Source organism: Martes martes (genome assembly GCF_963455335.1).
Source record: "Martes martes genome assembly, chromosome: 8".
Classification (NCBI taxonomy): Eukaryota; Metazoa; Chordata; class Mammalia; order Carnivora; family Mustelidae; genus Martes; species Martes martes.
In genome coordinates, this window is record NC_137895.1 from 25,092,340 (window position 1) to 25,380,697 (window position 288,358).

Consider the following 288,358-nt stretch of genomic DNA (forward strand, 5'->3'; position numbering starts at 1 on the left):
GGGAGACTGCTTCCCAGAAGAGGCCTGTGGGTGCTGGAGGGCACCAGGGGGGTCACGCAGGGAGATGCAGGGCAAGCGCCGGGAGGAGCACGAGGGAAGCTGGGGGCCGAGGTGACCCGTACCCGCGGGAGCTAAGGCGGGCGGAACTAGCTGGTGGTAGCGAGGCTTCGAGGGCGGCCCGAGGGGCCGGGAGACCCCTCCCGGGGCGCGGCGGCAGCAGCGGCGGCGACCCGGCAGCGCAGGCTGCACCGCCCCGGCTGTCAAGCGAGCGCTGGGGGCGGGCAGGAGGAAGGGGTGGAGGTGCAAGGGGAGGAGGGCTGGCACCGGAGCGCCGCGGTGTCGGTGCAATAAAAATGCATCCCATGGAACTGCCCATGGAGAAGGACGGGACCGAGACGCGGCCGCGAGAGGAGGTGGTAAAAGCGGAGGAGGACGCCCGGGAGGCAGTGGCGGCAGCGGCGGCCGGGAAGTGAAAGGTCTCGCAAAGTTCAGCGGCCGCTGCGGGCGCTGAGCCCCGGGCTAGCGGCGGAGAAGCCCGCGGGACCGCTCCGCAGGGGCTGCGCGGCCAGGCCGGCTATGGTCCGGGGGCTCCCGTCGCCCCTGAGGTGCCCGGGCCCCTCCAGGCCGGTGCGCGAGGGTCACCCCACCGCCCGGCGCGGCCCCGGCCCGCGGCTCCCAGCAGCCGGCGCCCACTGAGCGAGCTTGGCGCCCCAGGAGGGGGAAGAAATAAAGAGCCCCAGTTCTTCCCGAGGACTGTTGGCGCTTCATCCCACAACCGAGAGGGCTCGGCTCCCTCCCGCACCCGCCCGGCCCGGGTCCTCCCGGCTCCTCCCGGCCATGGGGAGCTGCGCGCGGCTGCTGCTGCTCTGGGGCTGCTCCGCGGTGGCCGCAGGTGGGTGGTGACGCTGCTGGGCCCCCACCCCCTTTCCCTTGCTCTTTCTGTTCCCTACCTCGGGACTCGGGGATGCACGGGAGTGCGGGCTGGGAGCGCTAAGCTCAGCTCCGGAGGATGAAATGAGTGGCCATGTTCCGCCTCTTTCCCCCGGGTCTCTGCAGTTTAAAATACTATTGATTTTTTTTTTTTCCGACTGCGATACACATGCCCTCAGATAACCCAATATCCTGGGTGCGCCCTGCCGGAGATACCACGACCTTGGTTTCTTTCTCGGTTTGAGCTTGTGAAAAACTGCTTTTCCACTTTGTGAGGGAACAAAGGACCAAGCTCGCCATCCCCCGGCACTTCATGGCCTGAGGAATGATGGGGAGGGATGGCCCAGCGACCCTGGGCGCGCGTGGGCCGCGGCTGCTCTCTCGTGGAGAGAGATCGCCGCAGTCCCCCACCTCATGCTGGGCACTAGGGAACCAGGTAGGGACACCTGGGTGGGGTGTGTGCCCTTTCTCTACGGCAGTGGCTGGAACGCAGTGAGACCCCGGGCTGGGACGATAGGAGGTGATCACTCTGGGTTGCACGAGCTGGCTGGCCGCCCCTAGGGAATTGGTACCCTGGCTGAGGCTCCGTGGGAGGTCGGGGGCGGGTCTGCTCTCTGTCTCGGTAACTGGACGGCCGGCAAAGGTGTCGTCAGAGGCTCTCTCCCTCCTGCTCCCACCCCGGCTTTCCTAGGCTGTCCTTGGCCGCCCGTTCCCAGCGCGCCGTCTCTAAATTCGGGAACCCCCCTTCTGTTCCTCTCCCTCCCCCTTGAGGTCACCTGGTTTTTAGTCAGGGGTAAGTGCAGCTCACTGTGTGAGGGGGAAAGAAAGTGAGGGACTGACTCTTCACGCATCCAATCTCTCAAACGTTTCTCCTTTGCTCTAGAAAGGGGAGTGTGGGCTGGAGGGTCCGACTGGTGGACAGAGAACATTGGCGCCCTATACCTTCCCTTCTTCCACTCTGCCCCCCAGAGACGCTGGCAAACAGTAAAGCAAAGTTTTAGAATCTTCACCCCAAATCAGCCAGATTCAGGAGCATCCTTGCTATACTTCTTTGCGGAGTCACTTCTTTGCGGAGCTCCAAGTATTTTGCCCACCAATTATTTATCTGGCTCCAGTCCTTTCTGTACTTACTACTTTGAAGGCATTTAAAACGATCCAGTACTTTCCCCCAAGGAGCCATTAGAGGTCTAAGATTTTACTTTAATTCTTCTTAGGGATGCACCCCTGCCTGCATTTATGCATGGTCCCCCAACCACAAAGTGAATTTTATTAAATCTTTCCCTTTTCAAACCATATTATGGCAAAAACATGCAAGCAATCAAGAGGTTGTAAATAAATATCACAAGGCAAGTGTTTCAAGTCAAAAATACTTGTACGGGCAGTATATGATTTTCCCTGAAATGCTTTGCAGGTGAGTCATAGCACACTGTGTGTTTGGGTGATCCTGGCCACAAGCAACTGTTGCTGCCGCTAATCAGAACAGTGGCAAACAGTCTGGGCATAATGCACTTTGAATATGACATTTAAAAAACCGTGCCTAAAGAAGCCCTTTCTTTTGGTTGCAGAGCCTATGTGGGGCTGGTGATTGTCAGTCAGTGTGTGAAATGTCTCTGTTTTAGTCTAAGCTGTCATTTGGCTTCTCCAACAGCCCAGTGATAACAGTTCAGAGGTGCTCTCTCTTAAGAAGCAGAAACGTTCAATTAGCCGGAATTTGGGGTTTGACTTCCTTTTCCTTCTTTCCTTCTCTGTTTTAACTTCTAAAATAGATGATTTTGCTTAAGGTATTCATAATTAACATGACAAACCCAAATTAAAGGATTAAAATACGTAGTCAAGATGTTAATAAGAGGATAATGTTTATCATTTTAAGTCATTTTGAAACATTAAAGTCTGTTGGACCTTTGTTTGGGTGGAAGCACATGTTTCTTTAAGAAGGTGTTTTAGTTCACAGATAATGTTTAAAGGTGCTGTTAGTGGCTGCCAGACTGTAAACATTCTCCTGTTAAGCAAACAGGCAACTACTATATAATCTGTCATAGGTAGAAGCCCTCAAGAGGCAGAGAGCATGTCAAATAAGCTCTTCTGCCATTTGGCAGTTTAGAGATTTTTTCCTTAGTTATATTTACTCAATATCAAAAATAGATATGTATCTGAGCACCAGCGGTCTCTCATTTTGCCTCCCTAAGTGAGATCCCACTGTATATTGATAAATATCTCATATTGCTTTTCCTAGGGAATTTGTCCTGTCACATTTTTGGATTAAAAATATAATAGAATAAAACATTTCCTCCTTAATGCATCCTAATAAGCATGTTAGATAATGCTAAGGACTCAAATTATATCTGAAAGACTAAATTTGGTGATCTTAAAAACATTATTGTTTTTAGGGATTATTTAAGTCATACTTCAAAACAAACACGTATTTCAAATATAGGGAATGTTTAGAAAGCAAAGTATTTAAAAAGTTCAGGCCAATATCTTTCCCCCAGTGTTTCCCTTTTCCTTCCTCTCACCCTTTATCTGTGTGATTTTCCCCTCTTTGTGTGAATCATATATCTGACCATGAAATGCACGCACACACACATGCAGGCTCACACACATATAGACAAATGCACTGGAAACACAGGACAGTATTCTGTGCTCCAATTTGATAGAATTTCCTCTTTAGTGAAAGTCTTAAGCTCTTTGGGGATAACTTGACCGTTGAAGACAGAAGAGGTTTCCAGATGGGTTTGTCTTGAATAACATATGCTTTCCCTTTCCTAGGACTGAGTGGAGTAGCCGGAGTGAGTTCCCGCTGTGAAAAAGCCTGCAACCCTCGGATGGGGAACTTGGCTTTAGGGAGAAAACTCCGGGCCGACACCACCTGTGGCCAGAATGCCACTGAACTGTACTGCTCCTACAGCGAGAACGCTGATCTGACTTGTCGGCAGCCCAAATGTGACAAATGCAATGCTGCCCAGCCTCACCTGGCTCACCTGCCAGCCGCCATGGCAGACTCATCGTTCAGGTTTCCCCGCACGTGGTGGCAGTCTGCTGAGGATGTGCACAGGGAAAAGATCCAGTTAGACCTAGAAGCTGAATTCTACTTCACTCATCTAATTATGGTGTTCAAGTCCCCCAGGCCAGCAGCCATGGTGCTGGACCGGTCCCAGGACTTTGGGAAGACATGGAAGCCTTACAAGTACTTTGCCACGAACTGCTCAGCTACATTTGGGCTGGAAGATGATGTCGTCAAGAAGGGAGCTATTTGCACTTCGAGATACTCCAATCCTTTTCCGTGCACTGGAGGAGAGGTAAGAGCACACGTTTAACTCTACGCTGTAAGTAAGGTAGAAAAATGTTACCAGCCCACATTTTTTTTAAAGCATGAAGGTGTACTTGTAGCAACATGAATGAAATTAGAATTTTTCATGAGCTTTATTTGTCATAAATTATTTCTCACCCTTAGATATGGATGTGTAGTCCTTTTCAAGCAGGTTGTCCACTGGCTGGGTTTGGCTGGGAATTCTAAGGTTTTAATTTTCTTAATTTTAGGAAGAGTAGATACATGGCATCATCACTCTATCTTTGAGGTTTTAAGGGCTAATGATTTCTTCAGTTAGTGAGACTACTTACTGTAATTCCAAAGGAACAGGAGTTACTGAGACAGCCAGTTCCTGGAGTCCATGCATGCTGGTATCTTCCTGAAACTGTTAACATAAATAGGAAGTAAATAAAACTAAGGCCAAGGGAGAAAAAAAATCTGTTTGTCAGAAGGATACTTTTGTATAACAGTGGAGTTTTATTGTTAAGATTACAAGAATGCATAGCAAACAAATGAGGGTAGTGTCTTTTAAGATACAAAAGTTCTTTTTGGACTCACAGTTTCAGTTTAGGGACTTCTATCTACCCTGGGCCCAAAACCATCTCAACCTCATTTTGCAAAACAGCCTCCTTAGCTACTAGTCCAATTTCTGTATGGAATGTTTTCTCCTTGTTTCATATTTCCCCTTCCCTAGTGGGAAAACAGGTCTTTTTAACTTATGTGGATATACCTAGAAAATCTCCCTAACCCCTGTTTAGCATTATGAAAACATTTAGAGAAAACTAAGTTAAGTGAAATCAGATTAAGAATGTAAAATACCATCATGTAGATCAAGAAATATGGATTCAGGGATGCCTGGGTGGCTCCGTTGGTTGAGCGGCTGCCTTCGGCTCAGGTCATGATCCCGGCATCCTGGGATCGAGTCCCACATGGGGCTCCTTGCTCGGTGGGGAGCCTGCTTCTCCATCTGCCTCTGCCTACCACTCTGTCTGCCTGTGCTCGATCGCTCTCTCTAACAAATAAATAAATTAAAAAAAAAAAAAAGAAATATGGATTCAGACAGGTGCCTGGCTGGCTTAGTCGGCAGAACTCATTCAGAGTCATTTGTTCAAGCCCCATGTTGGATGTAAAGCTTCCTTAAAAAACAAAAGAAATAAAATAAAATCATGTTTAAAAAATGTTGATTCTGAAAAAAAGAGAAGAGAGAATCTAATTCTGGCACATGTCATGAACCCACAGACTAAATAAGTGGTTCTCAAGTAGGGGTGATTTTGCCACCCCCTGGACCCTCCCAGGGGACATTTAGCAATGGCTGAAGACATTTTTGCTGGGAGAGGGATGCTGCGGGCATCTCATGGGTGGAGACCGGGGACTGCTAAAGCTCCTACAAGATGGTCATACCACTCCCACTCCCACTCCCAACAAAGAATTCTTAGCCTCCTGTGTTAATAGTAGCAAGGCTGAGAGAGCCTGGACTATGTGTGAGGCATATGTCCAATGTCTATAGTACAATAGCTACAAAGACTAAGATAAGCTCTCTTCTAGTAGTCCTAGCCGTCCTTTGTATTACTGTTCTCTGGCTTCCCAGGTGATTGTACTTAGTAAACACTTAGGAGCCCCTGCTATGTATTAGGCACTGTAGTCAGTGCCACTAATTCTGCCTTTGGTTTGGGGAGAGGGGTGCTTGCAAGCAGCGTAATGAAGAAGCTGGTTGGGAACTTCTTCCCCCTGCTACCAAAGTCACATACAGACTTTAGCCATGTTATCCAGCTCCTTCTTCTGTGTGCTGTCTGTGGACTGGGCCCAGTGCCGCTGGCATGGGAACCAAGTGGGAGTGGCACAAACAGTCAACAGATGACTTTTCCTACTTCTTCTTCTTGGTCTTTAAAGTTGGCACCTGGGTGGCTTAGTCAGTTAAAAATCCGACTTGGTTTTGGCTCAGGTCGTGAGCTGAGGGTCGTGAGATGGAGCCCTGCGTGGGGTATGCCTGGGATTCTCTTCTCTCCCCTTCTGCCCCTCTTGCTCATGCTCTCTCTCTCTTTCTCTCTCTCTCTCAAATAAATAAATAAATCTTAAATAAATAATAAAGTTGGCTTCATATTGTAAACCCATGTGCACCCTGTCATGATGGACATTTTTAAAGATACCAGGACAGGAAAGAGACGGATAAGTTGGACTCATTGTTTTCTTATGTGGAGAACACTTTGTGTTGCAAACAAGGGAATGGCTTGAACTCTCAAATTGCTTTGGAATTGATCCACACGCTCATATCGGTTCCCTACATCTCAGTGCTACTGGGCCATGTGTATCTATGAAGTAGCAAAAATACAGTCTTTCAGTAACCAGATGGCAGGCATGCTTGCTTAGCAAATATCACATTGAATGTATTACAATGGCCCTGCAATTACTTAGAGATAACTAAAGTAACATTTATTTAACTCAGAGTGGAAGCAAAATCTTATCTTCTTTAAAGCCCAACTACTTATTGTCATCAGTGCTTATTATATCAAATTTCAAGCACAGAGAGACCAAAATTTGTGTTAGATATTTTGCTTTTTAGTTACCTTTTATATCCAGTTTGTTTCAGTAGACTTAAAATTCAATGGCAAGAAAAAAAATCAAGAGCCATCTGGTTCCCTCCCGAGTATTTTTGCAAGCATACAGTAAACCATCATAGAATTTCTTCCCTTCAGAGCACAGGTTTGGGAGTGAACCTTTCCCTCCTGAGTTGGAAAGTAGAAGAGAGTCTTCCTCAAACATAAGGTTCAGAGGACACCTCCCTGGAGGTGTTTACTACCTATGTCTCCTGTGTTGCTGTGAAATATAAGTTAGTGCTGAACCACAGATTAATTTTGCAGTACAACTCTCTTTCCCCAGTCTCCATCTTTGGAAAGTGACTGATCAGAAAAATAAGCCAATTACCCTAGGGTCAAATAAGTCATCTCAAATTTCATTTGTTGCTTACTTATACTATTATAGACTCTATCTTTCTCCATTCAATATAAGACTTCTTAGGACTTCTCTAGGTATTATCCTACTACTCAGGCTAACATAAATATATCCCAGACTTAATTTGTTTCCATTATTCATTCCAAAATACTTCTTTGGGCTTTTAGGGCCTTAGAGAGATCTGCAGCTTCATGTCTAAGAAATCAGATACCTCCATCTTCAGAGTCGAAGGCACCAGACATCTGAAAGAGGACTTTCAAAAATATGGGCCCCGGTGGGGTGCCTGGGTGGCTCAATCAGTTAAGTATCTGCCTTCAACTCAGGTCATGATCCCAGGGTCCTGCATCGGGCTCCCTGCTCGTCGGGAGCCTGCTTCTCCCTGTCTTCCCCACTCGCACACACGCTCTCTCTCAAATAAATATATAAAATCTTTTTTAAAAACAATACAGTCCTCAAAAGCCTCCCAGAAGAATACTTTTTAAATCAAGTTAAATCAAGGTTAAATCTGCTATACAACAATTTCCTAAACTGGTCAGCATTTACAATGAATGGTTCTCCTACAATGTGTCTTCTTTGCAGGACATGAAACCAAGGCTCAGAGGTGAAGCGATTTACCCAACAACATTGCATTAGTTAGTTATATGGGAGAAGTAGGACTAAATCATGGGTCTTGTAACTGTAAGTCTAGTGTTTGTTCCACAAAACTATGTTCTGTTATCATTATTGGCCCCCAAAGAACTGCTTGCCGAGAGATGTCTGCATATCTCTCTTCTTGCTCACTCTGTCACAACCATTTGTTACTCATTTGGATGTGACATGAAGGTGAAAAAGGTGGTGCCAAACAGCTTTCTCCTGAGCAGGAGTGTCCTCTGAGTATCAGTGGTGTTCTGGGAATAAAAGGTTCCATGACCAAACTAGGTTGGGAAACACTGAGTGGATCTAGCAAAATTAACACCTGTAAATACATAAATGTTCTCATTATGTGACCTGTGTTCCCAAGTGGGAAATATATGATGTGACATTCCCAAACTTACTTACCCAATGGAACCCTCTCTTTGCAGAACTCCAATTACTAGCTTTCAGAACCCCAGAGATCCCCAGATCACAAGTTGGAAAATGCTGGGATGGAGGTATTAATGCTCCCCAAATCCTGGTAAAAGGACAGATGGGAGAGATGTTGTTCAAGGGGTACAAAGTTTCAGTTATGCAAGACAAATATATTCTGGAGATGATGAGTAAATTCTAGTGAATTTATAATGAATAAATTCTCATGTACAGCAATGTGACTATACTTACCAATACTTCCTTGTGTGTTTGTAATTTACTAAGAGGGCATATCAAGATTCTCACCATACATATACAAAAAAGTGGTAACTGAGGTAATGGGTATGTTAATTAACTTGAACATGGTGATTATTTCACAATGCATGTGTACATCAAATCATCAAATCATACTCCGTAAATATATATACTTCTCAATTTTCACATATACCTCAATAATTTTTTAAAAGGCACAGAGAGGCCTGGTGCTTGTCATGGTTTGACATCAAAGCTCTGTGCCTGTTGGGGGCTTCATCTTCTACTTAGCTGGAGCAGTGGGTAATAATAACTTTGAAGCTAAGATGAGAGATTAGGTCAGCTTTTGGGGGGATTCAGAGAAGCACTGTCAGACCCCCTCTGGGTACAGAAGACAGAGGGAAGTGAGGAGCTGCAGCAAATCATTTTAGGCTTTGCTCAGTGAGGCTTCATACAAAGGGAGTTTCAGTCGTCACTGTTCAGGAGACAGCAATGTTCCAGTGACCCCACGGCAGCTCTAGGGTGATGGAGTCATCATCTCAAAAGCGAGCATTGCTGCCCCTTGCTCTATAACTTACTGCTAGAAAAGCTCTATTCAAAATTGGATAGCAACCAACCAAACCACACAGACTTTTTTTTTTCCTCCAGGGCACTATGAATATAAAACATTCAAAGGGAAGCAGCAGCACAGAGAAGCCAAGAACAGAAGAAGGCTGGTCTCAAATGAAGCACCAGGGAAGGATTGTGCCGGCCTTATTCGCCTCTGTATTCCCAGCATGTAAGCACATTGCTGGGATCACAGTAGGCATTCAGTAAATCTGTAGCTGAATAAGTGAGCATGAACAGATGAGAGAGATGACAAGGAAGAGCATATCCTTAGATGACACAGAGGGGGAAAATGAATATAAACCTCGGGGAGGGGGATAAGATTCAGAAACCCTGGTTAACATGGAGAAATTGAACTGGTAAAAATATGAGATAAGCTGTGGTGGGGCAAAGGCAGTTAATGAAGGACCTTAAATTACGTTTATTCATTCATTTGTTCATCAAATAATTTTGGGGCTGTTAGGTGTCTGATGCCATTCCAGGTGCTGGGGATATGGTGGCGAATCAAAACGATAAAAGTCCCCATTCCCGTGAAGCTTAGGTGCTGGGGGAGAGGGTTGGAGGAAGAACAGAAAACCAGTACTTACGTAAAGTATACAGTATGTCAGAGTGTGATAAGGACCAAATTAAATTAAATTAAAAGATATAAATAAGAATAAAAAGAAAGAAAGAAGAAAACAAGGTGGAGGATGGGGAGTGCTAGCAAGGAGGACTTGCTGTTTCTAAACAGATCGAAAGATTCGTGTTTGATGGAATAGTCAAGAATTCTGAGTTCCTGGCAAGTTATCCTGAGTGAACAAAATCTGTAATTAAGGGTCCCGTGTCTTTCAACCTGTAGATATGGAAAAATGAAGTGTATTATAATGACAAACATTGTGAAAAATCCCTCTTGCAAGTGTTTCTTAGAATGAGAGCATTTGAAAAGGAACCTACATGTCATCAATGGAAAAACACATGACTGATGAGTAATCTGAAGCCTAAAGGGAGTTAAATGACTTGTGTGTAATTATTCAGCTGAAATCCGTGTTTCCTAACTTGTAGCCCAGTGCTATTTCCACTATAATAGTTTGAAATTCCTTTGTCTCAGTCAGGTGGTGTGAAAGATACAAAAAAGATATACATTCCTTTCTTTCACTGTCCTTACAATCTACTGGGTAAGAACTTAAACATGATCCTTAGGGTGGCTGATTTATTAAATAATATGAGATAGTGTATGATTAATTCCCAGATATGTTGTGCAAATAACATGCCTTTCAAAATCTGAGTAATCATTTGTCTCTTTGAAGGATGTCTCTTTGGCACAGAAAAGATTACATTTCAATACCTTGTGGTAAAGTCACTGGCACAAGTGTGCAGAAAATGATTAATTAGTTAATCAGGTTTTTGCAGGTATTTACATTTACAATATGCTAAGCAATATTTAGACTTTTAGCTGAAAAGATAACGTAATACATGAGTTGGAATACTTTCTAAACACTCCTCTTTGGTTAGCTACTTGTGTTTTCTTAATCACTGAAACCTGCTTGTGCCCATTTTTGCAGTAGCAACGCTGTGAGTCATGGGGGCAGCTACCCATGTGGCAGACATTCTGTAGAGTGCACCATACCCCTTATTAGTGCAAGAACCCTGGTAATTAGGTCCAGTAGTAACCCATTCTACAGAAAAAGAAACTGAGACTTAGTGAGTCAGAGTAACTTGGTCAGACTCAAATAAGAAATGAGCCAACCCACGCCAGAGCAGGGATTATTAGCTTGCCTTTAAATTATTTACATGATTAGGTTTTATTATAACTAAAATTTTTTTTAAAAAGTGAACTAGCTAGTAGCTGCTTTAAGTCATTTTTCTTACCAAGTTATTCATCCAGTGTATTAATGTTTTACTTTGAAGCATATTCCTAGGTATAATTTTGTTGAACTTCCTTGAAAATAAAATGTTGTATATATTTGTTTAGAGTGTTTCGATTAGCCACACCCTGGGATACTCCTTTCCTGTAGGGGTGAGGCCAGAAATTTGTAACAGTGTTCTTCAGGGGAAAAAAAAAAATGCCTTTACTTTAAAAAAAAATCCACAAGGTAGTTGTTAATTAAAATTACTTAAAGAAGCTACATAAAAATTAGAACCAACCCAGATTTAATCAATAAACTTCGATTTATTGATTTCAAAGAACAGACTCTTCCTCCAAAAATACCTCCTTTCTAGCTATTTAAAAAAAAAAAAGTCTGTTAGCATCTGTTTGCTTTGCCTTTGTTCAATTAGATGGTTTAACTTTGCCAATATTTTGTTAAAATATTATGGAAACTTTGAGAAATCAGATTATAAAATGCTGAGTTAGCAATGAGTGATTCACATTGAAAAATTAAGGCCAGACATTGAAGAGCAGACCAGGAGCAGGCACCTGGAGGTCAGGTATATCTGGGCATAGAAGAGGCGCTTCCTACCACGGCCTGGAGAACCCTAGAAACCAGAATGGCGGTGATAGGGATTGAGGGCTCAGGAAGATGAGGAAAATGAATCATGACAGAGAATACAGAAGTTACTGCTTCTGATCAGTAATCAGAAGTGTCTGAAAACGCAGTAAATACAACCCTCTCCCTCCTCTGCACCCCCATGTACTCTGTCACTCACATAACCATATCATATCCATATCATGTCCCTCACCTCTTCTACTCCTATAGTGTTCACTTCTTGAGGAACTCTGTTGCATCTACCCTTGTGTGTGCCCTGTGGCTCCTAGCCCCCCCAGCCTCTGTACCGGGCACACGTCTCTGCAAGACATAACTGTCCAAAATACATTTATTTTTTTTTTAAGATTTTTTATTTATTTATTTGACAGACAGATCACAAGTAGGCAGAGAGGCAGGCAGAGAGAGAAGGGAGGAAGCAGGCTCCCTGCCGAGCAGAGAGCCCAATGCGGGGCTCGATCCCAGGACGCTGGGATCATGACCTGAGCTGAAGGCAGAGGCTTTAACCCACTGAGCCACCCAGGTGCCCCCAAAATACATTTATTGAATTGAATCATATTAAATCATATGAATGTTTATTATGTTGGATATTACACGTCTACTACTAAGTGCTAAGCTTTTCAAAGTAGTCATGATTCATTTATTCTTTCTATAATTATTTATAAAGCATCTCCTATATGCCAACCACTATTTTAGGAGTTGGAGATAAAGAGCAAAAAATAAAAAAATTCCTACCCCTGGGCGCCTGGGTGGCTCAGTGGGTTAAAGCCTCTGCTTTCGGCTCAGGTCATGATCTCAGGGTCCTGGGATCGAGCCCCACATCGGGCTCTCTGCTCAGCAGGGAGCCTGCTTCCTCCTCTCTCTCTGCCTGCCTCTCTGCCTGCTTGTGATCTCTGTCTGTCAAATAAATAAATAAAATATTTTAAAAAAAAAATTCCTACCCCTGAGTTTACATTCTAAATGTAAGATGCTAAACAAGATAAAATATATTCAATGTTAGACAGTGGTAAGTGTAAGGGAAAAAATAAAACAGGGGAAGGGGCTAGAAAGTGGGGAGGAGATTTTTAGTGTTTAGATAGAACTCCCAGGGCAAGAACTTACTGGGACTTTTGGATAAGGACTTGAAGGAAAGCAGAAGTGAGCAGTGGACATATAAGGAAAGAGCAAAGTCCCCAAGGAAGTGTGCCTGATGCCACCAGGACATTGAGGAGGCTGGTGATGAAACAGAGGGATGGAGGTATGGCATAGTACGTGAGGTCAGAGGTCAGAGAGATATTTAGAGGGTGGTGCCTCAGAGTAGGTGTCAGGACAGCCCAAATTTACACTTAGATCAGGTAAAGCCTGTTAATTATTTCTAGAATCCCCTTTCATTCTCCAGGTAGTCCCAATTTGGACTATAAAGTATTATAAGTTGTTATTATAAGATCATTTTACCCTGAAGGAGATTGGAAGTCATTGGAGGCTTTAAGCAGAGGGAAGAAATGATCAATTTATTTTTCATAGGATCACTTTGGCTTATATATTAAGAAAAAAACAAAGAGGTAAGCTGGGAGACTCGCTAGAATGCTACTGTGATAATTCTGGCTAGATCTGACAGTGCACGGACAAAGGAGAACAATGGAAATGGTGAAAGGTAGTTGAGTTCGAGATGGATTCTGTGGAAAGATCCAACAGCATCTGCTGACAGGTGGGATGGAGTGAGACAAAGAGAGAAGTAAGGATGCTTTTAGTCTGATCACCTGAAAGAATGGAATGGCCATTCACTCAGGTGGAGAAGACTCTAGGGAAGCAGATTTGGAGAGGAATGCCAGGAACTCATTACTAGACACGCTAAGTATGAGTTGCCTATGAGACATACGAGTGGAGATACCTAGTAGGCAGCTGGATCTGTGAGTTTAGAGTTCAGAGGAGAGGTCAGTATTACATAGATAAATTTGGGAGTCATCCGTGTAGAGGTGATATTGAAAACCCTGAAACTGGATGAGATTATCAGGGAGTGGATGTGGATGGAAAAGAGGAAAGTCCAAGAACTTGAGTCTGGGGAGGATCAAACTCCGTCCAGTAATGCTGCCATTACTAAAAAATAAAACAAACAAACAAAAAACACTCTTGCAAACCCCAAGGCTTATATGAAAACCAGTCTTGCCAGTGTGGGGGCCCAATGGTTGTTTAATTAAGAAACAGCATGCATCGGATAACATTGCCTTTCCACAGTCAGGACGGCCAGCGTGAATTCTAAAATGACAAGTGTGAAGGAAGGCATAGGAGCTGCAACTCTAGGTCACCAAAAGACCAGAACGCATAGGGAAAAGAGAAAGTGCTGACTGGATTCGGAATGAGGATGGAAAACGGAAAGGGAAGAGTACTGAAGGGAGAAGTTGATTTTAGTGACCTTCAGATTTTAAGGGCTGCGTATTCCATTTCATCTTGACCTTTCCCACTCTTTACCCTCTTCTGACTCAAAATTGCAGCTGCAGGAGCACTTTTTTAGAATGATTATAAAAAAATATTTTTGAGTGTCCCTGGGCCATCACAGTATCGGAAACTAAAATGTAGCATTGTACACATTTTTTCCTGCTTAGTGTGTTGTGAAATTTGATTTGCAGAATGCGATGACAGGCAGCGACCTAAGGCACAGGAACTATATGGTTAATCCCATTTAAGTACACTGTCACAATTTTTAAAATGTGTTATTAATATTTTAATTAATGCTCACTATATTGATGTTTAATTATTTTGCCAAGGAGGGGAACAGAAAGCCAACATTTGGAGATCATGGTAGAACATGCCAAGCATTTTGCATAGAGATCTTTCTGTATCTCTAAGGAGCAAATGAACTCTTTTCCTGGATCGTTTGTCTTGTTAAGGAACAAACAAAAACAAAACACCAACCTTCTTTCTACATCATGTTTCTCTTCTCTTCCTAACCTTCCTGCAAATGATAGAGGAACAGAAGCCTTTTCAGGCATCAGCTGTGTTTGCTGATGTTACTTTACACTTATAATTACAGTGCCTAAAACAATAAAATAATTGTGCAAAATATTCCCATGCTTTCTACATGACATCATGTTCATTTGTGCTAACACTGTATCTTTTGGCTGCCACTGAAAAGGGCTTCTACATTTAAAATTAGATTGGAGAAAATGTAGTCACTCTCTTATACTGTTTAATCTCCATTAAGGACTATGGTTTCCCTTTATTCTAGCCAACCTGAGCCTTCAGATGTCTTTGAGGCTTTCCATTAATTTCTCTTGTAATCGATGCTATATTTCTCTCATGTGACCTCTGTCCCTATCTCCATATGAAAGCAAAGGTCCATGGAGGACATTTCAAACCAATGATCTATTAGAAGAACCAGGCACTCCCCAAGAACCCTCATCTTTGTTGCTTCCTACACTGACACACCTAAAGGGGGGCAACACTCACCCCTGTGTAACAGTAGCTTCCTCCATGATGATTATCAAAGTGCAGGAGAATGTAAGCCCACTGGGGTTCCTTTGGGTGGACTGTAGTGAGGAGGTATAGTTTGCAAAAACAACAACAAAAAAACCCCCAAAATCACAAGGTAACTGTCAGCTCCCTCTCCCCAATTCCTTTCCTCCCCATGTGTGCTATCAACTCCAATGTGTTATTTCTGGCCATTTTTCTTTGAAATTTTCATTTCTTTCCTCAAAGCATCTAGTTCTTTCACATCAGACCACTTCTTTTATCTCTTCTCTGGCTCAAAATATGAACCTGTCTGTGAAAATGAACATGACACTGAGCCTGCCCCCATGATTTTCTCTCTGGAATTTTCAGTCGCTTCTCTCAACTCTATGTCCCCCTTGTGTTCCCATCACATTCTTATTCTACTGTTCACCTTCTTGCTCCTTCACCTAGACAGCTGAACTCTGCTGGGAAAAATTTAACACACAATTGTGCTGAGAGACACTGCTATGAATCTATGTTTTCCAGTCTAATCTGGCCCTCAGACTTCCCTGGAAATCCTTTTTTCTTCAGCCCTCTTTCATTCCTGTAGTGAGTCTTCAAGAGCTTCTCTCGTCTCCCTCAGACCCCTCCTCACCACCACCCTACTTCCTCTTGCTTTCAGCTAAAGAACTTGCCTCCTACCTCACTGAGAAAATAAAAACTTGTGTGAATGGGACGCCTGGGTGGCTCAGTTGGTTAAGCGGCTGCCTTCGGCTCAGGTCATGATCCCAGCGTCCTGGGATCGAGTCCCACATCGGGCTCCTTGCTCCGCAGGGAGCCTGCTTCTCCCTCTGCCGCTCTGTCTGCCTGTGCTCACTCTCTCTCTCTCTCTCTGACAAATAAATAAATAAAATCTTAAAAAAAAAAAAAAAAAAAACTTGTGTGAATGGCATCACAGGCTAACCCAGAACAGCCCATCAAGGCAAAAGCTGAGATTCATTCTCAATTCCTTTCTCTCCCTCAGCCAGTGGCAGTCGTTTACCAGGTCCTATCCAGTTCTGCCCTGGGGTCTGTTTTGAGTAGGCTTGCTTCCCTCCATCATACACAACCGTTCTGGTGCAAACCACCATGATTTGTCACCTATACTCATTGCAGAATTCTTCTGAATGTTCTCATTGTTCGGTCATGCTTGCTCTCTGATCTGTTCTCTATGCCACACTCAAGGGGCTTCTTTAAAATCCAAAATATCACTTCTCTGCTTACTCCCCAGTTCCCCACCACATAGTCCACATTCCTTACTGTGGCATGCCAGGATCTTTCCGAATGCCCTGGCCTCATCTCTTATCACTGCCTCATCTGCCCTGTTCCAGCTGTACCTACTGACACACGTGTTTCCTTGTCCTGATGCTCTTCTCTTCTGCTCCCTTCCCTAAGTCCTACCTCTCATTCACTTAGCTGAGGTGTCAGTCAAATATTTTTTGGGTGGGTGGGTTGATGGCTAGATTATTCATCCCCGAGGGCTGCTTACACTTCCCGTCTTCCGAAGATCCTGGGTTATGTGCACCACACACGTGTGTCACACGGGTACACCCATAGCGCAGGCTCACCTCTGTCGTACCATTTATCACCTTGTTCTGTGAGCCCCTTCAAGCAGTTCAGGCCGCGCTTTGAGATGTACTATCTTAGCATCTAACATGCTGCCTGACATAGTAAATGGATATTTTTTAAGTAAATGAACTCCAAGATGTTATCGTTTTTAATATTATCAATGATAACCACTTACTGCTTTTTGTGGCTTGAGGCACTTGTATGCAGGGTCTCTGGTGTGCAGATACACTGAAAAGTCTGGGGGAAGACTTGCTGCATGTCCCCTAAGTTACCATTTAGGATGACAGATCCCAGGCAGTTGATCAGTACAGTTTCTCAGCAAGGACAACGTCATCGGTTCTGTGTCTTTGCAAACCCAAACCGCAGGCTCTATTCCTAACCTCTGAAGGCCTGGCATGGATGGAAAGGTATAAATCTATCACCACCCCTCAAAAGCCAGTGAAGGATGCATGGAAGGTTAATTGGGGGATTTTGTTTAATTTTTCGTCAGTATCATTGAGAATGATCGCACAGAGGGCCTCCTGATTACGCTTCTGCAGCTTTTCCGGCTGGGTTTCTTCTCAGAATGCTAAGCTGGGTGCAGGGGTGTTTGTTTCGTGATTCTAGGGAACAGTCACCTCATGGCACTGCCTCTGGACAAACTTGGGTAGCTACTTGGTTCACTTAGAAAAACAAACGCTTGTTACTTCCTCTCCCAAAGAATTGCTGTTTCCATTAACCTGCTTTCCAGAGTTGGGAGGAGAAACTAGCTTTGAAGAAAGAAGTTTAAATATCATTTCCTTTGACAAAACAGACAAAAATTCTCAAGAAAAAGTAAGATTTGGAAGCCGTGTCTCTTTTCAGTTGCCTGAAATTCATAGTAGTATATTCCTGCTTCATGGAGTTTATTGTCCAATTGAGACTTCTTTTTTAAATATTTTATTTATTTGGTGCACCTGGGTGGCTCAGTTGGTTGGGCGTCTGCCGCTGGCTCAGGTGATGATCCTGGGGTCCTGAGATCTACCCACATTGCATTGGCTTCTTGCTTGGCAGGGAGCCTGATTCTCCCTCTCCCAAACACCCCTGCCACCCACTTGTACTCTCTCTTGCTGTCTCTCAAATAAGTAAATAATCTTTTCAGAATAAGATTTTATTTATTTATTTGAGAGAGAGCAGGAGAGAGAAAGCAAGCAAGCAGCAGGGAGGGATAGAGGGTGAGGGAGAAGCAGCCTCCCCACTGAGCAGGGAGCCCAGTGCGGGACCCATCACAGGACCCTGAGATCATGACCTGAGCCAAGGGCAGAGACTTAACAGACTGAGCCACCCAGGCACCCCCAACTGAGACTTCTGAACTGCTGTCTTTTAAAGGATGAATAATAATTGAAAGGTGGGGAAGGGAATTCCATGGAAAAGTACACCTGTATAAGGAAAGTCAACTTTCAGAATGGTTGGAGCCAAAGTATGGTGGGGAGTGAGGAAGAGTGAGGGATATGAGAAACATGAGGCTGGCCCTGGGGGATCGGGTCGGACTATAAATGGTCTAGTGTGTCCATGTTTTGGACTCAGTCTGGTAGGTGGTGGAGACCAATCGATAGCTCTTCTGGGTAGGGATAGCCTAATTGGAACTGTTCACAAAAAACACCTCAGGGAGCCGTATGAAAAATTCTTGGGCAAAATTTATGAGATTAAACTTAATAGTGATAAATGTCAATTCCTCTTTTCAAAAATCAACTGTACTATCACCAGAGAGGTGTGACTTATCAGCCATTCGTGTGAAAAAGGCCTCAGGGTTTCAGCTGATTGTAATCTCACTGTGAGTCAACAATATATCACGATTGCCATAAAAGCTAATGCTACCTTAGGCTACGTTAATAGAGTAATGTTTCGAACAAAGGAGAGACTAGTCCTTCTGTTGTGTTCTCCTATCAAAGCATAGCTAGAATATTATGTTCAGGTCAAGATATTCCTATTTAGAGAAAGCCAAGCAGAACTGGTGAGAGCAATTAGAAATCTCATTATATAATGAACAATTAACTTAGGATATTTTGCTTATGAGAGAGGATTTATGGATGTTCAGGAATTGCTAGCATTCTTCAGATGTTTGAAGAGGGATTAAATGGACTCTGATGCTTTCAGAAGGCAAGAATATAACCAAAGAAAGACTTTCTTAAAAACTGGATGTATCCAAAAGACAGAGAGTTTCTCATCCCATGAAATGTGTCAGGAAAGGCTGAGTGATCGTGTATAGATTCGAAGGTCTGTTTCAGGACTCTAGTGTCCCACCTACCTCTGAACACACAGATTATTCCATTGAATAGTAAATGACTACGAAAATCCTTATCTCCAAACTACACCAATAGCACAGGTCCTGGGGTGAGCACTGCTTAGCTAGTCACAGCGTTGTTCTGGCTAGCTAGGCATCAGTCCTCAGTTTTGATGTAAACTTTTTGGGGGAGATCTTATTTTTTTGCAAAGTGAGTGGTCCTTCTTCTTAACCACTGAGCAAAAGGAAGTCACTTAACTGTTAAAGAAAAGGGAGGCAGGGGCACCTGGGTGGCTCAGTGGGTTAAGCCTCTGCCTTCAGCTCAGGTCATGATCTCAGGGTCCTGGGATCGAGCCCCACATCGGGCTCTCTGCTCAGCGGGGAGCCTGCTTCCTCCTATCTCTCTGCCTGCCTGTGATCTTTCTGTCAAATAAATAATAAAAAAAAAGAAAGAAAGTAAAGGGAGGCAGGGGAAAAAGAAATGAGTCGCTATTCCCTGAGTCTCTATTTTGTACTTAGAGATGACATTTTATGTGTAGTTCATAATATCAACAGATGAAATGGGGCAGCACATGTACAGGAGTTGGAGTCCCACGTTTGGTCCCTTACCAGGCTCTGGTGGTTCCGTCTCTAAATTAGCTCTCACCGGCACTGTCACCACTTTAGTTCAAGCTTCCTTATCTTACACTCAAACCTCTCAGTAGCCTCTCTCTCTCAGTTAGGGGCTCCAGATTCTTCATTTGTAAATTGAATCAAAGTGAGAAAGAGTAAGACAGGCCATATATAAATGTGTTTTATAAATGGCTAAGTACTATTTTAATACTAATTATTCATAGTCATGTAATTCAATTACATTATTAGCGAATGAACTTTGGGGCCAGTTTATCTAGTCATTCAGCCAAATATATGGCTTCCTACTATGTATATAGCACTATACCAAGCTCTGGGGATAGAGTAGTAAGCAAAAATAGACAAAATGCATTCTAAAGCCTAGGCTATGACTTACAAAAAAAAAATTTAGAGCACAAACCATTTGTGAGTCCCTAACTCACACTTCTCATATTAACACTGGTCAGCTGTCAATGTTTCCAAGAGCACCAAAGGTCTGTATTTTGGTTTAATGCTTTTGGACGGACAGAGAACATCAGCCTTAGTCATTTAATAGTAGATAAAGCAAATATAAAGAATTATATACTTGTATACCACCTCACACCAGTCAGAATGGCTAAAATTAACAAGTCAGGAAATGACAGATGCTGGCGAGGATGCGGAGAAAGGGGAACCCTCCTACACTGTTGGGAATGCAAGCTGGTGCACCCACTCTGGAAAACAGCATGGAAGTCCCTCAAAAAGTTGAAAATAGAGCTACCCTGTGACCCAGCAATTGCACTACTGGGTATTTACCCTAAAGATACAAACGTAGTGATCAAAATGGGCACGTGCACCTGAATGTTTATAGCAGTAATGTCCACAATAGCCAAACTATGGAAAGAGCCTAGATGTCCATCAACAGATCACACACACACACACACACACACACACATACATATATATACAATGGAATACTATGCAGCCATCAAAAAAGAAACCTTGCCATTTGCAATGATGTGGATAGAACTAGAGGGTGTTATGCCGAGCAAAGTAAGTCAATCAGAGAAAGAAAATTATCATATGATCTCCATGATATGAGGAATTTGAGAGGCAGGGTGGGAGGTTGTGGGGTTAGTGAAGGAAAACATGAAACAAGATGGGATCAGGAGGGAGACAAACCATAAAAGATTCACAAAACAAACTGAGGGTTGCTGAGGGGTGGGGGGGTTAGTGATAGGGTGGCTGGGTAATGGACATTGGGGAGGGTATGTGCTATGGTGAGTGCTGTGAAATGTGTAAGCCTGATGATTCACAGACCTGTACCCGTGGGGGAAATAATTCATTATATGTTAATTTAAAAAAAAAGAATTATATACTTGTTATTAAAGCAGTAGCCGAGTCATATTCATAGGCAAAAAAGAGACTGGAAGGAATTAGATTTAGAGAAAAATGAACAAATCAGATGTACAAAGGGCACTTCATGTCTCTCCATTCCATATTTAGTCCTACAAATCTACTGTGACTCTACAGATTCTTTTTAAACTGTATTATGTCAAGTACAAGATAAGTAACTAAGTTTTTAAAGATATTTTTAGATGGCAATGTTACAGTAAGACACAAGTATGAGTGTAAAGTAAAATTTCTTATCAAAACTGAAAAAAATGTATCCACCTACACCTTGTTGGTATTTCAGACTCACGGAGGAATTTCCAAGTAATCCTGGTAAGAGGCTGCTCCGTAGCAAACTCAGAGTGAACAAGCAGTTAGGTTCCCGGCTCTTGTCTGGAGTCCCTATTTGGAATTGCCTTCATTCTTTTGTTAAGAACATATACTCTGTGATTTTACATGGCAGATTTGTTGTTAATGATCTTAAAATAATATGCTTGAAAAAAAATCTCTCTTGAGGTCCTGCTCAAGGAACTATGTTTAAAAGATTATCAGTTTGCAGTGCTGTAAGTAGAACTCACACACACCTGTTTTCCTAGAACTTTATAAAATATGCCCCAGGTGCACATGGAAATTCATGGTCAAGAGTTCAGTGATAAATTATTTCTGCTCCTTTTTAATTCTCCTTTTTAAAAAGTCCACTTGATAAAGCATTTAGCTACTTCTAGATGGTCTAGAGGGTAATGTGAGTGTAATTGGGAGAATATATTACCTATGGAGCTGGCCCCTGGTACTGTTGTCCTCAAAGACCATTTTAATCCCCTGGTCAGTTTCCAGCCAGTCACCTGCATCATTTCAATTGCTTCTCCCTCTCTTCCTCTCTCTGATGATGAGGAGAATGGATTCTCCTCTGTTAGGAGCTACTGAATCTTTAGCCTCCCCTCGGCCCCTTTGTAACCTCAACTTTACCTGTCACTTTAGATGGCGTGTAACCAGAAATATTATATTTTCATGAATTAAATAATATAACAACAGATGCTATGGAAACATGGCATTCGACTGAGATTTTAAAGTGATTCTTTCTTCCCCTTCCCCACCTCCCAAAACAATGACATTGGACCTGAATCTTGCCTCCCCGTTTTACCATGATTGGAGATGGGTGCCCAAGAGCTTACATGAATGATATTCTCATAGAGAATTCATTTATTTCCTCTCACACCACTGTCTCCACTTGTCAATCCCATTTCTTCCCAAACTGCTGTATGTAAGTTTTATAAATTTTTAAAAATCTGAATGTGCTTAGGTTACAGAAAAAAACTTTGAAATGCATTTGGATTAAGTAAAATAAAATTAGAAAAAGGAATGCTCAGAAATTAATTAAGGGTTTGTTTGACATCTTACAGAAGGAAAATGTCTGGAAAATATTGTCATCAGTAGCTTACATATATAAATAAAACTGAGGTCATTTGCTACTCAGCTATAGTTTAGAAACTGTGTGATATGAGACACTGCAAATATTTTACCTGGAGAATAAAAGTTAAGTTGATGGCTGGCCTTAAATATTTGAAGGACTTCTCTATTGAAGATAAAACATACTTATTTTTGTATAGGTGCAAGACCAATACTAGAAGTTACAGAGGACAGATCCTAGCTTAACACAGAGGAACTTTTAAATAACTAGAACCGTTAAAAAAATGAAACATGCTGCCCCATGAGGGAGTGGGATCTAGCAGAGAATGGATGGGTTATCCACTCTTCTAGAGGAAATGTCCTGCATTGAGAAATTTGGGTTAAATGGCCTTATGTTCTCTTCTGATTTCTAAAAATATCTTGAGGTATCTTCTAGCATGACTTCTGACAGAGCTCAGTTTTTGAGAATTAGGGAACAACTGACATCCTATACATTCTTGGTTTTCTTATTCAGTTCTGTATCCAGAGTACCTAGCACAATGCCTGACACAGTGTTTCCTCGGTTAAGTAATGGGTGAATTAATAAATAAGTGATTTTAATGGAACAGAGACTTGGAATTTTAGAAACAAAAATGCCACTGATGATGAGACACAATTAGAATTTATATTAGCAAGCTTGCAATCTATCAGCTTGGAAATGCCTTTTTCTTCTCTAACGAATAAGAAAGAAATTCTCAAAAACTGAAATGAGATTGAATTTGTTGGCCTATTTTTCCTTAGAAAACAGCCAGAATTTCTACAGTAAGCTCTTTGCTCTGTAAACCAATGGTTTCAGCATTCTGAAAAATTCTGTATTTCTAGCTCTTCTCTAAATAACCTCTATCTGGAGCCAAAGGAAACATAGACTAATTTTTAAAAATCTGTTGTTTTCTATTTTATGAATTATATAAATTAGGTCACCAGCCCTTTGGTTGAACTGATTGTAATTCACTATATATCAGTCAAAGTAGAGAAAATAATATATGTTTTTTTGTTTGACTGTTTGTTTTTGGGGGGGTTATTTGTTTCTTTTTGTTTTGGGTTTTTTTTTGTTTTTGTTTTTGTTTTTTGTTTTTTGTTTTTTTTCTTTTTAAGCCTGTTACTGGTCTTTATTGCTGCAAGTCTGTCCTCTCATCCAGCTTTCAGGTCTCTTCTGTAATTTAACTCTTGCAACTAATCTTTACGCATAAAACTAGAACTTAATGGGAAAAGGTATATGAGATTCATCTCTACTGGAAACCCTTTTCATGGTAGTGATTAATCCTATCTTCAAGGTCTCCGACAAGTGAAGGACAAAGTGGCCCTAGGCTATCCAAGTACTATAGTAATAGCAAACATTTGTCTGTGGTTTATAGAAAGTTGGGAGGTCCCTTTGAAGTCTATTTGTTTGGTAGCCAGGATCTCCCCACCAGGGTAACAGTGTTTAAAGTTTGATATTTTTTTAAACCTTAATCAGGACATTTTGGTTGTCTAGAATAAAAAGTTGAAAGCACATTCTAGTGTAGGTCTGCATTATGGAAATCCCCCAATAGGCACACACATGTTCAACAAGTAAGCTAATTTTAAAGTCAAATTATTTGCCAACTGTGGTTTTCTATGGCACCCAGCTAGGAAAAGTTTTTATTTTTAACATTATTATAATATTTTTAACAAGGCATTTATTTTTAATGCATACATGCATTTTAATAAGGAAGATTAATCGAGGGAATAGACAGAAGGGGATAAAAACATTTTAAGGCCTTTAATGTGAAAAAAAAAATGGCTGAAATCTTTTGCCCCAAAGGGTAATTTCATTCACATTTGGTCTTGTTAAGGTGTAAGAGTTGTCTTACTTTTAAAGAAGGGGTAAAAAGGAAGGAACTATGTGTTTACAGAAATGTAGATATAGTTAGGCAGATCCAGAGAATTTCTGGATATTAACAACAATTGGATATTAACAATTTATCTTTTTTGTAATGTGACTGGATTTTATAAGTAAACTGGAGATCCAAGGATGACTCTTAGTGCACTTCATTTAAAGGACTATCTCTGTTGTCCTGCTGTAGGAAAATTCACTTTTACTACATGTATAACTTCGCATTATGCATTAAATTACCCTGATATCACAATTAAGTGACTGAAGCATAGAAGAGTGTAAATAGCTTTGTTCTGATCATGTTGAATGATAGCATGGAAAAAGTGAAATCCTTGGAACTTTTAATTCAGTAAGTGAAACAGCCACCCAGAGCTGTTGTAATTTCATCTACTTTGGATGAAAAAAGGGTATCTGCAACACTATAGGTTTTGTTACTTAAATACTAAGTATACCTACAAATGCAACAAATTATATCAAAAGCAATTGCATTTGCAAGTTTCATTTGCTCAAGTGAAAAATCTCAAGTAGACTCCTTTCCCTTTAGGAAGGAAGGGGATATGGGTAGAGAAGGAATAAGAAAGAAAGAGTGATTATATTTAAGTATTCAGACTGATCTCCTTAAAATCAGAAAAGTTTTTCCTTTTCTCTCATTTCTGACACTTAAGAAGTTGCAACATCTTAGAAGTTATTAGTTTGAAATGAAATTTCTGCTTCTGCTCAGAAAGGAGTAACTGCTATTGTCAGTTACCTTCCCACGTTAAAAACACTAGACCAGAAAAAAAAAAAAAACCATCTGATACAATTGTTTCAGACATTGGACATCAGGCAGCATAAGACTGATTTCTGAGAGAGGGAGAAAAAACACGGCAAGGCCTATAATTGTCCAGCTTACTAATGGGGCATCTCCAAGCCACGGCCCAGGAAGGGGAACCACAGTCCAGTGGTCTCACAGAGTTGAGGAGGTTAAGAGATCAGTCCTGAAAAAGGCCAAAGCAGCTAGGATTTGTGGGGCAGAATACTGGAGCAGAGGGTGCATCATAAAGAGAAATCCAGAAAGCTGTACAAATATCTTCTCAAATCATTGGCAGAATACTGAGGTGCATATGTGTGAGCTAAAACTCTATGAGAGTGGGGAAAGAACCCCCAGAAAGTAATAGCTACCTAAACAATTTCTAGTATTCCAACAAGGCAGGGAAGAGTTCGTGTTCCTACCATCCAAAGGGGGAACTCCTCTTAATTCACAGGTGCTGTGCAGAGTCCTCAGATGCCCTTAGTAGTAGGATTAAATTAGCCCTAGAATAAAAGCTAGACTAGATTCACCCTAACAAAAATTTAAAACAATATTAAACTGACCCCAGGTAAATTTAACTGTGTGTCAGAACAAAGTCTAATCCTTCTTAGAGAAATGCATCAAAATTCACCAGCCAGCAGCATAAAATCCACAATGTCTAATGTTCAATCAAAAACTAAGAGGCATGAAAATATCACTCCTAACTAGAAGAAAAATCAGTTAATAGAATCACACCCAGAAATAACATAACTGGTAGAATAAGCAGATAAGGGCATTAAAGCATTATTATAGATATTCTTTGCACATTCAACAAACATGTTGAAGACAGAAATAAATGATATTAAAAAAGACCCAAATGGAACTTCCAGAAATGAAGAAATGCAGTATCTGAAATGGAAATACATTACAAGGGATGAATACCAGATGAGATACTGCAGAAGAAAAGATTCATGAATCTGAGGGCAGACTAACAGAAACTATAAATTAATGAAGCACACAGAGAAAAGAGAACTGAATAAAAAGAGCACTGGTAAACTGTGGGACAATATTGAGTGGCCTAACATTCATGTAACTAAAGTCTAAAAGGAGAAACAAAGGACAAAAAATATTAGATAGTAGGCAAAATTTTTCCAAACTTGATAGAAATGATAAATCTACAGATCTAAGAAGCTTCATAAGTCTCAAACAAAAGAATCATAAAGAAAACCATTTCAGGGATGCCTCAGTGGCTCAGTGGGTTAAGCCACTGCCTTTGGCTCAGGTCATGATCCTAGGGTCCTGGAATTAAGTCCCACATCAGGCTCCTTGCTCAGTGGGGAGCCTGCTTCTCTCTCTGCCTCTGCCTGCCACTCTGCCTGCTTGTGCATGCTCTCTCTCTCTGACAAATAAATAAATTAAATATTAAAAAAAGAAAACCATTTCAAACAGAGTTGTCAAGGTGATTCAATGAAGAAAAGATAGCCTTTTCAACAAATAGTACTGGAATAATTGGACATCTATTTTTAAAAAAGAAGTAAGGAAAAAAAGACCTCAATACTCAGCTCACATGATACAGAATAATCAACTTGAAGTAGATCATAGACCTCAATGTAAGAGTTGAAACTATAAAATTTCTAGAAGAAAACTTAGAAGAATGTATTTTTGACCTTGAGTGAAGCAAACATTTCTTAGATGGCACACAAAAAGCACATACCATAAGAGGAAAATATTGATAAACTGAATTTCATAAAAATTTAAAACTTTTGCTTTTAAGACACTATTAAGAACATGAAAAGACAAGCCACAAACCAGGAGAAAATATTTGCAAATCATGTCTCTAAATATATATTTACATATCAGAATTTATAAAGAACTCTTATAATTCAACAAGAATGATAGTAAGAAAAAAATATGGGCAAAAGATTTGAACAGACACTTCACCAAAGAAAATGTATGTCAAATAAGCAGATAAAAGATGCTCAACACCATTAGACAACAGGGAAATGCACTTTAAGACCACAATGAGATACTGCTTACATTCACTATCAAGCCTAAAATTAAGAAGACTGACAATACCAAGTGTTGATGAGGATGTCTAAAAACTTACACTTTCATCATATATTGCTAGTAGAGATACAAAATAGTGCAATTACTTTAGAAAACAGTCTTGCAGTTCCTTATAAAGTTAAATATGCTCTTAACATACCACCTGGCAATTTCTCTCCTAAGTACCCATGAGAAATAACTTATATTCTCACAATGACTTCTGTGTGAATGCTCACTGCACTTTTATTCATAATAGCCCAAATCTGCAAATAACCCAAATGACGAGCAACTGATGAATGAATAAACTGCCAAAATTCTTCAATCACTTCTTTCTTACTTCCACTTCCTTGTCCCCTATTCTTTCTTGAAAGCTCTACAAACTGTCCTTTATTCCATCTAGGCTCTTAAAGGTCTTCTGTGAGCCAGCCAAACCCCCAAATTTTTCATCTTCTTTCTTGCCTCCTCAGTGGCATTTGCCATTATTAATTACATTTTCTTTCTTTGCATTCTCACTTCTTTTGGCTCCTATAACAATGAATTTCCATCATTTTCCTACATTTTGCACTTATCCTTTTTTTGGAATTATTTCTGGCTTGTCTCTTCCCTTCTGATCTCTAACTATGAGTGGCCCCTAAAGCTTAGCCTTTAGTTCTTAGTGTTTGTCCTGATACTCATTTCTTTGCCTCTCATGTGAGGCTGTTCTGCCCTCCCTGCCTTCACTGCTTCCACCATGGTTCAGGCTCTTCTCTTTGTGAGATTTACTCTTCCTGAAGGGAAACTCTGATCATTTCACTCCCCTGTTCACCTGGTTAAGACCTTCAATCATTGTTTAACCAAACCAAGTTAGCTGTGATATAATGGTAATAATCCTGAATTTGGATTCCAACAACCTGTGTTCAAATACTAGCTCTGCCACTTACTAACTAGGTGACCATGGACAAGTCAATGAACATCTTCTCAGAGTTTCTATATCTGAACGTGGGAATGAATAACACTATGCCATAGTTTCACTGTAAGGATGAAATGAGATAAATAAAAATACAGGTGGTTCATAAAATGTAAATCATTATTAAGCATGAGTATGGTCTTTCGATGAACATGTTAACACTTATATGTGCCCAGCATTTGTTATACAACTGTGGGCAAGCAGACAAGGCCCTCTGTACCTGGAGCTGACAGTCTAGAAGGGAATACAGCAATTAAAATAGACATGGTAAGTTCTAAGTCTAAAAGAAATAACAGGTACTTGAAGTAGCCCATAGGAAGAATATCTCCTCTAGGCTTGCAGTGGAGAGGAATAGTGAAGAAAGCTTCCTGAATAAAGAGACATTTGAGATGGTACCTCAAAGATAGGAAGAGTGGGCCAAGTAAGGGAGTGGAGCAGTGCGTGTCCATGACAAAGAGGTGTGAAAAGTATTCCTGATGGGGTAATAGCATGGGCAAAGGCCAGGAAGGGAGAGTGACCAAGGAGATTTCTAGAAACAGAAAGAAGTTCGGTATGACTGGAGTATAGAGTTGAGTACAAAGAGAAGGAGCAAGAGTTGGAAGCGATGGGCAGTGAAAGCAGAGAGATTATGCATGCGATTTCCAGAATAGGTCAGGCAGACAGAAGGTATTGGTGATCAGGATGAAGCAGAGGGTGTTCTGAACTGTCAGCCAAGCAAGCATTGTGATAAGAAATGGAGATGATCAATATTGGGTAGTTACCCAGGTAGAAAGACTATCAGCAACTGAGAGGCCCATTAATGAATCCTGGATACTGGGCCACATTCACTAATAGGGCTCAAAGAATTAAGACTGGCAAAAACAAGGCAGGTCCCCAGTAAAAGGCTAGTAATCCATTGTATTTATAGAGAACGGTGATTTTTCAAGGCATTTCTACATCTGATACGTTTTTAAAAATCTTCGCTGTATTCCTGTAAACCAACTGGAAGCAGGTATCATTACTTTTATCAAGGACACAGTTAGTCACATCCATTACTAGAATAAAGGGGGCACTGTTAGTCCTGTCCATTATTAGGATGACAAGTGGAGGTGTGATAAATCACACGTCATATTTACCTTAATCCTACATTTTAATTTAACTTTAATCCAGGAATGGCTAGCTGCCAAGCAAGTATAGAGTGGGATATAGTGGAAAAATCATTAGACTGGAAGTCAGGAAACTGGGTTCTTGTCATAGCTCTGTCACAAACCTGTCAGTTGACCTTTGGCAAGTCACTTTAAGTGCTCTGCACCTCAGTTTCCTCAGTTGGACCAGATCATTGATTGGCAAGGACTTTTTTGACTCTCAAATCTTAGGACTCCAAGTACGGAGGGAAAAGGAAAAGCTAGGATTTCAAATGTGTTGAAGAATTTTTATATATTATTTTTAGCCCCAATCTTTATTTTTATTTTGGTCTTCTGTCTAGTTTCTTGTCCCTCCTTCCAGTTCTGTCACTTTCCTTGTCCCTGAAGATATTTAAGAAGCTGCCTTTCATCACTTTAGAACTGTAAATATGCCCTTGAAACATGCAAAGAGGCTTTTGTGTACTCCCAAATTGAGGTTATTATCGTACAAGTAAGTCACTTGAGTGCACTGCATTCCTCAGCTTGTTCCATTGAAAGCTTTATTAGGTTATATTGTCCTATCTCAGAAGGACTAGTTGAGTAGATAAGACTCTCCCACTTTAAAAGGTGGGCTATCTGATGAAACAGGGTGCCTAATGCTCCAGAGTGTAAGCAAAAAGGATTTGGGGTCTGCCCAAAAGACAGACACACTTCTCAAGACAAGTAGGTGCTCCATTTACAGTAGCACAGTCAAGGACAAATGTTCTAAAATTAAACCAACCAGCTGCTCAGCTGCAGACGCCCACCAGTCAATTGTGCTATCTTCTCCTTGTCCAGCCTTCTCTCTCCATGAAACCCAAACTCCCACTCACGGCAACCTTTTAAAAGCTAAAATGTCACGTACTTTCCCAAAGGTGCCTATCCAAAAAAGCAGGAACCCTGTTTCAAGAACACATTAGGGCACATGTACTCATTCAAAGAATCTATGCTCTTTCATCCACATACCTACAACTTCAATTTAAATGGAGCCAACAACTGGCTTCAGAAGTCAGCTAATATGAAACCTTCCTTGTTAGTGGGGTGACATGGGAATGCTTGAATCCTACTAAACTTCAGGAACTTGATATTTAGTATCAAGTTTGATATTAAATAAACAGTAGATAACAGAGCTTGATAAACAGTAGGTATGGAGACAAATATATCCGTTTCCATGCTAGGTCTTAGGTATACCATCTACCTAACAATAAACAGAATAGCTGTCAATGTGTAACAAGATTCAACTCAATTAACCAGATGCTATTTGTAAACGGCTAGTAAACAACCACATAAGACAAATGAATACAATTGGAAATGTTTCTCAATATACATGTTATTCTAACTGGGCTTAAATAGAGTAAGGAAAAACTGTGATTATTTTTCTTTTTAGAAATCATTTTTTACTGTTGAGGTGATTTGGCTTTTTATTAGATTATATTAGGCCAGAGTTCCATGATCCTGTCTAAATGTGTCACTGTCATTCTTGCAGTTGGTTTAGGTTTATTCCTGAAAAATACATTATCCAGATTTGGCACTCAAAAAGTATTTTAATACTTACTAATATTAAATTCATTTTTTCTATAAAGTTAAATTTTACTAGTCATGTTGGACATGGTATAAGAATACCGTACAGTAAGCTATTTCATAAGATAATAGGTTTATTGTGAAGTACCATGTACCTAATATATTTTCTTATGAATAAAATGTAATTATATTAATAAATTTTATTATATTTATATTATTATTTTTATACCACAAAATTAAAATGAACCTGTCTTAACATAATTCTATAATGACTCATTCCTTCAATACATATTTTTTGAAAGATTTATTTATTTATTTGAGATAGAAAGAGAGAGAGAGAGAAAGAGCACAGCAGGAGGGGCAGAGGGAAAGGGAGAGAGAATCTCAAGCAGACTCCATGCTGAGCACAGAGCCCAACACAGGGCTTAATCTCACACCCCTGAGATCACAACCTAAGTAGAAACCAGAAGTTGGATGCTTAACCAACTGTACCACACAGGCCCTCCAGTACATATTATTGAGAATCTATAAGACATGGTATTAGATGGGCATACAAAGATGAATCAAAGCATAGTACAAATGTAAAAGATGTAAGATAGGCAAATATATATAGGTATCATAAATTATAAAGAAAGTTATAGTGAGGGTTTACCCATTTATTAAAAAGTACAAATTACTAAAATAGAATTATTGAATAAACATACAAAATTTAGAGGCTTATATTTTATATTATTTTTCACATTTCTTAGTTTGAAATGCCAATAAGAAAACAAATTTGTTTTTCCAGGACTTTTAATCTATTAAATCTAACTGTGCTTCAAGTTGACTCGCAAGAATCTGTGGTTATGGCAAACTGATGATAGTGTCTCTAGGAATGAAATGTACGAGCATCCTACAAAAATGTTACTAGATTTGTAGAACAGGCAAAAGTCCAGATCTGGGGTCCAAAATCTTGACTTATATTATCATCAGGGAGAGTCAAGGCCTCTTAGCAAGTTTTTATACTTTTATTATCAAACTTCTGGGGGCACCTGGGTAGCTCAGTGGGTTAAGTGTCTGCCTTTGGCTCAGGTCATGATCCCAGAGTCCTGGGATCATCCCTGGGGTGGGCTTCCTGCACTCTCCCTCTGTCTACCCCTCCCCCCACTCATGCTGTCTCTCTCTCTCTCTCAAATAAATAAATAAAATCTTAAAAAAAAACTTCTGATGTCATTTCTATGAAATTTTTATATAAAAATAAGGGCTTGGGGCATCTGGGTGGTGCAGTCCCTTAAGTAACCAACTTGGTTTTGGCTCAGGTCATGATCTCAGGGTCCTGGGATCAAGCCCCATATCAGAATCCATGCACAGCACAGAGTCTGCTTCAGATTCTCTCTCCCTTTCCTTCTGCCCCTCCCACTTATGCTCTTTCTCTCTTTCTCTCAAACAAACAAACAAACAAATAAATCTTTTTAAAAAATAAGGGCTAATCCAGTTACAGTTTTATAAATTGTACTTAAGAAAAGTTAAGCTGCCTTGGTGTTTTAGACTTTAGCTCTTAGCCAATATGCACTAATAAGAACCAGACTAACCCCACTGCCTGAAACAACTAAAAAAAAAAAAAAAAAAAAAGACAAAATATATGAAAGAACTGTTTTTAGGTTTTGGACACCAGGCAGCAGAGAACAGTAATCCCTGAGAGAACAGAAGCAAAAGAGGTGAGCCCTGTGATTGTCCCAGTTTATTATCTAGAGAAAGCTTCCAGGCTAGGTCCAGAGAGCAGGAACCTAGGAGGAGCCTAATGGATTTTTTTTAAATTAAAGAGCTGAGAGGCTGGGAAGGAAAGACGGCTAGAGTTTGCAGACCAAAGTACCAGAGAGGAGAGCTGTGCATAGGAAGAGACTTCCAGAGATCCACAGATGGTCCCTCTCAGGTCTTGAGATGAGTACTGATCAACACATTTGTGTAAGAAAACTACCCGAGACCAGAGAAAGAGCTATGCTAAAAGAGAGAGGGAGCAAATCCTCAGAGGTCATGTAGGACCAGGAATAGTCAGCCAGAGTGGAAAATCTTGTAATTCAACCTTGTAATGCATCAGTAATTAGAAGGGTATTCCTTCAATAAAAAGGCAGAATTAGTCCTATACTAAAGGATACATTGGTCCCACCTAACAAAACTTAAAAGCAAGCCTCAAAAGGATTGAGCTATTTTCAAGTAATCTAACTGCATCCCAGAAAGAAGCTCAAGAATACAAAGATACTTAGCACTGAACAAAATAAAATTCACAGTGTCTTGCAGCCAACAAAGCCATGCAAAAACAGGACAATACAATGCATAATGAATATAAACATTAATAGAAACAGATCCAAAAGTGATGTAAATGGTGGGTTTAGTAGTCAGGAACATTACAGCAGTTCTTATAACTACATTCCTTGTGTTCAAGAGTGTAGAGGAAAGATTGACCATGTTAAGCAGAACATGAAAAATATAATAAAAATCTAAACTGAACTTCCACTGTTGAAAAATACAATGTCTGAGATGAAAATACACTGAATTGGGTTAGGAGAAGAGAAGATTTGTGAAGTTCAGTACATAGTAATAGAAATGACTCAATATGAAATATGGGGACAAAGACAGAAAAATAAACAAATCAGTGAGCTGAGCAACAATTTCAAGCAGTCTAATATATGTGTAGTCAGAGTCCACAAAGGAGAGAGGAGAAAGGAAGGGAATAGGAAAAAAAAAAAAAAAAAAAAAGCAATAATGGCTGATTTTTCAAATTTGATTGTAAATATAAATCCATAGATCCAAGAAGTACAATAAACCCTAAACACGGAAAGAAGAAGAAAACTACCCCAAGGCACCTGTTTAACAAGGAATAATAAAAAGAAAATCTTAAGGCAGCCAGAGGAAAAAATAACTCATGAGGAACAGAAGAACAAATGTAAGGATGAAACCTTTTTGACAGAAGTAATGCAAGGCAAAAGACAGGGGGGAAGCAGTACTGACAGGGGGGAAAATTGTCAGCCTACAATTCTATACCCAGTAAAAATATCTTTCAAAAATTAAGATAAAATAAAGACTTTTGAAGACATAGAAAGCTAAAAAGAAAAAAAAAAGTTCATTAGCAGCACACTTGCATTGCAGGAAATATTGAGAGAAGTCCTTCAGACAGAAGAAAAATGATGCTGGATGGTTATCTGGATCTTCACAAAGGAGTGAAGATCATCAAAAAGGGAAAATAGGTGGATACATATAAGATACTTTTTTTCTTATTTTTATAATCTCTTTAAAAGATAATTGAGGGGCACCTGGCTGGCTCAGTCAATAGAGCATGTGACTCTTGAACTTGGGTTCATGAGTTTGAGCCCCATAATGGGGATGGAGTTTACTTAAAAAATAAAATAAAAATAAATAAAAGATAATTGACTTTTTAGAGCAAAAATTTTAACAGTATGTTATGAAGCTTAAATTATATACAGAAGTCAAATGCATGAAAACAATGGAGCAGTGGTTGAGAGGAGGAAAAGGGAGTATACTGTTCTAAGTTTTTCATGCTATATGTGAAATAAGAAATATTACCTAAGGAAAGACTGTGTTAAGTTAAAGATATATACTATATACTCTATATAGAGAGAGTATATATACTACATATACTATAAACTCTAAAGCAGTCACTGTTTTTTTTTAAAGTTACAAATAATAAACAAAAAAAGAAATAAAAAGGACCCTAAAATAGTCAATCCAACAGAAGATAGGGAAAAAAAAAAAAAAAAAAAAGAGGAGTAGAATATAAAACAAAAACCAGAATGGAAGATTTAAAAAAAAAAATCTCAACAATCACATTAAATGTAAAAGGTCTAAACACTCCAATGAAAGGCATAGGTTATCAGATTGGATAAAATTTTTTAAAAGGTGCAACTGTAAGAAATTGACTTTATTTTTTTCAAGTAGGCTCCATGCTAAGCATGGAGAGCAGCGTACGGTTTGAATTCAGGACCCTGAGATCAAGACCTGAGCTGAAATCAAGAGTTGGATGCTTAAGCGTCTGACTGTCCTCCTCTCCCACTGCAATAAATAAATAAATAAATACATAAATAAATAAAATCTTTAAATAAAAAGACATAAATAAGTTAAAAGTGAAAGAATGGAAAAAGATATACTATGCTAACACTAACCAAAGGAAAGCTTTTGGCAGTGGCTTTATTTTTAGACAAAGTAGATTTCAGATCAAAGAAGATTACCAGAGATAAAGAGGGACATTTCATATTGATAAAGGAGCTAATTCATCAAGAGGATGTAACAATCCTAAATGTTTATGCACCTAATAGCAAGGCTTCAAAATACATGAAGCAAAAAACTGCAAAAAGAAACAGATGAGTTGATAAATATAGCTGAGTTTTTTCAGATCTTTTTTCTGGAAAAATTGATAAAACAAGTAGAGAAAATCAGAAGATTTGAAGATTTGATTAACACTGTCAAACAACTTGACCTAGTTAACTAATATTTATATAACACTTCACCAAAAACAGCAGTATATACAATCTTTTCAAGGGCAAAAGGACCATTTATCAAGATAGACTATAAAACAAATACAGATAAATGTGAAAGAATCAAATCATACAAAGTATGTTCTCTGACCACAAAGGAATTAGATTAGAAATCAATAACAGGAGGGGCACCTGGTTGGCTGTCTTTAAGGGTCTGCCTTCAGCTCAGGTCGCAGTCCCAGGGTTCTGGGATCGAGCCCCACATTGGACTCCCTGTTCAGCAGGGGAGTCTGCTTTTCCCTCTTCCACTCCCCCGGCTTGTGTTCCCTCTCTCGCTCTGTCTCTTTCTGTCAAATAAATAAATAAAATCTTCAAAAAAAAAATCAATAACAGGAGGTACCAGGGAAATGCACAAATATTTGAAAATTAAATAACATACTTTTGAGTAACTTATGGGTCAAAAAAAGAAATAAAAAAGGGAAGTTAGAAAGGATTTTGAACTGAAAACACAACACAACAAAATTTACTGGATGCAACTAAGGAAGCATTTGATGGGGAGGGGAACGCCTCAAATCAAGGATCTACAGTTCAACTTTAAGAAACCAGTAAGAGAAGAGAAAATTAAACCCAAAGTAGAAGAAAGTAATAAAGATAAAAGCAAAAATAAAACAGAAAAACACAAGAGAAAGTCACTGAAAGTAAAGCTGCTTCTTTGAGAACATGAAGAGTCAAGAATTTAAAAGACACATTAAAGAACCATTGCAGTTGTGATCCTAAGGCTTCCATTTTTAGTAAATAAGAAAGCCAGACCAGAAACCGTGGAAAAGACCTTATATTTCTATGTGTTTGGGTGCTTGATAATACCTGCCTGATCCCTTTTCTTAAGAATATGAAAGATCTTGTGTGCTGATGAAGAGAAAGAATCCATAAAACCATTTGAAATGTATTACATATTTTTACATAGGTATTTATACATATATATGTGTGTGTTCCTACACTCTTCATCAAGAGTGCAGAACTTGTGGTAAGAGCATTTTGCTTTTTTAATCTTCTAAATCTTATTCCCTATTTGGCTTCTCCTTCTCAAAAATACTATTTGGAAAAAGAGTTCATTCACTTATTCATTCAGTGTAATTATGAAATGCTACAATATGCCAGAGACTGTGGGGCATGCTGGGGACACAGCTGTTAACCAGACAAACAAGATCCTTGCCCACTGAGCAGAGTCTGTTGTGTGATACAGACAAGTAAATAGGCAATAACTTGGACTAGTGTGAAAGTGCTAGCACAGAAAGACAGGTGCCAACAGAGTCTACAAGATGGGTAATCAACTTGGACCTGAAATATTCCTCAAGCTAGTGACTAAAAATAATTTTTTAAATGTGATAACTAAGTTTCTTGAGTTATTGTGATCTAATAACATAGGCGATAAATTTTGAGTCATGGAGTAAAATGTAAGGTATGAGTTCGATAGTAAAAGGACCCCAGACTACTATGTACCTAATATTTACTCTACTTCTTATTCTGTTCATATTGTGTTAATACTCTGTTGAAAGTTTCATATCAGAGTAAAAGTAAGACTAGGGAACACTATTTTAACTAATTTTCAGTATTATTTAGAGTTAGAAAAGGAAGAGCATATAGATAATTCTAACCTGCTCAGAACTTTTTAAGGATCTCTTTGTTACACTTGGGCATAAGAAATGGCAGAACCTAAGCCAAAAATCCAGATCCTTAGGCAAAGTTTGAGGGATTCCAGGCTTAGAAAGTGAGGCAAGACCAGAGAAATGTGAAGATTGCAAAGATTAGGTAGGAAAAGGGCTGTGATTCATTCAGAAGCTCAGAGATGTTTTTAAATTATGCATTTAATCTAAAACATTGATTCACATTTGGAAATGTATCTTCAGGAAATTATATAAACTTCTGCATTTTAGCTATATGATTGTTCACTATAGTTGATTATACTAAAAAGCTGGAAACAACCTAGATGCCTAACAATAGCAGCCTGGTTAAATAAATTATGTCATATCCACACAAGGGATCTCTAACCAGATTTTTAAGTAATGTAGCAGTGTTTCTCAAACTTCATTGTGCATCAGAATCATCAGAATCATGCATCTGTGCATCAGAAGGCGGGCTGAAACCCAGATTGCTGGGCCCCATCTCCAGAGTTTCTGATCGGTCAGTCTGGTACAGGGATCAAGAATCTGCATTTCCAGGAAGTCTGGGTGGTCCAGTTGGTTGAGGTTCTGACTCTTGGTTTTGCTCAGGTCATGATCTCATTGTCGTGGGTTCGAGCCCCACATCAGGCTCAGCACAAAGTCTGCTTCAGATTCTCTCTCCCTCCTGCTCTCACTCACTGTCTCTCTTAGATAGATAGATACATAGATACATAGATAGATAGACAGCATTTGCATTTCTAACTAGTTCCCAGGTTTTATACCGAGGTTGTTGGTCTGGTGGCCACAATTTGAGAACCACTGATGGGCAGTTACTTTCATTGAGTCGGAAAACATTTACAAGGTATTGTTAAGTTGAAACAAAGTTGTTTACATTATATTCTTTATTATATTATATTATATATTTATTATTATATAATTATAATTATTGTAAATAAATAAATAAATAATATAATTGTGATTATATTACAATATATTCTATATTATATATATTCTATATAGACAGAGGTATGGATGGGAAAATATCGTGGAGTTGCTAGTATTCCTGGTTGTCTTTGGGATCTCATTGTAGATTCTTAATGTCTCCTACATTCTGAGTGACAGATTTCTCTATAATGAGAGTATTAGCCACTGAAACACAATCAACTTTCTTAATTTGAAAAATACGATCAGGAGGGGCACTTGGGAGGCTCAGTGGGTTAAAGCCTCTGCTCAGGTCATGATCCCAGGGTCCTGGGATCGAGCCCTGCATCGGGCTTTCTGCTCAGCAGGGAGCCTGCTTCCTCCTCTCTCTCTCTCTCTGCTTGCCTCTCTGCCTACTTGTGATCTCTGTCTGTCAAATGAATAAATAAAATCTTAAAAAAAAAAATGATCAGGAGGTCCTGGCCAGTAGCAGTAACAAGCTGCTATCAAAACAGACTTGGTCTTAGTTCCCTTCTGGCTTCTATGTCTTGTCAGGAGTGTCTCTTCAGAAGCAGTCATAGACAAAAGAGCAGTGATGGGCTCATAGATACATCCTGTTCCTGATGGGGACGAAACCAGAAGAGGCTGGTGTTACAGGAGGGTTTCTGTGCTTTTTCTTCATTTTAGCAGTGCCATGCAGACTTCTTCTGGAGATGTTTGAAGAAAAACTGGGTGGGACCCAAAGGGCGACCTGCCAGAAGCTTGAAGCATCTGGATTGGCGCACTCTTTGTTTCCTGACGCAGGGTAGATCCTTTTCCCAGAGTATCAGATTAAGGCGTCTCCTTTCTGGAAAAAAGATTTCATGGTTTAAATTCCCGTTGACTTTTGTGTCTGTGGCACTTGGCTGTCTCCGTTCCAGCATACAGCCTCAGGGGTCATGATGTCCCTTCCCTGCTGATATCAGTGTGCCAACTGTGGTGTCATGCACACTGAGCACAGAGACGCCATTCAGCTTCCACAGTCTGAGTTCAGGAAGCCAGAGAGCTTCTAAGTTCCTACAAACCTTGACAGACCTTCCTCTAGCCTTGCATGTGCAAAGCAATTCTCAGGAGGGAAAGGGATTATAAGGAGGGAGGGAGAGGAAACAAGGGTAAATGTCAGGGGTAAATATGTGATAGGAACCCAGAGAGCAAACAGTTGCCACCAATGTGGAGGAAAAGGAAGGGTGGGCCACAACTTAGAGAAGTATGCTGTAGACTTTTCAGTAGACTACTTACTTGGTTAGCACTGTGACCTTTTCCATGTCCTTGCATTACTGTGGTCAATAAACGTAGCCACATTATTGGTTTTTTTTTTTTTTTTTTTTTTTTTAATTTTTTTATTTTAATAAACATATAATGTATTTTTATCCCCAGGGGTACAGGTCTGTGAATCGTCTGGTTTACACATTTCACAGCACTCATCATAGCACATACCCTCCCCAATGTCCATTTCCCCACCACCCTCTCCCATCCCCCTTCCCCCCCGCAACCCTCAGTCTGTTTCTTGAGATTGAGTCTTTTATGGTTTGTCTCCCTCCCAATCCCATCTTTTCATTTTTTCTTTTCCTACCTCCCCCCAAACCCCCCCACCTTGCATCTCCACTTCCTCATATCAAAGAGATCATATGATAGTTGTCTTTCTCCGATTGACTTATTTCGCTAAGCATGATACCCTCTAGTTCCATCCACGTCGTCGCAAATGGCAAGATTTCATGTCTTTTGATGGCTGCATAGTATTCCATTGTGTATATATACCACATCTTCTTTATCCATTCATCTGTTGATGGACATCTAGGCGCTTTCCACAGTTTGGCTATTGTGGACATTGCTGCTATAAACATTCGGGTGCACGTGCCCCTTCGGAGCACCACGTTTGTATCTTTAGGATATATACCCAGGAGTGCAATTGCTGGGTCGTAGGGTAGCTCTATTTTCAGTTTTTTGAGGAACCTCCACACTGTTTTCCAGAGTGGTTGCACCAGCTTGCATTCCCACCAACAGTGTAGGAGGGTTCCCCTCTCTCCGCATCCTCGCCAGCATCTGTCATTTCTTGACTTGTTAATTTTAGCCATTCTGACTGGTGTGAGGTGGTATCTCATTGTGGTTTTGATTTGTATTTCCCTGATGCCGAGTGATGTGGAGCATTTTTTCATGTGTCTATTGGCCATCTGGATGTCTTCCTTGCAGAAATGTCTGTTCATGTCCTCTGCCCATTTCTTGACTGGATTATTTGTTCTTTGGGTATTGAGTTTGATAAGCTCTTTATAGATTTTGGATACGAGCCCTTTATCTGATATGTCGTTTGCAAATATCTTCTCCCATTCTGTCAGTTGTCTTTTGGTTTTGTTAACTGTTTCCTTTGCTGTGCAAAAGCTTTTGATCTTGATGAAATCCCAATAGTTCATTTTTGCCCTTGCTTCTGTTGCCTTTGGCGATGTTCCTAGGAAGAAGTTGCTGCGGTGGAGGTCAAAGAGGTTGCTGCCTGCATTGTCCTCAAGGATTTTGATAGATTCCTTTCGCACATTGAGGTCCTTCATCCACTTTGAGTCTATTTTCGTGTGTGGTGTAAGGAAATAGTCCAATTTCATTTTTCTGCATGTGGCTGTCCAATTTTCCCAGCACCATTTGTTGAAGAGGCTGTCTTTTTTCCATTGGATATTCTTTCCTGCTTTGTCGAAGATTAGTTGACCATAGAGTTGAGGGTCTATTTCTGGGCTCTCTGGCTCTCTATTCTGTTCCATTGGTCTATATGTCTGTTTTTGTGCCAGTACCATACTGTCTTGATGATGACAGCTTTGTAATAGAGCTTGAAGTCTGGAATTGTGATACCACCGACTTTGGCTTTCTTTTTCAATATTCCTTTGGCTATTCGAGGTCTTTTCTGGTTCCATATAAATTTTAGGATTATTTGTTCTATTTCTTTAAAAAAAATGGATGGGATTTTGATAGGGATTGCATTAAATGTGTAGATTGCTTTAGGTAAAATAGACATTTTCACAATATTTGTTCTTCCAATCCATGAGCATGGAATATTTTTCCATTTCTTTGTGTCTTCCTCAATTTCTTTCATGAGTACTTTATAGTTTTCTGAGTATAGATTCTTTGCCTCTTTGGTTAGATTTATTCCTAGGTATCTTATGGTTTTGGGTACGATTGTAAATGGGACTGACTCCTCAATTTCTCTTTCTTCTGTCTTGTTGTTAGTGTAAAGAAATGCGACTGATTTCTGTGCATTGACTTTATATCCTGACACTTTACTGAATTCCTGTATAAGTTCTAGCAGTTTTGGAGTGGAGCCTTTTGGGTTTTCCACATATAGTATCATATCATCTGCAAAGAGTGATAGTTTGACTTCTTCTTTGCCAATTTGGATGCCTTTAATTTCTTTTTGTTGTCTGATTGCTGAGGCTAGGACTTCTAGTACTATATTGAACAGCAGTGGTGATAACGGACATCCCTGCCGTGTTCCTGACCTTAGCGGAAAAGCTTTCAGTTTTTCTCCATTGAGAATGATATTTGCGGTGGGTTTTTCATAGATGGCTTTGATAATGTTGAGGTATGTGCCTTCTATCCCTACACTTTGAAGAGTTTTAATCAGGAAGGGATGCTGCACTTTGTCAAACGCTTTTTCAGCATCTATTGAGAGTATCATATGGTTCTTACTCTTTCTTTTATTAATGTATTGTATCACATTGATGGATTTGCGGATGTTGAACCAACCTTGCAGCCCTGGAATAAATCCCACTTGGTCGTGGTGAATAATCCTTTTAATGTACTGTTGGATCCTATTGGCCAGTATTTTGGTGAGAATTTTCGCATCTGTGTTCATCAAGGATATTGGTCTGTAATTCTCTTTTTTGGTGGGATCCTTGTCTGGTTTTGGGATCAAGGTGATGCTGGCCTCATAGAATGAGTTTGGAAGTTTTCCTTCCATTTCTATTTTTTGGAACAGTTTCAGGAGAATAGGAATTAATTCTTCTTTAAATGTTTGGTAGAATTCCCCTGGGAAGCCGTCTGGTCCTGGACTTTTGTTTGTTTGGAGATTTTTGATGACTGTTTCAATCTCCTTACTGGTTATGGGTCTGTTCAGGTTATCTATTTCTTCCTGGTTCAGTTGTGGTAGTTTATACATCTCTAGAAATGTATCCATTTCTTCCAGGTTGTCAAATTTGTTGCCATAGAGTTGCTCGTAGTATGTTCTTATAATTGTTTGTATTTCTTTGGTGTTGGTTGTGATCTCTCCTCTTTCATTCATGATTTTATTTATTTGCGTCCTTTCTCTTTTCTTTTTGATAAGTCTGGCCAGGGGCTTATCAATCTTATTAATTCTTTCAAAGAACCAGCTCCTAGTTTTGTTGATTTGTTCTATTGTTTTTTTAGTTTCTATTTCATTGATTTCTGCTCTGATCTTTATGATTTCTCTTCTCCTGCTGGGTTTAGGCTTTCTTTGTTGTTCTCTCTCCAGCTCCTTTAGGTGTAGGGTTAGGTTGTGTATTTGAGACCTTTCTTGTTTCTTGAGAAAGGCTTGCACTGCTATATATTTTCCTCTCAGGACTGCCTTTGTTGTGTCCCACAGATTTTGAACTGTTGTGTTTTCATTATCATTTGTTTCCATGAATTTTTTCAATTCTTCTTTAATTTCCTGGTTGACCCATTCATTTTTTAGAAGGATGCTGTTTAGTCTCCATGTATTTGCGTTCTTTCCAAATTTCCTCTTGTGATTGAGTTCGAGCTTCAGAGCATTGTGGTCTGAAAATATGCAGGGAATGATCTCGATCTTTTCGTACCGATTGAGACCTGATTTATGACCCAGGATGTGGTCTATTCTGGAGAATGTTCCATGTGCACTAGAGAAGAATGTATATTCTGTTGCTTTGGGATGGAATGTTCTGAATATATCTGTGATGTCCATCTGGTCCAGTGTGTCATTTAAGGCCTTTATTTCCTTGTTGATCTTTTGCTTAGATGATCTGTCCATTTCAGTGAGGGGAGTGTTAAAGTCCCCTGCTATTATTGTATTACTGTCGATGTATTTCTTTGATTTTGTTATTAATTGGTTTATATAGTTGGCTGCTCCCATGTTAGGGGCATAGATGTTTAAGATTGTTAGATCTTCTTGTTGGACAGACCCTTTGAGTATGATATAGTGTCCTTCCTCATCTCTTATTATAGTCTTTGGCTTAAAATCTAATTGATCTGATATAAGGATTGCCACCCCAGCTTTCTTCTGATGTCCATTAGCATGGTACATTGTTTTCCACCCCCTCACTTTAAATCTGGAGGTGTCTTCGGGTCTAAAATGAGTTTCTTGGAGGCAGCATATGGATGGGTTTTGTTTTTTTATCCATTCTGATACCCTGTGTCTTTTGATTGGGGCATTTAGCCCATTAACATTCAGGGTAACTATTGAGAGATATGAATTTAGTGCCATTGTATTGCCTGTAAGATGATTGTTACTGTATATTGTTTCTGTTTCTTTCTGATCTACTACTTTTAGGGTCTCTCTTTGCTTAGAGGACCCCTTTCAATATTTCCTGTAGAGCTGGTTTGGTGTTTGCAAATTCTTTCAGCTTTTGTTTGTCCTGGAAGCTCTTTATCTCTCCTTCTATTTTCAATGATAGCCTAGCCGGATATAGTATTCTTGGCTGCATGTTTTTCTCATTTAGTGCTCTGAATATATCATGCCAGTTCTTTCTGGCCTGCCAGGTCTCTGTGGATAGGTCCGCTGCCAATCTAATGTTTTTACCCTTGTATGTTACAGACTTCTTTTCCCGGGCTGCTTTCAGGATTTTCTCTTTGTCGCTAAGACTTGTAAATTTTACTATCAGGTGACGAGGTGTGGACCTATTTTTATTGATTTTGAGGGGCGTTCTTAGCATCTCCTGGATTTTGATGTTTGTTCCCTTTGCCATATTAGGGAAATTCTCTCCAATAATTGTCTCCAATATACCTTCTGCTCCCCTCTCTCTTTCTTCTTCTTCTGGAATCCCAATTATTCTAATGTTGTGTCGTCTTATGGTGTCACTTATCTCTCGAATCCTCTCCTCGTGTTCCAGTAGATGTTTGTCTCTCTTTTGCTCAGCTTCTTTATTCTCTGTCATTTGGTCTTCTATGTCACTAATTCTTTCTTCTGCCTCATTTATCCTGGCAGTGAGAGCTTCCATTTTTGATTGCACCTCATGAATAGCTTTTTTGATTTCAACTTGGTTAGATTTTAGTTCTTTTATTTCTCCAGAAAGGGCTTTTATCTCTCCGGAGAGGGTTTCTCTAATATCTTCTATGCCTTTTTCGAGCCCGGCTAGAACCTTGAGAATTGTCATTCTGAACTCTAGATCTGTCATGCTACCTATGTCTGTATTGATTAGGTCTCCAGCCTTCGGTACGGCCTCTTGTTCTTTTTTTTTGAGGTGAGTTTTTCCGCCTTGTCATTTTGTCCAGGTAGGATTTGCTTTCTCCTGCTGTGGAATTCCGCTGTTCTTGGTGACTGAAGTTGGTTTTGGATGGTTTCTTGTTGATCTTCTGGGGGAGGGGCCTGTTGTAGTGATTCTCAAGTGTCTTTGCCGCAGGCGGAATTGCACCGCCCTTGCCAGGGGCCGGGCTAAGTAATCCGCTCGGGTTCGCTTTCGGGAGCTTTTGTTCCCTGAGCGCTTTCCGTAGAGTTCCGGAGGACGGGAATGAAGATGGCGGCCTCCCAATCTCTCGGCCCAGAGGAGCCGAGAGCTTGGGGTTCCGCTCCTCAGTGCGCTCTCAGAGCAAAGCGCCCAATAGCCCCGCCTCCCTGGCTTGCGGTCGCGCCTCGAGGAAAGCAGTCAATTGTTGGAGCTGGAGAAAAGCGCCGGGTCGCTTTTGTCTCCGTGGCCTCCGGCCGCGCTCCGAGCCCACCCAGCCTGCGACCGGCACAAGGTAACCCCGGGCTTAGAGCTCACTCCTCGGCTTTGTCGCTATAGCCGGCTTCCCCGCTCTAATACCTGCGAGCTCTGCGGCACTCAGACACCCCCAGTCCTTCTGTGACCCCGCGGGTCCTGGGGTTATGCTGACCCCGCCTGGGTTTCCCCCCAGTTTAGCCTCTGGAGCGATGTCTCCCAGTGGAGCCGACTTTTAAAAGTCCCGGTTTTGTGCTCCGTCGCTCCGCCGCTTGCCGGGTGCCGGCCCCTCCCCCCGGGGTCTATCTTCCCGTCGCTTTGGATTCACTTCTCCGCAGGTCCTACCTTTCAGAAAGTGATCGATTTTCTGTTTCTGGGATTGTTGCTCTTCTTCTCTTCGATTTCCCGTTGGATTTATAGGTGTTCACAATGGTTAGATAAGCTATCTAGCTGATCTCCTGCTACCCGATGTCGTCTCAGCCTGCTACTTCTCCGCCATCTTGACTCCTCCCCCCCCACATTATTGGTTTTATTTAGAGTTCCTCACACATGTCTAACAGAGTGCCAGTATTTGGGATATTTTATGAAAAATAAGCTCCACATAACTCACAATGGATTCGGTGTTTTTTTTTAATGATTCAAATGTAAAATTATGCTGTGATATGGGCTATCATTAAAAGAGATTACTTCTAGAGCACTGGGTGTTATATGCAACTGATGAATCACTGAACTCTATCTCTGAAACTAATAATACACTATTAATTATTAATCAAACTTAATTAATTGAACTTAAATTAATTTATTAGTTGATTAATGTTAATTTTTAATTAATTGTTAATTAATTGAACTTAGATAAAATAATATTTTAAAAAATTAAAAAGAGACATTAGTTATCTATTGACTTCCAAGTAGGTGACATATTATTTGTTGGAAAATTTTATTCCCTATGTTGTTTCCAACACTTTACATGTGAATAAATGGTGTGGAATATTGTTAAAGTTTAGGCTACAACTTTTTTCAAGTTCAAAAATACCTAGAAATGGGGCGCCTGGGTGGCTCAGTGGGTTAAGGCCTCTGCTTTCGGCTCGGGTCATGATCTCAGGGTCCTGGGATCGAGCCCCGCATCGGGCTCTCTGCTCAGCGGGGAGCCTGCTTCCTCCTCTCTCTCTGCCTGCCTCTCTGCCTACTTGTGATCTCTGTCTGTCAAATAAATAAATAAAATCTTTAAAAAAAAAAAAAAATACCTAGAAATGCAGAAACTGGTTAATGAGTTAATTATTTATAACTTTTATAATACAAGTTCCTATCTCTTCCTTTCTAGTGTTATAACATGAATTCAGTATGTGAATCCATTTAAGACCTTGTAAGAGGAAGCTAAGTTATTTAAAATTCTCACCTATTACTTGAATGACAAGAACAATGTTAAAATCAACCAATTAGTTTACCAAAAATTTACTGAATATTGACTCTGCACCAGGCACTGTCCTGGGATCAGAGATTACCCTCAAGGAGTTTACTTTCTAGACTGGGACAATGGTAAATCATTACACAATGACTACTACAATGGGTCAGTTGGTAATAAGCACTAAGAACAGAAATGAGGCAAGGCTGCTACAAGGACTTTATATTTTATTCTGAGACAAATGGGAGGTCTTTGGGTGGAGGTAAATTTAAGCAGAGTGACATGATCCAACTTCTGTTTATAAGCTGCTGGACGGAGAGTATCCATTGACTTATTACCCCCTCCCCCAAAGTTGTATTTCATTTAGGACAGTTATGTACCAGTGGGCCTGAAGATGTGATCCTGCACAGTTGATTCTTGCCTTCCATACTTTCAGTGCAAAATCAATTTCCAAAATGAAATTTTTACATCCAAAGTATTCACTTTACATGTGAATAAATGGTGTGGAATATTGTTAAAGTTTAGGCTACAACGTTTTTTTTTAAGGAAGTTTTTTCCTGGAAAACTACTTTTAGATACATTCTCTCTAAATGGAAGTTTAGCCAAAGCCTACTTTTTATTATTTTTTTTAAAGATTTTATTTATTTGTCAGAGAGAGAGAGGGAGAGTGAGTGAGTGAGCACAGGCAGAGGCAGAAGGAGAAGCAGGCTCCCTGCCAAGCAAGGAGCCCGATGTGGGACTTGATCCCAGGACGCTGGGATCATGACCTGAGCCGAAGGCAGCTGCTTAACCAACTGAGCCACCCAGGCGTCCCCAAAGCCTACTTTTTAATAATTACTTTACTTTCAAACTACTTGGTTATCCAAATATTTCTGAAAAAGAGTTCTAGCATATCTTTTTTAAAGATATTTTATGTATGTATTTGAGAGAGAGCGAGAGCACAAGCAGGGGAAGCGGCAGGGGGAGAAGCAGGCTCCCCACTGAACAGGGAGCCCAATGTGGGGCTTGATCCCAGAAGCCTGGGACCCTGACCTGGGCTGAAGGCAGATGCTTAACCATCTGAGCCACCCAGCCCCTTAACATATCTTTAAAAAATCAAGAGATACCTAAGAATTTTTCAAGAGAGCTTTGTCTCTCATTATATAAATTAACAAGATTGATTGAGGTTTCATTCTTTTTTTTTTTTCAAATCTCCATAATAAGGTATAATTTAGTGTTGGCCTCCTTATAATACTGGTTTATGTCATGAGATTGTTTGGAATTCCTTTTTTATATTCATTGGTTTCTACTAGCAATGATTTCCTCTTCCACCAGCCTCTATTCCCCCAAAGTGAACAGACCCTTAGAGAAGTTTGTACCACTCCACCCTGGGCCCCTTTTATTACTCCCATATAATGTATAGATACACACACATGCCCAAAGCCCGTCCCTTCTGAATCTTCCTCCCTCTGGTTCCCTCCTCAGAACTCAAGTTTTAAATTGCCTTTCGAGTCTATCTCTAACATACACAATAAAAACCGTTTTATTACTTCTACTTTGCATTTAACCAAAGTACTCTTAACTAACTTGATCAGCCATTTTACTCTCTATATGTGGATTTAAGGGGCCTTTAACTGATTTCAGAAATCAAATCCACTCTGAAAGGACTGTATATTCACTGCTAGTAAGAATATTCCAAGAATGTGCCACAAGCATGGAAGGCAGATCCAGAAGAGGGGAACCCCGAAGTATTTGCAGCAACCATGACCCCAATTAATAACTGATTAGTCTTCGAAAGGGTCACACCTTATCTGGAAATAGAAGTGTCTGGATCTTGATTTTGCAATCACTTCCTAACTGGTCCTCCTGCTTCTATTCGTCACGCTTTATAATCCATTCTCCTCACAGGAGCAAGAATTGTCTTTTTAAAAAATGCAAATCACATCACATCACTTCTCTGTGTATGACCTTCCTGTGGCTTCCCACTACAGCTAGAATAACTACCATGGCCTTTAAGGGCTCTCTGTTCTTGATCTGTCTTGTCCTGGCTCCGTCCTCTGCTCTGAAAACTGTCCCCTTGTTTCCTGGACCTCAGTCACACTGGCCTTGTTGTTCTTCCTTTAATAAGCCAGGCTTGAGGGCACCTGGGTGGCTCAGTCGGTTAAGCGTCTGCCTTCAGCTCCGGTCATGATCCCGGGGTCCTGGGATCGAGTCCCGAATTGGGCTCCCTGCTTAGCGGGGAATCTGCTTCTCCCTCTCCCTCTGCCGCTCCCCCTGCTTATGCACTTGCTCTCTCTGTCATATAAATAAAAATAAAATCTTAAAAAAAAAAAAAAGCCAGGCTTGATTCAGCTTCCAGGCCTTTAAACTTGTGTTCCTTCTGCCCAAAATGCTCTTCCCAGTCTCTGCATGGCTGCCTTCATCTCAAGAGTCAGGTCCCTGCTGGCTACTTAGCTCATACTTATCCTGCATCCGAACAGGCAGCACACCTGTGTGATCTAGGTCAAAAGGCTGCCTATCTTATCACTTGCAGATGACAAAAGGTATAAATCACCTCAAAATTGTATGAGGCAAATGATTTGGGGTTTGCACACAGCCCTATATACTCATGGTAATATTTTTCTTCTTTACAGGTTATTTTCCGAGCTTTGTCACCGCCATACGATGCAGAGAACCCTTACGGTGCCAAAGTGCAGGAGCAGCTGAAGATCACTAACCTCCGTGTGCAGCTGCTGAAACGGCAGTCTTGCCCCTGTCAGAGGAATGACCTGACCGCAAAGCCTCAACATTTTACACATTACGCAATCTATGATTTCATTGTCAAGGGCAGCTGCTTCTGCAATGGCCATGCTGATCAGTGCGTACCTGTTGACGGCTTCAGACCGGTCAAGGCCCCAGGAGCATTCCACGTGGTATGTGAAACAATTCCTCCCCTATGAAAAACAAACCATGAGTTACCTTCAGCTTTGGGCAGTGGTAATCTAAGTTTCCTCAGAGTTGGTCTTTGCTCACACAGTGCTTCTGTTTCTCTCTCTGCTGATTCACTCTTCCGACTCCATACCAATCCTATAAAATGCCAATTAACTCGTTTTTTAACTCTTCAATTTTAGAATTATAAATAGTCATAAATGATAACCAGATTCTTTGGAATACATCCATGCCAATTTTTAATACCATGACCTTCAGATATGAAGTGTAAGGTGAGCAGCAGGAGAGGTTGGCATAATCATATTCGTGGCATTATCACACAGGAGCTAGCTTTGACAGTAAATGGGGACCATTGTTGAGTTGACTTTAAAGTGGAAAAAACAAGAACCTCAGTTTAATGCCTGGTATCTTTTGCTGTCTGGCCAACAGAATGAATAATAATTCTCCTCAGTGAAGAGTGGCCTAACCCCCAGTCACCCTAAGCCAGAGTTAAACCCCCTTTCCTCTACAGTCACACATCCCCTTGTGTTTTCCTCCGAACTTTCACTTGACTGCATCTCCTGGGAGATCGCAAACTCCCAAAGACCAGGACTGCATGACCTATGTCTCCTCAGGACAGTGTGTTACCTGAGCCAGAGTTAGGTGTTTGGTAGGTGTCTGATTGAATGATAGCAACACAGGAAAAGAAAAATGATGAAAAATTTGTCATTGTCCTCACATCACTTTCTTCCAAAACACACACACACATATACACACACACAAAGTGGCTCAGACAGCAAGTGCCTTGTTGGGATGCACCCAGAGCCATGGCTGGGGATCAGGCAAAGAGAAGGCAAGGAAGAGAGCACTCCAATTTTTGAATTTTATATTTTTCTCTGATACTTCTGATCAAGAAAAAAAATAAATAAAAATTTAAGACCTCAAAGTATCCTTACTTCATTTCCTAGAGAGGAGACTTCCACATTTGTCTTCTTTTGCCCGGCCCTAATAGAGGACAGGGCCATAAGGGACCATGAACCAGTTAACCAACAGAAAAGTTTGCATTTGCTGGGCTAAGTCCCTGGGATGTAGGACAGCACTGCGGTAATGAAAATGAGTAGGGTAGTGACCAGAGTTTCAAAAACAGAAACAATGCTATTTACTCTAGAAATGAAGCTGGGGCTTCCAAGTTGGAGAAAAAGCAGTACTCACCCGGAAAACACCTACCAATTTGCAGACACTGATGGATTTTTGAGCTAACATTCCTTCAAATAAAGGATGGAATAATTTGTAATACCTAAGTTAAGGGGGTTCAGGTATGATTCACAAAGAAAATAACTCAGATATTCTAGACATGTGCTAATCTACTAGACTGTAAACTAGAAAGATGGTGTGAGGTAGAATGCCAATACATTTCTGCCATTATATTTCAGTGAATGAGTGAAAGGAGAGCATGCGGGCTGCAATGGGCTGAGTGTTTGTGTCCCTCCAAAATTCGTATGTTGAAAACCTCATCACAATGTGATGGGATGTGGAGGTGGGGCCTTTGGGAGGTAATTAGGTCATGAGAGTAGAGACCTCGTGAATGGGATTTGTGGCCTTAAGAGACCAGAGAGCTAGCTAGCTCTCTTTCAGCTATGTGAGGATACAATGAGCAGGCAGTAGTCTGTCACCCAGAAGAGGGTCTTTACGAGAAACAGACCCTGCTGGCACCCTGATCTTGGACTTCCATTCTCCAGAACTGTGAGAAATAAATTTCTTTTGTTCATAAGCCACAAGCCGGTCAGGGTATAAAATGTGGAAAACTGTAAGCTGAAGACCAACCACATTGGTCACATGGGCTGTGACTGGCTAGATGGATTCCTCTGTGCTTCTGGAGGCACGGCTGGCCAGGCCATAATGTGGGACCTCCACAAAGGCAAGTACCTTCATATGCTAGCTGGCAGGGACATCGTCAATGCCCTTGATTCAGCCCCCACCACTACTGGCTCTGGGCTGCCAGAGGCCACAGCATCAAGATCTGGGACTTGAAGGGCAAGATCATTGTAGATGAACTGAAACAAGAAATTACCAGCACCAGCAGGAAGTCAGGGCCTCCCCAGTGCACCTGCCCTGCTCTACTGATGGCCAGACTGTTTGCTAGCTACGCAGACAACTTGGTACAGGTATGGTGAGTGACCATCAGCACCTCCTAGAAATGTATGCTAGAGTTTTAGAAATTTTTTAAAAAATGGCTTTCTTATTAAAAAAAAAAAAAGAATTCTATTCTGCTAAATTCTAAAAGGGATACATACACAGAGTTAACAGAAACTTCTGCAAAAGTCTTAAAATATAACTACTCCACACAGTCTTCTGCCAGCAAGATAGCTCATCCTATGAGCCTGAGCCTCCATGTCTGCACCGCTGGCCCTCCACTCCATTCTGCCACTACCCACCGAACCTCTTGCTTCCACCATGATGTTGTGCATTCCGGCAGTGTTCTATCCAAAATCACTGCCACCTTCCACACCAACCTCACCAGCTGCCCTCTGCAAGAGTCATCTCCTGGTGAGCCCATACGGAGGTGGGGCCCCAGATCCAATCCTGGGAATCACAAAAGCCTATAAGAGAGATACTGGCAGTAAAAAGAAGAATCTGGTAGGTGGTGCCTACCAGTATCATGAAAAGCCTACGTCCTCCTGGTGTCTGGAAGGCAGAGGCCTATTTTGCTGCAAAATATCTGAACAAAGAAAATTTGCCCCTTGCAGGACTGGCTGAATTTTGCAAGGCACCTACAAAACTAACCCTGGGTGAGAACAGCAAAGTGTTGAAAATCGGCCAGCATGTCACTGTGCAGACCATTTCTGGAACTGAGGCCTTAGGGATCAGAGCTAGCCTTCTGTGAAGATTTTTTAAGTTCAGCCAAGATGTCCTTCTGCCCAAACCATCAGACACACTAGCATGCAGCTGCAAGGTTATCAATAATATGACCCCAAGACTTGTAGCTTTAACTTCACAGGCACTAGGGAGGATATTTCAAAAACACCAGAGCAAAGTGTTCTTCTGCACACTCCTTCCCAGAATCCCATGGGAGTGGACCCTCATCCTGAGCAATAGAAGGCAACAGCAATAGCAGTGAAAGAAGAATCTTTCTAGTTCTTCGACATGGCCTACCAAGGTTTTGCCAGTAGTGATGATAACAAGGGTGCCTGGGTTGTGCACCACTTCAATGAAGAGGGCATTAATGTTTGTCTCTGCCAATCCTATACCAAGAACATGGGCTTCTATGGTAAGCATGTGGGAGACTTCACTGTGCTCTGCGAAGATGTTGAAGTTAGAGGGGTGGAGTCACAACTGAAGACCTTGATGTTCCCCTGTGTATTCCAGCCCTCCTCTCAATAGAGCTCAGGTTGCCTTGACCATTCTCATCAGCCCAGATTTTCCAAAACAATAGTTGCAGGAAGTGCAATCATGGCCAACTGCATCATTACTATGCAGATTCAGCTGGTCTCCAACCTCAAGAGGGAGGGCTTCTCCCAATGATGGATAGCACATCCCTGACCAGATTGGCCTGTTTTGGTTCAGAGGGCTAAATCCTGAACAGGTGGAGCAGCTGACCAAGGAGTTCTCCATCTAAATGACAGAGGTCAGCTGCATCCCTGTGGCAAGGGTCATCTTGGACAACTGGGCTACCTTGTTCATGACATTCACCAGGTCACCAAGTGATTTCCCTAATGAGAGGGAACAGAGACAACACTGTCCTGCCTTCAGCCTTTGCACATGTGAGATTCACAGGATAAGGAAGGTTGGAGGTGATGAGTGGATCATTTCTTTCAACCACAGTAACTGAATGTGTTTCTCAGAAAAGAACATGTAGTTAAACAGGGCAGAGGCATCTGTAGCTGGTGTCTGGAACTGTGTGGCTTGAAACCAGACTCTCCCCCATCTTTTTATCCACAACTTTTCTGAAATAGCTAATATGTACAAGAAAGCCATATCCTTTTTTAAAAAGCCATTAATCGTATCATTGCAATATCACAGAAGCTTTAACTGGAGCACTTTATGGTGTTGAACGTACCTCTGTGGACTCCGCATGAGACACAGCGCTTGTTAGAGGCTTTGTGAGAAGACCTAGTCCTAACATTAGTGCTCAGCCTGGCCTTCCCATGACTGAGCAATCTTATCAACAGACCATATGAACGGAGATCATGTTTTATGAAAACCAAGGCCTGCTGCCTCTGCAACAAGGAAAATAAAAGATACTATTTCCTGTCTTGTTAAAGAAAAAAAAGAAAGAAGCTTCTCCTTTTTAATGCTTCCAGGCATTTTAATGTTCCTCTCTTCTCTCTTCTCCCTGCTGCCCTTTTCCCGAGACACTAAGATCTATAACTAGCTCAGATTTTCATCCTGTTCTACTGGTTGACTGGCCATCAACCCCATCTTCTCAGGATTTATTCATTTGAAGAATAAAGGACATAATTTGCTATTCATTCCATAAGCTCATCTTTTTCAACAGAGAATAGCAAGGGTGGGCAACTGCACCTTATTTCAGCATCCTTTTTGGTTATTTTAAAATTTTCTCCTGTTGGGCTGTTGCCTCTGCCTGGTGGGACCTCATCCTTCTGTTCAGTGTGGTTGTGCAGTCTCTCATCCCACATCATGAGCTGGGCAATGCAGGGTAATAGCAGGAAACAGGATATTCTGGACCTTGGCTTTAACCTTAGTGTGCTGCCAGCTGGGCTCAGGCTTCACCCTTTGGAAAGATAACAACCATCTGCTCTAATCATGTAGACTTATTACAGGCTGGGTTCTCTGTTATAATAAAGTTATTGTAGGGCCCCACCCCCTGCCCCCCAAAAGAAAACTGTTAGCCTATAGAAAGGATCCTGATAACCAAGTAAAGGGGATTATTTAGAGTTGTGTGTTTTTTGTTTGTTTATTTGTTTTGTTTTGTTTTAAAGGATGTGGGAATGAGAAGTCTCTATCCTAGAAGACCCAATGGGATAGGAATCATACTTCTTTACTAATTTCGGGTCACTCTGAAACTGCCTTTTAAAATAATACTAGTTTTGTGACATCCTGTTCCCCAGTTTTCATATTGATTCCAGCAGCAGTGGTCATATCATCCTAGTATTATAACTACAACATGTGCCAAAACCAGGCAAGACTAAGTCAAACTCAGAGCCAGGGCAGGGTAAGGGATAAGAAACAGGCTAAGTGGTCAAGGGTATGTTGGCTTCCAGGAATCCAGTTCTATGAATATTCTTGTCTCTACTCTCTTAAAATGTTTGTTTTTTAAGCCATAAGCACCATAAGACCAGCAGAAGTTTATTGTCAGAAATGGAGATAGTTCTGGTTTCAGATGTTTCCATCCCTAAGTGCATTTTATTTTTATGTGTTTTTTTCCTGGCTTATGAAGGGCTGGTATTCCATTCAGGTATGCTTGCCTCTTCTAAATGTGATATTCTTATTTCTACAAATGCTTAGGTGAGCAAATTGCACATTAAAAGCATAGTCTTTTGCCTAATTAATAACATGGCCATAAGGTCAATTGTCCTACATTTGTATGAACACTATTCATTTTACAGATGCTGCTGTAAATAACTGAATTCGAAAATTGTGCTTGCACAATGGAAGGTAGCCTCTTGAGAAATGCTATTCTTTTACTAGTCAGCTTGTCATAGGTATGTACGTATAAATCTGTGGTTAGCACAGCTTTTCTTTGCACCTAGTCATTCTCAGTGTGGTCCTGAACCAGCAGCACCAGCATTCCCTGGGAACTTGTTAGAATTACCAACTCTCAGGTCCTACCCCAGACCTTCTGAATCAGAAACTCTGGAGATAGGGCCTAGGTGATTTCAACGCTTGCTAAAGTTGGAGCTCTGCTGCTTTATAAACCATGCCAATTCATCTGCAGCTAATATTGTTGTCAGGATGAGTAATTAATTGACAAAGTCTGACTTTATGGGCCAGAATTTTTAATGGCTGATGATAGACAATTAAGTTAATAGAAATGATACTTAGTCTGTTTCTCATGCTAAGATTGTAGGGTCACTTTCTTTCTGCAGGAGAGGGGAGCAGAAAAAGGCACAAGGTGGGGTGCAAGTTGGCAGCCTCATTTATCTTAAAACACTCCTCCTGTGTCTTCTTCCTGCTTCCCCTTCTTCCCAGTACATTCCATTTATTCTTTACCAGTTCAGTTTTTCCTCATCAGTTCATTTTACTGGAAGGCAGACCAGTGCAGTGATTAAGCTCCTACCTAGTTTGGAGTCAGGTCTGGATTTGACTCACCATGGCATTTGCTAAGTTACTCAGTCTCACCGAACCTCAGTTTCCCAAGAAAATAAGATCCACCTTCTGTCGTTATTGTGAGGATTAGAATTATGATAGCTAGTGCCTGATATTTAGAATCCGCTACTGATGTTGCTGTCACTCTATTACATCACCTCAGCCACTTCTATTACTTCTCCCACATACACTTCTTCCCCCAGTAACAACAAAAATAAATTGTAGCTTATGTGCTGTTTGACATGTTCGCAAAGCTAGAGCTTTTGTAACAAGGAAAACTATATTTTGACTCCAGCCTGCTGGGATCCCAGACATTATGTGAAAAGAAGATCTTAAAGCTTTTTCTCTTTGCAGCTAGAGAGGACTGATGTAGATCTCTTTTTCCTGGCAGCTGGTGATTTCACAGCTGTTGGATTGATGGATGGTAATAAGAGGGAACATGGAACGTTTCACTGTTTTACTAACATAGCACCCATTGGACAACATGGAAGCCTTAGAAGGGGGTGAAAAATTGTTTAGATGCCTTGTACCATACTTGTTAAGGTGGATTTTTCTTTTCTAATCAGAAACTCATTATAAAATTATTAAAAAGTATCAATATTTTAACTGGCATATTGTAAATCTAAGAGTAAATATTGAAACCATATCTAGAACCAGAAAGTAGGGTTTTAAGGAAAATCTTACTTAGCTACCTAGCTGTGCAAGGCAAATTTTAGAACTATTCATATAGTTTCATTACAAAAGTTTTTCTCATCTGAACCTGAATACATTTAATCATATATTTATGTTTGCACATCTCATATATCAAGTTTTATACAGTCAGAACAGATTTAAGACCACAGTTTTCATCTTCTCTAAAAAAATTTTTTTACTGTGCTGTGAAATAAGCCAAAAGTAATAATTAGACAGCCCTTGACTCTTTGGGATATTAAGGAAAAGAACAAGGGCTTAAAAACAATAAAGGCAGCAGCAATCCCAATTATTTCATTTGTCACATCAGGATCTGGAGGAAAAGGTAATCCTCTCACCAAAATGGTACACAGTGTTTTATTCCAAATATTAAAAAACTATTAAGTCTGCCAATTTGATACAGTTAGTGTGAGATTATCCTTGATCCATTTCAAGGTCTTGACTTTCTTATTTCAGTGTTCCTGTGTGTTACTACGGTATAGCTTTGCCATTAGTCCCTTGGCAATGAGTAACTACAGATGCCATATAAGGTGTACAGAATGTTGATACTTCATTTACTACCTTATGTTTTCTAGTAGAAGGGCAAGCCAGTAAAATATGTTCATGGCTGAAATTGCCAGTGTTTTGACTATAAAATTGCCCGATGGATCTAGCCTTATTTTCTCTTGAGACAGTAAGATATACTTTCTCTTGATGGCAAAAGTTGCCTGAGTATTCTTTTCATTTGATGATCAGGAAGCCAGAAGACTTCAGAACCAGAGGTATTACAAAACAATTTTAGCACTCATGGAAGAATCATGTATGAGGTTCCTTTCAAAGTTTCCCCCAGAATGTTTACATTTTTATTTGTAGGCTTTGACTATTTCACAGGAAGATTAAATGAAACAACTAAAGCCAAATTGTTGGTGTCAGAGCGGACATTTCTGGAAGTGAAACATAAGCTAGTAGAAAGGTAAAGCTGGTTCTCTACAAAATATCATATTTGTTCACTCAACTTTTCATGAACATGCTTTTTCAGAAAGGGAAGCCTCTATATTTAGGTCAAAATTAGAGCATTGAAAAGATACGAAAATGAGTTTCTTTAACAAGTTTTAGTTGCTAGCATAAACTTGGGAAGAAACAATGTAAATTTGACATGTTTCTTGCTATAAAGTACCCTTCAAATATTCAAGGCATATCCCACTTTGAAAATTTTTCTTATGAATATTTCCTTTTCAGTGTAGCATTTTCGGATCCATCCCACAGATAGCTGGGAGACCTCTGGGTCTGCAAGGCCTAGTCTTGCAGTTTCATGGCTGATATAATGGCGGGGAGGTGGGGGGTGGTTAAGCTACATGGAAAGAGAAAAGCTGAGGTTACAGATAGATATCTCACTTCTGGTTCACAACCCCAGGACTCATATCTCTGTGGTATTTCATTTGTATCTTGCCAAATTTGTAAGAGCTGGAAACGTACTTCAGTTTGTCCTAAAACAATTACATTCAGTAGAAGATTAACTGTAACTTAAGTCCTTATTCCTTCTTACAAGAATTTTTAGTCACCAGACACATAAGGTTAAAATACACACATACACACACACAATGTCATAATCATTCCGCAAGAGAGAGAAAATTCACAGCTATTTCAAATAGTGAGGAAAACAAGTTCTGTTAATTTTGGCATTCAAAACCTTAACACTATAATTGAAACTACAGTTGTATTATATCTTAGCAATGCAAATATCTTAGTGGAATAAAATAGTACATGTGTGGGGAGATGGAAGGAATATAGTATTTATTAACTCATGAGACTTTTTTAGACATAAGGAATTCTGATATCTTTTTAGCTCTTCAGATAGAAATAAAAAAGCAGAGAAAATTTTTTCAAAAACTAAAATATATTTTTAGCTTTAAAAGAGCTCATGTACTAGAAATGGAAAAATGATTACATTTGTTCCACTATTAAATGTTTTATATATAATATGAACAATTATGAAGTTTGTAAGAGTAAATACTGATCAGGTGTCCTTTGCCTCTTAGTTTTGCATCTCTAAAGGGCACCCCTACCAGGCATGCAATTTAGCTGGCTCAGTCAGCTCAGAATTCCTGAAGGGCAGAGGTTTCTTTGTTTCCCAGATAAGGCCCAGGTAAGCATTAAAATTAAAGAGAAGGTGGAACCATAGTATTTCTATAGCATAGTATGCTGAAAAGGGGCTAAAGATTGTAGTTGTAACATATTTATCTTGTAATTCTTATTTGCAATTTAATCCAATTCTTATATGTAAAGAAAAGGGAATTTAACTCTGGGATTACCCTGGAGTAGGAGCAGTGAAGAGACTTGTGCTCCAAATTGTGCCACCCAGGGTGCCTGGCTACCTCAGTCAGTTAAGCGCCTGCCTTTGGTTTAGGTCATGATCCCAGGGTCCTGGGATCGACCCCCATGTTGGGCTCTCTGCTCAGTGGGAAGCCTGCTTTTCCCTCTCCCTCTGCCTGCTCTGCCCTCTCTCTCTCCTTTAAAAAAATAAAAATAATAAACAAAAAAATAAGATGTTAAACTGTGCCACCCGATCTCACTAACATAAAACGTAAGGGATTATAGCCTATTTTATCAAACAGTTAGGTCATTAGTGGCCTTGAAAACAGAACTCCAATCATTCTTCAAGCTTCCCATGGTGCCCAGTACAACTCTCCAATTAAAACACTTATTGTACCGTATTGTAATTATTTTCTTACATATTTAACTTTCCCTATTTGCTAAACTACTTGCTTCTTTAATAGCCAATACTGGAACATTCACAATGTCTAACATAGTAAGTTCAAAAATTCCTGGGTCAATAGATGAATTAAATCAACGACATTTAAAAAGTAAGAGATTCATTTCAGTTAGTAACATAATAATATTAATAATAATGACTGTTTTGACTGGGTCACATTTCTATACACATTTTTTCTTTTAATCCTCAAACAAATACATGGAGCTGTTATTATTACCTAATTTTATAGGTAGGACATTGTGTCTTGTTACTAAGGAATTTCTCCAAGATTTTTGAGAGCAGGTTTTAGGAACCCCATGTATCTAATTCCAGAATTTATTCTCTATGTCACATTTACTCACATAATGCTAACGAAAAAATCTCAGAACTCTCCAGTAGATTTTTATCTATATTAAGGTGCTCATTTTTTTCACTGTGATGATTACTGCAGTCTTTTTAAAGCAATAAGATAAAGACTTTTAGTATCATCTTAAGGAAAGGAAATCCTTTCAAACAAGTTTTAAAAAAACATAATTATACAAATACTAGGGCTGTCAGATAGATCACTGCATCTTTGATCCAGAGTCACATTTCTTCAGGGAATAACTAAATTATCTTCAGTACTTCTTTTCAATCATTTATCTCTTAAAATTGAAGCAAAGGAGAAAACAACACACAGTGAAATCATTTCTGATGTTGCCATTGTTTTTCTTAAAATTTTTTTGGAATATTGATGACAAAAAATGTTTTGGGGACATTTTTAATGTGATTTTCTTGGCTGCACAGAAAGAAATTTTAATTGAAATTCATTTCTACATCATCTATATTGAATTTTAATTTTAAAATGCCATTCCAACCTTAATTTACTTCTTTTTTCTTAATATAAAAAAGTTTAATTATTAAATCATAAAATATTGGTTAATAATTAGCAAACCAAAACATTTATATTATTCCAATAAGAAAATAGATGGCTATATATTTTAAGATTGAGGATTAGCTTAATATCACAAAATCAACCAATGTAATACACCATAATAATAAGATAGTGGTTAAAAACTGCATACTCATCTCAATGGATGTTGACAAAGTCCAACATTCTTTCCTGACTAAAAAGAAAAAAAATTCAACAAAGTATATATAGATGGGAACTAACTCAACATGATGAAGGGGATCTATGAAAATCCCAATTAACATCATACTTCATGGTAAAAAAATGAGTGCTTTTCCCCCAAAGATCAAGAATAAGGCAAGGATGTGTGCTCTCACAGCTTCTATTTACTAGTGTACTGGAAGTTCTAGCTAGGGCAATTAAGCAAGAAAACGAAATAAAAGGCATCCAGATTGGAAAGAAGAAGTAAAACTATCTCTGTTCACAGATGACTTGATGTTATATGTAGAAACCCCTAAGAATCCACACACGAAAAAATCAAAACAACAATAGCCAAAACAACTGTTACAGCTCATAAACAAGTTTAGCAAAGTTACAGGATATAAGATCAATGATCAATATATAAAAACCTTTATATTTCTGTACATTAGCAATTAACAATCCAAAAATAAAATTAAGAAAACAATTCCATTTACAATAGCATCAAAAAAGAATAAAATACTTCAGAATAAATTTAACCAAGTAGGTGTAAGATTTGCACACAGAAAACTCTGAAACACTCTTGAAAGAAATTAAAGATACAAACAAAAGGAAAAACATCCTGTTTTCATGGATTGGGACGTTTAATATTGCTAAGATGGAAACAGTCCCCAAATTGATATATAGATCCAGTGAAACCCCTATCAAAATTCCAGCTGCCTTCTTTGCAGAAATGGACAATCTGAATTCATATGGAAAGGCAAGGGGTCTTGAACATCCAAAACAATTTTGAAGAACAACGAAGTTGGAGGACTCACAATTCCCAATTTCAAAAGTTACAATAATTAAAAAACAGTATGCTGCTGGCATAAGGATGAACATATAGCCTTATAAGATAAAGAGTTCAGAAATAAATCCAGACATCTATGGTCAACTGATTTTCAACAAAGATGTCCAGATTATTCAATGGAAAAACAAAACTCTTTTCAACAAATGGTGCTGGGACAACCAGATAAACACATGCAAAATAATGAATTTGGACCCTTTTCTTATACCATATACAAAAATTTACTCAAAATGGATCAAAGACTTAACTGTAGACTGAAAATTTTAAAACACTTAGAAGGAAACAGACTAAGTCTCTGTGACCTTGGATTAAGAAATGGTTTCTTAGATTTGTCATCAAAAGCACAAAGCAACAAAAGAAAAAATGAATAAATTGGACTTCATCGAAAGTAATAACTTTTGTGCATCAGAAGATATTACTAGGGTGCCCGGCTGGCTCAGTCAGTGGAATGTACGTCTCTTTTCAGGATTATAAATTTGAGTCCCATGTTGGATGTGAAGATTACTTAAAATTAAAAAAAAAAAAATACTGTCACAGATGTGAACAGATAGAGAGGGGAAGATGGTGGCCAAGTAGGAGGAACCCAGACTTGCCTCAGCCCATGAATACAACTAGATAACTATCAAGTCATCCTAAGTACTCCAGAAATCAACCTGAAGACTGACAGAAAAACTTCACAATTAAAGGTAGAGAAAAGCCCACATTAAAGAAGTTAGAAAGTGTGGAGACTTGTTTTAGGAGAGAAACAGATCATGGCCACTGCAGTGGGGAGGGGGCCCTGGTTGTGGAGAAGGGCAAGAGACATACTAACACACAGGGGAGTGCCCAAAAAAGAGGAAACCCCATAGCAATTGGCTTGGAAAGTGAGAGGGGATGAATTTCATGAGTTTTTAGTAAGCAATGGGGCTTAAAACCTGAAGTTTTAGAGATCAGCTGGCTTGGCTCAGAGAGAGCCCCTAAGGCACTCGGGCTGCTCTTGGAGAGAAGGCAAATAGCCCTCGGAAACACAGTGTAGAAACAGCAATCTAAAGAGCTCCTGGGTACAGAGTGGGGAGGTTATTTATTCATCTCTGAGCCTGTCCCAGAGAGGCAGTGTTCACAAAGAGACCCCTCTGGGAACAAAGGAACTGCTAGGTGCCATTTCCCAACACCCCCTAACCCCTCAGTATAAGCACAGGGCCATCTGTTGGAATCAGTGCAGCACTAACACTCACTACTTGACTTGCTTATACCCAGCCATCTCTGGTGAAACTATTCGTCCCAGTCATACTTGCATTAGAACCAGCGTGGCAGGCCCTCTCCCTGAAAAGACCATCCCAAACTTCTGTTCGCACTGTGTCTCAAGATGTGGGAATTTTGAAGGGCCTTGGTTCCCGCAGAGGGAGAGGGAGAACCAAACCCCCACTGAATAGGGAGCCTATGTGGGGCTCAATCCCAGGACCCCAGGATCATGACCTGAGCTGAAGGCAGACACTAAACTGACTGAGCCACCCAGGCACCCCCAGATTTAAAGTAATGATCATAAAGACACTTGCTGGACTTGAGAAAAGAGAAGACGGCACCAGTGAGACTCTTAACACAGAGATAAGGAATAACAAAGCAGAGATAAAGGGTTCAATAAACAAAATCAGAAATACATTTGATGGAATGAACAACAGGGTGGAAGAAAATGAGGAGTGAATTAATGAGCTAGAAGATAGAGTAATGGAAAGTAATTAAGCTGAACAAAAGAGAACAGAGAGAATTTTGCAAAATGAGATCAGACTTAAAGACCTCAGTGACACCATAAAATGTAATAACATTCCTATTATAGGAGTCCCAGAAGAAGAAGAGAGAGAAAAGGGGAGAGAAAATTTATTTGAAGAAATAATAGCTGAGAACTTCCCTAATCTGGGGAAGGACACAGATTTCTAGATCCAAGAGGCACAAAGAACCCCCAGCAAAATCAACAAAAGCAGATCCACACCAAGGCATATTGTAATAAAAATGGTAAATTATAGTGATAAAGAAAAAATATCTTAAAAGCAGCAAGACAAAATACAGTTACATACAAGGGAAATCTCATAAGGCTATCAGTGGATTTTCTGGCAGAAACTTTCCAAGCCAAAAGGGACTGGCATGATATATTCAAAGAGCTGAATGGGAAAAATCTGCAGCCAAGAATATGCTAATCCAACAAGGCTATTATTCAGAAAAGAAGGATAAATAAAGAATTTTCCAGACAAACAAAAACTAAAGGAGTTCATTACCAATAAGCCAACCCTGCAAGAAATATTAAAGGGGACTCTGAGTGGAAAGGGAAGACCGTAAGTGTCAGTATGAAGGTAACATAAAAACACAAAAGCAACATATATGAATATTTCTATAAAAAGTCAAGGAACTCACAGAATAAAAGGATGTAAGATATAACAAAATATACCTAAAAGTGGGGAGGGGAGGAGTAAAAAAATGGGTTCAAAATCAAATGAGCATCAACTTAATACAGACTGCTATATGCAGAAAATGTTATATACAAACCTAATGATAACCACAAATCAAAAACCACTAAAAATATGTGAGGGATAAAGAGAAAGAAATCCAAATGTATCACTAAAGAAAACCAACAAACCACAAAAGAAAGACAAGAGATCAGAAAAATCTTCATAAATGACTGCAAAACAGGTAATAAAATAGCAATAAATATATAAATATAAATATAAATATATATATAAATAATTACTTTGACTATAAATGGACTAAATAATCCAGTCAAAAGACAGGCCGGCAGAATGGATAAAAAAACAAGACTCACCTATATACTGCCTACAAGACACTCATTTTAGACCTAAAAGCAGCTGCAGACTGAAAGTGAGAGGATGGAGAAACATTTATCATGCAAATGGATGTCAAAAGAAAGTGGGAGTAGCACTACTTATATCAGACAAAATAGACTTTAAAACAAAGACTGTAATAAAGAAAAACATTATATAATCATAAAGGGGGAAATACAAGAAGAAGATATAACAATTCTAAGTATTTATCCACCCAACATTTGAACACCCAAATACACAAAACAGTTAATAAGAAACATAAAAGAACTAATTGATAATAATACAATAATAGTAGGGGACTTTAACACCCCATTTATGTCAATGGACAAACCATCTCAACAGAATATTAGCAAGGAAATAATGGCTTCGAATGACACACTGGACCAGATGGATTTAACAAATATATTCAGAACATTCCATCCTAAAACAGCAGAATACACATTGTTTTCAAGTGCACATGCAAAATTCTCAAGAACAGATAACATACTAGGTCACAAAAAAAAGCCTCAACAAATTCAAGAAAAATCTAAGTCATAACGTGCACTTTTCTGACCAGAATGCTATAGAATTAGAAGTTAACCACAAGAAAAAAGCTGAAAAGCCCACAAATACATGGAGGTTAAATAATATACTACTTAACAATTAATGGGTCAATCAGGAAACAAAAGAAGAAATTAAAAAGTACACAGAACCAGATGTAAATGAAGACAATGGTTTAAAACTTTGAGGTTGCATCAAAAGTGGTTCTAAAGGGGAAATTTATACCCATATAGACCTACCTCAAGAAACAAGAAAAATCTCATATAAGCAACCTAACTTTACACCTAAAGAATCTAGAAAAAGAACAACAAGCAAAACCTAAAACCAGCAGAAGGAAGGAAATAATTCCCATTAGAACAGAAATAAATGATATAGAAACTAGAAAAATAATAGAACAGATAGAGGAGCTGGTTCTTTGGGAAAAAAATGAATAAAATTGATAAACCTGTATCCAGACCTATCAAAAAAAAAAAAAAAAGCAAGAGAGAGAGAGAGAGAGGACCCAAATAAATAAAATTGCAAATGACAGAGGAGAAATAACAACCAACGCCACAGAAATACTAATGATTATAAGAGAATATTATGAAAAACTATAAGCCCCAAAACTGACCAATATAGAAGAAATGGATAAATTCCTAGAAACATATAACCTACCAAAGCTGAAATAATAGGAAATAGAAAAGTTGAACAAACTGATTACCAGCCAAGAAATCAAATCAGTAATCAAAAAGCTCCCAACAAATAAAAATCCAGGACCAGATGGCTTCACAGGCAAATTCTACCAAACATTTAAAGAAGGTTAGTACTTATTCTTCTCAAACCAGTCCAAAAAATAGAAAAAGAAGGAAAACTTTCAATTCATTCTGAGGCCAGCATTATCCTGATAACAAAACCAGATAAAGACACCACAAAAAAGAGAACCACAGGACAATATCTCTGATAAACATAAATACAAAACTCTTCAACAAAATACTAGCAAACTGAATCCAACAATACATTAAAATAATAATTCACCACAATCAAATGGGATTTATTCCTGGGTAGCAAGTGTTCAATATTTGCAAATTGATCAATAAGATACATCACATACAAATGGCCAACAGACACATGAGAAAATTCTCAACATCATTTGGCATCAGGAAAATATAAATCAAAAGCACAATGAGATGCCACTTCACACCAGTAAGAATGGCTAAAATTAACAAGTCAGAAAACAACAAATATTGGCAAGGATGCAGAGAAAGGGGAACGCTCTTACACTGCTGGTGGAAATGCAAGCTGGCACAACCATTCTGGAAAACAGTATGGAGGTTCCTCAAGAAATTAAAAATAGAGCTACCCTATAACCCAGTATTGCAGTACTAGGTATTTACCACAAAGATACAAATGTAGTGATCTGAAGGGGCACCTGCACCCCAATGTTTATAGCAGCAATGTCCACAACAGCCAAAATATGGAAAGAGCCCAGATGTCCTTTGACAGATGAATGGATAAAAAAATATGTGGTATATACATATGTACAATGGAATATTACTCTACCATCAGAAAGGATGAAATCTGACCATTTACATTGACGTGAATGGAACTGGAGTTTATTATTCTGAGCAAAATAAGTCAATCAGAGAAAGACAATTATCATATGGTATCACTCATATGTGGAATATAAGAAATAGCACAGAGGATCCTGGGAGAAAGGATGGAAAATTGAATGGGAAGAAGTCAGAGAGGGAGACAAACCATCAGAGACTCTTAACTATAGGAAACAAACTGAGGGCTGCTGGAGGGGAGGTCCGTGGGTGGATGTGGTAACTAGGTGATGGGCATTAAGGAGGGCACGTGATGTGATGAGCATTGGGTGTTACATGCAATTGATGAATTACTGAACTCTACATCTGAAACTAATGATGTACTATATGTTGGCTAATTGAATTTAGATTTAAAAAAAAGATGCCCAGCCTCCTTAGTCACTAGGGAAACGCAAATCAAAACCACAATGAAATACCACTTCAAACCCAGTAGGATGACTATAACCAAAAAGGTAAATAATAATAAATGTTGGCTAGAATATAGAGAAACTGGAATGCTAACACATGACCCATATGACCCAGCCATTCTACTCCTCAGTATATAACCAGGTGAATTGAAAACCTTTATCTACATAAAATCTCAGACATGAATATTCATAGCAGCATCATTCACAAAAGCTAAAAAGTGGAAGCAATTCCAGGGCCCTTTAGCTGATGAATGGATACAGAAAATGTGGTATATCTGTACAATGGAATACTATCCTATCAAAAATAACTAGGTTATGGATAGAGCCCAAATGTCCACTGACTGATGAATGGATAAAGAAGATGTGGTATATATATACAATCGAATATTACTCAATCATAAAAAAGAATGAAATCAACATTTGCAGCAATGTGGATGGAGCTAGAGCACATTATACTAAGCAAAATAAATCAGTCACAGAAAGACAAATACCATACTATTTCACTCATACGTGGAATTTAAGAAACAAACCTGATTAACATGGGGTGGGGGGGAAGAGAGAGAGGCAAACCATAAAAGAGACTCTTAACTATAGAGAACAAACTGAGAGCTGCTGGAGGGGAGGTGGGAATGGGGGATGGGCTAAATGGGTGACGGGCATTATGGAGAGTTCTTGATGTGATGAGTACTGGGTGTTGTATGTAAGTGATGAATCACTAAATTCTACTCCTGAAACTAATATTACAACCATATGCTAACTAACTAGAATTTAAATAAAAACTTGAAACATAAAAAGATAAGTGAAAAATAAAGGACACAAGGAGAGCTATTTTTTTAAAAAGGAATATTATCCAGCCATAAAAAAGAATGAAGTACTGATGCATGCTACAACATGAATGAACCTTGAAAACTTTATGCTAAGTGAAAGAAAGCAGACACAGAAGACCACATATTGTATCATGCCTTTTATATGTAATGTCCAGAATAGGCAAATCTATAAAGATAGTAGTGGTTGCCAGGAGTTGGGGAGAGATGAGGAGTGACTGTTTAATGAGTGCAAGGTTTCTTTTGGGGGTGATGAAAATGCTCTGGAATTAGATGGTGGTAATTATTGCACAACATTTTGATATACTAAAGACCACTGAATTGTACACTTTAACATAGTTAAAATGATAAGTTTTATGTTACATGAATATAATTACAATACGAAAAATCAGTAGCTAAACGTACAAAAACCTATGGCTGGTTAAGGAGGAATTTTGTAGAATGAATATATTTCTTTTAAAGTCCTGGTCATTAAGCTGACTGTTTTTAAAAGCAATAGCTTTGAATGGATGGGTACTGAGGAAAACTAATTCTTCCAAAAGCTGTGGCTGTTGTTTCTGGCCATATACAGATGATCACAAATTTCTTAATGACTCTGCATTCTGATAGAGTTGCCAAACAAGCATAAGTTGTTTTTTTTTTTTAATATGAGCATACTCAATCATGAAGGCTACATTTTATAAGATTCACCTAGAAACAAGTAATTTTTCCGATATAAAAAGAAGCATCTGAATGAATTAATTAATTCAACAACAAAAGACTATGGAAGTAAACATGCCCTAGCAACTGGCTTCTTGTACCACAATCAGGGGCTCATTTATCTTAAACAAGTCAACTTTTGTAATACCCTCTGTACTGTATAGAATGCTGAGTGACAGTCAAACAGAGCTGTCAAGAAAGAAGGAAAACAGTGGGAAATGTGAACTGGAATGAATGAAATTAAAAAAAAAAAAAAACTTTGTGTGAGAATGCAAAATAGTCTCGGACAAGCAATTTTCCTTTAAAATAACCAGAGGCTATGTGAACACATTGAGAAAGTGACTGTCAGTAAGGATGAAAAGTACTTATTAATCCCCCACAGCACTTCTAATAGAATTTACCTGGCCCCCAACTCATTATAAAAACCATCTAAATCCAAAAAGACATTGAATAAAACCCCACAAATCCTTCCTCCATTCTCATGCCAAATGCTGCTTGACAGATAAGTTGCTTACAAAATGAGTTCTTCTAGTTTTTGCCTTCACTCAGTTTCCCAGGTTCTTGTCTCATAGTTATTGTGTTAATAGTTTTAACAGCACATTAGAAGTTACATATTATTAATTCCACTTTTGCTTTTTTTTCTAAAATTATTAATATTAGATAGGTACTAAGAAATTGAAAGTAATATGATCTCTTTTCCCTTCAAAGAGATTTTATCGTGAGAAGTTATTTTAGGTGTTGATGGGAAGGGGAAAAATCCTCCTGATTACATCACTGTTCTAAGATGGGGCCTCTAATATTTTAGGACTCTCTTGGGAGTTCTGTTCCCTGTTCTGTCACTGATTTGCATTATGACCTTGGAAAAGTTTCAGTGTATAAAGACAAGTGCAAAGGGAAGTTATGAAAACAAGACTTAACAGAGATCAAGTGAAGAACAGAGATGGGAGCAGGTGGAACAACTGTCTTAGTAACTGGACACAGGGACCAGATGGCAATTTGGCTTGAAAGAAATTCCAAATTACTTAGCTATATACCAACATAGTTTCTTATACAGTTTTATAGTAAACTCAAATTTTGCCTCAGGACAAAACTACAGCAAGAATCTAATGATATTTGCCAATCTTCTCTTGTTCTGTATCTTACAGCTGAAGAAATTGTGACTATCACAGGGAAGAGAAGCTAATTTGATATTATAAGGCAAGAAAGCCTTAGATGCACTAAAATACACATCTTAAAATCACAGTGCCTTACTTAAAATCATAGTGTCATTGTACACATGAAAATCCGAAACGAAATTATGCACATGCTCTAGCTCGATTCACTTGTAACATTTATCCAAATAAATACGTCTGTTGGACAGACATCATTTTTAAAAACCCAGTAGTCAGAAATAATTCTTAAAACCCGTTGGAAAGAAAGAACAAATAGAAAACAGTTCTATGCAATCAAGTAATGGTAGGGGGAAAAATCACATAAGTTGCTAATAGAAGGATCTTATCTAAATGTAATCTTCATAAGCCTCCAGAGCATCACAATATTTATTTCCATGCTATTTGTATTTTTTTTAATTTTATTTTTTTTTCGGTGTTTCAAAATTCATTGTTTATGCACCACACCCAGTGCTCCATGCAATATGTTGTATTTTTATGGCAGAAATATTTATTACAGTCCCCAAAGGAAAGATAAAGTACCTGATGATACTGAAAAGAGAAAGTCAGTAGAACTAATCTTGAGAACATATAAAACATCAAAGCCCATTTAGCTATATAAAGCAAGTTGGAATTCTCCTTTTAGAAGTACATGCTCAAGCAGTCTTGATAGATGGAAGAACATGTGCCAGATAAGAAATGGCAGTGTTAAAGGATACATTTTTTTTAAAGATTTTATTTATTTATTTATTTATTTATTTATTTATTTATTTGAGAGCGAGAGAGAGCATGAGTAGGAGGGAGGAGCAAAAGGAGAGGGAGAGGAGCAAGCAGACTCCCCACTGAGCAGAGAGCCCAACATGGGGCTCAATTCCAGGACCCTGAGATCATGACCAGAGCTGAAGGCAGATGCTTCACCTACTGAGCCACCCAGGTGCCCCAAGGATAATTTTAAGAGTGAAGTCATGACTCTTGTTCAGATATAAAATAAACACAGGTCAGAAATTTTATTTAACTCATTAATTAATGAAGGACCAGCAAGACATTATAACTTATTCAAGGGAAAATGAGAAGAACCACACATATATAAATAAAGAATGCTGAATATACTTACAGATAGGATCCAAAGCATCTTCCTCAAAAGACAGTACACTTAAACCTCTTAAGCCCCTGTAATAAATAAAAGTAGTCCCTATCCCTGCACTCACAAAAAGAAGAGATTTTCTTTGTTCTAGAAAGTCATTACTCTGAAGAGTGAGAGAATCCTACCCAAAAATTCCTCAAGGACCCCAAATTTAAAGTGCTCACTTAACAAAAAAATACACAGTTGAACCAATAATAGTACATTTTAAAACAATGGGACTATTTTAAGACCTACTTTCACGTGGCTTTTTAAATGAGGTTACTTTATTAATAATATTTTAAAACCCAAAAGTGTTTTGTAATTTATCTGAAGGCACAAATTTGTTTTTCTCTGCCCTGAAGCAGTTTCTGACCTCCTTTATGCAGACAGGTAGGTTTGGGGAGTTTGTTTTTAATTTCTTTGGTTTTGGTTTGACCAATCATCTAATTTTTCCAAAAGGGGCCATAATGTATGTTGAAAGATAACTCACAAAACTTGATTTTAGTTCTTAGTTCTAGCTGTAATACTATTTAAAAAAAGAGCTGCTGAACCACATCTTTAAACAATCTTGGAATAAATGCCCACAATTTGGAGTACATAAATTTGGTGGCATTTGAAAATTTTGCTTGTTTATGTATGCATGCTTCTGAATACTCCTTCAACTCCTGATTCTTTTTTTTTTTTTGGTGGTAAAGAGCATGCACAATGGCACAAATACACTGCCATTTAGATATACAAATCAGTTTGAGGGTATACAAAATCTTGTACATGAAAAAAATGGAAATAACATAGCAACCTGAATCTAAAAATGTATCTGAATCATTAGGATATGTACAGTGTTTTCACTTAACCATTCTCCATAACCTAAATTACTACTGACATTACTGCTATTAATAACCTAAATAATACTGACTGTAAAAACCACCACACTGTATGATATTACTTTCCAACTCGAGGGCATCTAAAAGGGACAGTAAATACAATAAAGAGGTGCTATTCACAAGAAGCAAATCTTTAATTAGAGTTCATTTACATTCCTGTTATCCTCTTCATTTGTAAATTTATTCACCAAGTTTCTGAGAAGTAAAACTTGCAGTGGCCCAGAAATTAATTAATTTTTGGACTTGGGTTTTACACTGAACCCTAGGACTCAGGTTTTACACTGAACCAATGAGATCCTTTACATGCCCTCAACTTATTCATGCCAGGGGGAGATGGGGGCCAATCTGCTAGTATTCTCCCATCTCCAAAACCACTAGGCTTCTTCCAGAGGAGCAGGACTAATAATCCACTCAAGACCAGAACCCTCAGGAAATGGTTCACTTTGAGCCCAAACCAGCTTCTGTCCTGAAGAGTTCTCCAAGGACAAATTGTTTTGGAACACATCTGTTTTACTGAGGTAACACCCTCAAGGGAGTTGGCTGAAGTGGACCCCTCAAAATCCTACTTCCTAGGGTTTTATCATAGCATAGATAGGGGTTAAAATGATTGGAGTCAGACTCCTAGAATTCAAATACTGTCGCTCCAACACTACTGGCTTTTGTGACCTTAGGCAAATTATCTAGACTCTTTGAACTTCAGTTTCCTCCCTTGTGAAATGGCAGTGATCATTGTCCCTACCTTACAGGGTTCTTGTGTAAATCCAATCAGTTAATACTTTGCAATGAACCAGAACAGTGCCCAATACAGAGTGCTACTCAATATTATCTACTACTACTATTGTTATTATTTATCATCATCACCATTGTTATTATCACTCTCATTTCCCTCTGTGACTCAGGAAGGGAACATTCCCTCCATGTTCCTTAAGCTTACCGATCTACCACAGCAACTAGAGATGACTACTACAGATGAGAACATATTTGCCAACATGCCCTGCCTGGATATAAACTAGTATACACCTTATAGGAAGCACTCTGGACAAACCTGAATGTCTTTCAATCCTATTCTACCCCAAATCCTGCTCTGTGACAAACAATTGAAAGTATCCTATTCCCACTTCAAATGCATAATTGGTACTCTGCCTTCTTGGCAAGTTTATAAAATGTAACTAAATCCAATAACTAAGGTTATCAATGCTCTATTGAAAATATTTGCAGAATGAAAAAGAATTAACACATATTTGTTGAAAACCTATTATATGTCAGTTACTGGAGATTTGAAGAAATTTAACCCACAAGTTTCTTCCCGCAAAGGGCTTACAGTCTAGTGGAGGAGGCAGATAAGCCCATGATTACTATACAGTGTACTACGTGCAGTTTTCTTATGAAATTTGCATTCGTTCCATTCATGCTTTTTTCCAGCTCTGTCAGCCAAAGCAAGGTTCTTGGCAAGAAGGTGAACGTAGGCATAGTTTGTCTTTGGTTCCTTCCCTTTGCCCCTAAGACATTCCCTTCCCCTCAATCATGAAGACTCTTCCTCCTCTAGGCAACTTGGAGTCTAGTTCTAGGATTGAGAACAGATGGTTATAATCCCAGCTGATATGTTTGTTGCTAATAATTAAGGATTTCCCCCTTTTTGAGGATAAGTGCATTTTTGTAGGGAGCTCCTGGACCTCCAAACCCATTTAAAGCTAAAGGAATGAATTTCTACAGGAAGAATTTCAGGCAACTGGCTAACTGAGAAGGGAGAAGTCTCAAAGTACTGGCCAGTTTTCATTCTTTAATCATAATTGTTTCTGCTCTATATCTAACTTTATTTTATTGCCCATACTTTCTTACAAGGGCTGCTTTCTCTAGTGTCCAAGTTCAGACCAATGAATGGATCATAAAACTTTTCAATTGGTTGCATTCTTGTTATATATATTATTGGGCAAGGGTTTGGAATACTCAGCCTTCAACCTTTTTGCCCCATTCTGAAACAGTATGTTTCAAGCCACCTTTTCCACCAAACTCAATTATTATGCTTCATATTCACCATAGAACTCCCACATCTTCTGTTAAATTAAAACATTCAAACCTTTAATGGGGAAAAGGGATATTTTATTTGTTCATGAAAAGACATGTTTTCCTCACAATGCTTCCTATTCAAAGGTTTGTGCTGCAGCATTGTTGTCTGCAGTTTTTGTCCTGCTTAAGAGGGGAAGGCTCTAACAGGCTAGCCCGTTATTAGAATTTATCTCTTTGCATGCATAAGAAGTTCATTCTTTTAGAAGTTAATCCTTTTCTTCTAAAAGGGACATATTATCTCTTTAGAAATTAATCAGTTTTTGCCTTCACATTTTGTCTTAAATTGCTGTGTAGCATTGTTCCACTTCTAAATCATTTGTCATAGTTAAATAGAGTTCTGTGAATTGCTGCAGCTGCCTGTAAGTGGGCATTTTCCTTTGGTTCATAGAATAGGCACTGTTTGTATTCTCTTTTCACAAACATTTTTTAAAGTTCCAATGACAGTATGAAAGAAGACTCATTTGCCATTGGAATTCAAAGTTGAGTGGGAAAAATGAAAATAAAATCATGTATATGTAAATAATAATGGCACCATGGCACAAGAAAATCACTTACTTGATGAAATTCAAGAATTTCTAAATACTTAGCTGTGAAGGCTTTTCCCCCCCCCCCCACTAATTTTCATTATAATTTTTAGTAGGACATGAGCAACAGCTGTTCCTTTCTTTCTTGGAAAGCAGTTGGGAAGCAATTTTTTTCAGGCATTCCTAAAAGAATTCAATTAATATGAGTCCTCCAAAGCATTAACCGGATTGATTTTTTGCTTCGGTAATTTCCATTATGGTGAATGTCTGTAGCAAGCATTACTAGATGATGAAGTATACTTTTATTTGGAAGGCAGGAGCTAGAATGATATTTAGCCTATGATTTCTTAAAATTACAGCAGGGGTAGAAAACAGTAGAAGAAAAATAAAAAGAATAGAATTTATGCTCATTTAGGTATAGTCAATATCAAATGAAAGTCTGTCTTCAGAGACTATCTATGAACATTTATTTACTTCTTCATCTGTGTCACAAGAAGTGCCTGCAGGAAGGAAGAGATACTCTTCTAGCTCTTCCAAAATCCCTTTGATTTTCAGATGATCTGGAAATGTTCTGCATTGGTGAGTTGGCAGTAGGACCCAGCCATATAAGTCTTCTTGGGAGTTCAGAAAAGATTATGGGTAGTTGCCTACAACCAACAATATTCCCAACACAGAGAAGAAGGCCTTAAAATCATAGAATCCTGGGACACCTGGGTGGCTTAGTCAGTTGAGCGTCCACCTTCAGCTCAGGTCATGATCCCAATCCCAGCATGGTAGGATCGAGTCCCACATAGGGTTCCTTGCTCAGCGGGGAGCCTGCTTCTCTCCCTGCTTGTCCTCGTGCTTGCTCTCTCTCACTCTCTCTCTCATTAATAAATAAATAAAATTTTAAAAAAATCACAGAATCCTAAGACTGGTAGGACCCTGAATGTTGTCTAAGCCAATGTCCCATCTAATGTTTAAATATTCTACAACATCTTGATAAGTGACTGTCCAACCCATATATACCTGACACTGCCAATGATCCAATTCTCACATTCTCTTGCCATGGCCAATTTCCTCAACTCCATGGGTACAGACTGCTGGAAGTTCTTCTGCCCCAAAAGGAACAACAATGAAGAAGCAGCTTTTTGAGGCAAGACCTATCTATCTTCCAGTGATGGATCTGAAAGATAATAATTTCCTCATTTTGCTCCCACCCTAGATTCCTATGTTTGTAGCTTCAAATATGAAGAAATTGCATTTTCTCTCCTTATCTATTTGGCATATATCTATCTATCTATCTATCTATCTAAAGTGCATAGTTACTAATGAGCATGCTGTTCTAGTGAGCATGCTTGTTCCAATAATTGCTTAAATTAGTGGTTCAAAGTTTGCATGAGTCCTTCCCTATAAGTATGCTGAAAATTACTTGCATATAGGTTAATATTAACAACAAATAATATTAGATACAAGTAGGAAAATTTTTGACATCAACAGAATAAAGTACTCAGTATAAAAAAGGGGGTTACGAAATGCACAGAATAACCAAAATACCAAGATAATTAGGAGTTATACACTTGCGGTTAAAGTCAATTTCTCCTTTTCCAATCAGACAACCAGACACCCCTCTTCTTCAACTACACCTTAAGTATATAATCCCATTTTCCTGCCCTTTATCCAATTCATGTTTGTGTATCAAACAAGAGCTATGTTTAACTTGTTACTAAAGTTTCCTTTTTCTGTTGTTTTTTTTCCCTCCAATAAAGACCTAGTTTTACTTGCACATTTTTCACGAGCATCAAATAGTGGGTGATCTTTCAAGCTTGAACAGTAATGGTTGTATCGCTGAGGAAGGATTTCTTGTTTCAGATGGTCTAGATAATGATTTACAGCTATTTTTGGTAATTCTCAAAATGACAGTTCCTTGAATTTTTCTGTGTGCAGAAAAATTTGCTGGGCTGGCATTTTTCAGGCCCTGGGAGGCTCATCCCAATTCTCAGCATGTGGGAGCAAGGGAATGCTCTGAAATCTGTACTCCAGAGGGAAAGGACCTGTCCCCATTATCTTGTGATACATGTGAATGTTTGATGAGGTTTCCCTAGATGTCTGTGGCCTCCTGAGGCCTGGAATTTGTGGGCTAGGGCTGGGTTTTACTTATAGGCTCGGACATTCCAAGACCAAACCTGATAAACTGACCTATAATGATAGTTTAGTTCCTCTAAAGAAAATGAACAATACTTCACAGCATCCATCTTTATACAGTACTCAGTAAATGGTTGTTTAAAAGGAGAAAAGATGCTAAAAGGCAATAAGAATTAACATTTTAAATTTTTGAGCATTATCAGAAAATATATGTGAGTGCCACTGGCTGTTGGAAACCATAAGCTGGGGTAAAAACAAACAAACAAACAAAAACAAAATCATAAGCTGGTATATTTATTTGCCATATATATGTATGTATGGCATAGAAACAGTAAAAAGGGAAGTGGAAGAAAGAACACAAGAGACAAGATGGGAATGAGGTAGAAAGAAGGTTTTTTTTAGAAAGAAGAAAAGAACATGTATTTAATATACCTTTTAATCATTTCCTTACTCAAAGATCTTCAATGGATCTTCAGTACCTACAGGGTAAATTCCAACATCCTAAGCTGATATTTAATATGTTCCATGATCTATATAGAATCTACCTCCCCAACACATGCCCTCTTTATTTATGGATTTTCCCCAGAATATTACTTTGGGGTTTTTATCTAAGGAAAATCCTACATGTTCTTTAGACACAGCCTCAAGGACTAAGAAGTTTTATATAAATAGTATTTATTGACTTTGGTCCTTACCATATTTACTTTTAACATTTTCTAAAATGCCCCCTTCAGATAATACTCCATATAACAGTAGTGGTGAATTAGGGTGGTTTATTCCAGGAATTCTGACTCTAACTTCATCAAATATTTGTATCCTCAGTGTTCTGCATGTGGGATTATTTTTACAGGTTATAGAATTAAGACAATTGTAAAACTATTCTTCCCACTAATTTTCATTATCCTACCAACTTCGGCCAGCTATATAATAAATGTGTCTTCACTTTACTAAACGCTTCCACTTTAGGAGAATTTTCTTACTCAGTTTTTCCAAAGACTCCATTTTGTTTGAAGTCAGCATCTAGCTTTTACTGAGAGTCTTTGGAGAACCTTCCCATGCCAAAGTTATTTAATAAAGGGTTTCTATTTTTTCATCATGATAAGGAATGCTGAATTTAAAAGATTTAATAAAAGCAGTAGGACTGGAGCATTTCTACCAGAAAATATGAAAAATCAGATTTCCAAGAGCTGGAATAAAAAGACCACACTCTTTTTTTTTTTTTTTTAAAGATTTTATTTATTTGTTTGAAGGAGAGAGAGAGAGAGACAGAGATATCAAAGGAGAGCACAAGCAGGGAGGAGAGGAAAAAGCAGGCTCCCTTCTGGGCAGGGAGCCCAACACGGGACTTGATCCCAGGACACAGGGATCATGATCTGAGCTGAAGGTAGATGCTCAACTGACTGAGCTACCCAGGTACTCCAGAAGACCACACTCTCATAGAGCAGTAAAAATTAAATTCCTGCAGATCTCCAAATCTAAGTGCAAATCTGTCTTTTGAACTCACCTGCATGTGTGAATGGAGATGTATCTTACAACTCCATGGGACTTTACATCTAACCAGCTCCTAGGAGAGACTGTCACAAAAAGAAGCCCAAGAAAACAGGTAACTGTAACTCATCTCACTTGGGTATTCCAAGACCAAAATCAGTAAGTTGGATCTATAACACTAGTTCAGTTTCTATAAGGAAAATTAACAAAAATTCTTGCAACATCATTGTACTCTAAGGAGACAATCCTACCCTCTTAAAAAGAAGTAATACTTTAATTAATCCCTAAGAACTAAAAGGACAGTTATAATTAACTTTCATTAAGTATAGAAACCTTACATTACAATACACAGAAGTGAAATTTAGCAAGATAGCCACCAAAATCATTTATGAAATTTTCCAGATTACACCACTTAGACCTCATGGGGATCATCCACAAGTAGCCTGCAGTCCTCCAAGCCCTATATAATTCCTGCACTTGAACATTTTATGAGCATAAGGTCCATAGTAGTCATCTCACAGACTTGAATAATGCATAATCCAGAGTGCCTCAGTGGAACCAAAGACATATGCTAAGAGAATTAGAAGAGAAAGGGGCTCCTGGGTAAGAAAACACAACTTACTCTGGCGTTAAATTGGGTCAAGCAGTAGTACATCAATGTACTGGGGTAGCTATTTCCAGATTTGTTGAACTCTAGGGTTTGATTCCTTTTGATTCTGGCCACTTCGAGTACATGTCATTTCTAGTACTTCCTTTATCACTGCAGTCAAAGTATTTTGGTTGTATTGAAATGAACTTTGTTCACAGATTCTCCCTAGCCTCCTAGCACCATACCTTGGTTCATCTTGTTTCTTCTTCCTGGGAAGTCTCTTCTCTTCTACCTGTCAGAAATACTGCCCATCTTTAAGGACTAGCTTAAAACCCAACCCCCTTCCTAAAGCCCTCCACAACTATCAATCTGTGGTGATTCCTGCATCTTTTAAATTCCAACATCCTTTTATTTTCTTCAGTATTTATTGCCTTGTTTATCTGTAATTTTTTCTATGTAAATATTTTTTATCCAGCTACATTATACTATTCTCTTTTTTTAAAGATTTTATTTATTTATTTGACAGACAGAGATCACAAGTAGGCAGAGAGGCAGGCAGAGAGAGAGGAGAAAGCAGGCTCTCCACGGAGCAGAAAGCCCGATGTGGGGCTCGATCCCAGGACCCTAGGATCATGACCTGAGCCGAAGGCAGAGGCTTTAACCCACTGAGCCACCCAGGCGCCCTACATTATACTATTCTTAAACACAGAAATTATGTTTTATAATGCTTTGTGTACCAAACACTGCCTAACATACTATATATCCTGGTGGAAATACATTAAATATTTGTTGACTAGTTGCTATCATCTATTACTTTCATGCTAATTTATCTGTTATGCTGTTTCTCAAGAAAAAACAAAACAAAACAAGACTCATAGATCCAGATTTAGAGATCCCATTCTGAGCTACTTTACAAAGCTTTCATTTGTACAGTCATGACATCATGTGTCAATAAGTGCATGTTGGTACTGGAGTTCATGGCAGTCCTTAGGTATTAGGGAGTATGATGATCCAAGAGCTTAATTTTTAAAACTGTTGGTGAGAGTCTACCAAAAAAAATTAAAATTCTCGTAAAACTCTCAGATCCTAGAGAATTCTATTGAAGTATGCCTCCCTGTGAGGAACACTATTTTAATAAACTCAACCACTCTGAATTGTGGGATTAAAACAAAATCATTATGTTCATTATGACATAATACATTCAAAGCCTTAAAATATATATAATATTTGATTTTGATTTTGATATATATTTTAAAATATATATATTTTTTGATTTTGATTTTCAGTTTTACTTCTGGAAAACACATTCTAAATAAATAAAGATGTACACAAATAGCTACAAGGATATTTGTTATAGAACTAAAATATAATATGTAAAAATATTTAAAACCTAAATAACCAAAAATAGGCGATTGGTCAAATAAATTGTATACCATACAAGGGAGCCATTAAAATGTGTGCTATGGGGCGCCTGGGTGGCTCAGTGGGTTAAAGCCTCTGCCTTCAGCCCAGGTCATAACCCCAGGGTCCTGGGATCAAGCCCCATATCGGGCTTTCTGCTCAGCAGGGAGCCTGCTTCCCCCACTCTCTCTCTACCTGCCTCCCTGCCTACTTGTGATCTCCATCTGTCAAATAAATAAATAAAATCTTTTTTAAAAAATGTGTGCTATACAAGAATATTTAATGAAATGGAAAGATTATATCAATATATTGTTATATGAAAAAAGAAGTTTTAAATATAATTGTATTTTGGGGCACCTGGGTAGCTCAGTTCATTAAGCATCTGCCTTTGGCTCAGGTCATGATCTCAGGGTCCTGGGATCGAGCCCCCTGTCGGGCTTCTTGCTCAGCAGGAGTCTGCTTCTCCATCTCCCTCTGCCACTCCCCCGTTTGTGCTCTCTCATGCACTTGCTCTCTGTCAAATAAATAAAATCTTTATGTATATATATATAGAGAGAGACAGAGAGAGAGAAAGAAAGAGAGATAGGCACCTGGGTGGCTCAGTTGGTTAAGTGACTGCCTTTGGTTCAGTGTATGATCCTGGGGTCGCAAGATCAAGTCCCACATTGGGCTCCCTGCTCAGGTGGGAGTCTGCTTCTCACTCTGACCCTCTCCTCTCTCACGTTCTATTTCACTCTCTCTCTTTAATAAATAAAATCTTTAATATATATATATGTATAATTGTATTTTTAAAGTACTGGAAATATAAACTTCAAATGTTGATTGTGATATGAAATCATCATATTTACAGACTTCCAAATTTTTTATAGTGAAGATGTAGTACTTTTGTGTAAGGAATTTGAAAAATTTTAAGGTATTAAAAATTTAAGTAAATATCTAGCCAGTACTCCAGAATTACTCATATAGGGTCATGTAACCTACAGCCAAGAAAAATGTATTATGTAAGCTTTTTTTCTTTTTTTAAAGTTGGCTCCACACCCAGAGTGGAGCCCAACTCAGGTCTTGAACTCACAACCCTGAGATCAAGACCCAAGCTGAGATCAAGAGTCAGATGCTTCACTGACTGAGCTATCCAGGTGCCCCTTCTGTGTAATCTTCTGAATTAATCAGAGGACAAACTAAAGAAAGGACCTCACACCTTGATGACTTCTTTAGGAAAGTGAATGCGTGTCATATGCCTAAAGCCAACAAATGAGATAAGATTGTGGGAAGAATATTCCTTCCTAACATTGTTTGTGCCTCACAACTCTTACTTATTTTTGTTTCTAGGTCCATGGAAAGTGTATGTGTAAGCACAACACAGCAGGTACCCACTGCCAACACTGTGCACCATTATACAACGACCGCCCCTGGGAGGCAGCTGATGGCAAAACGGGATCTCCTCATGAGTGCAGAAGTGAGTACCAAGCCGGCAAGACTAAAAGCCTTCTTTGTAAAGTAAACTTATCTGTGGACTGCTTGTTGTCTCTAGAAACACAATATAAAGCGGTGGGTGAAAGGCACTGTAACCTACACAAACATAGCTCATATCACTGCTCACTATGACATCAACCATTGGAAGCAATCACTGCTTGCAAAGTTGCCAATATGACTATTTTGCCAACAATGTGTTGCCCATTTTCTTGGACATTTTGCAGGACCTATGCACCCTTCTTGAGAAGTTGACAAAATAAAAACATGGCTAGACACAAGAGAAGGATTATGGCATACAATTACCCTCATAGCTGAGATACCAAATTATAATCATGAAAATGGCTATCTCAAATTCAGTTCTCAAAACAGCCCTATAAAGCAACCATGTGGTGTTAATCCCACTTGAGAGATCAGGAAATTGAGGCTCAGTAAGATTAAGTAACTTGTCAAAGATAGTAAATGATAGTCAGAACTTGATCCGAGCTCTTCAGTCTCCAAATTAAATGTTTCTTCCGTAATACCATGATGCCTTCACTTAATGATACTTAAAATGACAAGTCAGATTTGAAATTAAGCCAGTTCGTCAAGAATGAGACTGCATTACTAGGGCTAATTTAGGGTTTGAGGTTGGAGATTAGATAAGAGGGTAAAAAATATGGGAATACAAACCATTTTTTTCTTTGCAATTCAAAATGTTCAGAGAAATACGCATGCCCATAACAATGTTTATACTTAAAAACTTCAGTTTTGCAAGAATTTAAAGGCAAGTACTGTCAGTAACGTTGTGGGAAGTCTCTTCCCATACATAATTTGGGATCCTAGTTGATTTATTTTAGTTTCTAGGAAATGTAAAGGATTTCCTCTAAGCATAAATTTTAAATTATCTTATATTATGCTTTCTAAAGATTGTGAATATCATCAAAATATCATAACATGTCAAGGAAACAATGAAAAAACAATAGCACAAACACAGTTGACCTCCAGGAAAAGTCTGGATTCTTATTCTAAATCACTCATCAAGAGAATCTAAAGAATTTCTCCTAAATTCCTAGAGTGCCATTCTGGTCTTTCCACAGACACCAACTGTGTATCTAAATACATCTAGAACACAGAGACTTGTCACTTGGTGTTATTGATAATCTTATAAGTGTCTTTGAGAAATTGTTACAAAAGAAATAATGCAGACCCCTTCTAAAAACAAAACCAAACCACCAAAAACCCAGGCTTCTACAGGAGACTATCTTGTATTCTACCAGTATATCAATACTGAGGAACAGTGCCTCATGAAAGACAAATCAGTCTACCTGCCAAGTTACTAACCCCTGTCCACTACAAGGTTCTTTCCAGGTTCATTAGTGAGCATGAATTTAGATCTGTGACTGCAATATGAATTTTCATTTTCAAATGATGTCTGACAGTATAGGGTTTTCTAAGCACGGTCAGGGGACTCACAGTGATGACACTGGTGCTTGAGAAGAAGCAGGAATGGAAATGCTGAAGTGTTACTGTTAAAGAGGTTAAAAAATGGGTAGCCACTCAAATAGTCTTTCCAAAACAAATGTCAACCTCAGCTACTAAGGAAATAGTAATATCTCTGTCTAAGAAGACACATCCATGCTTTGCTGACTTTCAAGCATATCCTAAAACTTAAGTTTTTTAATTTAAAATTTTAAAACTAAATAAAAGTCTCTGCCTTTTTATATGCTTTTTTGAATCTTGTACTGTGAAAATGTGCACTACTTAAAAAACCAAAAATAAAATTAAATACCAACACTGTATGTTAGTTATGCTTCAATAAAAAAAAAACTTAGCAATCGTTTACCTCATCTTTAACAGCCTGAATATTAGATTATTTTAAATTATTTGTTTTTCCTGCCATGACTTTTTTCCCCCCTCAGCCTGCAAGTGCAATGGGCATGCTGATGCCTGTCACTTTGACATTAGCGTGTGGGAGGCATCAGGTAATCGCAGTGGTGGCGTCTGCATTGATTGTCAACACAATACGGAAGGTCAGCATTGCCAGCGATGTAAGCCAGGCTTCTACCGGGACCTCCGGAGACCCTTTTCTGCTCCAGATGCTTGCAAAAGTAAGTGAACTAGTGGTCCCTAGGGAAAAGCTTGACTTCTACAAAAGAGATTAATCTTTCCATCCTCCGTATGCTGGTCCATGGGAGAGAGGTCATGAAATTCTTAGTACACTCCAACACACTAGTTCATTTCTTCATTGATAAGCGGCACAAATTTTTAACTTGTTAGGCGAAAAGAGTACAATATTCATAAAAGTAATCTCTTTCATCACTCTGCGTGAAGTAAAATTGTTTCCTGTAGCACCACATTTTGGAAAACAAGGTGAGAAATAAAAGAGGGGAAAAAAGGATGATGAAGAGGGAGATATGTTTAAAATTATCTTAAGGGGCAGCTGGCTGGCTTGGTAGAGCAGGTGACTCTTGATCTTAAGGTTGTGAGTTCAAACCCCACATTTGGTATAGAGCTTACTTTAGAAGAGGGTATGTAAAATTATTTTAAAGATTTTGTTTATTTATTTGACACAGAGAGAGAGAGAGATCAAAAGTAAGCAGAGCAGCAGGAAGAGAGAAAGGGGGAAGCAGGCTCCCTCCTGAGCAGAGAGCCTGATGCGGGGCTTGATCCCAGGACCCTAAGATCATGACCCGAGCTGAAGGCAGAGGCTTAACCCACTGAGCCACCCAGGTGCCCCTGTAAAATTATCTTAAGACTAAATATATGAGTAGGATGTAGGCAATAAGCAGACTCAAACTGATAATGAGTACTTAGGTCATTCTAGCTTTCATCTCTACAGTGAATTTGAACACCTGAAAAACCACGGCTTTGGGTGTCATTATGAATACACTTTGGCTGACACTGCCCTAATGTACCCCTGTATCATAAACTAACTTAGAACATAGCAATAATCCCCTACTCTTTCCCCAAATACTAAATTTTTATAGAATAGATTTTGCTTTTTTGTAGCATAATTCCAAGAGGAGGTTTATATGAAAAAAGAGTAAAATTTTTTAAAAATAGGGGCTCAATTAACGAGACATTATCTGAAACATGACCGTGAAGGGTGCAGTCGGAGCTTCCGCAGATGTTCAATGTGTATTAAGAGTTCATCTAAATACATGAGTAGTTACCGAAACGACATAACTCTTAACTTAATACTTAACTTAAAAAATACTCAAGACTGTTAATGGAGATTGATGACCATGTACTTCCTTTTCCCACCAAGGACTCCATGTTCTAGCTCAGAAACAGTGACCAGAAGGTAGCAATATAATGGGAAATATTCATTTAAAATCTTGGGTTCTTTTTTTTTAATTTAAAGGAAAAAAATTCTATTGCTCTTAATAAATACATATTTTTAAACATCGGACAGGTGGTATCTACATGAAATTTGAGTGGGTTTGTTTGTTTTTCTCTCAGACTGTAGAAGACAGAAGGTGGCCCAGCTCACTTTTGACATTGAGCTCAAAATTTCTATCTACATCTTAATATTTCTCTAAGAATATGGTTTCACTCTTGCTCTTTGTACTCAGACATTCATTTTAATAGGTTTTGAACAGATCTAGAATAGAAGTTTCCCTGCTCCTTATGGCTATGTGACCCTGTGCCAGCTATTAAAGCTGTTTGGACTTTGATATTTTTTCTCCCCATAGGGCTGTAATGATAACTATATAAGATCAAGTATGTGAGGGGTGCCTGGTGGCTCAGTTGGTTTAACATCTGCCTTCAGCTCAGGTTATGATCCCAGGTCCTAGGGTCGAGCCCCACCCACATGGTCAGGCTTCCTGCTCCATGGGGAGTATGCTTCTCCCTCTCCCTGTCCCCCCTTCCTTGTGTATTCTCTTGCTAGCTCTCTCTCTCTCTCAAATAAATAAATAAAATCTTCGGAAAAAAAAAAAAGATGTGAAAAAAAAAAAGTATGTGAACTGTTTAGTGCATTGCCTATTATAGTAAGCCCTTAAGAAATGAAAACTAGTATTACAATAACTATTATTGTCCTATATGATAGAATATGGGAAATAATATTACAGAGTCTCTACTCTTTATTGATCAAAAATACCTATGTCAAAGATAATTACTTCTTTAAAATCCACAGGACCTTAGGGAATAAAATAAAGCCTCCTTAACCCCAAGTGCTGAATGAAGTGTCTGCTTATGAAATTGCTTACATGCACAATATATTCAGTCTTAATACCATTTTCTACAGGATATATTTAAATAGATAGGGGGGTGACTGGTTGGCTCAGTCAGTAGTGTGTGACTCTTAATCTCAGGGTCATGTGTTCAAGCCCCATACTGGGTGTGGAGCCTACTAAAATAATAATAATAAAATAAAATAAGATTAAAAAAAATTAAAAGTGGGCACCTGGCTGGCTCAGTTGATGAAGCATATGACTCCTGATCTCAAGGTTATAAGTTCAAGTTTCATTTGGGTGTAGAGAATTGCTTAAAAATGAGATCTTAAAAAAAAGGAAAGGTATAGATGATAGATAGATAGATAGATAGTAGATATGTGCACTGCATATCTTCAGACCACTAGCAGAAATGTTTAAAAAATGAGAATGTACTAACTACCAAGCAGATAAAATAGGAAAGGAAGTTAATTTATCATTAAGTGACTTAGATAAGGTAACTGTCTTATAGAACAACAGGCAACATTTTCAGAATACATTTTTCAAAGATACTATTAAATAACATTGACTTGAAACAGTATGTTGTACAATGTACCTAACTTACATATTGGTTCTTTAAGTCATTCAGTGAATATATACTGAATGCCTGTTATGTGCCAAGTGTTTGGGATACATCAGGGAACAAAACAAATTCTCTAACCATTAAAAACAGAAAAAGAAGAGGGTTGGGGCACCTGGGTGGCCCAGTTGTTAAGCATCTGCCTTCGGCTCAGGTCATGATCCCAGAGTCCTAGGATGGAGCCCTGCATCAGGCTCCAGGCTCAGCGGGAAGCCTGCTTCTCCCTCTCCAATCTCCCTGCTTGTATTTCCTCTCTGCTGTCTCTCTCTGTCAAATAAATAAATAAAATCTTTAAAAAAAAAAAAAAGAAAGAAAAGGTTTATTGGCAAACTTGGAAACCAAGATAAATACCTTTTTAAATTTTTGCTTTGTTTTCTTTTTGTTATTGTGCTATGGCTCATATTCTTACAAAATATAAAAAGGTTGCCAGCTCTAGCTTTTGAAACCCTAGAGAGCTCACCACTTCAGAATTTTATGAAAAGAATGTGAAAAAGGAGATTAGTTAAAAGTTGACTCTTTATTAATGGTCATTACTTATATAACTATTCTAGAGACTTATACAAAAAAAGAATTTAAAGTTTTGCTCCCCAAACTACCAGTTCTATAAAAACATAAGCAACATGTGAAACTATAGCTAAAACTAACACATAAGATACAGTGTTTTCACAATGTTTATGGATGTGTGTGTGTAAATGTGTATATGTATGTATGTAGGCAAATGGTATATATGTGTGTACATGTATGTTAGATCACACAAGTGTGATCAGTATTGTGTTAGAGAGTGTGGAAGAGAGCCCATAGGAGGAGCAATTAACAAGAATTGAGTGTTTTGAGTTTTGATGTAAGACCTGAGACCTGAAGTTTAATAGGAATCAACATAACATGGCTAAGGTTATTCCTTCTGGAGAAAATAACCAGTGCCAAAAAGAAACAGAAGGAAGAAAGAATATGAAATATTCTGAGAACTGAAAAAAAAATACAGAATGACCAGAGAGGCAAGAAAAAGGGAGGGAAGGCAAGAAAAGGTAAGGGAATGAGAGTAGTAGAAAAGATGGGTGGTTGGCTGGAGCTGTCCTCATCTTTGGACACAGTCAGTGAGATGGACCTGACTGAACTACTTACAAGTAGTTGATAATCAGCCAATAAATATCATTTAGCATAATTTTCCTGGGTCCTGCCAAGTTGATATTTATAGGCATTATCTAAGTATTAGAAGACCAAAAGCACCAAAGCCATTTCAGTGAAAACTCCTATGAAGACTACATTAATATATTTTTTAAAAATGGAAACATTGTAAGGTAATTATAACAAATTTTTCTGAATTTGTTCCTCAACACTTTAAGCTGTCATGAGATTCTGAAAGACTTGAAGATAGAAACTACTACTACTGGGGTACCTGGGTGGCTCAGTTGGTTAAGCAACTGCCTTTGGCTCAGGTCATGATTCTGGAGTCCCTGAATCAAGTCCCACTTCGGGCTCCCAACTCCGTGGGGAGTCTGCTACTCCCTCTGACCTCTCCTTTCTCATGCTTGTGCTCTCACACTCTCATTCTCTCTCTCAAATAAATAAATAAATAAATCTTTAAAAAGAAACAAGAAACGACTACTACTGAGTCAAATTGCTGATCACTCCTAAACAAATACTTTCATGGTATTTAATGTACCAAGTAAGGAGGTTATGAAAATAACTGATATTAATTTAGCCCTTTTAGCATAATTTGTAGGAAGTAGGTGGATTAGGGGGGGAAGATCTGTATTTCCTTCTTTCGTACTCTGGATAGTGCCCTGGTCCACTGATTAGATGGCTGAGGAAGGCACATCTCCATTCATTTTATGGTTATTCCAGCATATGTTTGGGACAAGTTGTCTGTGTCAACTTCCTTAGCATGGATTTCCTTACTGGTGCCTTCTTTCAGAATATTACTCTTTTTGTTCTTCTCTTTCCTTTTCTGAGCCGGGGGTAACTACCAACACTTAGCACATCCAATCCTTTCCCCTACCTTCACACTCTCCATAGTATATTATTTGATTGACAATATATTTGGCAGAGTTTTCATTTTTATTTAGTAATATTTTCATATCATTAACCACCTCCTTAACAGATGTGTCTACGTATCACCTTCAGAGTTAGTAACTCTGAAAATAAAGTTTATGATAAATAAGTTAATGTACACATTTTATTTTTTTTAAAGATTTATTTATTTATGAGAGAGAGAGAAAGAAAGAACATGCACAAGTGGGGAATCCCTGCTGAGTGCAAAGCCCAATGTGGGGCTTGATCCCAGGCCTCTGTGAGACCATGACCTAAGCCAAAATCAAACGTCGGATGCTTAATTGACTGAGCACCCAGGGACCCCATACATAACATTAATGTTAGAGTGTACCAGATTTCATGCTAGATGCTGATAGAAATATTGCTGCAACTAGAACTTTTCTCCCAGTTAGTTCCCACCTTTCTTTTCTGAGGAAGGTAGTATGAGGAAAACAAGTCAATATTATGATATGATATTAAAAAATTTTAACTATCTCAGTATGTGTCTCTATCAACATGTACAGTGTTATTCAAAATAACAATTTTATTTATTCTACTGTGCTTACCAAGGTGGAAAAGTAACCTGCTACTCAGTGTGTGGTCCATAGACCAACCCCATTGGCATCATCTGGTTGCTGATTAGAAAATACAGAACTTCTTATTCCATCCCAGACCTACTGAATCAAACATGCACTTTAAAAAATTTCCAGGTGACTGTAAATACTAAAGATTGCTTCAGAATGTTTTTCTTTTTTTTTTTTAAGATTTTATTTTTAAGTAATCTCTACACCCAACGTGAGGCTAAAACTCAAAACCCTGGGAGCAAGAGTCACATGCTCTACCAACTGAGCCAGCCAAGCATCCCCAGAATGCTTTTTAACAAAGGTTAAACACATCTTCGCACTTACTCTATGGTTAAGTTGGCTAGAACATCCTACTATTCCCTGAGCATCCAAATTAACCAAGTTGTGCATTTCTATTTACGTGCGTATGGACTTAGAATTTATAAAAATGAATTACATAGAGATTTACTGAGAAAAAAATGGATATCCAGATAAATATGTTTCCATAGTATGGATTTTTCTAAAGTTTGATTCATGGAACACTAACTCCATGAGATGTCAATTGGAATTAGATAAGGAAAATTTCTTCTATGACCTTCAAATTTAAGTAATGGTGAATTAATCAAAGATTTTTCAGAACATTTTTCAGAACATTTAATATGCTAATCTTCATTCTACACCTCCTGTAAAGCTTTGAGGTGTCTCTCAAATTTAACCAGAGAACACTTTTCTTACAGAGTAAGAAAAGTGGGACCTGTGTTCTACAGAATACACTGGAAAATGCAGCTATTGTATGGTGACATATTTATATGATGACTTCACTTGGGAAGACATATCCCAGAAGATTCCTTCTGTATATTTGTATATTTGTTCCTCATTTCTAAGTGTTAGAGCCTATAACTATATATCAGGGAAATAATAATCTTTACATTCCTATCAGTGAAATAATCACAAACATAATATTAACTTAAGGCTGGGCAGTCTAGTCTGCTGGACTGCCAGGGATGACTGACGAAAACATCTCTCCCTTATTTCCTACTTGATATCTTCTCAGGAATGTGGAGCCATTGAAACTGAAGCAGCAGCCCAGACAAAATTTTCTAGAAGTATAAATTATACCTCAGTTTAGCTAAGGAAACACTTACCGAGTACACTTACCGAGTACCTCCTCTATGCGATCTTTAATTCTAAATGGGGAGAAATGTAAGAAACAGATTATTTCAATATACTGTGGTGATGGTGATGATATAATAGATAATAGCTGACATTTGTTGAACGCCTACTAGTCTCTGTTCACTCTTCAAAAGGCTGTATATATATTAACTCATTTAGATTTCACAAAATCTCTTTGATGTTGGTACCATTATCATTCCCACTGTATGATCAAAACAATGAAAGAGATACATTGAGTGTCGTAAAGAAAGTGTAGGGTAGGGTGAAAGCAATTAAGAGAAGACTTCCCTGAAGAGATGCCTTTGATACTTCTTTGGGGATTATTTTTATTTTTTTTTTCTTCTAAAAGTACATAGTGTTTGTCTTACTTTCTAATCAATGATTGCCTTTGTTGACTTTTATGAGTTGATCTAGAAAGTGAAACGAACTGATGTTATTCTTCCTCATAGAACACATTTCGTAGAATACTTACCTGGACACATTATTCCAGCCAAGAAATATCGGTGACATTCATCTTGGGACTGTGTTCACAGTTAGCTCTTTGCCAAATAAGTCAAGGATTTATTGGCACTATTGATGTTCCAGGCTATTTTTATTCCCTTCCACTCTCCTGACAAGCACTTTGCTAAATGTTATTGTCCTTATCATACATTTTTAGTTGATGGTCATAAATTCATCAAACCTGAATAAAAAGAGCTCTAAACCTAATCTACTAGCCGAAAGATTTATTCCTGTGAATAATGAAATCAACTCTATTCTCACTTCCTCTTTATTCCAGCCTTAAGCAGAACCAACTGTGGGACCCAAACAATCAACTACACTTTTCCATAGCCAAGAAAGTACTTCTGAGGATTCCAGAGCTGTTTGTTTTTTTAAGGCTAGTAGAGATCATTGAAACTAAATTTATTTCTACAACTCAGAAAAAAAAAATGTAAAGGACAGTGCATTTAAGGTCTGTAAACACAAGGGAAAATGTGAATCTTTCCAGCTGAATCTAGGGCTGAGGGCAGAATGGAGGCTCAACTTGGTTGGCTGCTAAGGTACAGAAGTAAAAAGGAAGATGTAATTATCACTGTGTACTAAGATACTTTGAGGAACACTGTCTATCTGTTTTAAAAGAGCAGTCTCTTTTAGAGTAACTCACTTGAAATCTTGAATGTTCCTTAGGTACCTTAGGTAGCCTATCACCTAAGTAGATTTTCCTTTGGCAGACATATTAAAAATATGAGAATAACCCACTGAACAGTAGTGTGCTAGCTTTCTCGTGAGGGGAAATGCCCTGATTTGTAGCACTGGCCAATTTCTGTGGTTTAAGTATTCTCCCCAATTTCAAGCTATCAGATCATTTTTCAAATCAAGAACTCAGACAGACTCAGACTCTACACCACAGGTGAAATGGTTTCTCTCCCTTGAATGAAGTCTTGCCTCAGCCTCTTTCTCTGATCTCAAGCACGGCCTCAATCTAATCATTGGTTCCCAAACCTGTCAATGGATCAGAGTCAATTGGAGCACTTATTGAAATATGAACTCTCAGAGCCCTTCCCTAGATCTTCTGAATCAGAATCTCCAACAGGAACTGAGGGCAGAAATCTGTATCTTTTTCTAAAAAGCATCATTGGTGATTCTGATTCAGCCTTTTGGTCCCCTGGCCAGCACTTGAGAACCATTGCATATACCATTGTTTCCAGTGTGATCTCTATTCACTTCCATCCTTGGATGAAAGATTTTGAGCTAATAATCATCTATAACTTAATCTACTCACTGAATTAGCCATATCTTTGACAGAATCCTAAAGGATTACTAAAACTCTGGCTAGACATTTTTCCTGACTCAAAGATAGATATAAATGCTCATAAGCATTCATGTCACTTATCTTTTCCTCTGAAGAATGTCTAACTTAGAACCTCTGCTTTTCTCAAAAAAAAAAAAAAAATCTGGCAGAATTCTAAGATGTCTGTCTTTCGTTTAACAGTTTCAAAATAAATACCTAGTGATTTCATTCAGAAAACTCCCTCTTATTCATATTATATAAATTGATTTACCATGAATACCTCATATTTTAAAGTGCATTACTGTGTAATGAGACTGGATTTATGATAAAATTAGCTTACCATTACACTGACAATTTTTATTTCTGCATTCACATGCTTCAGAACGTAGCACTAAACTACTATAGGTATGTGAGTGTGTTGGATTAAATAATAATTGACTATAGTTCTTCATGAAGCTCCATTCTGCCCCCCACCACATTTTGACACCAAAGAATAACTTAAATATTAGATTCATTGGAAATTGGGTGTGGAATATTGACAGCTATTCTATGACATTTCTCTACAGAAAATATCTCATGCTTCAATAGAACACGTGGTCTGAAATAGATGTTGGAAGAAATGCTTTATAGAATAGAATTTACTCTCTTTTTTAGGAAACAGCCAGTTAGTTCTTTACCATAAATTTATTGACCTTTGTGTTGTGACATATTTTTAACTATTGCATAGTCTCTCTCCATATTTAAAGAAAAATCAGCAAATGGCAAAGAAAGCAGGATTTATTCCCTGTCAAAGTAAACAACTTCTTGAAAAACTGACATGCCCTTCCTTCCTCCCTGGTGGGCTAAAATAAATGTAGTCGATTGCCTTTCAGCAGAGTGAATAAAAATAAACTTGGTCCTTCTGCCCTAAAACCCAAACCAAGTGTTTACCAAGATACTGTTTTGTTACTTGGTTACCATTACCCTGCCTAGTGAGCTATCTTTGTAAAGAACTTTATCATACATCCAGATCTATCTCCTTTTTTTTCTTCTTGCTTTTTTTCTTCTTTTCTTCTTTCTATCTTAGGTGAAAACTGCTCAGCTGATGGAAACACAGTGCCTACGATGGGTGACTATCTTGCTGCAGACTGTCTCTCCATCCTTCACAGTCTATGCAAATATCACCTTCTCATCATGGTCCCAAGAAGAATCTCTGTGTTTCTCCACTTGTTTGTACCTCTAGTTAATAATTACTTCATTCTACCTTTAGGATGGTTATTCCTTCCCTTTAAATGCCCCGAGAAGTAAAATTTTGAAATTAATTAAATCCATAATACCTTACCACAACAACACATTTAGGTAAAGCCATGATGCTTCCCACTTTTTACTGATGTACCTATGTTCCAGCCCATATCAGAAAAGGACTTTTTCCCAAGGGTCATTAAAATGTCTTCCTTATAGCAGCTTAGTGGGCTTTTTCTTTCAAAATATAGTTTCAACAAAGCCACACAAATCCATTTTATGTCTTATAAACAACACAGACATCCTTGTTTTGTGCTAAAAGCAATGATTTCAGCATAGAATCAGTAAAAAGTAACAGTTTTTGAAAAGCAAACTGTAAATAGAACCAGTCACTTGGCAATAATAGCTGGGAAACTTTAATCTCAGCTTTTAAAAAATCTAGGGTGTAAAACCAGAGGATTAAGAACTGAGACAGAAAAAATTCGTATATCATAATGTAGTAATCATACTAGGACTATCCTTTAAAAAGGTCAAATGATATAAATTAAAACCACCACCCCCCAAAAGGAGAAATTTTATGAACTGATAAATAATAAAAGTCAGTCACATTTGGGAAGAGAAGTGGGAGAGGTCACAAAATTCTCTAACATCTCTCTAAAACAGAACATGTAATTCATTGAATAAATAAATAATATGTCATTCTGCATTTGATGAGGACAAGCAGTAAATAATCAATAAATAATTATAATATATCAAAACTCTCAGAAATTCTGGACAAAATTAAATAGGCTATAAAGAAGAGAAGTAGCATTTATTGAATGGCTACTATGGGCCAGACACTGTGGCTGGGCAATTTACATAAGCCATGTCATTTAGCAATCTTTAGGAGTTAGGCAGTGTTTTTTATATTTTACAAATGAGGACACTGAGGCTTAAATTAACTATTTAATTTGTCCAGGTTCACACAGCTGGTCTGAAACAGGGCTGGGATTTGAACCCAGGTTTGTCCGACCCTGAAGACTTTGATCCAAAGACATACAAAGATCTAAAAAACTTGATTCTACACTGTGTCCTGGTTGATGAAAACAAAATGAATCTTAAAATGCAGAAATAATCGGATATGTGTATTAGAACAAAAAAAATTTTTTTAAGATGTTATTTGACAGACAGATCACAAGTAGACAGAGAGGCAGGCAGAGAGAGAGAGGAGGAAGCAGGCTCCCCACTGAGCAGAGAGCCCGATGCGAGGCTGGATCCCAGGACCCTGGGATCATGACGTAAGCCAAAGGCAGAGGCTTTAACCCACTGAGCCACCCAGGTGCCCCAGAACCAAAAATAATTTTTAAAAGGAACCTAGACTTGGGTTTTGAATAAGACCCTGCTTCCTGATGAATAGCAATGTAAAGTTTGAACCTAAAGAGCTGCATTTATGGGGCACCTGGTTGGCTCAGTGGGTTAAAGCCTCTGCCTTTGACTTACGTCATGATCCCAAGTTCTGGGATGAAGCCCCGCAGCGGGCTCTCTGCTCAGCGGGGAGTCTGCTTCCTCCTCTCTCTGCCCGCTTCTCTGCCTACTTGTGATCTCCATCTGTCAAATAGATAGATACAAATCTTTAAAAAAAAAAAAAAAAGCTGCATTTATCTTAAAGAATCTTAGTATAAGAAAGATGTAGACAACAGAGGAGGGTTCCACATAAGCCAACAAAACTAGAAAAGAGATACTAATGAATAAATATGAAAGAGGCTGAATATTCTCAACTTAACTGGGAAACACAACAACTTTCTTCACACAGTCAAAAGCTGTTAGGGGACATAGGGAGTGGCAAAACATAATTTACTTCCCTAAAACAAAGAGCCGTAATTAGATGTAATTGGGTGAAAGTGAGGAAAAAAGATTGATTAATGTGGAAAAAAAAATGCACTGCCAGTGAAAGGCATTTGTGGGTGGGGAATGTCTCCTACAGAGTTAGAATAAAGAACTTTTATCACAAATAATAAATAATAAAACTCGACTGAGTGAAGCGTTAAATGTAGGGAACAGTCTTGCATGGGGAAAACTCAGGATAAATATTCTATTTCACCATTTCAGTTTTCTGTTGTTGTTTCTGTTGTGCCTCTGTTTGTTTGCTCTGTTTCTAATGTCTTGTGATTGCAATTCTGTGGTGCTAAAATACTAAAAAGCTATAAAAGAAAGAATACAAGCCTTTCAGAAGGTTTATCAACACATATTTCATACTTATCACTCATTCAGAGGAACATTCATTCAACAGAGATTGAGAGAGTCCCTAACATGGGTGAGCATGGTCCTCGGATTTGGGGATACAGAGATGAAAGATGTGGTTTCTACCTTCTAGGCCTTCACAGTGTAGTATGGAGACAGCAGGGAGGTGAAAATCATAAAGAGATTACACCGGGGGCCAGAAGACCATCAATCATTAAGAAATATTTATTAAGGGGCGCCTGGGTGGCTCAGTGGGTTAAAGCCTCTGCCTTCAGCTCCGGTCATGATCCCAGGGTGCTGGGATCGAGCCCCGCATTGGGCTCTCTGCTCAGCAGGGTACCTGCTTCCTCCCCTCTCTCTCTGCCTGCCTCTCTGCCTGCTTGGGATCTCTGTCTGTCAAATAAATAAATAAAATCTTAAAAAGAAAAAAAAAATATTTATTAAGTGACGATAATGCATCCTTTTTTTTTCATTTTTTAAAACTCACCACAGATTTACGCAGTATTTACCTTGTGGCGGGGTTATTGTATTCACTGTATATACAACAAAACAGGGTCCCTAATTCCATGGAAACAGACTATAAATAAACTTTTCCACGTAAATATGTAATTAAAAACTGCAGGGGCAGCTGACTCAGTCAGTGGAGCATGTGACTCTTGAGTTTGGGGTTGTGAGTTCGAGCCCCACATTGGGTGTAGTGATTACTTGAAAACAAAATCTTTAAAAAAACAAAAAAAAAAAAGAAATACTTGCTATGAAGAAAAGGGTACCATGATAGATTATAGCAGGGATGAACCACATAAATTCCAAGAAGAAGACAGATGAGGTCAATAGGGATTCTTTATCCAAAGGAAGAAGGAGTTGGGGATGACCCAGGTTCCTGACTAGGTGCCTGTGTAAATGATGCCTTGCATGGAACGGGAACACAAGAGCCTTTCTTCAACAAAAAGATAAAGGTGTTTGATGTAACCAAATTCCTCAGAGCGAAATAAAGTATCTAAAATTATACTTAAAAGTTTTCCTGTAACAGAATTTGCACACTCAAAAGTACAGACAAATTCTTCTTCAGTTTTAAATGGAGTAGCAACCCAGGAATATGAAATTGGCTATTTAGCTATCTAAAATTTTTTAGATATACCCAGGAATAAATAGGAACTGGCTCAGTTACAATTTGTAAACAGGAAGAATACAGAAATCAAACTGAGGATCTGAGCAGTGGTCATAGTAAAGCTTCAAAAATAAAGGGTATGACTTTTGTATTTATTTGCATTACTCATTTAAAGTTCATTGAAAACATAGGAAATATACTTAAATACATTTATTTTTGAAAGCATTTAATAGGGGCACAAATGACTAGACTTATGCATACACTGATCTCCTTCAGCATGGGATGTACAGTAACTCAAGAGACATTGTATTTCAGTAAGTGAAAGGCAAGTCTTAATTTAGATTATTTTCTTATTAGATTTATTCTTGCATAATTTTATTTGAAATTAACATTCATCTTGAATATTGTGGCACTATCTTTGAACATGATGTGATTATATTTAAATGATGAATAAAAATGTTCCCTAGGAGAGTAAAGGGGTAAACCATATAGCCTTTGACAACTGCCTTTGTTTACAATTTTTTCTTTATTTTTCCATAGTTGTTCATCCACTAGCAAAAATAGTTGATAGTAGAAGGAAAGGAGAAAACAGTACGAAAAAGGACAGAAGACTTCTTTTTATCTAACATTTAACTTCACACTTGATACAGTAATAATAGATCATACTGTCTCTTTTCTGTTTAGAGCTGCATCTCAGTCACTGCCCTTAACTCCAATTCTAAGAACCTCAGGGGGAAGCTCTTGAAGTGGCTTTGATATTTAAAATCCCCCATCAGAAATCATGTAGGGCTTTGGCCTTTTCAGGGGAAGACAGTGGTGGGAGGCTGGGAAGCTCTGCTGAAGGAGGGGCCACTGGGCAGCCGTGAAAGCCCTTGACAAGCTGCTGCTTTCCCAGCTAAAGGCCTTGAACTTTGAATTCTGTTTTTAGAAAAGCTAAATCAGGAGCAAATACTTTCAGGGTGTTTTGCTCCCAGTGTTGCCTTTACTAACAAAATAGCAAAAGCTATAGCCATCAGGTAATACTAAGGAGTCCTGGTGATTTTTAAAAGGAGTAAGATGCTGAGCTCAACGGGGTGTTTCAACAGTAGGCTCGGCATCACAGATCACTCTGAATGAAAGGTGTGCAAACGACTCAGAGTTTGGGTGAAGGTGGGAATAAAGAGAAAAGGCAGCAGTGGTTTCCTTTGACTCCACCACCAAAAGCTTTAACAACCCCCTCAGAATAAAGGAAGCCATAACTCTCCCATTATGTCCCTGACCATTTTGTATTCCTGTTTACATACTTATTATGTTCACGTAGGTTGACAGCTGTGACTCTTGCCCTAGATTACGTGGTGGGGTATCTCCCTATAAACAACAGGATCATAGATCATACCCTACTTGTCTTCAGTATACTCTCATCCACAGAAGGAGAGTGAGAGCAGATGGAATGTATTTGATCTAAAGAAAAAAACATGTAGTTAGGAGATTAACCTAATTCTATAAGACAAAGTAATCAAGAAAGCTGTTTGCCACCAAATTCCTCCCAGGGGCAAAGTGAAGAATTTCAGCCTATTTTGGAAACCAAATTGTTAAAATTGTTTTAAAAAAATAACTGAAAAGATAGAAATTAAAAAAAAATAAAGAATAAAAATAAATAAATAAGTAACAACTCATATCTGCAATAAGACAGTTATTCCTCTTTCCTCTGTGTTCCCATGCACCCCGGGCTATCTCAGTTATAACATTTACTGTCTGTAATTATGTATTTCATATCTCTCTTCATTCACTGAAGAGTTAGTTATGACTCCACATTCTTCTTTATATCTTAAGCCTCTGGCGTAGTTCATGTTAACACTAAAGTTCAAAAACTCCTTGGCAAAGGTGTGACTGACTGACTGAATGAATGAATGGTGGACTTTTAAAAACTAATACGTTGGAGTGTCTGGTTGGCTCAGTCGGTAGAGTATGCAACTCTTGATCTCAGGATCATGAGTTTGAGCCCCCATGTTGGGCACAGAGATTACTTAATTAAAAAAAAATTTTGTTTTAATTAATATGGTTCAGCCAGATAATAGTAACAGTTACTCTCTGAGCATTTGGTGCTACTAATTCCTGATACATTGCTAACTATATACAATATCTTATTCAGTCCTCCCATAGGAACCCTATGGCATAGGTATTATTACACTTAATCCATCAATAAGAAAACTGAAATGAGGAATTTAATTTCACAAACTCTTACAAAGACCAAGCTTCATAACCAGAATTTTAACTCACCTAGGCTGACTTTTAGGTTGGTGCCCTTCCTATTTTCTGTCTTTCTATTTTATTGCCTGCCCTACAGGCAATTTCCAAACAAGCTGTATTGTGATTGAAACAATTAATTTCAGAGCCATGTAGATAAACAAAGTTATTTAAAGATGTGTTCGACCATTATTTTATGAATGGTATGTTTCCTGGTTGAAGACACTCCAGAACAGCCCCACATCTTAACTCTTTTCTGTAAATGCTCATAGAGGGACAGTGTTTCACACAATAGATAGATAGCTGCAAACATGTAAACAAAATTTGAAAATATTTAGCAATTATATATTTGTTACTTGAAGGGAATGTGTTGTGAAATCTTTTGTAAAAGTACCCATTTCCTTTCCTTCATCTCACCTGTTTTGAATATTTTGTATTATTTCAGAGTTTCTTATAACAGGACACATCAGTACACAATGGACTATTTAAAATTAGTTGTTTGTGTTGTTAAAGAGATCTTGTGTAATATTTAGGAATTTAAAGTGACATTTTCAAATAATTTTATTCTGCTAATTTGGTTGAGAGAACAACAATGGGCAAATGGTTTAGGGGAGGGGCAGGTGGGGGTGATAATTATTCCAATAATGAATCACTTAATACCTAGAGAGGCCACATAGCTTTGAAATATATCTGGCTGCCACTCAAAGCACCATTTTGGCTTTTAAAGACAATGCACCATAGCTTTACCAAAAAATTCTAATAAAAAAATAATTAAGTTCAGAATGATAGTATATGATAATAGTTCCATCTTTACTATTATCTTGCAACAAAAAGACAAAGTTATTTCAATGATTTATGTCATTCCACTGGGTAGCAACTTTGGCATTTGTCGTAATGAATATGTAAAAAGCCAGGTGCTTAGGTTGCACTTCAGAATCAACAATTAGCAAGAAGTATATGTTGGAGAATCAGAACCTGAACCAGAATCTAGGCAGACCTTTTTCCCCCTCAAGCAAGAAGAATATAAGAAATGCAGATTATGTGTGTCAGATACTGACTGTTCCACAAACTTAAGGAGAGAGGTATGCAAGGCAAGCCTTGGTGTGCAGTTTTAAAAGTATGTCATGAAAAGTGTCACTGCTGTCTGCCTGGAGCTAGTTCTGCATAGTTTCCAAGTGGTATTTTTATCTTGTAATTATGTAAAAAGTCACACTGACAGAAATCCACCAGCACATGTGATAGAATCACATTCTTCTCTGGCCATTCCTGAGATGTGTGTAGGTTTTAAAGTATATGGTAGTACAGAGAGGTCAAATCCTAGAAAGGCTTGAATTTTCTATTAGAGTAAAAGATAATGGTGGCAATGGGAAACTATATATTACAATAGCGGGAAATCCAAGACATCTTTCATCTGGCTTCCCTATCTGCTGTCAAGAACCAAGCTGACTTAGAACTGAATATTGCAGTAACTATTGATTTAGTCTTCTCAAAATGATGAAATGTTTGTGTTGGATTCTGCGATTTCATTTACTGTCTCCACATAGCACTTTGATATATTTTGTGTGACATATTATATAACTCTCCAAATTATTTCCTAGTTAATTAATTAATTAAAAACAAATAACAAAGCAACAATGCCTTGCTAACTTAAGAGAAATATTAGTCATTCACTTTCATAAACTAGAAATGTGAAAATCTTCCTCAATTTCTGTTTGTCTCTCTTTTTTTTTTTTTTTAAAGATTTTATTTATTTATTTGACAGACAGAGATCACAAGTAGGCAGAGAGGCAGGCAGAGAGAGAGGAGAAAGCAGGCTCTCCAGGGAGCAGAAAGACCGATGTGGGGCTCAATCCCAGGACCCTGGGATCATGACCTGAGCCGAAGGCAGGGGCTTTAACCCACTGAACCACCCAGGCGCCCCTTCTGTTTGTCTCTTAACAGCGCCTTCTTCCTCCTCATCCTGATGAAAATCCTATCATTTCAACCTTTCCTCCTGTTCCAGCATCTACTCTCTTAGTCCAGTTCCTTGTTTTCTCTGATTTCTTTTGTTTCCCTGCCATCAGTTTCTCCCTACTCTAGTCTGTTTCATGCAATGCCACAAAAGCATCTTCAAAATTAAGTTGTAACCACATCATAATTCTGCTTTTTTTTGAAGTGCTATTTCCTATGGCTCTTTATACCCACAAGACAAAATTCAGCTTCTTGGATTCGGCTCTTCTACAGTCTGGCTCCAAACCTAACTCTACAGTTTTTTTTTTCCTTGCCTCATCAACTTCAACAGTCTTCCACTCAATGTACGTTCTAAAATTCTCACACTCCCCAAAGAGGCCATGCCCTTTCACACATGATCCCCACAGCCTGGAATGTCCTCCGGGTCAGTTTCACCAATGATGACGTGGGCATCTACTACACACCAGACACTGTTCTGGGGACTGGAAAACAAAAATAATAAGATAAAAATCCTGTCAGTGAGTCCAGAGTCTCATAGTAAGGGCAACAGACATACAAACAAATAATAATAATGGACTATGATGCACACAAAATAGAAATATACATTAAAAGCAGAGGCAGCATAGAGGGGAGAGTACTAAACTGTCTGGAGGGAGTGGGACAAAGAAGGATGTCAGGGTTCAGATGGACAAGAAGGGAAAGAAAACACAGGAATGACAAGGGGCACTGGGGCAGGAAAGAGCTTCCCATTTTCAGGGAGCAGGAAGATCTTCCACATATAATGCAGACACATATAATGCAGTGATGATGAACTATTCAGTTAAAAGTGGTGAAGAAGCTACATTTTGTGGTGTCTTTTATCACAATTAAATTTTGTTTTAATTATTTAAAATAAATGCAATGGGGAGAATATCTAAAGACTGGAATACACAGCTGCCTATCTTCCCCCTCCTTTTCAGCTTGCCAAGTAGGAACTCACCTTTTAGGATCAGCTCAGGTATCTAAATAACCCCTTCTTTAGAATCCCCATGTGAAAAATAAATTCAAAATAGATGAAAGACCTAGATGTGAGACAGGAATCCATCAAAATCCTAGAGGAGAACACAGGCAGCAACATCTTCAGTCTCAGCCACAGCAACTTCTTGCTAGACACATCTCCAAAGGCAAGGGAAACAAAGACAAAAATGAACTATTGGGACTTCATCAAGATAAAAATCTTTTGCACAGCAGAGGAAACAGTCGACAAAACCAAAAGACAACCGACAAAATGGGAGAAGATATTTGCAAAGTTTTATCAGAGAAAGGGCTAGTATCCAAGATCTGTAAAGAATTTATCAAATGCAACACCCCTCGGGACAAATAATCCAGCCAAGAAATGGGCAGAAGATATAAACGGACATTTCTCCAAAGAAGACATACAAATGGCCAATGGACACATGAAAAATGCTCAACATCACACAGCATCAGGAAAATACAAACCAAAACCACCATGAGATACCACCTCACACTAGTTAGAATGGCTAAAATTAACAAGTCAGGAAATGACAGATGCTGGCAAGGATGCAGAGAAAGGGGAACCCTCCTACACTGCTGGTGGGAATGCAAGCTGGTGCAGCCACTCTGAGAAACAGCATGGAGGTTCCTCAAAAAGTTGAAAATAGAGCTACCCTATGACCCAGGAATTGCACTGCTAGGTATTTGCCCCAAACATACAAATGTAGTGATCTGAAGGGGTACCTGTACCCCAATGTTTATAGCAGCAATGTCCACCATGGCCAAACTATGGAAAGAGCCCAGATGTCCATGTCCATCAGCAGATGAATGGGTCAAGAAGATGCAATATGTACACACACACACACACACACACACACACACACACACACACAGGAATATTATTCAGCCTTCAAAAATGAAATCTTCGCAATGAAATCTTGGCATTTGCAACAATGTTGATGGCACATTATACCCTAGGGCATTATGCTAAGCAAAATAAGTCAGTCAGAGAAAGACAATTGTCATATGATCTCACTGAAAGGTGGAATTTAAGAAAACAGAGGATGATAGGGGAAGAGAGGGAAAAATAAAACAAGATGAAATCAGAGAGGGAGCAAAACCATGAAAGACTCTTAACTATAGGAAACAAACTGAGGGCTGCTGGGAGGGAGGGAGGGAGGTGGTGAGATGGGGAAACTGGGTGATGGGCATTAAGGAGGGCACGTGATGTAATGAGCACTGGGTGTTATATAAGACTGATGAATCACTGACCTCTACCTCAAACTAATAATACACTATATGCTAATTAATTGAATTTAAATAAAATAAAATAAAATAAAATAAAATAAAATAAAATAAAATAAAAAGAATCCCCATGTGATTCCCTCAGCCTGTGATCTCTTTTCTGTGCTCCCTTAGAATGCACAGGCCTCCTTTAGAGTACCTAGTCAGAGTGTATGGAAAGTTTTTATTTACTCCTGTTTTCCCCAACAAGACCATGAATTCCTTAAGGGCTGGCACCATTACTTACACAAGCATAGATCCTATATCTCCACAAGAATTATTTATTGAATTAAGTTGTTAGTTCACTATTAATTAACCATGTGTCAGACACCGCACTAATGTAGCCATACACTACATGCATGATCTCCTTTTATCCGTATAGCAACCGCATAAGGATAGATATGGTTCTCATTTCCATTTTAAAGACAAGGAAACTGGGATAATGAGAAGCGAGATATCCAGCCAAAAGTCACACAGTCAGTAGAGATTTGAAGCCAGATTGAAGCCAAACTGTTATTTTAATGACAAAGGAATAAATTAATAGAAAATGTTTCCAAGGGGATAAAGAAGGAAGTGGGAATCTCGAGTATTATTGGTTGAGAAGATTTAGCAGGAAGAATTGGCCTAGTAGGTATCAGACTGCACTACGTATCTTGCTGAAGTAATTTCATTTAAAATCATTTCAGCCTCATGAAATCTCCGTAAGATCTAGATACCCTTCAGGACAGTTGGGTCCTGCTGAGTGCTCTCTTCTGGGTTGTAGACTGCCAGCTTCTCATCGTAGCCTCACATCCTTCAGAGAAGAGAGCACTGCGCTTTTCTTCCCCATAGAAGGGCAGTAATCTCATCACCCTTGAGACCACATCCAAACCTCCCAAAGATCCCACTTCCAGATACAATCACAGTGGAGCACAGGCTTCAACATATGAATCTGGAGGGCACATAGTCAGCCCATAACACTGTGCCAGTTAAATCCAGCTTTCTTCCATCTCAAACCTGAACCCTCTCGGCTACATCACTATAATTCATGGCTACTGATCTCAAGTGTAGCCTTCATGTGCCTGGAAATTACACTTCATTTTCTGTGTCTCTCGTTCACTCTCCCACTGCCACTCTTCATCTCTCTCACCTGACGACTTTGCTTACCATTTCATCCAGAAAATACAAGGAATCAGAAGAAAAATTCCCCAGCTTCCACTACTGCATTTATCCACTTTCCTGCATCTGAGTCCCTATGCTCTGCCCTGCATCCTGTTACTATGAACTGATCATGTTCCTACCCAAGGCCAGCGCTTTCTCTTCTGCACCAGATCCTGTCTGTCTGCCTTACTCCAGTATGCTTAAATATCCCTCCAACAATGCTCCCAGCTTTCTTCAGGTGATCAATTTTTCCCTTTCTCTTGGTTCATTCCCATCAACATCAAACCCGTTGCAATTTCTCTCATCTTAAAATAAACAAAACAAAAACTCAAACCTTCACTTACATTCATATCCCCCTTCAGTTTTCTATGCCATTATAGAAAAGCTTCTCAAAAGAGCTGTCTGCTCTCATGATCAAATTCCTCTACTCCCATCTTCTGAGTTCTCTTCAGATAGGCTCACCACTCATCAATAGAGTGAAACTTTTCCTATTAAGGATACCAGTGGTCTTCATTTTGTCAAATGCAAAAATATATTTCCAATCCCCATCTTTTTGGGATTATCAGCATTTAACACAGGTGATGTTGCCTACCTGATGCTGAAACTTTGTTTAGCTTCCAGAACACCATACTCTCATGATTTGTTTTCCTTTCTGGCTAACTCCTTCTTTGTCTTCTTTGCTGATTCATTCTCAACACCCCAAGCAAAATCCATTCATATTTAATGCCCTCTAATTTAGAATAAACAATGTAGTTCATTTTGCAGCAAATGTGCTTTCCTGATTTTATCTTCTCATCTGTAATTTAACTAGTTTTCATTCTCAGAGCATATACCAACTGTCTAACAGGGGAGCCTTAGAGGTATGCTGGGTGGTGAAGGGAAACCAGGTCACAGATAACCAATTACTCACTGATCCTTGTGTGTCCTCTCTGTTGTAGTGTGTTCCTGTCATCCAGTTGGATCAGCAGTCCTTCCTTTCAGCTCAGTAACCTTCTGTGACCCCAGCAATGGTGACTGCCCTTGCAAGCCTGGGGTGGCAGGACCACACTGTGACAGGTGTATGGTGGGGTACTGGGGCTTCGGAGACTACGGCTGTAGGCCCTGTGACTGCGCAGGGAGCTGTGACCCACTCACAGGAGACTGCATCAGCAGGTGAATGCTCATGGCTCTTGCTCTGTCTGTGTGTCATTCAGATTCTTCTGACAATCTGATAGTGATCTGGAAAATCTTACATGCTGTCAGTGGAGCAAAAATGTATTTTGCACAGTATTTTAAAGAATCTTTGTCAAATTGCAGAGTAATTTGTTCTTGTAAGATTCTAGAAATGGTCTGGCTCATTTTGCAGAATAAATTATTCTTAATAATAGGCCCTTAAAACACTATTTCTGAAAACTAAAAGGATGGGAAGGTACCCGATTAGGTTTAAGTCTCCATATATATGTTCATTTCATTCAAGTTCTAAGAAAGTCCTTAACTTCATCTTTTTCTGTTTTATTAGCAGCACAGACATAGACTGGTATCATGAAATTCCTCACTTCCATCCCATGCACAATAAAAGCGAACCAACCTGGGAGTGGGAGGATGAGCAAGGATTTTCTGCACTTCGACACTCAGGTGAGACAATGGATATAACCAGTTATCATATTTCCAGGTCTAGTCTCCAGTAACAGTGATTCATGACAAATTAGAAAACAACCCTTGGATCCTAGCAGGGGAACTCTTTAGTTCTCAGGTTAATAAAGTAGTGACACCCTTGCCGACAAGCATAAAACTCTTAAAGAGAGCCAAAGAGTATTTTAACAAGATTTTGTTTATTTTCTGATTATTAGAGTAACATTTCTAATTAGTATAGAAAATCTGGAAAATTCAAAACACCACAGTAAAAAAATATCAAATCTCATTACCCAAACCATTACATTTTTGGTTTGTTTCCCTCTCTAAAACATACTATTTTACATGGGTGAGAGCTAATTGAATATATCCAGTTTGGAAATGGAGAAATTCGTTTAAAGGAAAAATATTATTATAGACCTAGCATAACTTAATATACACAAAGCTAAGGGTGAACTCCTTATGTTTTATCTTTTTTGCAACTAGAAAACAAAAATAATTTTACAAACTAATTATAAGCCAAATAACAAAACTAATAAAATTCAAATTAACACCATTAATTGAATATGAAAAATGATTTTTACTGAAGCCAAAACACTCTTTCCTACATAAATATGGTTCTTTAAATCTACCAAGTCTATATACTATTTCCTCTGACTCCGTTTTCTTATGATGTTTATCTGTTTCTTTGTTTGATGAGCATGCTGTGATATTGGTGTGAATACATGGTTTCTGTGTTCATCCCGCCTCTGTTCTTTTCTTGTAGAAAGGCAAGTCGTTCTATTCAGCACCAACTTGCTCCATAACACAAACACAAATGTGGGCATGAAATCTTGTGTAAGCATTTGGTTATAAAGTGCTTCCCAACTGATCCAAAGGAAACTTAATAATAAATTTTTTAAAAACTTTTTTAGTGGGGTATAATTGACATATAATTTATTAGTTTAGGTGTACAACATAATGATTCCTTATTTGTATGTATTGTGAAATGTTCACCAAAAATTTTTTTTATTAAACATCACAAATGCCAAAAATGTATTGTGAACACCCAAATACACACCTGTTAATGTTACCAAATTTTAAGTTTTGCCATAATTGTTTCATATTTTTATTTAAATTTTAAAGTGTTATAGATACATTTGATGACCTGTACCAATCTCCAACTTTACTAGCCTTCCTTACTCCACAGAAAAGCCACTAACCAGAATTTTGGTATTTATCATTAACTTTCATGTTTTTACTATTTTGTTACTTCTATAAATAGAAAGTGTTTTTAAAATTGCATGTACATGATAACCTACCTATGCCTTTAAAACTTTTCTTTGCTCTGAATATGTATTTTTTTAGATTTAAGCATTCTGTTATTTGAATATGACACTTTTAATTCTCTCATTGTTTGTCATTTAGGATATTTTTAATTTCCAATTTCCCACTGTTATATCTAATGCTACAACGAATGTTCTTTTTTTAAAATAATTTTTTTAAGGATTTTATTTATTTATTTGAGAGAAAGCGAGCCCTGGAGGGTGGGGGAGGAGCAGAGGGAGAGAGACAAGCAGATTCCCAACCCAGCAGGGAGCACAATCAACTGAGCCATCCTGGTGCCCCAACAAATGCTGTCTTAAATGTGATTTGGTGAATTTAAGGAGTTTCACTAGAGCAGGGGCTGGCAAACTAGCCCTCAGACCAAATCTGGCCTGCTGACTGTTTGTCTACACTGCACAAGATACCTGCTCTAATGTTTATAGTTATAATTTAAGTAGTTATATTAACACCTGCATAGTATCTTTAATTTTGTCTCTTAACCCATAAATCCTAACACATTCATTATCTATCCCTTTATAGAAAATGTTTGTTGATCCTTCTCCGAGGGTATAACCCAGCCGCTATTGGGTCACAAGTATCCTTTTTTATCAAATTTACCAATATTGCCAAATAGATCTCCAAAGTGGTTATACAGATTTGCATTCTACCAGCAAAGTATGACATCCTGGGACACCTGGGTGGCTCAGTTGGTTAGGTGGCTGCCTTCGGCTCAGGTCATGATCCCAGCGTCCTGGGATTGAGTCCCACATCAGGCTTCTTGCTCGGCAGGGAGCCTGCTTCTCCCTCTGCCTCTGCTGCCACTCTGCCTGCCTGTGCTCTCTCTTTTTCTCTCTCTCTCTCTCTGACAAATAAATAAATAAAATCTTAAAAAAAAAAAAAAAGTATGACATCCTGTTGCTTCATATCCTCACTGATACTTCGTATTTGTTTAACAAATTTTTATATAACACACACAAGGGACCAAGCACTATTCTACCTCACTAATGCTGACGCAATTCAACTCATTTAATATTTTTGGGCTTCTACAGTTAACATTATCAAATCTCTCAACTTTTGCCAATCTGATGATTATGGACTGGGACCTCACCATTTTAAATTGTATTTTTCTGATTACTAACAGTTTTAGTAATTTTTCATGCTTTCTTGGCCATTCAGGTCTCTTTTTCTGTGTATTTCCAATTTTGTCATTTTCTCGCTAATTAGTAATTCCTTATAAATTCATTCATCTACCCAACAAATATTTGTTGAATACCCATAATGTATGCCAGTACTGTAAATACAGTAAGAGAACAGAACAGATAAAAACAGATAAACAGGCTCCAAGGAGCCTACATTCTTGTGGAAGAAGACAACTAATAAATAAGTAAAATATTTAGTGTCATATTATCTAATACAATAGAGAAATAAAGCAGGGAGGAGATGATAAGTGGCCAGGAGGGACATACTTTTAAAAAACGTGATTGGGTGCCTGAGTGGCTCAATGGGTTAAGCCTCTGCCTTCAGCTCAGGTCATGATCTCAGGGTCCTGGGATCGAGCCCCGCATTGGGCTCTCTGCTTGGTGGGGGGCCTGCTTCCCCCCTCTCTCTGTGCCTGCTGCTCTGTCTGCTTGTGATCTCTCTCTCTCTGTCAAATAAATAAATAAAAATCTTAAAAAAAAAAAAAACATGATCAAGGGAAATCCTGTGGAAGGTGACATCTGAGGTTAAAAAAAAAAACCCACTAAACTAAACTAAAAAAAGAGAGAGAGAGAGGGAGAGTGAGGTATACAGATAAAAGAGGGAAGAGAGTTTAGGCAGAAGAAACAGCAAGTGCAAAAGCCCTGAGGTCAGCAAGGAGACCAGGGTCACTGGGGCAGAGTAAGAAACAACAATTTTAATACACTTTCATAGAAAACTTATGGACTCTTCAAGAATCAAGAACCCAAATTTGAGAAACACTGGTACTTACAATTCTGTGTCATGGTTTTTTTCATCTAACATAATCTTATGATCATTTTCCTAATGGTTTCATTTTAGTTCACAATAGGATAGAATGTGGGAAAGATGAAGGAATACAAAGTAGTCATACTCATCTTTTTTAACATTTGAAAAAGAAAAATCTTTCCCATTTATTTTTGGCCTCAATGCTAAATAGTCTGAATTCTGTAATTTTAACTTTAACCACTTTTGAAACTTTCCTTCTGTTTTTCTAACACAATGGTTTTCATAATTGTTCAACTTTGCCTGCGAAGCCAAATCTGTAAAAATCAAGTGTTTAGGACCATAGGACATTCATTAAGCCAATCATGTTACTAGGGAGCTGGCAACACACCAACTCAGCACATAACGTGCTGGCATCAGAATCACTCTAGACTCTCATCCACAACAGCTGTTAGGTCTGTAATACCCCTAGAGAGTCTCTGAAATTCATCTGGAAGAGCTCCAGTTTGAGGAAGCCATTGTTCGGTTTCCTGCTAAATATCAGTATTCCCATTGGGTATAGAATAGTGCTGTGCTCATGGCACCTTTTTTAAACAAAAGAAAAAGAATGGTAATCAGTTTTTGAAGCACCATAATTCATTCTCAAATATACGTGCCTACGTACCTATTTACCTACCATAAGTTTCCCAAACTAGAAATATAATGCACTATACCAACAAGATACCCTTAACTTCTACTACTTCCTAGGAGATAGAGAACATTAGATGTAAAATTTTACTCCTGTACAACAAATCTAGCTTTAATTAGTACCATAGAACTTGTGCAACAAAACTGGCTTTAAATAGTTCTACAGAATTTATACAAGAAATCTGGTTTTAACCAGTACCACAGAACTGTAAATAGTATTCTAATAGCTCAATATTAATACTAACTAGGTTTTTCTTCCCTTCCAGGTTTCCTTTAAGAAAACACATCTGGGTTAAAGCCTAATCAACAAAGATTCATTCAAAAACAAATTTTAGGGGCATCTGAGTGGCTCAGTTGGTTAAGCATCAGATTTTTGGTTTCAGCTCAGGTCATGATCTCAGGATTATGAAATTGAGCCCCGCAAAGGGCTCTCTCCCTCTTCCACCCTCTCTGCCCCTCCCCACCACTCTCTCTCAAATACATAAATAAAATCTTTTTAAAAAATGATTACAATGGTAATCTTTATGAAAAAAATTTAATGTCTGATTTCTTAACATATGAAAAGGGAGTACTGGAAAACGACCACAAAAAGATCTTCAAATAACAGAACTTTGTATGTTCTAATTGGCTGAAGGACTACAACGAAAAACATCAGTTAAGTAATAATATATACCATTTGGAGTTCCAGCAGGTTTTTTAGCACGGTTGTTACCATACCCTCCAGCTTTGGTGGAATTATCAAAGGCCACAGGCTATCTACTTAGGTTACTCCAATTTCTGAATGAGTAACCCTCTCTGCCAGGTTTAGATTATATGCAATATTATTTAACAAGTCACAACAGCTAATTTTAAGCACCTCAGATTTCTCATTCCCACTATTTAATTCCACTGTGATTTTCCACTTGCATATCTCATTATCTAGTTTCTAGAGCAGCTTTAGTTAGAGCCAATATGTCACTATTTGCCACATCACCATGTCTACCCAACCTCGTCTCACCAGAATCATACTCTCATTTCCACGTGGATGTTTTGTCAGCAACTCTAATTCATTATATTCTCCTCATACTAGACATCTGTTGTTTTTGCCTAACCAGATCCATTTCCTCTTTATTCCTGCTATTTCTGTGGTAGCTCAACCCAATTTTGCTCTGGGGAGCCACACTTCCCTGCACTCCATTTAATACAGTCTTGGCCTGGCCAATCAGATGTGCTCTCCCCGGAATTTAAATCTTGAGCTGAAAGGGACAAGGTCTGAAAGTGATCCCAGTTCATGATTCCAACAGCAAATCCATAAAAGGGGCTGCACAACAGCTCCTACTACCTACATCTCTGCAGCTCTCCTGATTCATGCCTTTTCTGAGTTTTGGTTCTTCAGCTTTTTCTCCTCTCTGTGAGCTACTCCATATCCCTTCAACAATTAAGTTAAACCACTGATTGCTACAAAAAGCCTTAAGTTGTACACCCCTGAAGTGTTCTCCTCCTAACTTCCTTATTTCTGTTAGTAATACTTCAATCTTCCATCACCTAGACTCCAAGGTAACAGGAAAACTCCAAGTTCAATCTTAGGCTTCCTCTTCCAATCCAACCCTAAGTCTGCAGCCTCCCTTAAAATTTCTTCCTCTCTAGACCTACAGCCACCTCTTTAGTTCAGCTGAGCCACATTTCATCTGACTTAAGACAGTACAGTGGAAAGATCAGGGGCTTCAGATTCTCCTAAACCCAGGCTAAAAATCTGGCTCTTCTACTTGTTAGTTATGTTGCCTTGGACAAACTAATTAACATATCTGAGCCTTTATTTTTTTCATTTGTTAATAATGTCTATCTCATAAGGTTATTATAAATATTAAACAAGATCATAACGTTCCTTATATAATTTATGGCTTATGGTTGACGCTCAATTCAGTTACTGTTGCTGTCATCAGTTTCATCAGCTTCTAACTAGTCCCTACTTCCATTTTCTCTCCATTTCAGTACTATTGATACGGTATATGTCTTATTTCATGTAATTTCTTCAATCTGATAAGCTTTGAAAATTCCCCTTTATCAATGGGCAAAATGGGTGAAGGGGAGTGGGAAATACAGGCTTCCATTTATGAAATTAGTAAGTCATGGTAATAAAGGCATAGCATAGGGAATATAGTCAATGGTATTGTAACAGCACTGCATGGTGACAGATGATAGCTACACTTGTGGAGACACAGTACAACATATAACTTGTTGAATCACCTGAAACTAATGTAACATTGTATGTGAACTATACTCAAATTAAAAAAAAATCCTCTTTCTCTAACAAATTAAGTTCAGGCCTTAACTGCCTATTAATCAAGGTCCTCCATGGTACCTACTACTATCCACAATTCAATCTGTATCCAGGGAAAACAGAACCACTGACTTTTCCATGAACACACTCAGCCCTTCTCTCTTTCATTTATTTCCTCACTCTTTTATCTCTACATTCTTGTCAAATTTCTACCTGTTAGAATCTTAGATGAGTAAATAAATATAAAACACTTAAAATAGTGCCCGGCACACAGTAACTGCTCCTTAGTAAATGTTACCAACTTCCATGCCACTCAATGCCTAAAAAATGCAATGCATGAGGGCAGAAGGAGAGGGATGATAAAATTATATCGAATTGTTAAGTAAGTAAGAAGGGAAATTCTACCCCTTCTGGGTTCTAGGAATATAAAGATAAATAAGACATAACTGTCATCATCAAGGATCACAGTTTAGAGAGGAAGCAGATAAATCATTGAGAATGCCATGTATAGACTCTATCAAAGGTATTCCACAGGGCCTGGCAAATGTCTGACACAAAATAACAGTCAGACATTATTTAAACTGTTGGGAGAAAGCACCCTACCTATTCTTCAGAGTCCATTTCAAAACCTTTTTCGGCCATGTAGCCTTTTCCCATCTTCCCAAGATGTGGCCCTCCCACCCAAGCATATTGAACCTGTCTTAGAACACTTATCACTGTGTGTACACTTGCTTTATTCACCTTAATGAATTATAAGCCTTCAGACAAGAATTGTTTATTGCTCATCTTTATATATTCTGAAGTATATAGCATCATGTCCTGCACATAATAGGTGCTCAAAAATACTTTTAAATTGGATGGCATTACCTTCAAAGGACTTGCTCAATTATTTCACTATATTTGACTTCTGCTGTGGTGAACATTAATTATAAAAAGACAGTTGTCTTTCCTCTAGTTTATCTATTCAGTTGTTCCATTCCATTAGCATGGAATCTTAATACTGGACTATATCTGTCATAACATCAATTATAAGCATTAAAATATATCATTGTTCCTACTTCTGTTTTTCTTAAGTCAATACCTTATTGAATGGTTTGTTTGAATGACTTTTTATGATTTCTTAGTATTTATGGATTATGTTGTATGAATCACTTAAGCCTTAAAGAGTTCTACAACCTGATACCTAAAACTAAGATAACACTGTATGTTAATTATACTTCAGTTTAAAAAATGAGTTATGATACCTGGGTTTACTTGCTGGGTTTTTTTTTTCTCTTCTTCGTTTCTAAATAACTAACACTATTTTTCATTTACTTTCTGTAGGTAAATGTGAATGTAAAGAACAGGTGTTAGGAAACTCCAAGGCATTCTGTGGGATGAAATATTCATATGGTAAGTCTGAAGTCCTTGAATGCTTCTAAGAACCTATTCAAACCAAGTACAAAGAGTTTTTTTAGGAATTGGGAAGCTTAGTCTATGGCATTCTCAATATATCAAAGCATTAGTCTTACATAATAATACTTAATAAAGATGGTGTTGATTGTTCTGGTGAGGGCAGGAAGCTGGTCGAGCAAAGGCAAGGCCATCTTACTATAAGGAAAAGAGGCAAATAACAAAAAGTGAAAAACCATGATGCATAATCTTTTCTTATGGATGCTTTTTGTGTTATAATCTAAAAGGGAAGTCTCTGGCCACTAAAATGATTCCTGTGCCAGTTTCATGTAGTAATACCAGTTTTGAGTAGTAATCTGTGCCAATTATCATACAGTAATACTAAGAAAAATCAGTTCAAACACTATTTCACAGTGATTAAGAGCTCAAATTTTGGATTCAGACCTGTATGGGTTTGATTTCTGGTCTATTGTATGGGTAACTTAACCTCTCCAGACTTCTTCATCTGTAAAATAGGGATGATGCCACCTGTCCCATAAAATGGGATTTTTGAAAAGCAGACAGAATAATATCTAGCACATACTATATCCTCAGTAACTGGTAGGGGGATATAGTATATATTCCTGACTAGTATCTAAGGCTTTTTATTGTTCCGTAATTCAGACTGCCTGAAAGACACATTACAATGAAGAGAAAATTTTAAGTCATGATTTCTGAAACCAAGTGTTTAGGTTCTTGATAACATTGTATTTAATCTCATAAAAGATAAAAAAGTAAATGTTAAAAACCACATAAATCTTATCTAAAATTACATACATACTTCCCTCCTTTCACCTGACAATTTGGCTAAATAATAGAAGAAAATTTTTGAAATGTATAGTGTTCAATAAAGAAAAGTTAGTTTAGAGAAAATGGCATTTGCTATCAAAAGCAAAAAAAAATGAAAATTTAGTTCAAATGTAGTCAGGTTAGTGGAAATATCAACTGGTTTTGAATATTACATATATTTAGTAGCTCTCTAAATTTACAAACAACTGCACTGGCATCTTTTAATACAACTGTATTCTTTTCTGCTTAAGAAAACACTCGGGACGCCTGTGTGGCTCAGTGGGTTAAGCCTCTGCCTTAGGCTCAGGTCATGATCTCAGGGTCCTGAAATCAACCCCTACATTGGGCAGGCAGAGAGAGAGAGGAGGAAGCAGGCTCCCTGCTGAGCAGAGAGCCCAATCTTTATTAAAAAAAAAAAAAAAAGAAAACCTGGACACTCTTAATAACGTAATTAAATACCTTGTTCTTATTAGATGCAATATACCTACAGACTTGGAAAAAAATGGTTTCTCCCTCCCCATTCTACTAATGGGGGGAAAAACTTGATTCATTTGTTTATTCCTTTGGCAAACACTTATTAAGCTGTAATAGTGAGTAGATGAGGTCCCTGTTCTCTTTGAGTATATAGTCTAGTAGAAAAACAATAGTGAACATTCATTGAGCGTTAGCCATGAGTGGGGCACTATGCTACATACCCTTCATTTGTATATCTTACTGGGATTCCAGCCCAAATTCTACCTCTAACTGACTGGTCATGCAAATTTGGGAAGTTTACTTAATTTCTTAAAACTTGCTTCCTCAAACATAAAACAAGACTAGATGAACTTTTAAGACCCATTAAAAGTCTAAAATTTGGTGATTCTATAAAAAAAACTATTATCTGACAACCATATTTTCAGGAATTGGGACCAACCAGTATAGGGTTCCCTCAATACACAGAATTTTCCATCAAGATATAGTTGAGAACGTAAGAACTCTTCTGACAATATAGAACACTACAAACCAGTGTTCCTTAGGTGTACTTTCTTCCCCACCCCAAATTATTCCACTCCTTAATCCCCAGCCACATCCGATTCACAGATGGAAGAGCATAGCATAATAGAATTATGAGTTATAGAGAATACTGAAGCTCTGCCATCATGTGGAAAGACAGCCACCCTAACCCCAGTCAGTTTGCATTTTACATCCAGGGAAGGAGATTAAATAATCAATATTTAATTATTTAATCTCTTTAGAATATGTAAAATATATTCTGGCAATAACATTTTGTTTGTTCTTTGATGTAACTTAAATACACAATGAACCACAGAGTAAAATATAGTCAGAATCTAAATATAAAACATTCTACTTCCTATACACCTTCTTTCTATTTGGATTTGATAGCTAAATGTGTCTAAGACTATGTTTGAAGTAGGCAAATGGCTGATAATCTCTTAGCATAATGACATGGGAAACAGCAATTGAAAATGTCTAGGAAGGGAGAGTATAGTTAATATAGATAAATAAGGTGAAACCAATGGAAAAGTTAGTGAGCCTAATGATTTTTTTCCTAATGATTTTTATTTGAGATTTTTTTTTAATTCCAGTAGAGTTAACATACAGTTTTATATTAGTTTCTGTTGTATAATACAGTGACTCAACAATTCTACATATTACTCAGTGCTTGTCAAGTTGAGCTTAATGATTTTTAAAGCAAATTTACATCATCATTAATTAACTCTTCCATTATACTCTGAGATGCATACTTAAGTCATTCCAAGTTCAAAAAGCAATATGAAATTCCATGCACTTTGACGTTATGAATTGTGTTGTTACAGTTTTAAAAATAAAGATTTTATCAGCTCACGACAAAGGATCTCATGCTGAGGTCAACGTGAAGATAAAAAAAGTCTTAAAATCTACCAAATTGAAAATTTTACGAGGAAAACGAACATTATATCCAGAATCATGGACTAACAGAGGTTGTACTTGTCCAATCCTCAATCCTGGTAAGCATTAGACTCTTCTAGCTTAATAAATACTTTGTCTCTGCTGATTTGCTCCTTGTCTTTTTTTTTTTTCTTTTCTTTTTTTTTTTTTTTTAAAGATTTATTTATTTATTTATTTGACAGAGAGAGAGATCACAAGTAAGCAGAGAGGCAGGCAAAGAGAGAGAGGGAGGGAAGCGGGCTTTCCTGCTGAGCAGAGAGCCCGATATGGGACTCGATCCCAGGACCCTGAGATCATGACCTGAGCCGAAGGCAGCGGCTTAACCCACTGAGCCACCCAGGCGCCCCTGATTTGCTCCTTGTCTTAACATTCGCTAAATCACAACTGAAATAAACTCACCAGAAGTACCTCTCCTTTTCAACATCTGAATTCTGGGCAAAATCCAAATGGAATTCTTTGAACTGACATCAAAAAATTATTCTCTTCCACATGTTCTATGAAAGTAAAATATTTTAAAATCCAGCAGTATAGTATTTTCTGTCCTAAAAGAGAAGTCTCAGCTTGGTTCCAGGTGCCAGTAGCATAGAAAACACTTTCATAAATTTAGATGCCACTTAACACTTCACCTGAAAGCAAGGTCCTATTACAGTGCCCTGGGTAGAACTTGCTCCCAGAGGAAATTCAAATGCAAAATTCCATCTGTGCAAATAATATTGAATTCATTTTTTACAATTGCATGAGAAGCATCTGTGTCTCCTGGATAGAAAACAACTCTCAAATTCTCATCATCTTGTTTTTCATTAAACGATCATTCTGGCTTCAAATTAGAAACAGCAGAAATTAAAACAACAACAACAACAACAACAAACCATTGTAGAATCTTAGAGAATCTTGAAATTAAGGGAATTTGCATCTTCAAATGTACTTATAGTGGAAGAGCCAGTGAGTTAGTGTGGGATTCTTACCTTTACACTCTAGAAGTATACTTTTATACTGTGTCATAAGCTGCTTATTTCTCTGTCTCCTTCATTATATTTGAGGATGGGATTTAGATATTTGATCATAGCATCTCTAGGACTTACCACTAGTACCTAAATAATAACATAGTACCCAGATAGTAAGTTCTATTAAAACAAGCATATTTGGGGGGACACCTGAGTGGCTCAGTCCATTAAGTGTCTGCCTATGATCCTGGAGTCCAGAGACTGACCCCCCTGTGGAGGTCCCTGCTCAGTGGAGAGCCTGCTTCTCCCTCCGCCTCACTCTTCGCCTGCTTGTGCTTGCATTTTCTTTCTCTCTGTCTCCCTCTCTCTCTGACAAAGTCTTAAAAAAACCATATTTAAAAAAATCCTCCATATTTCCCATTTCATGTAGTTGCCATTTGTGTCTTAATTGCACTGCTAATACAGGTGCATAATTTAGGTTTTGTATCTAATTCCTTTCAAATAAAAGTCCAGGGAACCCCAGTTATGTTTGTAAGAAGTCACTGTGGTCTTTGATTAATAACTGAAAGAGATAACTGAGTGACAAAGAAAAAAGAGAAACTATCAATGAAATATTCTCCCCAACCTAAACAATCTAAAAGATAAAACTCTTGGGTTTTTGACTGTTGACTAATCTCTTACATCTTTTTATACCATTTTAATATTTTAAAAATTCATTTAAATTTTAATAAGGAAAAGGAAACGATGTTTTAAATAATAAATGTTTCTGAAGAACAAATGAAGTAATCAGAATCTCAGATTTTGAACATTAAGAAATGAAGAGTCCTTAATTTAAGTTCTACTTCCTAATAATCTGTGTGTAGAGGCTCTTCCTATAAGCACTTTCTACTATCTTGAAAAAAGAAAAAATAATCTGCCCAGTTTTTAGTAAGACAGTGAAAAAAAAAAGAAAAAGCTTTGAGCATCTGAGCCACCCTCCAGGATGTGAACTATATTTCTGCTAGAGTCAAAGAATCAACTGAGTCCATCACAATTGAAAACATAAGTGCAATTATTCAAAGAATTCTTAAAAACATGTTTACTCGCTTTGAAGAAAAGACGGGAACCTGCCAAAGCAAAACCAGACACTCTTTCATTTCACTTTGTTTTTCCATTTTTACAAGTTCAATAGCTAAGGCCAAAGAAAGCTGATAAGAAAATTCGGAAACCTTAACACGCCAACTAGCTTCCTCTGCTACTTTTTGAACAGGAACAATCTAATTGGCAACCCTGCAAATTCATTCATTCCTACATTCATACATACATTTACTCATTCATCAATCAATTTAGAATATCAAGACTAGCACTAAACTATTACATTTCCCTTTTCTATGGAAACAAAATAAACTTTGTGCCCTTAAACATGTAGTAAAGTAGATGTCGAAAGCAAAAAAATAGAAAAAAGTAAATGCTAGGAAGTGATACAACAGATAACATTGTTTTCCATGCCAATTTTTGACATCATGCTGCTCCATAATTAATGGTTTCACGCAGTATCATTTCTATTAGTTCAATATATATTCACACTTTAAATTAGTGGCAAACTCCTATAGGATGTGTTCTTTTTATAGTTTCAAAGTAAATTCATTTAAAATACTAAACTTAACAATGAAGTTTCCTAAAAATTATTTGTTGTATTTTTATATGAGGATTTTATTACTTTAGGTATGCTACAAACAATATCAAGATCATTATATTTTAATTAGTCTATTAATTAAATATTGGGATTCTTTTTCATGCAGATGCTAAGGTTACTCTTCAAATTATTTATTTATTTATTTATTTATTTATTTATTTATTTTTAAGATTTTATTTATTTATTTGTCAGAGAGAGTGAGCACAGGCAGACAGAGAGGCAGGCAGAGGCAGAGGGAGAAGCAGGCTCCCCGCCGAGCAAGGAGCCCGATGTGGGACTCAATCCCAGGACCCTGGGATCATGACCTGAGCCAAAGGCAGCAGCTTAACCAACTGAGCCACCCAGGCGTCCCTCTTCAAATAATTTAAATACCTTATGATCCATCTTACATTTGTGTTCTCCGGTGTTAATTAAAATCTCTACCATTATTTCCCCCCCCCTTTTTTTTTTTTGAAAACACCATTATAGCTATTTCTTTGAATAATACTTTTAAAAACCCTCTTACTATAGAAGCTATACACATGTACATTATAAAATTTTAGAAGAAAATTTAAAACTTCACATTTCTTACCTCCAGGGCTTCTCTCTGTTAATAGCTTAGTGCAAATCCTTCAAGGCCTCTCTCTGTGCATGTATATACTGTACTTTTTAAGCAAAATAAAATGATAGTATGCTCCATTCTGCAACCTACTTTATTTAGTTAGTGATCATTGCCTTCAATTATAGTTTATTTTCATATATCCTAATGCCCAGACCATATTCCAATTTCCTAACTGGTCCCAAATGTCCTTTAGAACTGGTTTGTCCTTGTCAGTGTTCAATCCAGGATCACACAATATATCTGGTTTTTAAGTCTCTCAAGTCTCTTTTATTCAAGCACAGTTCCTTTCTTAATTGTTGTTGAAGAAATTGTTAGTGTTGAAGAACCCAGGCTAAGTGTTCTGTAGATTATTTTACCTTCTATATTTGTCTGATTGGTTCCTCGTGGTGTCATTTAGCTTGTCCCTCTACGTCCCATGTTTCTTGTAATCTCTAAAGAAAATCTCGATAGATTCAAAATAATTTGACCAGAATCCGTTAGAGATATTGCTGGGTATGTACTTTGTGTTAAATCATATCAGAAGGCGCATAGGACATGGATAATCCACCATCAGCATTGCTAAACTTGACCCTTGGGTTAGAGTGATGACAGTCACATCCCTCCATTGGGCAGTTTTGTTTTTTCCTTTTGAGACTAATAAATAATGAGTGTGGTGTTACTTGGTCATGATACAAATATCTGGTTTCCCACTGGCCATTGATTTAATGATGTTACCACCAACTGGTAATCCTTCCTAAATCAGTAATTTCATTAGAACTTGAGAAACAATGTTTTCCTGATTCTCCTCATTTACTAGCTGACATTCTTCTGTAAGGGGACTTCCTTTTTCAAGCTGGGCTATAGGTTACCATTCAATATGTTTTCTATGTAAAGGCAAGATAAAAGCTAAATTCTTTCCTTATAATTCCCAAAATGCTTACCTTTCAAAGTAAGGGATGATTTTAACAGTTGTTTCAGAAGATGACAAACTAGTTCTTCTCCGAATTATTCTTTTTTGAGTATCATTTTGGAATTATGGATTTTTGTTGATTTGGTATGTTTCAATAGATACAATCGTTATGTTCCTTGGTGCTCAAATTATCACAGCTTTAACAAGTTGTAACCCTTTCTTGCTAGCTCCCTTGCCCTTTTACAATGATCCCCGTTAATCTTTCAGAGCTTCGTCGATTTTTAGCACAATAAGATGCCCCATGCTACCTTGTATCTTCCTGTCCTGGACCTGCAATAGCATTTCTGCAAGAAGACTTGTTCTGTTTTGTTTTGTTTTTAGTGAGCTCTGTTTAATTAGAGACCACAATATGTCTATTATAGGTGTTTATTGGTATTGGGATACCTTTTTCCAGGTCATTTCAGTGGATGAACAACAACAACAACAACAAAATATATATGTTTTATTTTTATTTTATTAATATATATTAATTTATATATATACATATAAAGCCATGAGTTTAAATTGATACTTTCAGTTTAATTTTAACATCTACTATTTTCTCTTAAATTTTAAAGTATATGTCTCTTTATCTTGGAAAGTTTTCTTTTATAAACATAATTACTTCTTTGCTTATCCTATAATATTGAAGAAAATTGTTTCAAAATACCAATATTTATATTATAACAAATACCAACTGAAGGAGATTAATAGGTAATAAGACTGTCCTTTGATTATTCTGTACATTAGCCAAAAATTTTTATTTGAACCCTTAAAATGAATTTTGAATTACAAAGATCTGATGAAGTCTCATTTTTTTTTAATATGACAAACAAACATCCTGTATTCCAAAAACTCATTAGCTTTCTATAGGATGTATGTATTACTTTGTATTATTCATAACTTTCTTCCAATATGTTTTCCCAAATGGTTGTTTCACTTTTATAAAATCCTCCTTAATATGCACTTCTACACATGGTGAGTTTTCAAGAAATACCACTTTATAGCAGTATGCTAAGTACCCATAGAATCCTCACTTCTTTACCATAGAGAGTGGTACAGTAGAGAGTAAAAATTCTACGGCCCGACAGACCTGAGCTTATGTCAGAGTGCTGCTATTCACTCATAGACACTGAGTAAGTTTTGAATCTTGCTGAACCTTAGTTTCCTTATTTGTGGAACAAGAAAATAGTAATACTGGGCGCCTGGGTGGCTCAGTGGGTTAAAGCCTCTGCCTTCAGCTCAGGTCATGATCCCAGAGTCCTGGGATCAAGCCCCGCATAGGGCTCTCTGCTCAGCAGGGAGCCTGCTTCCCCACCACCCTCTGCCTGCCTCTCTGCCTACTTGTGATCTCTGTCTATCAAATAAATAAATAAAATCTTAAAAAAAAAAAAAGAAAACAGTAATACCTACTTCATAGGGTTATTTTCAAGATTAAATGAAATAATACAGGGGTGCCTGGGTGGCTCAGTGGGTTAAAGCCTCTGCCTTCAGCTCAGGTCATGATCCCAGGGTCCTGGGATCGAGCCCTGCATCGGGCTCTCAGCTTGGCAGGGAGCCTGCTTCCCTCTCTCTCTCTCTGCCTGCCTCTCTGCCTACTTGTGATCTCTGTCAAATAAATAAATAAATAAATAAATAAATAAATCTTTTTAAAAAATAAATAAATAAATGAAATACTACATGTAAGCCACTTAACCCACTGTAAAAGTTTATCAAGAGCCAGCTGTCACTCCCTGTGACCCTATTTCAGTGCATATAAAGCCACCGAAGTCACATCTCTCCCCTTCCATAAATTATGATACTATATGGCCCCTAACTTTGTTCTCTTTTAGGTTTGGAGTACCTTGTGGCAGGACATGAAGATGTAAGGACAGGCAAACTAGTCGTGAATATGAAAAGTTTTGTCCAGCACTGGAAGCCATCCCTTGGAAGAAAAGTCATGGATATTTTAAAAAGAGAGTGCAAGTAGCAACAAAGGTATAGAGCTGGTATAGCGCACATAATGGCACTTCTCTATGTACGAAACACAAACTTAATGGATAGGAGACCTCAAAAACAAAACTGGAATTTTTAAAGTGCCAAAATATGTAGAAATATTCCAACGCATGGGCCTAGTCTAACCTGTCTCTTGGGGGGCCAGGTTTAAATAGTTTGTTTCATAAAGATAAATGAAAAATCCTACACTGATACCTGCCTCTTATGGGACTGATTCTGTAATTCGTAACTATTAAGGGTATTTTTAATAGCAGTATGGTATTTAGCAGTAATCCATTAAAAGCAGTACATCTAACAAGGACTCCTTCCAGCTTCACATATGTTACTTTTATTTGTGCTACTTAAAGTAATCAAGGATATTTTAAGGACTCCCCAGCCCTACTATATAAAAAAAAAGGTTTTTCTTAAAAAAGAGCCTTTTGTGTGATGTGTGTGAACTTTGGTCTGTGGAGTGTAAAATGGAACCTCCTCACATGTATATAGTATTTCCTTGTATAAAGCACTTTACTACCTACCACTTGTGTTGGGAAAGTTTGAAGATCATGGTGGACAGAAAGAAAAATAAAAGGCGAGTAAGAAAACCTACTGAAACAGAAACACTGCCACTAGTGTGGACAAAAGGAAGTTGTACGTTATAGCTCTGAACACTTGGAAAAAACCTGAAAGGAGAACATGTTTGCATATGAAGTCTCATCTTCAGGCTATACGTTAGACTCCACAGATACCAGCCGTGATGAAAAATATTTTTAAAAACAAGATGAGACTTTAAAATAAGAGGAAGAAGAAATCTTAAGTGTAGCAATATGCTTGGATGAAGAGGAAATGGACTTTAAATTTTTAAAAGCTCATTTATTTGCAATGCACGTGTATACACGGCAAAAATTATTGTAGACACAGAATTTGTGTTTATTTTTGTGTTTAGTATTTAAACCTGAATGTTGAAACAGCTTCCTCCTTATCTTTATTAACAGTGTATGGCCATTATATTTACTCATCTTTTTGACACAATGTATGTGATAGTTCACCAAATAACAGTTTTCCTTATTAGCCATCTTCTGTACCTGTGCACAACCACAATGCATACAGTTTCTTCTGTACTTGAATATACAAAACAAAGCCACAGTGCCATAAGATTAACTTCACATACAGAACATATTTTTTTCCTGAGGTCCTGTGGACTTGCAAAATATATATATATATATTGCTCTGTTAATTTTTTTATATTTCATATATGTAATAAAGGAATATGATTTCCTGATTTTTGTCTCATTTCCTGATCAACTCTGCTAAAGATTACTTTGTCTTTTTTTTTTTTGCCACAATCTTTTTTTTTTAATTTCTTTTCAGCATAACAGTATTCATTGTTTTTGCACCACACCCAGTGCTCCATGCAATACATGCCCTCCTTAATACTCACCACCTGGCTCCCCCAACCTCCCACCCCCCGCCCCTTCAAAACCCTCAGGTTGTTCTTCAGAGTCCATAGTCTCTCATGGTTCACCTCCCCTTCCAATTTCCCTCAACTCCCTTCTCCTCTCCATCTCCCCATGTCCTCCATGTTATTTGTTATGCTCCACAAATAAGTGAAACCATATGATAATTGACTCTCTCTGCTTGACTTATTTTTTGTCTTACTGAGGGAACTCACACTTAAATCCTTAATTTAATAAAATCAAAGAAGGGCCTGGTATTTCTGCTCTTTTACTCTGGGGTGTGGCAATAGAGTGAAAGCTAATTCAGACGGGATTAGTTTCTGTAGATTTTGGACATTAACTTTTATCAGATGCAGTGCATTTTAATACTACATTTACTTTTTAAAAAGCAATGGAAAGTTCGTCGTTGAAAATACAGAAAACCAGGCGCCTGGGTCCACAATTGTTTAGACATCTGGCTCTTGGTTTCAGCCAGGTCATGATCTCAGGGTTGTGAGATCAAGCCCCACGTAGTGGGGACTCTGCTTGAGATTCTCTCCCTCTCCCTCTGTCCCACTCAATCTTAAAAAAAAAAAAAAAAAGAAAGAAAGAAAGAAAAGAAAATGCAGAAAAGTATATCAGGAAAAAAACATCCTGTGATGACAGCTGTTAGCATTGTAGCGCCTAGGCTGCTAGACTGCTTTCTGTACATGTACAAACCTTCTACAGAACTGGAATTATACTATACATAGTCTTGTGAAATCTGCTTTTATAACCTGTAGCATATCTTATGTTTTCCTATCTCATACTGGTAGGTAGAATGCCGTCTATAGGGTATCATTTACAAGCAACTTATCAAACATGTTGATAAGTATATCAAATCAAGAAAAGTATTTTAAATACATCAATATAGGATTTTCTTAAGTTTCAGAATTGCCAAGGAGCCTTGTTTCCCATTTCAATTTATTTAAAATGACGACTGCCCATTAAAAAGAATACAATGTCTATTTTTTAAGAATAGAAAAATGTACAGAATATATTAAGTTTAAAAAATTGCAAACAATACATATAGTAATAACACCTACTCCAAAACGCATTAATAATATAAACAGTGATCTGTAAGCCCTGAAAGACAGACAAATCATAGTAGTGTTTACCCCTAGAAGGGAAAGAGGGAGGGAGATTTTCATTTTTTATTTTTCATTGTTCATATACTACACATGTAATTTGTTTAACAATTAAAATTTAATTAATTTATAAAATCTGTTCAAGCAAAGTTATAACTAAAAGTTTAATTTTAATGAGTTTGCCAAATTATTGGGCCCTTATATGTCTTCCCATTCCTTTTTAACTGGAATCTTTTTCCTTAGGTGCTCTTTCAATACCTTCTCTGGCATCATTAAAAAAAAAAATTGTTATAACTGTTTCTTAATATCTTATTCTTAAATCACCTGCAACCCTTCAACTGCAGTTTTAATTCCTTATGAGCATCATTTGGCTTCCAAAGTAGAAAAAGAAAAGAAGCCCTAAGTTCCTCACCCATCGAAGTGTGAGCAAGCCACCTCAAGGCCTGATTCCCATTCCATTATTTCATTGTTCTGTCACACTTTCTCTTCCTTGGTGTCTTTCAAAATAACCATCAAGTACCAAAGCAACAGAGTCAAAGAAAATTTCCATCTATGGCTTCACCTCCTTCAAGAGCTACTAGGAAAGTCTCTGCCCCAGAGCGTTTTTCCCAGTACCAGCGGGCTTTATTAGTCAGCAGATCAGTTGCATAATGTCCACATACCTATCCGTATAATTTGCTTAAGGTCAACTAAGTCTATGCCCTCTTATTACATCACTTTCCCCATAGAGGATTTCTACTAATATTTAGTATGTGATGTAATGGAAATTCTCAATAATAGGATAATCTTTTAATAGTGTCCACCAAATGAGGTCAAATCTGTAGGGATGTGACCACAAGTCCAAAAAGCAGTGTCCTTCTGGCTATACTAAACAGAGAGCAAGGCTCATTACGGGTAAACATAGGTCTTTGGGATACTCTGGGTTCTTGCAGAACAAATCCTTTTCTAAAGGATCAGAGACTTATCAACTCTGAAGGGTGGGAAAGGGGTCCTTGAAAATTCCTTGTGCAGGCTGTCCTGTGGCCACTCCCCTGGGATGCCTGAGAACAAGGAGCGTGAGCACCGCCTGCGTATTGAGGAGTTTTGTCAGAGGCCCCAGGACTGAATTGCTTTTGTGTTCATTGTTTCAATGATAAGCAGTCCCCTAACCTAATATCAAAGAGCCAAAGTTACTCATGACTTATTTCCCACAGTTTGGAAGGAAAATATTTATGAACAACCTCAATTTTGCAAGGGAGATTGATACGATAAAAATGGGATAGAAGTAAAGGGGTGTGCCTTGCATGACTGATGTTATTTTAAGTCGCTCAGAGAATGATTTGTCTGAGAATATTCTTGAAAAATGATGCCCTTTACCTTGCTTTTCTACACTTTTGCCACAGAGATTTAAACATTTCTCTATTTTTTTGAGCATTACTGGCTGTGTTTGAGACCTACAATATTTTAAATGATAAATTCCCAGATTTATTATTAGTCAATTCACATATGCTAAATAACAAAAAAAGTAGAATGTCATGAGAAAGAAAGATACACTGGACCAAATAGATATTTCCAGAATTGAGATGCATGTTTTGTTAAGGGAGGGTTTTCATACATGCTGAATACATCTCTGGTTTTTTTAATATATAGTCACATTGCTAGATTAGCAATGAATTAACTCATAAATCCAAAAATATCCCAAAATTTACTAGAAATGATCGAATCATAGTGCACTTAACTGAATAAAGGGGTAAACAGCAGCCAGGCAGGGAACCTTGTTTCCAGGAAAGAAAAATAACAACCATGCAAATTCTCACAGTATGAGCAAACTGGTCTGCCCAGAAATTCCACAGACACCTTTTTCCCTGTCAGGATACCACCAAGAATTTCAAGCTTAGCAAATAAAAAATATCACAGATTATAACACCAATATAGCAATTGATAATTGAGAGTTTACTTCAAGGTAGGTATTTTTCTAAGTGCTTTCTGTGTGTTATTCCCATTTGCTCCTCCTAAGCACCTCCGAAATGTGTGCTATTGTTATTTCTTTTTCCCAAATAAGGAAACTGAGGCATGAGGAGACTAACTAAATTGTCCATGGACACTCAGCTTGTAATTGTGGAGCCTGGATTTGAACCCCAGAATTCTATATATGAACTGCCCACAGTTCATATTTCCACCACTAAAAAGGGATTCTGGCCTTTAGAAAGGAATTCATGGGAGGTGATACCAACTGCACCATTTTCCTCATTAATTGTTTCTTTGAGATTGTAGTAGAAGGAAGAACACTGAAAGTCAGCATCTCTCCCAGTTCTCCTTCTCCATGCTCCAGCTTGTAATGTATCCCATTAATCTACTCGGCGATTACATAATTTTCTTCTGACTTTCTCATTTTTACATTGCCATTAGGACATACTGCTTCCTATAGTTTATACCAAGATGAACTAGTAAGAGTCCATGTTTTTACCTTCGCTGTTCTCCTCTTGGTCTGGCATTCTGAGATCTAGTTAGGCATAGGGTCTGCTTGTGCACTTATTAATACCAATGCTGAGTAAGCTGCTGTGAAATTCAATAGCATTCCAAGTCAATTCTCTCAGCTCTGACTTTGGCTGTGTGGAGAAATTCTCCTTAAAAGATGAATGAGAAGAATCTACACCAAAGAGATGAGGAAACAGAAAAAAATCGAGAATGTAGGCACTCTTGTCAACTAAGGAGAGAGCAAAGGGTGGGACACGAGGGATAAAGATATGAGAGAATAGGGGCATGTGACTGGCTTGGTTGGTGGAGCGTAGGACACTTGATCTTGGGGTTGTGGGTTCAAGTCCTAAACTGGGTGTAGAGATTACTTAAAAATAAGATCTTCTTAAAAATATATTTTAAAATATGTAATAATAAGGGGAAGCAACACCTGGGACAGGAACCAGGGAGTCTGTTCTAGTAACAATATGCAAAATATTTCAAAGCAGAACATACTACGTTAATCAGTTCTTCCATTGCTAGATACCATGATTTATGCAAGATAGTTCTGAATATTTATTACAAAATTTTTCCATCCAAGTCTCTTGCGGTTAGTTATGTTTGAGGAGACAGAAAAGCAAAAGATGATAAAGCAACAGAGAAACCTTAGGTAATTACAATTAGGAAATTAGGAAACCAACTAGTTTTATCACATATTGAAACAATTTTAAGTTTATCTTTTACAAAGTAAATAGTCCACAAAATATTTAATGTCAGTAAGCACTGCCTAGGTGTCTTTTTCAATACACATACTCATAATAATGGCTACCATTTTTGCCCTTATTAGGTGTCAGGTGTTGTGCTAAAACTTCACTTACCTCCTCAGACCTCACTCAATAACCTTGCGGAGCCACTATTACCATTATGGGGATACTGAGAACTGGAGGATTAAACAGCTTGTCCAAGTAAGCAGCAATAAGCAGCAAAGCTAGCATGTGAACTTTAATTATCCACCTCTATGATCTACTAATGCCTCTCAACTGGTGATTCTCAAATAATGTTCATAAAAAGCAGCAGACATGTTTGTTAGAAAGTAGAGTCCCAGGCCCCTACCTCAGAACATCTGTTTCAGAAGGTCTGGTTGGGGACGAGGGATGGACAATTTAATAAGTACCAGAAACACTGCTCTCAACACTTTTACAGAATAGTCTCAACAAAGTCATAGAATTAATCATTAGTTCTAGTTCTAGTTCTACAAATATAACTCCCTCTGGTCATAAATCTACTTGGCCTTCATCACAATGTTATTTTATGAATAAGGGAATCATTAGTCTTATTATGGTTACCCAAGAACTAAGATGGTAGAAAGGGGGAACTGAAAGGAGATCCCTCCAGTTATTATGTACCCTACTTCCTAACCTGGTCTTAAACAGAACTGTGAAACATCTAAACGTGTCTTTGCTACCTTAGCTCCTCAAGCTACTTTGGGGAATTTCCTCCCCAGGGCCCACTGGCTTCATACTGCTCAGAGTATACAAGAAGATCCTACACAAGATTCTAATTCCCAATTTCCCTCCAGCCTTAAACAGTATACTGATTTGTCAAGATGCTACCCTTGACCAAGAGACTGAGAGATTCAGAAGATAGAATCATTCTAATGAGATACTTTCTCATTTTCCCACTTCCCTCTTTCTCCCTAACACAATGCTTTATTGACCCAAATAAACCATGCGTGTCTGCAGAAAATTTTTAATGGGAGATTCTTATCATGGGAATTTCAGGCACTGATGGCAGGCCGGTGGAAGAGTTATTTTTGGTCAGATGTGCCTTTCAATGCCTCATAAATCAGGCTGCTTAGGCAGCTTCCTAATTTCCATTTAGGCAGTGCCAGTCCTGCTGACACACTGGATTGTGCCCCAGTCAGAGGTTTAAGAAGTGAGGAGAAAGGTAAATAAGCAGTGACATTGGGAGAGGAAAACATGGGGGACCGCCTAACTTACCCTCTCTCAGAAATGAGGAGTCAAGCCACAAATAAAATAATAAACCACAAAGACTTCACATTTTTCATTCCCATTCCTGTAAACAGGAAATAAAAGCCAAGATTATCCTTTCCTTAATAGGTATGGAGAGAAAAAATCAAGGAAATGTACACAACTTGCATCACAGCACACAGAATTCCTTAACCTCAAAAACACTCACGTTACGTACGCACTCTGACCTCGTATGCGTGGAGACTTGCCCAGCAGTGACCTTCAGCAACCTAGAGAGCTTTTTATAACATTTGAGAATGCACAACTGGATATTTTTATCAGCATGTGCTCTGCCTTTGATAAATGTTATACTAAGCAGTTTGAAGCAAAAACACAATGGATACATTTTTAAATGTAGTATCTACAAGAACACTTAATAAGCAACCCCCAAAATTGCACAGGTTTCACCAAAGTCTCAAGAAAAAGAACTAAGTTTAGAAAACACCGCCCCAAGTTTTCATTTGCCCCCAAATGTCATCTAGTAGGATTAGGTAAAAGCTATTTGAGAAGTGATGGTTAAAGCCTCTTATTGTCCATAGCTGATTTTTCAGGGTTCCAATTAAATATCTTTCTGAAATGTGTTTTCCTTTTTTAAACAGAAAATAAAATAGTTCATGTGTTAAAAAAAAAAAGTAAATACCCTACAATATGAAGAGTTCCTTATAATCTGTTTTTATGGCAATAAGTAGAAACATGCCTGTGTTATTCACCCATTGAGTAGGCAGTTCGTTATGTAAATTCCTTACTGGAGCAACATGATTTATGGAAGGATAGGGATAGAACCAACATTTTCAGAGTGCCCTACACCATCACAATCTTCATCTCAATTAATCCTCAGAACAACATTTTGAAGTCAGTGTTATTATCTCATTTTACAGATGCGGAATATGACGTTAAGAAGAGTAAACTAACTTGCCCAGGGCCAGTAACTAGCCAGTAACTAGCAGAGACAAGTATTCAAAACAGATGTCTTATTCCAAATCCTACGCCCCTTCAACAGCATAACAGTTTTTAAAGTACTCAGTTTCTTTCCCAGCATCATTTGTTGGACTCTAGATCTTCATTTATTGATTTAATAATAAATTTATGTATTTCTTGGGGCACCTGGGTGGCTCAGTTTTTTAAGCAACTGCCTCCAGCTCAGGTCATGATCTCAGGGTTCCAGGATCAAATCCTGCATTGGGCTCCCTGCTCAGCAAGGAGTCTGCTTCTCCCTCTGATCCTCCCCACCTCATGCTCTCTCTTTTTCTCTCTCTCTCAAATAAATAAACAAAAATCTTTAAAAACAAACAAACAAATAAATAAATAAATAATTCTGGTATTTCTCATGACCTTTCTATGCAGTGCACACCATTCTGGGCCCTGGGGATATAGCAGTGAACAAAACAAAATCCTTCCTCTCATAGAGCTCACATTCTAGTGGGGGACGACCTCCAGAAGCGAGGTATAATAATCCCTCCTCTCTATCCACATTCTCGGGCTTATTTATCAAGCACTCACTGCCCTGATTTAAGAGAAATACTCTTTCTCCATCACTGAGGGAAAATTCAATGCCATAGACCCCCATCATCCTGATTGTATTGAATGTTGCTTTCCCCCAGATGAACTGAAAGCAAAAAATGACTAAATTCTTCCAAGTGAAAAGCTGTTATAATTGGATAATGACCACAAAGCAGGCATTTTTTTTTCCCGAGTTACACTAAGCTGCTGGAGGAAAGTAGAAGAATTCTTCTGCCCACCGCCCATTATGGAGCTGACAAGGTCCTGCTCTGGGCCATGCTCCTTAATTTTCCCATTGGCTTTAAACATTTACAACAGCTCTAACACCTATGTGTGAGAAACACAGGGATCCCCAAGGGCCCAAGCCACGGTGCACTGGCCAGCTTTGCTCCCCAAAAGCCTGCTGGGGACTCATCTACTGGAACCAGGGCAGCCTGGGAAGATTCACTTGCTTCTGTGAGAAATAACAGTCACCGTAATAGAAAAAGAAATTCTAGGCATTCTTTCAAGCTGTTGGGAAGTTCTGGCACATTCCAGTTGTAAAAAAATTCAAGTCCCTCCACTCATGTCAAAACTCCAGGGCCATCCTTATGTGCTTTGTACATCTACTAGACCAAGGACTAGTAATTACCTACAGATTTTCTCCCTGCCTTTTTTTTTTTTTTTTTTTTTTAAATCATGAACCACAAGCTGATTCTATAGGAGGTCAATCTGGGATTTGGTAAAATTATCCTCAGGCTTTGATAATCTTCAGGCAGTGAAAGATTTCAGAAGTTTGAAGATTCTCAGCATAAAGCATTGCTATTCCAGAGTACTGAGCCAATCTTTTGTGACCTGGAAATTTTGCAAAACATTTTATTCCTTAAGGTTTGGGAATCCAACATCCATGAGGACTTACAACTGTTACTGGAGAAGTCTTCACTCCTTCCAAGGTCCAAAAACTCAAATGCTCTTGTGTTTTTTTCTAGGCCCAATTGATTCCCCCAGATCACTCCTGTTTGAATCTCCCCTGCAAATTTCATTCTCACCTATGATTCTGGGTTTTTTTAAAATTTTTTAAATTTTAATTTTTTAAAAAGATTTTATTTATTCACTTGAGAGAGAGTGCATGAGCAGGGGAGAGAGGCAGAGGGGAAAGCAGACTCCCTACTGAGCAGGGAACCCGATGTGGGGTTCCATCCCAGGACCCTGGGATCATGACCTGAGCCAAAGGCAGACACTTAGCTGGCTGAGCCACCCAGGCCCCCCGAGAACATTCCTATTAAAGGAAATAGTCAACACCATGTCCCCTACGTCAGAACACGTGGACAGTTTGAAGTCCAAAAAACAAAAGCTGCGAGGCCAGAGTGGTATAAAGTGAGATCTGAAGAAGCAGGCAGGGGCCAAAACATGAGAAACTTCAGGAGTTTGGATTTTATTCTAAGTATTGATGAACAGAAATTAGAGGGAAGTGGAAGGGTCTGATTTACTCTTTTAAAATATCACTCCGGATGATAATGTGAGGAATGGGTAGAAGAAAGGAGAAAAGTGTAGGCAGAAAGACCAGCTAGAAGTTTACTGAACTTTTCTAGACAGGAGATGGTATATTGATGAAGATGAGAAAACTGGATGTATTTACATGCAGAACTCTGTAGGAAATCATGCAGGGCTTGACAACGGGTTCGATGTGGAAAGTGAAAGAACGGAGAATCAAAAATGACTCTTGGTCATAGAAGGGTGATGGTATAGACTGAGATAGGAAAAGGCAAGTTTAGGGATGGCTATAGAGTCCCATCTTAGATTTCTTTCGGTTTGAGATACCTATTAAACATCAAGTAGAGATGCCAAGTAGTCAGCTGGTTATACAATTCTGGAGCACAGAAGAGAGGGGAAAGGCTGAATATTTATATTTGGAAATCATAAGCAAATAGATGATATGTTGGTTTGCTACTGCTACGTAACCATTACTACCATTCACTGGCATAAAACAACAATAATTTTTTTTTTAAGTAGGCTCCATGACCAGCATGCAGTGCAACATGGCGCTTGAACTCACAACCCTGAGATCAAACCTGAGCTGAGATCAAGAGTCAGATGCTTAACCAACTGGTCTACCCAGGTGCCCCAACAATAATTTATTTTTGCTCACATCTGCAGATTGGCTGGGGGTTCAATCAAGGCATCTCCTCTTCTATCTGTAGGGCTAGGAGAATGACTGTACTCTATATGCCTCATCCTCCTGGCACCAGCAGGCTAGACAGGCAATGGCAGAAGCCCAAGTGAGGGAGAGGAAACATGCAAGGTGTTGGGAAAGTCCTAGGAAATGAAAACAGCTATCAAAGAGATATCTGTGCTCTCCTGTTCACTGCAGCATTATTCACAATAGTCAAGATAGAGAAACAACCTAAGTGTTCATTAATAGATAATGAAGATGTGGTGAACATATATACACACACTGGAACATTATTCAGCCATGAGGAAGAAGAACATCCTGCCATTTGTGACGACATGGATGAACTTGAGGGCATTGTGCTTAGTAAGCCAGGGAAACACAAACATTGTATGATCACACTTATTTGTAGAATCTAAAAAAGCCAAACTCAAACTCATAAAAACAACGAAATGGTCATTAGCACGGGCCAGAGTGTGGGAGAGTTGGAGAGATGTTGTTAAAGGGTAGAAACTTGCACCTAGAACAGCAAAAATTTAGGAGGAACAAGTGCAGTTGGAGAATAATTAGGAGAACATGAGAGAAGAGAGAACAGTGTTTCAAGGAGATGGTCAGATGTTGCTGAGACATCATATAGGATGTGAACAGAGAGAGGGCTATGGTAGTTGACAACATGGTTCACTAACCCAATGTTCCATAACAGGACACCAGGACAGATGAGGGTAAGACCCTGCTGTCTCATCCTGGGTTCTCCAGCAGCAGGAAAGCAAATTATATTTGAACAAAAAACAAAAGAAAACAAAAATGTACCACTGTGTCAGGAATGGTGGGATTAGGAGGTGAGTGATTATGAGGTTAAGGCCAGATTGTCAAAATTCTTTGATACCTGCCCAGGGAGGTGGGACTTGGTCTTTAAACAACAGGGAGTCATTCAAAGCTTTTTTGAGCAGAGGGGTGATACATACCGAGGTTGGGATATAAATACAGTATGAGATGGATTTGAGAGAGGGGAGACTGGTGGCAAAGAAGCAGATCTGTTACTCAGACCTCTTGCCCAGATCCTGACCTCTGAGAGAGACATAGGTTCCTTAAATCAAGTTCCCAATGCTTGTTACTATTAAAATCTTTTTTGCCTGCTTCTCCCTGACCTGGCTGACCTTAGTTGACTTATGATAACTTACTAATCAAAATCTGGTCCTGACCCTGTGCCTCCACCTTCCATCTAGCGCTCACTCATTTATGAGTATCATCTTTCCTTTTGTGTCCATGTAGAGAACTCCTCTGCCCGTGGGCTTCAGATGGCAGCATGAAACCACAGCCTGGCTTGTTCACAATTCCAGGCTGCTGCTCTTCAGTCCTGTTCCCCACAGTTCCTGCTGCTCTCCTTCCCCCAGCCTGTCCCTGTTCATTCTCCCAGAGCATACCAAAAGTTCACGGAGTTCAGAACATGGTGGTAACCTCCAACTTACTAGCACAGGCTATATTCCTTCCTCCTCACCTCAGGCTTGATCTTTGACGGATATCTACCCTGTGCAAATGCTCTTTCTACTTGAAGTCCCATTTGGCCCCTTAGTGACTCTTAGCAGTAGAATGAGGTAGGGATAGGGTGTGAGCAAGCAATGGTCCTAAAAGGCAACCACTTTGTCTACTATGTGGCTCAATATGCATCATTTTCCAAGAAGCCTAAAAGGCAAATACATCAACAAATGTCTCACACCGTGAAATATTACCATTGGTATTACATAGTAATTTGGCTTGGAAAATTTTTTCTACATTTTCATGCTTGGACTTCCAACAGATCTACAGAAAGATGAACAGGTGTTCTTTATAGAACACAAGAATTACTTGAAATGAGCTATGGTTTAAAAATGAGAAGTCGTTATTGGATATATGCCAGGATTCTTCTTGTTAATTTTATAGGGCCATGATATTTTTCCCTCACACATACATCTTCAACTGCTATGCATGGTATTTTCCTGTTGTCTACCAGCCAAATATTCTTTAGCTGACTGATGTTAGCAGGAAATGGAGAAAGTCATAAAACTGGAAATTAGGAAGTAATGACCTCAGTGTTCAAATCACAAAAGATAAGGTGGAAACAAATACTCTGCTTTAACTCTGATTTACAACAATTAGAAATTGCTAACTCTTCCTGGTCACTACCATTTAGTAAAAATGTGTTTCCCTGACCACAACAGTACTTCATTTGGCCATAGAGCTCACCGGGAAATTGGCAGTGATACATGTACTCTCTCAGCTTGCACCACTCCTGGGTTCTAGCTGCATCTCCTGGCCACAGAATCCGTTTGTGGTCTCTGCCTCTTCCTTCAGTCTTTGCCCCGGCAATATGGCAAAGAGTAACGGTGTTGCCCACCTGATGACAGAACAACTCAGAACTGCCTTGTTCTCACATTACATCAGGCATCTTCAGAAGCAGCTTTAACTGGTCTCTGTTCTCAGACTGTTTCATTATGTGACCGACTTCAGAGTTTGTGATACCTAGACTGAATCACTCTTGTCTGATAGGGACCAGAGAGGAGTACAAGGCCGAGGCTCCATGCTATTCCCTTCATCCACACAACCCTCTAGTGGCAAAAGTCTCATAAACTGGTGTCCTTTGTTGCCTCAGGAGTTAGTTACATTTCTTAGTGTGGCTCTGCACTACCTTTGTCAAAAGTGACCCATTGCATTTACTCCACTAAGGGTCTAATATTGCTTACATAGATTGTAACTCATAGCTTTTCCAAACAATCTTTTTAAATTTAACTTGCATAAGGCCCTAAAATATCATCTTAGAGAAGCTAGCTTAAAGGAACACAGCACAGCCACACACAGAGCTGACACCTGACTCTGTCATTTGGGTCTCTGAGACAGGATGTGGGCCCACTGACCTTTTTTTAGCCTCATCTCTTACAATTTGTTCTTGGCTTTTTCTCATGACGTCCACCTGTCTGTATTATTACACTCTCATGAAACAGGAACACGCAAGTGAGAAAACCAGCCCTGCATATCTCTTATTTTTCCAACATAGACCTATAACAACATGGGTTACATTGGTAAAGAAACAGGGTCCATGACTTGAGCCTGTGTCAGCGTTAAGTCGCTTCAAATATTTATTGAGCACCTTCTTTATACCCAATATCAAGGAGATCTTGGCACCCAGCTATTATCATTAATCCCAACAGGTTTTCCTAAAAGTTTGTGATTATATCACATGCTTTTCACAGCCCTGACTGCCCTCCAGTAATTAAGAAGCAGCACTGGGTAACTGTAGACTCTTGAATGGAGCAAGCCTGGGCCACAGATGAACCAAAGCAAATGCAGTAGAGCTAACTTCTCCATCCCTCCTGAACCCTCCAAAAGCTCAGAGTAGACAGGACATTTATATTATGTCATTATTTTGTGCTTCCCTCCTTTGCTTCATTACCTCCTATCTGTTGCTTAGACTGTAAACACAGACCAAATGCCAAGACAGAGACAGTCACCAGGAAACCCAGCTCCAGGTGTCAGACCTACTTTTGTGCTTTTGGACTGTTGCTGTTTGTATAGAGATGGCAGGGGAAGTGCCACATGGCTCAGTGCTCCATTGTTTCCTGCTCTGTTAGGTATTAAACCCCAACAGCCTGCCCAACGCTCAGTCTCCTTCACCATAGCTAACTAACTAGAACACTAACCCCCAGCTTAATGCCCCATGAGCACAGTCCTCTCCTCTCCTCTTCTTGCTTCTTCTCTTTTCTTCCTAAGATCCTGTGAGCTAAACAACACCAAATAATGAGCTAGAAATGTATAATGCAGAGGTTTCTCTTCTTTATAGTTCTACCCATATGGAAAAAAAAGAATGGTTGATTATCTTAACCTACACATAACTTGCAGAACGGAATGATTCCTGTCAAATAATCCTCCCTTAGTAGATTCCCTTCACTATTATTAACTAAGACATGACCTTCAAGCATTAGTACCCAAACAATACAACATTTGTGTGTTATTTAATTAGCTTATTGTTTTTGTTAATGTACATTCCTGTGGTTCTACCACTTTCCACTCAAACTTTTAAAAAAATACTACATGGTATTAAAACTTTTTTATCAATGTATCCCTACTTCTGCTTCATTTAATTTTTTTTTTTTTTACCAGCCAGGATCTCTCAATGTTTTGAGGTTATCTCATAACAATGGCTAATTTATTAAGTCCTGGAAAATTATAACAACAATAAGTCTTTTTTTTTTTTTTTTAACAATAAGTCTTTGTGCAAAGTTGGCATGCTGGAGGTTCTTGGTTTAAAAAAAAAAAAAAGGAATGTGATAGATCTACCAGAGACCACTGTCATTTCTGTACCATCTAATCCCCATTATGAAGTGATTCTTATCAAACTGGGAAGTGATCATGTGGCAGCCTAAACGACGCTGGAAAAACAAATTCAATAAATCAGAAGGGTTATTCCATGTCATCTACGTGCTCAAACAAGAGGGAGAGCACATTGGCTTTAATAAACCCTCAGTTTCCAGCCAAAAGCCTTTCAGAGCTCTTGGCTGCCTGATCAGATGTCTGGAATTATGAAAGCAGAGAAAGTCTTTATAGCTTAAGGAGGAACTTCTGATTTATCATAAAAAGAAGATTGAACTGGACAAATTGTATAGTATTTTATATATAAGTATCTAATAATCATGTAATTGTCTAATAATTTTACATTTTACATTTTACATTTTACATATAAGGAAACTAAAACTAAAGAGTTAAGAAATTTGCTCATAGTCAGGTAGCTAGGAAATGATGGATCTGCCAATGCTAATCTTTCTACAATGTTCACATCAGAATGCAGGACATGACAGGGGCCACTGGTTTTGTCAGTGATCCCATCCCAGCTGGTCGCCCAGCCTGAGGGTGATGTATGTGACCAGGTGACTCAGATCACTGGGCTGATGAGGCTGAGAGTCATTTAGTGATTCAACAAATAATTGAGCAACTACTATATGTCAGGCACTGGTCTAGTTGCTAGAGATAGAGCAGTGAATAAACAGACAAAATCCCTTTTCTTCACTGACGCATTCTACTGAAGGGAAACAAACAAATAAGTACAGAACGTCAGGTAGTGATAAGCCCTGTGAGGAGAAAGAAGGATAAGAGGAAAAGAGAAAACTTCAGTGGCGGTGCTCATCCATTAGATGGTCAGGGAAGCGTTCTCTGATAAGAAGACATTTGAGCAAAGACTGCAGGAAACGAAGGGAGGGAGAAGAAAGTGAACCATGTCCTATCTGGGGGAAGGTGATTTCAGGCAGAGTGAAGGACCCCAAGTAAAGGGACTAAGCAGGATGCTCTGTACATTTCAGGAAAAGCACTGAACATACCATCGTGGTTGCGACAGAGTAAACAAAGGGGAGAGTTAAAAGTGATGAGGTGGAATGGATGGTAAGGAGGGAGACAACTACTGAAGGCCCTTTGGATTGTATAAACATTTTGGGTTTTACTTTATGTGAGATGGGAAGTCCTTGGGAGGTTTGCAGCACGGTGACGTATTGGTTTATGTTTTAAGAGTTCTACTGATAATTAGTCAGTTGACTTGGATGTCTCAAGGCAGCAAGGCCCCAAACTGCAGACAGAATGGGTGGTAGGACAATAGTGCAAAGAACATGGGCTTTGCAATTAGACAGATCTGTGTCCAGACCTCAGGCTCCATTTCCAGATCATTCTATTAACTTTGTACTAGTTATATAACCTCTTGGAAACTCAGTTACCCCAAATGCAAAAGGAGAATAATATAACCAGCTCTATAGTTATTAATTAAATAAGATATGTACAAAGTACCTGAAATATTACTGTATCTTATTAGCACTAAAAAATAAAAATAACCAACCATTGTATTTAATTTAGTGATTAATTATTGAATGATTTTATCTTTATTAAAAATAATAAAGGTAAGACCTGGGCTGGATAATATTTCTTCTCTGCTTCTACAATAATAAAAATAACAAATTAATAGTGGGGAAAATAAAGGATATTCTCTTTCTCTTTAAAAAAAAACTTTATATTTTTGGAAATTTTCAAAGATATACAAAATTAAAGCAAGTACTCTAAAGAGACCCATGTATACAGTTCCAATAATAAACATTTATCCAATCTTATTTCATCTTATTTTTTCTGGAATATTTTAGAGCAAATCCCAAATATATTATCATTTCAACCATAAATACTTCAGTTTGCATCCCTAACAGAAAAGAATTCTGGGGGGCACCTGGGTGGCTCAGATGGTTAAGCATCTGCCTTTGGCTTGGGTTGTGATCCCAGGGTCCTGGGATCGAGTCCCCCATTGGGTTCTCTGCTCCTTGGGGAGCCTGGTTCTTCCTCTGCCTCTGCCTCTCTCTCTCCCCCTCTGGCTCTCATGGATAAATTTTTAAAATCTTGGGGGAAAAAAAGAATTTTTTTAACACAACCCAATACAATGAACATATCTAACAAAACTAACATTTCTTAATATCATCTACTATGCAGTCCATGGTCAAATTTTTCAGCTGTCTCAAAAATATCTTTTTTTTTTTAAGATTTTATTTATTTATTAGATAGAGATCACAAGTAGGCAGAGAGGCAGGCAGAGAGAGGAGGAAGCAGGCTCCCTGCTGAGCAAAGAGCCAATGTGGGGCTCGATCCCAGGACCCTGGGATCATGACCTGGGCCAAAGGCAGACGCTTTAACCCACTGAGCTACCCAGGCGCCCCTCAAAAATATCTTTTTACAGTTGTTTTGCTCAAATTAGGATTGAAACCAAGGCCATAGATTGCACTTGGGTGATATGTGTCTCAAGTCCCATTTTATCTGTGACAGTTCCTCCTTTTTTTTCTCCCATGACTTTTGTTTTGGAAGAAATTGTCATTTGGAGGATATGCTCTATTAATGATAGGTTAGCAATGTCCCTTCCACAGGCAAAGGACAACAAACCTACATATTACACTACAGACACTCCCAAGTGCTTTCAGAGAGGAATAAGGGGAATGTTTCTGCTTCCAAGAGAGGAAGTTAACACTATCAACTCTTGTAGAGAAAATACAACTTAATATGATAAGGAGCTGGCCTTAGACTCTTCAAGATTGACATAAAGGACTGTCGTAAAATAGACCATAAGATCTAATGGCTTTCTTCCAGTCCTAGAATTCTCTGGGACGTATCATCAGATGCATATTTAGATGATCATCATGGGATAATGACCAACAGAATTTCCTGTTTTTCTGTTAAAGAGCAATCAGAAATTCTTCCTTGTTTGTAAGCAATTACAAAAGTATTTGTCCTAGTGAAAGGGGACAGATCAGTTATTACTATGAAATCCTATACTGCCCTTAAAACTGATGGCCCAATTGGCTCAGCTGAGATAAATTCAACTGTGGTGTCCTAACTAGAACTAGTTGGCTTTCATCAATTCTTTCAGGTAATTCATTAGAACAATACCCAAAAGAATTAAACAGATACTGATAAATTCTGAGTGAGCAGAAGAGATTTTTTTAAATAAGAGGTGGGGAAGCAAGATAAATGTAGCCCCTGTTGATTCTATATCACGGTGTGAGTAGGTTTTGTCAGAGGATAACTTGCAGAAGTAACTACCAAGGAGATCAACATTCAAGATCTCGACCAAGAACTGACTTCTGGAAGCAAGTCAAAACTTAAATTTAGATATTGGTTCCTATACACATTATTTAACCATCAAATACAACATTCCTTTATAGACCTTAATAAAAGGCCAAAATAATAAATGAAGTGTTTGTATTCATTACAAATTATTTTGAACTTGGGGATTCTTTTGAAATGTCCATGTGAGTCAACATGGGGTGGGAGCTGGAAAAAGAAAGCATGGTCTCCCACTCATTGCTAATTCTGGCTCTGGTAATCAGGGAAACACAAGAAACAGCCAAGTATGGACTGGCAACCCCAACTAACTTGTTTTGTCATTTTGTCTTTCACTCAATAATCAACCTTTCTTGGGCATTCATTAGAGTGTGACCTAGCACTAGGTCCACTGTGTTCTGAGTATAATAATTCTTCATCAAAATATGAGGCCATGAGTCTGGTTTAACACTGACATTCATTTTTAATTAAGATGGATAATTCAGAAAGATGTTATTGTTGGCAAACAAACCACAAAAGGAAATCAGCCGTCTATGGGACACAAGGCAGGATGGTAGAGAGAAAAGAGAGACAGGAGAAGAAAATAGGAGAAAGAAAGAACATTTTCATTTTTTTTTAAAGTATCCCAAATATCTAATGAAAAGGAAAACAGAAGGGAAGATATGAAGGAAAGGAAATTATAGTGATAGATTTATGCTCAAAGATGTCTTTAAAAGTTGGCACATGTGGGGTGCCTGGGTGGTTCAGTCAGTTGAGCATCCAACTCTTGATTTTGGCTCAGGTCATGATCTCAGGGTAGTGGGGTCGAGCCCCAGTACAACCCTACATCAGACTCTGCGCTCATGTGGGAGTCTGCTAGAGATTCTCTTTCTCCCTCTGACCCCCCACCCCCCCCACCACTTCTCTCTCTCTCTCTCTCTCTCTCAAATAAATCTTTAAAGAAATAAATAAAAATGAAGGTTGGTACATGAAGGGCACCTGGGTGTCTCAGTCAGTTGAGCATCCAATTCTTGGTTTAGGCTCAGGTCATGATTTCATGGGTCACAGGATGGAGCCCCGCATCAGCTGCCATGCTCAGTGGAGTCTGCTTGAGGATTTTCTCTCTCTGCACACACCCTCCCCCCGCCACAAGCACATGCATGCGTGCTCTCTCTCTCTAAAATAAATAAACAAATCTTTAAAAGTTGGCACATGTAAGACTGTGAGGGAAAGCTTCAAGTCTCCTACGTGCTGAGCTGACTGGAGGGAAGTGGGGAGAGGAGGAGGGTAGCCCGGTATTGCTTCATCAGTACTGACAGGAGGAGTGAATGTGGCTCTGTCTTGGATCAGGCCTTTCCCACATAAGCACAAGGCTGAGCTGTTCCACTGGGCTTGGTCTCTGAGGTGTGGAAAAGACAAGCCCAATCCATTCAACCTACAAATGCTTTTTATAGCTATTCATATTTGTTAAGGCCTAGAATTGACAGAAAGCAGCACAGTTTTTAATCCTTCAATTTCAAATCTCAGTAGGAGGAATTTTGGTTAGATGTGACCAAGATTCTAGAAGGTGCTTTAAAAGGAAAAAAAAAAAAAAAAAAACCAAAATCCTGGAAAGTTGGTAACTGATAAGGGCTGTTCCTTGGAAGAAGGCATAATGTATTGAGTCTGTTTCTTCAAACTAGAATCACTAACATCAATGGAAAAATACAAGAAGACAGACTGCATCTCAGTACTTAAAGCAAGAACATTTTTTAATGCTTTTTAAAAAGATTTTATTTATTTATCTGACAGAGAGAAAGAGAACACACGCAGGGGGAGGAGCAGAGAAGAAGCAATGTCCCCACTGAGCAGAGAGCCCAATGTGAGGCTCAATCCCAGAACCCTGGGTTCATGACCGGAGCTGAAGGCAGACGCTTAACAGACTGAGTCACCCAGGTGCCCCTTTAATGCTTTTATCAAGCTAATCATGAAAATCTTTGAAGAGGTGAGATATAGGACACAGAAAATTGTCAGGAAGAGAGAACTTCCTGTCAGAAAAACTGAATATAAGTGGTTTCCAATCTTTGTAGGACTATGAAGATCACTGTGAAGTTTAGTTGGGACCCCCAGGTAGTATTTATGTCCTTAGTATCGGTTAAGAAATCATGATGACTAATGCTACAGACCAGTCCATTTAAAAATCATTCAAATGGTAAATTTTATGTTGTTTATAGTTTACCATAATAGAAAAACAAGAAACTATGATGATAAAATATTAATTTAGTAGTGCTTGTTAAATAAATTGACATTTTATTTATTATAATAGCACTCATATATTAGAAAAATAATATTCATTATTTCCTTTATTCCTTTATTTATTTACAGAATGCCTAATGTGTCCTAGGCACTGAGGAAGGCACTGATGGACCAAAAATGAATAAAAACCCATGTGGTGCTCTACCTCATAAAGCACATATATATGTAAGACTTGATATTTATTGATCTACACACAACGGCGTTTCACATGCCAGTTAGAGAGAACCCTGTCTCTAATTCTCCAGTTTCTCGGGAATCCTGAGTCCACGGGTTGAAAACTACGGTATAAAGCAATCTCCTTTTTTAACTTTCTTTAAACCTCTACTGTGATTATAAACAAAAATCCAGGTCAGGAATAATATTTGGCTACAGACAATATGGTAAAGTATAAAAAGTTCATTCCATGCTGACTTGATCACAAGAAGACAGACTTAGAACCTTTTTCACATAACCCAGTATGCCCTTGACCAGAATAGGAAGGTGATCGATACATGTTGATTTTGTCATCAGACTTTTGCTCCTATTATACAAAAAGGAAAAAAAGAAAAGAACACTTTTGAAAGTTCTTTGGAAGCACTATTTAGGGGCATCTAAAATGGGACTATGAACCACTAGTTTAAAATAAAGAGGTTTTGCTTTAATATCCCACTCAATTTTGCTCTTGTAAAAGAATAGTCAAATAGTTAACAATTTACCTGATATCTTGGGAGCCTGCCAAGGTACTTGCTGATTTCATTCTAAAATGTGTCCTTCCAGGGGGTACAAAATGAGAGTGATTCCTCTGTTTTGCATCTGTATTTGATACACTTTTTTTTAAGGACAGAGTCAGGGGGGAAAGGGGGCTCTTTCATATTTATCTATGCTATTTGACAACAAAGAGACTCTGAATAATCAGGATTTTTGTTGTTGTTTTTTTTTGTTTGTTTTTTTCTCCTCTACTTGGCCCCTAACTGAGCAGGCTGAAATCCTTTCCTACCTGGAGCGCTGCAGGGGGTGTGACAAGTAGAGATATTACTAGACATTTGCATTTAAAGAATTAATAAAAATTCCTCATTTGCCTGAAAGCCCCATGAAGTTTATAACCTTGACATTTTATAACCCCCCACACTGGTTTCCCTCCTGGCATGGTCAAACAAACCAACATAAATCTGTATCTTAAAGAATGCAATTAGTAATGTGCTACTGGACCGCATACTGGAACTATGCAGTTCCCTGGCCACAGAATTTCACAAAAGGGAAACAAACAATACAGAACAATGAAAAGCATTTCCTAAGCTATATTAACCTTTAGGTCACCCATATTAATGACAACTATTCCATGTGAACATTTCTTAACTCAAGCAAACAATCTATTGAGAACAAAAGGTCAAAACCACCTTTCTTTGACGTTAACATAGAAAAGCTTCTTTTCACTTATTCTTGCCTAGAAATTGATATTATTAGTGTTTCCTGGGGATGATTTTCAAGGTTTAGTGGGCAAATCTACCTTAAGTTTCCCTGAGATCCATCCCTACAGCAGTACCTGTGCCGAGTCTGCCTCTATGGTCCTGTACTTAGGGCAACACAGAAAGAGCTAATTTGAGCCATTGCCAAGCACATTAGACCCCTGAGAATGGACCTTGCCAGGGGAAAGTGATGGGTTCTACTACCAACAGCCTGCAGCGTAAGAGGAACACCAGGAAGGGGGTACCCATGGAAAATTCAAGAATGTTTCTTGAGTCAAGGGAGAGAAAGGGAAGCTGGCCCTGAGTGTGGTCCTAAAGAAGAGAGAGAACACAGGACACTGATTAGGACTCCACAATCCTGCTCCTCTTGCATAATCTCAAAAAGGGAATTTCTTGGAAGACAAATGGAGTCCCAACTGGTGAGGCCATTCAGGGCTTTGGTGGAGACCCCAAACACTTTTCAGAGGTGACTAACATTTCTACTCACTGTGTTGCTTGAAGAGTTTTGGGAAGAGGGCTGAGAGGTGGTTACCAAACATTAAAACCTGAGAAAGTCCCCAAGACCAGCAGCACGACTAGGAGCTGCCAGGGAAGTCCTGGCTGATGGGAATGATTCCCAAGAGCAGCAGTGTCATACTGTCTTGAGGGATACTGAAGTCAGTCTTTACTGTCTATTTAATATCTGGGTGTGGAGTAGGGAGGGAAAAGGATGGTCTTTTCTTCTTCTGGGAACCACTCTATGCTCTCAAGCCCCTTTACCCTAAACCAGGTAGATCCTTGACTCCAAATTATTTCCTGTTATTTTTCTCCCTGATAAATCCTTGCAGACTTCAACCTTGCCACCTCCTTAGCAGCCTAAGTCCACTGCCTCTTATGATGTCCCTCATGAGACAGCATTCTACGAAACATGGCTTTCATCATCCTGGTCATCACCACTACTCCTATTACTCTGGTCTGGGGGGTAAGGCATCACCCTCCCCTTTGCCACATCTTTTTAAGCATGTAACAGGCTCTTGTAGTATTTCATCACAGCATACTACCACTTAATGAGACTTCAGCCAGGGTTCAAAAGTAGCCAACTGGAAGACAGCCTAAGATTATCTCCTAAAATGTGAACTAAATGCATTAGAATTATCTGGAGTATTTGTTATAAACAAGATTAAGGGCCCCACTTCACACTTACTCAATTAGAATTTTTAGAAGTGGGTCTCAGATATCTTCACCAATAAAACACTCCCCAAGAGATATATGCACACCAATATTACATGAGAAGGAATTTACAACTGCTATAAAATATGGCTTCTCCCAGAGCCTATGGGACAAAGAGCCAACATTCAGGGAACCACAGGATACAACCATGCCTAGATTTCAATCTGCCTTCATGTGGAAAGCTCTGACTCACCCCCACCACTAGTAGTGTACTGGTAATGTCCATGTAGCAAAGCCCAAGCAAAATGCCAAAAAGTCCAGTTAAGAGAAGAGTTCTCTCTCTTGCCTTCAGTCTAAGGCTTACCCAAGCCCTGCCTTGTTTCCAGTCCCGGGAACTGCCTCTTCTGAGATGAGTGACAACAGACTTTCCACTGTCGTCAAGGAAACCACTACCCCCCACTCACAAATGTATAAACTTGCTCTGAGAGTCTCAAGGATAATCACTTCAATATATTTTCCTTTCCCAAATAACATCACAAATAACATTCAAATAACATTCCTTTCCCAAATAACATCACAGCTCAGGCATTAACAGTCCAAACTCAGCTTACCAAGTCCAACCCAGTTCTTTTTATAGTCTCTCCACTGTTGTAAGATAAAGATAAGGCTTACATCCCCTTTCCTGTAGTTCTCTTGGTCCTAACTCAGATTATGTAGTGAATCTTAAGTAGAACACAACAGCTCTCCCCAAGGAAAAAAACAAGAGGTAGCAGACAGAGGAGTCTTGATCCATACCTGCATCTCAAATACTTTGATTCTAAAATGGCATCAATTGTCAGAGACATCATCAATACAATGCAGTTTTTAAAAAAACAATATATTGAATGTATACAAAAATGTTTTACTTAATAATAGCATATACTTACCATAAAATAACATTACACTTTATTATGCAGTATTACAACCAAAGTTAAAGACTTTTCCTATTTCTAAATTTCCAAATCACTTTTTACAAGACAACATGATATGTGGCATCAGCAACCTTGACTTGGTATACTTGCTGATCCTCTTTACTACCTTCAGGTTTAACAGAATAATTTCAAAGCAGATTAATTAAAGAATACCCAGACTTATTCTGCACTTTGCATTTGTTTTTATTAGTTGAATTGCATATGACTGGAAGTCAGACAGCTTCCCTTGAACATTATCCAGAAAATTTTGACATACTTATTGCCTGAGTCTTTCACGATATATGAATCTGTCATACCAATTTTTCCTTTATTTAGTAATTTTCATTGGCTTTAATTGCATTGCCAGGCCCATGACACATAATTCTTTTGCTCACATCACTGACAAAATGAAACAAAGTATTTGTGGGTGGCTCCCTTTTTGGAACCTGGAAAGCATATGATTTTTGCTAACCAAGAAAATATGGATAGCAAATCAATCTTAGAATGACAAACTTCTATTTCCTGAGAAAAAATGTATATCCTATTGCTCTATTTTCATTCCCTTCAAATACACAGTAACTTTTCACTGCTACATGAAAGTGTAATCTTTTTTTTAAAGATTTTATGTATTTACTTTACAGAGAAAGAGAGAGAGCACAAGCAGGGCACAGAGGGAGAAGCAGGCTCCCCACTGAGCAGGGAGCCCAACATGGGGCTCGATCCCAGGACCCTAGGATCATGACCTGAGCTGAAGGCAAATGGTTAACTGACTGAGCCACCCAGGTGCCCCCCAAAGTGTAATCTTTTTGAAATTATTTTAAGTAACAATAAGGAACCCAAATTTAAATTTAAATACTTATAGTATAATGCAAATAACCTAACAAAAGTGACAATCAGATTATAGAAACTTCTACACATGGCTTAAGTTTCCATTAAGTAACTATGTAAAAAATGGTTTTGATGCACAGCTCTGATGGACAGTTGGCAATTTCAGAATTATTAAAATGTAAAACGTAAGGCAGTGCAAAGATACAACTCTACATGCACTATAAAGGATCTACTTTTTAACACAAGGAACATGTATGAGTAGTTTACATTTAGAAAAAATACACCAGGGGCACCTGGGTGGCTCAGTGGGTTAAGCCTCTGCCTTCGGCTCGGTCATGATCTCAGGGTCCTGGGATCGAGCCCCGCATCAGGCTCTCTGCTCAGCGGGGAGCCTGCTTCCCCTCTCTCTCTGCCTCTCTGCCTACTTGTGGTCTCTGTCTATCAAATAAATAAATAAAATCTTTTAAAAAAAGAAAAAATACACCATGCACCGGCACGTGCACACACACACACACACACACACACAAATCAGCTCTAGGAAGTGTAACGATTTAAATATGAAAAATAAAACCTTACCATTCCACCTAGTATTCTCTCAGTTGTCTTTTGCCTCTTTAGTTAGGTTTATTCCTAGGTATCCTATGGTTTTGGTGCACTTACAAATGGGATGGATTCCTTAATTTCTCTTTCTTCTGCGTCATTGTTAGTGTGTAGAAATGCAACTGATTTCTGTGCATTAACTTTATATCCTGTCACTTCGCTGAATTCCTATATGAGGCCTAGCAATTTTGGGGTGGAGTCTTTTGGGTTTTCCATATAAGAGTATCATGTCATCATCCGCAAAGAGTGAGAGTCTGACTTCTTTGTCAATTTGGATACATTTTATTTCTTTTTGTTGTCTGATTACTGAGGCTAGGACTTCCAGTACTATGCTGAACAACAGTGGTGAGAGTAAACATCCCTGCTGTGTTCCTGACCTTAGAAGAAAAGCTCTCAGTTTTTCCCAATTGAGAATTATATTTGCTGTGGGCTTTTTGTATACAGCTTTTATGATATTGACGTATATTCCCTCTACACCTACACTGTGAAGAGTTTTAATCAAGAACATGCTGTATTTTGTCAAATGCCTTTTCTGCATTTATTGAGAGGATTATATGGTTCTTGTCCTTTCTTTTCTTAATGTAGTGTATCACATTGATTGATACTGAACCACCTTTGTAGCCCAGGAATAAATCCTACTTTGTCAAGGTGAATAATCCTTTTAATGTACTGTTGGATCCTACTGGCTAGTATCTTGGTGAGAATTTTGGCATCCATGTTCATAAGGGATATTGGTCTACAAGTCCCCTTTTTAGCAGGGTCTTTGGTTTTGGGACCAAGTAATGCTGGCCTCATGAAATGAGTTTGGAAGTTTTCTTTCCATTTATATTTTTTGAAACAGCTTCAGAAGAAGAGGTATTAATTTTTCTTTAAATATTTGGTAGATGGGACACCTGGGTGGCTCAGTCAGTTAAGCGTCTGCCTTCAGCTCAGGTCATGATCCCCCACATTGAGCTCCTTGCTCAGCAGGGAGCCTGCTTCTCCCTCTGCCTGCAGCTTCCCTTGCTTGTGTTCTCTCTCTCTAATAAATAAAATTTTTAAATCTTAAAAAAAATGATTTCATTTATTTATTTGACAGACAGAGATCACAAGTAGACAGAGAGGCAGATAGAGAGAGAGAGGAGGAAGCAGGCTCCCCACCAAGCAGAGAGCCCCATGCAGGGCTCGATCCCAGGACCCTGGGATCATGACCTGAGCCGAAGACAGAGGCCCTAACCCACTGAGCCACCCAGGCGCCCCTAATAAATAAAATCTTTAAAAAACAAACGTTTGGCAGAATTCTCCTAGAAAGCCACCTGGCCCTGGACTTTTGTTTGTTGAGAAATTTTTTATTACTGGTTCAATTTTCTTGCTGGTTATGGGTCTGTTCACATTTTCTATGTTTTCCTGTTTCAATTTTCGAAATTGATATATTTCTAGGAAGGCAACCATTTCTTCCAGATTGCCTCATTTGTTGGGTATATAGTGGCTCTTAATATCTTCTTATAATTGCATTTCTTTGGTGTTGGTTGTGATCTCTCCTCTTTCAGTCATGATTTTATTAATTTGGGTCCTTTCTCTTTTCTTTTTGATAAGTTTGGCCAGGGATTTATTGATCTTATTAACTCTTTCAAAGAACCAGCTCCTAGTTTATTTGATCTGTTCTACTGCTCTTTTGGTTTTTATTTCATTGATTTCTACTCTAAACTTTATTAATTCTCTTCTGCTGGGTTTAGGCTTTATTTGCTGTTCTTTCTCCAGCTCCTTTTGGTGTAAGTTTAGCTTGGTATTTGAGACCTTTCTTGTTTCTTGAGAAATGTTTGTATTGTTATATACTTCCCTCTTAGGACTCCCTTTGTTGTATCCCAAAGATTTTGAACAGTTGTGTTTTCATTTTCATTTGTTTCCATGAATTTTTTAAATTCTTCTTTAATTTCCTGGTTGACCCATTCATTCTTTAGTAGGATACTCTTTAGCTTCTGTGTATTTGAGTTATTTCCAAATTTCCTCTTGTGATTGAGTTCTAGTTTCAAAACATTGTGATCCAAAAATATGCAGGAAATGATCCCAATATTTGGGTACCAGTTGAGACCTGATTTGTGACCCAGAATGTGATCTATTCTGGAGAATGTTCCATGTGCACTAGAGAAGAATAAGTATTCTGTTGCTTTAGGATAGATGCTCTGAACATATCTGTGAAGTCCATCTGGTCTGGTGTGTCATTCAAAGCCCTTATTTCCTTGTTGATCTTCTGCTTAGATGATCTGTCCATTGCAGTGGGTGGGGTGTTAAAGTCCCCTACTATTACTGTATTATTATTGAAGTGTTTAATTTATTATTTAATTATGATATAGTGTCCTTCCTCATCTCTTATTACAGTCTTTGGTTTAAAATCTAATTTCTCTGATATAAGGATTGCCACTCCAGTTTTCTTTTGATCTATTAGCATGATAAATGGTTTTCTATCCTCTCATTGTCAATTTGGAAGTGTCTTTGGATCTAAAATGAGTCTCTTGCAGACAGTGTATCAAGGGATATTGCTTTTTTTATCCAATCTGATACCCTTTGTCTTTTGATTGGAGCATTTAGTCCATTTATATTTAGAGTAACTATTAAAAGATATGACCTCAGTGCCATTGTATGACCTGAAAAGTCACTGTTTCCGTAGCTTGTCTCTGTTCCTTTCTGGTCTATGTTACTTTTGGGCCCTCTCTTCACTTAAAGGATCTCCTTTAATATTTCTTCTAGGGCTGGTTTAGTGATCACAAATTCTTTTAGTTTCTGTTTGTCCTGGAAGGTCTTTACCTCTCCTTCAATTCTGAATGAAAGTCTTGCTGGATGAAGTATTCTTGGCTGCATATTTTCTCATTTAGCACACTGGAAATATCATGCCAGTCCTTTCTCACCTGCCAGGTCTCTGTGGACAAGTCTGCTGCCAGCCTTATATTTCTACCTTTGTAGGTTAAGGACCTCTTGTCCCAAGCTGCTTTCAGGATTTTCTCTTTGTCTCTGAAATATGCAAGCTTCACTATTGTATGTCGAGGTATTGACCTATTTTTACTCATTTTGATGGGGGTATTTTCTGTGCCTCCTGGACATGAATGCCTGTTTCTTTCCCCAGATTAGGGAAGTTCTCAGCTATAATTTGTTCAAATAAACCTTCTGCCCCTCCCTTTTCTCTTCCTCTGGAACCCCAATTATTCTAATATTGTTTTGCTTTACGGTATCACTTATCTCTCAGAGTCTCCCCTTGTCATCCTGTAGCTATCTCTCTTTTTCTCAGTTTCCTTAATCTTCAACAGTTTGTCCTCTATATCATTGACTCTCTCTTCTGCCTCCTTTACCCTCAATTAGTTAGAGCCTCCATTTTTTACTGCATCTCATTAATAGCCTTTTTTATTTCAACCTGATTAGATGTTAGTTCTTTTATTTCTCCAGAGAGGGATTCTCTAGGGTCGTCTATGCTTTTTTCAAGCCCAGCTAGTATCTTTACAATCATTATTCTGAATTCTAGTTCTAACATCTTACTTGTATCCAAATTCATTAAGTCCCTGGCAGTGAGTACTGCTACTTGTTTTCTTTTTTGGGGTGAGTTCTTTCATCTTGTCATTATGCCCAGAGAAGAATAGGTGAAAGAGAGAACAAAATACAAAAACAGCAACAATGACTCCAGGAAAATATACACTAGACAAATCAGAAGAGATCAGAAACCAAAAAGGATAAAAAGTAGGGGGCACCTGGGTGGCTCAGTCATTAAGCATCTACCTTCAACTCAGGTCATGATCTCAGGGTTCTGGGATCAAGCTCCACATCAGACTCCCTGCTCGATGGGAAGCCTCACTCTCCCTGCTTGTGTTCCCTCTCTTGCTGTGTCTCTCTCTGTCAAATAAATAAATAAAATCTTAAAAAAAAAAAAAAGAAAGAAAAAGGTAAAAAGAGAATAAAATCAAACAAGTGAGAAGAACAGAACAATAAACTAGATCCTGGGTATATTTTGATCCATTTTTTAGAAGAAACTAGATCCCAAAGTTGTAAAGAAAGACTTATATATATACAAAAATAAAATGGAATAAAATGAAGCAAAAAATGAAATATACACATCAATGTAAAAGTAAAAATGAAAATTAAAAAAGACTTTAAAAAAGAGTTGATAAAATAAGAAATTAGTTGAAAAGGAAAAAAATTTAATGAAAAGACTATAGAATCATAAGAAAAAAACACAAATTCTATATACTATTCTCCTCTAGTGCTGGAGTTTTGCAGTTCTGTATGATTGGTAAACTTGGTATTAGCCGGATGTTCCTGCTGATCATCTAGGGGAGGAGCCTGTTGCACTGATTCTCAAATATCTCCGGCCGGGAGGTATTACACCTGGTCTTGCCAGTGGGCTGGGCTCAGTGTATGTGGCTCCAGACTGCTCTATGTGGCTTTTGTTTCCTGAAGGCTTTCAACTCCACTTTGGGAGATGAAAATGGTAGCACCCTGATCTCCAGCCCTGGAGCTGAAATTTTGTGCCCCCATTCTTCAATGATCCCTCACAGAAAAGCAGTCAATCACTCATCTCCCTGGTTTCCATCCACACTCTGTGTTCACCGAGCCTGTGACCTAGCATTTTTATCTCAGCCACACAACCCCCCTTTCAGGTTTCTAAACTTGACAGACTCCTGCAGCTCACACCCACATCACTCCTCCCAGGGAAGGGAAGGGGATCTCCACTCAGTTCTGCCTCTTGGTGGGCGCCTGCTCAAAGAGTGGTCACCCAACCATGGAGCAGTTCCCAGTTTATGGCAACACCAAGCAGAAGACCTACTCCTGGGCTTGCTAATTGCATCCAGCTTACCCATTATACTTGGGAACTCAAAATATTGGAAGTAGCATGTTGTAACAAAAAAAACCACAAAGCCAGAAATCAAGAAACTGAATTTTAGCTGATTTTGCTACTAATTAGACATAGGGTAAAGTATAGCTTCTCAATAAAGTTTGGAGATTGGATTAGTTAGTCCTTAAATTCTCTTTCCGTCCTGATTAAGAATATTTTCATTTATATCAAACAGTAAAGTAAGATGGTGGTTTAGTGAAAATAAAAAGCAAAATGTTATCTCCTAATGAAAGGCAAGCATTTTAAAACTCCAAACCAGTAGTCTAATAGTCTAAATCCAGAGTACAGTTTGCTAGGCACCAAATAGTAATCAGACAGTCAATTGGATTATGGAGGCATTTCTAATTTAGCACTACCTGAATGATTTCCTTGGGATTTGAGGAAATTTGAAGTAACTGAGGAGAACTAAAACTATTGAGAGAACATTATCATCAGTGGTTCTCAGGATCACTCAAGTGTCCTGTGGAAAATACAGCTGCCTGGCTCCATCATAAAAATTCTGATTCAGGAAAACTAAAGAGGGGACTCAGGAGAGTCTGGGTGGCTCAGTCAGTTAAGCATCTGCCTTCGGCTCAGTTCATGATCCCAGGGTGCTGGGATCAAGCCCTGCATCAGGCTTTCTGCTTAGCGGAAAGTCTGCTTCTCCCTCTCCCTCTGCCTGCCACTTTGCCTAGTTGAGCTCTCTCTCCATCAAAGAAATAAATAAAATCTTAAAATAAAGTTGGACTCAACTATATTCTTCATAAGCCACACTGATTTTAGTGTATACAACCATCTAAGAATCACTGTTACATGAACCATACCTGCAGATTTATTGGTCATTTTACTTAGTAATTAATTACAGAGTTGCAACTACATGGTTATAATTGTTTAATTATCATGTAGCTTCTCACTTAAAAAAAAAAACCTGGTGCAAGTATGGTGATGATGATGATGATGATGATGATAGTGATGACCATGATAATGATAATAGTTAATATTGATTAAGCATATATTATTAGCCAGACATAAAGCTACATGTTCTACATATATAATCTCTTTAAAACAGCACAATTAACAATAACTCCTCACAATAACCCCAGGAGACAGGTATTATTATTATTATTGTTATTATTATTATTATTACTGTCATCAGCTAGCCCAATATAACACAGTTAATGGGTGGGAATTCCAGGGTTCCAGCTCAGGCAAATTGACTTCAGAGCCCAAATTATCAACTGCTACCTTAAAGTGCCTCAAGAAATGGTACATTCCCAACTATAGCTGTTAATAACAGTAACTATCATTTCATAGTGCACCTACTATGTGCAACCTCTGTTAAATATGTAATTTCACTTAATTCTCAAAGCATTTGTGTCAGTTAAGTATTTCTATCCCTGTTTCACAGATGGAGAAACCACCTGAGAGATGGGATCACACAGCTGTGATGTGGCAGAACTCAAAGTTTGGTCAGATCTGCTGACTCCTAAGCCTATTCTCTTTTGGCTACGTCATATTGCCTCTCAAGTTATCAGTGGCCAGAACCCCAATTCCTATCCATTTTCTCCTTTTCCTGGGATTTTAACCTTATCCTGTCTGGATTGGTCATTTTCTAAGATACCAGTGACTCTAGTGTGTTTGTCTCCTTCTGAAGACCAAACATTGTAAGGCGAAGTTTTAATTTTCCCAGCCTTCTACAGCAGTGGTTTCCAAATTTTCTTTTCACTACTCAACCTTATTAGTAAAACGTTTTGAGCAGAAGTCCCACCATACAAGTATTAATTTATAAATTATATAATATGTATTAATATATACTCATGTATTATGTATTTAATCAAACAAGAAAAAGTAGGGGCACCTGGGTGGCTCAGTGGGTTAAGCCTCTGCCTTCAGCTCAGGTCATGATCTCAGGGTCTTTGGATAAAGCCCCTCATCAGGCTCTCTGCTCAGCAGGGAGCCTGCTTCCCCCTCTCTCTGCCTGCCTCTGCCTACTCTTTGTGATCTCTCTCTCTGTCAAATAAATAAATAAAATCTTTAAAAAAAAAAAAAAAAGAAAGAAAAGAAAAAGTAGAACTTATTTTCATGTTTTTTCTTTCTTTTTTTTTTTTTTAAAGTAGGCTCCACACTGGGCCTCACCACCCTGAGATCAAGACCTGAGCTGAGAGCAAAAGTCAGACGCTAACCAACTGAGCCACCCAGGTGCCCCACAAATACAACATTTTTAAATGAGATTTTTAAAGCATAAACATACAAGTATTTCTAGTATTTTCTCCTGACATCCCACTTTGGGGACTATTACTTTAAGAAACTCTCACTAGGTCTAATGACCAGAGTCAGCAACCACAATTTAAAAGTTATAAAGCTCTAAGACAGCAGCTCCTAACCTGCCTGAGTTGAAAAACTGTTTAAAAAATAGAATCTCAAGCCCCACTCCCAAAAATTCCAACTTAGAACATGTGAACACCCCAGTTGAGACTGATGCTTACATATGGAACCACCACACTAAGAGACCCAAGTCCCGGCCAGAGGACCACAGGATCAGTGACAACAGTGATTACATCTGTAGGGTCATAATATTATCACCTCTCCCTCCCTGGGTTCATCCCTGACAATCTCCTCTGTGATAAACTCTGACATGTAAGATTTCTATTATCCTTCTGATCTCTGTTTTAATTAGAGAGATTACTTATGCCTACTCTTTGGTTTTCAGATGGAAAAGAAGAGAGTCCAAGGATTTTTCCCACTAGGGAGACTGTCCCACGTAACAACAGACAACTTTCCTGGGTGGGCTGGTTCTCTAGCCCTTAAAAGAAAGCTCCCTATTCTTCCTAAAGTAGCAATGCACTCAGAAAATAGCTTTTATTTTTTTTTTAAAGATTTCATTTATTTATTTGACAGAGAGAGACCCAATGAGAGAAGAAACACAGGCAGGGGGAGTGGGAGAAGAATCAGGTCCCTCACTGAGCAGGGAGCCCGATATGGGGCTTGATCCCAAAGCCCTGAGATCATGACCTGAGCTGAAGGCAGATGCTTAACTGACTGAGCCACCCAGGAGCTCCAGAAAATAGCTTTTAGTCCATCTGGCTAGGCTTAATGTAGTATGCCTTTAATTATTTCTTGCCTAGTACCTTTGGGTTACATTTGTGCTCAAAATATTATTACCACTTCTAAAATAAATGGTTTCTTTTAAGAGTTTGTTTATTCAGTTGTATGTGAGTGTGTGTGTGTGTGTGTGTGTGTGAGAGAGAGAGAGAGAGAGAGCGCCCAGGATTGGGGAGGGGGCAGAGAGGGAGGGAGATGCAGGCTCTCCGTTGAGCAGGGTGCCCCCATGTGGGGCTCAATCCCAGGACCCTCAGATCATGACCTGATCCAAAGGCAGACGCTTAACTGACTGAGCCACCCAGGTGCCCCAATCAAATTAATTATTAAAAAATTTATTTTAGGGGCACCTGGGTGGCTCAGTTAGTTAAGCATCTGCCTTTGGCTCAGGTCATGATCCCAGGGTCCTAGGATCAAGCCCCACATGGGGGCTCCCTGCTCAACGGAGAGCCTGCTTCTCCCTCTCCTGCTCCCTCTGCTTGTGCTCTCTCTCTGTCAACAAATAAATGAAATCTTGAAAAAAATAGTAATAATTAATTTAATTCACACAGCTACATTTGTGTGTGTGTGTGTGTGTGTGTGTGTGTGTGTGCACATGCATCCACACTAAACGACTGAGGAAGAATACAACCATGCTATCTCTTCCCAGGGTCATATCTTAATAAATATACTGTATCCACTTGAGGATGGTTTATCAAATGTTTGCATAAGCCATTGTGTTTTGGCATATCAAGAGGAGATTTTCACTAAATGAGCTGATTAGCATTCATTAAAATAGATTAAAGTATCTACTCTGCTTCTCAGACCCTCTCTGACCAACCTCAATTAACACCCTTTACTTACATCTTTCTTGCCTGACTTGGTATTAATTCCTAATCTGTCTTTGGTCACTAATCTCTGTCTCTTTCTCCACCCTCTAAACCCCTGCCCAAATGACATGAGTGATCATATCAGGTCAACAGCTACAAGTGGAGAGCTGTGAATGGAGCAATGGCGGCTTCATGGCAGCGGGACAGGACTCCATGCCAATTTATTCCCCAAATATATGCTTGTGTCCATTTCTTTAAAAAGACTGGAAAGATAAATTTAAAAATATTTGTAATGATCTCTAATAAAATTTCAGGTAAAACTTTTCCACATTTTCTACAATAAACATTCTTTTACTTGTATACCAATATACAGATATATTTTGGTTTGTTGAAAGACTGAGAAATGATTTTATTATGAAAGTATGTTTTGGTCCCTAAATTATTTTAATTTGAAAATCCATGTAAATGGAATTAAAACATTTTATTACAGAGACTACTCAGTGTATATTTATATTATTATTCATAGTACTAAATTATCAAGTTTATTTTAGCCATGTTCATTTACATAGACACAAACAATATTCCTATGTTGTTTTTATTCCATCTGATTTTCTTATTATTAGAGTATATATGAAAATAATAAAGAAGAAAATACTCTCTGACATCCAGCACTAAAGAGTAATAATAGTAAGCATTCAAAGGAACCGCTAATAATAATATTGTTTCTTCTATAGGAAAAGATAAACTTTAAGACAGTAAATCACAACAAATAGGTGTTCTTTGCTATGTAGTGATACAACTTGGGTTTCCCATGATCCTGTATTATCTGTCTTTATATTAAACAGTATCAGCTTATGTAATTCTTTGGGCTATAAATTAGTAACTCTAAAAATTATGAAAAGGATAGTTACAGCTTTTTATATATGACCCCTCGAGTTTCTAAGTTTTTCAGAAGCAGCAAAGAGGAAATAGAAATTTTCAAACAGATATATGAAAGTGTTGATTTTTGGAATTCTGAATGGCCCATTTCTTCATGGGATTTATGCCATTGAAAACACAGATAAACCACAGAAGAAAAGCCCCATCCATCTAATTATTCCAGTGAGGGTGAGACAGAGAAAGGGAGGGGAGAGTTTCCACACAACAACTCAGCTTCAAGCCTTCATGTGTTGTTGGGATATAACAGCATGAACATTTTTAACACACCCACAAAAGATATTCCTCTGACAAGTTATTTAAAAGATTAGTGCCAGATACTGCAGGGTGGGTATGAAAGTGAAGCCTGAGATTAGTTGGTTTAGTGTGGGTCTTTAAATTGAGCTATCACATATAATAATATATATATTTTTTCCTAACTATGCAACATGGACAAAAAGAGCAGGGAAGCTTAAAAGAGCTATTCATGAGAACAAAATCTGAGCTCTGAGTCAAATGTTTACACATTGCAAATGTATTTCATGCACTTTAATACAACACCACCCCTGGTGGCGATGTCTGCCAAGCTCCAGACTGTCTTAAATTAAGGACCCAAAGAAGTTGACCGTGAGCTTTAAAATGTCCCCAAATGCACTGTTCTCCCAGGTGTAAAGGAAACACCTGGATTTGGGACTAACCCTTCTCATAAATCTGCTGCTTATACACTTTCAACTTGGAATCTCTTCTTTCTCCTTATACAGATGGTATCATAACTGGAAAGGGTTTCCCAGATAAAAAGCAAACATGATTCAAGGTTGAGACCTTATTAGCATTTCCAAAGGGCTATGAAAAGCCTCTATTCTCTCTCCCCTGCCAAGTAAATTTTGTTTTGCTGAGCTTTGGCACTGCTCCTCTGTTGTCATGGTGGGGCATTATTGTCACAGCTGTCTCAGGGGGCGCTGCCTTGAATATGTTTAGAAAATAGCACACAAATAAGAAACATGACATTTGCTATACAACCACACCTACTACTGCAAGACTCCAAGCTGGCAATATATGCATCACTTTGTACTTGTAAAACAGTGAAGCCAAGAAGGTGAAATTAAGCAAATGAATGAATGTATTTACTACAAAGAACATAAAGAGAGTACAGATTCCTTCACTGAAGAGAGAAAGCAAAACAGAGAAAGGGCACTTTGAAGATCTACTTTTTAATATGAACAATTAATGCAAACTCAAAAATCTCAAAAATAATTATATACCATTCCTTCCAATTGCCTGTTTCATTTAGTGATTTTCTTTCAAAATGACAAGTTATTTTGTTTTAATTATCTTGCTCTTCAGAAAACAGTGGGCTGTAAGCAGCATGAAAGGAATTATTGCACTATTCTCAATTTCATATTGATTATGAATTTTTTAAAAAGGTACTTAGGGAACTAGATAATAGTACATACAATTGAGTAAAATGAGATGAGTAAAACATGAGTATGTTATGCAACATAGTGGAATTTCCTTAACAAGTATGCTGCCTTTAGGATATTTATGTTTAACCAGAACTGCAGGTAGGAGCCTGCAACTAACTAACGTGCATTTAATGAAATGTTGTTCATTAAATCTTTCCTAGTAAATAACTGGCTCAGAGGTCATTTAACATCTCCTAACCACTTCCATAATGATTTCAGGTTAAAAATAAAAACAAAGAAACTTTAGTTGCCACTTCTGACATCTTCAGAATCAAGGGAAATGAGAGCATTTCCCCATATCATCACAGACTTGCCATGGGATTTTGAAAGTTATTTTCCCAATCATCACTTCTTTTTGTAGAAATAATTGTGATTAAAATAAAGTAACAATGCTTCCAGTGTATCATAATCATAAGTATTTAGTGAATTCTTACACTAAGATACAGTTACATTAAGATATTGGTTTGAGGGGCGCCTGGGTGGCTCAGTCGGTAAAGTGGCTGCCTTCAGCTGGGGTCATGATCCCAGGGTCCTGGAATCAAGCCCCATGTCAAGCTCCCTGCTCAAAGGAGAGCATGCTTCTCCCTCTCCCTCTGTCTGCCTCTCTGCCTACTTGTGGTCCCTAACTCTTCGTCAGATAAGTAAATAAAATCTTAAAAAAGAAAAAAGATATTGGTTTGAACACCTTAACAAAACCGAACATAACAGTGACTTAAATAAGAATAAAGACTTAATTCTCCACATGAAAGTCTGAGCTAGTAGATGAAGAGAAATGTAGGGTGGTTTTCTTCCGTGAGGTCATCCAGGGGCCTAGATTTCATCTGTCTTATTGTTCTATTAGACCAGGGATAGAGAAGTATAGTTGGTTGTAAATTAAACTTTATTGGAACACAACCATGCCCAATTGTATAAGTATTTTTTGTAGCTGCTTTTAAACTATGATGGCAGATTTGAGTAGTTATGATAGAAACTCTATGCTATGTAAGTCAAAGTATTTCGTATCACGCCCTTTAAGGAAATTTGCCAATTCCTGCAAAGAAAATTTACTAAATGCTGTTTCCATTTACTAAATGCAGTCAAACGATTAACTACCACATTGCAGCTTGTGTGAAAGGGCAAAAAAGAGGAGTGAAGATATCTCCCTAAGAGCACAGATCATCTCCTTTCACATCCCACTGACCAGGACATAGCTCTATGGCCTACCCACCTATGTACAGCCAAAAAATGTTGTTTCTAGCTTGATAACCATGTGCCCAACTAAAATTTGGAGAGTCTATTCCTAAAAGGAAGATTGAGAGAATGGATATCAGAGACCAAAGAGCAGGATTTTCTACAAACCACCTCTCTGGCTGCCCAAGTGTTAATATACACCCTTCTGATACATAAGAACACATTCAACTCCTTCTCAAGAGTCCAACACAACATCCCAGCCACTTACCACATCCATTTCGGAGTCCAAGGTCTCTGAGTATTAGGCAGTCCTAAGTCAGGTTTGGATGTGGTTCCTTTTGGAACAGTAACTCATAAACTGAGACATCCAATATGCAGTGGTGTGGCAAAGACATGATAGCCACAATAAAACTCCACGTCAGAGAAGGGAAGGATGGGAAATACATAGTAGTTACTGGTCAGTAGCAACTGTCAAATCCTAATGAGCAGGAACTACAAAGATTCCCTGCCCTGGCAGAGAATAAGTGCTCTGGCCCATCTGATCAGCCTGGTTCTGCTTTCTGAGGGATTCTTTCATGCCCTTTGTCCTCTGTAGCCACATCTGAAGTCAGTTGTGGAGACTATGTCCTTCTTGGAGATTCAAAATTTTCCCAGCCTGTTTCCTACTGATGTACGCTTGGAGGCCTCAGGGGTTGTATTAAGGCTTATAAAATCATAGTTTCATGGCTTCTTGCAGACATTGAAGAGGTTTCTCTGAGTGCTGCCCCTGGAATTCTACAGTGCACAAACTGTGGGCTGTATGTGATGACCCTAATTCCGATCGAAGTCAAATTAGAGGAGGGCAAGAGACTCAATAGAAGACAGGCAGAAACAGTTTAGTCTAGTGAGCCAAGCTTCCTAAGAAGAACTGAAAGTCAGAGTGCTGGCTCCAAGTACTTTGCAGCTAATACCAGAATTCATCCCGAACTAGCCATAACAGAGCTGTGAGTGCACCTGTGGGAGAAATGGCTGGGGGCTTGTAAGTTAAGTAGAGCTCTACTTTGGGGATCCAGAGAATTTTTACCTGAGTCCAGCTCTAACTGAACACTACCCAGAGAGAGAGAGACATTTTCTCCTCTCTATTCCTCACCTTCAATACAATGATATGTCATCAATATAAAAAATTTACCCTTCCCTCCAAGCAAAGTAAAAATGCCCCTTCTCTATGAGATCTTCTCATATCCTCGTCAGAATTAATCAATTCCTCCTCAAGACTCCAGTAGCACTTACAAAGTGTGACCATTTAGTGGCTGATTACTATTACTTCATTTCCCTATGACTTATTTCCTTCTGGAAATAATAGTAAAGATTTCATAGAATTATTATGAGAATTAGATCAATTAACATTTGAGAAACACTTGAACAACTCCCGTTACAGGGGGAAGCACTGGATAAAATTTGGCTGTGATTTATCATCATGAGCCAGCGAATTTCACTTTTCATATAAGCAGTTTGGATTGGGTTTCTATAATTTCCTACTTAAAGTGGCCTGATTTGGTTTTACTTTGTAAGATAAATCCCTCAACATAAGCTCATTTTTTCACTTCTAATTTCACCAAACTGTCCAGAAATTTGTTTTGAAGTCCTGTAAGATGGAGGAAAACTAAAATTTTAAATTACATACTGATCCCGTTATGCCTTTATGTTTAACATGCAATGTGTTTGAACAAGGTATTGTTAGCTACCCAACCGGATCCATTACCTTCCTGACAGAACCTTGATTGGTTCAAGTATATATCCCCATTTGCATTGCACAAACCTGAGTCACTTTCAGATAATCCTAAATTATTTAAAGCAACAGTTTTCAGTCAGGATGGTTTTGCCTCCCAGGGGACACTTTGCAATGTCTAGAGACATTTTGGTTGTCACAACTGGTGGGAGGGTGCTATTGGATAAAAAAACAGAGATGCCACTGAACATCCTACAATGCACAGCATAGCCCTTCACAACAATTACTCAGTACAAAATGCCACTAGTGCCAAAATTAAGAAACCTTGTTCTAAAGGGAATCCCATCCCTCTTATGAGGGGGATTAATATATAATCATGTAATCCAATTCTAATCAATGAAATATCAGAAAGGTTCCTCAAAAAATGAAAAATAGAACTACTATAGGAGAGCCAGCAATCCAACTTCTGGATATATATCCAAAGGAGATAAAATCACTATCCTGAAAAGACATCCACATTCCCATGTTCATTGCAGAGTTACCCATAATAGCCAAGGTATAGAAACCTAAGTGTCCTTTGACAGATGAGTGAATTTTAAAAAGTGACAGAAAGACAGGTATCATGGAGGTACATGGGTGGCTCAGTTGGTCAGGCGTCCAACTCTTGATCTCAGCTCAGGTCTTGATCTCAAGGTCATGAATAAGCTCTCGGGCTCCACACTGGGCATGGAATCTACTTCAAAAAAAAAAAAAAAAGAGAGAGAAAGAAAGAAAAAAGGAAGGAAAGAAGGTATCATGAAATATTGCATATGTATTTAATATATATATAGTATATATATTTAATATTGTATATATATTTAATTCCCATATTATATGCAAGTAGAACTCATAGAAACAGAGAGAAGAAAAGTTGTTGCCAGAGCTTTCTTTTTCAAAATGTAAGAGACAGTTGTTAATATTTTAGAATAGAATTTTCATGTAATCTCATAATTTTTCAGAAGGCAAGAGTACCAGAGCTAGAAGCAATTTCCTTAATCCAGACAGGTAGAGCCTTGTTTGACAAGAATCTCCATCTTAATCTTTTTTCAAAAAAATTTATTGGTACCTACAGGGAGACTTTAGCCCAAGGAATACAGTTGTAGCTTCACTTTAACCTAAAATATTAGGAATATAGGACCCAGAGAAATAAAAGGAATTAAGGAACTCTAGCCAATGTACCTCTTTAGGAATGCCTGTAGGGATAGATGATACTGACTTTGAGATATGCTGATGATGTGATGAATGCACTGAGCATGAGCTACTTTCTGATGGGTGTGTCAGGAGCAGCGAAAAGGACATTTATAACCACAGATCAGTAAACTTGTTTTTAATTCATTTAATACCTCTGCCAGCTTTGAAATTACATATTTTTATGCTTAAAATGAAAACTAGAATAATCCTTCAAGCTTTTCCAAGCTTAAGACTGTCTCCTCCTTCCTTTTACTACTTCCCTTCCTCCTTTTTGGACCTGAATTTTGTCTGTTCACTTTGATTAGTGATTTTCAGTTTAAACTCTGTATTTCATTCATTCATTCTTTCATTTATTTTTTTATAAAAATTGTATATGTTTAGGGGCTCCTGGGTGGCACAGTGGGTTAAGCCTCTGCCTTCGGCTCAGGTCATGATCTCAGGGTTCTGGGATTGAGCCCTGCATCGGGCTCTCTGCTCAGCAGGGAACCTGCTTTCCCTTCTCTCTCTGCCTGCCTCCTGTCTCTCTCGGTCAAATAAATAAATAAAATCTTTTTAAAAAATTGTATATGTTTAAATGTAGAACATGATATTTTAAGTATACATTATGAATATGAAATGATTATCACAATCAAGCTAATTAACATATCTATTACCGCCCATAGTTATGATGTGTGTGGGTGGGTAAAAACACTTAAGATCTACTCTCCACAAATTTCATGTACATAATACATTATTATTAGCTACAATCACCATATTGTACTGATCTCCAGAACTTACTCATTTTATAACTGAAAGTTTGTACCCTTTGATCAATAGCTCCCCTTTTCCCCTACCTCTAGCCTCTAGTAACCACCCTTCCACTCCGTTACTTACACTTACATGTAAGTAATACCAGGCAATATTTATCTTTTTCTGTCTGGTTTATTTCACTTAGCATAATATCCCCAGGTTCTTTTATATTGTGGCAAATGACTGGATTTCCTTCTTCTTCAGGTTGAATAATAAGTAGACAAGTGTGTGCATGTGTGTGTGTGTGTGTGTTTATGTATAAATATATGTGTGTATATCTTTCTTGATCCATTCATTTGCTGATGGACACTGATGTTGTTTCCATACATTGGCTATTGTGAATAATGCTGCAGTGAACATAGGAGTACAGACATCTCTTCAAGATAATGGTTTCATTTCTTGTGGGTATATATCCAGAAGTGGGATTTCTGGATAAGAAAGTTATTTTTATAGTTGCATACATTTTCCTTAAAGAATAAATTGTTATTAATTAGGACTCTTGATGGCAAATGAAACAAACACAATTTAAATGAGTTTAATTTAAGCAAAGAGCAGATAAGTAACTTGTTTGAAAAGTTCAAATACAGCTATATCCTTAGGCCACACCAATACTGGAAAATTTTATTCTCTCTGTGTCCACACCCTACTCTTATTTGCTAGTTTTCTTCTAATATAAGACAGCCCCCATGAAGTTTGAGAAAATTCCTGTGTGTGGCTCCATGCTATTTATTAATTATTAATATTTATTAATTATGTATTAATCTAGCTACTTCTGCAGAAGGAATCCTCTCTTCTGTCATCCAGCTATGGCCAAATGAGTGAGGCCCTAGGAATTGTAGCCCATCAGAATCCCAGGAAGTAGAGAAGTAGTTCCTGCAAAGAAGAGAGGCTGGATTTTTTAAAAAATGTTTAATGTCCAGTACAGTACGAAAGCATAACACCAGGTAAATCATATTGCCCCAGAAAGATTTTAGGCCTGTAAACAGGGACCTGTGACAATTAGTGTTCTTCCAAGGTTGAGGAGGTTGGTGGGCAGGGGAAACAGTGGCCTTGCATCACGGGAATTTATTTGTGTTGTGCTAATAACCTTACAAGCTACCTGCTGCATAGATCAACTCTTCTATTTTGCTGTTATCTCAGATAACATGCTTAGCTCTTACTCTGAGTATATCATGTATGAGACAGAATAAATAGGCCCTAATATGGCATGCAATTCTTTTCTAAAGCACTTTGAAATCCTGGGAAGACTGGGGTTATAGCATATGCTCCAGTGAGTCTGTTAAGATTACTCATGATGACTCTAGGCTATGTTTGGAACTCTTTCTGAAGTGAATAAACAGATGGCCAGCAGTGGCTAAAATTGAAAGTAGTTTTTAAAATGTTGAGAATCAATTACTTTAATACTCTCCAAGCTTAAATATCTTCAAAAATAACTGGGCAATATTTACTAAGAAACATGTTCTTTCTGGAATGAATTCAGCTCAAGGAGAGCAAATGTGCTGTAATATCCTAAGACATGAATTCAAAGTGATGTGAAAAAAATTACTGGTTTCATATCCCTATCATGGAAGTCTTGAGGCATACTTAATTGATGATGATTGCTTCAGAAATATTCTGAGCCAAAACTCCATGAAAAAAGAGAAGTATTTCTCATCAGCTTTCTAATAGAACATAGTATTCACAAGAAATTCACAGGAATGGGCATGTGGTATCTTAGAAAAGTGACCCATTTAGGGTACTTGAGCCAGAAACAGCAAAATGGTGGGAAAGGCAAGTTTCTGAATCCTAGAAACTATGCCAGTAGGATTTTCTGAGGGCCAAAAAAAAAAAAGATAGTGAATCAGCCAGTCCAGCTGTGAGAAAGCAGCTGTGAGATTGCTGAGGGAAATGATGAAGTCGAAGGCAAGCTCATCACATGACATGCCACCAAGCTGAGAGCAGTATTAGCACACTGGAGGACAACATAAGTATTTCCAATGACTCTGGCAATTTAGAGATTTAGATCTAAGAAAAAAAATTCAATGAGACCAGCCACAAATTAACATCAAGTAAGAATCTAGAGGAGCAGCACAGGGCTGTAGGCAGAACTTGAGGAGCCGTGGAACAAGGTATACCACACTCTAATAGAGAATTTATAGTATGTACAGAGTATCTTGTGCAACTAATTCACAGATTACAAGTCAAACAAACAAAACAAACAAAGGGTCTTGCCCAGAGAGAATGTTTCAATTGTCTCTTGCTACTTAACAAATTGCCCCCCAAATATAGTGGCTTAAAATGGTTTATTTGCTCACAGCTCTGTAAAATGGGCAAGGCTTGTCACTGCTCCACATGGTGTCAGCTGGGGTGGTGCAACTCGGTCTAGAGAACCTACTTCCTCGATGGCCTTACTCACAGGCAGGCAAGTTGGTGTAGCTGTCGGTTAGAAGATCAGCTGGGGCTGTTGGCCAGAGTCTTGTTCTCCTCCCCATGGCTCTCCATGTGGCTAGGTTGGCCTTATGGTGAGGCCATGTGTTGGACAACTGCTCACAGATGGCAGTCTCAGGGTAAACATATCACACAGCAGCTGGCTTTCCCCAGAAAGCTAGGTCTCCTTAAGGCTTAAGCCTGGAATAAGCACAATGTCACTTCCTCTGAATTCTATTGGCTAAAGTGTGGCCAGCCCAGATTCAGCAGAATTGCACACAAGTGCATGAATATAGGAGGCAGTGTTCCATTTACCACAGAGGAGATGTGACTTGTACAAAGTTAACTATATGCCACAATTGGAGGAAAATTTAGTGCTAATAAACCTGTAAAATAAAGCATAGGGGAAAAAAAGAGAGAGAGAATTGTTTTGAATGGCCAACAAAGAAAAAAACAAAGAGACAAAGACAAAGGAAAATAGCCATAAATAGGAAAATAATGATTCTATTATAAGGACCATGGTCAAATCTCAGCTTCACCATGTAAACCCGAAATTTGTAGAGATAAGTCAGAGGGGAGCACTAATTAGAACTGGAAGATAGGAAAATAAAATTTATGGTGAAAACTTTTTAAAATAAAGTCATATAGCCTGGAGAAAAGAAAACTGGCAAGTGACTAGATAATGATTCTCAAAGCAGAATATCAACATTCACCACCAATCCCTATGTTCCAAGAACAGAAAGAGAAGGTCTATTTAAATTGATCATACAAGGTTAAGTTGAAAGAATTACCCAGAATAGATGATAGATTAGAAAAATGAGAAATAAAATTTCTCTCTAAAAATTATTGAGAGAGGCTACAGTTAAATATATGCAAAAGTTTTTTCTGCCCTGATAAAAAGGAACCCTGCATGCTGACCCTCTCCTATGAAGCTAAGTTCCTAGGGAATAATGAAGCTCCCTATAGACCACTATAGATTGTCTATACCTTTCCATCTGCATGACACTTTAATGTCCCTTTCCTTGTTCCCTGCCCTACATCCATCTAGACTGCAAGTTCCTTGAGGGCAGGGATTATGTCCTGATCTTTTCTTAGAGTCTACAAAGTGCTCTTAACAGAATATGTGCTCAATATGGAAAAGTGTTTACTTTTGCCCATGCTAATTGATCGGGTACTATCCACAATGATTAAATAATTGTTCATTTATTCAATTCATTTGACACTGACTTTCTGTCAGACACTACAGATCATTTGCTGTAATCAGCAAAACAAACATAGCTTTTGTCCTTAAAGTATAAAGTATAGTTAGAAGATATATATATATATATATATATATATATATATATATATAGTTTTTGAAGAAAAACTATAGGATGATATGAGAGATTAAAATTGGAGGACCACTGGGCCCCTAAGTAGCATAGTCAGTTAAGCATCTGACTCTTGGTTTCAGCTCAGGTCATGGTCTCAGGTCTCAGGGTCTCAGGGTCATGGGGTCAAGCCCTGTGTGGGCCTCCATGCTCAACACAGAGCCTGCTAAGGTTTCTCTTTCTCCCTTCTCCCCCTCCCTGCACTTGCTCACTCACTCTCTAGGATAAGTAAATAGGGGTGCCTGGGTTGCTCAGTTGATTAAGCATCTGCCCTCGGCTCAGGTCATGATCCCAGGGTCCTAGGACTGAGCCCCACACCGGGCTCTCTGCTCAGCAGGAGCCTGCTTGTAGGAGCCAGGCTCCTACCTCTCCCTTTGTCCCTCTCTCACTATCGGGGTACTCTGTCTTTCAAATAAATAAACAAAATCTAAAATAAATAAATAAATATAAATTATGGGATCTTAGTGATCTTATTTCTCTTGTATCTTGAAATATTTTGCTATTTCATCAACCTTGGAATAAGTTCATCATTACCAAATAATTATTCTCAACTGTGATTTTTAAAAAGACTAAAATAATAAAACAATGAAATATTAAATAACCTAGAGGCATGTGCAATAATAAAACAAAATAACATTCTTCAGCTTCTTTTTCTTTAGTGTCTTATTGTACTGACCAAAGTACAGAATCATCTTTCAAGAAGGTATAAAAGATACAGGAAAAACCATCTTTGAGCCTTTGTTTGTTTGTTTGTTTTTTAAGTTTCCACTTATTTATTTGACAGAGAGAAAGAGTACAAGCAGGGGGAGTGGCAGGGAGAGGAAGAAGCAGGCTCCCACTGAGCAGAGGGCTCCATGTGGGGCTTGACCCCAGGATCATGACCTGAGCTGAAGGTAGATGCTTAACTGACTTAGCCACCCAGGCACCCCTCTTTGTGTTGTTGGGTTGTTTTTTTTTTTGCTTTTTTTTTTTTAATGTACTTGAGAGATTTCAGTGTACAAATTCAGGAGGTAAGAGAGTTCAGAGCAGGGGAAGTAATACTTCATGTGGCAAACATGACAACAAAGAAAAATGGTAAATAAATAATTACAGTTTAGGAAACACTCCCCTTGAATATCCTGAAACCCCTCCACTAGACTGTAAACACACAGAGAAGGCTTTTATAATTTTTTATTTTCCCCAAGCTGGGCTGTGCTGGGCTCATAGTATGTTTTCAATAAATAACTGATTAATTGAGAGAGATGGACTCAAATCAGTCCTTCATGTCAATAAAGTGTAATGGCCAGAAGTATGAAGCTTCTAGTCCAATTATCCTGGGTTTTAATTCCTGCTCTGCCACTTAACTTACCCCCTCTGAGCCTCAATTTCATGCTCTATAAAAGAGAGACAGTAACAGTATCTACCTCATAAAACTGATAACAATACTAAGTGAATACAGATGAAATACTTAAAGAGTAAGTGTTAGCCTCTATTATTTTTTCCTTTAACAGATACTTTTCACTAGAACAGCAGTGAAATGTGCAAAACCAAATGTCAGCAGCATTAAAACAATAGTCTCATATGACCATTTTTTTCTAGAGCAGAAACCAACTTTTCACTTATTATTATGATTTATGATGGGATTACATTTATCAAGGGAATGAATTTAAAATCTGGGCCTGGCTTTTCCCTTAATAAACCAGAAAAGAGAATTTCTTAGGAACCATCGAATGACAGCGAATTACATCTTTTAAAAGCAAAAGGAAGAATAAAATTCCCTTTATCATGTGAAAAGGGACTAGCACTCATACCTCAGGAAGACAACCTAAGCTTTCAACCTTTTTCAGGATCAACTTGATATAATGTATGCACAACATAATAGTATTCTTTTCCACTTCTACCAGCCCTTTTCCATGCTTAATAAAAATGAAATTTAGAAAATAATAATAATAATGTTTTTTATTATTAGAAAATAATAATAATGTTTTTTTCAAGATATCTCTCTGCCAACTAGGTGAGAATAATAATATTGATAATAGTATTAATAATGATGATAATAATGACAACACTTGATAAGCACCAGAAGTATCCTACATGAATTATCTCAATGAATTATCATATTGATTCATATTATATTTAGAAAAAAAAGACACATGAACAGTTTTAAGAAGTTGAGCCCCAGAATAAGAAGGGTGAATGAGACAGGTATTGTGATGTGCCACCCAGATCCCTCGTCACTGAAAGACTTGTTGCTCCAGTTGCTAGCAGAACTGTTGGCAGGCAGCCCTACCCTGCGTTAACACCTTTCAGAAACTGCCTCAATCAGCTGTCAGCTGTCAGCCAGCCCCTTCCAGGATAGTCTGAGAAGCAGAGAGTAGCTTTGCAGGAAACCACACCTGTTCCAGGGTGGCCCACATCCAATGACTGGCTGCTGCAGGAGTAGAAAGACTTGGCCATGTAGGGCCAACGAAAGGCAACCCTGAAAGGCTAGTCTAGCTTCAGAAATTTTTGTGGGGTCAGCTGAGATTGTGGTTGGTGCGTATCACAGCTGGACTTACCCTTCTGCTTCCTTCCCCATGTTTTGACAAGTTTTGATCCCAAGAGCTCTGCTTAATAAACATCCTTCTTGCTCAGCTCTGTCTCAGAGTCTGTGCCCTGGGAAACCCAACTTGCAACACTGCAAGTACACTACTAATAAAATCTACTTTTACTCACACAAAATATCTTCTAGCTTTAATAATATATGTTACTAAATTTATTTATTATTAAATATGGAATCTCAAGCAAGTTGTATTATTCTCAGTCTTATTCTGCACACTTCTATAGCCTGCAGGTTGGGGTGTCTATGTTGCTCAGTGGGTTAAAGCCTCTGCCTTCAGCTCAAGTCATGATCTCAGGGTCCTGGGACTGAGCCCCACATTGGGCTCTCTGCTCAGCGGGGAGCCTGCTTCCCTCTCACTCTCTGCCTGCCTCTCTACCTACTTGTGATCTCTGTCTGTCAAATAAATAAATAAATAAATAAATCTTTTAAAAAAAATACATTTTATAGCCTGCAGGTTGGAGGGAAGACAACCATGGGATAGCTATGCTCTGACATACATAACAAGAGCTAGTTCCTCCATACAGTGTAGGTGAGTATTGGGAACCAAAACTTGTCAGACTAAAGGTGATAACTGATCCTTTAGCCAAAATAAAATCAAAATAAAGAAAAGTATGATCTTCCTCTGGAATCAAGGACAAATGTAAGCAATACATTCTGATTGGGAAAATGTTATAATTACAGAAATTTTATAAAATTAAAAAGGAAAGATACATTCTTTCCTCACCTCAATCCTTTTCCCACTTCCCAGAGGTAATCACTGTTGGTTTGGTGTGCATTATTTCCAGACATTTTTCCACGAGTATTTCATACATTTGAATATGAATTTTTAATAAAAATGGAATTTATGGTATGCATTGCTCAGCAACTGACATTATGGAAGGTAATCTGCTTTCTTCAAACTACTGATTTAAATGTTAATCACATCTAAAAAATACCACAGCAACATCTAGATTGGTGTTTGACCAAACATCTGGACACCACAGACTAGCCAAGTTGATACATGAAATTAATCATCACAAGACCTCCTCTTGTCAACTTGGCACTCTTTAAACTATACTTAATATCTAAATAAAGATAATGAATGCCTTAGGGGCACCTGGCTGGCTCAGCGGGTAGACCATGTGACTCCTGATCTCAGGGTCATGTATCCCCATGTTGGGGGTACAGCTTACTTTAAAAATTTTTTTTAATTTTTTCTTAAAGATAACAAGTACCTTAGTTCAGGTTACTATACCAAAGTACCATAAACTGAATGGCTTATAAACAACAAAAATTTATTTCTCACTGTACAGTTCTGAAGTTTGGAAATTTGAGAACAAGTTGCCAGCATGGTTGAGTTCTAGTGATAACCTTCTCCTGGTGGCTGACTTTTTTTTCTTAACTAAGTGCTACACCCAGTGTGGGACTTGAACTCACAAGCCCAATATCAAGAGTCATATGCTCTACTGGCCGAGTCAGCCAGGCGTCCCAGACTGCTGACTTCTTGTATCCTCACATGGCAGAGAGCAGAGAGAAGAAGGAAGCTCTCTCATGACTTTTATAAGGGCACTAGTGCCATTCACAAGGTCTTCACCCTCATGACCTCATCTAATCCTAATTACCTCGCAAAGGCCCCATCTCCTAATACCTTCACATTAGAGGGATGAGGTTTCAACATATGAATTTGGGGAGGAAACAAACATTCAGTCCATAACGACATGGTTATATTTCTACCTAACATGATAAAACTAACCTTTGTACAACTGAAAAAACACTAACCCTTTCCCCAGAAGAAGATGCAAAGTTCTTGAGTCTTTTATTAATATCATGTAACTTAAATATTATGATATAAAGTCAAAATGTTTTATATGATATGAGGATAAGAAAGGGAAGAAAACAAAGATACTTGCTATACACATACAGTAACAAATTCATAATAAAGAAAAAGTACTCATGATAATTATATACCTCATTATTACTGATCACATGGTCACAACTAGTATTTAAAACTATTCTTCCACTCTCTATTCTGTATTCCCTTTGTCCTCAGCAAGTACCTCAACTGAAGTGGGGTAAGTTAAACCTTCATTCCTAATGAGTCCGGGACATCTCTGGTTCTGCCTGAATTGGGTTGTTGTAGTTTTCTATCAACTTTAACTGCATGGTAATAATAAGAGATAGCCAGGGGTGCCTGGCTGGCTCAGCCAGTAGAGCATGCAACTCTTGATCTTGGGGTTGTGAGATCAAGCCCCATGTTGGGTGTAGTGGTTGATAATAATAATAATAATAATAATAATAATTTTTTTAAAAACCAACATACCTTTCCTCCCTTCCACTGTGAAGTAACAGTCCAATTTCCCCTTGGTTATCAGGATCATTCACCCCAGCCAGCATAGTAACTCCTTTCTTTGCCTGTTTAGAGGCATGGAGAACCCAAAGTGGCCAGGTGACAGTCTTAACTTCTAATTCAGTAGAGTAATTGATGTGTCTCCTGGTAAAGGCATTATTCCATTCGAAACCAAGAACTCTAGCCCAGGAGTACGTGAAGTCATAGGGACAAGAAAGAAAAATTTTGCTAGGGGTAACAGTAAATGGTGCCATTCCCATTTCTACCCCTTGATTCCTGGACCCATGAATCCTGGCTATGAGAGAACACCAGAATATACAGAGCATATAGAACTTCCCAAAGAGGGCACCTGGGTGGCTCAGGCGTTAGGCGTCTGCCTTCAGCCTGGGTCATGATCCCAGGGTCCTGGGATCCATGGACCCTGTTCCATGGGAAGCCTGCTTCTCCATCTCCCACTCTCCCTGCTTGTGTTCCCTTGCTCACTGTGTCTCTCTCTGTCAAATAAATAAAATCTTAAAAAAAAAAAAAGTAAGTCCATGTCATTGAGCCCATGAATAACCTCTGTCCCTGCCACCATGGCCACCTTGTTCATGAGCCCACTGGGCAATGACAGGGGTGGTCTGGGAAAGAGGAGGACTGGAATCCTATCCATTTGGTTATTAAAGCCCTCCTCTACTAAGGTCATCCTATCCATTTGGTTATTAAAGCCCTCCTCTACTAAGGACAAACTTTGGTGAACACTCACATGAGACACAAATATCTTCATGTTTTTCACCCAGTCAGGAAGGTCTATCCACATACCTCTTCCCCAAACCTCTTTGTTACCAATTTTACAATCATCTTCCTTCCAAGTATCTTACCAGCCAGCCAAACCACAACCCATGAATTAGTGTATATTCACTAATCTGGCTGTTTTTACTTCGAAGCAAAAATGACCAACCAGGTACACTGCTTCACATTTTGCCCACTGAGAGGATTTCCCTTCATCATTGTCCTTCACATCCCAGAAAGGGACTGTAGTACTATAACTGTTCATTTTCAGGTTGTGCCTACATATGGCACAGACTGCCTATGAACGAGCCTACGATTTCTCTTCCTCTGTCAACTGACTGTAGGGAGCTCCCCATGAGGCCAGAGACACGGACTGGGAAAGACAAGATAATGTAGTAGGAATGAGGATAATTTTTATCTGTACTGTAAATCTAGCTCATCCATTTTAATAGCTGAATAATACTCCATTTTATCCTTCATTTATTCCATTTTATCTTTCATCTTGTACTATATACAACTATATATATATACTATTTACAACTATCCCATTGTAGTGGGTTTTTAGCCAGCCTCCAATTTTTTTTCTTTTAAAATGTTCCAGAGAATAAATGAATATGTATATCTTTATGTACTTGTGATATTTCCATAAAAATTGGATAAGAGAAACAGAAGATAAGGTATTAACTGTAACAAGATTGGCTACCCTAGAACAAAGATCCATCAAGAAGCTCAAAGAACCATTTTGAAATCTATTACAAATAACCCCAACCCCTCAGAAAAGAAACTAATGAAACTCTCAAGAGAATATGTATCTACATTATTTTGTCACTTGATATTGTCACACTAACATTTAGACCAATATAGGAGCAATTATTTTTGTCCACAGTTTCGAGTTGGCTTAGCAGTTATTGTCACTGAATGAATTTTGGGTATTCAACAGTCAAAATATAGTCCAAGTTATTTAAAAGTCTTCCGTTGGCTGCTTCCACAAATGACCAAGTATATCAGTGAGCTATTTGGTATTTTCTTTTTTTTTTTTTTAAAGATTTTATTTATTTACTTGACAGAGAGAGAGAGAGAGATCACAAGTAGGCAGAGAGGCAGGCAGAGAGAGAGGGGGAAGCAGGTTCCCTGCTGAGCAGAGAGCCAGATGCGGGGCTCGATCCCAGGACCCTGAGATCATGACCTGAGCCGAAGGCAGAGGCTTAACCCACAGAGCCACACAGGCGCCCCTATTTGTTATTTTCTGATGATTGTTTCTATCCCAAGAGATGGTCCAATCTTAGGGTTAATTACTTAAGGACCACACTTCAAATTCAATGAATTACTTATTCTTATATTTCCACATAATAATATATATTTTCTAACTTTGCTAAACTAGTGATCTTAACAATTTATAATTTCTAAGTCAAAGAATTCATTCCGTTCTAGTCAAGAGTATAATTTTTTCCCCAGTTTCTTTTATGAAGGACTTCTAAGTTCCATATTTTAGTGGTTGCTTATATTTCAATTGTTGAAGCTGAAAATAGTCCTCTCATACAAGGGCCCTAAAATGTGTATCTCTATGTACAGTCCACTGACTTAACAGAGATTTTACCTCTAAATCACAGCAAAAACTACAGGCAAAATACTTTAAGTCTTTGTCAGTTTCAAAAGAAACAAATTTTCAAGCAAAAAGGGGCCTCTTCTTCAGTGGATCATCTATAAGCAGCCACAAAACGTTACAAGTGAACCACCTTGTGAAAATAGCGTAAATTCCATCATCCGAGATTTTATTTAGAGTCTTTAAAGCTTTTCAGTCTTTTTTAAAAAATCTCTTAAAATGCAAATTCTTGGGAGAATTAATCCCTTAAGCCAAGGAGCAGATACCATCTTCGTTAAACAATTTAGAAATGAGACATGGGATTTGGGCAAAGAGATAAAATCAAAAGAGAAGACTTGGATCACGGAGGCAAAAAATTTTTTTACTATTTTACAATTTTACCAATAGTCTACTCTCATAACATTTTAAGGTATAAATGAATCAGAAATATAAATCCATACTGACGTAGGCTTATATTATTAATTTATCTTCTAAAACATTTCAAAAGGTCAATCTGGTAATTCTAGAGAATGCCTTACTTATAGATAGCTCTTCTCCTAGACACACTTTGTTTTCTTTCTTTTTTTTTTTTTTTGAAGATGTTATTTATTTATTTGACAGACAGAGATCACAAGTAGGCAGAGAGGCAGGCCCAGAGAGAGGAGGAAGCAGGCTCCCCGCTGAGCAGAGAGCCCTGGGATCATGACCTGAGCGGAAGGCAGAGGCTTTAACCCACTGAGCCACCCAGGCACTCCCACACTTTGTTTTCAACTCATGAACTTTCTATATACCTCTTTCCTTCTAGAAATCACCAATACTTGCTAACTCTGGAGAATGGACCTCTTTTTATTCTCCCATCCCTCTGGAGCTAATCATTATCCTAACTTTTATTATGATCATGTCTTTGCTTTCCTTTAGTTTTACCATCCATGTGTGTATCCTTAAATAAAAGAATTTAGTTTTGCCTATTTTTTTTTTAAAGATTTTATTTATTTATTCGACAGACAGAGATCACAAGCAGGCAGAGAAGCAGGCAGAGAGAGAGGAGGAAGCAGGCTCCCTGCGGAGCAGAGAGCCCGATGTGGGGCTCGATCCCAGGACCCTGGGATCATGACCCGAGCTGAAGGCAGAGGCTTTAACCCACTGAGCCACCTAGGCGCCCCAGTTTTGCCTATTTTTGAACTTTATAGAAATGGCATTACGTACTCTCTTTTGTTCCATATTATTACTTATTGCTGTATTTTGCTCATTTTCATTTCTGATAATTTTCCATTTTACAAGTATACATCAATTTATTCATCCATTGTACAGTTAATGGATATTTATGATGTTTCCATTTAGGGGCTATTATGAACAGTGTTATCATTGTTAGCACTGTTAAACATGAACTTAAACATAAGCACATAGTATATTTCCAGAGTGGAATTGTTGTGTCATTGGATAAGAGTGTCTCAACTTTCCTTGATAATGTAAACTAATTTCCAAAGTGGTCGTGCCAACTTAGACTGCTTCTAGAAGTGTATCAGAGCTACTATTGCTTCTTATCCTGATCAAACCCCAATTTTTCTAATTTTCAAAAATCTAGTCAGTATAAAAGGTATCCCACTAATCTTCATAGACCTGATTAGAAATAAAGTTGAATACTTTTTCCATATATTTTATCAGTGATTTAGATATCTCTTAGTATGAAATGGTGAAATGCCCTTCACCTGTTTTGCCCTTTTTTAATATAGCGTAGTGTGTGTGTGTGTGTTTTTTTTTTAAGAGGTTCTTTATTCTGGGGGTGCCTGGGTGGCTCAGTGGGTTAAGTCGCTGCCTTCGGCTCAGGTCATGATCTCAGGGTCCTGGGATCGAGTCCCGCATCGGGCTCTCTGCTCAGCAGGGAGCCTGCTTCCCTCTCTCTCTCTCTCTCTCTGTCTGCCTCTCTGCCTACTTGTGATCTCTGTCAAATAAATAAAATCTTTAAAAAAAAAAAAAAAGAGGTTCTTTATTCTGGATACTAGTATGTACTTCATTGGTGTTACAGGTTGCAAAAGTCTTCTTCCATTCTGTGTCTTGTCTTTTCTTTTTATATTGTCTTTTGACAATTTTTTAAAAAATTTTAGGATTAAAAAAAAGAAAAAAAATTTTTTTAGGATAACCTCCCAATCAGATGGGAGCTTAAAGGCCCACCCTTGGAGAGTAAGATCATCACGAAGGGTAAGGCCCCCAAGTAGGGAGGGAACAGCATGGGAACTGGTACCAGGAATGGTGGTACTCACCAAAATTTGACTGATCCCTCTTTTGTCCATTCACTGAACAAAATTCAGCTTGGAGGACTCATCCAGAAGCAACCTTCTTCTTCCTCCTCTTGACTTTTTAGTCTTGCCTTCTTCAGACTGAACAACACAAAGATTCTTTCATTCTTCTTTGATGTCCTAACTTCATATCCCCTCATCATCCTAACTGACCAGCAGAAGGTAGAATAAACAATCACCTGCTTTACTTCAAATATAACACCTCCATTAATGCATTCACTTTTTTAGAAGACACTTTCTGTTGCTACTTTTGTATGCCATCTATAACTAATCATAATGACATAAAATGAAATTCTATTTGTTAACACTACCAAAAAGCATTTTGTTCCCATTTTAAGTGATTGAGTTTATTATTTCTATATTTCTTTCATTCTTAAAAATAAGCTCAATTATGCTGCTTAAGTACTTACAGATGATTTCAAATGTTTAAAGTATATGTGTACACACACACACATTTCTTGAGAAAAAATAAAATCATTTCTAACAAAACATGTATTTAAGTGAGCTCTGTATTTCACTCTTTTAACATGTAAAGGTAGAGATTTTTTTTTTTTTTTTGGTCACTTTGTTTTCTTCACTATTCTTCTCTTTTCTTGTGAACCAAGGAAAATTCTATTTCTCTGCTTAGTCAAATTCTGAGCATATGAATGGGACTACACCTTTTCCCCTCTCAGATTTTTTTTTCTAGCATGGCCAGTTATAATTATGAAATCTTTCCTTTATTTGATTGTACAAGTTTCTTTTCCTTTTTGAAGAATGATGATTTATGGTAAAAAACAAAAACAAAAAAAAAAACCCTCAATTATGCCTAGCAAAATTCCATGATCTCATTTCCCAAGGGGTACTAGTGAGCCCTGCCCCACCAGCCAGGATACACAAGAGTTCTGTTTTAAAGCAGTTCCACATGAATGCCTGTTTCTCCCTTGTGTTCTCCATGGCTGGGAATCACCTCTTTGAAAAGCACAATGCCATGCTGAATGTGCATTTTTCATTAAAATGTGACCTGTTTCCAGGCTGGTATCTGTGCTCCACATTCAACTAACCCTTTGGCCAAATTCACACCCACATATTTTGGACATTCTTCTGGCCTAAAACTGCACCCAGAGCATCTGTTCTGTGTAAAGGATTAATTGAAAAAAAAAAAAAATGTGTGTGCAGGTCAGAAGCCAGTCTAGTGACTGCACATCCCCCTTCAGTTGCTTGATCAGTTCACAAAGTAGGAGACAACCATCTAGCAAATCAGTAAGTTTCTGGCTTACTTTAAATTTTAAAACTTTGTAACTTATAGATGAGAAGCCATAGAAAAACAGAAAACAAAAACAAATCTTAGAGAACATTTTCTTCCTGTTTTAGTTCTTGGCCACTTGATAATCTGTTATGGTTTCTAATAAAGAAAATCTTTTCCTTAGGATGTTCTACTATGATCAAAGAGTCTAAGAAAGGTTTGGGTTATTTTTTCTATGCGTAGAAAGAACAAGAAAAATATACTTGTAAATATCAAAATTAAGTGGGAGGGGAAGTTTGTGTACATTTTTCTTTACCCAGAATTCTTTCTTTTCCTCTTTTCTCCGTATCACCTCTAGAAAGAAAAGCCATAAAGGTAAAATGTAAAAGCCAATTTGGGAAGTAGAACCTAAAACATATTTAAGGAAAATGTATTTTTAAAATATATTGGCATGAATATATCTTGTTTTTTTAAATTAATGCAGTGCATAAAGAGTACACTAAAAACTGATATCTAGACATTATTCTCAAATAAAATCTCCCAAATTACATTATGTAAATCCACAAATAAATTTCCTTTTTGCATAGAGAAAGTTAAATGATCAACTTTTGATCATTTAAAAATGGAAGGCTTACCTCCTTTTGCCCAAGGAGATGAGTTGAGGGACTATATAATCTTCCATTATCAAAGAGGTAACATTTCTCTCTATCCTTTTCCACCCAGGCAGGAAGGAGCCAACATCAACAGATATTTGCAGTAAAATCCTATGAGTAATTTAGACCAAAACAGCGAGGACCCTCTGTTCCGGCCACCAGATGTTGTAGCCATCTCTCTAAATGTCATTTTGGTGACCTTAACTAGTTAGCATTCTGTGCTTGGCATAGCTACTGTGATCACCTCTGATTCTCCCTTCCAGTCCATGAAAACAGAATTGAGTTTCCTCCCCACTGCCTCAATCCCCACCTCACCAACCTTAGAGAGGCAAGAATAGAACCTAAGAACTGATCAATAAACGTGGCAGGGGTGGCAGTGGAACTATTGTGGAATTCTTAGTTCCTAACCCCCTGCCTTAAGAATAAGTTAATTACAGAAACACTGATACAACTTTGGAAGAGAGCAATTTCAACTATAATATATTCTTACAGCATTGGCCAAAGACATAGTGAAAGTAATGCTACAAAAAAGAACTAAAGTAAAAGAGCAAATGCTAATCCCCGAGATATGGTTTTCATTTTCCGACTCAGTAAAATTCAGGTGCAGCTTTGGCTTACTGTGATTTGAATCCCTTCAAAAAGGAAACAAAATTCTCAAAAAAAAATATCTTCCAGTGTTTGTCTTTTCCTTAGGAGCCAGACACTGGCTATTTACATTTGAAACAGTTCTCAATATTCTTTTCACCTTTTTAATTTAAACTGACACTTTCTGAGGGTTAGTGAATCTGGATACAAAATAGAATTAACAAATGTAAACGTTTGCTTTTTTTCAGTTACCAGAGCAGAAAAGATAGCTATTTTGATGAAAAGTATTATCCCAGAGCACCCCCTGATGGCAAAATGCACTAATGGAAGTGTTTCTCTGGGAAAAGTAAAAAAGTGTTTCTAATCTTCAACATAAAGAGGTAAATATTGCTTTTCGACTCTTAAGGTCTTTTCTTCATTTTTCTTTCTTATTTTTACCTTTTTTTAAATGTAAATTCTGCACCTATCATGAGGCTTGAACTCACAACCCCAAGTTCAAGTCACATGTTCCACCAACTGAGCTAGTGGGTCCTCTTTTTTTTATTTTTGTTGGGAAATTAGAAATCATCTTGACACTCAAAAAAACAGTTGCAGTTCACTTTGTAGGTAAATTTATTTACTACTTTAAAAATAATTTCTTTCAGGATGCCTTTAGAATAAAGTCAGTTAGGGGCACCTGGGTGGCTCAGTGGGTTAAAGCCTCTGCCTTCAGCTCAGGTCATGATCCCAGGATCCTGGAATCAGCCCCGCATTGGGCTCTCTGCTCAGTGGGGAGCCTGCTTCCTCCTCTCTCTCTGCCTGCTTCTCTGCCTACTTGTGATCTCCGTCTATCAAATAAATAAATAAAATCTTAAAAAAAAAAAAAAAGAATAAAGTCAGTTAGAGACGCCTGTGTGGCTCAGTGGGTTAAAGCCTCTGCCTTTGGCTCAGGTCATGATCCGAGGGTCCTGGAATTGAGCCCCGCATTGGGCTCTCTGCTCGGTGGGGAGCCTTCTTCCCCCTGCCTCTCTGCCTGCTTGTGATCTCTGTTTGTCAAATAAATAAATAAAATCTTAAAAAAAAAAAAAAAGAATAAAGTCAGTTAAAACTCTGCCTTCACTCAGGTCATGATCTCAAAGTCCTGGGATTGAGCCCCACATCAAGTTCCCTGCTGGGTGGGGAGCCTGCCTCCCCCTTCTTGTGCTTTCCCTCTCTCTTTCTCAAATAAATAAACAAAAATCTTCATTACAAAAATAATTTCTTTCATGCTAGAAGAACATGGAATCCTATACTTTAGATTCACCCAATCATGGCAAACCTAAACACAGTTTTTATACTCCTGTTGAACTTAATTCTTCAATGGCTTTCTTCTACTACCAGCTAAACTTGAAGTATTTTGTCAAGTGTCATCCTTCATTAAACCATGCATACCACTAACCTCTGAATTCTTCTCAGATTGCAACTTTATAGCCCATATATGTTATAAGGACCATATGAGTTGCTATTTACTAAAAAGAAGCATTAAGCCCTATTGTTAAGATCATGAATGGCTACAGATGTAAACATGAGTCATTGGGAGGGTTTCAATGCAACTAGAAAGATAAGCAAAGAGATGATAATTCTGTAGGCAGGCAAATGTTTATAATAATTTAGCACAACCAGAAATTCACACACAAGGTGCCTGGGTGGCTCTGTCAGTATGGTGTCTGCCTTTAGCTAGGGTTGTGATCCCAGGCTCCTGGGATTGAGCCCCACATTGAGCTCCCTGCTCAGCAAGGAGCCTAGTTCTCCATCTCCCTCTGCCTGCCGCTCCCCCTGCTTGTGCTCTCTCTCTTTGTCAATAAATAAATAAAATCTTAAAAAAAAAGAAATTCACATATAACTTGTTTTTTCTAACCATTATTTAGGTTTTTCAAATTTTCTATATGTATTGGGTATACACCTCTGTATTCTTGATTTAAACTTTAGAAAAAGGCATTCAAATTTAAATGTATGATAGAATTTGGTTTAACAGAATCTTTAAATGCTAATCAAAAGAATATTACATATTGAATTTCCCTATTCCTTTGAAAAAACATTCTCATTATTAATATACAATCACTTTATCCTGAGGGCATTATATAAACCCCATCATAACAGTGTCCCCAAAAGGTCAGACCTAACTAAGGGAGCCTGGGTCCTATAGAGTTAGATGAGACCTAGGTATTAAACATGGGACCAAAGCCAGGGGGTAGAGACTTGAGAAACAGGCTCACAGGTACAAGACTAAGTACCAGGTTAGAAAGGTCAAGGGAAGGAGGGATTATTATTATTAGACAAAAGGCCCAAACCAAATGTCCAAATCAGCTATTTCCTAGTATAAGAGCGGGCCAGCTGCTGCCATGGTTTGGGTCTTTGTGGACAGAGTTAGGGCAGGGTATCCTCCTTAAAACATCCAAGAGTGGGAACTTGCTAAAAAAAAAAAAAAGGTACTTGCTGAGAGTTAAGTCCAAGTAAATGTTCTTGAAGAGTTCTGAGTAGCAAGTCGGGTAACCAAGATCAGCGCAGGTCCAGCGGGCAGGAAGCATAATCCAGGGCCAGTAAAGGAGCAAGGTTAGATCCTGGGCAATGACTGTACATGGAACTTGCCCTTTTTTTGGTTGTTGAGAAGGGCTAGTTAAAAGGTATAGCATGAGGGTGAGAGAGACAGAGACAGAGAGACAGAGACGAGAGGATGTTTTGCCCTAAGTTAGAACTTTTAAAAATGTTCCTTTTCTTCCTCCCAATAAAAATTCCCAGGACTCAAAACAGAACATAAAGCTTTCTGCCCATGGACACCCCTGAGTAAACATCACTGAAGTCTCCCCTCCAACCAGGGCCATGTCTAAGTCAGAGTGTCCCATGTGGTCATGAGAGATCCAAACACCAAGTACTCCGGAGGAGTACTTCTCCCAAGTACTTCTCCCAAGAGAAGATTCTCAAAGACATGGTGCCCACTTAGCTGTGAAAAAGATTTTTGTCAGTGGCATTAAAGAAAACACTGAAGAACATCATCTAAGCGATGATTTTGAACAATACAGGAAAACTGAAGTGACTGACATCATGACTGACTGAGGTAGTGGTGACAAGAGAGGCTTTGCTTTTATAACAGTTTGATGACCATGACTCTGTAAACAAGACTGTCATTCAAAAATACCACACTGTGAATGTCCACAACTGTGACGTAAGGAGAGCACTATCCAAGCAAGAGGTGGAGAGTGCTTCATCTGGCCAAAGAAGTTGAAGTAGTTCTGGCAACTTTGGTGGTGGTCGTGGAGGTGGTTTTGGTGGGAATGACAACTTTGGTCATGGAGGACACTTCAGTGGTGAGGGGGCTTTGCTGGGAGTCGAGGTGGTGGTGGATATGGTGGCAGTGGGGATGGCTATAATGTATTTGGTAATGTTAGAAGCAACTCTGGAGGTGGTGGATGCTATAATGATTTTGGCAGTTACAATAATCGATCTTCAAAATCTGGACCCAGAAGAGGAGGATATTTTGGAGGCTAAAGCTCTGGTCCCTAGGGTGGTGGAGGCCAACACTTTGCCAAACCATGAAACCAAGGTGGCTACGGTGGTTCCAGCAGCAGCAGTAGCGACAGAAGTGGCAGAAGGTTTTAATGACTGCCAGGAAACAAAGCTGAGCAGGAGAGGAGAGCCAGAGAAGTGACAGCGAAGCTACAGGTTACAACAGGTTTGTGATCTCAGCCAAACACAGTGGTGGCAGAGCCAAACTGCCACAAAGAAGACATGTTTTAGACAATACTCACACATGTGGACAAAAAACTTGAGGACTATTTGTGATTGATTATATAACAGGTTATTTTAGTTTCCATTCCGTGGAAGATGTAAAGCACTCCAAGAAATGGTTTTAAAGTAATTTTTTGGTTTTGGGGTTTATTTTTTTTGCTCCCCTGCTGCCAATTGCTAAATGTAATAGTTTGATCATGGTGCTGAATAAATATATCTTAAAAAGAAGAAGAAGGAGGAGAAGAAGAAGAAGAAGAAGAAGAAGAAGAAGAAGAACGTAAAATGTAGAATATGTCTTCCCTCACTTTGCCTAAAGGTCTATCGTGACTTCATATCATTCTCACTCTGTATTATTCAAAGACACAACATTCTTTTTTCTAAAATCAATCCAGTGAGTTTGTCTTAATTCATTGTTCATAATCTGATCCAAGGAATTTTTGCAGCCACTTTTATGAATGATAAATCTTGCTTCATCCGTAAGTACCTCCCTCACCTGTCCCAGCCTTGGCATTGAAGCTTACCCAGCACTGACCCAACTTCCTGGCAATAGGCAGCTGAATAGCTCATCTAATTTAAATGGCTTATCCCTCCAACAGCTGCTATTTCTAGAATTTCCTGGAAACTACTAGGAAAGTCCACTAGAGGTCACTTTACTGCCACATGCAATGGATGGGGACTCTCAGAGCTTCATTTCCCCCTAAAAACGTTATGAAATTACACTGTTGATGTTCAAAGTTCTAAGAAAATATGATAGCAACTTGGGAATTAATATGTCATAGTACAAAGTGCTCCCAGAATTTCAAACACATGAGGCTAAAAGTGCTTAATGGAAATGATGAAAAATTGAGAGATCAGTCCCTTGCCACATTCCCCACTTATTCCTTCACACTGGACCAGAACCCCTATGACTCCAGAAGGACACTAGAGTAGGCAGGGTTTCTAATTTGGAGACGGTACCTTCATGGGTATCAGAAGGTCTGTGAAACTCTGAAAAGTGTGTTTTTTGAAGATAGAAAGATCTTCAAAAGAGGATTAAGAGATGAGAGACTCAGAAACACGGGAAGAGCAGCTTTTTTTTTTCCCCCACTCTTTCCTGTCACCTAAGGAAATTCAAAGAGAAATTTGGACTCCGAAACCCTCTCCAACACTGAGATTTTTCTCAGCCAGCCAGAGACAGATCAAGGAATTGATGTTTCAGCCCCTGTCTTTAGAAAGGGCCTGAATGACAGCAACTGAAAGGCTAGCAAAACCTCAGCATTCACCACCAAACTAAAAGGTACAAAATAAATGATAATTGTGCTCGCTTCGGCAGCACATATACTAAAATTGGAACGATACAGAGAAGATTAGCATGGCCCCTGCGCAAGGATGACACGCAAAAAAAATGATAATTGTTCTTAAGGCAGAATTCAGCCTAAAAACAAAAGGAAGATAACATGAGAATGGCTCACCAGGACCTAAAACCCCAGGCACTAGGGACAAATGGGGATCATTGACAAAAAAAAAGGGGGTGGAAACCCCAGTGTGATGCAGATTTGTTTGAAGTGGAGTGACCAGCTCCTAGATAGGGGAGTCCCCACAGCCCTGCATGAGCTCATAATACCTAGCCTTCTGATGGCAACTGCCTCTTTAGGAACTTAAACTGACCAAAATGGAAAGCTTTGGATGAGTGGAGCTGGAGTCTGCCATCGGTGTAAAGTCTGAGAATTCAGAAAGTTCTGAAGTGTGGACAGGTGAGCCTGAGAAAAAAGAGAATTTGGAGAACTGTGATTGATTTCTGTCCTGTTAGAGTAGAAGATTTGGGCTTTGATGTATATTTAAACCATCTCTGCGGAGTTTGGAGTTTGGAGTGTTTTGGAAAACAAAAGCCTTTCATTTTGACTATTATTCTGATCACACCCATCAATTAACTTTGACTTTATTGTTAAAATATCTAGCAAAAAGCCTGCGTATTTGAGGATGCTGCTAGGTATCCCTGTACCTTCGCTCCCTAATCCTCTGGGGAAATGACTGTATTTTCTTGTCTCAGCACTGGGTTCCATCAGAACTGGCCAGGCTTATGGAAAGAACTGGGTTCTATACTATGTCTTAAAAGCAATCAAACTGGAAATCTTAGAGTGGAATCATCTCACAATAGAGGCACAGTCCAATTTTGGAGCAGGTTGCCATTCATACAGTCCTAAAAACATCAACAGGTTCTTTTTTTTTTTTTTTTTCAACAGGTTCTTTTTAAATCCAAGGATCAAACAGGCATCTCTGTCTGCAAGCACATTGGGAAAAAAAATAGAGCCAAATTTATACTTTCAAGCCAATAACACCCACTATACTACACAAGCAAGTAGAAACAAAACCAAAAGACTATAAGACTGACTCCAGCTCCAAAACAAGTTCTGTGACCTTCTCAGGTCTCTTACCTTCTTGCTACCACAAGATACTCCATTTGATCAGACAGCATATTGCAATGAAAAGTACAAGGGTTCAAAGGCCAGGCATTAATCTCTTGGAGCCCCTGAGATCTAAATGCCAATGTAGTTTTCTAGTTGGGTGATTTTGAAGTTATCTAACTCCAGTTTCCTTATCTGTAAAATGGAAATAATATCTACCTCGTAAAGATTAGGCGTGTGTGTGTGTGTGTAATTATCCCAGCCTCCTTTCAGATGACAGCGTAAGACAAAATACAATGTACTATACAGAACGCACTTTGAAAAACAAAAGTATTGCATAAAGAATGGTAATTTCATAAATCCGTAATGAGACAGAGCACATTAAGGGTTCACTTCTGTCAACACACACAATAAAAATAGACTAAACTTGTTTCAGATCTATGAAAATTGCTCTTTCAATCATTTGTAGGACAAATAAGAAGCTACCAGAAGCCTAGTTTCTACTCGACATCAGGAAAAGTTACCAACAGCAGTCCTAAAACAGAAGGGCTGCCTCTGGAAACTGTGAGTTCCTTGTGATTAGAATCATAAGACAGGGGAAGATGATGGGAGGGAAATGAAGAAGGGACCCAAGCATGTCCAGATCAACCACTGGCCTGGACTTTATCAGGTCTCTTCCAAACCTAAAAACTCTTTGCTAGAGAATTACAGAAGCATTTTTTTTAAGATTTTATTTAATTATTTGACAGATAGAGATCACAAGCAGGCAGAGAGAGAGAGGAGGAAGCAGGCTCCCTACCGAGCAGAGAGCCCGATGCGGGGTTTGATCCCAGGACCCTGAGATCATGACCTGAGCTGAAGGCAGAGGCTTTAACCCACTGAGCCACCCAGGTGCCCTGTACAGAAGCATATTCTATATCAAAACTACCTTCATGGGGCACTTGGATAGTTCAGTAGGTAGAGCAGGTGACTCTTGAGCTCTGGGCAGTGTGTTCAAGCCCCACACTGGGTTTAGAGCTCACTTAGAATAGAAACCAAAACCAAAAACAAACAAAACTAAATTAACCTAAACAAAAAGAAACTACACTCTTGATCTACTTTCCAATAAGCACCTTTCCTACACTGGTTGCACTAACTGAAGAAAAAATGGTCATCCACGTTTCCTGCTTCTTTGCAATTATTCCTAAAAACACTCAGTCACGAGAGCTAGAAACCTAACTCCAGGACACAATACCTTGAAAAGCAAAAGCTACAGGGGCGCCTACCTCAGTAGGTGGAGCGTGCAACCCTTGATCTTTGGTTCAAGCCCCAGGTTAGGTGTAGAGATTACTAAAAATAAGTAAACTAAAAAAAAAAAATATATATATATATATAAATATATAAAATATATAAAATAAATATATATAAAATATATATATTATATATATATATAAAATATATATATATATTTTTTTTTTTAAAGCAAAAGCTATGGGGCACCTGGGTGACTCACAGTAGAGTGTCTTTAGACACTTTTAGAGTGCCTTCGGTTCAGGTCATGATCCCACATGAAATTCTGCGCTCAGCAGGGAATCTGCTTCTCCCTCTGCTCCTACCCCCATTTATGGTATCTCTTTCTCTCAAATAATTAAATAAAATCTTTTTAAAAAAAAATAAAGAAGCCAGGGATCACAGGGCTATGTCCTTACTAGGTAGATAGTAAATTATTGGAGAAAAAGATAATGAAGAAAAGAAAAATACAGTTGTTGTTGTTGTTTTTTAAGATTTTATCAATTTATTTGACAGAGAAAGATCACAAATAGGCAGAGAGGCAGGCAGAGAAAGAGGGGGAAGCAGGCTCCCTGCTGAGCAGAGAACCCAATGTGGGACTCCATCCCAGGATCCTGAGATCATGACCTGAGCCGAAGGCAGAGGCTTAACCCACTGAGCTACCCAGGCACCCACATTTGTCCTCATATTAGATGTATGGCAAACAGGGGCATCTGGGTGCATCAGTCAGAAGAGTATACAACTCTTGATCTCGAGGTTGTGAGTTCATACCCCATGTTCGGTGTAGAGATTACTAAAAAAAATTAATAAACTTCTAAAAATTTAAAAACAAACCAGTAAATATGTATGACCAACATAACTTTAAACTGAATAGTCCAGAAATTGATTGTTCCCTACTCTATAATAAAGTACAGTGGCTATCAGAGTTAGAAATCATCAACTGGGGGTGTCTGGGTGGCTCAGTCATTAGGCATCTGTCTTCAGCTCAGGTCATGACCCCAGGGTCCTGGGATAGACTCCCGTGTAGGGCTCCCGGCTGGGTGGGAGGCTGGCTTCTCCCACTCCCCCTGCTTGTATTCTCTCTCTCTGTCAAATAAATAAAATCTTTACAAAAAGAAAGAAAGAAAGAAATCATCCACTGCTACCACCCAATCTAGTACTTTTTAAAAAATATTTATTTATTTATTTAGATTGTATTTATTTCTTTGAGAGAGAGAGTGCAAGTGAGAGAGCACTAGCAGGGGGAGCAATAGAGAGGGACATGGAGAAGCAGACTCCCTGCTCAGCAGGGACTCCCACACAGAGCTTGATCTCAGGACCCTGGGATCATAACCCAAGCTGAAGGCAGATGTTTAACTGACTGAGTAACTAGGCTCCCCTAGTACTTTTTTTTTTGTTTTAAGATTTTGTTTTTAAGTAATCTCTATACCCAATGTGGGGCTCAAACTTACAATCCTGAGATTAAGAGTTGCATACTCTACTGACTGAGCCAGTCAGGCACCCCTCTATCCTAGTACTTTTAACTGTGTAGTTCATTCTTACGCAGCAATAAAATATGTCACCATAATAATATACTATTACCACCATCAGCAAATACTTACCATTTATCATGTGCCTAAGTAATTGGCCATGCCTATTTTACATATATTAACTCATTCAATCCCTAAAACAACTCTGTGAGATTACCTACTATGCAGGGGAAGAAAAAAGAATTTTAATCAAGGTCTGTTTTGATAGCAAAATCACTGAAATTTTATTCTAACTCATACCCTGAAAATCTTTCCTAGTCACACCTACTTTCAGAGCTTTGAAACAATAACATTTCATCATACTCTAACATCATCTTTTAGATTCATGCTAGATTAGACTTTCAGAAAGACAAAGACTTTATAAAATACAGCTTTGTTTGGGAAGGTAGTCCTCTTTGAAAGAGTATAATTTCTGGCAGAAGGAAACAAGTGGGAAGAAATAGAGAAGATGCATGTCCAACCAGCCAAATTGGCTAAACAATCCCAGAGGCAGCAGATCACACCCAGCACAAGCACAGCTTCACAAAAACAGGCTGGTAATAAAATACCTCCAATAACCAAAACAGAGGAAGCCCCAGACAGCCCAGTATGCCATCAAGTACTGCTGTTCTTCGGCTGACAGTATGATAGAGAGGTGGTTCTTAAATGACAGTTTTGCATATGACAATTATCTCTACCATTTGGTGAAATCATCATTTGGTGAAACATTTTCTAGTCCAAACCTCATAATCTGGGATAGAACAGTATAACCTGTATATTTCCTTCTGAGGGCTAAAAAGAAAATAAAAGTTCAATTTTCCAAAATGTTCCAGGAAAAGATGCCTTTTAATCTCTTTCCTTATCTATAATGGCTTTTATACGTGGCTTATAACAGTGAGTTCAAGCCCCACATTAGGAAGAGAGTTTACTTAAAAATAAATAAATAGGGGCGCCTGGGTGGATCAGTGGGTTAAGCGTCTGCCTTCAGTTCAGGTCAGGACCCTGGGATCAAGCCCCGCACTGGGCTCCCTGCTCAGTGGGAAGCCTGCTTCTCCCTCTACCACTCCCCCAGCTTGTATTCCCTCACTGTCTCTCTCTTTCTGTCAAATAAATAAGTCGAATCTTTAAAAAGAAAATAAATAAATAAATTAGATAATAAAAAGTGGGGAAAAGAGAAAGATTCGGCAAAAAAGCTTGAGAAGGAACAACCAATGAGGGAGGAAGAAAACTAGGAAAGTGTGGTATTCCTGAGACACAAAAGAAAGTAAATATTTCTAGGAAGAGAAAGCAACCAATTGCATTAATGCCCCTAATGATGAAAACTAAGAATTGACCTCTGTTTATCACAATTCAGAAGTTGGTATTACTAGGTAGTTCTACAAGAGCTACTTCTATGGAATGATAGAGATGAAAGCCTAACTGGATTAACTTTTAAAGATTATGGGACTACAAAGTGCCTGGGTGGCTCAGTCAGTTAAGGGGCCAACTAGTTTTGGCTCAGGTCATGATGAGAGTCCTGGGATCAAACTCGGGTAGGGCTCTGCCCTCAGCAAGGGAGTCTGGTTGTGGGTTCTCTCTCTCCCTCTGCCCCTCCTGCCACTTGGACATTCTCTTTCTCTCTAAAATAAATAAATCTTTTTAAAAAATTAATTAAGGGGTACCTGAGTGGTTTAGTCATTAAGTGGCTGCCTTTGGCTCAGGTCATGATCCCAGGGCCCTGGGATCAAGCCCTGCATTGGGATCCCTGCTCATTGGGGAGCCTGCTTCTCCCTTTCCCCCTGCCTGCTGCTTCCCCTATTTGTGCTGTCTCTGTCTGTCTCTGTCAAATAAATAAATAAAATCTTTTAAAAAATTAATCAAAATTTTTTAAAAAATATAATGGGAAGAGAAGGATTAAAGACAGCAAGTTTAGAACATTTTCTCCTTTTTTAAGATTTATTTATTTGAGAGAGCAAGCACAGCACAGGGGTGAGAGGGGGAGAGAGAGAATCTCAAGCAGACTCCCCACCAAGTGAGGAGGTTGACACAGGGTTTGATCTCACAACCCTGAGATCATGACCTGAGTTGAAATCGAGAGTTGGACTCTTAAACCACTGAGTCACTCAGTCATCCCCCATGTGTATGTGTTTTAGCAAATTCCTTCTCAGTCTTTAAGAGCCTTTGTTAATGTCAATTCCTTGTCAAGTCTTCCCCCTCATCATCTTCATCATCATCCCACCCTACACTCTGTCCACTGTACTCCCACAGCACTTTGAAAATGCCTCTATTGTGACACTACATTAAATTTACTTCCAAGTAATAATGACAATCTGTAAGAGGAGGGGTTACCATATCTTATGTCTGTGTTCCCAGTGTACCACAAAGCACCTGGAACATAGAAAATATTCAATAAATCTCAGTGGAATGAAGGAATGATAAATAAGTCAGTGAATGAATGAAATGGAAAAGCAAAAATAGAACTAAAGGTTAGGAATAAAAATAATAATGAGGGAATACCTGGCTGGCTCAGACCAAAGAGCATGTGACTCTTGATCTCAGGGTAATGAGTTTGAACCTCACGTTGGATATAGAGATTACTAAAATAAACAAAAAAATAAATAAATACTTTTTAAAAAGGCAATGAATTTTCAATAAGAAATTCCCTTATTTAGTCATACCTCTTCATTTTACAGAAGAGAAAAAAACAAACTTCTGTTAGTTTAATGACTTGTCTAAACAAGTTACTATCGGGGCACCCGGCTGGCTCAGTTGGTAAAGTATATGATTCTTGATGTTGGGGTCCTGACTTTGAGCCCCACGTTGGGCATGGAAACTACTTTATTTTTTTTCTTTATTTTTTTAAATTCTGATTTATTTATTTTTTAATATTTTATTTATTTATTTGACAGAGATCACAAGTAGGCAGAGAGGCAGGCAGAGAGAGGGGGGAAAGCAGACTCCCTGCTGAGCAGAGAACCCAATGTGGGACTCCATCCCAGGACCTTGAGATCATGACCTGAGCTGAAAGCAGAGGCTTAACCCACTGAGCCACCCAGGCGCCCCCATGGAACCTACTTTAAAGAAGAAACAACTAGTTACTGTCAGAAGCAGGGCTATAAAGTAACAGGTTTTTTTAGCCTTAACCACATCCCTGACCTTTTGTCATTATTATAACTTTGATCACATTGTATTGCCCGTCTTCCCCATCACACTGAACTCCTGGAAGGCAGTAGTGATGTCTTATCTCTAATCTATCCCTTGATTATAAATGATGAAGATAATGAACATAGCCCATGGTGCCAAAGAAATAACCTCAAAAATCAGATATATGGGCTTGCAATCTGCTTTAACACCATTTGTCTGTACTAATTTCTACACTGCCAGAGATAAATGAATGAGTTTTAGTGAAAAAGTGAAACAACTCTGAGCTTTAAAAACCAAACACACATGAGTTTAAGTCCCAGTTCTGAAATCTACTGTGATATTAGGCATACTATTTCAAAATTTCAGAGCTCAGTTACCTTATCTGCAGCCCAGATCAGGAAGGCCAGGAAGACAGGCAATAATGCCCATCCTGCAAACTAACATAATACAGGTGTTCAATTATATGGCAGTCATTTTATTTTTTTTTCAAATTTTTGACAGTTTTATTTTCAAAAACAATTTTTAATTAACATATAATGTATTATTAGCCCCAGGGGTACAAATCTGTGAATTGCCTGGTTTACACACTTCACAGCACTCACCATAGCACATACCTTCCCCAATGTCCATAGGTAGTTATTTTATTGTTGTCATTATTAACAAATAAGCTAATTCATTATTAAAAAGCGGGGCATTTCTTTTAACTCCCCTCTGCATACCAATATCTCACCTGTCCCTTACACCATTTCCAGACAAATTTCTCCAGAAATTTTCAGGGTGATAATCACCTTTTACTGACTTTACATGAAACTAAGTGGCCCATGCACAACTTTAAGCATTGGATTATAAATTCTATCTTGTGCTATTCTTTTTATTATATGCATATCTCATTTTTCTCATCAAATTGTCAACTTTTGATCATTTAGTAGGGTGGCACAGAGAGAAAAGCAGCAGGGAAACCAGCACAGAGGCTAATTATAATGGCTCTAACAAGGGATGATGAGAATGAGAGCTGGGGCAGTAGCAGTGGAAAAAGAAATGGGTCCCAGAAACGCTTTAATCATAGAACTGGCAAGATTTGGCTCCGATTCAATGTGATGGACAATGTGATGGTAGAGAGTGAAAAATGATCCTAAGGTAACTAAAATAAATGATTGACTAAATGATGGTTCTATTATCTAAAATAAGGAGTAAGAATAAAAAGAAGAGATTGGAGACGGGGTGGTAGGAGGAAGAACAAAATGTATTAGAGGTATGTTAAATCTTTTGCAAGTAGGCAAAAGTGGGCAATGAAAAAAGAGAAAAAGATCTTAAATACTGAAAACTCTTGGTTGGGGATATTTCCTCAGGAAACAAAACAACTTCTGAAATTAAGCTACACAAGACATAAAAGACTGAGGTAGGCTGGGGAGGGTGCAGGAGTTTGGAGAAAGCAGTACAAGCAGTGAGGTCCTGGGAGGCAGAATTAGGCCCAAAGGGTAAATGTTACAAGAAAACAAATTTTTGTTTCCCTTAAGGGAGAATTTTCTAATAACATGAGGTTACTGAATCACCAAGTCTAAGAGGGAACAGCTCTGCTTTGGGATCCAGGAAGCTAAGTATCTCTGTATGATTTTGGACCAGTCATTTCACCCCCATGCTGTCCCACTTATTATTTGGATGCTAGTGCTTATTAGGATACTTCCTATATCACTGAGTGTGACAGAAGAAACAGATTTGTGACCATCAATGCATTTCACATAAAATACAGATGGAGTAAATAGAGTTACAGCTCAGGGGCGCCTGGGTGGCTCAGTGGGTTAAAGCCTCTGCCTTCAGCTCAGGTCATGATCCCGGGGTCCTGGGATTAAGCCCCGCATCGCATTGTATCGGGCTCTCTGCTCAGCAGGGAGCCTGCTTCCTCCTCTCTCTCTCTGCCTGCCTCTCTACCTACTTGTGATCTCTGTTAAATAAATAAATAAAATATTAAAAAAAATAAAGTTACAGCTCAGATAAGGAAGATGAGTAAAGCCTTAATTATAAACCAGCTGATCCCCCACCCATTCTTACAATGAGTAGTTTAGAAAGCACATGCATTTCTGTTTCTTTGAGACTGTCTTTTCTTACCTGTTTTTCTTTCCATTCTTCAAGGCAATGAGTTTACCTATGAGTAAATAAATTACAGTGGAAGCACTTCTATAACTTATGATAGAACAACATCTCAATCAATTTGGACACCTTGAAATATATGTTAAATTAACTTAGCAAGGCAGGAATCTAATGAGATAAACTGTAGGTAAATTTCTCTAAACCAATTTTTCTCATTATGCCTACACAAATTCTGCTTGGAGATTCTAACACACTATATTCTGTCTGATTTAGACAGTCAGGCTTAAGTACATTTTTTTCACAAGTAGACAAGTTGAGGGGTTGGGGTGTCTTAGTAACTATTTCTCAAAAGAAATCATTTCCATGGTATCTATAAAGTACACTGTAAAGAACAACGGTTGGTCATAAGAAAACTTGGTTTCGCTCTTTTTAAAAAATATTTTATTTATTTATTTGAGAGACAGACAGCGAGCACAAGCAGGGTGAAGGGCAGAGGGAGAAGCAGACTCCCTACTGAACAGGGAGCCCAACATGGGACTTGATCTCAGGACTCTGGATCATGAGCCAAAGACAGATACTTAACTGACTAAGCTACCCAGGCACCCAAGAATTGTTTTCTAATCCCAGGTCTGATTAATTCTGTGTGGCTTCAAACAAGTCACTTAATACCTTAATTTCCTAAGCTATGCATTGATAAGGATGAATAAAGATAATGTATGTGAAAATCTTTTAAGGTATAAATTGTTCTGCAGTGAAAGGCTTTATAACTAATGTATAACTCCTCCTTTCCTCAGTCTATATATATATAGAAATGAGGTCCTTTTTTTAAAAAAAAAGATATTATTTATTTATTTGACAGAGTGAGCGAGACAGCAAGAGAGGGAACACAAGCAGGGGGAGTGGGAGAGGGAAAAGCAGGCTTCCCGTTGAGCAGGGAGCCTGATGTAGGGCTATATCCCAGGACCTTGGGATCATGACCTGAGCCAAAGGCAGATGTTTAACCGACTGAGCTACCCACACGCCCCTAGAAATGAGGTCCTTAATATATCTTTGAGATAACTCATAATCCTCTCCTCCCTCCATCAGATTTGTTAATCAAGTTATTGAAAGTATGTTGGTAGATTTAGTGACAAAACCTGCTAAAAGAAGAAAGCCAAATGCCTCTGAAAAAGGCAAGGGTATCTTAACTGACAAAATCAAAGACTATGCATACATTTAATGTATTTGTAAGACAGATACTCTGTTTTTATTATTTTTCAAATCTGTCAGTTGAATAACAAAAGTAGTGGTGTAATATACTCAAGAGGTTTAATATTACATCAATCAAAGATGACAACCATGAAAACCATTTATTGTTGTATCTGAACCACTAATTTCAGATGAAATCTAAAACACTCAAGTTCCAATTGTTAACACTGACATGCCAACAAAAACAATTAAGGAAATCTTTTCAGCTAGTTTATACTGTTATGCATTTACTTGAGAAAACAAAATATGTATGAACTAATGCATCTAAATCCTACCGTATCACTACAAAGACATCAATAAAATCTATTCAGTCAAAAGTTGAACAAATTATACTACATAGCTTAGTTTAAAATCTATGTTGTCATCCATCAAATTCTGGTAACTATACAATTTAGAGTATGTGGTTAGAACACTGCCTAGACAAAGTGACTCCAAAGTTGCATTTCCATTCCTACAGGAGTCAGTTCACCTGAAAAGAAGGAAAAAAAAATAGCCTCTCACAACTTGCTATGTATCCAACTTCTCTCATTTTGGTGAAAACTGAGTTCAAATTACCCTGAGATCACAACCTGAGCCGAAGGCAGAGGCCCAACCCACTGAGCCACCCAGGCGCCCCTAACTCATAAAATGTTCTATCAGTGATTGACAATACATAAAATCATTGAGGTTATAATGGTACAGAGAATACTAATGATGAATTAAGAAATGGTAAGTAAAAAAAGAACGAAAGAAAGAAAGAAACTGTAAGTAAAGTGGGCAGGGGGAGGCAAGACATATGTCTAAATAGGAGACTGAAAGAAAATGAATTTTTAGTGATTGTGATGAAACACGGTTTCATGGCAACTATTTCTATGCCACTGAGATCTACTGATCCAAGCTTTTTGATGTTATAGGGGAGAAGAGAAATAAAGTGGTTGAGACAAGAAGCTATAAGTCAGACAATTTCTTTCAGGATGTGGAAAACTGCATGTTTAAAAGCAGAGGTTTAGGAGCCAGTGAAAAGGAAGAGAACAAAGAAATGGAAGAAGCAGAAAAGCTTAGCAACCAAGTACCTTACATAGTAAGATATGATTCAACAATAATAACAGCAGCTAACATTTACTGGGAACTATTATCATTTAAAAATTTTGTCACATCTCTGTGTTACATACAGTAGCATCTAAAAGGAATAACACAATTCTGATTTTTACTGGTGTCAGTAAAAGAATTTGTAAATTATATAGAAAGATTATCCACTTTTTAAAAAAAGGTATACTTTATTCCTTTTGTTATTTTAAAGATATTTATTTATTTGAGAGAGAGAGAGAGAATGAGCAGGGGGGAAGACAGAGGGAGAAGTGACTCCCTGCTGAGCAGGGAGACTGACATGGGGCTCCACCCAGGATTCTGGAATCATGACCTGAGATGAAAACGCTTCACGGACTGAGCCACCCACACATCCCTCCACCTTTTGTACTTAAGTTTTACTTTGAATTCATGTAGTACTTCTCAGTTTACAATAGCATTCACATAATCCTCAAAACAACAATGTGAATTCTGCTGAGTCAGGTTTGTAATTTTCAGAGAAAGTAATTGAGATGCATGAAGGTTAAATGACTTGCAAAAAAGGTTCTTTTTATTCTTAGGCCCAGAGCTGACTATGAAGAAATAATTCTTAACATTTTGAGAGACATTTAAAGTGTTGGACTTCCTAAATAGCACTCATCTTAAGATAAAATGTTTTTCATTCATTCAGAGTCCCTCTATTTCCCCCAAAGACCCAGTGGGTACCCTGATGCTGTTCCACTCTTGATCAGACCCCTGAGGCAACATAATATCTATGAGTGTTTCTTATTTTCCTCTGTCACTCCCAAGTTTAAAAAGCTATTTCCCATTATCTTCAGAGCACTATTCATTTATCTAATTCACTGATTTGCATTAAGATAGTAAAACTGATCAGAGCTTGGAGTGCCTAGCTAGCTCAGTCAGGGAGCATACAACTCTTGATCTTGGGGTTGTGGTTTCAGGCCCCATGTTTGATGTGGATCTTGCTTGGAAAAAAAAAAACTGATAGAAGCTGAACAAATTATCTCCTCCCAGATGTGCATTTGAACCTTAATTGTTAAATTATGTTAATAAAATGGGTATTTCTGACCCTCAGAATAGAGCCAAGGAAGTTTGGTTTTCCCTGGCATCCCATCATACCAACACATCAAACGCATACTTTATAGGACTTTTTTGTAGGAATAACCCTAATCTTCATTACAGGTACATCAGTAGTAAGCAAAAAGGGAGAAAATTATTCACAATGAGAGTAGTCAAATTATAATTCTTTTGCCCAGCTTAATTTTGTGATTAACTAATGACAGTATTAAACCAGTTTTGTCTTAATTCAGTAAAATGTTACAAGCATAAGCAAAAAGTTAAATGTTTAAGTCATTCTTTAATACTATTATTCATTTTCATGAAAAGAAGAAACAATTTCATAAGTGTTAAGTAGTAAAGTTATACAAGTTTCCTTTTGTGATCCATTCTGAGACATTCATGCGAAGAGATGAAAGAAAACGTCTTGTTGCTAAGAAGACCTCTTTTATGTCAGCTTTTGTTTTCTACTGATTGATTGATTCTTCATTATTTTTCTAAAGATCAGGAGCCATATATCTCATTTAGAAATTAAGAAACCTGTACAAAGCATATGTTGTGCTTAGTTCTATAAATACTAATTTTAGGACCAGAGATAAAATGAAATAGATGAAGACTATCTGCCTTACATACAACTTCTTTTCCCTTGAAGAATCTCCTCTGGAAATGTGGTTTTCTAGAATTTCATTAATCTCTGGTTAGCTGAACAAGGAGAAGCCTACATACAATAGATGGCTGAAGCAATGATGTCACCAAGTGGGCCCTCTGGCCTGAAAGGAAGTCACCTTAAGATGGCAGAGAAAAGCAAGGTGATCATCCTAGCTCCTGCACATGAAGAACTGTTAGCTCTTTTTTTTTTTTTAAGATTTTATTTTTTAAGTAATCCCTCTACCCAAGGTGGGGCTCAAATTTACAATCGTAAGATCAAGAATCATATGCTTTACCTTATGAGACAGCCAGGTGCCCCAGAATTGTTGGCTTTTTTTTTTAATTGCATGCATATATCTTGAAACTACAGTATGAAGTTTCCTTTAATTGATGTAGTACTTTGCTGCATTGATTGCTGCTTTATATTCAGCTTTCTGGCTTTTTGCAACACTGAAGTATTTCAATTTCCAAATGGTTTGGGAAGATGTAAATAATTATACAAACAATTATGGTTAACCACCTATACTTTTATATATATATATATATATATATATTTTTTTTTTTTTTTTTTTTTTTTTTTTGAGAGAGAGAGACAGAGTGCATGAGTCAGGGGAAGGACAGAGAGAGGGAGAAGCAGACTCTCCACTGAGCAGGAAACCTGATGAGACGCTTGATCCCAGGACCCCGGAATCATGACCTGAGCCAAAGGCAGTTACTTAACAAACTGAGCCACCCAGGCACCCCCCCCTCCTTTTTTTAAGAATGGGCTTAAAAACATGTATAAAGTATAAAATAAAAGATAAATACCTCAATAATCTTTCCTCATGAAAGATCACTGTCTGGCTCAGTCGGAAAAAGAAGCCACTCTTGATCTCAGAGCCATGAATCCGAGTCCCACACTAGGTATAGAGATAACTTAATTAACTAAAAAAGAAGAAGAAGAAGAAGAAGAAAGAAGAAGAAGAAGAAGAAGAAGAAGAAGAAGAAGAAGAAGAGGAGGAGGAGGAGGAGGAGGAGGAGGAGGAGGAGGAGGAGGAGGAGGAGGAGAAGAAAGAGTACTTTCCTTCATGAAAGGTACTTTTAGGGGGTGCCTGGGTGCTGCATTCGTTGAGCGTCTGCCTTCAGCTCAGGTCATGATCTCAGGGTCCTGGGATCCAGCCCCACATCAGACTCCCTGTTCCCCGGGAAGCCTGCTTCTCCCTCTCCCTCTCCCACTCCCCCAGCCTTTGTTCCACTCTGGCTGTCTCTCTCTCTCTCTGTCAAATAAATAAATAATTTTTTAAAAAAAGAAAAAGGTATTCTTAATATCTTCTTGGCATGGTTTACTAAAGCTTTATAAGTTAAAATTTCAACTCTAACCCCTGTCCTTTCTCTCTATACTTTTCCAGATCCTTTCTTTGCTTTCTATGAGAAAGGGAGTCTAAAACTTTGTTCAACATGTTTCTCACAGTACTGTAACTAATTTTAATGTCTACAGTGTTTATCCTCTAGTGAACTATTCCTTTAGTACAGAAATGAAACTCAGTTTAAAGGATTATAAATATGAACAAAACTCAGTTCCTGACCTCAAAGAACTTTACAAGATAGCAATAATCCTGAGAGAAATAATAATGATAAATACATATACTTTTTCCTCTTTACACTTTCAGAAGGGTTTACACATGTAAAAGTTCATTTGATCTTTAAAACATCCTTGGAAGAAAAACAGGACAGACACTATTTTCCTAACTTTACAGAGGAGAGAGAAGTAAAACATGCAACACATTTAAAGAACTAGATAAACTGTCATATATTGTGATAATAACTAGATAAACATGTTGTATCATTATACACACACCCATCCTTAGGTTATCCTTAGAAAGGTTTCAAGGCTTAAGAAAATATCTATCCCACTTTTTTCCACAATGCTCAAAATCTCATTTTATTTTAATTTTATTATTTATTTATTAAAAGACTTTTTAAGTAATCTCTATACCCAATGTAAGGCTCAAACTCACAACTCTGAGATCAAGAGTCACACACTCCAGGGTTTCTGCATGGCTCAGTCAGTTAAGCATCTGCCTTGAACTCCCAGTCATGATCCTGGGGTCATGGGACTGAGTCTGGCTTCAGTCTCCTTGTTCAGCATGGAGCCTGCTTCTCCCTCTGCCTGCCTCTCCCCCTGCTTGTGCTCTCTCTCTCCCTGACAAATAAATAAATAAAAATCTTTAAGGCAGGGGGGAAAAAAAAAAAGGAGACACAAAATATCTAGCTTCACAATTTTGCTACTGCTAATGCCAAAACTCTGGGCTCAGTTTCAGTTTCCAGTAGGGTTATGTTGGAAATTCACTTCCAAGGTACAAGTTACCCTCACAGGCCACCAAGTGAACACTTAACAGTCCTTTATAATTAAATTAGCTTTGGTATCTTCTACTTCTTAACTTGCATTTGCCTTCCCCTATCTGTCAGTGCCCTCATTCCTTCTTAGAATTAAAAAAGGTGTCTGATTGGCTCAATCAGTAGAGCATGGGATTCTCCATCTCAAGGTAGTGAGTTTAAGCCTCACACTGGTCATGGAGGCTACTTAAAAAAGAGAGAATTAAAAAGGCTAATTCTAAAGCCATTTCTTTCTGCTCACTTTCTTCTATCTATATTCATTTACTAAGACCATATCTTGTCATCTGCCATTCTATTTCAATATTACTCTCTCAACTTTTTTCTTGTATATTTTCCTCAAATTTAAGGTTCTGTGGTTCACTCTATTTTTAAAAAATCTACTGCAGGGTGTTGCTACACCTTAATCAAACTTTAGGTCTGAGTCCTGTAGTATTTTCTTTACCTATTTCCTCCATTAAACCCTTTATCTCTTTCTACCATTGAAATGAAGGTCATGGGCATCTCAGTGCCTAGCATGGTGCCAGGCACATAGGTTTCGAAAAATAGTTGTCAAGTGAACCTTTCATAACTTTAAAACTATTGATAGGAACATTTAGTCTAACAAACTGAAAATTCTTGTAGCCTCCTCAAAGTTAACAAGCTCCTAAATTCTTTGACAATGAGGATTCCTAAGATATTTCTCATTTTCATGAAAGACTGGAATAGAAAATTCTAAAAATGAGCACAAAGACTGAAAAGCAGCTGTAAGGTTAAACAAAATTTGCAGGGTTTTGTCTTCCTTTAATTCATTCACACTCTCAGGATCCAAGAAATAACAGGTTTATGTTCTACCCACTTCACAAGTTGGACATGGCCTCAGAAATGAGGTATCAGAATCATTAAAATTTTATCTTATTAGGAAACTGTCTACTTACCTTAGAAAAAGGGCAAATTGTCATTTCTCCCAGTGTGGGGACTGTGGAAACAAGGGAAACCCTTCCACATCATAACAGTCCCATATTATGCAAGGGAGCATCTAATTCCATCACTTCATTAAGCATTTTTGAGAGAATTTTTGGCCAGCACCATACAAAGAGCTGTAGAGGGACATCCAAGCAGAGCAAGTGCACATTCCTTGTCCCCAAAGAGGTTACAATGCAAAGAGAGAACCAGGCGCGGAACTCAGAACAAAAGCTGTGACTGCATAATAATGTATTGGGGGGTGGGGGATGGGGATCTGAAAGCCTAGTTACTAGGAAAGCAATTTCCAGGAGGTGAGAGCTTAGGCCAGCTCGGAAAGAAGTTGATTGTAATGACTTGCAGGAGTGAAAGTTGGAGGGCCTTCTACTTAGGAGATAAACATCTGCCCTGATTTAAAGGTGGGAAGTGCCCGAAGTGTGTGAGACCCGTAAAGAGACTGACCTAGCAGTCAAAGGCCGATAAGGGGAAAGACTGATTTTGAGGTTATAATGCGTAAGTTTGGGGAAGACTTTTGATGACCTGTGAAGGGAAGAAGACTTTTGTTGTTGTTGTTACAATAAAAAGCGTAGATTGCATGAGATGGGTGTAAAACAAATAGGAAAATTACATGAGAAAAACCTCTCGATTACTCCCAGAGAGGTTCCGGAGGGGTGTCAGGAAACAAGCTAGACATGCCATAATTTAGGCCTAGATTAAGACCCAGAAAAAAATGGTAGCGGAAGAAATTTTCAAAGTTGAATGAATAGTAAGTACAATCAATACATATAGGCTAAGCTACAATCTATCTCATTACTTATCTTTAATTATTAACACAATTGACAATAATTTCCCGATGATTTCTTATCCCCAGCTCATCCTTCCCATCCAGCACCTCTCCCTAGCTTACACCTTTGTATTCAAAACCTTTTATTGAGAACAACTGTCTACTCAGTACCTCCTCCTATGCCTCACTCAGCCTGCCCTTGTTTTGTTGTGCTCCCATTTCACCTTCTCTTCGTTTAGTCAAATCATCTTAGTCCTTAAAAGGCCCAGCTTAAGTACCACCTTTTCTTTGAAATCTGATCTCAGGAAATTCTTTGAACTACTGTTATCACTTTGGCCACGTGCGACTTATTTTCTGATTATCATTTTTTACTAATGATGATCTTTATTCTATTTAACTCTTTAAAAACGGTTTTTAAAAAATTATGATCATTGCAGAAGATTTAGAAAATAAAAATCACTTGAGGGGCATCTGGCTGGCTCAGTCAGTGGAACATGCAATTCTTGACCTTGGGATTCTAAGTTCAAGCCCCTCATTGGGTGGAGAGATCACTTAAAAATAATATCTTTAAAAAATTCACTTGTAATCTTGCCACCATTATTAAAATGTTGATGTATTACAAGTGTTGTACAAGGTGAAGAGTATATATTTTTGCTGTGTGGTGTCTAGTTTGTCTTCTCAACATGCCTTTAAATCATTATTCAATTAACCTCAACTCCTTTCACCCTGTAGATTGACAAGTGCTTTTATTTATTTAGCTAGCTATTTTTTAAGATTTTGTTTTTAAGTAATCTCTATAGCTAGCATGGGGTTTGAACTCACAACCCCAAGATCAAGAGCCTCATGCTCCACTGACAGAGCCCCAAGGAGAGCTTTGGAAGAGCTTCCTACAGATTGGTTTTGTGTCTGGTATTCGTCCCACTCTAAAAACTCTTGAAAAGAGGGAGAAGGGGTCATATACTCCAACAAGATAATTTATAAAGAAGGACTCTCAGAAGAATAGGAACGGCACATATAGTTGGCTTGACCTCTGTATCCTTCATTTAGTATTTTTTAAAATAAGATTAAAAAAAAAAGTAATCTCTATGCTGAATGTGGGGCTTGAACTCGCAACTCCAAGATTAAAAGTTCCGTGCTCTACCAACTAGCCAGCCAGGCACCCCTGAAAATAAAATTTTTGAAGACTATATAATATTCTGTCCTGTGAATATATCAGATATACTTAATTTTTCCCATAGTGCTGAACAGTTAGATTGTTTCTAGTTTTCACTACTCTAAACACTGAGATGAACAGCCTTCTACGTTGCCTGAGTCTCAGGTAAAAATTTTTTGTATTCCTTAAAATAAAATTACTAGATCGACAGTGGCAGACTCTTAATATTTCACAAAGAACTTCCAGAAGGGTTTTACTACATTAAAAATGAAGAACAAGGGTTCTGAACTTATATTTTGCCTTCTAGGAAATGCAGGAAAAACTATACTGTATGCCAGAAATACTTAGATGAAATACTTCCTCTTAAGAGATACTCTCATGTAATGCGTTTAGTGCATTTTAGAAATTAAGGTGGTGAGAAAGATTACAAGACAGAGGTTGTGTTCTGAACGGGAGGAAGGCACAGGGAACAGAACTGAATTATAAAGAACTATTATGCACTTAAGTATGAGGAAAAGATGAAAGGAATATTAACTTATGACAATTCATTCCTTATGTATAATCTTTATGTGCGTAACTACATTTTATGCAGTTGAATCTTCATGCACATTATTTTATATTTTTCACATGTGAATTGATTAGACCACTGCCACTTTGTTATCTACATAAGATTTCCCCTGTTTAATATGCCAGATGGTAATTAGCCATTTCCCTTCAAACTGTTGTTTAGATAATATACTATGAATACCTTTGTGTGCTCATTTTTATTCTCTGGGTCATACCATCAAAAGATACTCCCCAAATAGTTGCTGACTAGAAGATAGGAACAATTTTATAGCTTGCCTTATATATTGCAAGATAATGTCCTCCACTGATGTGTTATTAACTTTGTATGTTTGTCTTGCTGCTTCTGCCTCTCCTTAGAAAGACAGTGCCTTTTTCATTTTCAATATTCTGCACGGGGTAGTGGAGGTAGAAATGGCTCAGAGCTGAGCACAGAGTAAAAGCTCAAAAAATAATAATAAAAGCTCAATAAATATTAATAATCCTCATGTACCTGTAGATTTGACTTTCCTCTTCTCCAGATTTTTCTCTCATTTCTTCTTTTTCTCTTCATTTCTTTTTCAGTATCTATTTCAGTATCTAGTTCATTATCTTAAATTGGCAATTTCTGGTAAATCGTCAACTTCAGGTTACGTCATTTTGAACAGAGGTGTCTCTTCCTGTCCCTTAAGTTTATTTCTCAGTAAGCGTCCCATTCTGGAACCTTACTTGCCCAACTGCTGACTGAGGAAACCGAATTCAAGGGGGATAACCTGGAGCTCACACCTAGGTTGCACCTCGGAAAGGAAACTTTTTCTCGAGGAATTCCTACGCCAGTTAATTTGCACTGATTTTGAAAATAACGGAATTGGCGCGCATCTCTGCCAAACAATTTGACGCTGTGTGAGTCGCAGAAATGCTGTGGCAGAGTACCAAAGTCCGTGGAATATTCTGCATCTTACAGAAAAGTGCTAAACAGTGGCTGTACCGTCCCAGGCCGCGACGGCGAGGACAGGTGTGAAGCCTGCCTTGGGAAGAAGCTGCTACCGTCTACGCAGAGCCACACGCAGGCCAGGAAAAGCATCCCCTGACGCCGACGGGAAGCCCGGGTGCTTCGTGCCCTGCAGGCCTACGTCCGCAGCCGGTAGACAGCCGCCGAGTGGAGCTGCACCCCCAACACTCCGAAGGCCCGGGGCGGGGCGGGGGGAGCGGGGCGGGGCGTCGTCACTAGTGACGTAGCCGCTCAACCGGACCACCGTCGCCGCCGTCGCCGCCGCCGCCGCGCCCCCACCGAACCCGGGGGCGGGGGTCCCGGGGTGAGCGCAAAGATGGCCGCTCGGGCTCGGGCTGGTGAGTGTGCGTGACCGGCGCGCGGCTGCGGCGGTGGCCCAAACCGGGTCTCTGCGGGAGCGGAGGTTCAACTGGAGCCCCCGGGGCTGGGAGGCACCTGGCGGCGTTTGCCCGCCGCGGAGGACGTAGTGGGATCCCTAAGGGAGGGACAGGGGGGCTGCGGACGGACTGAGAGGAGCGAGCCCAGGGGCGCGAGGAGGAGGCGGTGGCGGCGGCGGCGGGTCCAGCGAATTTAGAATTGGCGCCTCTGGGAAGTTTCGGTGGGTTGTGCGATGCCCTGGCCGGGGTCCCGGCGCCCGACCACCTCAAGAGTGTCCAAAGATGCTGCGAGGAGCCGCATTCCTGTGGCCGCGGTCATCGCGTAGCCACCCCGCGCTGGGCTGGAGGGGGACGAGTTGGGAGAAGGGGTGAAATAGCAAGACTTTCGGGGATGCGGAGGGGAGGGTGTGCACTGACCGGCGTCCGGGAGCTTGAGGATTTGTGATCGCGAATCTGATGCGCGCTGGGGCGCTCTGCAGAGCTGGTACTGTGGAGATAAAACCGAATCCTACCCCTGCTCTGATTGCCGCCAAGTGATGCTCCAAGCCTCCTGGGAGGCGTTGGAAGGGCAGTTTCTGGCCCTCCGTTTGCGAGGAAAGGCTTGCCTTCCCTCCATGGATTGAGTCCCTGCGTTAACAGCACCTGCTGCCACTTAGAGACACTTGGGATTTTTGAATACCAGCTTCCTAAACCATCCCCGCTGGCCTTCGGGGAAGGAATGCTAATAGGCTAAACCCGTTTTTGAGGCATAAGAAATGTGTTAGTATCCGAAGAAAGAAATGTTCAAGTTTAAGAGGTGGTAGGACACCCTCCTCCTGCCCCCATTCCCAATTTAAAAAAAAAAAAAAAGTGAAACGTGGTAATTGTTTCAACCAAGTTTGACCTGTTGTAAATTCTTCTGGTAACTGGGTAATTTCTTGAAGTTTTAATTTTGGAAGTAAACAATTTAGCAAGTCTTTGGAGAGTCGCTTTGTCTTTAAGCCCTCCCGAAATCCCCCACTCTTAAACTCTAATGGTCATATCTTGCAAGTAACGGGATTGTGAAATTAGCATGGAAATAGGACCTTCAGGCCCTGCACTTGAATTCCTTATTATCTGTGAAGTAGCTGCCTGTGGGGAAAAAGTAGGGGGGTTGGTAACATTGGGCCTGGAATTCCATTTTGAGTTGTCCTTAAACCAGTATTCAGTGTAAACAAGGAAAAAGAATTGGCTATTCACTCTGATCAAATTCAGAAAGCCAAACAGGAGTTAAGCACATGTTTATAGAATATTTCATAATCTCAGTGAGATTCAATATTGAGTTGTCTTGAAAGAGAGGAAAACTTCGTATTCTCAGAACCTTAATCTTTTTATCCTTAATTTAGTATCTTGGGACTTGAAAGAGATTTTTATTTTTGTTTAATTTCCCCCACCCCACCCCCAGAACTTAAGGAGATTTTTAACGTTTTGACTTGTTTAGTTCCTCTCCTTCCTGCTCTGATTTCTCTAACTTTTTGGGTACTAGCTATTAATTTTGCAATGGATGGCAGATTTTTCAGTCTAGGATTTTTCATTGTAGATTATCCGTATTGAAATTTAGAGATATTCTAATATTGAACAAAGAGTTCAATGCGTACATTGTGGAAAGCTGACCTTTTTTTTAGCTGTTTTGATTGAACATTTATCTTGTTTTTCTTTCAAAATATTAATTGTCCAAGATCTTTTAGCTTACAAATATTTAAGTGCTAAGTGAATCTGTGTTGAGCATGCTATACAATGATACACTTTTTGTAATTCTTAAAATGGAAAATCTGTTGAAGATTCGGATTAAATATTTGACATATATTGTTTCTACTTAATTGTCTCTACCCCCCTTTTTCACAGACTTTTCGTTTTCTACTACAAAAAGGAATAAGTTATCATATGACCCGCTACCAAACTTTTCCTCTACGTACTTGAATCTTACTGAGTATTATAGCATTGGTGGTATTTAAGAGGATTTTCTGCTCACTGGGTTGAGGGCTGAGTCTGATTGTATTTTGTTTGTATCCCCAGTACCTGACTATTTGCTTAACGTGGAGGAAAACCCCCTGTAAATGTTCGTGTTTTTGAATGGTACAGAGATACAGAGAAAGGCAACACCTTGGCTTCTTGGTGGCCGAAAAAGGATGCTTAGAAGTTTTTCTCCTTCCTGTAATGTTAGGCAGAACAAACAGGCTTGCCGGATTCTTTTGGAATTGTCTGGTTGAGGGAGATTAGAGAGACTAGGACACAGGTTTAAGAGTCTAATCAAGGCAGGAAATGTGGGAAATTGTTCTGCCCTTAGGCCCAATCTAAATAGGTGACAAGTAACTAAAATATAGGAGGAGTTTATAATACTGGCTTTCTGGCAGTGATTAAGATTATTAAAGTATAGTGGTTTTTCACAGCACCTCCAGATACCGTAAAACTTTATTATTAAGAATTCACTTTTAGTGGAGTTCTACATAACATAGGAAAAGCTAATTTATGCATGTTAGGCCAAGTCATGAATGTGCTAGAATGATAGTCTAGGCATTTTACACAAAGTATTTGAATTCTGTTTTCTAGACCCATATTACAATGCTCAAAATTTTTGTGAACTTTTCCCCCACTGTTATGAAATTAGCACCAGATTGATTTAGAAGTATGGTGGCATGACACTAATGATAAATATTTTGGAACAAAATTGCCCATGATTGAAATACTTAAAAATAGTGATTGGTGAGGAAATCAAATAACCTGGTGGCAGAACTTGCTTTCGACGAGCTTTTTCTTAGAACATCATCAACCAGATTCAATCTCTGTGCTTCTGGGGACGCAGTGTTAGAGACATGAAGAAGGTCCAGGGTAAAAGGGTACCTTTTTTGTTTAATGAGGAGTTTCAAGCGAGATCAAAGTAATTATAGATTCTAGGTCTCTAGAGGAAGAAAGAATAACCAGGACCTTTCTAGGGATAAAGGAGAGGAAATACATCATGATTGACAAGAGGTGCCAAAGCACATAATAGGCATAATAGCATACCTAAGAGGGAAAAGGGAGTTCATTGTGTTCGTTCAATAATTTCTAACTTCAAAATTTTGAAGCCCTTTGTACCAGGCACTATGCTTGACCCTTGGCATTTTGCAAACATCTCTTCAGAGTACAGGGTACTAATGAAATAAATGGAAATTTGGAAACTGCTCATAAGGACTGGGTAGGGTTTGCCCTAATTACCACAGATAAGGTTATTTTTATTCTCATCCAAATACATGCAAAGATCGAGGTGGCTAGTAATTCTTTTGGAATTGTCTGGTTGAGGGAGATTAGAGAGACTAGGACACAGGTTTAAGAGTCTAATCAAGGCAGGAAATGTGGGAAATTGTAGACCTACTTCCTATTGAAATTGCCATTTCCTTTTATCTTTTATTATGGAAAATAACAAATCTTCCTACTTTTAATAGATTTTAGAGGATCTCTTTAGGTTATTTGGTACTGTTGAAAGAAAATTAAATTTTGTGGTGCGCCTTGGTGGCTCAGTGGGAAGCAGCTGACTTTTGATTTTGGCTCTAGTTGTGATCTCTGGGTGAAATCAGCCCTTATGGGGCTCCTGCTCAGCACGGAGTCTGCTTGGGTTTCTCTCTCCCTCTCCCTTTGTCCCTCCCACCTCAAATAAATAAATAAATAAATAAATCTTAAAAAAAAAAGTTAAGTTTTATTGTAAAAATTATCTTTGTTAATATTAAACATATGCCAACTCTTTAATATCTATCCTTTTAGGAGGTTCTCTAATGAGATAAATTTAAATATTCTTTTTTTTAAGATTTTTTAAACTTTATTTTCAAAGATTTTATTTATTTATTTGACAAAGAGAAACAAAGCAAGAGAGGGAACACAAGCAGGGGGAGTGGGAGAAGGAGAAGCAGGCTTCCCGCTGAGTAGGGAGTCCAATGTGGGGCTCCATCCCAGGACCCTGGGATCATGACCTGAGCTGAAGGCAGAAGCTTAACAACTGAACCACCCAGGTGCCCCTTTTAAGATTTATTTTAGAGAGACAGCAAGCGCATGCACACACGGTACACGGTCAGGGACACAGGGAGAGAGTCTTAAGCAGACTCCATGCTGAGCACAGAACCCAAGGTGGAGCTGGATGCCATTAACCAGAGGTGACCTGAGCTGAAACTGAGTCCTTCACTCAACCCACTGTGCCACCCAGGCATCCCTAAATATTTATCCTTTATGCCCAGTGGTACACATGTTTTTTCTTTAACTGAAGTAGAATGTATATAAAAGGTACATACCCATTTCCTGAAACAGTAGTAAATATCCCAGTTATGAAAATTTTTAAAAATTGAACTTATTCACAAAGTAGTAATCTGTGTATAAAAACATTTTAACAAAAGATGTGTGGGAAGAGGCTGGTCACAGATGAGAGTAGAAAAGTATATACTGTGCAACAATTCAAAGGCTCGTATAGGCCATTTTGAAGAGTTTAGATTGATCTTGTGGTCTTTCAAGACTTTTAAACAATTTTTTTAAAAATGTGTAAAACTGTGCTATGAGACACACTAGGAACTATATAAAATGCAAATGTCATGATTATTTGACTAAGTATGAGCTATGAAAAGGGAGGAACTTCTTAATAAAGCATAATATTTAGCATCTATTTAGATTTTAAAATAATTTTTAGGTATGTATATTGGCCAGATCCCTTATTCTGTGTAACTTTTTAAAATAGTAATTAGTTTGGCTATTTTTCGTATGTTTATTTTTCCAGTAACTTCCTGTCTTTCATAAAGACATAGTTTTTAGGGGTGCCTGGGTGGCTCAGTAGGTTAAAGCCTCTGCCTTCGGCTCAGGTCATGATCTCAGAGTCCTGGGATCGAGCCCCCCATTGGGCTCTCTGCTCAGCGGGGAGCCTGCTTCCCCACCTCTCTGCCTGCCTCTCTGCCTGCTTGTGGTATCTCTCTTTCTCTGACAAATAAATAAAATCTTTAACAAAAACATATTTTTTAAAGCAAAGAATCTGAAAATTGTGCTACTAATTGCAATGACTAGAGGATTGAGGTGACTTTTATGTGACTGATCTTTAGTAACTGACCTCCTGTAGGAATTTCCAAAGCTTGCTAACAATATTGTAGCTTTCCATGTTTTCTAAGTGTCAAGATAAAATAGGTGGAAAGGGAGTGGTCAGCTGAAAAGATCATTTTGTTGAGGATAACAAATTTTATAGTGGAATGTTAAATTTTTTTTTAATTTTTATTTATTTATTTGACAGAGATCACAAGTAGGCAGCGTGGCAGGCAGAGAGAGAGAGGGAAGCAGGCTCCCCGCCTAGCAGAGAGCCTAATGCGGGGCTGGATCTCAGGACCCTGAGACCATGACCCGAGCTGAAGGCAGAGGCCTTAACCCACTGAGTCACCCAGGTGCCCCTGGAATGTTAATTTTTAAAAAACATTTTATTTATTTATTAGAGAGCACAAGCAGGGAGTGGTGGGGAGGAGGGGCAGAGGGAGAGGAAGAAGCAGACTCCTCCGCTGAGCAGGGAGCCAGACATGGGGCTCTGTCCTGGGTCCCCGAGATCATGACTTGAGCTGAAGGCAAATGCTCAACCTACTGAGCCACCCAGGTGTCCTTGAATATTAACTTTTGAAGAAAAAATTAGCTCCTCTTCTAATTTTTCAGTAATTTTTGTAGTTCTTACCAGTATTTGTATTTGGAGCACAAATATTTATTTAAAGTGTCACTACATACCCTACTAAAACTTAAATAATCTTTTTTAACTTTTTTATTTGTTCATTTTATTTTTATTTATTTTATTTTAAAGATTTTATTTATTTATTTGACAGACAGAGATCACAAGTAGGCAGAGAGGCAGGCAGAGAGAGGAGGAAGCAGGCTCCCTGCGAAGCTCGATCCCAGAACCCTGGGATCATGTCCTGAGTTGAAAGCAGAGGCTTTAACCCACTGAGCCACCCAGGTGCCCCTATTTTTATTTTTTAAAAGATTTTTCTTTGGGGGTGTCTGGCTGGCTCAGTCAGTTAAGCCTCTGACTCTTGATATCAGCTCAGGTCTTGATCTCAAAAAAGTCATGCGTTCAAGCCCTGTGTTGGGCTTCATGCTGGGTTTGGAGCCTACTTTAAAAAAAAAAAAAAAAAAGACTTGATTTTTTTTTTTTTTAAGTAATCTCTACACACATCATGGGGCTTGAACTCACAACCCAAGGTTAGAGGTTGCACACTCCACTAACTGAACCAGCCAGGTGCCCCTGTTTATTTTTTTATTTTTTATTTTTTAAAATATTTTATTTTTAAGTAATCTCTACTCCCAGCATGGAGCTCAAATTCATGATACCATGATCGAGCTGAATGCTCTAGGGGCTTCTGGGTGGCTCAGGTCAGTGGGTTAAGCCTCCTGACTCCTGATTTCAGCTCAAGTAATGATCTCAGAGTTGTGAGATCAAGCCCTGAGTGTTTGGCTCCCCGCTGTGTGGAGCCTGCTTAAGATTCTCTCTCTCCATCCCCCTCTGCTCCTCCTTGTACTCCCCCCTCCCAAAAAAAAGCTGAATGCTCTATTAAGAGTTGCATCCTGGGGACGCCTGGGTGGCTGAGTTGGTTAAGCGTCTGCGTTCAGCTCAGGTGGTGATCCTAAGGTCCTGGGGTCAAGTCTGCAATTGGACTCCTTGCTCAGCGGGGAGACTGCTTCTCCTGCTTGTTGTCCCCCCTGCTTGTGCTTGTGCGCTCTGTTTGACAAATAAATAAAATATTTAAAAAAAAAAGTTGCATTCTGTACCAACTAAGCCAATTAGGTGCCTAAAACAATTTTAATCAGGGGTCAGAAAGTATTTCTCAGTTTATTTTTGTATAAAATCTTTTTGGGGTACCTGAAAGCACACAAAATGGGACAAGACATGTGGTAGGCTGTGGTTAAGGATGGAGAAACTAGGATATTATAAAATATCAGGAAACTGCCTTGACTGTCCCTGAGGGAAAAATGGCCACTTGGTTGAGGGTGGGGAGCAGTTTTAGTGATCCATAATTTCCTATTCTTTTTTGTTTTTTTAAGATTTTATTTATTTATTTATTTGACAGAGCAATCACAAGTAGACAGAGAGGCAGGCAGAGAGAGAGAGGGGGAAGCAGGCTCCCCACCGAACAGGGAGCCGGAAGTGGGGCTCTATCCTAAGACCCTGAGATCACGACCTGAGCCGAAGGCAGAGGCTCAACCCACTGAGCCCCCCATAATTTCCTATTCTTTTTCTCTTTCTCTCTCTCTTTCTTTTTTTTTTTTTTTAAGATTTTTATTTATTTATTTGACAGAGAGAGATCACAAGTAGACAGAGAGGCAGGCAGAGAGAGGGAGGGAAGCAGGCTCCCTGCTGAGCAGAGAGCCCGATGCAGAGCTCAATCCCAGGACCCTGGGAACATGACCTGAGCTGAAGGCAGAGGCTTAACCCACTGAGCCACCCAGGCGCCCCTCTCTCTCTCTTTCAAGTATACTTTTTTTTTTTTTTTTAAAGATTTCATTTATTTGTCAGAGAGCATGGGCACAAGCCCAGGGAGTGGCAGGCAGAGGGAGAAGCAGGCTCCCTCCCAAGCAAGGAGCCTAATGCGGGACTGGATCCCAGGACCCCACGATCACAACCCAAGCAGAAGGCAGGTGCTAAACCCACTGAGCCTCCAGGGTGTCCCTAGACTTCCTATTTTTTTTTTTTTTTAAGATTTTATTTATTTGAGAGAGCACAACATTTATTTGAGAGAGAGGGGTCGGGGGTCGGGGGGACTGTTGGTGTGGGAAGCAGGATTTTAAGGGTTAAAGGCTCAAAGCAAACTTGAAGATTGATTCACCAGGATAATATCTTAGAGGAGAGTAAGAGTCTGGATGACTGGAAGGTGACTGCTATACCTCAGGTTTGGAGGTTACTGCTGTACCTCAGGAATGATTAAGTGCATAATAAGAATGATAACTGCAAATGAGAAGACTTGGGGAGTGATGACCTTATATATATATATGGGACAAATTGAGTGTATGGAAAAGATGAGAGGGACTAGTGAAAAAAAACAAAACAAAACAACCTAGCCTGGGTACTTGAACGATACTATACTATCTTTAATAAGAGGATATTGGAAAAGGAACTAATTCTCTGAAGACAAGATGTATAGGTAAACTGAGTTTGCAGTGTGCCTAGGACTGGTTCAGAAAGGTTTGGTGCTCAGCTATCTACATCTGATCATTGAAACTGTGCCAGTAGGAGGAGCTATTGAAATAGACATCAGAAAGGTATTACTACATGCTTAAAGCCTGGACGGTTATGTTGCAAAGGGCCATAATTTGAGTAAGTGAAAATTAATTTGAGATAGTCTTCACTAGGTGGTAAGTATAAGCAATTTTGTGCTCTTGAGCTGTAACAAGTTAAATATTTTACCCGTGAGATTTGATATTTTTTGCGATGTAAATTTTTAACTAAAAATACTACATATAATAAGATCAAATGTTTTATTTCTCTTCTAGTCATTTTAGTTTTCTATTCTATAATTGCTTTAATTATATGTTAAACCTATGTAAAAAAATCAGCTTTCAATAAGTAAAATACGGTTTTTTCTTTTTTTTTAAGATCTTATTTATTTATTTATTTATTTATTTATTTGACAGAGGGGAGAGACAGCGAGAGAGGGAACACGTAGAGGGAGTGGCAGGGAGAGGGAGAAACAGGCTTCCAGATGATGCGGGGCTTGATCCCAGGACCCTGAGATCATGACCTGAGCTGAAGGCAGACACTTAGCCATCTGAGCCACCCAGGCGCCCCGCATACTTGGTTTTATAAAAAGCATTTTATAGGTATTACTTGGAATTTTTTTTTAAAGATTTTTTAATTTATTTACTTGACAGACAGAGATCACAAGTAGGCAGAGAGGCAGGCAGAGAGAGGAGGAAGCAGGCTCCCCGCTGAGCAGAGAGCCCGATGTGGGGCTGGCTGGATCCCAGGACCCTGGGATCATGACCTGAGCCAAAGGCAGAGGCTTTAACCCACTGAGCCACCCAGGTGCCCCGATATTACTTGGAATTTTAAGTGTGAAACATTTTTTAAATGTCTGAGAAAATGGTAGCATAGATCGTTTTAATCATTATATATAGATTTCATTCAAAATATCATGACTGTGTGTTGCTATTATATATAGGCACAGGTAATATTTTATCAGACTCTACATGGAGGATGCAGAAATATTGTTATCTCTCTTTAAAGTGAATATACTGCTAAAAATTACATAACCAACCTGCAAGCTAAACAGGCAATACATAGCTTCTCCGCAGTGAATTAGCAAATGAAAAGCAGCACTCTTAACCCAGTGGAGGAAAATAGGAAGTGTCAAGAAAATACACCCATCCCCCTTTTCTTTTCCTCCAAGCTTTTAGATCTTTGTGTGTGAGGCCCCTTTGGGGATACCTTAGTGTCTTCCAGCTTTAGGTCTAGGCAGCAGAGCAAACTGGAAATCTCAGGTGGCAACAACCTGGTTTGCTAGCACATGTTTACTTCCCTGCCCTTCTCTTGGTTGTCTGCCCTCTCCTGGTTTCTTTCAGGGTAGACAGGGTAAGTGGGCCCCCTGGTCTCAAGTATTAATCCCCTGATCTGTCATTCCACCATTCTGGTTTCACGTCTTCATGGGGGTTTTTTTGTTTTTGTTTTTGCTTTAAAAAAATTTTTTTTTAAATTTATTTTTAAGTAATCTCTACACCCAACATGCCACTCAAACTCACAACCCTGAGATCAAGAGTCTCATGCTCTACCAACTGAGCTAAGCCGGCAACCCTGGTTTCACTTCTTTGGGTTTTTAAAAAAAAGATTTTATCTTTGAGAGATCTTTTAAAATGCAAATACCCTGGGAGAGGTCAGACCTTAGTTCTCAGCCAACATCTTAATTATCAGCTAGCACCCTAGTTGGGCTTAGTACATATATGGCTGGGAAGATTGAATCCCTGGCTAGAAGTGATGAGACTAGAAGGAAATTAGTAGTAGTTGTAGCAGTAGCATTGTCAGCTAACATGTACTGAGAGCCGCGTAAGTGTCAGGATTTATTCTAGGTGCTTTATAAATTTCTCTAATTCCCTCCACAACTGTATTAGTTTTCTCACCATTGTTTTTTTTAAAAATAAGAAAACTGAGGTGAGTGGAGCATAAGTGATTTGTCTAGGTCACATAGTAAATCCAACCAAGTGTTAAACTCAGGCTTTTGGATTCCAGAGTGTGCTTTCTAACCATTTTGCTGTGATACCTCTCCACTGCTATATAGCCTCCCTGAGAGACGGCATCTCATCACATTTTACACTTTTCATGATTTTTCACTGAATGGAAACATGCTGTTTAATTATAGGCCACTTCCTGTAGAAGGGTGGTGAGGACCTTACAATCATCTAAATAGATTTTTTAGTAATAACTGGGAACTATTTGCAGAATATAGAGAAAGGAGTAAAGAGGCTCTAATGAGCACATACATAGCTAAATATACACTAGTATGTATATAGTCCTGCATAAAACTTACACAAATAACATGCTCATAATTTTTAGGTAGTTGAAAATATGGATAACCCCAGAATAAACTATGTGTATTCTTTCTAGGTATTTTTTATTTTGCGTCTTCTTTTCTGAATGTTGTGCAAGGTGTTAACTCATACCACTTCTAAAATTTTAGAATGAGGGGCACCTGGGTGGCCTAGTCAAGTGCCTGCCTTCAGCTCAGGTCATGATCTTGGAGTCCTGGGATCAAGCCCAGCACTGCGAATCCCTGCTCAGTGGGGACTCTGCTTCTCCCTCTCCCTCTGCCCCTCCCCCTGCTTGTACACATACTTCTCTCTCTCTCTCTCTCTCTCTGCACTCTTTCTCTCTCAAATACATAAATCTTTTAAAAAAACATTTTTTAGAATGAAATAATTTCCCTTGAGTGCAAGTAAATGGCATTTCCCTCCTCTCAAGAAGCTGAACTAATAATTACTGTCTGACTTGCCCGAAATGAATGTTTAACTAAATTATCTCTGTATTGTTTATAAGATCCTTTTATTTTATTTTTTACAATCTTTTAAAAAATAAAAGTAGATAGGATACCTTGGAGGTTCAGTGGGTTAAGTGTCTGCCCTTGGCTCAAGTCATGATCTCAGGGTCCTGGGATCGAGCCCACCCCCGTTGAGCCCCAAGTTGGGCTCTCTGCTCTCTCGTTCTTACTCTCCAATAAATAAAAAATCTTTAAAAATAAATAAAAGTGGAAGAGGGCCCTAGATTTTTCTCTTAATCTCCATACTGAACCAGTTCTTTCAGCCGATGTTTGCTTTAACACTAACCTACCTCCGCTCCAGTCCTTGATTTAACACTACTACAGCTAGAATTTTCTTATAATACTTGGAGGAATGATATCTTATAATCAGTCATCCTTTCTCTAGATCTGCCATTTCAGATCCATCTGTAACCTATGTATCTGATCATGTCATTCTTCTCTACAGAATTCATCAGTGGCTTTTTTAATTGCCTGTAGGCCCTGGAAGCAGGCTTGGTGATGATTGGGGCAGGAATTTCCAAGATCCCAGGTACTGGTGAATGGGTCCAAAAGGGGAGTTGGAGATGTTTGTAGGGTCCAGGTGACCACATCCCCTTGACTCTGCTGACTCCACATAATGGGACCCTCTAAAGTCTCAGGTCTGGGCCCTGGTGGTCTGGGTTTAAAGGCAGTGTGTGCTGTTGCTGTGTGAACTTTTGGTGGCAGCAAGAATCAAAGCAGGGAGACCATTTAAGAAGCCTATTGCAGTCATCCCGGTGAGACTTAATGGAGCTTGGATCAGAGTGAGAACAGCGGAGGTAATACATAGTCAGTTTCTAGATATATTTTGAAGATAAAGCCAACCAATTTTCCTGAAGGACTGATGTGATAAGAGAGAAAGAGGAGTCAAGAATGAGATATTTAGGTTAGTACCTGCAAGGATTTAGTATAATGGAGCATATCATTCACTGATGTCTTAATCTTGCCATTAGCAGCTATTGTTGAATGCCAGCAGTTCTAATAAAATACTGTATTTGAACAGGTTTTGGACCACAGGAAATTTTGGAGAAAGAAAAGTAAATTTAAAATGTGTGCTTGAACTTTGTGTACATGTGAGGGTTAAGACTGGTCAGCCTTACGTCCATATTCAGATACAGCCTACATCTGAAAAAGTTAAGAAGTGGAGGGAGAGGCGCTATCTGACTGCTAGGAGATTGTACAAAAAAGAGGTGGGAAGGAACCAAATATCAGCTTTACCTTTGCAGCTTTCTTAGGGCCCAGGAGGTGGCACCTGCTGCAAGTACCATTGAAATTCATATTGTCTTGTTGCCCTAAAAAATTTAGAGCATCAATCATGCTCCATAAAATGTTCTGAGTGTTTTGTAACTAGGTCCCCACTTGTGACCTGAAACTTGTGTTCAATTTGTGTTAAATCAATGAAGAAAAAAAATTTTTTAACTATTTTATTTATTTATTTGAGAGAGAGCACATATGCAGGAGCATGACCACGGGGAGGGGTGGAGGGAGGAAAAGCAGACACCCTGCTGAGCAGGCAGCCTGACACCGGCTTAATCTCGACCCAGGGATCATCATCACCTGAGCTGAAGACAGACGCTTAACCAATTAAGGCACCCAGGCACCCCAATAAAGTATTTTGTGATCCCTACTTTTTAACTAGATTACGATTTTTATTTTTATTTATCTATTTTTTTTTAAAGATTTTGTTTATTTATTTGACAGACAGAGATCACAAGTAGGCAGAGAGGCAGGCAGTGAGAGGAAGGGAAGCAGGCTCCCTGCTGAGCAGAGAGCCCGATGTGGGGCTCGATCCCAGGACCCTGGGATCATGACCTGAGCCGAAGGCAGAGGCTTCAACCCACTGAGCCACCCAGGCGCCCCTATTTATCTATTTTTAAAGATTTTATTTGAAGTGATCTCTTAACCCAGCATGAGCCTCAAATTCACAACCCAGAGATCTAGTTGCATGCTCCACCCACTGAGCAAGCCAGGTGCCCCTATTTTTAGATAGTTGTAGCAAAAAGTATTTGTGACTCTATTATGATAAAGAAACATGTTTCTGGGTCAAAGCCATATAGGTTTTGTTCATTTTGTTTTGTTTTATTGGGGTGGGGTTTTGTTTTTGTTTTTAGAATACACTTCCAACTTCAGATAGTGTGTAGGCCCACCAGAATATAAAAGTTTATTATATTGCCACCCAGTTCATATTCTTCCTTTTTTCTTTTTTCTTTTGCTTACTTATCCTTGCACATTCCTGAGATGCTATTCAAACACAAAAGCATTCTCCTATCTCTCTGCCTCCCTCAGGTAAACTGTCAAGTCTGTCAAATTCAAAGTGTGTTATAGAGCCATGAATTGAAGGTCATTATTGATTTACTGGTGGAAAGCTAAATTTAAAATGGTAATGAGGTAGAATGCTGTGATTTATTTAAATAAATAGATGTTCGCTATCGCTACCATTATAGCTACCATTTATTGGGTGCTTACTGTGTGTTAGAAAAATATTTTATATTATCTCCGTCTTCATTGAAGTTGGTATGATTTTTCCCTGTTTTACAGAAGAATTTTAGAGACGTTAAAATATTTGCTCAAATCAGACATATAAACAGTATGTGGCAGAGGTAGAATTCTTACCTCTAAGTTTTTGTTTCAGATCTCATGCTTTTAACTATGGTTATGCTTTAATAACTATGTGGACAGGGCTCTCAGAATGTAGATATTTGTGAGATATATTTGAGTCTTGCCAGCCCCAATTTTTAAGAAACAGAATGTAGTTTTGTAAACAGCCCTTGACTGTTGGGTAAAAGGATAGATCTTATTCTAGATTGAAAAGGGGTCATTACCCATTCTTTACCAGTAGATGGTGGCAGAAAATTTTTAAAAATTTTTTAAGTTTTTTTTTTTTTAAGATTATTTATTTATTTATTTATTTGACAGGGGTGGGGCACAAGCAGTGGGGAGTGGGAAAGGGAGAAGCAGGTTTCCCACCCAGCAGGGAGTCCAAGGCAAGAACTCATCCCAGGATCCTGGGACCACGACCTGAGCCAAAGGCAGACACCTAACAACTAAGCCCCCCAGAAACTCGAGTTTTTAAAGTTTTTAAAGAAAGTAAAGTGAAGTGTGTGTTCTTTCAGAGCAAGGCAGATGAGAGATTAAGAGACCTCTAGAGCAAGGGAATGGTGGGATCTGCCTATGGTATTATGACAGGCAGACCAGAAATTGGGAGGTGATGAAGCAAATTTATAAAATTATTCCTTTTTTAAAAAAATTATTTATTTATTTATTTGACAGACAGAGATCACAAGCAGGCAGAGGCAGGAGGGGAGGGGGGAAGCAGGCTCCCCGCCGAGCAGAGAGCCCGATGATCCCAGGACCCTGGGATCATGACCTGAGCCCAAGGAAGAGGCTTAACCCACTGAGCCACTCAGGCGCCCCTATAAAATTATTCTTGAAGGGGACCTGGGTGATTCAGATGCTTAAGCCCTGCCTTTGGCTCTGGTCATGATCTCCAGGTCCTGGGATCAGGCCCCCCTGCTCAATGGGGAGTCTGCTTCTCCCTCTGCTTCTCCCCTGCACTTGTGCTCTCTCTCTCTCTTTTTTATTTTTATTTTTTTAATAATTTTTATAATTTTATTTTTTTATAAACATATAATGTATTATTAGCCCCAGGGGTACAGGTCTGTGAATCGCCAGGTTTACACACTTCACAGCACTCACCATAGCACATATCCTCCCCAATGTCCATAACCCCACCACGCTCTCCCTCTGTCTCTTTTTTAAAAAGATTTTGTTTATTTTATTTTTGTGAAAGAGAGTGCCCATGCACACATGAGTGGGGGGAAGGGCAAAGGAAGAAGCAGACTCCTTGCCAAGCGGGGAGCCCTATTTTGAGGGACTCAATCCCAGGACCCTAGAATCATGACCCGAGTCTAAGGCAAACCCTTAATGGACTGAACCACCCAGGTGCCCCGTTTTCTCTCTCTGAGATGAATAATGAACAAATCAAATCTTAAAAAATAGATAAAATAATTCTTGGTAAAATACCTTATAAAAATATTGGCTCTTTTATTTAAAAAATGGTATTATTCTGCTTAGTTTTCAGATGCTTCAGGTATCGTGAACAGAGACTTGTTTGGATTATGCGTTTCTCAGCTAGACTAAATAAATGTTAACAATGGATAAGTGCAAACATATTGGGCAGTTGCAGCTTGCTCAAGACCATTCCATCCTCAACCCTCAGAAGTGGCATTGTGTGGACTGCAATACAACTGAGTCGATTTGGGCTTGCCTTAGCTGTTCTCATGTTGCCTGTGGAAGATACATTGAAGAACATGCACTCAAGCACTTTCAAGAAAGCAGACATCCTGTCGCGCTGGAGGTGAATGAGATGTATGTTTTTTGTTACCTTTGTGATGATTATGTTCTTAATGATAATGCAACTGGAGACGTGAAGTTACTACGAAGTATGTTAAGTGCAATCAAAAGTCAAAATTATCAGTGCACCACTCGTAGTGGAAGGGTTTTGCGGTCTATGGGTATGAGTGATGATAATTACTACTTACAGGATGGCACCCAATCTCTGCTTCAAAATGAAGATCAAATGTATACTGCTCTTTGGCACAGGAGAAGGATATTAATGAGTAAAATCTTTCGAACTTGGTTTGAGCAGTCACCCATTGGAAGAAAACGGCAAGAGGAACAATTTCAGGAAAAAATAGGAAAAAGAGAAGTAAGGAAAAGACAACAAGAATCAGAGTTTCAAGTTAAAGCAGAATTGGAAACTATACATCCTAGAAAGAGTTTACGTTTGCAAGGTCTAGCTCAGTCTACCACAGTAGAAATCGTTCCTGTTCAAGTTCCACCACAAACCCCAGCATCACCAGCAAAAGATAAAGTAGTATCTACCTCAGAAGATGTAAGATTAAAAAAAGCCAGTGACTCCTCAGGTAAACGAAGACCAATAGTAACCCCTGGTGTAACAGGATTGAGAAATTTGGGAAATACTTGCTATATGAATTCTGTTCTTCAAGTGTTGAGTCATTTACTTATTTTTCGGCAATGTTTTTTAAAACTTGATCTGAACCGATGGCTGGCTGTGACAGCTAGTGATAAGACAAGATCACCTTATAAGCACCCACCAATCACAGATACAGTATATCAAATGAATGAATGCCAAGAAAAAGATACCGGCAGTGCTCCCTCCAGACATCCAAGTTTATCATTAGGACTAAGTGGTGGAGCATTAAAGAGTAGAAAGATGGAACTTATTCAGCCAAGGGAGCCAAGTTCACAGTACATTTCTCTCTGTCATGAACTGCATACTTTGTTCCAAGTCATGTGGTCTGGAAAGTGGGCCTTGGTCTCACCATTTGCCATGCTGCACTCCGTGTGGAGACTAATTCCAGCTTTTCGTGGTTATGCCCAACAGGATGCTCAGGAATTTCTTTGTGAACTTCTGGATAAAATACAACATGAACTAGAGACAACTGGTACTAGGTTACCAGCTCTTATCCCCACTTCTCAAAGGAAACTTATCAAACAGGTTCTGAATGTTGTGAATAATATTTTTCATGGACAATTTCTTAGTCAGGTATGGGTTTTTTTTTTTTAATCTTATTTTCATCTTGGAAATTCATAAAATGAAGCCTAAAAAATGCATTTTCTCTGTATTTCTAGTGTGTTAGAGCTAGTCCTATTTTCACATCAAAATAGATTGCTTTTACAGAAATCAGCTCACTCATTTACAGTGTTCACTGATTTACATGTTTCCATCATGAATCACTAGAAGTAGTTTTTCACCTATGGTATCAATGATTTTTTTGTGGGGAGAGGGAATCAGGAAACAGCTTCTTAGGTTGATAATATTAAATTCATTTTCTGAGGGATTGAGAAGAGAGGGTTTAACCCCACAGGGAATAGATTTGAAGATGCTGCTGCCCTGAGAATGGATTTTAGTAATTTCAAGAATAAAGAAGTAGCCCTGGAGAACTTTCTATAAAACCAAAGGGGAAAAAGCCTGAAAGCTTTAACAAATAGGTAGGGAAGTTTTAAAGTAAATAGACGTGATTTCATTGAGAATAATCCTAAATGGTTTTCCTTTATTTTAATTACAGCTATAAAAGTTTCCCTTGTGAAAAGGAATCACGAAACCAGAATCTTCCATCTAATTAATAGCTCTCTATAATGAGTGGACTTATTGGTAAACTATTACTAGACATAAGGCTCTCTACTTTTCCATCGCACGGAGCTTAAAAATCTTTTGTTTTAGGCAGTTGGGCTGTACAGGTCGTTTCTTTCCCCTTGTACACCTGCCTCTGCTCCTCTGTTCTACTTTCACAGTAATGATACAATCTTTTGTCTTTATAGCATACTTTTCTGGAATGTAGCTTAAATATATATATTTAAAAAAATTTTTAAAGCTCTATGCCTGATGTGGGGCTCAAACTCACAACTCTGAAATGAAGAGTTGCATGCTCTACTGACTGAGCCAGCCAGGCGCCTTAAGTATTTCATATGTAATTATTAGGGTTTATCTTTGATGTTTATTCCACTTAATGTTTCAGAAATGCAAAGTTCTACATTGTGCCATTTATCAAGTAAGACTTGTTTCTTGTGTTGCATGCAATTTTATTTTTCCACCACTTTTATCTAACAGCCTAGAAAGCACCATTAATAGGAGAGCCTGGCTGGCTCAGTCCCTAGAGCATGCAGCTCTTGATCCTTGAGGTGGTGAGTTCAAGCCCTATGTTGGGCCCAGAGCTTATTTTAAAAAAAAGTTAAAATGCACTATTATAAACAGAATATATATATATAATATATATAATGATTATATAATATATAGTCATAAAAACCTGAATGATATGGTAAATCTATGCAGCAAAAGAAAAATCATCCCCTTATCCCATAACCCCACAACCCACACATAAAACTATTAATATTTTGGTATACTTTCTTCTAGGTTTTTTTTCTTCTGTACATTAAAAATTTTATTTTTATTTTTTAATTTTTATTATTTTATTTATTTATAAATAAATATGTATAAATATTTATTATTATTATTATTTTATTATTTATTTTATTATTTTTATTATTTTTATTTTTATTTTTATTTGAAGTTTTGTTTTTGTTTTTGTTTTTTAAGTAGGCTCCATGTGGAGCCCAACATGGGGCTTGAACTCATTGACCCTGCAATCAAGATCTGATCAAGAGTCAGGCACTTTATGGGGCACCTGGGTAGCGCAGTGGGTTAAGCCTCTGCCTTCAACTCAGGTCATGATCTCAGGGTCCTGGGATCAAGCCCTGCACTGGGCTCTCTGCTCAGCCGGGAGCCTTCTTTCCCCTCTCTCTCTCTGCCTGCCTCTGCCTACTTGTGATCTCTGTCATATAAATAAATAATCTTAAAAAAAAAAAAAAGAGGCACTTTAACTGATTAAGCCACCCACGCAACCCTTTTTTTTGCACATTTTAAAAAAAATTGTGTTTATTTATTTAAGAGAGGGAGAGAGAATATAAGCAGGGGGAGTGGCAGAGAGAGAGGGAAAAGCAGATCCCCCACTGAGCAGGGAGCCCGAGAGGGCTCTATCCCAGGACCCTGGGATCATAACCTGAGCCAAGGGCAGATGCTAGCTGACTGTACTTCTGTACATTTTATATTTTCTCCTACTTGTGCAGTCATGATGAATTTACCTGCTTTTTTTTTTTCAAAGATTTTATTTATTTATTTGAGAGGGAGAGGATCAGAAAGAGAGAGAGAGCATAGGAAGGGGGAGGGTCAGAGGGAGAAGCAGACTCCCTGCCAAGCAGGGCAGCCCCATGTGAGACTCATCCCGGGATTCCAGGATCATGACCTGAGCCGAAGGCAGTCACTTAACCAAGTAAGCCACCCAGGCACCCCAAATTTATCTGCTTTTTTCATTATTAAGGTAAAGATTTTTCATAGTCATTAAGATACTTGATCTTTTTTTTTTTCACAACATGTCAATGTCCATTATATGTATATACCATAATTTATTTACCCATTCCTGTATTGTTGACTTGAAAACTATTTCCAATTTTTCTGTTATTATAATGTCACAATACATTTTCTTCTAATGATTTCACTAAGACAGAGTCCTAGAATTACTTTGTCAAAGGGTAAGACTTTTGATCCTTGGCTACAAATTTCTTTCCAGAAAGTTACAACTTCATATTTTGAATAGTGCAAGGATGCCTGTGAGAGTATGGCATCATTTACATTAAATGTATTGTCTTTTGAAGTTATCAGTTGGTAGGGCTATTATAAAAATATACAAATAGTATTTTATTTGTATCACTGTTAAAAAGTTACAGGGATTTGGGGAGAGAAAATTAATGAAAGATAAGTAAGGAAAGGGGCACCTGGATGGCTCAGTCTGCCTTCTGCTCAGGTCATGATCTCAGGGTCCTGGGATCAAGCCCTACATTGGCCTCCTGGCTCAGCGGGGAGCCTGCTTCTCCCTTTCCCTTGCCTGCTGCTCCCCCTGCTTGTTATCTCCTCTCTCTCATTGACAAATAAATCTTTTTTAAAAATAAAAAAATAAACCCCACCAGTACATAGTGGTTTTTTTTTTTAAGATTTTATTTATTTATTTGACAGAGAAAGATCACAAGATCATAAGTAGAGAGGCAGGCAGAGAGAGAGAGAGAGAGAGAGAAGCAGACTTCCCGCTGAGCAGAGAGCCCGATGTGGGGCTCGATCCCAGGACCTGAGATCATGACCCGAGCCGAAGGCAGTGGCTTAACCCACTGAGCCACCCAGGCGCCCCATAGTGGGTTTAATGACAGTTATTGAAAGGAAAAATTATAATAATGAAAAAAAATCCCTGAAAATAATATGAAGCAGATTACTCAGAATTCTGACAGTGCATTTTCAGAAGAAAAGCTAATGTACTGCAGTGACGTCTATAGTGAAGCGAGTAAATGTTTTATAGGATTGTAATCTGAGAAACTAATATTTTTATTTGCAGGTTACATGTCTTGCATGTGACAACAAATCAAATACCATAGAACCTTTCTGGGACTTATCACTGGAATTTCCAGAAAGATACCAATGCAATGGAAAAGATATTGCTTCCCAGCCATGTCTGGTTACTGAAATGTTGGCCAAATTCACAGAAACTGAAGCTTTAGAAGGAAAAATCTACATATGTGACCACTGTAACTGTAAGTAGAGACTGTATATTCTCTTTGCTTTTCTAAGATTAACAAGGATAACACATGAGAGGAAGCTGAAAGAAATTTCTGAAGTAGCAGTTCTGGAAATAAACTTTGTTAGTTCATCAAAAGAAACTGGGATAGATATTTCTACTTTATAACTTGCATTTGTGAACTATGTGTTTTGCATTATTGGTGACGTTAATTTTTTTTTTTATCCCATAGTCAAATATGGAGGGAAAGGATTCATAAAATAAGAAATTTGAACTTAATATGTGAGGTAGAATAAAGTAGCAATGAGGACTAGTAAAAGGAAAACGCATTATTTAGTATTAAGTAAAATGCTTCATGTGCGACTCAACCTCAGGACAACAGGATCGTGACCTGAGCCGAAGGCAGACACTTAACCATCTGAGCCACCCTGGCGCCCTGGTATCACTTATCTATATCACTTATATCTTATCACTTATCACTTATCACTTAGCTATACGTGGGCTGTGTATTCAGGGAGATGATCCAAAAGTAAGGACATTCAGCAGCACTGGATACCTGGATCTCAGGGATAGAAACCTAGAGGACAGGCCACCTGTGGGAATTGCAGACAGCTTACAGGACAGCCTCGTGGGGGCTGGTTCCACCACCTGCATGAGAAGCAGCTGCTGCTGTGGCTTGAGTCAGAGCTGTTTTATCAGTTGAAGGACAGCTCCTGGGTATCCGGAGCAAACTCTAGTGGATAGTGGCGCAGCCAGAAGCTGCAGGTACAATTCATGGGTGGACCTCCAGAGAAGCAGAAGAGACAACAAAAAGAATCCTAAGTGCCGCTTGTTTAGGATCTGGTACCAAAATAGCAAAAGCAAGACACTGAGGGAAGCCTCAGGCTCAGAGCTGGAGGAGGACTGCTTTGTCAGAAAGTGTGGAAGGATGTTCTGAACTAGTAAGGATCCCACCCCGGCATTCCAGTTAGCCTCAGTAGATGAACTATGATGCTTTTTTAAGTTAAGAATTTGAGAAGAATAGGGACGCCTGGGTGGCTCAGTTGGTTAAGCAGCTGCCTTCGGCTCAGGTCATGATCCCAGCGTCCTGGGATCGAGTCCCACATCGGGCTCCTTGCTCCGCGGGGAGCCTGCTTCTCCCTCTGCCTCTGCCTACCACTCTGTCTGCCTGTGCTCGCTCACTCTCTAACAAATAAATAAATTTAAAAAAAATAAAAAAAAAAAGAATTTGAGAAGAATATATTAAAGTATGTTTAGGGACAGTTTTAACTTATCCTATTAATTGGCATAGCCAAATCCATTTTTAAATATTATAGCACTAGATCATTCTTTTGCCTTATTTGTAGGAGTATATTAAATCAGGTGCTTAATTGTTTACATGTCTGTCTGCCTGACTAGCTCTTAAATTGTGTGCCTCTAAGTTTTTTGTTAGGCCATGTCTTTATCTGTACCACAATACAATACCTGTAACAGAGAAAATGTTTAATTATACATGTCTAAAGTGCTTAAAGTTTACTCAATATTTCCTTGTATCTTTAAATTTGATTCTCATTCTGTCTCTGATATCACAGCAAAGCGTAGAAGGTTTTCTTCAAAATCAGTTGTACTCACAGAAGCACAAAAACAGCTTATGATTTGCCACCTACCTCAAGTTCTCAGACTACATCTCAAACGATTCAGGTTAGTAGTAGTAGTATTCCAACTATACACTTCTTTTGTCTGTTGGTTTGTTTGCTTTAAATATTTTTTTATTTTTAAGTAATCTCTATACTCAGTGTGGGGCTTGAACTTACAGCCCCAAGATCAAGTCTCATGCTCTACTAACTGAGCCAGCCAGTCACCCCTCCAAATATACACTTCAAAGTTAATCATTCCTTGTGCTTATGGTACTTCAAAATTTAACACATGTGATGAATCAGATGTTAATAGTATATACTTGGCTAGTAGATGACTTCACATCTATCTACTTTTGTGTTTTTTTAAAGATAAAAAAAATGTTGTCATTATCTCTAGCCTTAATCAATAGACACCATTTTCAGTAACTAAGTGTCTGGTTAGCTTCCCTTATAGAATGCATTGCCAATGAGTAGACCCTTCACATTTTGGTCTGTAATATTATTCTTGTAAGCTTCTGCTTACAGAGTTTAATATTCAACATATTTTAGGTATAAAAGTTTTAAAATCGTAACTTAAGAGTATTTGACCCAATTGCCTCATTCTTGGAAAATATCTAAGGTATAGCAGTTCAATTCAGAGCAGTTAACAAAAACAAAAAGACTCTAGAGTTCAGAAATACATTTAGTCAGACAAATTACTTTGCAAAACTGTTGGTTAAGCAAAGCATATGGTTTCATACCTCGCAATAACCATGTTAACCTTAGAGCTTGTTCTTAAGTTACTTTATGTGCGATGATTTGAAAACTTTCGAGACTATGTTTTTCATATATATTGGTTTTTGGCTTGTTTAAAGTTTGTGTGTGTGTGTGTGTGTGTGTGTGTGTGTGTGTGTGGCTAAGATTTTATTTATTTTTTTTGAGAGATTGAGTGAGCAAGAGCAAGAGCACACATGAGCCAGGGCAGAGGGAGAGGGAGAAGCAGGCTCCCCTGTTGAGAAGGGAGCCTGATGCAGGGCTTGACCCCAGAACTCTAGAATCATGACCTGAGCCCAAGGCAGGCACTTAACTGAGCCACCCAGGTGCCCCTTAAAGTTTTTCTTTTTTTTAAAATAATTAAAATAATACATGTTTTTTAAAACAATCCAAACTTGGGGCGCCTGGGTGGCTCAGTAGGTTAAAGCCTCTGCCTTCGGCTCAGGTCATGATCTCAGGGTCCTGGGATCGAGCCCCCTGAGATCGAACCCCACATCAAGCTCTCTTCTCAGCAGGGAGCCTGCTTCCTCCCTCTCTCTGCCTGCCTCCCTGCCTGCTTGTGATCTTTACCCCTGCCAAATAAATAAAGAAAATATTTAAAACAATCCAAACTTTGCAGAAGGTAAAGTAAAAGTCCAAAGTAAAAGTACCTCCTCCTTCTCAACCCCATGTCCCAGTTATTTCAGTTACTTATGGAAGCTGTTAAAGGTATAGTCAACAAGTAACATGTGAGTGCTGTTAAATGCAAGATGTTGTTCTATACTCCTTGTGGAATATAAAGTAGGATTCTTTCCTCAAGATTATAGTCAGGCATGCACAGAAATAGTAGGGAAATAGAAATACTATGGGAGCACCTGGCTGGCTCAGTTGGTAGAGTATACAACTCATAATCTCAGGGTTGAGAGTTCAAGCCCCATGTTGTGCATGGAGCCTCGTTAAAATTTTTTAAAAATTAAAAAGAAAAAAGAAAAACGCTAAGTATCATAAGTTATATACAAATTGATTTATCAGAGATTTGGAAGAGGGAGTTAGCTAATGTCTAAATGTTCCCAAAGTCTGATGGCATAAGGGTCTTTGTGTCATTCAAGTCTCAGCTCATATGTCCATTCTTAAGAGCACACTTCCCCAACCATCCCATTTAAAAGTAGCACCACCAAACCCTCATTATCACATTACCCCCATTTTTGCATAAATGGCAAAACCCACTATCTGCAATTTGTAGTTTATTTACTTACTCCTCTCCCTCTGTAATGTAATGACAGGGACCTTGTCTATGCCTGTGTCTCAAGGCCCAGAACCGAGTTCTGTACATAGTAGTTGCCCCAAAATATTTATTAAGTGAATCAATGGGGCATATGCAGAAGGAGGAGCACTTTAGCCTAAGGGAGTAACATGAAGTATGGAGGAGGAACAGGGAAGGGTATACAAAAAAGATTTAGTGAAATCAGGTGAGACCTGCCACTGTGCATAAAATCAAGTGGAATAAAAACAAGAAGAATAGTTAGGAGGTTAATATTGTAGTCCATGACCAGGTAAGAAGGGCCAGGGAGTATGGAGAAGTAAGAGCAGAAACGAGATTCTGTAAAGACAGAACTGAAAGGACTTAAATTTTGGTTACTTAAATTTGTGCCGAATTGGCTATGATACTGTTGAAGAACTTCCTGTTCTTCCTAATTGCAACTTTAATCTGGTATTTCAAGCTCTCCTTTGAGTTAACCCTATTTGACTCTATCTCTTTCTTTCTTTTGCCCAAAACATTTTTGACCCTTCATGCCATGTTTATTTCTGATTCAGAGATTTTGTTTATGCTGCCTTTACCACATTTATCTTTCTCCTTTTTCTTCATCTGTTCAAAAGCACTATTGTATTTGCCAATGTATAAAATATATAGGATATATAAAATATAAAAGGGAAAATGGGATAGGGGAGGGGTATAAAGGAGCCTCTGAAAAAGCGTAAGAAATGGAACATTTCTGGTACCTTAAGACACTCCCCATGTGTGCCTCCCAGTTCAATGCTTTCCCTTCTCTTTGAAGCAAACTACTATGAACTTGGGGTATAGTGTTATCTTGTTATCATTTTACTGTATTTCCATCAGCAGAAAAAAAACTAAGTACCCAATTTAATCAATAAGAATGAGTATTGTCTATTTAGATGGATTATCAGTGTTTATTTAGCATTAAATAATGAAAGGTTTGACTGATATGGTAAACTAAAAGAATCTTTTGAATGATAGGAATTATAGGAACTTGTGTTAAGCAAGTCCCGTTTTTTTATATGCTTGGTCTTCCATGTTGACTACTTATAGGTGTATCGAATATAGGATCTCTTATACATTTCATGGGAGAAGTTTTGGGATATGACTCTGACTCCCAACAGATAATTTAATTTGCAAGTCTCATCTTTAGTTCCATACAATTTTATATTGTGCTAATAGCATTTTCACATATTTCTGCTTCAAAAAACCTATCTTCCTTTCTCCTTCTCTGCTTACTATTATTTGTCATAACCTCATGTTTTAGTACTTTAATGCTATCATATTTTCATCTGTGTCTGTCTTTTTGTCTATGTACTACTGTAAACCAAGCTGCATTATAGTTTCTTGAACAACTCATTATTTTCCCCTGTAGCACCAGCTCATACTGTGTGCATGATAAAAACATTGCTTGCTGTGCTTTGGTTCAATAAGAGGAAGCATGACCAACAGACTGAGAAAATGACAGTACAGAGGCATTATTTGAGTTCTATCCCTAATGAGTGTTATGCTGACTTACAGGGAAGGGTTACAGTTCCTATTTTTTTCTTAGAAGAGCTCTAAAGTGTTCCTAAGAATTAGAGGTGCCTTTTTTTTGTCCTGCTTTTTCCATATACCTGGCCAAGAAAGGTCCAGGTTATGTCTCCCAAGAACAAATTCTAGATTCTGGAATATCTTCCGCACGGTGTGACAAGGCAAGAGAGAATTAAAAACCCTTTGGTACCCTGAATTAATCTATTAGAAGGGGGAAACTGCTACTAGGCCATAATTTCTTTTGCTGAAAGTTAATTTACTTCCACTATCAATTAACTGCAGAAGACAAATATTTTAAAACCTGACCAGACCTGTTAAATGAACCTAAATTTTTCCACTTATAGCCAACTTCAGCATTGAAAGGATTTTATATTTACATTATTTTACATATGACACTTTGTATTCTATATTGAGGCCTTTTATTATGACTGTCTGAACCTAGTACATGGTTATATTCCCTTGACTTTTTTTTATTTTACCCTGGTTTGTTCACAGGTGGTCAGGACGTAATAACCGAGAGAAAATTGGTGTTCATGTTGGCTTTGAAGAAATCTTAAACATGGAGCCTTATTGCTGCAGGGAATCCCTGAAATCCCTCAGACCAGAATGTTTTATCTATGATTTATCTGCTGTAGTAATGCACCATGGGAAAGGATTTGGCTCAGGACACTACACTGCCTACTGCTATAATTCTGAAGGAGGTATATAGATGGGGAAAGTATTTTATTTTGGGTCAGACTTGGAAACTGGTATTCAGGCTTAACAATTTCTAAATTGGCCACTAATCATCTTAAGTGAAGCCACTTGACCTTTTTTTTTTAACAATACTTTTTTTTTTTTTTTTAGATTTTATTGATTTATTTGACAGAGATCACAAGTAGGCAGAGAGGCAGGCAGAGAGAGAGGAAGAGAAGCAGGCTCCCTGCTGAGCAGAGAGCCTGATGTGGGGGCTTGATCCCAGGACCCTGGGATCATGACCTGAGCCGAAAGCAGAGGCTTTAACCCACTGAGCCACCTAGGCGCCCCTGACCCTTTTTTTTTTCAAGAATACTTCTGCAGTTCTTAAAAAACAAAAAGAAATCAAGGATTTGTGCAGAAAATGGAATATTTCCTGCAGGATTATAGTAGTTTTGACTTTCAGAGGCTGTAGCAATAGGATAATAAGGATGGTCACATTAGTTAAAAGTCATTTTGCTATCTTATAAGCGTATTTGTAAGGACAAGTCCTCTGTCTACTGGTTCCATCTTGTTAATTTTGTTAGAGAACAGAGCATTAAAGACCTGGGGATCACAGATATTTAGAACAAACTCTGAGTTCAGGTTTTCTTTTTTATTTTTCAAAGATTTTATTTATTTGAGGGAGAGAGAGACAGAGGGAGGGGGCAGAAAGGGTGGGGGGAGGGGCAGAGGGAGAGAGAGAAGCAGACTCCCCATTGAGCAGGGAGCCTGACATGGGGCTGGATCCCCGGACCCTGGCACCATGACATGAGCCAGAGGCAGACGCTTCACCACCTGAGCCACCCAGGCACCCCGAGTTCAGGTTTTAAAACTCACTTTCACTTACTGCCTCCATGGACCTTCAAGGATAGTCTTCATAGGTGGCAAAATTGACTTAGGTTTCACTTTTTATTTCCCCTTCCTTCAACTACTACTGAATGAAGACTGAGCCTCCCCATTCATACCATTCCCCCTTACCCAGAAAAAAGAAGATGGAGAGAAAGCCCACATAATCCACGAATGCAATTAATTTAACAATAAACTACCAAGAGTGAGTTGCACACTGTTTGCTTTACAGTATGATTAGCAGTAAAAGCATTAACTGGTCAGATTATACCCAAAATTAAAGATAGTGTCCAGTGAAATAAGATTTTTTAACTTCAGATTACTTCTAGAATAAAGGTAGATGATTCCAGAATAACAACTGCCAAGCTGTATTTCTCATTAATAGAATGAATTGGCTAATTATTTTCCTTCAAAGAAACGTAACTCTCATTGAGACTATAATGCCTTTAAATCCATTTTAATTTATATTAGAAACTTCTAAAGTTATTTTATAAACATTAAGGTATATTTCTGTGCTTCACTCTAGGGTTCTGGGTACACTGCAATGATTCCAAGCTAAGCATGTGCACTATGGATGAAGTATGCAAGGCCCAAGCTTATATCTTGTTTTATACCCAGCGAGTTACTGAGAATGGACATTCTAAACTCTTGCCTCCAGAACTCCTGTCTGGTAGCCAACATCCCAATGAAGAAGCTGATACCTCTTCTAATGAAATCCTTAGCTGATCCAAAGACAGTGGGGCTTTCTTCTTGCGATTTTTATATACTTTTTAAAAGGGCTTACAATTTTGAGTTTCATTGTTTTTTTACTTAGGAATCAGTGCACTGTTTATACATTTTGTATCTGCAACAAAACTTTTACAGAAACAAGATTAGCATAAATATGCTTATCAATGACAGCAAGCAGGTAACTAAACTTTTTTCAAGTACTTGGGAGTTTTAAACTTTTAGTGTTTACTTCAGACTAGCATTACCTCTTTTTTATTTTGATGTCTTAGTTGGCTCAGATCATGAATTTGTGCAATCTTTTACCGAAATTCAGGTGGCATCATTTTATACATTTATTTATCTTTTGTAGGCATTTTCTATATGAATTCTTATTAGATGGAAAATTAGATACTTTCTTTACTAATAGTCATACCAAAAAAAAAAATTTATTTCAGGCCATTTGTATGCTGAAGTTATCTTTGCCCTTTGAAGGGAGTTAAACTACTACTGTGAAATATCAAGGTATCACCTAAATACTCATCAATCACACTAATTTATATTCCTGAGGCTTTGTGTGTTACAGGGCTCAGAATAGACATTACTTTGGTTAACGGAACTTCCATTTTTCCAAAAATTTATTAAGTTTTAATAATTGTTCTTTATTTGGCATAGTCCAAAATGAAAATGACAGCTTTATAAATAGTATATTTAAATTACTTCAGTACTGTGGACATGAAAACAATGATGGCTGGGACTTACAATGATGATTTGTTTGGCAGCAAACAGGTTTGTCCAGATTCTAAATAAAGTCTTATCAAAAATCTGAATTCAGCAGTGTATTATGATGTACAAGTACAGTTTAACTTGAATAAGTTCATTTTATATGTTTAACATTAGATCTCTTAAAAGCTTTGTACAATATCTTGAGATTTTTAAAGGAAAAAAACTGTCTTCTTGAAGAGAAAAAAAATTGGCAACTGAGCAACATGTTCAGCATCTTATATATCTAAATAGCTGAAGGCTTGGATAACTTTTGCTCCAATTATGTGAAGATTAGGAGCCTCAGATACTCAAACACTGGGCCCTTACTTTTTTAATTAAAATTTATCTAAACTTGCATCTTATTAAAAAATACAGTATGAAATATTCTGCTCTTCCTTAATAATCTTACTAGATTTCTTCAAAATCCAACTGCTGGTACTATTCACTAACCTCTATAGATCAGCTATTTAACATCTTAGCTCAGGGTTAACCACTGGAAGATCATTTTTTCCTTTCTTAAGGGGGTTTCAGGTTGAAATTTCAGATTGAAATCTTAACGAAAGGTAATATCCTGTGGAATGCTGTTCTTGGCTACTGATCATCTATTAAGTATAAGCTTGAAAAGGACCTCTATTAGCAAATTTTACTTAAATTTCAGAGAACAAGTCATTGGGTCAGCTGATCATGAAGTGCAATGAGAATTTACCTCTGAACAGACAAATCGTTTATGCCAAAAATACAGCTTCAGTATTAAATGGCTAAAGTTTAAAATCATTCATTTAAATACCTATGCAAGTTGTTACCTCAACTGTTAACGTAATTATACCTCATTAAAGATTTATGTGGTCAAGATAACTAGAGTCTAGCCTCTTTTAATTTCAAGGATTACTTTATATTTGGGTTAACTGCTGTACACTTTTGCACCTAGTTTTAGGGAAATTATTTTAAAAACCACTCTGGAAGCTTCGCTGTTTCTAATAGTATAGTTGCTTGTTTCAGTACTTTACTCCATTGTAAAAATATAGGAGAGAAAGTGACTTAGCCTTTTACTGTAATCCCTCAAAACCAAAACCTTTGAAGGGAGGCTGTGTGTGTGTGTGTGTTTGTGTGGCCAAGGGGGTATATGGGAACTCTGTACTTTATGCTCAATTTCGGTACAAACGTAAAACTGATATTAAAAAAATAAGTCTCTTAAATTTACAACAAAACTAAAACCTAGCCAATGAACAGAAACTTAGATTTCTTGTTCTATATCTCAGTGTAGACTTTACAATCAGCTAAGTTGATCTAACAAAAAACAACATGTTTTGGTTGTAAAATAATTTACTAAAGGCACTATTTGTTAAACATCAAACTAATTTGTTACCAGTAAGGTACATCATTGTAAACATGACAAAATGATTTCAAGAGATACATGGCTAGTAGGTAAACAATACAATTTTTTTAAGTGACAGCTTTCCTATTTACAAGATCATATTCCTTCCAGCTATTCCAGGGGCTTGCAGTGATGCTACTGCTCCCAACAGTTACACCAGGGAGGGGGAACTTGGAGCTCATAACTGGTTTGAAATCACTCCTGCTAAAGAGGTCTTACAAAGCTCCAAAATTCTTCACTCATAAGGTCAATTGTAAAACTCTTTGAGCTTAGAAATCAAGGTACTTTCTGTCTCCCACCAAAACACATCAAGGTGTGGACTCAGAACCCCAAAAGAACTAGCTGGAGGCCCCAAGACCTATAACATGCCCAAGCATGAATTGGTGAGCTCTGCCACTAGGCACATCACAGAAAATGGAGGAAATAATCCAAAAGTAGCTCTTGAACATTAGCACCATAATAAACATGGCTCATATAGCTAAAAACTAGATTGTTTATCCCATAAGATAACATTCATTTATAGCTCTAATGCTGAAAGAGCAGCTTTTTAATGTATAATAGATCTAAGTACAGAAGTCCGGTTTTTCTTCCTATGAGAAAAACATTAAACAAAATACAAACTAAACAGCATCCCAGAGGCAGTGAATCTCATTGTGCTAAAGCATATACAAATTAAGGCTTTACCTTGGTACATAAACAGTTTTAAAATTATGTTGGAACATTCCCAAAAAATCAGTTACAAAGAATTCAAGCAATTTGTTCAAGAATCTGTAGTGGGACTCAGTTCAATCAAGCAAGTATTCAGCATCTTACATTCAACTTATGCACTTAGCTGCCATAATGTTACTGTAACCTCACTCCCTGAAATGCCACCATAGTTTTGATTCAAGCCAGTCCAGAGGGCAAGGTGTTAAAGTAATTTGGCTCACTAATGAAAAAGCCTAATGATGCAATTAAACTTTTCTAACTAGAGCACAATCCAAGTACAGGAAGTTTCCCTGTCTTAGTATTTGTAGTTTTGAATGCCCTTTTGGTTTACTGAGTAAGCTGAATATGTTTCCTGGTAAGTACTACCACTGGACAGAGGATCTATATATTGAGATTTTACTAAATCAAGGTTTCAAGCTGGTATAATGTTCCTACTAGCATGTTTCAATTAATAGATCTTTCCAATGTCGGGAAAAAAATGAAAGACAAAGATTAATATGGTTCTAAAAAGAAAATAAAGGCAAACTATTCCTAAAGCTCTATATTAATTTCTGAAGATTCTCCCACTTTATGCATGTGCAGAACTTGTTTTAGCCACTATATCAGAAGAAAAGTTTCAGTGTAGAGGTCTACAATCAAGATAAAAGGCTCTACATTTCCCTACATGTTTAGCTATTTATGTTTAGCTAATTCCTGTGTAGAATTATAACCACAGACATTGAAATATAGCTCTCAGATCTGAAAATGTCTTTATTTTTTAGAAAATGGATTCCAGGAAGGTTAAAAAGCAATACCAGAGGGTATAGGTGCAGAGTTGGATGTAGTCATTCAAAGCATTCAATTAAGAATATGGCAATATAAATATCTGGAAAGCATCTCTTAGGTGTTCAAACAAAAAATGTATAAGTCATTCCTAACTAATTTGAGCTTTATAGCATTTCCTAGATGGGAAAAACAGTTAACATTTGAAAGTCTTGAAAGCTTTTTCCTTGGCTAATTACATTGGATGGTTTGCCTTTGATCAAATTCCTTCCTTTTTAAACATGGATAAAAGCATTACATAGGTCCACTGTTAAACAGACAACATGTTGCAAATTACTTCTGGTATAATGTATTCCAACAAAGCTTAGAAAATAAAAGATGTTGAGGCGGCTTTGGACTAAGTTTAATAGTCATCTCCTCTGCTGACAACTTCTTTACACGTTGGACGCAACAGTATGGTATGTTCAAACTGCGCTGTGTATGATCCTTTAATGTCACATAATGGTGGATATGGATCTACAATGCCCAAGTCACACAGATTCTTCAAAGCCATCAAGTATTTACTTTCTCCCAAGCGATCTAGCCATCTGCGGCAGAAGGCAAGGGTGCCAAAGTTTTCATTGATGACATTCAACAAGTGTTTTGTTCTTGGAAGCCTAAGAAGAGAAAATCCAGAATTAAAGGTAGTTAAAAAGTTACCCATTAAGGAAAAAAAAAGTTTCCCCATTAAGGAAAACTTATACAGTAGATATGGCTTTACTCAGTAATTCAAAAAACTTTTTGTTGCCTCTTTCAACATTCAAAAGTCAGAATATGTAACAGCCCATACCTAATTATACACGGCAGCTGAAGGCTGTCTTATTATATTTATGTGTCTATGTGCAACATGTGTTAATTTCCCCATAGAGACTCGTCAACAGTACTATGATGGGAATTTCCTTTTCTGTGCATCAAGCTGAAAAGACCTGCACATAAAGGAGGTATAAATCCATCCTTCAACCATCTTCTCCAAAAAGGTTAAGGGGGGAAAAAAGGTAAAAATAGAAAGTTTACCAATAAGAAAATATTAAGAACAAAAACCTAGAAATGCTAGGGGTGCCTGGGTGGCTCAGTGGGTTAAGCCTCTGCCTTTGGCTCAGGTCATGGTCTCCGGGTCCTGGGATTGAGCCCCACATCGGGCTCTCTGCTCAGGGGGAGCCTGCTTCCCCCCCTCTCTCTGCCTGCCTCTCTGCCTACTTGCGATCTCTCAACCTAGAAATGCTAGCAAAATTATGACCTCTCAAATTACCATCGGAAACTGGATCTTAAGAGAATATCTGCCTATATCGTTTTTATTGCAGTTACAATTTTTAACAGGCTAGTTTCTTTGCTGTATTATAAAAATCCACAAAACTTACTGACAGGCTATAGAACTGTACACTTATGAATGTACCACGGTGGGTATTTGTCCAATTTTAAAAAATGCTCCTAACTGGGAAAAGAAACTTGTATTAAAAACAACAGTCTCTCACCTGATTGGCACATGTCCAACATCAAAGTTTTTCATGTAGTGTGAACATTCCATATCATCATGAACAACGCCTTTTCCTGTGCTTCCAAAGGTTTCAATGGCATACACTTCTCCTTCCTAAAGAATATGTAAGAGTCAGGGGAGAGAAGAAAAATCAAGAACTAATTAAATTGCCATCTGTTAACTTCACCCTGCGGTATTATTTACTTCATGTAAGAAACAACATGAAATAACCCCTGGCAGTCATTATCCACCCTTCCTGCTTTATCTCCTCAGCACTCTTTGGTCTTTCTGTGTCCTATTAGAATGTAGCCTTTATGGGGCAGCCAGGTGGCTCAGCTGGTGAAGTGTCTGACTCTTGATCTCGGCTCAGGTTTTGATCTCAGGGCTGTGAATTCAAGCCCCAGACTGGGCTCCACACTGGGCACAGAGCCTACTTAAGAAAAAAGAATGTAGCCTTTACATGGGCAGGAATTTTATTTTGTTCACTATTGCATCCTTAGTGACTACTAAAGGGACTGGCACCTAATAGATGCCTAATAAGTGGTGAAAAAACAATCCTCTGGCTAGCCACCTTCCACATCTAACTGAGCCGTGGTCTGACCAGACACGATCTACACATTCACATAGACCAACTCCTGTTGGAGTACAGACGGCAAGTTCATTTTGCTCAACATACTACATACCCATCTACCACCAACTTTAGTTTGGAAAAAAATAAAAATGCTTCATAAAAAACTATTAATGGCACACATACCTCCATTCTTGTTGCCTCTCCTCCTTTCACAATGGGCACTGTTTTCCCAGCGTGTATTCTATATGGCCCAATTGAATGTCCATTTAGGTTACGGATTGGTTTCACTGGCATAACAGGAAAAGACAGTTATTCAGGGCCTTCAGGAGCACAAACAGATCTCTTAGCTTTCTGGCACAGACTTCAAGTATTGACTTAAAAATAAGACATGGCTCTACTAAACAACCCCACATCGGCACAGTTACATACAAACTGGAAAACTAGTGGAATATGAAAAGATGTTTACAGTGTTATCAATTAAAAACTAGAAGGGAGGAAGGGAGATACTGGGAAAAAAACAAATTATGTGATGACACAATGGGGGTCCATCTAAGGAGGTATCATTAATAAAAGTTATAAAATGCCATTTACACTGTGATTACAAACAAAAAATACAGTTATGGACCAAAAGGTAATGTGAAAATGAGAATTTTGTGTCAAAATGACAGAATTATAAAATGAAATTTTATTATTATAGCACAGCTCATGTGTTAGTGAGGAAAATTTAAACAATTCCAAGGTCCTGAGACCAATGACAGAATGAATTGTGGTATATTCACACAATGGAACACTATACAATAATAAAAACAAAAAGTTGGGATACAGTGAACAACTGAAATAAAACCTAAAGAAAAAAAGAGCAGAGGAAGGCACAGCTGTATGCATACTGTTTTATTTATTATACATATCAAAATTAAGCACAATACTATTATTTAGGGATACATAATTAGGTGATAAAGACATTAAGAAAAGCAAATGCAAATACTTTAGCACTCCAGACAGTGGTTTGCTAGAGGAAGGTTGCTATAATTCAAAAGGGTACACAGAACTGAAGGGCTTTTGAAGTGCTGGGAATATTCTATTCCACAAGGGATTGTAGTTTTCACAATTGCTTAACTGAATTTTTATGTTGCACATATCTCTTCACACATGACGTAATTCCACAATAAAAAAGGGCTTAAAAAAATCTAGCTTTACCAGTGCTAGAATTCTCAGTACAAGCTACCTTTCTTTCAGGGCAGAAGTAGGTAGCAAGGTTTTTTTCAATTCAATGACAATGAAAAAATGACAATTATATTTAGGGGATGGCACAAAAAAAACTCTCAATTAGCTCTTCAAAATTAAAAAATTAAAAATTAAAAAAATTAAAAATTAAAAATTAAAAAATTAGCTCTTCACCTTCTTTTACAAATGGTAAGCTAAATTTACTTTAAAATTCAGTAAGCATCACTATTTCTCCAAGACCTGGCAAACTTACCCCACAGGCCAATCAAAAATACATTTACTTAAGATTTCTTAGCTATACCAACCTCACATAAAAACCAAGTTACACAGGCGGAGCAGGGCATAGGAGTATCCATTTGTATATTATACAGGTTGTGATTGCAGCAGGCTAATTCTGGGACCATTAACTATAAAGGTAACTTTCCAATTCTATAGCTTCCTGATCAAGGTAAATAAAACCACTCCCTTGATGGCTCATTCTGTTATGTGGTTTCCGGAAACTGCCGCTGGGAATACAGCCTACTATCCATTTTTTTATCTTCCCAACATCATGATTTGTCTATTATCTTTCTACTCAAATTAGTAAAAATTAATTACGCCACCCTCCACTAAAAACCTTGATCAACACAATAACTGGTATCAAAAAAGGGGTGCTGAAACAACAGAATCTAAAATGTTGCACTGGGTTAATGGAAAGTTTAAGAAGGCAGATATTGATTCCAGTATTTCAGGTTGGCAATGTTATGTGGTTAACTAAATATTAAGTCAAACTGTCACTTAATATATCCTGAAAGAACACAAGCCAACCAAAATTGCAGAATTAGAAAACAACAGAAGGAAAGATGATTTGAGAGGGACTTGAGTAAGCATTGTTTGTTGTGACACCAATCCCAAATCTGGGGGAAGAAAATCACAAATTTGTTGCATACTAGTAAATTCCAGGCATTGCCATAAAATTTACAGTTCTTTAAAAAAAAAGAAAACATGATATCCTTAATCCTATTACAGTCAAAGAAACTTGGGTTCTGTTTACAGGATTTATCTAAGTTCAGATAGACCTGTCTGACCCTACAGTATGACTAAGTTTATCTAAGTCAGATAAACTTAGAACTGTCTAAGTTTATCTAAGTCAGGTAGACCTGTCTGACCTTACAATATGTTTTCTTCATTATCCCATAATACCTCCCATCCAAGTGTGAGCAGCCTTAAAAGAGTATTTTGATTTGTACTGGTGTTCACAGGATCTGACAGAGAGCAACAAGAACAGGTAACAGCAGGTTCCAGGTTCCCTTCTGTAGTTGGTAGAAACATAATACTCTATCACTATCAGCAAGGTTGTGCAAAAAATGCTAAATGATGTGAATTTACTGAGGGCAAGGAAGCATGAGTGTCTCTGCAAAGAGGAATATAAAGAAGAGACAGGATTTGGTTAAAGGAAATGTAGGAGATATTCGGTGAGAGAGTTATTAGAATAGCAGTTAGAGAAAACAGTGACCAGAGATTAGGAAGGGGGATAGTGGTCAGACCCTGAGACTGGAGAAAGGCTAGAATGATGGGAAAGCATCAGAGAGCATAGGTGACTCTGGGACTATGTACCTAAGGCAGTAGCTAAGAAAGACTAAGAGGCAAAGGGATAAAGATTAAAAAGGAAAGACACACAAGAAATTAACTGGACTCTAAATTCTGAATTCAAAGCAAAAAAAGTGGGGGGTGGTGGTGGATGCATCAATGGGAAGAGTCTCTGGCTTGTCTCTGAGCCTCAATCTGACTAGTCACAGAAAACCAAGTCTGCATTTTGGCCAATCTGGGATAAATCCCTCGGTGTCCCATCACCTATACCACAGTAGCTTGGCAATAATTCCCACCTAGTGACCACAGTTTTCCTAATATGAGGAGGTCATTCATTTCCCCCTCCCCCATTTTCCCTCTTTGTATTCCCAGGAGATAGAGATAAAGCAGCTGACCCAAAGAAAGCACTCAACACAATTCTGCAAAATTAATTCTGTAAGAGGTCACATGCATTTCAAAGTAAGATACAGTTTTTAAAAACCTACCTTGATATGTCTTCCCATCTATTTCAACCTCATAGGATTCCATAACTTCTTGGATGGCCTCACCAACATCACACAGACGGACATCAATTCCAGCACACTAAAAACAAAATGATGTATACATTTTTACTCAAAATGAAGATTTTTATAGCAATTTATTAGTATTTTAAAATAAAGGACGATTAAATAAACTGCTTTGCACATTATAACTTCGTCTGTAAGTCTTTGGTACAGTGTACTAGAATTACCCACTTTAAAACCCTAAGGGCAGTAGACCGGTCTTACATAATCCAAAGACCTTAAACAGGCTAGAAGAGGTTCAAAATACACTGAATGAAATTGTGCTTCTAGTTCACATACCTTTATTCCAGTGTTAGTGGCATCTTTTACAGCTTTTAATAATGTATCATATTTGGGATTAAAAGTAACAGTAAAAGCACAGTCAATAATCCTACCTGAAAGAGAAAATTCTTCTTTAAGTTGACTTATCCACTAGTTAATTTGTCTACTTCATAGCATCTACTCTATTAAACTTGCTAGTTAAAAGGAAAATAAAATGATGGGTTCAGATGAAGGCAACAGTCCAAGTACCCAGACAGTATTCACAATCCAAGTGGAAAAAAGCATACATTAGTTACATAAAGGTTTTAGAATAAAAAGACTATTTCCAGTGTTAGTATATATTACTTCAACATAGTACCAATTCAGTACTAACCCAGGTGGATAAGCAAAATTATAAACAGAAACAAATCAGAGAGAAAAACCTGGGGAACTAAAGAATAGCAATGTGGCCAGAGAAAATGTATAGGTTCACAGACACTGGTCAATCATCAGTTCAGTTTCTCCAATTTAGCAAAACCTCAGGTTAAATACCTTATCTGAGCTTTATTTTCTCACCTAAAGTGAGATAAAAAGATACTAACCTGAGGAGGTTTGAGAGAGAATTTAGAAAAGCCAGCAAGTATATAAAGGTTGAAACTTAAAGGATCTAAGTAAATATTTGTTGTTATAAGGATAAATGTCTGAAACAACAACATGAAGAAATGCATGATTAAATTCTTCACACTTTGATACAAAAAATAATAGACCTCAACTACCCAACAGTTTTCATTATATTCCATTTAGCAGGATGCTTAAAAAATCTCAAAATCTGCCTCAACACAGCTCTACTGAAAAGTAAGGCATAAAGAAGAAAACTGGAGAGTTCAAAACCCGTAGCCCCATCCAGCAGAAAGAAGACTAGATTTTTTTGGATAGGGGAGGCTTATTTCCAAGAACTTACCACTTATATGTGTTCCAAAGTCTATCTTACAGATGTCATCATACTGTAATACTGTTGTGTCACCAGCATTTGGAGTATAATGGGCAGCACAGTTATTCAGAGAGCATCCGGTAGGAAATGCCAGGCCTGCATTTAATCCATTCTCTTTAATTAGCTTTCGTGAACAGTCTTCCAACTTTTCACTATTAAAAAAAAATTGTTTACTTTTACATTTTTGTCCTTATATACCCTACAAGTCATCAGGTCCAGAGAGTTTACTAAAAACTCTTAAATTACTTTCTGGGAGTGATCTGAGCACTTCCTAGATATGAATAAGTAGTTCTCTGATGCTATGAAAATAGCAACTCATCTCCAAAAGATAAAAAGAATTTATTTCCATTAGAAGTCTGAAGAAACAGAACCACAAGATCCACTTTTTACTTAGTTTTCTAGGAAATGAGATTCTTGACTTAGACTAATTTAAATGTTGACTATGTTTTATTTGCTCAATGTTGCACACCTAAAAAATTGTCTGAATTAGAGGACTGTTGCCTTTTACAACTAATTACTTCTCAGGGAAAACTAGAGAAATAACTACTTTTATTGGTTTCTTCATTGCATTATAACTATGTTTTATGACCAATAATTTTAATATTAATTGTTAGATAGCAAAATAACAGATTTTCAAGCAGAACATAAGAATCATAATAATGTGGGCATTTGCATATATAAGTGGACATGAGTACAAAATACAGTGGTTGAGGTATAAATGTCCTCTTACAATTTCCTCATTACATCTACAGTACAAGAACTCAGAGATATTTCTAGGAGCTTCACTTCAGGTTTTAGCCAAGTAATAATGAAAGCCAAACATTACAACTGGAGTTAGCACTAAAGAAAAAAAAAACCATCATGTTCTTACAAAAACATTATTTCTTTTACCAGATTTCTATCATTGTCATCCCCGGCTTGATCCAGCTCATAACATATTTTCTAACTTGTCGATGTGCTTCTGCAGCTTCTCGAAAATCATTCCAAATCTCTTCACTAGCTTGATCTAATGCTTTCTTTTCTTCACTCGTAGTTCTCCAAGCAGCTGTTCGCCTTTATAGTATGTACAGCATAGTATTAGTCATTAAGAAAGAGCAGATAAAGATAAAAGCAGAGAGATAAAAATATACTAATATAAGACATTTTAGATAAAACGCTACACATTCAGTTTCTCTTATTAAATGTCAGCAAAATTTCTGAAATACAAGTAGTCACACATTTGCAATCCAGCCAAATCAAGTTAAACCTTCTTTAGGACTCAAAAAAACAACAACAACAACAAAGAAACAAACCTCAAGTGAGATTTCATTCATAGAGACTAAAACTCTGCCACACAAAAAGACAAAATCTTAAGTCAGAAGAGAGTCCTAGAAACCAAGGAATGGGAGAAAATGGTCATCCTTCCACTCAAGGTTATAGTCTAAAAGGCTTCAAAAGACCACACCAAAATTAGCATTTAACTTCAAACACAGGGTAAGTACTAATGCAAAAACTTGACCTGGAAATCTTTATACACCTCCCTCAAAACATAAAATATTGTGTGTTTTTGTAGGATTTTTCTAATTGTATGTATGTACGTATGTATATATGTGTATATCTATATCTCTATCTATATATCTATATATGAAGTGATCTTCCTTGAAGGATATGGCTCATATTTTAAAACTGCCAGGAGTATGGGGCGCCTGGGTGGCTCAGTTGTTAAGCGTCTACCTTTGGCTCAAGTCATGATCTCAGGGTCCTGGGATCAACCATGCACAGGGCTCCCTGCTCAAGCAGGGAGTCTGCTTCTCCCTCTTCCACTCCCCCTGCTTGTGTTCCCTCTCTCGCTGTGTCTCTGTCAAATAAATAAACAAAATCTTAAAAAAAAAAAAAAGCTGTCAGGAGTAACAAGCATTTTTTATCCAGTATGTGGGAATGAGGAGATCCACTGACTCCCTTTAAGCAGCATATTTCAAAAGCAGCAACTGTTTTCAAATGAAAATCTTTTAAAAAGTTGTAACTTTCACACATTAAGGAATATTGAATATACAGCTCACAAACTCAGTGATCACCGATATATAAATTATATTCACTTATAAAAAAGTGATGCCTTCAAGGAATTACTATTTGTCTCAAAGTATGGTCTACAGGCAAATCCAGCCTGGCACCTGTTTTGTCAATAAAATTGTACTGCAATACAGTTATGCCCATTTGTTTATATGCTGTTTTTAGCTACTTGCATGCTACAAAGGCAGAAATGAGTAACACCCAAGGCCTGAAATATTTCCTATATGGACACTTAAAGAAGTTTTATACAACTGCTCTACACCAAGTCCCTAAGTTAATGCCCCCAAATGCCGTTTTTCTGTGTCACTGTCAAGTTCATTACGATTACTTTCTACTGCAGCAGCTACCTGTGTGCCAACATCTAGCACCTCTAATTTGCTACAAAGACTCAAAGGGGCTGTCCTATGTCTATTTAAGGATACTTAAGCATCACAGAGGCTTCTTTCGTTTCTTTTGTTTAGAAATGTATTTTTAATTAATTATTTTTATTAACATATAATGTGTTATTTGCCCCAGGGTACAAGTCTGTGACTCATCAGGCTTACACACTTTACAGCACTCATCCTTTCACATACCCTCCCCAATGTCCATAACCCAACCACCCTCTCCATATCCCCCCTAGAAATGTATTTTGAATCTGTATAATGATGTTATCAGAAAACTGAAATATTGCAACACCATCTGTTAAGGTCAGTTTTAAACTCCACAAATATTTAAATGTATATAAACTACTTTTATCCGAATAGTGAAGACTCAAGAAGCAATTCCTAATAAAAGTATTCAAACGAACATCCTTGGACTAGAAGGTAACAGGATAAGATCCTTTAAAAACTATACTCTCGACATGTGGCTCAATCTTTTTCAGCTGCAGTATAGTTGCTCACTCCATGATGGGACAGACAAACTATATCTCCTGACCTCCAGATATAACTCCAGTCCATTTTCTCCCATGAATCTAAAAATCTTTCCTGGGAACCAAGAACCCAAATATTCTAAGAAAACATCATTTTCAGGCTTAAGAGTACTGGATAAAGTCTCAAATCAATTTTAAACTAAACATATCACAATTCTTCATATCACATCTCTTACGTGGGCCATAACTCCAGCAGATATACTACAGCCAAACCTATATGGACAGCCCTGCCCCAAAAGCCAAACATTTTGTGAAAAACAAAAATATCCTCAAACGTTTTCTCTAGAATGATAAGATAGACTATTTTCACAGGGAACTGATGGGTATCAGCCATGAAAATGAAATTGGTTACTATCAATTCGCATTTTTCAATTCCTCAAATTCACTTCCTGTAGGTTAAAATGTTAAGTATAATTAAAATCCAAATGCTATTTGACTACATTTTAGAATCAGAACATAATACAATAAAGATCCCCAATACTGAAATCAACAAGCCTCACATGATCTTATACTTCTGAAGTTGCACAGCTGATTCTTAGAAGCAGTGAATTCTTTGAAAGGTTATGGAATGTTCTGCATTACTGGTAAAGAGTTACCAATCAAAAAATGGATTAAAGAAATTATTTTTCTAAGTCTTGAGTTCAAATTGAAAGTCATTAGAGTAATATTCAAGCTCTAAAATCATAATTCCAAGCTCGTACTATTTCTAAGAAAATGTGATGAAGGAGCCTCTCCCCTTTCCTAAATATAATATTTTGATCATCAGTCTATTTAGCAAAAATAGAGAAATTAATAAGATGGAAAAAAACCTTCTGAGCTCATAATAAATCTCTGAAAGGGCAATCAATTCATCCAACTGACAGAGGTGGGTTAGAAATGCTTAAAATATATCTGTGCAACAAAACTATCAGAATAACTGCTTGAAAAAATCTTTACAGAAGTGTTTACAGAATATGTAAATTCACACCTCTTTCATACTTCTGAGTCTTTTCAGTATTTCATCATTTTTATTAGATTAAAAGCATAAAATACATAAGTCAAACCAAAAGACACAAAGGAATCCAATTAATTTCAGTCAAAACATTTTTGAACTCATTGCATAGGTAACTTAAAAACTAGTTATATGGGGCACCTGGGTGGCTCAGTGGGTTAAAGCCTCTGCCTTTGGCTCAGGTCATGATCCCAGGGTCCTGGGATCGAGCCCCACATCGGGCTCTCTGCTCAGCGGGGAGCCTGCTTCCTCCTCTCTCTCTGCCTGCCTCTCTGCCTACTTGTGATCTCTGTCTGTCAAATAAATAAATAAATAAAATCTTAAAAAAAAAAAAACTAGTTATATTTGTATTTTTAAATCACTAAATGCCACATTTATAAAAAGCCATTTAAAAATGCATGTCTTTAAAAAAAATAAAAACAAATAAATAAAAATGCATGTTTTTAACCCAGAAATAAGAACACACGCAAACATGACACCAATTCTTTCCTCTGAAAACTGGTACTTAAAAGGGGAAAAATAAAGCATATTTTAACTCTGTCTATAAGAAATTATAGTAAACTGATAAAGTTAATTGATGCCCAGTGGATAAGGAAAATTCTTCTTATAGGTCAGTTAATAAATGCGGAAAGAACAACAGAATTAGAAATCCACCATTTTGAAGTCCCCAAGGAAATAACTGATAAAGCATGGATACTGAAATAATTAAAAAGTTGTTGAAGAAAAGGATATTCCAATGGTACCAAACTACCCCCACAGATTATTTGAAAACTACAAAAAGAAAAAAGTACCTTTAAAAAAGAAACAGCTGGCTATTACCACATTAACCAAGTGATCAATACAGTAAAACTAATAAGAGAAAAACCTGACCTTATACCTGATGCAACAGACTACGATACAATATGAAGAATATAGTATCACTTTTACGTTCCTGCCAAAGTGCTTAATCTAACTCTAATCTAACCCTTTACAACTAATTCCAGTTTACAGAAAATAAAGGCATAGAGAAAAAAGCTTAATGACACCACAAGGAAACAATAAAAGAAATCCCAAAATATAAGTCTTTCTAAACTACCTGGTCTCTTCAAAAAGTCAGTGCAATAAAGAAGGTAGAGATTCTAACTATATGCACCATATGAATCTTGACTAGATCATGGTTTAGAGGGCAAAAATAGCTAAAGACATGTCTCAGGGATAATAGGAAAAAAATTCTAAATATGAACTAGGTACTTACATGATACTGGAAAATTACTGTTAATTTATGTAAGTGTGATAATTTGAAGAATATCTAATTCTTGGGAGATGCTTGAAGTTTGTTTTTTTAAGTAGGCTCCACAACCAGCATGCAGCTCAACTTGGGGCTCAAACTCACCACCCTGAGATCAAGACTTGAGCTGAGGAGCACCTCAGCAACTCAGTTGGTTAAGCTTCTAACTCTTGATTTCGGCTCAGGTCACATCTCAGGGTTGTGAGATCCATCCTCAACAGGCTCAGCTCTCAGAGGGGAAGTCTGCTTAGTCTGCTTCTTTCCTTCTCCCTTTCCATATGTCCCCACCCACTTCCTCTGAAATGATTAAATAATCTAACCCCCCCCCCCAAAAAAAACCCCACAAAAACCAAAACCTGAGCTGAGTTCAAGAGTCGGACACCTAACAACTGAGCTACCCAGGCACCCCAGTTGCTTGAAGTTTTTAGAAGTGAAGACTCAAAAGAGACTTGGGGTACGTGGCTGGCTCTGTTGGTAGAACATGCAACTCTAGATCACAGGGTCATGAGTTCAAAACCCAGCTGGGCTTGGAGATCTAACTTTAAAAAAAAGGGGGAAAGCACTTGGGAAGCACTTGGGTGACTCAGAGGATTAAGCCTCTGCTTTCGGCTCAGGTCATAAGCTCAGGGTCCTGGGATCAAGCCCCGCATCAGGCTCTCTGCTCAGCTAGGAGCCTGCTTCCCCCTCTCTCTCTGCCTGCCTCTCTGCCTACTTGTGATCTCTTTCTGTGTGTCAAATAAATAAAATCTTAAAAACAAAAACAAAAAACCCCAAAACTTATTTTTTAAATGCTCTAGCAAAAAAAGAAAAATCAGTAGAAAACACATATACAGAGACATAAAAATACTGTTGATTTCTTTACTAACATGAAAACAAATTTAAAAATGGGTTATAAAGCTGTTTGTAGTATAGTTCTATCTTGAAAAACATTCCCAGGTATTTATAATACACATCTGTATACAGAGGTTATACAGGAAGAAAAAGCATGTCAACAGTGGTTTTAAAATTCATTGGCAGAATTTAGATTTTCATTTTTTTCTTTTTGTTTATCTGTATTTCCTCCCTCTTCTATAATGAATATGTACTGCTTATAGAACAAATGCCTACTAAATTTAGAAAGATATCAAAAATTTCAAAATAATTCTTCACTCTACTTCTAGAGACCCAGAATAAGAGAAAAAATCAGATCTGATTAATATACTAGGATGTTCATCACAAAATTTTTCCTAATGGTAAAAATATGAAAGTTCAAAACTAGGGAAATATTAAAAAATAGGGAAATCACTAATAAAATTGTGCTAGGTACAAAACAGAATACCATATAATCATTCAAAATTGGCTTAAAAATTTTAATGACACAGGAAATACACAGAGAATGTCAATTTTTTTAAAAGGAAAAATTACTAATTACAAGAGGAAAAAATATTAATGACACAGTAGAGAAACTGGATAATACCTTATCATGGTGATAAAATCTGACATCATCTGCCTCCAGATATGACAACCTGAATTACCTACTTGTCTAGTATTCCATCCAAAAATATACAAACTACTGGGGCGCCTGGGTGGCTCAGTCGGTTAAGCTTCTGACTCTGGCTCAGGTAGTGATCTAGGCAGGCTGGCCCTGTGCTCAGCAGGGAATCTGCTTTTCCCTTTTCCTGTTTCTTTGCCCCTACCCCTGCCTGTGCTCCCTCTCTCAAATAAACATATAAAATCTTTTTAAAAAATACACAAACTACCCTCAAATAATTCAGAAAAAGTAGTATGTACACAGATTCACCAATATATTATTTTCCACATTTACCTTCCATCTTGGAAGGAGATAATGTAATCTCACTGGTATATTATACCGTACATGTGTAACTGTCATATTCCATCAGGAGAGAGAACAGAGGCGGCAAATGTTAAAGAGAACCTGAATGAAAGGTATGCAGTTCTTTGTACAATTCTCTTAATATGGAATTATTTCAAAATAAAAAGTTAAATAAAATATTGTACTCAACCTGGGTGGTAGTTACACAGGCGAGTTCTTTGTGATAATTTATGCAATTTTTAGTAAGTTTATGGGGAAAAAAAAAAAGGGAAAAAAGAGAGGCAAACCAAGAAACAGACTCTTAACTATAGAGAACAAATCGATGGTTACCAGAGGGGAGGAGGTATGAAAGACGGGTCAAACAGGTGATGGGGATAAAGGAGTGTACTTGCGTTATGTTGTACACATGAAACTGTATGTTAACTAATCGGAACGTAAATGTAAACTTAAAAAACAACTGAAGGCAGACACAAAACTATATTTAATACTTTAACAAGTCTATAGGAATACTGATTCTGATCTATTTGCAAATAATCAAAACTGATTATGTGAATGTCAAAAAATATCAAAACTTACTGAAGAGAGCAAACATAATCACAGTAATTTTTTATTTTTCCACAGTATACAATATTGCTTTTCAATATTCAAGTATTACTTAAAAAAATTACAACATATAATTAATATCTTCGTCTATGGTTTTTTTAAAAGATTTTATTTATTAATTTGACAGAGAGAGAGAGAGATCACAAGTAAGCAGAGAGGGAGGCAGAGGGAGAGGGGGAAGCAGGCTCCCCACTGAGCAGAGAACTCCATGAGGGGCTTGATCCCAGGACCCTGAGACCATGACCTGAGCCTAAGGCCGAGGCTTAACCCACTGAGCCACCCAGCTGCCCCTTCTCTACTGTTTCAAAAACAGAAGTTATTCTATCTTTCTATTTAATCTGCAATAGAAAATGATGGTAAGGAGGGAAGGGTAATTTCTAAGGTTTATCAAATCTCAATTTTTCCTGTATTAAACACTACTTCAAGTGTTCCACCACATTCACATGGTTAAAAATATTAAAAATCTTGTTCACATCAGTAACAAAACCATAAAACATTTAAGAATAAATTTAACAAAAAAGGAACAGACCCACCTGAAAATAAATCAGAATAAGTGGAAAAACATACTAGGACAATGGGTAAGACAATGTGACACAACTGTCAATTTTCTAAACAAATACATAAATGCAACTCTGACTAGAATTCTAAAGAAAGCTTTTTCTGTGGGTATGTGTGTTAAGACTTTATGACAGAATAGCTAAATATAAAAAGGAATTGTATTTGTTGTGTGGGGGAGAGAAAGACTTGCCTTATCAAATTATCAATATATATTATAAAGTTGTTGATAATCAGATCCAAATAGTACTAGCATAAGAATACACAAACAGATCAGTAGAATAATAGAAATTGGTTGATTATGAAAATATGGTTCCATTATATGAGAATATAGTATATGGCAAAGTGGTCATTCAATTCAGTAGAATAAATTATTTAATAAACTATTCTAGCACAATTGGCTAGCTATTTGAAAGAAAATAAAATTGGCACTCCCAATCATACCCAAAAAAATTCTAAACTGAAGATGTAATAAAACAGAGATTGAGAGTTTGAAAAAAAACATCTAAGAGACTGCTACAAACCCAGGAATATAAAATATAAACATACACTGTATACAAAATTTTAAAACTTTTAGAACAGCAAAAGAACAAAGCCAACAATAAAAAAATGCTCAAAATTATTAGTCTGGGAATCATAAACTAAAGTATTAATATATTCTTTGATATAGCAATTCCACTCCTGGAAAACTATTCCATAATAAAACTGCCATAAGGAGATAATACACACACACGTATATATTCTTAGAGATATTTATTACAGAATGGTTTGTAGTATTGCAAAAAACAGAGAAAGAATGAAGGCTGATCAATTAGAAAATGTATGGCACAGCCACACTACGGAATATTATGAAGCCATTCAAAGGAATAACTGCTATTCTGACTGAGTTGGAAGGTTTTCTAAGAGATAGTCCTGAAGGAGAAAAGGTGAGGAAAGTGTGCCTATGATTCCATTTTGGAAAACAAGACCAAAAGAGTCCCTTTACATAAATGGACATAGATGTACACATATATAAGTGTATAAAAATATGGAGGGCTACCTGCTAGGTGGTTACATGGGTCTGGAAAGAAGGGAAGGAAGAGGGAAAAAGCAAAAATAAATAAATAAAATAAAAAGACTATCTTTAAAAATAAATGTGATTATGTGCACTATGAAAATTTAAGTTAATTAATGTGAAATTATATGTCTGTGACATTTCAAAAATAGACACTTTAAGATAGGAACAGTGACTGATGAATTCAAATTCAAAGAAAAGATGCTCATGACACAAAATCTCAGAACTTTATACTTATTCACTGGAAGTACTAGGAATGAAGGAGGGGGATTAAAATGTAACAACATCATGTTCTTTCCTTAAGTTTAAAGAAAAACAATGATGTCTTTACAAGTCAATGAAACAAGGCTACAGTAGAAGCTTTCTTAACCAACTATTGCAACCACTGGATTAACTGATGCTCTTGATTCTCTGTAAAAATATACTAACCAATGCCCATTGTATGCTGAATATAAGGGGCTGACAGGTTCCTGTTCTGAATAATAATAACAGCAGCAGCTAACACTTCTTGCTTACTATGTGTCTGTTACTCTCCTAAGTGCTTTACATATATTATTATTCCTCACAACCCTATGAAGTGCTCATTTTATAGATGAAGAAATGAAAGCAAAGACATGATAAATTACTTGCCCAAGTCACAAAGCTAATAAGTGTTAGAGCTGGGATTCATTTGAATCCCAGCTTCCATGTTCTTAACCAGTCAGCGCGTTCTTAACCAGTCAGCGTAATGCCACTATGAGTGTCTGCTGACCAGGTGAAATGTATCCTTTCAAAACACTTTCAACAATCAGGTGATGCATCTGCAAACCAGTGTAAGTCATCTGTACTTGTTACTATAATTATGTAATTTAGTTATATAGTACATAAAAAGAATTTTTCCAATGAAATCAAATTGACTACTCAGAAAAATCTCAATAAAGGGAAGTCATCAAAAAATACTTCTGTCAAATTAAGCGCAGCTGCAAATGGTTTGAGGAAAAAAATGTAAATATCCAGTATCAGCCCTCAGATTACTTAGCTTGTATTCCTCATGGAAGCTCAAAATGGATTACAATACAAATCCATGTTCTAATACTGAGATTGATGAAAAACAAATGTTTAAGTTAACTTTTATCAATAAAGATTTTTTAGTTTTGTGATCCCCACTTTAACATACATTTTTGATTAACTGAATTACTACTGGTCCCAATCATTTTGGATAAGACGGCTTCTACTGTATTTTCTATAACAATTCACAAGCTTTTATTAAGGTAGTGGAGCAAAGTTCTGAGAAAAATCAAATCTGCTTTATTGCTAAACTACAACTTTCAAAAGTCAAACTGGAAGTTATCTTATGATTCTTACCCATCTTGTGTGGGTGGGTACTCGCATTCTTGTCCTTTGGGAAATACACCGTTAGGATACAGGTCACATATTGGAACTGAGGGAGGGTCTGTTTGAACTTTTGCTGTGAGATACAAATAAAACATTAACTTCTGTAGTTAAAAATAAAATTAAGCAGTTATCATTACATTTTTTCTCAGTTCCTAATGGCTGCTGTATGTCCTAATTTTAAGGAACTTTCTTGCTATCACAGCCTTATAGTTAAAAACAGAAGATATTTCACCATGCTGGCCACCTCCTCTCCAATTTACTGTTGCTTGGGAATAGAAATATTCAACTCCTTAGAATTCCATTATGTATTTAAACAGTATATGTCTTGGCAGAAAGTACGTTTCTAGTATTTCTGTCTTCATTTACTATACCAGAAATAGAATAGCACATAGAGGCTGGTTTTCACAAATAAAAATCAAAGAGGAGACAAGAAAGTATGAAAGAAACCCTACAACAATGAGGTAAAAATATAATGCTATTACGTATTAATAAGTGAAGAACTTATTTCAAGGGTATATTAGGTATAAAAGTTAAGAGTATACATACCCAGTGCTAAAAGAATTTAGGTAGCCATATACAAATTTCCAGATACTTAAAAAAAGTTATAGTCCTTAGCATATATTTTAAGGACATTATTTCCCAAACTATATTCTAAAAGACACCAGTGTTCCAAGATGATTTTTAAAAATATCTGGAGATTTGTCTTTTAAAAAAATTTTTAAATACACTGAACCAGTTATAGAATTCCTTCTATATAAAGAACTGCCTTTTAGTAATGAATGCTGTTCCCCAAAAATGCCAGGAAGTCTATTAATTTATGCAGTGATATTGGACACTTGATGCATTTCTGTAGCACTTCAACTACTGAGGTGAAGTATGTGGTATCCTTTTGATTGTAACTGGCCTTATGGATTTTGTGTGTCTTGAAGTTTAACACCATTTTGCTCTCTTTGTTCTGCAATGGGGGAAAAAGAACTATATAAATAAAAGTATAACCATTTATTGAGCCACATCATTTACCCATGGAACCATGTTTTGGTTCCTTCTTTTAATTCAAACACTCAGTACCTCATGAGCACCAAATGTTTTTGACTTTACATAATGTTTAAAAGTGTTCTATGGGCGCATAAACTTGGGAAATGCTTTAAGGTTCCTCCTAAGAGGAAACATTAGAATTTAAAATAAAAGAAGATCTTAGAGATCACCTAATTTTGCTTTACACTTAAATCCAGGAATCCCATAATACTCCTGACATATGGCAGTGTGCTCCCAACAATGCAGACAGTCTATTTCTGAAGTGAAAATCCATTCATTTTGAAAGAACTCTATTAGAAAGCTCTTCCTATACTTCTCTCTCCCTGTTATTTTCGTCTGTTAGTTCTAGCTTTATTCTTCACAGTTGAAAAAATTTTCTTTTTAATTTCTACTGATTCCTTCCTCTGTATGATGAGAAACCACTTTAAGGGATATGGTTCTTAACACTCTCACCTCTATTTGCCAACCCTGAAACTGTCAATGTTCCTTTTAAGTTGGTATTAGAATTTACTTAAATTAATGGCCCAATAAGGTATAATTAATATAAGGCTATACTACTGATTCTAAAAATCCTATACCTATTAAATAGTTACGACTCCCTGCTTTTTGGCTCACATTATACTAGCACTCAAAATCCTTAGACCTGGGGTGCCTGGGTGGCTCAGTGGGTTAAGCCGCTGCCTTCGGCTCAGGTCATGATCTCAGGATCCTGGGATCAAATCCCGCATCAGGCTCTCTGCTCAGCGGGGAGCCTGCTTCCCTCTCTCTCTCTCTGCCTGTCTCTGTCTACTGTGATCTCTCTCTGTCAAATAAATAAATAAATAAATCTTAAAAAAAAAAAAATCCTTAGACCTTATCACCCTGTACTAACTTTATATATGTCTATTAAATTTCAGCTTAACACCTGCCTATTTCTCAGTTTTCCTGATCTTTCGAAATCTTGAGTTTTATCAACAAAGTACTATTGCACTGCCCTCAGCTTTATCTCAGCTACAATTCTGATAAAGATGCCTTTTATATGTCCACAAATTATTAACACAGAATAAAAAACTCAAAAAGATCATTAAAGAAAAATATTTGTAATCAAAATATGAGAGCTGAAGTCTAGCCTCAACCACTTATTAACTGTGACTTGGACAAATGGCTACATGTGCCAAGCCTCAGTTTCCTCATCTACAAAATGAAGAACCAGATGCAATGCTGGGTAACCTTTGAAAACTATAATATACTATGTCCAAGGTATTATCTAAAACTATGCATAACAATCTGCACTGCAGTCATCATTAACTATCACTTATAATTCTCTCACTTTAGAGATGAGGAAAATGAGGGCAGTGAACAGTCCATAATTACATTATTTGGTTTATTCCACAAGTGATTTATGACAGCCTACAAGGATATATAAAATACACAAATAAGAGACAGTAAATTAAAGAACAAAAATCAAAACACGGAAAGAACATAAAATAGTACCAATACAAAACCGCAGATTTGACTCTAAGCCCTCTAGGAGCCAATACTTTAAAAAAAAAAAAAAAAAAGGCTTGGTTATTTGCATGGGTCATGTTTATGAGATAAAGCACATTAAGTACTCAGGAAAAGCACAATTATTCTTGATACCAAGACAAGACAAAAGACTGCCTCTTGAGAGTACTCATAAAGAAATAAAATGAAAATTAAGTTCAACATCCTCAGAGGAAGCACAATAAAAAATGATGGCATCATACTAAAACATCTGTCAGTGGAAGAATTTTACCAAGGGGCAAATACAAAATAGCCCCTTATTTACCTTCATTAGGGAGTAATATAAGAGTATTGGGAGAAATAGTTCTCTCTCAAGCCATTCTCAGGTAATACCATGTCTCACGAGCACACTTTTAACAATTTTTGAATGGAAGGAATATGACATTACAATCACTGGAAGATTCCTAAAACACGGGTAACCCGTGCTCATTAAGTACAGACTATGCTAGGGACAGAACTTACATCCTATGACTAGAAGGATCTGAAAATAGATGCCTGAATAAAAAGAAGGCTATCCCATCCTCATCTGGTGACACATCTAGAAAATTCCTGGTAGAGTCAAAAGCTTTCTTAAAAAACATTTAAGTATTTCTCTTAACATAGATACAAAAATGAGTCAAGCCTCCAATATTCTGATTCATAAAATTTTAGCCTGAAAGATTTAAAGGAAGGTATAACCAGATACTCAGTGGTCCCTATACCCCAAAGGGCACCCAAGATTAGAACTTGTTCTGATTCTCAACCCAACCTTTATTCCCCAAGACTATACAATCTCCCCTTGGTCTCCCTGATAGAATATCAGGTCCCTGAAGAGGTTTGGTTTGCCATTTATAGAAACAAAACACAAGCAGGATCATATTTTAAGTGAATACAAAATAGTACAATGTTATTAATAAAATTCAACTATATACACAAATTTTAAATAATGGTACTCTTCATTAAATATTTATCAAGAATCTCATAATTTCAAAGCTGGCAGGTGAACTGCAAACTATGTTTATCCTATTATGCACAGTAGTATGACTTTATTCATCCCTGACAGAATTGTTACTTGTATTATTCAAGTTTTAAATTATCAATTCATTCCTAAATTGCAGTAAAATGCAACCAACTTATTATTAACATCCCTTAGCTCAATAAGGGAATAAGATAGAGAAAATGCCAACAGATTGTTAAATGAAAAAACAGTTGTGAGTTTCACTAAATTCCACCTCTAATAAGCCTAAATTTATTTCTTTGACACACAATGGGATCTTATGCAATTTCAAACCTATTCAAACCTGCTGGTTAATAGATACTTTTTATTTGTCAGGTAAGATCAACTTAAGACACTAACGTCCTCTCTTCTTCTTCTTCTTTTTCTTCTTCTTTCCAGCTGCTCCATCTCCATCCCCATCTCCATCTAGGAAAAAAGCATTTCAAGTACGTATTTATTTAAACCTCATAAGCAGAGGAACAAAGCAAGCACAAGCAGACAAGTACACACATACACACAAAGCATCTTAAACAAGATATAATAAAACTGACCCAATATTCTTAGAAAAGAATTCTGAATACTGCTAATGTATAAGAATTTGACTTGTGTAACCAAAAGCACTAAGGAAACTTTACTTGACTTAATCTAATTAAAGAACTTTGAATAAGATACTCTTAAGAATAAAAATGCATTAGCAGTCTTTTCAAAAGCTAGGAAGAAGAGCTAGTGTTAGTTTAATACCAATAATAATGACTGTGTGACTTTACCTAAAATAATACTAGTTTGCTTACATACACTTTGTGGTTCAACACTTGTATTTCATGACCTCATGCAATTCTCAAATCAATTTTATGAGGTAAAACAAGGAATGTTTAAGGGACATGTCCAAGAAAATCCCAATTAGTAAATGGCAGAACCAGACCAAGAATATGTCACCTGATACTAATCCAGGGAGGAATATTTGGGGTGTCATATTTTAAAATACCTTTTCCTGCATAGTTACTATTAGAGAAAAAGAGTTCTCCTTCTGGATCAAATTATATGAAAAAATCAGAGGGCAATATATACTTTTCCTAGGTTCATAGTAGAACCTGATGCCCCAAAATGGGGATTATTAAGAACTATTTCAAAATATTGCTTGCAAGGGGCCCTTGGGTGACTCAATCGGTTAAGTGTCCAACTCTTGATCTCAGCTCGGGTCTTGATCTCAGGGTCATGAATTCAAGCCAAAGTTGACAAAAGAGCATCCAAAACAGCCAGTATCTGCCTGTAAGGGTTTTTTTTTGTTGTTTTTTAAAGATTCTATTTATTTGAGTGAGAGAAGAGAGCACGAGTGGGGGGAGGGACAGAGGGTGAAGGACAAGCAGACTCCCCACTGAGCATGGAGCCAGACGGGGGGATCGATCCCAGGACCCTGAGACCATGACCTGAACCGAAGTCAGATGCTTAACTGACTTGACTGAGCCACCCAGGTGCCCCCGTCAGTTTTTTTTTTTTTTTTAAGATTTTTTTATTTATTTGACAGAGATCACAAGTAGGCAGAGAGGCAGGCAGAGAGAGAGGGAAGCAGGCTCCCTGCTGAGCAGAGAGCCCGATGCGGGGCTCGATCCCAGGGCCCTGGGACCATGACCTGAGCCAAAGGCAGAGACTTTAACCCACTGAGCCACCCAGGCACTCCCACCCCGCGGCAGTTTTCATAACTATCTTTTATAGTCCATACCATACTCCTGAACTTGGAGAAAAAAATCAAGAATGGTATTATGGCCAAGATTAATAGTTACTTAAAACATTTAAATAAAGGTATCAAAACACTGAAGTGTCTGAATTTCTAAAAACACTGCTCAATAAATTTCATCATGAAGCACACCAACCTATCCACAAATCATACTGCTATGAAATAAGGATGAAAAGGAAGCTGTGGCAGACAATTAGAAGTTGACAGTTCAATAGTATGTTCACCATATAGCCTTTTAAATGTTTCACATTGTGCCAGTAACTCATGGCTAGCATCAGCAATTTTAAATCATGAAATCCACACCCATAAAACAATGTCAAATGACTGCTTATATTTTCTGCTCCCTTTTTACTCCCAGATAAGCAGGAGCCATAAAAGAAATCTTCTCACCACTATATTCTATTATAATTACCACACAAAACTGCAACCTTTTTTTTCTTTTTGAAAAATGATTAGGGGCTTACTATGACCCCTATTTGGCTGTGAGCTCCTTAAAGATTACATACCATTTCCTAAATTAAGACACAGGGCTAACTAAGCATGTGATAAATACTCTACTCAACAAATGTTCTTTTAGTTTATTTTATCCTGGTTTTTTTCACCTAAATGATAAATAGGAAACAGCAATTTAGCAAAGACGGAGGTAACATGAGATAGGGCTTTAACGGACTGATAGAAAACTACCAATATCTGACAATTTCTTACTTATGAAATCGCAATTTATTATTATTATTATTTTGAGAGAGAGGGAGAGAATCCCAAGCAGGCTCCACATTCAGCACAGAGCCCAATGCAGGGCTCCATCTCTCGACCCTAAGATTTTGACCTGAGCCAAAATCAACAGTTGGTAACTCAACCCACAGTGCTACCCAGGCATCCCTCTTTTTTTTTTTTTTTTAAAGATCTTCTTTTTTATTTTTAAGTAATCTCTACATCCAATGTGGAGTTGAACTCACAATTCTGATATAAGAGCTGCATGCTCTATCAACTGAGCCAGCCAGATAACCCACAAAGTTGCAATTTATGGTCAGTCTTATGGAATTGGGTACAGGAAACATAGGAACACAGCAGAAACACAAATATGGCTGCTTACTCATTATTGGTTTCGAGATTCAAAAGCCCAAACCACAACTTGCAATTTCCTCATGTGTCATATAATCTAATTCACATATTCTACACTACAATTTTAAAATAACCTTCATTCATTTGGGGCACCTGGGTGGCTCAGTGGGTTAAGCCTCTGCCTTTGGCTCAGGTCGTGATCTCAGGGTTCTGGGATCAAGCCCCACATCGGGCTCTCTGCTCAGCAGGGAGCCTGCTTTCCCCCCTCTCTCTGCCTGCCTCTCTGCCTACTTGTGATCTCTCTGTCAAATAAATAAATAAAATCTTTTAAATAAATAAATAAATAAAATAAAATAACTTTCATTCATTCAATAAATGTTTGCTGAGTTCTTAAGTGCCAGGTAATAAGGACAGAAAAGCAAACAAGATAGTCTTTATTCTGGAAGAATATTCAATGCCTAGCATACTGCTACATACACTAGACTCAACCTAAAACAAATGCTTCAGGATGTATAACCAGTTTTAGGGGTCCCTGGGTGACTCAGTTAGTTAAGCATCTGCCTTTGGTTCAGGTTATGAACTCAGGGTCCTGGGACTGAGCCCCACATCAGGCTCCCTGCTCAGTGGGGAGTCTACTTCTCCCTCTCCCTCATGAGTGCAAGTGCCCTCTCTCAAATAAGTAAATAAAATCTTTAAAAAAAAAGTATAACCATTTTTTTTCTTTCTTTTCTTTTCTTTTTTTTTTTTTAAAGATTTTGTTTATTTGACAGAGAGACAGAGAGAGAACATAAGCAAGGGAAGCGGCAGGCAGAGGGCGAAGCGGACTCCCCACTGAGCAGGGAGCCCGATGCAGGGCTCCATCCCAGAACCCTGAGTTCATAACCTGAACCAAAGGCAGACGCTTAGTGACCCAGGTACCCCTAATCAATTTTAAATGCTTGCTAAATCCTGCCAGCTGTGTGACTTTGGGCAAAATTATTTAGCCTCTCTCTACCATAGTCTTTTCATCTTTAAAATGAGGTAAGATGAAGCTCCTCCTTCAATACTCAGTCATCCTTCTGAGGCTAGTTACTTTATCCAGTGTTCAAGGTCTGTATTCAGTATAGGATAACAGCCACTCTTTATTGAACTCTTGTGCCAAGATAGTAGTAAAGCCTGGATCCAAATACGAACTATATATACTTAACCTCTCATGCATTATACCATGCCACAATTCATGTTTTTATAAGTCTTTCTTTCACAGCATCCCAGGATATTCTTAACAGGCAGAAGCTGTTCATATTTATTTCTGTATTAGCCCTATGCCCAAATTAGTTAATATTTGTTGAATGAAAATTGGACATATATAAGCAAGAAAAAAAAAAGAATCTCAATTCTTACCTTGCACTATGTACAAAAATTAACTCTAAATGGACATATAAAATTGCTTGAAGAGAATACAAGAAAATTATCTTCATAACCCTACAGAGAGCAATTATTTAACTTTTTGGATAACACACAAAAAACATTACCCATGAAGAAATAAAATGAATGCAACTTCATCAAAATTAAAATATTTTCTGCTGCAAACAATACCAGCATGAAAGAAAATGTTGATAAAACATATATCAGATAAAGAACTTTTATCAAGAATAAAGAACCACTACAATTCAATATGACAACAAATAACTGAAAAATGGACAAAAGATATGAACAAATGTTTCAGTAAAGAAATACGGAAGGCAAAAACATGAAAAGATTTTCAACATCATCAGTCATTAGGGAAATGCAAATTAAAACCACAATGACATACCACTGCACACCTGTTAGAAAAGCTAATTTAAAAATTAACAGTACCAGGGTGCTTGGGTAGCTCAGTGGGTTAAAGCCTCTGCCTTCAGCTCAAGTCATGATCTCAGGGTCCTGGGATCAAGCCCCACACTGGGCTCTCTGCTCAGCGGGGAGCCTGCTCCCCCTGCATCCCCTGCCCTGCCAGCCTCTCTGCCTACTTGTGATCTCTGTCAAACAAATAAATAAAATCTTAAAAAAAAAAAATTAACAATACCAAGTGCTTAAGAGATACAAAGGACCTGGAATTCTCAACCAGTGTGGACAGGAAAGCAAAATGATAAAGCTACTTTGAACAACAGTTTGATAGTTTCTAATAAGATTAAACATAGACTTCCCATATGACTAGCAATCCTACTCCTAGGTACCCACCCAGGAGATATGAAAACCTATGTCCACACAAAGACTTGTATGCAAGCGTTGTCTTTATTCATAACACAAAAACCAGAAACAACCTGAATATCCATCAACTAGTAAGTGGATAAACAAATCTGGACTACTACTTGCAATAAAATGTAATGAATTATTATTGATGCATATGCAACTGGATGACTCTCAAAAGTATCACGCTAAGGCAAACAAGCCAAAAAAAGCTGCACACTAAAATAATTCCATTTATAGGACATTGTAGAAAAAACTACGTAACAGAGAATGTATCAATGGTTGTGAGGGACCAGGGGGTGGAGCAAGAGAATGGACTACAAAAGGGTGAAAGGGAACTTTTTTGTGGAGATGGAAATGTTAAATGAAAATGGTCTGTATCTTGGTTGTGGTTACACAAATGCATGTTTGTAAAAACTTATCAAACTATAGACTTATAAAGGGTGAACATATAGAATATACAGTATCATGAGTAAATCTATATAAACAATGGACTTGGCATAATGATGATGTGTCAATGTACGTTCATCCATTGTCACAAATGCACCACTCCAGTGGGGGATGTTGAAAATAGGAGAGGCTTTGCATGTGTTGTGGTAGGGAGTATATGGGATATCTCTGCACCTTTTCCTTAATATTGCTGAGAACCTAAGTAAAACTGTTCTAAAACATAAAGTATATTTTTTGAAAATAGTGAATATAGTCCTGGGCAATATATGTACCTTAATAAATCTGACTTAAAACTTCACTGAATTACTTCTAGCACATTGCCAAATGCCCACAGGATTAACTTTTCATACCAATACTCCAGTTTCAAATTAAACACATCGAAAATTAACTCAATACTTTCTTTTTTGCCTACACCCCCCACCCTCAATCTCTTAACCCACTCTCCCTACTTCACAATTTCAGTGAACGGCACCAACATTCTGTCACCAATTCAAACCTCTAGAGTCCATCTATGCCTCTCCTTCCTTCTCCCCTGATTTAAAGTCTTTTTTTTTTTTTAAAGATTTTTTTTATTTGAAAGACAGAGATCACAAGTAGGCAGAGAGGCAGGCAGAAAGAGAGAGGGGGAAGCAGGCTCCCTGCTGAGCAGAGAGCCCAACGAAGACTTGATCCCAGGACCCTGGGATCATGACCTGAGCAGAAGGCAGAGGCTTTAACCCACTGAGCCACCCAGGCGCCCCTGATTCAAAGTCTTTTAAAAGTCCTCTGAATTCTGCTTCCACAACCACTATTCCACCGAACTCTTCCCTTCCATTCTCATTTATGCCCACCCATTTAAAGATATTTATTTACTTCAGAGAGAAAGAGAGAGAGAAAGAGAGAGAGCGCGTGCGCGCGCGCAGGCATGCACATGAGTGGGGGGAGGGAGACGCAAAGCCTGAAATGGGGCTCAATCTCAGGACACTGAGATCATGACCTGAGCTGAAATCAAGAGTTGGAAGCTTAACCAACTGAGTCACCCAGCTGCCTTCCCACCAATTTAAATAATCATTACCACATGCCTGGGCTGTTAAGTGCCTTCCAAAATGATCTCCAAGCCTTTCCTGGATGTTTCCTTTTTTCTAACAACACTGCATATATGTGGGGACTAAATTATTTTTTATAACACTCTTCTCTCTCTTTTTTTAAACATTATTTTTTAAGTAAACTTTATGCCCAATGTAGGGCATGAACTCCTGACCATGAGATCAAGAGTCATACGCTCTACCAACTGAGCCAGCCAAGCACCCCTATAACTTTCTTTTAAAAATGCTCCAAGGCTCCCTCAACAAATCATCTCATATGGCCAGTATGCACTATTCAATACACTTTGAATCCATTCTCAGCATTGTCCTGGCCCAAAGTGGTCTCTTCTGTTTGGCATTATAGAAGTCCCATTCCTTCCAAAGAGCCTTCGTTCAGCATTCAGCCTGCAATTCCACCTAGCCCCTCTTTGTTTTAGAACAAAGATTCTGAAATATTAACTTTCCATCTTCTTAAAGAACTCTCGCAACAGATTAGTAGTACTGACTGATACTGATTTTTGAAGCGAATTAGGAAAGTAACTCTTGGAGAAAACCAATAGTTCTAAAATCATCTTTAAAACGACGTTAAAACGATTTCCAATCTGACAAAAGTTTCTCCTTCAATGTCAAGAGATTCGTACAACTTTGTAGGAAAGCAATGGAACAAGGAACGCTCTTCAAGATTAACACTGTGATACTCTACACAGTAGGTCTACAGCAATCTATTTTATAACCTTGAAATCACAAGCCCCTTTCTTGCTAAGAGCTCAAAATATGTTCATAAATTGAAACACAAACCAAGGTAAAATGGACAAGGGGTTTGCTTAAGGAAAAGCTAACTATTCTCTTGACCCTTGGCACCTTTTCCACCACATTTTGACTCTAAGCTCCTTGAAAGCAGAGAGCTTATGTTTCTGAAGGAGAAATAGCTACTCTGCATTATCCTAACATGACAAAGTACAGCAGGTATTTTCTGCTAAGGCTTGGAAGACACAGCCCAAATTGACAAAGCTTAAGGAAGAGCAGTAGGTCACAACGGTAGATAATTGAGAATGGGAAAGCTTCATCGCCCCTTCTACCTAAAGAGGCTGTAGAACTAGCAAATATTACCTCCACTGTCACTGATAGCATCAATTTCTAGAATTTCAAGAATTACTATCTTTAAGAAATCTTATAGGACCAATATACTGTAAGCGGCTAGGGGTCAGGGAATTTATAATAGAGTTCAGAAGGACTCCAATATACTCCTTGAGAATAAAGTGAGGGGGCTTTCGTACAGAGTGAAAGGAAGAGATTTGAAATCAGGTTCTAGGTTCAAAACCTTGACTCCACTCTACACATAGCAGTTGTGTCACACTGGGTAAATGACATAATAACTATCACTCCCTGAGAAGAGTACCTACTTTGCTAGGTTTTGAAAAGTAAAATGAGAACACATGTGAAAGTATCCTAGGACAGTGCCCTGTACATATTAGTTGTTCAATAAATGTTAAACAGTCCTTCAACTTCTTCTTCCTCTTTTTTTAAAAGATTTTATTTCTTTCTTTATTTGAGAGAGAGCGAAAGTGAGAGAGCACAAGTAGGGGAGGCGGCACAGGGAGCAGGAGAAGCAGGCTCCCCGCTGAGCAGGGAGTAGATGGACGTGGGGCTAGATCACAGGACCCTAGGATCACGATCCTCGCCAAAGGCAGACACTTAACTAACCGAGCCACCCATGTCCCCCAGCAGTCCTTCATTATCATCTTAATACCCCCTACTTGGCATTTTGCCAAGTACATTTTTAAAAAGTTGAGATATGTGTAATTGGAGCAGTCATTCAACTTATCCCACTTTATAAGAATTGTTAATACCTTTCCCTTTTTATCTGTGACATTGAGGCTTTAATGTTAATTAATTAAAACATCAGAGAACCATAAACCATATGGACAAAAAGATTTTGTTTAAAGAATGTCTTATCTTCTTGCTTTTCCAACCACAAATATCAAATTTACCATTTACCTTCATCGTCATCATCTCTTTCTTTCTCTTCCAATGCTTGTCTTTCCAATTGTCTTGCTACCTCATCAACTGAGGCTCCTGATTCTTTATCAGGTTCCTGTTGCCCTGCTGATCAAATATAACATAAATCAAATCTAAAAAAGATAGTTTCCAATCAGAATATGTTCTAAGGATCCTGGAGAACACACAAGTCCTTTCCTGCCTGATAAGTATTTGGGAAACAAACATGGAAACGTTATGGTGAACATTACAGAATTCACTTAATGACAAAAACCCCCCACATCTAAGTAGCTTTGTCCAATCAACAAAATATCTATTACATTTTTTCTGTGCTAGCAACTAAAGGATAAACAAAAGTGTGAGTTGGTCCCTATCCAATTGTTAAAAGTATTTAACAATTAGACTACTGCAACAAACACTTTATTAAAAAACAGGTACTTGAGATAGGTAAAAAATGCTGAAGGTCTTAGAGGAGGATTTCTACGGAACACTGGGAACTTCAAGTTTTCATGAGAAGTAAGTCATCAAGCTAGGCTAGGTAAAATCAAAATAAATTGAAAAGATAATTCTATTGCTAAAAAACAAAATTCTTGAATAGCTAAGCACAAGACCAGCCTCCCCCTTCACCCAAGTGAATACAATCTAGCTGTAGTAGCAATAGATGTGTGTAGAACGAAATAGTATTAGGAGTTAGCACATACCGAAGTGATATTCTGGCTACTGCAGAGGATTCACGTTGAGAGATAAAATTGTTAAATATTAGGGGCATCTGAATGGAAAAAGTGAAGAGTTCGGATTTCATCTGAAAGCCAGGAGCAGCCACCAGACTATGTCCGGGATTAAATTTTCTCTGGAAGGGTCCCAGCTCCCACAACTTTCCCTTTTCAACTTCCATTTAATAAAAATTTCAGAAAGATACATATTAACCCTTTCCAACCTCTCTCATCTTCACCTTCATCACTTATGGCCTTTCCATTTGTCTCTCAATCTTCGTGTGGCTGATTTTAAAAACAGGTACAAACATTGTTTTCCTAAAACGAAGGACCACGTACAACAAAAAACACTGACTTCTTAAAAATAAAACATTTAAGTTCCTAACACATAATGTAATTCAAGTGTAAACTTTCAGCTGTTTTCCTTGCCTTACCAGTGGATTTAGAGAAGTTCCATTCCAATCTATAGAATATTCTATCCGAACTACCAGCAAATGGCATCACAATTCAGGCCTAAAAGCCCTGAAGCTTGACGATGCTATGGTTTAGGCAGGTGAAAATTCGCAACACTACCACATATTCTGCAATTACTATTCGGTGACATGACCGCGTGGGCATACACACATATACACACACCTCAAAAGTGCAGCCGGCAACAAAAATCCCTCTGTAAACCCGGGAGGTGGGGGGAGGTGCGGCCAGGGCACTGAGACTTGCCCACTCCACCCCCATCCTTGAAAGTATGTTCCAGATACCTTCAGCAAAGAGGCGACAGTGTGGGGTCAGAACTAGATTTTTGAGGAAGGCAAACCGCCAGAAGGGTGACATGACTGAGCCCTGTGCGCAGCTTCGACTCCGCTGCACGATCTGTGTGGGAGCTGAGTTCTGGCACGTCTAAGGGCTCAGGCCCAGCAACCCCAGAACTACCTCACGACCAGCTGAGGCACCCTGTTTACCCCACCCCAACAGCTCCCTAGTTCACAGAAAGAGAAGCTGCCTTTTCCCCACACTAGAAATCTGTAACCTGGTTTTGACACACGCTCTGTCCTGGGAATCAGTCCAGGGCAGTGTTTGAGTCCCCAGTTTCTGTCACCCCCGCCGGGCCTGGGCCGAGCCGCTCGTTCGACCATCCCCAGCAGCGACTGGGAACACATAAAACTCCCTTTACCTGTGGCAGCCCCTTTACTCTTCTTCTTCTTCCGTCTTTTTTTCTTGGCTGCTTCCTCAGCTGTAGAGGCAGCTCCTTCTTCTCTGTCGTCTGGATCCAAGTCGCCATTCAGGTGGCTCCCGGAGGACGCTGCCTCCTCCACGCCCGCCATGTTGCCCGAGAGAGCGCGCGAGAGAGTGAGACAGAGCGGCGAGGGCCCGCTCCTTCTTCACCCACCCACACCAGCGACGCCGGAAGCTGCTCTCGGTGGTTGGGGAGCAGGGAATGCTGGGATGTCGGAGGACTCATCTGCGCTGGTCGCGCGCGAAAGAGCGCCGGACTACACTTTGAAGAGTTGCTCAGGTGTAGTTTCTGAAGTGCTGCCAGAGCTGGACCGAAAGCCCTTTTTTGTCCCGCGCCTTGGGCGTTTCCCGGGCAAATGTGTCGGCGTTGGGTCAAGTTGAATGCCTGTTCTTGCCCTGTAGCAGGTCCAGCGCGCAAGAGGGAAGGGCGTCTCTGCTGGAACGGAAAAGTTTTATATTCGCTGTAATATGAAGCGTACCGGAAGCGAAGAGAAGTCCCCCCCAAAACGTGTTTGCTTGTACACCTTTTTTATGACTCAAAAGGATTGCGTTGTTTTTCACAATTACAGTTCACGGCGAGGCTGTCCAGGCACTTGAGATAAACCTGCAGGAGAGACTGAAGAGGCAGTCAGGACGGGTTTATTATTAGAGAAGGCATGGGAAGACCGCGTCTGAAGACGAAGGGAGTGATTAACTGCGGAGTGCTGCTGGGAGGTCAAGTAAGAGGACTGAAAAAGGTCCGTTGTATATAGTAACATGGAGGCCAGTGATAACTTTAGCAAGAACTACTTAGGTAGAAAGGTGGAAGCCGGACTCAAGAGAGCTGAGGAACCAGAAGGAGGTGAGGAAATAAAGAATCTCCTCATCCTTCAAATACCCGCTTAAATGCCACTCGCTCTGAGACTCCTTACTCAGCAATCTAAATCTCCTTTTACAACCTCTCGTTGAAGTTTTAACCTTTTTTCATGGCAATTTGTAATGTAATCTGTTCGATAAATTGTTTTATGTCTGTCTCCCCAACTACCTGAGCTCCGTAAGAACAGGAACCCTGCGTATTTTGTACTCTATTACCAGCACCCTAGAGCTTAGTCTGAGCTCAGGAAATATTCATTATATAAATAGAACTTTAAAAGCTCCAAGTCCTTTATTTCATTTTATCCACTTTTGAGTTGAGGAATTTAGAGAGTTTTGTGAACTTGCATCAGATCATACAACAAGTGAATAGCAGCATCTAAACCCAGGTCATCAGGCACCAAAAGTTTAATAATTCGGTATTCTGCCTTCCCAATTGAAATTTCAAATCAGTAAATATTGACTGATTGTAGACTCGAAGTAATTTTTCTTGATGGATGATTAAAAAATGAATGGCACAACTCTGTACCCTTAAGAAACTTCAGTATTCAATGAGACAGACATGTAAATAAATATGAATAACATAAGGTGGTAATACTTTCTTTAAGTCGTATATTAATTATTTCCTATTCTGAGCTAGTCCATCACAAAGCTGAGAGATTTTAGGAGTCTGAAAGATCTTCAGACTAGGGGCAAGAATGTGGCTCCTCAAGCTCAGGAGAAATCAAAGCTCTCACCCTTTCCAAGTGCAAAGTTACTGCCAGAAGCTTTTGAACATCCTTAACAGTAAAATACCCCACATCAAAAATGCCTTCAAAGCTTGTTGTAAATCTTCCCAGTTCCTCTCTAAATTCTGGGAACACCTGGACTATGGCTACTATCTCAGACTCTGTCCAGGAGACACAAGGTCCTGGAGAACAGAAACAGAATGGTAGCATTGATAAATGAATTTTCACAAAGGGATGCTCGAGGTGTAGGTTGGTCTACAGAATTATCAATGTCAAAATAATATTTTTTCGGTAAAAGAAAAATGCTAAAATGCAATGATAAAACATAGTTTTTTTGTTGCAAAGGGATTGTACTCTACTTCCCCTTTCTTGAAAAGGAGGCAAGAAAATAAAACTTTTCGTATAAAAACAGTACATATCTTAACAGTATGGTAATGGATATTTACTGGATGATTATTTTCCAGGACACTCCAGTGTTTGAGGTAACTTAAGTACTTAAAATGACACTCCTTATTTTCCTCATTTGGTTTCCTCTACAAGAGGAAATTCAATAGGGCAAAGGAATGAAAAATGTTGAAAACCAAAGAATCTAAGAGAACTAAGAATCTAAGTAAAAAAAAGGAAATACCAGCATAGCCTGTATTTTTTCCAGGAAACTACATGAAGTAATTTTTGTCTCAGATGGTTAGCTAGATAAGCAGACGAAAACACATTATTTTCCTTAGGGAAGTATTTTTCCAATTATAAAGTCAATGAATTATAATAAAACATTTTTTAATATTTTATTTTTAAGTAATCTCTATACCCAATGTGGAGCCTGAACTCACAATCCCAAGATCAAGAGTCACATGCTCTACTGACTGAGCCATCAGGTGCCCTGATATAATATGACAGTTATTATATTGTCCAAAAACTTAATTTTTTGCTGAGAAAATCTTGGTCCTAAAAATGAACATTTTTAGCCACAGCCTTATTTTTTATTTTGAAGCACTTGCTGGTGGTATGACTTTGGACAAGTCACGTGATTTCTCCCAATTTCTGTTTCCTTCTTTGTGTTAACTAACATTACTGTTAGTAAGTTTCCTTATTTCTAAAATGAGTATAATAATAGTACCACAAAGGATATGAAAATTCAATTTCAATATGGAGAGAAAGCACCTATGATAGCACACTATCTTACACAATAGTAGTAAGTGTTAGTTAACATTACTGTTAGTAAGCCATGCTCTTGAAAATTTTACATTCGTGTGGTCATTTGATGGCCTACATATCCTAAGGTACACTTATGTGTTATTGACCTTTGGCAATGAGTTAGCAAGAAATGTGTTAAGAAAAAAATTGGGAAAACTGGATTGCTTAATTTTTTTTTAAGATTTTATTTATTTATTTGACAGAGAGATCACAAGTAGGCAGAGAGGCAGGCAGAGAGGGAGGGGAAGCAGGCTCCGTGCTGAACAGAGAGCCCCGATGCGGGGCTCTACCCCAGAACCCTGGGATATCCCAGGACCCTGTGATCATGACCTGAGCCAAAGGCAGAGGCTTAACCCCCTGAGCCACCCTGGTGCCTTGATTGCTGAATGTTAAGAGTAAGGATATTTTTTTCGTATCTTTATGGTTTAGAAAATGCTATATGGGGTGCCTGAGTGGCCTAGTCAGTTAAGCATCTGCCTTTGGCTCAGGTCTTGGTGCTGTGGTCCTAATATTGAGCCCCGGGTTGGACTCCCCACTCAGTAGGGAGTCTCCTTGTCCCTCTCCCTCTGCTCCTCCCCACTGTGTGCTCTCTCTCTCTCAAATAAATAAATAAAATCTTTTTTTAAAAATGCTATATAACTCTTAAAAATGTATAGATGGTATGGCATATACATGAATATGCTGTATATATGCCCATATGTATGTGTGTGTATATATATAATCTCCATACACGATCACATAGGGGTTCTTCAATGTGTGAATTTGGGGCATAACAAAATTCAGATAGTAATATAGACATTGCCAGATGTCCCCTGTAGAAGGGGGCAGGAAATTAGTCCCAGTTGAGAGCCACTAGCATAAAGGCGGGAGAGAATATGACATGTTTAGCGTAAGTGCTTTCTGAGGAGTAAATTGAGACCAGATTATAAAGGGCTTTTTATGTTACCCTAAAGAAGATGGTTTTTATTATATAAGGCCTGGAGATGATATGTGACAGGGATGCTTAAAGTTTATTATTTTTAAAAATGCCTAAAATAGAAGTCTAATAGACATGCCAGTAACATGTCAACACAATGAATACTATGTAGCCATTAAAAGCCAGTAAAAGGATATGCATGTAGATTATATGGGTAAATTTAAATGTTTATATAATACAGAGATTTTCAAGCCAGCTACAGATTACTGTGATGGAAGTTTAAATTCTAGAGCAGTGGTTCTTATCCAGTACACTTTTATTTAAAAAGTCAAATATATTGGGGCACCTGGATGGCTCAGTGGGTTAAGCCTCTGCCTTCGGCTCAGGTCATGGTCCCAGGGTCCTGGGATCGAGCCCCACATCAGGCTCTCTGCTCAGTGAGGAGCCTGCTTCTTCCTCTCCCTCTGTCTGCCCCTCCCCCTAATTTCTTGGGGGAAATTACTAATTTACCCCAAATAAGTAAATAAATCTTAGGAAAAAAAAGTCAAATATATTAAAAGAACTGTTTTCTATCAAAGTGTGGTACTTTCTATTTTTTGAAGTCCAGTAGTCTTTTAAAATTATTATGAAGTGATAGAGTAGATGGTGTTGGGTTTTGTGACCTGTCAAAAATTTTTTTTAAGAAGCCATACTTTGTCAATTATCAAAACCATTCTTTAAACATCTCTGAACAGTGAAATCTTTAAGTCTGATGGTCTCTAGTATAAAGAAAGAATTGGAAATGACAAGAGCCTCACAGTAGGGGAGACTTGCTAAGATGTTGTTATTGATAACAGTAATGATCAGAACTTGTATGTTGGGGGGCTAGAGAGGAGAGGTTGGATTGCAGAAACATTTTTAACATAGAATTAAAACTTAGTGGTCCATTAAATGTAGAGAAGTAGGAGTTGAGGATGACACCCAGGTTTCTGGCTTGGGTTCCTGGGTGGTACCACTCCCTGAGATAGGGAATAAAGGAGGAGGAGTAAGTTTTGTAGGCTTTTGAGGGGAAGATAAGCTTTGGACATTTTAAGTTTGAGATGTCTGCAGGGCATCCAGGCAAAGATATCTAGTAGACAGTTAGAAATATGGGTCCAAAGATACAGATATGTGAGTCATTAGGACTTGGGTATGGTAGAAGGCTGTGAATGTGGTAGTTCAGGGAGAAAAAAAAAAGGGGGGCCCAAAACAACACAACCCAGAAAGACACTAACGTTCAGGGATTTTGTTTGCTTATGATGAGAGTGGGAATTCTGTTAAGAAAACTACAGAGGAATAACAGGACAAGAAGGAGAAAATGCTTTAGGGAATAGTCACATGGAAATAAGGAGAGAAGAAAGTTTTACAGAACAAAGTTTTGGTCAATCCTATCAGCTGCTGATAGGCCATTGATTTTAGCCATCAGGAGGCTATTGATAACTTTAGCGAGAGCAATTTTGTTGGAAAGCACCAAAAGGGGATCCTCACTAGAGGCTAGGGTGAACTATCCTAAATACCAGCTCAAGAAGCAAAAGATCTTTTATCCCAAACCTATTTTATTGATGACTCTTGCAGTGCTTCCCCGCCTGGAGAGAGCCTTTCTTGAAATTAAATGTGGCTTTTTTTTTTTCTTTCTTTTTTTTTTTTTTTTGAAGAGAGTGAGGCACAGGGAGGGGCAGAAGGAAAGGGAGAGAGAGAATCTTAAGCAGGCTCCATTCCCAGTGCAGAGCCCAATGTGGGGCTCGATCTTACAACCCTGAGATCATGACCTGAGCCAAAATCCAGAGTCAGATGCTTAACAGACTGAACCACCAAGGCACCCCTAAAAGTGGCTCTTTTGCTTAGGCTTTTCTATAATCCTTTCCCTACTTTATTTCTGCCCAACAATATCCTAAGTTACCTTTTATTTTCAACACATTATTCTTTTTGTAACTGGAGAATAGTTAGATACTTAATAATAGAACTTCTTTACTTTCCCCATACTCTCTATGTAGCATCCGTATATTAAGGCTGTGGACTTTGAGGAAGACATATATGGTTGCAAGCAATATTCCTATGGCCAACATGTCAGGAGTATCATTACCACATGGAAGCTTCAAGTGTTTATTAGTTAGTGATACATAGGAATCAATATTACGAGTTCATAAAAGAAAGATAAGAACAGCATGAAATACTTGAGACAAATAACAGTACCATTCATAGGCTCCCTCTTCCCATCTCTCCTGATAATATTTCCCCACTGCTTATTAAATAATGAGGGTTGGGGTGCCTAGGTGTCTTAGTTGGTTAAGCACCCAACCCTTGATCTCAGCTCATCTCTTGATCTCAGGGGCATGAGTTCATGCCCTGCATGGACCCTACTTTAAAAAAAAAAAAAAAGGTTGAGGGTTATTTTGATGTTAAAGATTGAGGTAGGCTGAGTTGAACTCGGAATATATTGTGAGTGAGGTTGTAATATGGAGAAGGATTAGACGGGTTCTGAAACTTCTGGTCTCAGGAAACTTTCACACTTGAAAAATTATGGAGAACCCCACAGATTTTTTTTGTTTATATGATGCCATAGATTGAATGTGTCTCCCCAAAATTCATATGTTGAAAACTAACTCCAATCTGATGGTATTTGAAGGTGGAGCTTCCGGGTGGTGCTTAGGTCATGAGAAGAGAGCCCTTATGTATTTTTACAAAAGAGGCTCCTAAAAGATCCCTTGCCTTTTCCACATATGAGGATTCAGGCATCTATGAACCAGGAAGCTGGACCTCACCAGACATTGCATCAGACAACTTGATATTGTCTTACAGTTACTGAGGTTTGGTTGACTTTGCTTTGTTTTTTATTTTTATTTTTTCCCTTTTGCTTCAGTTTAGATGGTTTCCATTGCTTTGCTTTCAAGGTCGCTTATCATTTATTTTATGGTGTCTAATTCCTATTAAAACTATCCAGTTAATTTTCATTTCAGATACTATATTTTTCAGTTCTAGAATTTCCATTTTGCTTTTTCATAGTGTCCATTTCTCTATTAAGATTTTCTATTTGTTATCTTCTTATATTTATGTTTTCCTATTAATATTTAAGTATATAATAGCTGCTTTCAGGTTCTCATCCCCTATTTTCCTCATCTCTCTCATTTCTGTGTTTACAACTTATTCTCCTGGCTAAGAGTCATATTTTCCAGTTCTTCTCATGTCTAGTAATTTGTTATCTTATTCCAGCCACTACAGACACTACTCTGAGTGACTCTTTAATATGAAATCCACTAACCACGTATGGCTGTTAAATAATTGCAATGTGACTAGTCCAAATTGAAGTGTGTTTTAAGTGTAAAATGAACACTGAATTTCGGTGGCTCAGTGAGTTAAGCCTCTGCCTTCGGCCTAGGTCATGATCTCAGGTTCTTAGGGTCTTAGAGCATCAGGCTCTCTGCTCAGCAGGGAGTCTTCTTCTCTCTCTCTCTCTCTCTCTCTCTCTCTGGCTGCCTCTCTGCCTACTTGTGATCTCTCTGTCAAATAAATAAATAAAATCTTTAAAAAAAAAATGAACACTGAATTTCAAAGACTTAGTATGAAAAAGAGACTGTGAACTCAATAATCTTCCAAGTTGATGGGGTTCCTGGCTGGCTCAATTGGTAGAGAGTATAACTCTTGATCTTGGGTTCCGAGTTTCAGCCCCACATTGGGTGTAGAGATTACTTAAAAAATAAAATCTTGGGGCACCTGGGTGGCTCGGTGGGTTAAAGCCTCTGCCTTCGGCTCAGGTCATGATCCCAGCGTCCTGGGATCAAGCCCCGCATCAGGCTCTCTGCTCAGCAGGGAGCCTGCTTCCTCCTCTCTCTCTGCCTGCCTCTCTGCCTACTTGTGATCTCTGTCTGTCGAATAAATAAATTAAAAAAATAAAAGAAAATCTTTTTAAAAAGTCTTCTATGTTGGAAAAAAATAATCTCTTTTATTGGTTACATGTTGAAATGGTAACTTTTTAGATATTTTGGGTAAAATAAAATATTTTATTAACATTAATTTTGTCTGTTTATTTTTACTTTTTTTTCCAAGAGGTTACTAGAAATTTTTATTTTTTTAATTTTTTTAATTTTTTTTAAAGATTTTATTTATTTATTTGTCAGAGAGAGTGAGCACAGGCAGAGGCAGAGGGAGAAGCAGGCTCCCCGCAGAGCAAGGAGCCCGATGCGGGACTCGATCTCAGGACGCTAGGATCATGACCTGAGCCGAAGGCAGCCGCTCAACCAACTGAGCCACCCAGGTGTCCCTAGAAATTTTTAAATAACATTTCTTTCATTTTAGTTCTCTTGAATAGTGCTACTGTATTGCTAGATTAATCCTGTTCATAAAACCTGGCCTTTCTGGAGTGTCTACTAAATTTTGGGGGTAATTAGATCTTTCCAGTGTGGTTGGATGAAACACCAGTATCTCCCATCCCTGTTGAACTGTTGAACCTCTGATCATTTCTCAGCCCATAGCTTCTCCATGGTTGTTCTCTTCCTAATAGTTCTTTGCTTTTGTGGAGTCTTTTCCTGTACAGACTTCTCAGTGCAGCTGCCTTCTCACTGATATCTGATATCTCCATCTCCTTGGTGCAGATACAATGGTTTATTTGGCCTTTCCCCGTGGAAAGTGCCCCTCTGGCAAAAAGCCACTATAATCATGAAGCTTCGTCATTTGTTTGTCTTTGGTTAGGGATAACAGTTATATGTTTCTTATTGATGAATATCTAAAAACAGTTATTTATTTTTCCCAGTTTGATTGATAGTTGTTTATGGTAGAAGGTCTTGTGTCTATTGTCAGTTACTATATCATGATTGAAAGTAGAATACTTTATTATGATCTTTCACTTCCATGTTGCACGTTTTCCTTAAATAACTGTTGGTGTTGCTTGCCTGTTCATATTTTACAATGATGCAGTGGAAGAACTGTGATGTCTGTGTTTGTGGGGAAGGCTTTGTCCACTAGGAAGTTTTGCTTTAATGTGAATGGATGGAAAGCCAGTAAACATAAGATGCCTGTAATGGACACTGTTGGAAGCCTACCCAGAATTCACTTTAGTTTTTCCCTTGCTAACACAATCCTGCCTTAGTTCACTTGTCCACTTTTCTCTGCCTAACCATGAGCCTCACCAGACGAATGTATCTTCAAGGGTACATCCTGGTTGGGCTGAGCTAATACACAACAATTTCAATAATTCCCAGTGATTTGTTTAGGAAAGACGTGTTGTAATTTTGGTCAATGAAAAATGAAGAAAAATCATTGAGTGGTAGAAGATATTTTAAAAAATGTATTTAATCAGGGGTTAAAGTCCAAAATATATAAAGAACTTATACAACTCAACACCCAAAAAACAATCTGATTAAGAAATGGGCAAAGGACCTGAATAGACATTTTTCCAAAGAAAACATACAGATGACCAATAGACACATAAAAAGATGCTTAACATCACTAGTCATCAGGCAAATGCAAATCAAAACCACAATGAAGTATCACACCTATCAGAATGACTAAAATAAAAAAACACAAGAAATAATAAGTGTTGATGAGGATGTGGAGAAAAAAGAACTCTGATGCACTGTCATTGGGAATGTAAACTGATACAGCCATTGTGGAAAACAGTATAGAGGTTCCTCAAAAAATTAAAAATAGAAATACCATATGATCCAATAATTCTACTACTGGGTATTTACCCAAAGGAAATGAAAATACTAATTTAAAAAGATATATGCACCATTATGTTTATTACAGTATTATTTAAAATAGCCAAGATAAAGAAACAATCTAAGTGTCCATTAATACATATGTATATGCACACACAAACACACACACACATACACACGCACACAGTAGAATAATATGCAGCCATAAAAAGCATATGAAATCTCGCCATTTGCAATAACATGGATGGACCTAGAAGATATAATGCTAGATGAAATAATTCAGACTGAGGAAAACAAATACCATATGATTTCACTCATATGTAGACTTTAAAAAATAAAATAAATGAATAAACAGAACAAACTGAAGGTTGCAGAGGGAAGGCAGGGGGAAAGAATGGCCTAAATAGGTGAAGAGGAGTAGGGGATACAAGTTTTCAGTTACGGAATGAGTAAGTCATGGGAATAAATGGTACAGGGGCACCTAGCTGGCTCGGTTGCTGGAGCGTGTGACTCTTGTTCTCAGGGTTGTTAAGTTCAAGCCCCACATTGGGTGTAAAGACTATATAAAGATTAGATCTTAAAAAAATGTTTTTAAATAAAAGTTACGGCATGGGGAATATAGTCAGTGATATTGTAATAGCATTGTATGGTGACAGATGGTAACTACACTTGTGGTGAGCAAGGCATAATGTGTAGAGAAGTTGAATCACTATGTTGTACACCTAGAACTAATGTAACACTGTGTGTCAGCTATACTCAAAAAATTTTTAATACAATTATATAGTAACTAAATAAATAATTTTTAAAAAGCCTTTGAAAACTTCTGGGAAAGGTTTCCTAAGTTTTAAAAAAAGACAAAAGAAAAAATAGTCCCTTTTCTTCTTTTAGGTTTTTTCAAATCTGAAAATGATCCTGGGGGATGAAATCTGAAGAACACACAACAGAAAGATGGGATGGTGCTGAGCCCTTGGTGATATTATTCAGCTACTGTATTGGAAAGCCCTAGCCTAGTTACTCTACCTTCATATATGTGAGATATTATATTTCTGTGTTGTTAGATTTCTGGTAATTAAAAATAAAGAAATCCTAACTTATACAAATTCCAGAATGTAGAGGACTTGGTGCTTAGTTGGCTCTCTTAATCCAGAAATTGCAAGTTTTACATCTCCAGTGACTAAGGATGACTGAGATGAAGGACACGAATGGAATCAGCTGGTCTTGAAGTTCTGAATGGAACTCTTGTATAAGGTTAATTTGGAGTCGGAACCAACGATCTCTAATATTCTTTGGGTCTGAAAATTGAAGAAGCTGGTGGGACAGAAGGTTGGTACTTTTTAAGGCCCTTAGATATTTGTGAGGACATGATCTTTGGAATTTGACATAATCTTTGGAATTTGACATCTCTAGGTTGTTAGGGGTAGAAGCTGGAACTGGTTGAGGCTCTTGGGTACTCCTTTTTAAAGAAAATTAAGCATTTTAAGGGTACAGTTCTGAGGTTTTTAATATATTACAACTGTATAATCATTACCACTGTCTAATTATAGAATATTTTTAATGCATCAGTTGATAGACATTTGGGTTATTTCTATTTTTTGACTATTGTAAATAATGCTACTATGAACGTTGTAAGTTTTGATGTAGACATAATATATTTTCATTTCTCTTGGATCTGTATCTAGGAATGCAGTTGCTGAGTCTGAGTCTTATTGGATAATTCTATGTTTAACATTTCAGTGAACTACCAGACTGTTTTCAAAGGTAACTGTACCATTGTACAGTCCTACCTGCAGTGTATGAGGTTTCTAATTTCTCCATATCCTTGCCATCACTTACTATTGTCTTTTTTAAAATTATAGTCATCCTAATAGGTGTAAAGTGGTATCTCATTTTGGTTTTGATTGGCAGTTAGCTAATTACTAATGATGTTGAGCATCTTTTCATGTGTTATTGGCCATTTGCATATGTTGTTTGGAGAAATGTCTATCCAAATCTTTGGCCATTTTTAAATTGAGTCAGTCATCTTTTCTCTTTCTATTGTTGAGTTTAAGAGTTCTTTACATATTCTGAATACTAGACCCTTATTACATATATGATTTGCAAATGTTTTTTCCATTCCGTGATCCATTTTGAATTGATTTTTTGTATACACTGTGTAGTAGGGGTCTGATTTTATTCTTTTGCATGTAGATATCCAGTTGCCTTGGTACCATGTATTGAAAAGACTATTTTTTCTTCATTGAATTGTGTGGCACCCTTGCCAAAACTTAATTAACCATAAATATGAGGGTTCATTTCTAGACTCAACTCTAATTCATTGATCTATATATCTATATTCATGCTAGTACCTCTTTTGATTACCGTAGCTTTTGTAAGTTTTGAAACTGGGAGGTGTGAGTCCTCCAACTTTGTTCTTTTCTCAAGATTATTTTGGCTATTCTAGATTCTTGAATTGCCATACGAATATTAGAAATGTTAGCATGTCAATCCTGTGAAAAGGACTGTTGGAACTTTGAAAGAGATTACACTGAATCTGTAGATGATCTGCAGAGTATTGGCATCTTAACAATGGGTTTCACTTCTTTCCGTGCCCACTTTAATGCACCCCCACTGGCAAGGAGCTCTACTTCATCCACATTATTTCGGTACCTGTAACTTTGCATTTCTACTCTTATGGGGTTTTTTTGGTTTTGTATTTTTGTTTTGATTTGTTCATTTAAGAGAGAAAGAGAGGCAGAGAATGCACAAGCAGGGGAAGAGGCAGAGGGAGAGGGAGAAGTGGACTCCCCACTGAGCCTGGGATCATGACTTGAGCTGAAGGCAGATGCATAACCCTTTGAACCACCCAGGCACCCCTCCTCTTGTGTGTGTGTGTGTGTGTGTGTGTGTGTGTGTGTGTGTGTGTGGTTGTTGTTGTTTTACTATCCAAAGCACCTTTTTAGTTGTTTTACTATCCAAAGCACTTATTATAAGTGCCTGCCTGGGCTGTTTAAGTTTCTCCTGAGGTGCCAATTATTGGCATGTGTTTTTTTGTTTTTGTTTTTGTTTTTTTGCTCTGGTTCCAAAGTAGCATAGATTTTAAGTAGTGTGCCCTACCTTATTTTTCTCATAAACCCTATTATTTTTAGTGCACAATATTGCAGGACATGAGGTTTTTCATGAATGTATGTAACATGTTACAATGTAAATGCCTATATTTTTACATTTTAACCAAGGATTTTTGAGATACTGAATTTACTCAAAGCAGAATCTTCAGCTACTCTGGCAGGACAGTGAGATGCAGATGTTTAGGTAGATAAGAGTTTTGCTCTCCCTCTAATCTTCATTTTAAAGGGATTCTCCAACTTCTCTTTAAGGAAGGGCTAGTCCAACCTGGGCCTCTGAACATTTTCTTTAATAATAATAGTAATAGCTAACGATCCCCCATCCATCACATTTCCTAGTCCATTGATGCTGTGGCTGCTACCAGGTCCTCCACTGTGTGCTCATCCATCTTTCCATTGCAAATCCAGTAGACTGGGTTAGCCAGCCCCAGACTTTCTCCTCCAGTCACAAGAGTGGTTTTGACAGCCTGCTTGATAAAATGGGTCACCTTGGTCAGTGCTTCCCAAACTTGGGCATTTTTCAGAATCACCTGGAGGGCTTGTTCAACCACGGACTCTTGGATGCCACCCCTGGGGATTCTGACACAGTATACATTAAGTTTGAGTGTGGATTTGCATTTATAATAAGGTCCCAGGTGATGCTGAGGCCCCTTGTCCAGGGACCACATTTTGAGTGGCATTGCTGTTAATGGCCCTGTCATCAGCAGTGTTACTTATCTTCACTAGTTCCTTCCACATCAAACCTTTTTTCCTGGCCATTGCATTGGCATAGTCATTCTCAACCAGGGACAGTTTTGATTTCCAAGAGATATTTGGCAATGTCAGGAGACATATTTTTTTGTCAGCACTGGGTAAAAAGTTGTGCTACTGGCGTCTGGTAGGTAGAGACCAGAGATGCTGCTAAACATGCTACAAGACACAAGGTAGCTTCTTACCACAAAGAATCATCTGGTTCAAAATGTCCGTGGTGCCAAGGTTGAAAAACTTGGCAGTGACATGCTACTGCTTTATTTGCCCATAGCATGCGATCCTTCTGATCACATCTATGTTGAACTGATAGCCCATGAGGTGAAGCTGTAGATAAAGGAAGAGTTGCATTCCCCCATCCCCAAATTTTTAAATATTTCACTGAAAATAAAATATCTAAACTTTAAAACTATGAAGTACTTTGAAATATCACGCACAAACATGATAACTTGTCAGAGTTCTAATTTCTCCTTCTTAGGTCTTATAGCAGAATGGGAGACCTGACTGAAGTTAAATCTTTGGATGCTGAGCCCATCTATTTCTTTGATCAGGTAATAATACATCTCAGTCTCAGCAAATTATAGTTGATGTCTCTCTCTCTCTTAAAAAAAAAAAAGTATTTATTTATTTATTTAATTGACACAGAGAGAGAGAGAGACAGTGAGAGAGGGAACATAAGCAGGGAGAGTGGGAGAGGGAGAAGCAGGCTTCCCACCAATCAGGGAGCCTGACGCAGGGCTCGATCCCAGGATCTGGGGATCATGACCTGAGCAGAAGGCAGATGATTAACAACTGAGCCATCCAGGCACCATATCTCCCTCTCTCTCTCTCTCTTTCTCTTTTTTTAGATTTTATTTATTTATTTGAGAGAGAGAGAGAATGAGCCATGCGGAGGGGCAGAAGGAGAGAGAGAAGCAGACTCTGCTGAGCAGGAAGCCTGATGTGGGGCTTCATCCCAGGACCAAGAAATCGTGACCTGAGCTGAAGGCAGACATTTAACAGACTGAGCCACCCAGATGCCCCCTATAATTTACTTTTCTAAAAATAATTCACTTTGGACCAGTATTTTTCTGTGTTTTAATCAGAAGATTTGCTTTCATTTTAGATGAAACCAAAAAGAAAAAAATGGAAAAAGAGAGAGTGTGAAGACCATTTCCTCTATTTGAGACACACCTCAGGAGCTACTTATAGGTAAAATATCTGGAATTACTTTACATTTTCAAAGAGTTATAAGGCGCTCAGGACAAGTGCTTCCCTACCCTGTTCCCCAATGCTTAAGAAACTATATCAGGATATTTTCTGTTTCAAAGCTGACCATGAAGCCAATCAGAAAACTTTATTCTAGCCAGATCAGTGGTTAATTGAAGCATAATTTGTCTAGCTGACCAGCCACCCTGGTTTGGCTTTTTTGGTTATTCTGCAACAAACCCAGCCCCTCTCTTGCTTTAGGGAGTTTGTACCAGAAGTTCCCTTTGCTTTCTGCATTGTTTACTTTCTGTTCTTTTTAAGTCTTTACTTAAATATCACTTTTTTGAGATTTTCCTATTTCAAATTTCTATCTTTCCCCACCTTGGCATTCTCTATCCCTCTTCCTAACTGTCCTCTTGCAGTTACCACTTTTTAACATTCTAAATGTCATTCCTATGTCGTTTGCCCTCCATCTTCTCATGAGAGTATCAGGTCTATAAGGGAAAAAAAATTATTTATATATTTTTATTGGAGAGAGAGAGGGAGAGAGGGAGAGAGCTTCCCAGAGCTGGGTGGGGGGGTGGGCTGGTGAAGTGGGGAAGTGGTGCAGAGAGGGAGGGAGAGGGAGAGAATCCCAAGCAGACTCCATGCTGAGCACAGAGTAGTTAGGGGTCTTGATGTCACCACCCTGAGATCATGACCTGAGCTGAAACCAAGAATTGGTCACTTAACTGACTGAGCCACTCAGGCACCCCAAGGGAAGATTTTTTAATCTACTTGACCATTTTTATATCCAGTCCCAAAAGAAATGCTTGGCACATAGAATGGGCTTAAGAGAGATTTTTAACTTAATAATCATGGAATTGTGTCAGCCCTCAAAGGTAAATGAAATAATGGAACTAGACTTTTCACAATGTCTTTACCTACTACTACCACAATTTCTGAACTTGGAAATTAAAATACTCCAACCTGTCTTAGAACATATGTCTCGGGCGCCTGGGTGGCTCAGTGGGTTAAAGCCTCTGCCTTTGGCTCAGGTCGTGGTCCCAGGGTCCTGGGATCGAGCCCCGCATCAGGCTCTCTGCTCGGCAGGGAGCCTGCTTCTGCCCCTCCCCATCCCCCGCCTGCCTCTCTGCCTACTTGTGATCTCTGTCTGATAAATAAATTTAAAAAAAAAAAAGAACATATATCTCAAGATTGTATAGGGTTTAAAGCTGTCAGTTATACCAGTAAGTTCTCGAGCAGTGGTGATTTTGCCCGGTAAGGGACATTGACCATATCTGAAGGCATTTTGGGTTGACATGTCTAGGGGCATGGAGCTGTTGTTATCTAGTGGGTAGAGACCAGGGATGCCGCTAAACATCCTACAGTGCACAGGACAGCCCCCACAACAGAGAATTATCTAGTCCAAAATGTCAGTTAAGAAACCCTGATATACACTAATTTGTTTGTTTGTTTCGAGCCTGCTATACCTTCTCAAGACCACTGCAAGTTGCTGCTCTTTTCAGAAGTCTATCATTTCTTCATTTCCAACTCTTTCTGCTTGAAAAGCAATTCAACGTAATTTGGTTATTTTGCGTTCACAGTGCTTGGCTTATAATTGGCACTCAGTAAAGGAGTTCAGGTTGTCATATGGGCAATAGGTAGGTCTGTTTATCTAGGGCTTTATTGGCTGCCCGGCTTTCTCATTTGATGCATGTCTTAAGCATTGCTTCTGTTCACTCTACCTAGAAACACCCCATTGGCTATCCTACTGTTGCCCCTGTACCAGGAATAAAATCCACATTTCTTACCATGAACTGCAAGTCCTTCTGTCATTTCCTCTCCTGTAGGCCCTCCATCGTACCTCCAAGTACCATGCCATGTCACTTGTTCCCCAGCCATTTTGGCCTATCTATTCCTTTAACAACCAAACCCATTCCTCCTTTTGGTTCTTTGCTTTTGCTGTACACTCTGCTTTGAGTATTTTTCTGCCATATTAGTTCTTGATCATTATTCTAGTTTCAGTGCAAATGTCGCCTCCTCAGAAAGACCATCCCTGATCTCCCAATCCAAACAAGCCAAACATACACCCCCCCATCTTTCTATTACAGTGTCTTGTTTTATTTTTATCGTCACAGTTACCACTATCCATACTTTTTATTTCCTTCCCTTGTCTCTGTCCTCCCTCTTCTCCCTTCATGTTTTCCTTCCTGTATTTCCCCAACTATAGTATAAGGTCCATAGGGGCAGAGTTATGTCCTCTTCACCGTATCTCTCCAGAGCCTAGAACTGTGCCTGATGAATATTTCTTGAATGAATGAATCATTTCTTCACACATGTGTTGCCTAGAGAGGCAACTGGGCCAGGTCCCAAGACCTTCATTGTTGATTATCTTTTTTTTTTTTTTATTTGACAGAGAACACAAGTAGGAGGAGCAGCAGGCAGAGGGAGAAGCAGGCCCCCCACTGAGCAGGGACCCTAATGCGGGGCTCAATCCCAGGACCCTGGGATCATGAGCTGAGCTGAAGGCAGAGGCTTAACCCACTGAGCCACCCAGGCACCCTGTTGATATTATTGTAATAAGTAGAGTTTTTATCATTTTATTTGAGCAGTAGACCAATCTGACAATCACGAATCCATATTTACAGGATGTTGCAAAGAAAATACCTTAAAATGAAAATAACACAATAGCTGACTCATAGGGTTAGTATTAGAGTTTGGTAAAATGATGTTTATGAAAGCAACTTTGAAAGCCAGAAAGAGATATAGAAATTTAATGAGTTATTATTATGATAATACATTTAAAGTTTTCAAAAATGGGTCTTCCATCTTTTAAATATCAATGAAAATATAAACAATTCCTGGAGATCAAAGATTTAAGATCTACATTTAGAAATTTTTTTTAAAGATTTTATTTATTTATTTGACAGAGAGGGAGATCACAAGTAGGCAGAGAGAAAAGGGGAAGCAGGCTCCCCGCTGAGCAGAGAGCCCAATGCGGGGCTCGATCCTAGGACCCTGAGATCATGACCTAAGCTGAAGGCAGTGGCTTAACCCACTGAGCCACCCAGGAACCCCTAGAATTTTTTTTTTAAGATTTTATTTATTTATTTAAGAGAGAGTGTGAGCAGGAGCAGGGAGGGAGAGGCAGAGGGAGAGGGAGCAGCATGCAGGACTCAATTCCAGGGCCCTGAGATCATGACCTGAGCCAAAGGCAGACACTCAACCTACTGAGCCACCCAGGTACCCCTACATTTAGAATTCTTATGCCAATTAAAATACCTTTCTATCTTTAAAAAAAATTCCATTTTATTTTACATTAAATACTTAGTTGGGAAACTAGTATTATTTTTCAAATGATGTGAATGGAATTATTCTTTAGAAGAAAAATGCAAATGGCTCTGTAGTGCTGTTTACCATTTTATTTATTTATTTATTTATTTATTATTAACTTATAGTGTATTATTTGTTTCAGGGGTACAGGTCTGTGATTCATCAGTCTTATACAATTTACAGCATTCACCATAGCACATACCCTCCCCAATGTCCATTGTTTACCGTTTTAAAAAAACTTTATTCAGGTGAAATTCCATTGAGTATTGACATGTTTTACCACATTGACTTGATGGTAGAAAACACTTTTAAATTGTAATAACTCAGGTAGCTACCTTAGAAATCTTTGAGTAACTGGTTTAGAGAACATTTCAAAGCACAACTCATTTAAAGTTAACTTTTATTCATGCCTCTGATAGTGTAGTGAAATCAGTTTTTGTTGAATGAAGGAATAAAGATGGTAGTCAGATTACAGGTTTTAAGGTCCTAAAAAGGGAAGAACTGTGTCTTCTTCTCTGTATTCTGTGTAACAGTGTCTGGGAAATGTGCTTGATTATCCTCCTGGATTTTATTATATCAACTATCTAGGGGCTATCTAGATAGCTGTGAAAGAAGGACAATGAGGTTGCATTCTGGATATAGTTTAAGGTAGAGATGACTGGGTTTGTTATGGAATGAGAGGAAGAGAGGATAAAGATTTCCAGAGATAACTCCTGGCCTGAGCAGTTGGAAGAATGGAACTGCTATTTATTGAAGTAAGTAAAAACTAAGGCAAGAACAGGTTTGGTGGGAAAAAACAGGAGTTCATTTTTAAACATGTTGGCTAAGTTGAGCTTGAGATGCCTATTAGATGTGTTAAGTAGGAAGTTGGGTTACCCAAGTCTGGAGGTCAGAGCTGGACATATACATTAGCGAGTTGTCAAGGTCTAAATGATTTTTAAAGCCTTTCAGTTGGGTAAGATTACATGGGAAATATAGGTAGAGAGAAGAAGAGAGGCGTGAGAGGGCAAAGTTGACAAGAAACCAGCAAAAGAGTTGGAGAAGTAATATCCAGTGAGGGAGGAGAACATAGAGAAAGTGGTATTCAGAAAACCAAATGAAGGGTGCCTGGGTGGCTCAGTCAGTTAAGCATCTGCCTTTTGGGGAGCCTGGGTCGCTTAGTGGGTTAAGCCTCTGCCTTCAGCTCAGGTCATGATTTCAGGGTCCTGGGATCAAGTCCCACATCAGGCTCTCTGCACAGCAGGGAGCCTGCTCTCCCCACCCCCCTCACCTGTCTCTCTGCCTACTTGTGATCTCTCTGTCAAATAAATAAATAAAATCTTAAAGAAAAAAAAAAGGCATCTGCCTTCAGCTCAGGTCATGATCCCAGGGTCCTAGATTGAGTCCCATATGGGGCTCCCTGTTCAGCAGGGAGTCTGCTTCTCCTTCTGCGTCTGCCCCTCCCCACTGCTTGTGCACTCTCTTTTTCTCTCTCTCAAATAAATAGATAAGATCTTAAAAAACAAAAAAGAAAACCAAATGAAGAAAGTGTTTTAAGAGTGTTCAGTTATGTCAAATGCTACGTGGGAGTTGTGTGAGTTGAAGACTGAATAGTGACCATTGGATTCAGCATGATCAAGGATTTTGGTGATCTTGAAAGAGGCTTATGTGTGGAGATGTGGGGACATGTAGAGTGGTTTGAATACAGAATGGGAACAAATATAAACAACTTTCAGAGCTTTGCTCTTTCAAAGCAAAACAACTTCAACTATATACCACTTCACACCAACTAGAATGACTATTAAAAAACAAAAGCAGGGGCACCTGGGTACTTCAGTCAGTTAAGCATCCGACTCTTGATTATGGCTCAGTTCATGATCTCAGGGTCATGAGTTTCGAGCCCCCAGTCGGGCTCGGCACTCGGTGGGGACTCTGCTTGAAATATTCTCTCTCCCTGTGTCCCCCCGTACCTTTAAAATAAATAAATAACTCTTTAACAAAACAGAAAACAGAGGGTAGCAAGTGTTGGCAAGGATGTGGGGAAATTGGAACCCCTGTACACTGCTGATGGGACTGGAAAATGGTGCAGTTGCTGTAGAAAATGATATGGCATTTCCTCAAAAAACTAAACATAGAATTATATGATCCAGCAATTCCAATTCTAGAAGTGAAATCAGGGACTTCAACAGATAGTGTACACCCGTGTTCATAGCAGCATTATCATAATTGCCAAAAAGTGGAAGCAACTCAAGTCCATTGACAAACGAAGTATAGTACACATATACAATAAAATGTTACTCAGCCTTAAGAAGGAAGGAAATTCTGACATGCTACAATGTGGTTGAACCTTAAAGACATTATGCTAAGTGAAATAAGACAACCACAAATGAACAAATATTGTATGCTTCCTCCTATGTGAAGTTCATAGAGTAGTCAAAATCACAGGGACAGGAAGTAGAATGGTGGTTACCAGGGCCTGTGGCGTGAGAGAATGGGGTATAAAGGTATAGGGTATATAATTTCTCCTCTTATCCTCTCAGAGTCTCCTGCTGAGATGGACAGAAGACAGATCAGTAAGAGATAAACATACAAATTTCATTTACCAATTTTTACATGTATATAGGAGCCCTCCCAAGAATGAAGACTCAGACAGTTTGACCCAAATGCTTATATAGTAGGCTAGACAAAGCAATAAACTGTGAGAATGTGACAAGACAAAGGGGTTGGAATAGAGCAATTAATCCTAGAGAAATTCTGATGTGGAAGGTAAGAGTTTAACCAAGTCTGTTTGTACAGATTTCTCCTGGGCTCAACTTCCTCCTTGGTGACAGGAATGTTTCTTCCTCTGGTATAAGGAGGGCATACTTCACATGAGAGTTTTAGGTCCTGCTTTCAGGAAGAAAAAGGAAGGTCAAAATGCGCTTCTTCCATTTGCTGTTTTTCACATGCCTTTAACTCAATCACCATGTCAAAGTGGCATATTGTGAGGTGGCATGATCTGAACGTCCACGGGGAATGGAGAGTTAATGTTTAATGAGTACAGAGTTTCATTGGGGGAAGAAGAAAAAGTTATGGAGATAAATTATAGTAATGGGTACACAACATTGGATATGGATATACTTAATGCTCTAGAACTGTACACTTGAAATTGGTTAAAGTGGGAATTTTTATGTTACGTATATTTTATCACAATAAAAAAAGAGTTTTGCTGTAAAGGGGGAAGATGAATGGTGTAGTAGTTGGCAGGGTATGTTCACCTACATATCAGTCCTTAAGAGTTTATGGAGAAAAACACAGAAGAAATTTCTAAAAGGAGGTTGCTAGTAATACCTTATAAGGGAGAGTCAGCTGAAGCCTTGCCTTCCTTTAGTCTCTACATCCCAGATTCAAGCCCTGTGCATTTTAAGGACCCAGAGATGGCTGTGGTCAAAGACAAGGGTAATCAGCACCTGGGACATGAACTCATCAACCAAAAATGGCTGCAGGACAGGGACCTGGGTGGCTCAGTCAGTTGGGCATCTGACTCTTGGTTTTGGCTCAGGTCATGATCTGGCGTTGTGGGATCGAGCCCCATGTGGGGCTCTGATCCCAGCACCAAGTCTGCTTATCCCTCTCCCTCCCCCTCTGCTCCTCCCTCCGGTCCTTCAAATGCTCTCGCTCTCTCAAATAAATAAATAAATAAACAAAATCTTAAAAAAAAAAAAACCCAAGTCTGCGGGATTGGGAAGGGCCTGGGGATGCCAAGCCGTTCATTAATTTCTAGTTGTTTTGAAAAATTCCCTTGGGAAAGGATAGACTTAAATCCACTTGATCCAGAGCACATTCTCTCTCAGGGTAGTTTAGGCACATGACAGGCCAAATCTTAACCATAATCACTTTGATGGTAGAGTTAAAACATTAAAAATTCAGAGGCTCTTAAGCAAAGGTGAACAACTTTGGCACACGGGAGTGCCCAAACATTCTCACTCAGAATAGCAATGGCCATAGAGTTGTATGTCTGTTCCTGTTTTAGAAATTCCACATTAATACAGATACTAGGGCGAAATGCTAGTTTAGATACAGCATAGCTCTATGTCTTTAGAAATCTTAATATGATTGGCCTAATCACAGCCTTAGCGTAACAATGAGCAGGGGAACCAACTTAAATGCTAGTAGGAAGCTGTAACTCAGCTGCATTTCGTCTCTACATCAGGAATATGGCCCCAGAGTGGATTGTTCTTTCCATTTTTTTTTTTTTATTTGACAAAGAGATCACAAGTAGGCAGAGAGGTAGGCAGAGAGAGAGAGAGAGAAGGAACAGGTTCCCTGCTGAGCCTCCCTGATGGGGGGCTCCATCCCAAGACCCTGAGATCATAACCTGAGCCAAAGGCAGAGGCTTAACCCATTGAGCCACCCAGGTGCCCCTGTTCTTTCCATTTTTTTTCTTTTAATAATCTTTTTATTTTTTTATAAACATATAACTTATTATTAGCCCCAGGGGTACAGGTCTGTGAATCACCAGGTTTACATACTTCACACCACTCACCATACCACATACTCTCCCCAATGTCTATAACCCCACTACCCTCTCCCTACCCCCCTACCCTCAGCAACCCTCAGTTTGTTTTGTGAGATTAAGAGTCTCTTATGGTTTGTCTCCCACCCAATCCCATCTTGTTTCATTTATTCTTTTCCTACCCTCCAAACCCCCCACATTGCATCTCCACTTCCTCATATCAGGGAGATCATATGATAGTTGTATTTCTCCGATTGACTTATTGCACTAAACATAATACCCTCTAGTTCCATCCACATTGTCGCAAATGGCAAGATTTCATTTCTTTTGATGGCTGCATAGTATTCCATTGTGTATATATACCACCTCTTCTTTATCTATTCATCTGTTGATGGACATCTAGGGTCTTTTCATAGTTT

The 288,358-nt window shown here is 38.3% G+C and overlaps 3 protein-coding genes and 1 pseudogene across 6 annotated transcripts; 3 read left to right on the forward strand and 1 right to left on the reverse strand.

Annotated features, from left to right (window-relative positions):
• Nucleotides 1-283: 283 nt before the first annotated feature.
• On the forward strand, nt 284-121,869 carry NTN4 (netrin 4). Of its 2 annotated transcripts, none has more exons than XM_080809925.1 (10): nt 284-892; nt 3,697-4,226; nt 48,484-48,762; nt 79,920-80,046; nt 81,962-82,150; nt 103,455-103,668; nt 104,015-104,130; nt 111,644-111,712; nt 114,358-114,528; nt 120,450-121,869. In XM_080809925.1, the coding sequence occupies exons 1-10, from the start codon at nt 838-840 to the stop codon at nt 120,584-120,586; spliced, it is 1,887 nt and encodes a 628-aa protein (XP_080666051.1). In that variant the 5' UTR covers nt 284-837; the 3' UTR covers nt 120,587-121,869. The 2 variants fall into 2 exon arrangements, with proteins under 2 accessions (XP_080666051.1, XP_080666052.1); XM_080809926.1 differs by having other exon boundaries at nt 104,018-104,130.
• LOC308347991 (aspartate aminotransferase, mitochondrial-like) lies at nt 50,594-56,670 on the forward strand (annotated as a pseudogene). The gene is made up of 5 exons: nt 50,594-50,679; nt 50,730-50,922; nt 51,234-52,541; nt 55,379-55,448; nt 56,567-56,670. The product of its transcript is annotated as an aspartate aminotransferase, mitochondrial-like (transcript).
• An 81,299-nt stretch (nt 121,870-203,168) lies between the features above and the next one.
• Nucleotides 203,169-230,881, forward strand: USP44 (ubiquitin specific peptidase 44; the record flags this gene model as incomplete). Its single annotated transcript, XM_080811335.1, has 6 exons — nt 203,169-203,214; nt 218,367-219,861; nt 223,256-223,451; nt 225,007-225,115; nt 229,088-229,293; nt 230,682-230,881. Exons 2-6 carry the CDS (start codon nt 218,437-218,439, stop codon nt 230,879-230,881), a joined length of 2,136 nt encoding a protein of 711 aa, XP_080667461.1. The 5' UTR covers nt 203,169-203,214; nt 218,367-218,436.
• A 3,559-nt stretch (nt 230,882-234,440) lies between these two features.
• On the reverse strand, nt 234,441-266,054 carry METAP2 (methionyl aminopeptidase 2). Of its 2 annotated transcripts, none has more exons than XM_080811422.1 (11): nt 265,694-266,054; nt 263,813-263,917; nt 255,656-255,721; nt 251,731-251,833; nt 242,033-242,194; nt 241,112-241,293; nt 240,190-240,284; nt 239,833-239,929; nt 236,738-236,841; nt 235,982-236,097; nt 234,441-235,126 (listed from the first exon to the last, which is right to left on the reverse strand). In XM_080811422.1, exons 1-11 carry the CDS (start codon nt 265,842-265,844, stop codon nt 234,874-234,876), a joined length of 1,434 nt encoding a protein of 477 aa, XP_080667548.1. In that variant the 5' UTR covers nt 265,845-266,054; the 3' UTR covers nt 234,441-234,873. The 2 variants fall into 2 exon arrangements, with proteins under 2 accessions (XP_080667548.1, XP_080667547.1); XM_080811421.1 differs by having other exon boundaries at nt 263,813-263,920; nt 265,694-265,910.
• Nucleotides 266,055-288,358: the final 22,304 nt, after the last annotated feature.

Bases quoted from the DNA above. Each gene is read 5' to 3' on its own strand.
- NTN4 (XM_080809925.1), top strand. From the start codon at position 838: ATGGGGAGCTGCGCGCGGCTGCTGCTGCTCTGGGGCTGCTCCGCGGTG. The intron at 80,047-81,961 runs GTGAGTACCAAG...TTCCCCCCTCAG, and splicing joins ATCTCCTCATGAGTGCAGAA to CCTGCAAGTGCAATGGGCAT. The intron at 104,131-111,643 runs GTGAGACAATGG...TACTTTCTGTAG, and splicing joins TTCTGCACTTCGACACTCAG to GTAAATGTGAATGTAAAGAA.
- METAP2 (XM_080811421.1), bottom strand. From the start codon at position 265,844: ATGGCGGGCGTGGAGGAGGCAGCGTCCTCCGGGAGCCACCTGAATGGC. The intron at 263,921-265,693 runs GTAAAGGGAGTT...ATATTTGATCAG, and splicing joins GAGTAAAGGGGCTGCCACAG to CAGGGCAACAGGAACCTGAT. The intron at 239,930-240,189 runs GTATGTGAACTA...TTTTGTTTTTAG, and splicing joins CCACTAACACTGGAATAAAG to TGTGCTGGAATTGATGTCCG.